The sequence below is a fragment of the Pelobates fuscus genome, chromosome 13 (assembly GCF_036172605.1).
Source record: "Pelobates fuscus isolate aPelFus1 chromosome 13, aPelFus1.pri, whole genome shotgun sequence".
In the NCBI taxonomy this organism is placed as follows: domain Eukaryota; kingdom Metazoa; phylum Chordata; class Amphibia; order Anura; family Pelobatidae; genus Pelobates; species Pelobates fuscus.
Window position 1 is genome coordinate 37,060,598 of NC_086329.1, and position 288,358 is coordinate 37,348,955.

Genomic DNA, 288,358 nt, shown 5'->3' on the forward strand with positions numbered 1-288,358 from the left:
GCAGGGTTAATGCAACCTCTAGTGGCTATCTTTTGGGTAATTCGCAGACTTTTGGTCCACTAACTGACCATCTGCATGCTTTGCATGAGGACATCCAGCGTCAGCTAAAACCCCATAGAAAAGCATTTATTAAATTCTTTCCTAGGGGAGAGTCCTAATGCAAACAAGGCAAGCGCCATGCATTCACATTAGGTCCGGCTGACAGCAGAGGAGTGGAGGTGGAGCCTGACATTGGCGCTGGAATTATTGTAAGTGACCAAAGTGGTTTAAACTCCATATCGGATGCATGGAAGGTACTATAGTGCTAGGAATATGTAGCGTAGCTCCCTGTACCCCGGCTGGGTACCTCCGCCAAAGGACAGATTCCTAGCTGGAACAGGGGACAAACCTCTGCCGTCCTGCCCCCAGTCGCTGTGACTTGACTGGGGTCCTGGTGCTGAATGGGGGAATGTGCTCTATCCACTCCCAGGCACTGGACGACACTCAGGCCTTTGGAGCTCTAGTCCTTACAAGGACTTTCCCCGTTTAATCGTCCACACTGGAACAAGCTAGAGTAGTGATTAGCCCTTTCCCCTCCCAGGAACCAGGCAACACATAGTTCTGGGAGTACAAGCTGGAATGCTTTATTCTGGCCAGATGCTCTGCCTTTATACATTTATGGACACAGTCAAACACGCCCATGACACTCCCACACAAAACAAAATCCCTCCCCTGTTCCTGGGAGATAATGGAGTCAGGAACTGTACAAACTCGGTTATCCCCCGCTACAGAAAAACATACCATTTACAAACACCCCAAAAGTACCTTCAATAACCACGAAAACCCCACAAAAGTCACATCCCCTGATAGCCTCGATCTGGGTGACCAACATATCCAAAAAATCACCCAGATCGGTTCAGGGGTTCGACTTTTCAATGGAAGTAAATTATTTGGCTGACCGCGCACATGGTGCTATGCCCAAAATAGTTCCATGAAATCAGGGCTAGCTGTCCGTCAACTTCGGTAACAAAAATCCGAACAAAATACTGAACATAGTCTCTATTTGAACTGTGGAACTTGTTCCCCTAATCCTGACAAAATGTTCCACCGTTTTAGTTCCATAAACTTGACAACCAAACACTGCTGCCTGCGTTCATGCGAACAAGCTGGCCGCCACCTCGTGGTCGTTCATACGAATTGCGGCCACACAGACAAACAATTATAACATTGAGGTGAGTACCGTTCCCGGGTGGTCACTGGTTCGTGCGGTTGTTCGGTTCCTGAGTGATATAGGGAAATTACACAAACTAAGCAACTAATGCTGCTGCGTCTTGCTCCACATCAACGGCACCCCCCCAGCTCCCCAGGTACTGTTCCACATCCCGGATACGGCAGTGTCACGCCGTCTTGGGGTTGACTTGCCTGAACGCATAGAGTCACACCGGACCAGCACTCCTGTCCGCCCTGAACGCACAGGTGGATCAGTGGCTGACTCCGCATCAATTGGAGATCGGCAAAGTGGTTTGTGACAACGAAAGAAATTTGTTGGCGGCATTGCATTTGGGCAAGTTGACACATGTGCCGTGCATGGCACATGTGTGTAATCTGATCGTACAACGCTTTGTGCATAAGTACCCAGGCTTACAGGACGTCCTTAAGCAGGCCAGGAAGGTGTGTGGCCATTTCAGGCATTCCTACACGGCCATGGCGCACTTTTCCGAAATCCAGCGACGAAACATGCCAGTGAGGCGCTTGATTTGCGACAGCCCGACACGTTGGAATTCAACACTCCTAATGTTCGACCGCCTGCTCCAACAAGAAAAAGCCGTTAACGAGTATTTGTATGACCGGGGTGCTAGGACAGCCTCTGCGGAGCTGGGAATTTTTTTGCCACGTTACTGGATGCTCATGCGCAATGCCTGTAGGCTCATGCGGCCTTTTGAGGAGGTGACAAACCTAGTCAGTCGCACCGAAGGCACCATCAGCGACATCATACAATTTGTTTTCTTCCTGGAGCGTGCCCTGCGAAGAGTGCTGGATCAGGCCGTAGATGAGCGTGAAGAGGAAGAGTTGTGGTCACCATCACCACCAGAAACAGCCTTATCAGCATCGCTTGCTGGACCTGCGGCAATGCTGGAAGAGGATTGTGAGGAAGAGGAGTCAGAGGAGGAATGTGGCTTTGAGGAAGAGGAGGAAGACCAACCACAACAGGCATCCCAGGGTGCTCGTTGTCACCTATCTGGTACCTGTGGTGTTGTACATGGCTGGGGGGGAAGAACATACCTTCAGAGAGATCACTGAGGACGAGGAACAGGACATGAGTAGCTCGGCATCCAACCTTGTGCAAATGGGGTCTTTCATGCTGTCGTGCCTGTTGAGGGACCCTCGTATAAAAAGGCTGAAGGAGAACGACCTGTACTGGGTGTCCACGCTACTAGACCCCCGGTATAAGCAGAAAGTGCCTGAAATGTTACCGAATTACGGCAAGTCGGAAAGGATGCAGCAGTTCTAAAATCAATTAAAAAGTATGCTTTACACAGCGTATAAGGGTGATGTCACAGCACAAACGGGAATCTAACAGGGGAAGAGGTGAAAGTAATCCTCCTCCTCCCACGACGGCAAGGACAGGACGCTTTACAGATGTGTTGTTGATGGAGGACATGCAGAGCTTTTTAAGTCCTACGCATCGCCACAGCCCTTCGGGGTCCACCCTCAGAGAGCGACTCGACCGACAGGTAGCAGACTACCTCGCCTTAACTGCAGATATCGACACTCTGAGGAGCGATGAACCCCTTGACTACTGGGTGTGCAGGCTTGACCTGTGGCCTGAGCTATCCCAATTTGCGATAGAACTTCTGGCCTGCCCCGCTTCAAGTGTCCTGTCAGAAAGGACCCTTAGTGCAGCAGGAGGCATTGTCACTGAGAAGAGAAGTCGCCTAGGTCAAAAAGTCTAGATACCTCACCTTTATTAAGATGAATGAGGGATGGATCCCGAAGGGACTGACAGTGGGCGATACATTCGGCTAAAAAAGGCCTGATGAGGGGGATGTAACAGGGTGTCGCGGCTGCCGGCCCGCCGCGTGATATTTAATTCCCTAGCTCACCCCAGTACCTTTAAAATTATAAGTGCGGTGTAAGTGACAAAGAACTTATACCAGTAAGTGGAGCGCTTTAACACATATAGCTTACCAAAATGGTAAAAATGATCTTTCATTCAATGATGGTGTGCAAGGTACATATCGAGAAAAATATAAAGGGTACAATATAGTGCAGATGGTTTCAGGATAATAATGACATATAACACAATTGGTGGTATCTTAAAAAATGGAACACTCACATTTAAAGGAGCCTGTATATGAGAACACTGGCTCCGTATTATGGCTTGTGTGCTTATTTGGGGTAGCACGGCCGGTCTCCTTCAATGTGGGGTATTCCTCAAAAGAAAAGAATGGGAGAAGCAGACCAATGTATAGAGGGTGTTTGTAAAAAGCACAATATTTAAGAAATAAATGGTGTGCTCACCTGGTCCTGAGCCTGTGGGTCCCGGCTCTAGGTGTAAAAGTATTGTGCCAATTTGAGTGGGGATGGCACTACCCCTAGGAAGATATAGCTGAGGTTTCCCAAAAAAAGGACTTAAAAGGATCTTGAGTAAAAAGTAGTAAATTTATTCTATTGTAAAACAAAATAAAATAAAAACAGTATAATAAGTCCTTAATTAAAAAGTCCTTTTGAAGTAGCCAAAACGCGTTTCACTCCTTGCTATGGAGCTTCCTCAGTCAGCTGTACCTTGCCCTGTCGTGGTTTCCTGTTCCTGGTTTCCTGAGAGTGCTTTATCATTGTGAATCTGATTTCCTGGTATCCTGATCTTGGCTTTTCCCTGGTTATTCTGAATTCTGGTTTCCCTGACTTGGCTTGTGTAAACGGTATTGTGTATTTTCTGGCTTCCTTGACCTCGGCTTTCCCTTTGACCATTCTCTGTCTCTAGCGTATTAGTCCGCCCATTCTAAGGTCCGGTTTATGCTCTGTCCTTTTATTTTCCTTTTCTTGCCTATGTATATGTTTACATAGTTTCTGCGTGCTGGACCACACTAGTAGTCGTGACATTGGGATTAAACTGATAAGAATAGTACTACTTAACACACCACTCCTATCTGGTGGCACATTAGATTGCACGTGCAGTGCCCAAAATTTGAAGTAGGAGGACCGACCAAGCATCTTTTTCCATCTCCCGGTTCCTAAAATCGATGCCTTATATACACGTCCCCTGATAGGGGACGTAACAGGGATTAAACTGATAGGAATAGTACTACTTAACACACCTTATAATAACACCGAGAGAGGCAACGCAGAGAGAGGAGTCTGAAGAAGAGGAGTCAGAGGAGGAAGGTGGCTTTGAGGAGGTGGAAGACCAAACACAGCAGGCGTCCCAGGGGGCTTGTCACCTTTCGGGGACCCTTGGTGTTGTACGTGGCTGGGTGGAGGAAGAGAGACCCTCAATGACATCAGTGAGGACAAGGAACGGGACATGGCTAGCATGGTATCCAACCTTGTGCAAATGGGGAGTTTGCGGTTGTGCAAATGGACTGTTTGCGGTTGTTTGCGGTGCGTTAAACGGGGAGTTTGGTCTGTCACTGTGAAGCGGCGTAACCCTTACACTACCTGATCGATACACTATCATACCTGATGTTTTAAAGCATGTTATTCCAAACAATTTAGGAATGTTAGGTGATTTATGCCCTTTATGGATTAAAACCAGGCTCTGCATCAACTATGTAATTTTCCATGGGAGTTTTGCCATGGATCCCCCTCCGGCATGCCACAGTCCAGGTGTTAGTCCCCTTGAAACAACTTTTCCATCACTATTGTGGCCAGAAAGAGTCCCTGTGGGTTTTCAAATTCGACTGCCTATTGAAGTATATGGCGGTTCGCCCAGTTGCGAACATTTGCGGAAGTTCGCGTACCGAACATTTTATGTTCACGACATCACTAGTTCTCAGTGCAACTACCCTCAACCTTAGACAGAACCCACCAACACACTCTGGGAAAAAATAAATTATACAGGATGCACATTTTTTTTCTGTACCATAATCATCTAAAGATTAGATTTCCAAGAACCATAAAAGAAAATGCTAAAAATGCAATATTGTGCAAGTTTCCACCGAGCTTGTTCCAACAAATATAAAAATTACATTGATAGAAAGTTCAGAAGGTTGAGACAAAGTCTATGAAGAACATTATTCACAAACCAGTTGGCTAGTCGATTAGCCAGATCATCTCATTGTTTGTTATAGGACAATAGGCATGCCAACTGAACTACAAGTTCACGACTGACTGACACACCGGTACTGCCTTTGGCTACATGATCACGCCACAGAGTGAGATAATGAATCAAGGATCAGATTGTCTGTGTTCCAAAAAAATCTAGCATACGAGATGGATCATATATAAAATGGGGGAAAATACCTCTGAAAATTGGGTTCCCAAAAGCTCGCAGGGCTAAAACATTATTATAATTTTATTAATTCCTTTAACAGTTTTGGTTATAGGTGATTCTATTATTCTAATAAATAGAGGCCTGAGGATTTACTGCGGATTGGCCAGAATAGATCGCATTAGAAGTACAGTCCTGCAGTCTGTTACAGTGTGTGTGTTTTAGCCATTCGACAAGAACTGAAGACAGTGAAGGGTATGTGATGAAAACAAGATCCTTACCTTAGTCCGTGGGCACGTAATTCCTTACTCAATTTCAGATCATCCACATCATGAAAGAGAAAAAACACATCCTTGCATTCAGGGTGGGTTTCAAAGAGCCTGAAATTATCAAAATATGTATTAGCTGGTATCCTTATCGATGCCTACGCAGAAAAAACAAACAGCCAAACAGGTTTATTTACTAAACTAAACATTTTAAATAAAATCAAAATAAATTATAATTTTACGGTCAGAGTAGCCGAACAAAAGCACAGCTCATTAAAGGGACACTATAGTCACCTGAACAACTTTAGCTTAATGAAGCAGTTTTGGTGTATAGAACATGCCCCTGCAGCCTCACTGCTCAATCCTCTGCCATTTAGGAGTTAAATCCCTTTGTTTATGAACCCTAGTCACACCTCCCTGCATGTGACTTGCACAGCCTTCCATAAACACTTCCTGTAAAGAGAGCCCTATTTAGGCTTTCTTTTTTTAAGTTCTGTTTAATTAAGATTTTCTTATCCCCTGCTATGTTAATAGCTTGCTAGACCCTGCAAGAGCCTCCTGTATGTAATTAAAGTTCAATTTAGAGATTGAGATACAATTATTTAAGGTAAATTACATGTTTGAAAGTGAAACCAGTTTTGTTTTTTTCATGCAGGCTCTGTCAATCATAGCCAGGGGAGGTGTGGCTAGTGCTGCATAAACAGAAACAAAGTGATTTAACTCCTAAATGACAGTGAATTAAGCAGTGAAATTGCAGGGGAATGATCTATAGACTAAAACAGCTTTATTTAGCTAAAGTCATTTAGGTGACTATAGTGTTCCTTTAAGAGAATTTTCCCTGTTGACTACTTTGACCGGGGAGATATGATAGAAACATTTAAATACATAAAAGGGAATCAAGACAGGAAAGGAGGAGACTATATTTAAAAGAAGACAAACTACCACAACAAGAGGACAGTGTCTTATATTAGAGTGGCAAAGGTTTAAAAATAATATCAGGAAGTATTACTTTACTGAGAGGGTAGTGGATGCATGGAATAGCTTCCAGCTGAAGTGGTAGAGGTTAACACAGTGAGGGAGTTTAAGCATGCATGAGATAGGCATAAGGCTATCCTAGATATGGCCAGGGACTAAAGTATTTTGAAATATTGGGCAGACTAGATGGGCCGAATGGTTCTTATCTGCCATCACATTCTATGTTTCTAAATGTGAAATTCACTTTGAAGTCCTGAGAATTCTCACTTTAGTAATAACACTCTTCCTCCTAGGGATGGGCAAAAAGTCAAATTATGTCCTCACAGACACACTGCTGAACAAGACACTCAGCCTACCCCACCTTAAGTGGAATTCTAATACACCCTTGAAAATCAGAATTGTTTATTTTTTTTACAAACAAGAAAGTTAAATTAAAATACAGAGATGGGACAGAGCACCCTGTGTATATACTGTATGCGAACATTCGGGTAAAGGATACAATTCTGAAATTGTTCCCTGGGAACCCAAATTGAGTCTGCTATCATGCCTGGGGCACCATGCAAGGAATCTGCACTCCCTTATAATTATTCAAAATCAAATCCCAAAGATTTCACATAGTGCAAATAAAATTGTATACAATGTTTGGGCGTCAAGCCATAAACATACACAAGGATTGACGTCAAAACGTGGTATATAAATTTGTTCTCCTGATCCTGAATAAAACTCCTTTCTATTTGCAGTACTCTGTGAAAACTTTGGAATCTGATTTTGAATATTTCACACGGGTTAAGGAGATGTGTTCTAGAATTTCCACTATCCATCTTCAACTCACCCACCCCATTATTCATAAAATGATCTGCAACTTAATACAAATCATATAGACTATTATAATGAGAATGTCCGAGCCATCCTGCTGTACTCAATCTATATAGCCCTAGACACGTCTTTAAATAGTTAGCCGGACATTATATCCCCGAAAGAATGTAACACTTCCATAATGACGTGCAAAATGACAATATCCACATGTCAGGTTTTGAGATTTTCACCCCACATTCTGTACGTTCTTTGCAATGCAGATAACGCGTGTGTTCGGATGTTCATGATCGACTGCTCAGAATCGGTACAGGAATTATTTTGGAATGAATCAAGCCTATACTATTAAAGCATTAAATATCTTTCTAGAAGTGCCAGGTCTTTCGTTATCCACCCTAGTAAATTCGAACGAGAACCTGCGCGTTTGCTTTTTTTGTTTACTTCTAAAAATGCATAAGGTTCAAGTGGAAACTTTAAGATAGCAATCAAATTGTGTAAAAACTATTATTGTGACAGTTCCTTTTAAGTTGCTGTGAGAAAAAATAAAATTAAATGTTCATAATATAAAGTACTTTCTCAAATAAAATGCTTCACAGCGTCTGCAATATAAATATACGCACACACACACAAAAAAAAAAAGAATACCAACCAAGAATATGCCACAGCTCTTAAAAATAGGGTCCCTTAACTCTCCCAGGATGTCGTGTAAAATGTGCACAGATAATAAGTACATTTTTGTATTTAATGGAAAACATATGGATTCCTGAAATGGAATTCAAGCAGAACTAAGACTGTCGTGAGAAAATGTCCTTTTCTTTTTAAGTTAATTTATAGGAAACAATTGACAAAAGAAAATACAAGGTGTATATAAAAATCATGGATATTCATTTTAAACCACGTGACAGTTACATTAAATCCTATGCCTTTTGAAAAGCCTGTATATCTATACATTAACGTTGTAAAACGTAGCAGTGTTTTTACTCTGTCTCTGTCCTGACCGATGCTTCCTGGGTCTGATCCCAAGAAAAGACATCTTCTCTTTAGAACTGGCTCTTGTAGCAGTACTTCCACCGTATAACTGTAAAGCATTGCGGAATATGTTTGCACTATATTAATGCTGATAAATCTATAAGCAGATTTCTTTTTTGTCAATCTTTGTTTTATTGAGGCATTACCATGAGTATAGCAGTCAGCAAGGTTAGCCTCTTTCATTTTTTATTACGTGTATGGTCAGTGGTGTATTTTGGATTTGTGCTGCCTTAGGCACAACTAAATTCGGGCACCCCCAAAATCTAAATTTGCCCTCTAATTTGACTTAAGGCCTATTTGTTTGACTGACAGACACATGCCCTCATGGATACATGCACTGATATACACTCACTGACAGATACACAGTCATTGTCACACACATACAGTCATTGTCACATACTGACACACCCACTCACTGACAGGCACACACACTCAGATACACATAAAATGACATACACACACTGACACACATTCTCACTCAAAGACACACCCATTCTCACTCACAGACACAAACTGACAGCTACACTCACTCACTCACAGTAAGGTGGACAGCCCCAGAACACGAGGCAAACAAGGCATTCGTCTGGGAGCTTGGGGTGGCATTTTTTGGCACCCCCCCCCTGAAAGTGCCGCCCTAGGCAAATGCCTTGTTTGCCTTGTGGTAATTACATCCCTGTGTATGGTATACATGGAGCTGGTTGTTATGACATGTCTTTAATACGAATTCTTATCTAGGCAAAAAACAATAGGGGTTTTGTTATAACTAAACCCCCATTGTTTTTTGCCTAGATTATGTATTTTTAATAAAACTAGCAAAATAGCTGTTTAGCAGATAAGTGCTGGATTTTCATTTTTACTGTACTTATTGGCCCCCAGCAGCACCCCATTAAGCATGTTTAGGTGAGTGCAGCCAGCCCCTTGTTTTCTCATTTAATACAAATCCTATCAGGAGCAGAAACCCTTTGGTGGTAATAAACAGACATATGGCACCAATATCAGGCGATTCATTTAGCTGACAACAGGTGGGCTGAAAGTAGATTATAACCCAACAACCCTCTCTCTGCAGGCTCTATAATAGAGGCACAAATAATTGGTGTATATTATCACTTGTATCGAGGTGTAAGGTCCGTGGGAGATGTTCGATACCTAGCTCACTCAATACTTGCTTTCCCTGCATGCTTAATTAAGGAACCCTCCTGGGAGTCTCTACAGATATAAATCTTTAACTGTGTATTTATATGGTTTTTGTATGGTTTATAACGTTATCCATATAGAATCATGAATAAGTGTAAATTTGTTTTAAAAACTTAATTATAAATTGCTTTCTTACGTGGGGAGTGGGTCAAAAACAAGTGATCTATGTAATCATAACTTGGGATCTCTATCATTTGGATTGAAAATGGGGCCAAATCTTAACATGTATAGTTTGGAAGAAATACGAGATGGGGGGGATGTGATCGAAACATTTAAATACATAAAGGGAATCAACACAGTAAAGGAGGAGACTATTTTTAAAAGAAAGAAAACTACCACAACAAGAGGACATAGTCTTAAATTAGAGGGGCAAAGGTTTAAAAATAATATCAGGAAGTATTACTTTACTGAGAGGGTAGTGGATGCATGGAATAGCCTTCCAGCTGAAGTGGTAGAGGTTAACACAGTAAAGGAGTTTAAGCATGCGTGGGATAGGCATAAGGCTATCCTAGCTATAAGATAAGGCCAGGGACTAATGATAGTATTTAGAAAACTGGGCAGACTAGATGGGCCGAATGGTTCTTATCTGCCGTCACATTCTATGTTTCTATGTAAATCACCAAGAAGTATTTTTATCGCCTATTTTAATGGTCTAGTCTACTTTGGCTTAAATTATGTAATCTCCTTGTCAATTCTTAATTTAATGAAAAATCTCATAGGTGGGAGAACAGTTCACAGACTTCTAGTTCGTACCTGCTTATACGTAACAATAATATATTATATACACATACATACGCACACACTCCATATATAGCTACTATAACCAATATCACAATAACCATATTACACCATCGGATCTCCTTACACAAGTCTCTCCTCTCCATTCTGGAAGGGAACCGTATAAATTCAGTGGGTTTACCCGAGCAGTCATGGATATAAAAACCTCTTACGACAGTTATAGACAGTTGTTTATTTGCCAACTTCAGATATCTTTGTGTTTCTTGGAGTTAAAAGAAAAAGTTGCAAAAAAAAAAAAAAAGATTAACAGGCAATGAGGGAGATTTATTGAGAAAATAACCAGGTGCTGTTTTGGGGCAAATATTCTGGAGCTAAATCGGGAGCTATCACCATGGAAACCAATAGAACATCTCAGCATTTAGTAATTTGCAGTTAAAATAAAATGTTTTCGCCGATACCTTTAAATGTGGTTTAAACCTTACCTGATAAAGACAATGACTCCAACCTTTGCAATATCCTGCTTAATGAGCTCCCACGTCTCTATAAGCAGCTGCTGTTGTTGCGGAGTTAGGCCCAGTGTAGGTAGAAGGGGTTCAGGTGTGACATGGTCCTTAGAAGGTGTCCGAGTCCACTTCAATCCAGAAAGAACACAACCCATCACTGCCTTTCTGGAGCGGTTTTATTGCATGAGTTCTGGGGGGGTGGGGGGGGGGTGAAAAAGTCAGGTATCGCAAACCCGCTTTCTAATCCTGTGTAATGAGAGCACATAACAGAGTGCGCCTCCTTAGTAAATAAGGCATCAAGTGATCTCGCACAGGACCAGTCACTCTAACCGCTTTCTAATATCTGCTACTCAAAAGTAACTGCATCTGGTTTTCTAGTGAAATCACCAGGCTCCTGCTGTGAAAAGGGGAAGGCAGTGAGAGCCTACTCAAAGTCCTCAGATGTTGTACGTCTGCCGTAGCTCCGGGGAAAGAAGGCAGGACATGCTAATAACCTATTATAGCTAGAGAGATGTGAGCAAGTCACAAAACTGCCCGAGTGACAAAGCAGCCCTTTTCCTGACAGCGTTCATGTCACCCTGTGCTCAATGTCCCTTGTCAATTAAAGTGCACACAAAAGGAGCTGCATCTGGCTGACACTGGGGGCATAAAAAGCTGGACCGGTTATTGCAGGGATTGTAAGCAGTCAACAAATAATCGAGACTAATTTGTCAAGTGTCATAGAAGAAGATGCTCCGCACCACGTTCGAGGTCCTGCTGTACATTAATCTGCAGTGGCGTTCGATTAGCAGAGCTTTAGGTCTCCGGGGTACCTACAGCTAATAGCGAAGACTTCGAAAGAGAAAAAATGAAAGGGTGTGAAATTCCTGGTTAAAAACAGTGGTCATTACAATTCCCAGCTTTTAGAATCCTTGAAGACTTTTTATTCAGAACATCTGCTTTTTTTGTGTGTTTGTTTGTTTTATACAAATTAAATCCATTTTGTATTTTATAGATTACATTTGATGCAGCAGACCTGCAAAAAGGCCCTAGAGCTGGCCTGAAACCATGTTTCGCTCCCAGTTTATCTCACCAAATCACCGTTACTGGAGGAGTTAACAATATATATGATTTAATATACATTACAATTGCATTTAGCCCTCATATCTCGACACTAAATCTAACAGACATCGTTTGTGATTTAATTATGTTGATCGTGGCGATATGGCTGGTTTTAAAATACAGATGGTGCACGTTACATTTCTCTATATGTGTATAATCCATTTACACATTGATTCTTTAGCTCCTTATTAATTGTGTTTTAAATAAGACTTCAGTTTCAAAGCATTGAAAGACAAATCACAGAAACAAGGCATTATCATTATCCTTGTGTCAAAATGTGTTAATATTACATATGTTTTAACATTTTAATCTATTCAAATAAGAGTTATCAGCTCCCTAACAGGATACTCAGGTCTGTACGAAGAGCAGTCGGAGGTTGGGGTGTAACAAGCTCCCTCCAACCTTTCTTGTTCTTCATTTACTGACAGTATCTGCAGCAGCCAAATCAGATTACAGTAAATTACATTTATACCTTTCAATGCCAGGAGAGGAAGCAATGCTATTACTTTAGTGTTACTTTAGACATTAGTTAAAACATTCACTTGCTGGCAACAGACCCTGGATGCCAAATTGGAGCCCCCCGTGAGAGCCTAGGGCTCTGTTCAGTGGTTGTACTGCAGGACTTGGAGGAGGAGAGCAACCAGAAATTCCTGCTTAAAGGGACACTATAGTCCCCAAGTCCACCATCTCATTGTAACGTGGTCTGGGTCCATTGTCCCTTGTGCTTTTATCCCTACAATATAAAAAATTGCCGTTTAGGAGAAACTAATGTTTACATTGCAGGGTTAAGTCCAGCTCTAGAGAACGTCAGTATTACATGTGTATTAGGAGGAGCACTGAACTGGACATCAGTGACATTGGTGACGTTGCAGGAGGCAGAGAGGTAAACCGCGCCAAAGGAGCCTAGGCGCTGATAAAAGGTATGTAAAACTACATTTTAAAAATTTTTAATGCACTGGGAGGGAGGATGAATGCGTGTGGACGCAGACACTACAGATTTGTACACCTAAAGCGATTATGTTCCTTTAACAACTTGCGGCTCTCCGGCGTGCGGCTCTCAGCAGGCACCAAGTAAGACGCCAAACCATACAAAACTTTTCTGAATTCTTACACTTAAGGCAGACTCAAGGCAATCCTGACACCATAACCACTGTGGCTTGCTGTAGAGATTATGGTGCTGTGAAAGTTCCTTAACTGCAAAAATTGCAAAGAGATACGTGCAATACACAAAGGAAACAATACAAGTCGCTAAGAAAAAATAAAAAGAGAATCAACCACTCCACAAATCGCCATAAAAGGAGTACACGACAGGATTAGATGATAATGTGCAAACTGTCAGGAAATTACAGTGAATAGGAAGAGGAATTTAAAGGACAGGACATTATAGCCGAAATAGAACAATTCTCAGTCTGCCATGTGTCCGGTTTGGCCATCCTGTTGTAAAACAAGTCACCTTGCTGTATTACACTGTAAAAACGAACGCTGGATTAACCTGAAGCAACGGGAAGGGAAGAAATAAAAGAATAAAACAAAGCAAACCAGCAATGTAGTTTAGTGTCGATGGTAGAGCAGTGATAAGGAAGGTAAGTGTCCTGGTAATTGGAGCCGATAGGAAAATATAACCATGCAGGATGAGGAGACTAGATCTGACTTCCAAAGAGCAGGATTAAGGTGTTATGGTACTTTTTGCAGTAAACCAAAATGTTTAAATGTCTATCTGTTCCTGTCCAAATCAATAAAATAAATTGCGTATATACGCTGAAGTAATTAAGTCTGACACACAAGGTTCAGGTTAAAATAACTTCGAGAAAATTTATTGGCAAGTGATTAAAAAGTGGACGCGCAGGTCCTTTTAAGAGACATTTTACGTCATCATTGATTATTAGAATATCAGTAAATAAACATCATTAATTGGATTAATTGTCAAGTGTCGGGATTAGTGTCCACCTATCAATATTATTAATTGGCTCAAAAGACTAAGTAGTTAATCCCGTGTCCACCCACCAAGAGGTGGGATTGTTCTGGACACGGGTGGGGGACAAGGGGTCTTGAGCGTCATTTTACATGGTCGGTGATCTCAGGCCTCGTGGCCAGGTGCAAGGTCTCTTATGAATAGAACATTTCATTACTACTGTGTTCGCATGGCCTTCAAATTATACTATGTTGCAAATCTAAGGGAAAGTCAGCAATTCCTGTGTTAATCATGTCTTTATAGAAAATACAGTCTTTGTTCTATTGTATTAGATGTGCTGGGAAATTCTGTCATGTAAGGTGATTTTAAAATGAACAAGTTAGGTTATGAGGACAAAATGGAAGATTGAACAAGTCAGGTTAGGAGGACAAAATGGAGGATTGTCACAGTATAAAGTTAAAATGGAGTTAGTGCAATAATTGAATACAAGTACAATAAGGGTTTTTTAAATAATCCCACATCAGTCCCCCCTATGAAATGTTAGATTCTAAGAGATAAAACTTTATTAAGTTAGTACCAGGAAGACGTGTTAACCCAAAGGCACAGAAACCCCGTGGCCGCTAGCTAGGTGTTAATGCAAAGTGCAAGGCTGCTCCTAGATCTGACCCTAATAGGCTAACTCATCCGTCAGTATGGCTCTCGAACACTTCACACCCAAGGGTATCCCATGGCAGCTAACCCACCACTTCTCCACATGGGGCCTTTACCATTCACTGACAGATGCTGTCCCTGAGCTAGTCCCTTCCTAGAATTCCTGCACTTTATCAACAAAAGGGATTGTTTGCAGCGGCAGACAGGGTGAGTTGATGTCTTGGAAATCTTGGTCATCAACTTCAAGATGGGCGAAAGTGGGTGCCGCTTGGTCAACAGTCTTCAGGAGGGATTTTCTCAGACATGGGAGAATACAACAAAAGAGAAGAGCAAAGAGAAAAAGAAAAATTAGTATAGCCATACCAATATGCATTAAAGCCTTTTGCCATCCCGTCATCCAGCCGAACCATCTTTCCCAGGGATCTTGTATCCCAGAATTCCTTTTCAACTCTATAGACAGGTCATTTAATTTTTCTATGGCTAATGTAACTTTACCATTAGGGCCTGTGTTTTCTGGGATATAGGTACAACATGTCAAGGTGTCGGGCAAAATTTTACAAACCCCTCCTTTTTCGGCTAAGATCATATCTAGGGCCATTCTATTCTGGAAAGCCATTTGGGATGTGGCCTGCAATTGTTCGGCCAATCCCTGGAGGGCGTCTCTGGTATAATTAACAAAACGCTGTTGATTATAATAAATGTAGTTTATCCAATTTAAATTCTTGTTTGTGGTAACTATGGCAAAAAGTGATTCAAATCCCGCAGCAACTTCATCTCTCGCTTTAAATTCATTGGGCACCCCCCTAGGCACCCCAATGGCATCAATATAAACATGAGGATCAAAACTTCCTTTTACTGGGGCGTCACGCTTAACCTTAGTGTGCCTGGACTCATGGGTGACGAGGTGTGTGTCAGAGATGATATGTATAGGCATAATAGCTTTAGCCAAAGTACACTCCCCCCACCATTCCTTGTCCATTCTGGATCTTAGCTGTAAATCCCCACACAACCAGTAGATATCCCCTAATGACCTGGTGTGAAACTGCAACAAGTTCATAGAGACACTCCTGTAGGTAGCACAATACCCCTTAGAGAAGTTACCCAAGAATTTACCAATTCCATCATAATTAGCATAACAAGTGTAATTACCTTTATACACGGTAATACCATCTGGGGGTTTGACATCCTTGGTTAGGAGAGGATACTCCTTTGTCCATGCAATACATATGGACCTGTTAAAATCATAGTGATAGGCAAAAAGGCTTAAAACACATTCCTCTATATCTACTGGCAGGATTAGAGGTACAGTACCCAGGTGAGGCCGGGCACCACCACACACATAGCATGCAGTCTTATTATGCTTATTAGCATTATATTTCATCCATTCTAACCATAAATTTACATCATTAAAACCTGTTTCAGCGGCCATGGTATCTTCGAAGGTGGGGTTAGCAATGGCCATCATGTCTTGAAAGGTCTGGATGTGAGGTTTTAATGGGTTAGGGACCATATGGGTGGCCCCTTGCCACTCAGAAGAGTTGCACATATCTTTTAAGAAGAAATGCCCTAATTTACGGTAGGAACCCTTTTTCCAATACATTCCCATCACATACTGGTCTGCATCCGTTGGGCTTGGATGCTCAATGTTAAGGATTAATTTCATTGGTGTACCCCCCCCAGGCTTTCTCAAAGTCATTCTCTGGAGAAGGGATCTACCTTGATCATCTACTTTAGATAGGGCACTTTTTGGTTTGTAACCCCAGGCAGGCCCGGCATTCCATCCCGCCGCCCCCCAGTGATTACAATTGTGCCCCCATTGTTTGTCAACTACACAAACATATGGATCTTTTGAATGAGGGATATCTCTGTAAATACTCTGGATTTGTGATGTGGGGAACGGGCATTCTACAATATCACAATAGTCAAAGGTGTAAGTAGCCACATGGGTGCATGATGAATTGTACCAGAAGGTATACCCACTAATATCTTTGGTGATGGCTACTTGTTGGGCCTTTATAAGGCTAATTAAGAAGAAGGTGTACCAGAGGTACATGCTTGTGCGGTATCTGCTTCCTCAGGGGCTGGAGATTTCTTGCAGTGGGAAGCGTGGATCCAATTTGGCCTACCGGCCAGTTTGACGGAGGTTGCGGTAATCAGGAGAACTTGGAATGGACCGTCAAATCTTGGTTCCAGGGTATTTTTCCGCACAAACTTCTTGACCAGAACCCAATCTCCGGGAAGCAGGTTATGGGTACCTGTATCCAATTCGGGATCTGGAATTGAAGAGAAAACTTGGGCATGTATTTTGTTCAAGGCACTTGCAAGTTCAGTTACATAATCTACTAAAACATCTGATTGGAGTTGTAACTGCTGCGGATAATAACAACCTAGTCTGGGTGCTGTCCCAAATAGAATCTCATATGGGGACAGTGAATGCTTCCCTCTAGGTGTGTGCCTAACACTAAATAAAGCTATTGACAGGCTTTCTGGCCAGGGCATCTTTGTTTCTTGTGACATTTTTAACATTCTGGCCTTTAGAGTGCCATTCATGCGCTCTACTTTACCACTACTTTGTGGGTGGTAAGGGGTGTGGAAGGCTAAGGTCACCCCTAGAGCAGTCCAAATTTCTTTAGTCACTGTTGCTGTAAAGGCTGGGCCTTGATCACTTTCAATGACTTCTGGGAGTCCGAACCTACATACTATCTCTGTAAGTAGGCGTCTTGCGGTTGTTTTCGCAGTGATATTGGCCACTGGGTAGGCCTCTGGCCATCCTGAGAACATGTCCACTATGACTAGTGCATATTCATGGGGCCCACTCTTGGGCATCTGGATGTGGTCAATTTGAATTCGCTGGAAGGGGTACATGGGCTTTGCCAGGTGTTTTGCAGGCACCTTGATTGGTCTTCCTGGATTGCATTTTGCACAAATGACACAGGCCTTACAGAAGCTGCTGATCAATGTTGTGATTCCGGGCGCTTCATAATACTTCTGTATGAGGGCGGCCATTAATTCCTTTGACAAGTGTGCAGGCCCATGTGCCCATTGGACAACTGCTGGATATAAATTTTTGGGGAGACAGAATTTGAAGTTGTTGTAATATACTCCGTCCTTTTGGACAGCTCCTTTCTTTTTCCATTTCTGGATTTCTTCAGGAGTGCCTGCAGCTTGCTGTTCTCGCAAAATTCGCAACTCAGTAGGAAGAGTTTGCAGAGCAAAAATAGGGACTTCTTCTTCTTCTTCTTGTCCGGACACGTCTTCATCCACTTCCTGCAAATCCCTGGCTGCTAGCTTAGCAGCCTGATCAGCCAAATGGTTGCCCATTGCTTCATCTGTATCCAACTTCCCATGGGCCTTTACCTTCAAGACGGCCACTTCTTTAGGGAGTAGGAGGGCATCCATTAGCTCCTTGATTGCAGTACTATGCTTGACTGGCGTACCGGCGGTGGTAAGAAATCCTCTTGTCTTCCAGATTAGGCCGAAGTCATGTGCCACGCCTAGAGCATATCTTGAATCTGTATAGATATTGGCACGTTTTCCTTCGGAAATTTTGCATGCTGAAGTCAGAGCCTGTAATTCAGCTTCTTGCGCAGACATTGCTGGTGGTAAGGATGATGATTTGATAACTTCATCTGTTGTGGTTACGGCATATCCTGTATGGTATCTTCCTTCTTCATCAGCATATCTTGAACCGTCCACAAACAGGGTAAAATCCGGATCTGGTAATGGATTCTCGTGCACGGTTGGTAGGTGCACTGTCTCCATTTTCATCTGTTCAAAACAGTCATGAGGTGTTTCGGGGTCATAATCATTCACTATGACCAGATCTTGAAATTCTTTTTCTAGGAAGTGGCGTGGCCATGCTTCCAGAAGGTCAGTTGTTGGGTATTTGACAATACCATTTTCCTGTAGCTGTTCTTCATCCATGGTGGCCCATAACTTTGCCATGGGCCCAAGATCATTCCATGACTTTGTCTTCAATTTGGTAACAGGAATATGTGGGATAGCAGTATCCCAATGGCGGTAGAGGTAGTTAAGTTGTTGAGGTAGTTGGACCAAGACCATGCTATTGCCTTCAGAGTCACAATAGAAATCTTGAGCAGTGAGCTTAACATCAGTCCAATGGTAGAGCTCATCTTCATAGCAAGGCTCGGGAGTAATGTCTGGTTTGTACCACATGGTACAGAAGGCGTGATCTGGGCCTTCACAGAGAGGCTTTTCACCTTCATAGAATGTCAAATGTGGATGCATGACTTTCTTGATACATCCACAAAGCAGGTAAATGTAGGTTTCATCTGTGATAAATCCATAATAGATACCCCCCTCAGGGAGTGGAAGAAGAGTGGATGGGTTAAGAACTTGACATCTTTGGATGGAAATGTTGTCAGGTAGAAGAAGATGGCACTGGAGGCGTAGGTGTCTGGCTGGAGACACGTGCTTGAGCTGGACTTGGTTGATGATGGCAGAAATGTCATGAGGGGCCAAAACAACCAGGGGGTGGCCAAGGACCAGGTCTGAGGTTCTTTCTATGAGCTCTCTTGCAGCAAAAACAGCCCTGAGACAGGAAGGAGTCCCTCTGGCCACAATGTCCAGTTGACATGAGAAATATCCAATAGGCCTCTGGCGGCCTCTTAAGTCATTAGTTTGGGTGAGAACTCCTGTTGCGTGGCCTTGTCTTTCAGAGACAAATAATTTGAAAGGTTTGGAGTAATCAGGTAGGCCCAAGGCAGGAGCAGAAGCAATGGCACGTTTGAGAGCATTGAAATTGTCCAGAGCTTCATTAGTTAAACAGAAAGGGTCAGACTTAAGTGCGTCATAGAGGGGTTGCATGAGCAGGGAGGCTTCTGGGATCCATGCTCTGCAGTAGGAAATGAGGCCTAGGAAGGCATGGAGAGATTTTGAAGTTCTTGGAGTTGGAATATCCAGTACGGCTCTTACCCGGTCCCGGGTAAGATGTCTGGTACCTTGAGATAGGCAATGTCCAAGGAAAATTACTGAGGGTTGGCAGAACTGTAGCTTGATGAGTGAAGCTTTGCATCCTTGTTCTGCCAAATAACAAAGCAGGCTAATTGAGCACTTTTCAGTAGTGGGTATATCATCTCCACAGAGCAGCAAATCATCCACATACTGAAGCAGAACAACTTCTGGGTGCTCGGCTTGCCATGGGTCAAGGATGGTGGCCATGGCCTTTGCAAATTGACTTGGTGAATTTTGTGCCCCTTGGGGCATGACAGTCCAGGTATACTGTTGCATCTCATGGGTGAAAGCAAACAGGTATTGGCAGGATGGGTCCAGTGGAACACTGAAAAAGGCATTTGCTAGGTCAATGACTGTGAAAAATTTTGCAGATGGTGGGACTCCAGAGAGCAGAGTATGGGGATTTGGTACAAGAGGGGTGTCCAGGACGGTAGCTTCATTAACAGCACGGAGATCCTGAACCATCCTGTACTTCTCTGGCTCACCTTTTGGAGTTTTCTTTTTCACAGGGAATAATGGGGTGTTGCATTCAGATTTGCATTTCACTAGGGCACCCTTCTCCAAGAGTGCCTTGATGTGGGTAGAAATGGCAGCAGCCTGTGCTGGTTTTAATGGATATTGTGGTTTTCTTGGTAATTTAGCCCCTGGAATAAGCTTTACCACCACAGGGGGAACATTTAGGTGACCTATGTCCTCTGGGCCTGAGGACCATAACGAGGCGGGCACCTGTGTTTTTAATGCCTCTGGGAAATTGGACCTTAATTCTGCTGCTTTCTCACGGGGCTTTTCTAAATGCAGCATTAGAGGCAAGGAGCACAAGGCTGAGGTGTCTGATTCAGATAGAGGTGTGGACATTTCTACCTGCCCATCCGGGGTGAAGGTAATGGATGCTTGCAGGCGTGAGAGAACATCAGCACCTAACAGGTTAATTGGGCATGTGGAGGATACCACAAAGCGAGCTAGCAGGCTGGAGCCAACTCGGAGTGGAGTTGTTAAAGGGCTATGTCTTGGCTGGCCATCCACTCCGACACAAGAGACATCAATATTTGACAGAAAGGATGGATCTGGCAGGTCTTGTTCACGGAGAACACTACGGGCTGCACCTGTGTCAACTAAAAAGGTGGTAGGGTGGCCTTCAATGGGCAAAGTCACTGTGGCAAGTGGCCCCCCTTTATCCCCTGTAGACACTGCCATTACAGGGGTTACAGACACAGGCTTGCCAATTTCCTAATCATCGGGTTCCTCAATTATCGGAACCTCTTTTTCGGCCTTAGGGGCCGGGGCAGGCCTGGATGGCTTTCTTGGCTCTCTCTTGGGTTCTGGACAGTCACTTTTAAAATGTCCCTTGGCTTTACAATTAAAGCAGAAACCATCCTCTGGTCTGGTGCCCCTGGGGACAGGGGTACTGCGTGATACCATAAGAGGGGCAGAGCTTGGCCTTCTGGGGGTCTGGGCAGATTCTAAGCCCCTAGCAACTAAAAGTAGGGTATCCAGGGGAACAACCTTATATTCAGGGCGTGCAGCAATGATTCCCTTGCGTATAGAGTCCTTAACACCTTGGACAAACGCACCTGACAGCATTTGTGAATGAATTTTGTCAGTAAGATCAAACCCCAAATCTGTAAACATTTGATACAGTCTTGCATGAAACCTTTCCACTGATTCTCCTTTATCTTGAATAACATCAGTAAGGCCAGCAGCCTGATCTGCAAGTTTGTCCTTAGCCCATTCTTTTAATTGGGTGCAAAAAGTTACTCCAGAGGGGTAATCAACATCACTGTTGAGCTGATCCGTACTGAGGTGTCGGGCCATACTTGGCCAATATGCATCCCCTGCTTTTGATACCGGAGAAACTGACGGAAGCCAAGCACAGAGAGATGGACACAGGTTTCTTCAGGAAGGAAGAGATTCTTTATTGGATCACCGATCGGGACTCAGAGGGACTAGCGTCACCAAAATACAGCAAAGTCTGAGTACTGAATACATAGAGTACATTCCTTATATAGCACTGTAGCTCCTCCCACAATTAACTACACCCACACATACCCTTAACCTATTTAATAAATAGAGTCTAAACTCATCCATCCGGTCTAACCACGTGGCTCATCTGATACAAAGGAGAGGGACGCGTAATTCCAGTTCTTACATTCCTGCACCTGGTCAGTACAGTGATAACAGTATCTTAGCTACGTGTACTACAAACACATATACATACATATGCCTTGTGGCAATCTTAGCCTGCTAAACTTGTATTTTACTGGAATTACATCACATTCCCCCCTTTGATGCCTCTGATATTTCACAATTACTTGAGGCATCACTTAACCTTGGTTTGCATATACCTCAGGTTACCATGAACCAGACCAGACTTATCTTATGATGTGAATCTTTTAACACTCATCTTCCTGCATTGGTTCTCCTTGATCTAGAGCCTTATACTTATATATCGCCATTATCTGTGCAGCAGCCTTCCTCTCTGCTATACTTCCTATCAGGCTTTGCACAGACCTAACTACTAAGGGTATAAGACACGGTAGGAGTAGACACAACAGTAAAATCAGTAGGACTCCACCTACCACTGCCTTAAGCCCTCCAAACCACTCATACCAGCTACCAAGCCAACTACTTGGATTGTACCCTTTCCATACCTGAGTAGGCACATGCACTAGTTTAACCATATGGCTAGTAAGCTCAGCTATTGCTTGCCCTTCGTCATCTATTTGAAGACAGCAATTGCTCAGGTTAAACTTCCCACATACACCTCCCTCTACTGCCAAAAGGTAATCCAAGGCTAATCTATTTTGGTACACTGCTGTCCTCATCCTGGTATTATGCTTCGCTAGAAGATTGAGTGCTTGTGAGGTCTCATTAGTAATAATCTCAACCACCGCCTGTAATCTTATAATACGGTTGAGCATATAAATTGGGGTTCTATAACCAAAGGTACCATCTTCTGCCCACGTGGCTGGCCCATAATAATCTATGATACGCTGGGGAGGCCATTCATTATCTTCCCAGGTGCCTATCTCTAAGGGTCCCCTTTTCTTCCTATGATTCACATCATACACTTTAACACCTAAAGTCTCACCTGTTTCAATCGGTAACAAGAAGAAGGATGGTTTGAGCATACCCAACACACATGCCCCTTCCCAGTCCTGTGGCAACTCCGAATAGGCTTTCTTACCACAGATCCAGTACAAATTTGCTGGGGCTCTCCAGGTAGATGTGATGGATAAATCAAACCACACATCCTTTAAACTGGCATATCTAGCAAACGGGTTAGATGGTTCTGAGACATTTGAAGCCGACCACCAAGTTGTATTTTTAGTATCATCATCATAAGTTTTTTGCCCTAGACAAGTTAATTCTCCTACAGAAGTATTATACATTATTCCTTTCCTTGCTATGCAAACATAACCTATGATGGAGGTCTTTAATCTCCACTCAGATTTACCTCTAACACTCAAATGATAATCGGCTTGTGTAGATATTAGTTGGTCAACTGCCTCAGAACCGGACATTACCTCCTTTGCTTCCCAAGGCCATTGGTCTCCCATGTTAGTACCTCCACACACATAGCAGTTGGTAACATTAAGACTACCGGCAATACTTTCAGCTAGGTCAATGAACAGGTTTTTAGCGTTATGGGGGATCTTATTATCTATACTCATCTCTTCATAAAAGGAATGGTATACTTGATGAGTCTGGGAGGATACCGTATCAGTCTCTATTCCTATAAACAATAATGTCCCAGGATCTAAACCCGTCCCGTATATCTGAAACCCAAATAAATTTCCATACTTATCTAGGAACTTGTCGGGGTTATTAATAAGTATATGGACTGGGTTGCATTCCATAGACTTACAATAAGGGCTAGTCGGCAACTTAGTCACTATCATGTCTTTATCTACTGTCTGTCCCCAAGTCGCCCACCCCACACAAGACCAATATGGACAAAAGTTATAGTCTTTATTTGGGCATCTAGGACTCACATATTTATTTTTACTACTGGGACAAATATATTTATCATTAGACCCATACGTCCTCTCCCATCTAAGATCCCCACATACATTCCACGGTTTTCTACCACTTGATATCGCCTTACATGCATCAAATAGCAGAACACCCGAAGAATGTACGGATTCTAACACCGTCTTATTAATTAGGGTCCCCTGAGGATCTCCATTCCTGAGAGTCAACCAAATTGTACGAGGTTGATACTCTGGACTGAAGCACTTAGGTTCTCCTACTCCTAAATGGCACACACTATAGTCTATATTTAGGTATCTACATCTTGATACCTCTCCTTTACATTCGTATTGTGAATGCCAAATTAGGGTTTGGGAAATATGGTTACCTGTTCTCGTAGTCTTAATGCATACCTCACAGCTAGGAGTGTCGGTACCTCTACCTTCCTGAATATAAAAACACATATAAATAAACACAATCAAAAGCACATCTTTCGCCGTCATCCTCAGTCTTCGTCCGTGCGATGGAACCTCAGCTTCCAGGATGTGAGGGCTGCAGGGAATGGAGTTCTGCTCGTCTTCACAGGTGTCCCTTCGAGACTTTCCTGGCTTATACACTATGTGTTGGTAAGCGGACAGGCTTTATTATGGCCTTCTCACTCACACCTGTAACAATAAAATTTGTAATCCACAATAATTCCTCGTTACTCCGACTGAGTAGTGCGTTTCAACCGGATCTTGCAGGGATTCTCTGGATCTGCTGTAATTTGCCAAGAATCGACTGCTGCTGGTTTAACCCTGGAGTGATGTATCCACGGAGTTACTTCGGCTACTTTTATCGCTGTAGGGGTAGACAAAAGAACAACATAAGGACCTCTCCACTTGGGCCCTAACGGTACATTATTCCACTCTTTAATCCACACTTGGTCTCCTGGATGATAACTATGAACAGGGGGATAAATATTCACAGGTAATCTATCTTGTACCCATTTCTGTACCTCCTCCATAGTCTTACCCAACTCTACAACCTGCTGCCGGGTAATTCCTTCTCCCAACTGACTCAAGTCCCCCCTTAAGTTACCAAGTACGGGAGGTGGTCGCCCATACATGATTTCAAAAGGAGAGAGGCCCATCCTTCTGGTAGGGGTACTGCGGATTCGCAATAAAGCTATGGGTAAGAGAACGTTCCACTTAAGTTGGGTTTCCTGACACATTTTAGCCAACTGGTTCTTTATAGTTCTATTCATTCTCTCTACCTTACCAGAACTCTGGGGTCTATATGCAGTATGAAGCCTCCACTTTATACCAAGCATATGAGTCAGTTGTTGTAGGCACTGATGAACAAAAGCTGGACCATTGTCCGATCCTATAGAACAGGGTAGTCCATATCGGGGTATTATTTCTCGTAGCAGGAATCTTACAACTTCTCCTGCTTTCTCTGTACGAGTAGGACATGCTTCTACCCAGCCTGAATAGGTGCACACAATTACCAACAGGTAACGATGTCCACCCGATTTAGGCATTACTGTAAAGTCTATTTGTAGATCGGACATGGGGAGTCCCCCCATAAACTGGACTCCTGGTGGCTTTACTGGTCCTTGTCTTGCATTATTCTTAGCACACGTTACACATCTGCGTACAATGGCCTGAGTCAAGTTGGACAATCTTGGTATGTAGAAATGTTTCCTGAGAGATTCTTCAGTACTGTCTCTCCCAGAATGTGTCCCGTTGTGATAATTTTGGACAATTTCTACCGCTAGTGATGCTGGTATGACTATTCTTCCATCTTCTAGCTGATACCACTTGTTCTCCAAATACTTTCCCGGTTCAGTCTTTAACCACTCCTCTTCTTGAGCTGTATAAACTGGAGTCCATTGGGACAGTGGAGTTGGTATAAGAGCAGCTATATGCCCCACATACTCCTGTCTTCCTGATTCAGCAGCACGCTTAGCTGCACTATCTGCCATCCGATTTCCCTTGGTTACATCACCATCTCCTCTCAGATGCGCTCGACAATGTATGATACCGACTTCTTTCGGCTCCCACACTGCTTCCAATAGTTGTAGGATTTCAGCTGCGTACTTGATTTCTTTGCCTTCTGAATTCAGTAGTCCTCTTTCTTTATACAAAGCTCCGTGGGCATGAGTGGTTAAAAACGCATACTTAGAGTCCGTATAGATATTTACTCTTAAACCTTCAGCCAATTGTAACGCTCGTGTTAGTGCTATTAATTCTGCCTTTTGTGCTGATGTTCCTTTCGCCAGTGGCCGAGCTTCTATCACCTTGTCTATTGTTGTCACTGCATATCCTGCATAGCGGATCCCTTCTTTCACATAACTACTGCCGTCGGTGTAATATTGAACATCGGGGTTCTGGATGGGAAAATCACGAAGATCTGGTCTACTTGAAAATACTTCATCCATTACTTCCAAACAATCATGTTGACTTTCAGTAGGTTGCGGCAAAAGGGTAGCTGGATTTAAGGTGTTTACAGTCTCTAAATGCACTCTTGGGTTTTCACACAACATTGCTTGATACTTGGTCATACGGCTGTTACTAAACCAATGATTTCCTTTGTAATCCAACAACGTCTGTACTGTATGTGGGACTCGTACATAAAGTTCTTGACCCAGAGTGAGTTTATCGGCTTCAGCTACTAGCAGGGCGGCTGCAGCTACGGCTCTTAGACAAGGTGGAAGTCCGCTGGCCACTGCATCCAGTTGCTTAGACATGTAGGCAACAGGTCTTTGCCATGATCCCAAGTACTGTGTCAATACTCCCACAGCCATTCTTCTTTGCTCGTGTACATATAAGTAGAATGGTCGTGTGTGATCAGGTAGACCTAATGCTGGGGCACTCATCAAAGCCTTCTTCACATCTTCAAATGCCGTTTGCTGTTCTTGGGTCCATAAGAAGGGGTCGTGCTCTGTACCTTTGATGGCTGCGTACAGAGGTTTTGCCAGTATCGCATAGCTGGGAATCCATATCCTACAGAAGCCTGCTGCCCCCAAGAATTCTCGCACTTGTCTTCTATTCTTGGGTATTGGTATTTGGCAGACAGCTTCTTTTCTCTCTGGCCCCATAATCCTTTGACCTTCAGAGATATGGAATCCCAGATACTTGACAGTTGGCAAACACAACTGAGCCTTCTTCCTGGACACCTTGTATCCTGCCTTCCAGAGAATATGTAGTAGATCGTGCGTTGCTTGCTGACATTTTTCTTTTGTAACTGCTGCTATCAACAAGTCATCTACATATTGTAACAATACACATTCTCCTGGGATAGACTCGAAATCCAGTAGATCTTGACTTAGAGCTGAACCAAATAGGGTAGGTGAATTTTTAAACCCTTGGGGCAGTCTTGTCCAAGTCATTTGGCGTTTTGAGCCCGTTACAGCGTTCTCCCATTGGAAAGCGAAAATACATTGGCTTTCTGCGGCAATTCGGAGGCAAAAGAAGGCATCTTTGAGATCTAAGACTGTGAAGTAAGTAGCCCCGCCCGGAATTAAAGCAAGCAGGTTATATGGATTGGGTACAACTGGATGTATGCTAACAACCGCATCATTGACTGCTCTTAAGTCCTGTACAGGTCGATACTCATCTGTACCGGGCTTTTGAACAGGCAGCAATGGGGTGTTCCAGGGGGAAGTACAGAATTTTAGGATACCATACCGTATGAACTTATCCAGATAGGATTGGATGTTCTTCTTAGCCTTCTGCGGAATGTGATATTGTCTTAGGCTCACTGGATAAACCCCATGTTTCAGTTCAATTTTTATTGGTGGAATATTGCGGGCCAGTCCTGGTGGGTTGTTCTCTGCCCAAACTCCTGGTATGTTAAACAATGTCTCATCACTCCTAGGGTTTTGGCTAGTCAACACTGTATAAAGTCGCCACTCTTCTTCCTTTGGTACGGATAAAGTCATAATACCTGAAGGTCCATTAAACTTTAAGGATGTTGTTCCATTTGGTAGGAACGTAATCTGCGCTTGTAATTTTGATAGCATATCACGTCCCAGCAATTGGACTGGACATTCAGGCATATAAAGGAATTGGTGTTTTACTACGTGGCCTCCCAATGTACAGAGTCGACTTTTAAGAACCGGTTTTTCAGCACTTCTTCCAGTTGCTCCTATCACAGTAATAGTCCTTCCAGATGGAGGAGCAACTAGATTAGTCACCACTGAATGTTCAGCACCAGTGTCGATCATGAACGCACTCCTTTTCCCCCCTATTGATACATCGACCATAGGCTCCGCTCGACCAAGGGGGATGGAGCCCGGTCGGTATCAATAGTCCTCCATGACAGTGTCAGCCAATCCTACAAAGTCCCTACCTTCTCTATCGCGGGACCTTTGCGCTGCTGGAATATACCTGTCTTCCCTAACACTTCCTCTGTTCCCATTACTCCCTCTATAACCATTACTCCCTCCGGGGCCTCCTCTACCTCTCGCTCTACCTCTAAAGTTTCCGTAGCCTGCCCTGGGTTGGTCTCTCTCGTACTGCTCTCTTTGCGGACATTCGTTCCTCCAATGCCCTTCTTCCTTGCAATACGCGCATTGATCCCTACTCAAAGGCTCCCTACTCCATCTATTATTGCCTCTATCTGGGCCCCGTTTATCTACGCCTGCGATCGCTACCGCTAGCATATCAGCCTTTTTACGCATCTTGCGCTCTTCCTCTTTCTTACTTTCTGTATCCCTGTTCATATAGACCTTATTTGCTACCTCCATTAGTTGGGTGATGGACATACCTGCAAACCCTTCTAACTTTTGTAGCTTGCGCTTAATATCTCCGTATGCTTGGCTGACAAAGGCGGAGTTAACCATTCGGGAATTGTCTGCGTCTTCCGGATTAAAGGGGGTATACAAGCGGTATGCCTCCAATAATCGGTCATAAAAGACACTGGGCGCTTCATCGCTTTTCTGGATCACCTCAACTGTCTTCGACATGTTAATGGCTTTCTTTCCTCCGGCTTTCATGCCAGCAATTATAGCGTCTCTATAGGCTCTGAGTTGAACCATATCAGCACCATTTACGTTCCAATCGGGATCGGTGTTGGGATAGTGTGTCGCGGCCCATGCTGCTGGATTGGCTTGGTTCAAAGCACGGGCTCTATCCTCTAATGCTTTAATGGCTGCTTGATTTATTCTTGTCCTTTCCTCATTGTTAAATAAAGTCATTAGTAACTGCTGGCAATCAGCCCATGTCGGATTATGCGTCTGTACTATTGAGGTGAATAGATCAGTCATAGCTTGTGGTTTCTCAGTATACGAGGAATTATGGGTCTTCCAGTTTAAAAGATCGGTTGTGGTAAATGGGACATATACGAAGACTGGGTCAGCGTGTGCCATTTGACCTGCGGCATCGATATAAGCTGACCCGGGATTCAGACGAAGAGGCATCTGATAGTGCTTTAATTGTTGGGCACCAGTCAACTGTCGGGTTTGGATGGGGCTACGTAGAGAGGCGTCAGTCATGGGTTCCGGTCGGGGAGAGATAGGGTATGGGGATGTGGGAGGTCGGTTTTGGGAAAAGGTCGTAAATAAAACACTTCGAGCCGAGCTAGATGAAGCTTGACCGGAAGTCTGAAGTGGCGCCAAATCAGGATATTCGTTTCTAATGGGGGTGGATTCTGGTTCCGGAAGGGGAGATTTAGTACGAGGGGGGGTGGATCCTGTACTGGAGGAGGAAGCGGAAGTGGATGAGGGTAATGAGGGGAGGGGTGCAGGACTTCCTGCGTTTGCGTCACTTCTTCTTAACGGAAAGTAAGGGGGCGGCAAAGGGATCTCGGACTCAGGGGGCGTGTCCAAAATGGGCCTAACACCAGTCCTAGTGGACGAGCAAGTCCTAGCTACCATGAGGCGACACTGCTCCTCGTGGCATGTCTGGAGCCATTTTGGCGAGTCATTTACGGCCTGTCTCCAACAGTCAATATAAGGAAACTGGCCGTAAAGTTCAGGCCTACCCGATACAGCCACGTGTAAGCGCTGTACCAGAGTTGGATCCAAACTGCCACGTGGCGGCCATGCCGCAACCAAAGTAGGCCACTCCCTAGTACACAAAGTGACCAAACGTACAGGAGACATCTTTACCCCAAAATCACAAACTTTGAATCCCTTTTTAAAATTCTTAACCATACATCCTAAGGGATCCGGAATCGTTGACTGCGACGCACCCATACTTAACAATGGAACGTCGTCGACAACGAATACTATACACGCGTACTATTCAACAGTCACACCCGTTTCCTCTGGCAACAGCACCACGTGGTACGGTTACCAAGTGAAACGTACACAATAACAATAAACACTCAGGGAATTCCCGTACACACACAGCTGTTACACCAGTCACTATATAATCAATATTATGCCCTTTGGCGTAACTATACAGTCACCCACGCTATAATTCTCTATATACGAATTACCCGTCTATAACACACCCCAGTAACATCGTCTTTTACAAATAGCGGTTACAGTACGGTTAGCATAGGTCAAAGCACAAGTTAAGGTCACAATACAATTATTAGTGGTTATGGTGTTAAACATGCAATGGACGACAATGATTAGTACTTATTATATAATGTCAGTAAATATACAGGGTTATGGTACCGTGCACTATAATACAGCAACACACTATTAACACTCTCGCTAGACGGCTGAGCTCGCGCTATCTAACAAGATATACACTTTACTAAAACAATCGTTAACACATTTACAATTCCCAACTAAACTATTGGCCAGTACCTTGAATGGACTACCTAAAACTATATACACCCGTTTTGGTTAGCCACACTGCCCAATCACCACATATATAGCGAGCTAGAGAACCGAATTTACACAGGCGCCTCTTAGTCGCACTATCAAAAGTCTAGTGGGTTCCAAATTTACACGCCTTCCCACTTAGCCCAGATAGGATGAGAACTAGCGAACCGAATTTACACAGGCGCCGCTTAGTCTCCCGGTCCCTCCGACCTAGCGAACGTAATATACACCCTAGAACGCTAGTCTAGACAAGACACCGGTGTCCGGCTAGGGCTATTTACACCAGGACCCCGCCTGACTAACCAAATCAAACGGTCTGACTAAAGAGCGTTCGATCGAGCGGTGCGCCTTCGCTCCTTCCCTCCGACAGAGGGGGCAGATACACTGATTCAAAACCCCTTTGGGCCTACCGCACAATCGGTATACCCCTAGTGGGTCCTGCCGTCTAAAACAGCAGTTGTCTTACCTCCTCGTTCCTGAACCTGAGTTCACACTCATCGACGGGGACACCCCAGCACTTCTCACGTAGAGGCCGATGATCTCCTGGACAACAGACCAGTGGCGCCGAGACGAAGGGAGGTCCACGCAGAAGTTCAGGGGTGCAGCCGTAGAGAACGTGGGCAAAGATAGACCGTCTCACGCCTCTGCCTCTCAGCTACCGTTGAACGATGAGCTTCCCGGCCAATGCACCAAATGATACCGGAGAAACTGACGGAAGCCAAGCACAGAGAGATGGACACAGGTTTCTTCAGGAAGGAAGAGATTCTTTATTGGATCACCGATCGGGACTCAGAGGGACTAGCGTCACCAAAATACAGCAAAGTCTGAGTACTGAATACATAGAGTACATTCCTTATATAGCACTGTAGCTCCTCCCACAATTAACTACACCCACACATACCCTTAACCTATTTAATAAATAGAGTCTAAACTCATCCATCCGGTCTAACCACGTGGCTCATCTGATACAAAGGAGAGGGACGCGTAATTCCAGTTCTTACATTCCTGCACCTGGTCAGTACGGTGATAACAGTATCTTAGCTACGTGTACTACAAACACATATACATACATATGCCTTGTGGCAATCTTAGCCTGCTAAACTTGTATTTTACTGGAATTACATCACACTTTAATAGCACAAATGCTCAATAGATCACGCCATGCGGCTGAATAAGTCTTTTGAATTTGAACTATCCCTCGGTAGAAGGGCATGGGCTGCTTTTCTGGGTCCGGGAGTGATTTCATCAGAGCACTAGCTTGAGTGGGGTTAAAAGCTACATATTTAGGAGGGGCCTGTTCTCCCCGACCCTTGTGGCCGAAGGGATCATCGATAGAACGATGAGATGGGGCTCCCGCAGCAAGTTCCGATGAGACATGGGACACCCTGTCCATCTCGTCATCATCGAATTCTATGATATTGACTCTTCTACGCGGTGCAGGTCCCGCGTGAGGTGAAAGGGTCGGTGGCTGGGGATGAGCCCCAGATGCAGGGGTGGCTAGCGAGTCATAACCTGGAGACAGGTAGTCACCGGGGATTACCGGCATCAGGGCTGAACTGGGGGCCGCCATATTGGAGGCGGGGAAAGGAGTTGCATTAGGATTAAGGGAAGAAGTGGCGGCCATGTTTGATATGGGCACTTCCGGGACGGACTGAGCCGGACTGGGCATGACCGGAACCTGGGGAGTGGCTTGGGGAAAGGGAGGGTAACCGGGGTAGGGCAGGGCCATGGGATATGGGAAGGGGTAGGGCCAGGCAGGGGAGGGCAAAAGAGTAGGGTGGGCAGGTACGGTTAAGGAGGTAGGATATTGGACTGGGGCGGAGCTGGTTATGGGAGGAGACAGGACGGGATTAGTGGGGATGGATGCAGAAAGAGGAGTAGCAGCAAGGGAGGGAGGGGTAGTTAGTTGGGCGGGTGCTGATGGAAGGGGATTAACCATGGAGAGGGATTGCAGGGAGGAGGTGGCAGATGAGATGTTAGGATTAGGCATGGAAGGGAGCGTGGGGATGGCTGGGGATGATGGGACTGTTAGAGAAGGGGAAGGGGTAAAGAAAGATCCATCAGAATTCAGGACCGGGCAGACAGGGGAGGTGGTGAGATGGGATTCGGGAGGATTGGGAGTGGGGAACATAGTCAGCTGGCTATCACCTATGGCTGACTGAACCTTGGGGATAGACATCCCCTGGGCGCCATTTTGGGGCGCTGGCTGAGGGAAGACCCCAGCAACACAATTTTTATGATACACAAACAATTTCACACCCTTGTGATTTATCTCTTCCTCAACCCAACCTTCTAACTGAATAGCCTTCGCTACTCTGTACCATGCTTCAGCAGTCTTTAATAAATCATTATCTGTAAGCTTGCCTTTCATTTCTGCTAGTAACTTGCGCCAACTTTCTGGTTGCAATCTTCCACATGTCGGTACAGCAATTTTACATACTTTTGCAATCTTTTCAACACCTTTAACCATCTCTTCACCCTCTCTGTTCTCTACTAAATCACATGCTAACCAGCCCTTGCTGGGCTTATCTAAATCCTGTCCCATAGTCCCTTTACCCCTATACCAGCGTCCTAGATATAGAGAGAGAGAAGGAAAATTGAACAGGAACGTCTACAATGCTCGACTGCCACCTGAGAATCGTGGGACTTTCTCAGGTGCGTCTTCCCAAAACGTAGACTAGTCACTGAATCCGCCTACCCGGGGTGGTAGACACGGATTGGAGCGAGGTGAGAAGTGTGTGACCAATCACTTCTCTTTTAAGAGGAATGGGAGTGGATAGTATAATAATATAGAAAGTGTAGAAAAGATGAAAGGCAAGGAAAAATCCTTAGAGACAGACACAGGAGTACATGAGACTCCTCATTAAACAACCAAGACAACAATACAGTTGAAATACAGTGCATGCATCACAGTTCAAATAAAATCAACAGTAATTCCTTTCCTTTACTCGTGTGCTTACTCCAAAGTCACCTCCCTCAATCCCGTAGTATCTTACTACCAACGGCCAAGGATAACAGCTAACACCGGTCCGAAATCCATATGCCTCCCTCGTCACAGCAGCCCACTAATGGTGTCTGCGCTACCCTCACCCTTGTAGTGCCCCTATAAAAACCCACTTTATAAGTCCCACTACTCCGTGGTGATGAAGGCAGCAATGCCTGCCCGAATTCACACACCACAAAATAAAAATTGGAATAGCTCCAGCTCAGCGCTCAAAGCTGGAGGGTACCACCACTCTGCAAGCAGAGTAACGTGCACAGAGAAGCTAGCAAGGCTATCAAAGTGACACAAGAAGGATCCCCAGGAAACTATGAGTCTACACAATCTCCACAGATCCAACACACCTCTTTTTCCCTACAGCCCCAGCCACGAGGCTCCTAAAAGAGTTAAACAGGAAAAGATGACCCCCAGGAACACATCCACAGGTCAACCCCCCTTTTTCCCTACAACCACAGCACCGTGGTTCCTAAAAGGGGTAAAACAGGCAACAGAAGACCCAGGCAAATCCCCTCAGGTCCACCCCCCTTTATCCCAAAAGAGGTAAAATACAAACAGATAAACAGACAAAACAGAAGACCCAGGCAAATCCCCTCAGGTCCACCCCCCTTTATCCCAAAAAGGGGAAAACAAGCAAGACAGAACCCCAGGCAAATCCCCTGCAGGTCCACCCCCCCTTTATCTCAAAATGGGGAAACAGGCAAACAATTCAAACACAATTCAAACACACCCAGGCAACAGATAGACTAAAATGCAGGTAAACAAATGAGTAACGAGACACCGGGCAAGATATTACCTGTCTTTGATGTCCTCCCGGGAAGCAGTCACAGACACGTGGACGGGTCAATCAAAGGGGCCGGAACGTACCGGTGGCTCTGCAGAAGTCTCTACCGTGTATCTGGAGGTGATCAGTCTCCCTTCCTTCCCCCTGGATTCCTCCGTCCACCCTTGTCTTCCTTAGGACGGCTCACCGGCCGGACATAGCCCGATGCCCCACGTTGGGCGCCAAGTTGTTATGGTACTTTTTGCAGTAAACCAAAATGTTTAAATGTCTATCTGTTCCTGTCCAAATCAATAAAATAAATTGCGTATATACGCTGAAGTAATTAAGTCTGACACACAAGGTTCAGGTTAAAATAACTTCGAGAAAATTTATTGGCAAGTGATTAAAAAGTGGACGCGCAGGTCCTTTTAAGAGACATTTTACGTCATCATTGATTATTAGAATATCAGGAAATAAACATCATTAATTGGATTAATTGTCAAGTGTCGGGATTAGTGTCCACCTATCAATATTATTAATTGGCTCAAAAGACTAAGTAGTTAATCCCGTGTCCACCCACCAAGAGGTGGGATTGTTCTGGACACGGGTGGGGGACAAGGGGTCTTGAGCGTCATTTTACATGGTCGGTGATCTCAGGCCTCGTGGCCAGGTGCAAGGTCTCTTATGAATAGAACATTTCATTACTACTGTGTTCGCATGGCCTTCAAATTATACTATGTTGCAAATCTAAGGGAAAGTCAGCAATTCCTGTGTTAATCATGTCTTTATAGAAAATACAGTCTTTGTTCTATTGTATTAGATGTGCTGGGAAATTCTGTCATGTAAGGTGATTTTAAAATGAACAAGTTAGGTTATGAGGACAAAATGGAAGATTGAACAAGTCAGGTTAGGAGGACAAAATGGAGGATTGTCACAGTATAAAGTTAAAATGGAGTTAGTGCAATAATTGAATACAAGTACAATAAGGGTTTTTTAAATAATCCCACATCAAAGGCAGAAACAAAACATTACTCATTGTACCAACAGAAACTACATATCAAGAAAATCAAACAAATGGATTTGGGTTATGAAACAGAGAGAGAGCGCGTGCTAGCGGGCACAGAGAGAAAGAGAGAGCATGCTAGCGGGCACAGAGAGAAAGAGAGCGTGCTAGCAGGCACAGAGAAAAAGAAAGAGAGCGTGCTAGGAGGCACAGAGAGAGAGAGAGAGCGCGTGCTAGCAGGCACAGAGAGAGAGAGCGCGTGCTAGCAGGCACAGAGAGAGAGAGAGCGCATGTTGGTAGGCACAGAGAAAGAGAGTGCGTGCTAGCAGGCACAGAGAGAGCTCGTGCTAGCAGGCAGAGAGAGAGCTCGTGCTAGCAGGCAGAGAGAGAGCTCGTGCTAGCAGGCACAGAGAAAGAGAGTGCGTGCTAGCAGGCACAGAGAAAGAGAGTGCGTGCTAGCAGGCACAGAGAGAGCTCGTGCTAGCAGGCACAGAGAAAGAGAGTGCGTGCTAGCAGGCACAGAGAAAGAGAGCGTGCTAGCAGGCAGAGAGAAAGAGAGCGTGCTAGCGGGCACAGAGAGAAAGAGATAGCGTGCTAGCGGGCACAGAGAGAAAGAGAGAGCGTGCTAGCGGGCACAGAGAGAAAGAGAGAGCGTGCTAGCAGGCACAGAGAGAAAGAGAGAGCGTGCTAGCAGGCACAGAGAAAAAGAAAGAGCGTGCTAGCAGGCACAGAGAGAGAGCGCGTGCTAGCAGGCACAGAGAGAGAGAGCGCGTGCTAGGAGGCACAGAGAGAGAGAGAGCGCGTGCTAGCAGGCACAGAGAGAGTGCGTGCTAGCAGGCACAGAGAGAGCTCGTGCTAGCAGGCAGAGAGAGAGCTCGTGCTAGCAGGCAGAGAGAGAGCTCGTGCTAGCAGGCAGAGAGAGAGCTCGTGCTAGCAGGCACAGAGAAAGAGAGTGCGTGCTAGCAGGCACAGAGAAAGAGAGTGCGTGCTAGCAGGCACAGAGAGAGCTCGTGCTAGCAGGCAGAGAGAGAGCTCGTGCTAGCAGGCAGAGAGAGAGCTCGTGCTAGCAGGCAGAGAGAGAGCTCGTGCTAGCAGGCACAGAGAAAGAGAGTGCGTGCTAGCAGGCACAGAGAAAGAGAGTGCGTGCTAGCAGGCACAGAGAGAGCTCGTGCTAGCAGGCAGAGAGAAAGAGAGAGCGTGCTAGCGGGCACAGAGAGAAAGAGATAGCGTGCTAGCGGGCACAGAGAGAGAGAGAGCGTGCTAGCAGGCACAGAGAAAAAGAGAGCGTGCTAGCAGGCACAGAGAAAAAGAAAGAGAGCGTGCTAGGAGGCACAGAGAAAAAGAGAGCGTGCTAGGAGGCACAGAGAAAAAGAGAGCGTGCTAGGAGGCACAGAGAGAGAGAGAGAGCGCGTGCTAGCAGGCACAGAGAGAGAGAGCGCGTGCTAGGAGGCACAGAGAGAGAGAGAGAGCGCGTGCTAGCAGGCATAGAGAGAGTGCGTGCTAGCAGGCACAGAGAGAGCGCGTGCTAGCAGGCACAGAGAGAGCGCGTGCTAGCAGGCACAGAGAGAGCGCGTGCTAGCAGGCACAGAGAGAGCGCGTGCTAGCAGGCACAGAGAGAGCGCGTGCTAGCAGGCACAGAGAGAGCGCGTGCTAGCAGGCACAGAGAGAGCGCGTGCTAGCAGGCACAGAGAGAGCGCGTGCTAGCAGGCACAGAGAGAGCGCGTGCTAGCAGGCACAGAGAGAGCGCGTGCTAGCAGGCACAGAGAGAGCGCGTGCTAGCAGGCACAGAGAGAGCGCGTGCTAGCAGGCACAGAGAGAGCGCGTGCTAGCAGGCACAGAGAGAAAGAGCGCGTGCTAGCAGGCACAGAGAGAAAGAGCGCGTGCTAGCAGGCACAGAGAGAAAGAGCGCGTGCTAGCAGGCACAGAGAGAGCGCGTGCTAGCAGGCACAGAGAGAGCGCGTGCTAGCAGGCACAGAGAGAGAGCGTGCTAGCAGGCACAGAGAGAGAGCGTGCTAGCAGGCACAGAGAGAGAGCGTGCTAGCAGGCACAGAGAGAGCGTGCTAGCAGGCACAGAGAGAGAGCGTGCTAGCAGGCACAGAGAGAGAGAGAGCGTGCTAGCAGGCACAGAGAGAGAGAGAGCGTGCTAGCAGGCACAGAGAGAGAGAGCGCGTGCTAGCAGGCACAGAGAGAGAGAGCGTGTGCTAGCAGGCACAGAGAGAGAGCGCGTGCTAGCAGGCACAGAGAGAGAAAGAGCGGTGCTAGCAGGCACAGAGAGAGAGAGAAAGTAGGATAGCAGGCACAGAGAAAGAGAGAAAGTAGGATAGCAGGCACAGAGAGAGAGAGAAAGTAGGATAGCAGGCACAGAGAGAGAGAGAAAGTAGGATAGCAGGCACAGAGAGAGCGCGTGCTAGCAGGCACAGAGAGAGCGCGTGCTAGCAGGCACAGAGAGAGCGCGTGCTAGCAGGCACAGAGAGAGCACGTGCTAGCAGGCACAGAGAGAGCGAGCGCCTGCTAGCAGGCACAGAGAGCGCGAGCGCCTGCTAGCAGGCACAGAGAGCGCGAGCGCCTGCTAGCAGGCACAGAGAGCGCGAGCGCCTGCTAGCAGGCACAGAGAGCGCGAGCGCCTGCTAGCAGGCACAGAGAGAGCGAGCGCCTGCTAGCAGGCACAGAGAGAGCGAGCGCCTGCTAGCAGGCACAGAGAGAGCGAGCGCCTGCTAGCAGGCACAGAGAGAGCGAGCGCGTGCTAGCAGGCACAGAGAGAGCGAGCGCGTGCTAGCAGGCACAGAGAGAGCGAGCGCGTGCTAGCAGGCACAGAGAGAGCGAGCGCGTGCTAGCAGGCACAGAGAGAGCGAGCGCGTGCTAGCAGGCACAGAGAGAGCGAGCGCGTGCTAGCAGGCACAGAGAGAAAGAGCGCGTGCTAGCAGGCACAGAGAGAAAGAGCGCGTGCTAGCAGGCACAGAGAGAAAGAGCGCGTGCTAGCAGGCACAGAGAGAAAGAGCGCGTGCTAGCAGGCACAGAGAGAAAGAGCGCGTGCTAGCAGGCACAGAGAGAAAGAGCGCGTGCTAGCAGGCACAGAGAGAGCGCGTGCTAGCAGGCACAGAGAGAGTGCGTGCTAGCAGGCACAGAGAGAGCGAGCGCCTGCTAGCAGGCACAGAGAGCGCGAGCGCCTGCTAGCAGGCACAGAGAGAGCGAGCGCCTGCTAGCAGGCACAGAGAGAGCGAGCGCCTGCTAGCAGGCACAGAGAGAGCGAGCGCCTGCTAGCAGGCACAGAGAGAGCGAGCGCGTGCTAGCAGGCACAGAGAGAGCGAGCGCGTGCTAGCAGGCACAGAGAGAGCGAGCGCGTGCTAGCAGGCACAGAGAGAGCGAGCGCGTGCTAGCAGGCACAGAGAGAGCGAGCGCGTGCTAGCAGGCACAGAGAGAGCGAGCGCGTGCTAGCAGGCACAGAGAGAGCGAGCGCGTGCTAGCAGGCACAGAGAGAAAGAGCGCGTGCTAGCAGGCACAGAGAGAAAGAGCGCGTGCTAGCAGGCACAGAGAGAAAGAGCGCGTACTAGCAGGCACAGAGAGAAAGAGCGCGTGCTAGCAGGCACAGAGAGAAAGAGCGCGTGCTAGCAGGCACAGAGAGAAAGAGCGCGTGCTAGCAGGCACAGAGAGAAAGAGCGCGTGCTAGCAGGCACAGAGAGAAAGAGCGCGTGCTAGCAGGCACAGAGAGAAAGAGCGCGTGCTAGCAGGCACAGAGAGAAAGAGCGCGTGCTAGCAGGCACAGAGAGAAAGAGCGCGTGCTAGCAGGCACAGAGAGAGCGCGTGCTAGCAGGCACAGAGAGAGCGCGTGCTAGCAGGCACAGAGAGAGCGCGTGCTAGCAGGCACAGAGAGAGCGCGTGCTAGCAGGCACAGAGAGAGCGCGTGCTAGCAGGCACAGAGAGAGAGCGTGCTAGCAGGCACAGAGAGAGAGCGTGCTAGCAGGCACAGAGAGAGAGCGTGCTAGCAGGCACAGAGAGAGAGCGTGCTAGCAGGCACAGAGAGAGCGTGCTAGCAGGCACAGAGAGAGAGCGTGCTAGCAGGCACAGAGAGAGAGCGTGCTAGCAGGCACAGAGAGAGAGAGAGCGTGCTAGCAGGCACAGAGAGAGAGAGAGCGTGCTAGCAGGCACAGAGAGAGAGAGCGCGTGCTAGCAGGCACAGAGAGAGAGAGCGTGTGCTAGCAGGCACAGAGAGAGAGCGCGTGCTAGCAGGCACAGAGAGAGAAAGAGCGGTGCTAGCAGGCACAGAGAGAGAGAGAAAGTAGGATAGCAGGCACAGAGAAAGAGAGAAAGTAGGATAGCAGGCACAGAGAGAGAGAGAAAGTAGGATAGCAGGCACAGAGAGAGAGAGAAAGTAGGATAGCAGGCACAGAGAGAGCGCGTGCTAGCAGGCACAGAGAGAGCGCGTGCTAGCAGGCACAGAGAGAGCGCGTGCTAGCAGGCACAGAGAGAGCGCGTGCTAGCAGGCACAGAGAGAGCGCGTGCTAGCAGGCACAGAGAGAGTGCGTGCTAGCAGGCACAGAGAGAGCGAGCGCCTGCTAGCAGGCACAGAGAGCGCGAGCGCCTGCTAGCAGGCACAGAGAGAGCGAGCGCCTGCTAGCAGGCACAGAGAGAGCGAGCGCCTGCTAGCAGGCACAGAGAGAGCGAGCGCCTGCTAGCAGGCACAGAGAGAGCGAGCGCGTGCTAGCAGGCACAGAGAGAGCGAGCGCGTGCTAGCAGGCACAGAGAGAGCGAGCGCGTGCTAGCAGGCACAGAGAGAGCGAGCGCGTGCTAGCAGGCACAGAGAGAGCGAGCGCGTGCTAGCAGGCACAGAGAGAGCGAGTGCGTGCTAGCCGGCACAGAGAGAGCGAGCGCGTGCTAGCAGGCACAGAGAGAGCGAGCGCGTGCTAGCAGGCACAGAGAGAGCGCGCGCGTGCTAGCAGGCACAGAGAGAGCGCGCGCGTGCTAGCAGGCACAGAGAGAGCGCGCGTGCTAGCAGGCACAGAGAGAGCGCGTGCTAGCAGGCACAGAGAGAGCGCGTGCTAGCAGGCACAGAGAGAGAGCGTGCTAGCAGGCACAGAGAGAGAGCGTGCTAGCAGGCACAGAGAGAGAGCGTGCTAGCAGGCACAGAGAGAGCGTGCTAGCAGGCACAGAGAGAGAGCGTGCTAGCAGGCACAGAGAGAGAGAGAGCGTGCTAGCAGGCACAGAGAGAGAGAGAGCGTGCTAGCAGGCACAGAGAGAGAGAGCGCGTGCTAGCAGGCACAGAGAGAGAGAGCGTGTGCTAGCAGGCACAGAGAGAGAGCGCGTGCTAGCAGGCACAGAGAGAGAAAGAGCGGTGCTAGCAGGCACAGAGAGAGAGAGAAAGTAGGATAGCAGGCACAGAGAAAGAGAGAAAGTAGGATAGCAGGCACAGAGAGAGAGAGAAAGTAGGATAGCAGGCACAGAGAGAGAGAGAAAGTAGGATAGCAGGCACAGAGAGAGCGCGTGCTAGCAGGCACAGAGAGAGCGCGTGCTAGCAGGCACAGAGAGAGCGCGTGCTAGCAGGCACAGAGAGAGCGCGTGCTAGCAGGCACAGAGAGCGCGAGCGCCTGCTAGCAGGCACAGAGAGAGCGAGCGCCTGCTAGCAGGCACAGAGAGAGCGAGCGCCTGCTAGCAGGCACAGAGAGAGCGAGCGCCTGCTAGCAGGCACAGAGAGAGCGAGCGCGTGCTAGCAGGCACAGAGAGAGCGAGCGCGTGCTAGCAGGCACAGAGAGAGCGAGCGCGTGCTAGCAGGCACAGAGAGAGCGAGCGCGTGCTAGCAGGCACAGAGAGAGCGAGCGCGTGCTAGCAGGCACAGAGAGAGCGAGTGCGTGCTAGCCGGCACAGAGAGAGCGAGCGCGTGCTAGCAGGCACAGAGAGAGCGAGCGCGTGCTAGCAGGCACAGAGAGAGCGCGCGCGTGCTAGCAGGCACAGAGAGAGCGCGCGCGTGCTAGCAGGCACAGAGAGAGCGCGCGTGCTACCAGGCACAGAGAGAGAGAGCGCGTGCTAGCAGGCACAGAGAGAGCGCGTGCTAGCAGGCACAGAGAGAGCGCGTGCTAGCAGGCACAGAGAGAGAGCGTGCTAGCAGGCACAGAGAGAGAGCGTGCTAGCAGGCACAGAGAGAGAGCGTGCTAGCAGGCACAGAGAGAGCGTGCTAGCAGGCACAGAGAGAGAGCGTGCTAGCAGGCACAGAGAGAGAGAGAGCGTGCTAGCAGGCACAGAGAGAGAGAGAGCGTGCTAGCAGGCACAGAGAGAGAGAGCGCGTGCTAGCAGGCACAGAGAGAGAGAGCGTGTGCTAGCAGGCACAGAGAGAGAGCGCGTGCTAGCAGGCACAGAGAGAGAAAGAGCGGTGCTAGCAGGCACAGAGAGAGAGAGAAAGTAGGATAGCAGGCACAGAGAAAGAGAGAAAGTAGGATAGCAGGCACAGAGAGAGAGAGAAAGTAGGATAGCAGGCACAGAGAGAGAGAGAAAGTAGGATAGCAGGCACAGAGAGAGCGCGTGCTAGCAGGCACAGAGAGAGCGCGTGCTAGCAGGCACAGAGAGAGCGCGTGCTAGCAGGCACAGAGAGAGCGCGTGCTAGCAGGCACAGAGAGAGTGCGTGCTAGCAGGCACAGAGAGAGCGAGCGCCTGCTAGCAGGCACAGAGAGCGCGAGCGCCTGCTAGCAGGCACAGAGAGAGCGAGCGCCTGCTAGCAGGCACAGAGAGAGCGAGCGCCTGCTAGCAGGCACAGAGAGAGCGAGCGCCTGCTAGCAGGCACAGAGAGAGCGAGCGCGTGCTAGCAGGCACAGAGAGAGCGAGCGCGTGCTAGCAGGCACAGAGAGAGCGAGCGCGTGCTAGCAGGCACAGAGAGAGCGAGCGCGTGCTAGCAGGCACAGAGAGAGCGAGCGCGTGCTAGCAGGCACAGAGAGAGCGAGCGCGTGCTAGCAGGCACAGAGAGAGCGAGCGCGTGCTAGCAGGCACAGAGAGAGCGAGCGCGTGCTAGCAGGCACAGAGAGAGCGAGCGCGTGCTAGCAGGCACAGAGAGAGCGCGCGCGTGCTAGCAGGCACAGAGAGAGCGCGCGCGTGCTAGCAGGCACAGAGAGAGCGCGCGTGCTACCAGGCACAGAGAGAGAGAGCGCGTGCTAGCAGGCACAGAGAGAGAGAGCGCGTGCTAGCAGGCACAGAGAGAGAGAGCGCGTGCTAGCAGGCACAGAGAGAGAGCGCGTGCTAGCAGGCACAGACATAGAAAGAGCGCGTGCTAGCAGGCACAGAGAGAGAAAGAGCGGTGCTAGCAGGCACAGAGAGAGAGCGCGTGCTAGCTGGCACAGACATAGAAAGAGCGCGTGCTAGCAGGCACAGAGAGAGAAAGAGCGGTGCTAGCAGGCACAGAGAGAGAGCATGCTAGCAGGCAGAGAGAGAGAGCAAGAGAGAAAGCATGCTAGCAGGCATAGAGAGCGAGAGAGAAAGCATGCTAGCAAGCATAGAGAGCGAGAGAGAAAGCATGCTAGCAAGCATAGAGAGCGAGAGAGAAAGCATGCTAGCAAGCATAGAGAGCGAGAGAGAAAAGCATGCTAGCAGGCATAGAGAGCGAGAGAGAAAAGCATGCTAGCAGGCATAGAGAGCGAGTGAGAAAGCATGCTAGCAGGAACAGAGAGAGAGAGAGAGCATGCACACGGTAATACCAGAAAACCAAGAACATAAGAGACTGGGAACTGAACTAACAAATACAAAGTCAAACCCCAAATAGAAAGCCTTAATTGCATGCTGGCTTAGCAGCCTTATGTGATACTAGCTAGCATGGCAGCCATTCAGCCTGGCGTGTATAGATTCCAGGCTGGCATGCCCTCTCCCTCTGCATGTTTGTCTACAAAGTGTATGGTAAGCGGTTTTCTTGCTGAATTTCACAACCAATTAGGAGCAGAGAAGATAGATGGAACTTAAAGGAACAGTATAGTGTCAGGAACACAAACATGTATTCCTGACACTATATTGCTAAAATTACCATTTAGGTCCCCTGGGTCCTTCTTTCACTTAACTGATATTTTCACCCCCTCCCCCCCCCCTCCATGGCTGAGATCAATTTTGATGATCTGAGCCAATCCACTGCTTTCCCACAGAAAAGCAAAGGGAGGCTATTGCGCATGCGTGGCAAAAAGCAGCACCGCGCCAATAAACAGCTCGTACAGACAGATCACTGAGGTGAAGTGGTCTTGGTGCCTATAGTGTCCCTTTAAGACATGGAGAATGCTGATGTCAAAAGTGAAATATCCTGGCAGCCTCAATCAGCATGAGTGAGCACTCAAGAGTACTGAACACGCCAGTTTTGACCTGTGAGGATGATTTCGTGAGTATGGTCTCATCTCACCCACAGCCACCTGCAGAACCTTAATGGACACCATACATACTCATCATGAAATGGCAGCCTGGTCGGCCCCAGGTGCTGCATCTTCCCAAGAAACACCCCTGGGATAGGCGTAAGGCTATCCTAGATATAAGATAAGGCCAGGGACCAATGAAAGTATTTAGAAAATTGGGCAGACTAGATGGGCCGTCACATTCTATGTTTGTATCCCTGCCTGCCAGCTCTACCAACAGACATGCTAACACATCTCTCATTGCTTAATTAATTAATAACCAGAGGAATCATGCTGTGAGGCTGCAGCCCAAAATCCCTTCTTGCAAGTGGCCAAGGGGAGATTACCCCACTGCCCTCGTTGCCATACGCAAGGCGTGTGTCTGAACAGCACACCCAGCACATAGGGCTGGTGTCTATGCATGTATGGATGGAACAGACGGGCTGGCTTTTAAGTACCAGGAGAATTTCGGTTTGTGTCCCTTTTTCTTAAACTTTTACAATCCCCAAATACTTATTGCACCGTACTAATGACAGTGGTTATGGTGCTTAGAATACACATCTAGAACACTATACGCCATTGCCATTTATGGAGTAGACACATTTACACACACACACACACACACACACACACACAAAACAACAGACAAGTTTAACAATTTTTATGCTTTGAACAATGACAAAAGCTTTTCAATTTTGTTGTGCTAAATGTTAGACCTTTGCTAAGCAATAACTGAATGTGTACGTAAGTGGCCAAGACAATGTGGAATGAAAAGAGGACTTTATAGAATAAATAAACTATATAGATTGTACAGGCCTGTGATAATATAATAAATCACTCAGGAGAGAGAATAAACTGTATTGAATGACTATACTATAATTACCGTAATAAACTACATAGACTGGACAGACTTATAACAAAGCACTCCGTATATAACGTATGAGCGAAATATATAAGGCCTTCAGAAAGTTTTGTTAGTACGTTTCTTCCACCATCTAACTTGTGTACACGTTCAAATAGAACGTTAAAAATATTCTGTATTTTTCCGTAACAGCATTGGACAATGAACACACACTTCCATACACATACAGACGCCTTGATGAGAACACTGAAAAGTGCTGTTAAAGTCTGTTCTATAAAAATAATAGTGTAACATACAGACATACATACATATGCACAGAGCAGTACCCGGTATTCCTGTATTAGATTCAAGCTCTGCGTAAGTAAGAATGATAAAGTATTTAACCAGGAAAGGTATATTCAGATTGCTCTGGTTTCCAAGTACGTACTTGGGGATGTTACTATTACCCAATATCCAGGGGGATCCGCCAATACAATACTGTATTGTTATTTCCATTTAGAAGATATGGTTTTAAACACATCTCTTTTCTTCCTTCATCTTACAGGCAGTACAAACCTTCATTTTGAAATCCTGGTAGATTTGAGGTCATCCCGACTCCTTTTCAGCACAGTGAGAGACTGTATTAACTGGTGTTGAAACTGGAGCTCTGGGGCAGCATATATTATCCTAAACTGCAAAATTAAACGAAAAAAAAAAAAGAAAGAAAACCCTACCCCCCTGTGGACCGGAAATCCATTAAACTTGTACTTTATCATAATTACCCTTTTACAGTGAAGTGCACAGAATATGAATGCATCGTTAGCTCAGTGGGATACGGCAGAATATCCCTCTGTAAAGGACACTGAATTGAATAAGAAAGCAGAGTTTTTGTTGTGGATTTGAGGATCTTCTTCAAAACCCAAACCAAGAAAAAACAGGGATGTTCCCATTTGAAATGGTTCCAAACATTCAGTACTTCAAAGCAGTTACCCGTCTTCTAATTGACCAGGAGAATGTATCCCATACACTACGTGGCCCCAGGCTGCATCCATTGATAAAATGCATCGATTCACAGATAATTGCTAAAATTACTCATAACCCATGAGACTGCTGGAATGAAAATAATGTACTTTCATAGACAATATCCTGATTTTTAGTTTATGTTAGATGCCAAATGGTATGATGTGAGAAGATGGGAGGGTTTCCAGTGAGCATTCCCATCAACTACTTGTACTGCCAGGGTTTGCGATTGGACACCAAAAATCTCTACCACAAATGCCCGTTTGTTGTCCAGCATTGTTAGAACAATGGTTGTAGTATATTTTACTTAATATTGTACCAACTCTAAATTGTAATTCTGCAAAAAAGCGCTTTAAAAAAAAAAGCAGACTAAAATCGCCTTAGGGCAGACATGTAGGAAGGGGGCCCGGCGGCTTGTCCATTATGCCACCGGGTGCGAGGCCCTTCCCTCAGTCTGCTCTGAGAGAGTAGAGCACAGCCTTCTATCTGCTGCTCTGCCAGGTGCAGAGCTGCAGACTAAAGTGTCTCGCGATCTCCAGCCAATCAGAGCATTGCCGCGGGTTACAACGGCAACACTCTGACTCTGCTGGAGATCGCAAGACACTTACCATGTGGTCTGCAGCTCTGCACCCGGACAGCCCACTGGACCACAAGGGAATGGATTAGGAATTTTTTATTTTTTTTTAAAGGGATTTCTGACACGACAACTCCCTCAATACTATATAACCCCCCACACCATATCACCCCAGTCTTCTCCGAACTATATATAACCCTCCCCCTCTCCTCCACACTATATCACCCCCCCTCCTCCACACTATATCACCCCCCTCTTATCCACACTATATCACCCCCCTCTCATCCACACTGTCATTCTCCCATCCACACACTGTCACCCACACTATGTCACTTCCCCTCCAAACTATGTCAACCCCAATCACCACAATGTCACCTCCATCCACACACTCTAACCCCAGTCACCCCCCTCCACACACACAATCACCACCTTCACATACACACTTTCACCCTCCTTCACCCAGCCACCTTAACCTCTCCTGATACCGTCACTCTCATCCGCTCCAACAATGCCGCACTCACCTACCCTCCAACAATGCCACTCACGCGATCACATTTACCCCCCTAATCCGGTCACACTCACCTTTTCTCACACTATCACACTCACTGTCACATTAAGCCCTCCAATCATGTTTCACTCATCCTGCCCCTGCCATGCCACACTCACCCTTTTAAAGGACCCTCCCTAATCCTGTTGTTATGGGCAAATGAAAATATTACAAGTTTAAAATGAAATGTTGTATTATGTTTACGCCAATTTGTCTTCGCTATTACACTGCGGTTACACTATCACCGTCACGCTCACCTCCCCTCATCCTGTAACACTCCCTCCTCCAACTGAGCCACACTCACGCCCCAACCCGGCCACACTCACCCTGTGACATTAACACCTCTAATCCTGTCACACTCACTCCGTCAATGAACCCCCCTTAATCCTGTCACATTCACCTCCCCTTGCTCTGTTACACTCACTCCTCCAACCATGTCACACTCATCCTTCGACCCTGTCTCATTCATTCCCTCGCCCTGTCACACTCACCGTGCCACAGTTACCTATTTACTTGTCCTGTCGAAATCACGCCTGAAGACAATCATCATACACACACACAGCCTTGTTAGCCTTTGAGTTTGACATGCTTGTTCTAATCTACATCTTTAAATTAAGGAGGGGTTACCTATACAGAGCCAGACGCCTTAAATAACAGAGCTGGTCCATTAGCTCTGAACACTGTGAGTATTCCATTTTTGGTTATATTCTACACTATTGAATATTGTTTATGTTTTTAAGCTACACATGAGAAAATCTCACTATTTGTTTTAAAAGATAAGTGTGTGTTTTTTTATTTTTATTTTAAAGTGGGGGCACTATGAATATGGCCCTGTGTGTGTTTTTATAAAAGACACTAAGATAACTTAGTGTTATATAAGTGCTTCACCACTTATTTGCTTTTTTGTTTTTTCAATTTTAGTTAATCGTATAATGCTATTTATTGATTTATTTTAAGATGAGTAGAACAATAAAGTCAGAAGGCCAAGTATATGGACCCAAAAGGTCTACCAATATTTTAGTTTTATAGTTTCATTTTTAATTTTGACATTTACAGCTCCCATTTGAAAGCAAACTAACCTCCGAAAGCTCTCCTATGGAGCAGCGTTGGGTTGGCAGAGATCATCAGAGAGGCGGAGCTACCGCAGTGGGACCAGCGACGCAGTAAAGGCAAGTCATACTCGCCTCTTAAAACCTCACAGAGGTGGTGGTAGAAATTAACGTAAGTAAATACATTTGGATTCCTAACACTATAGTGTTCATTTAATACTGATATTTTATGGTGGGTAATTTTTTGTGTAATTTATGGGTAATTTCTGTGACACTGTGCACAAGTTAGGATTTAAAATACGGGCGTCCAAAAAGCAGACTGCTCCAGATGTTATAGAACTACAACCCCCATAATACATTGCCAGACTTTAGCAAGGCAAAGCATCATGGAAGATGTAGTTTTAAAATATATGGGGGTCTACCTATCAGGCTACCCTGATCTACAGAAACCAATGGCCAGGTATGAGGGCGATTTATCAAGGACACCGGTAGTATTTTTTTCTAATGTTGAGAGATCTATTTGTTTCTGCAGAGATTGCTAATGATTTTGCACTTTGCAACAGAACAGAATCTATATTTGCTTTGATAAATCTCACCTTATAACCTCGACTTAATAGTGATGGATAAGCTCTCCAAATGATTTAAATATTTTTGGATAAACTTATATTTAAATATATCAAAAACATATATATAAAAAAAAAATATTAAAAAATTAAAATGTTTTTCATTATATTTAATTATTTTTAAAAGTTTATCCAAAAATATTAAATCATTTGGAATGATTCTGTGAAATAAATGGTCAAAGACAAGGGATCATAATTCATAGACATATACACATGCAAAAATATAGACTTCCCGATATTGCCATTGTGTTTTCTTTTAAATAAAAGTTCACCAGAAATTAACTAATGCACAGCAAGTTACATTAAGCATTAAATGCTACTCTCAAAGTAATTTAGTGGGGTTTTTTTTTTTGTAAAGCAACATATGCTCATTCACAAACAGAACATTGGTCAACAACATTTTTACATTGGGACTTGCTAATTTCCTGGGCAGTTAAAGATTTAAAAAAAAATTAAAAAAAGAAATATAGCAAAATATATAGCCACAGTGAAGTATAAAAAAATAAATGAAAAAATGAAAAGATCGCTTAAGGCGTTTTACACCTAAAAGGCTCTTCCTCATAAACAAACTTTTTTTTTGCTAAATGTGTTAACCACTTTTATTGGTTTCTTTTTTCTTTTCAAACTGTGGCATTTTTTTTGTGGTTGGTGACAAAATGTATGGATATTTTTGAATCAAGAAAAATAAAGATTTTGTATTTACTATATCTTTTGTTACTGTCGCTGCTGTTGTCAGCATTCAAGTCAACTGGAGGAATTATCTGAATTATTTGTACACTTTTTTGCAATATTCCAGCATTTAAAAATAAACATTTTTAAAAAGTGATAAAATGTCTACATTTAGTGCAGATTGTCGCCAACTATTTCTGAGTTTCTGCATCTACACCTAGATACTCTTTTCGGTTGGCAGTGCAGTTTAGCATTTATTATTTTTCCAGGAAAAACTGTAAGTCAGCTATGTTTCAAGAAAAAAACAGTAGTGTTTAAAGAAAATAAATAAAATCATAATAAAAAAATAAAAATAAAAATTAGCTAATTTCCTGAAATTGATTGCATAGATAACTTTGTTCTGTCATCACAAACAAGACTATTTACCAAAAAAACAATTCAGACTGTTTGTTCTAAATTTACTGCATGGAGCTTTATAGAATTAATTGTATTTACAACACAGGGAAAGAAATACTAAAAAAAAAAAAAAAAAGTATATGTGCTTGACAGCTACTTTCTGAAGTATTAGAATAAAATTAACAGAAATGGAACCATAAATAGTACGGGTAGACAGAGGAATGTTCATCTCAAGGCTTGGCATGTAACTGCGACTTAAAAGCTGGCAGGGTACTGAGCATCTTACCAAAGTAATCAACGACTAGCTTTACCTTCATAACCTTCACAAAAGCAAAGCATACAGGTTTTAAAGGATAAATGAAGACAAAAAAGCTACACGTTCAGAATAGATGTCCATCTCTATTCCAGTGGTTTTCTACGCAGCCATCCAATGTTTGTCTAATGTCAAGAATTCTGTAGCCAGGATGGGTAAAGAATGGATAATATACAAAATGGTGCTCATATAATTTATAAATAATTTTAGCGGTCTGTCTATACATAGTACTTTGGAGCAGTGTAAATTCTGTAGTGGTCAGGATTAGAGCATTTAAAAAAAAAAATCAAAACCATTCTGTGTCAAAAAAACTTCCATTGGAAGTCTGCATTTCATTGGGATAAAAAAAAAAAATCTATATATGTGTTTAGGAATTTTGATCAAGTTCAGAATGTTTGCAACTATTGAGAGTCTGAAATTTCTCTCGCAAACTCTTGACTCTCTTATGTTCACTAGTTTGCTCTTGCTTGTTTTCTCCATTTGATAAATCCAGGGTAAGTTCCACAGATTCATCGGATTTGTAGCTCTCCTCCCTGCTTCTGTATTCTTCAGATTCCTGGTAAGCTTTGCACCGTTCAACTACTGCTTTAAGGGAGATCTTCTCTCTAGTGGTGGGTGATCTGATATGTACATATGTATCATCACTTTCCAGGTCATGCGATGACGAATCTTTAGCCACGGGGAGTTTCTCAAACACAATAACTTTTTTGTTGTTCTCTAGTGGAGCTTCTGCACTGACATAGTAGCAGCTGTCCACATCTTGTCCAAAATGTCTTGTGTCTTCTAAAGTCTCAGTTTTCCCTTTAAAGTTGGGTGACAAAGGAGAATGTTCAACGTGAGCCAGTGGTTTGGTGGTTGAACCTGCTTCTTTAGGTTTACAGTCGGAGCTTTTTATGTTCATACTGTAGGAGTGGGTGATACATTCTTTGTTTTGGGTGTCCAATGCATCATCCACATTGTGTCCCATCATTTTCTCCGGCACAGAATGACTTCTGTTAACTGAACCATTTTTACCACTACCAGTTGTCTTTGTGTACCTGGATCTCAGTTCTCGGACATCGGGCCAGTGGAATTTCTCCGTCTTGACTGGACTCAGAGGACTTCTGGGATCAGATCTTACTGGAGAAGTAATTCCCTGGTTATCAACAGAAGTGGAGAAGGTGAGGCGTTTGGGAGGTTTTTCTCTGAATGAGGCAGACGTTGGACTTGTAGGGCTGAGTTCTTGAAGTATAATGTGATCATAGGTTGGAAGGGACAACATAGGCTTTAGTTTACCTAAAAAAAAATAATAATAATAAATAAGTCCAGGAACTGATTCACAACAACATAGGAATTGATTAAGGTAATATGCAATAATCCAGTAGCTTGTAATGCAGATGTAAAGTTTTACAGCCAGTTCACAGTTAGCAGATAAATGTAGACTAGAGGCACTCAGGACAAATATCAGAAATTTTTTTCTTCCCCTGCACTAAGTTTGTGATGTTTTTACTCTAACAATATTCCTTTAAAGATGAATCATGACTGTAGATAGAAGGAAAATATAAAATAGAAATAATGGTAACTGATCTAGCAAAAACCAGTCACATTTCAAACTAAAACTAAAAAGATACTATAGGTATCAAAACAACTTTAGCTTAATGAAGCAGTTTGGTTTTATAGCTTATATTCCTGCAATCTCACTTCTCAATTATCTGTCATTTATTCGTTGAATTATATTTGTTTCTGTTGGTGCAGCTTTAGTTACAACTCTCCTTGCAGTGACTGACACAGACTGCATGAAAAGATGGCTTAATTTTCAATCAGCTGCTGACTTACTTTAGAAGTAATTATCTCCTGCTCTGTAAATAGAACTTTAATCAAACACAAAGGAGGTTCCTGCAGGGTCTAGAAGGGTATTAATAGAGCAGGAGATAACACATTCTAGATTAAACAAACAGACTGTGCAATACAGGAACCTAAATATCGATGTTATTTTTCAGGAAGTGATTAGGAAGGCGGTGCAAGGAGCTAGAGCTGTATAAACAAAGTGATTCAACTCCTAAATGGCAGAGACCTTAGCAGGCCATGATCTATACGCCAAACTGCTTCATTTAGCTAAAGTTGTTTTGGTGCTTACAGTGCCCCTTGAATACAAAACTATGTGATCAATGGATCCTTGCACCAAAACAATGACTTAAATTACAATAAATTAAAAATATTTTATTGAAGTGGTTCTCTGATTATTGTGGTCTACAATCAATAAATTGGAACTTCCTAGGCTTGGTCATATGAAAGCATGGAAGAGTTTCAGAAGAATGTGTAAAGTATGGTGGATGCACGTTGCTACCATGGCTTTAGCAGAATGTAGCCACACTGGCTTGATGACACGACATTTTAAGTGTGATCTGGTTCAAGATTGGAAAATTTGCCCGATATAGAAAATAAGCCTACCTTTCTCCTCTGTTTTTTCCTCTTGAACAGACGGAAGGCTGGCCCTTCTGAGGTCATCTTCTATTTCTTTCAAACGCCTGTGAGGGACAGGCTTATTGGTTTTGATCCTCTGGCTGTATTGCCTTGCTAACTGGTACACCTTATTCTTAAGCTTCTCAGTCATATCTCCATCCATACAGTTTGCAAGATGCAATATCTGTGGGTGAAGCTTAATGGGCGTTTTAAAGTCCTGATCATTAAATCCGTTTGTAGGAGTTGTAAACTGATTAGGGGAGGTGCTTTCAGGCGTGTGGACAGTGGATTCTTCTGTTATGGTGCTAAGGTCACTGTCTTCCACGATCATTAGTGGCTCGTGAGAATCCATCCTAATATCTTGGGTTGTTGGTTGTTTGTCTTCACTGCTTGTTGTTACTTCATTTACTGTTCTAACTGTATTCATGTCTTTCCATTCATTGTCTTTTTCAATTTCCTCCCAAATCTTAATCATCTCTTCAGATGATTTGAACTCTTCATCGGATACGGGTATTGATGGTTCTGGGATCCCATTCTTTGAGATCACCGGTTGTTGTGGATTTCGAGAACTAGGTTGCACTCCTTTAGCCGAACTAGGAATCTCTGACCAAGAAGTAGGTCTACTGTTGCCATTGCTGACACTACTTGAGGAACTATTCAGTCTTGGTCTTACCAAAGAAGCCTGGCTAGCATCAAGCCTTGGCAGGCTATTAATTTTAAAAACTGAGTTTCTGACAAGTCCAGTGGGGATGTAGGTGAGGCTCTCTCTGCGCTTGATGCTAAATGCAGCATCTTGATTCTCTGCGTTGTCATAATAAGTTTTAATTTTGTCAAGTAGTTGTTTGTCTTGGAAGGAGAGAATGGATTCCCTCCTCTTACAGGTGGACTTCTCTCTCTCATAGATGGATCGCTCTCGCTCATCAAACACGTTTTCTATGCTGGAAGAATTCACCTTATTCAGCATGAGCTCTGTGATGGATGTGCTAGATTCAGGTAGAATATCTGGTAGTGCAGAGTCCAGGAGATCAGAGGACCCATTCTGACAGACCATTTTATCTGCACTATCCAGGCTTAATACGCTGCTGCTACGGCTTGTTAACCTGGGGGTTAAATAACCAATGATTCTTCCATCATCCAAAGCCAGACTACTCCTTCTGCTATTTATGAATCTCTCGGCAATAATGCTAGCTTGGTCAAGCACAGAAGGAGGAAGGATACTGGTGGATTCATGGGCTGTTGTCTCCTCTTCTTCCTCCTCACTGCTGAAAGTCTTTAAATCTTCCGCATTCTCAGTGTCTCCATTGTCGACTGGGTTATGTTCATCTGGATGGTTCTCCTTCTCCTCCTCTCTGTGATTAACCTCGACAACTTCTAACGGCGCAGTCAATATTATATCATTAGAAGTGGCCACAACTGCACTGTACGGCTCGTCTGTTTCAGGATTCTCTTTTTCCATTTCATGCACATCCTTAAAGATAAATAAATAAAATTAAATGTGAACAAGGGTTTGACATTTTTTTTTATTAAAAAGCAAGCTAACCGTTGCATATCTGGGGATGAATTTTGGTGGGTGATTGTTTAAAACATTGCAAAAACACTAAACCACTTCTATATATGAAAGCTATGATGGATAAAACATGCCAGCACAAGAAAGCTGATAATTTGGTAATTGTTGCTCTAGGGCAGAAGTGGCCGTGGCAGCGTTATTAAAAAGCTTGGGGCTCTAAAAGATGGAATGTAGGCAACATGCAAGACTTGCATATTGCCACAGATTTTGATATATACTTAATGGCCAGCAGGGGGAACTCACCTCCTGATGAATAGCAGACACTTCCACACTGCGCCTCTTCTCTGCATTTCCTGAAGACTGGCTGTTTTGCCTTTTGAATCCTTTCTGGGATTCTTGTGACCCAGGTTCCCTATTCTGTAAATTCAAAGTAATTTTGTTAAACACCTCAAATTGGATATTCTAAAACTGGATTACCAAGAGCAACAATTTCCAACGAATCCTCGAAAATGTAAAGAATTTGGGATGATGGCAAATTATTGGTATTTGTAAGTTTCAGATATAGATTAAATATTATTTTAGAGCATTAGATTTAGGGTTTGGTGTTTCACTAGTGAATACCATCACCAACGTCTTGTACGAGATCATTTACCATATTTGAAAGCAGTAGGCTCAAAAGATCTATGATGAGATCCAATTTGCGTATTGATGACTTCATTAACTGAATGGGCTCACGGCAGTAGTGGAAACAATCAATATTGTTAAGCAATTTTAATAGGGCGTTCAAATCTTACTAATGCCTTCAAAATACAATTTGTAATATTATCAGGACAAGTTGTAGGTCCAATATTATATACTGGCTATAAAAATAAATATATAAAAATGATGATGATAAATACATATAACCAGAACATATCGACCTGTTGTAAAATAGTCACCAGACACTACATCAGCAGTTTAAGTCATGCAATTAGTTTTGTGATAAACAGAACACAAGGCCAAACTCATTAGCATGCAGATACCTCCAATTAATAGACAACCAAAATACCATGCACGTTCATTGGAAACATATTATTGGTTTGTACTGCGGATAGTGTTAGCAAGGGAGGAACTAAAATTACTCTGATTAAACGGGAGCGCTAAACACACGAGGTGGAAGAATAGAGAAAGACCCTCACCGTAGGAGCGCCCAAGGTATAAAGCAAAGTCTTGGCCCTATAGTGCCAGCAATGTATGACAGCCAGAAGGGAGCTGGCAAAATCAGCTACCTGGTCATCATATCCCAAATGTAACTCCTCCTCCTCCTCCTCCAGCTCCTCCTCAGAGGCACTGAGGTCTGCCCCTGAGTTTCTACTCAGCTGTGTATTGGTTTGCTCCTCCTCATTTCCCTCAGCCTGAGGTGGCTCAATTTTGGTTGGCAGTTTGCCGATATTAGGCTGAAGGATGTCCCCAAAGTCGAGTAGTGCTCCGTCACTGCCTGCATGCTGGACAGACAAGGATTGCTTTAAGTTTAGGGAATGCAGGGCAATCTGCACAAAAACATGGCGGAGGACTTATTACTGGAAAAACAGGTGTTATTCATGACCAAAGAGCTAAATTAGAAGCAATCAGGCATGAAAGCCAATTTAGCGCTTTGCCCCAAACATGCCCCCGTTTGTCCTCGATAAATATCCACCATGGTGTGTTATTTACCCAGGGTCAACCAACGTACTAGTAAAAACATCGTTCAGCTGTTTGTATTTTTTTTTCTTTAGTTTCTAGCGATCTCAGATCTGTACTTAAAAGTGATGTTGATAACTGTGGGATGATATATTACGCCGGTGAAACAGACTGAAACATGTTGTGGAATCAAAATACATGAATGCATAAAAAAAATTAATTCAAGTAAGTTTTTCAAAAAGTGCCATTAACCCCTTAAGGACACATCACATGTGTGACATGTCAGGATTCCCTTTTATTCAAGATGTTTGGTTCTTAAGGGGTTAAAACACATGAGATTCCATACGGAATGAATTTAGACACTGCCACACCAATAGCAGCTGATATTAGCAGAATCATTTTCAAGGCCTGGCACAATATGTCTGGCTTGGTTTACTTTATTTATAAACTTGACATGTTGAAAAATGGTTTTACGATCCGTCCTCTAAATGCTGGAAATTCATAGTGAGCAGAAATGCCGTGATTTGAGCTCTTATTTTCCATTTATGAAAACTGTAGACATGTCCCTAATGCAACCCTTTCCTGTCTTTTTTACTTCTGTGTAGAAAGGTACGTGGGGTTTGGCAAGTCTAGCTCAGCCATGGGGTTAAATGCCGCATGATTGCAATCTTGCCTTCTGTTCCAGGAGATCAGCTTTCAACAAAGACTACTGTAATGAACTCAACACAATATCTAACACAGAACATACAATAGGCCTTACCTTTAATCCAACTGCACATCATAAAAAGGAGAAAGGAAAAAACAAAAACAAAGCATTAATTACATGTGGAATATATGCAAACATAACGCAAATGCAAAAGACACAAAGGTTCATTTTAATATTTATTATGTACGCACACGGTCTAGATATTCTATATAATATACACATACACACAGTGATCTAGTAAATTCAGTCAGTGTCACACGGGCCAGAAAATAGCTTCAGTATAGCAATTCTTAATATAGAATTCCCATAATATCGTAAGAAATCTCATCGCTCAACCCAGTTCAGGAGCAATGGCTGCCGGGTCCATCGGAATGGCAAGGCTAGGAATCCTTATCCCTCCACCTGTTAATAGCTACTGCGCACATTTTACAGCCATGTGCTGTGCTTTTGGCTTTACAGTGGTTATGGGATTTATAGTTCATTAAACAGCAGATATTCCATTATCTGACAACACCCAACCCTCTTCTTCCCTGTAAGTTATTTATTAGAGCAAATGTTATTTATTATTAGTTTATTAATTTATATAGCGCCATCAGATTCCATAGCGCTGTACAAAGGGTATAACTCCTAATATATGCTTTCTCCATTGAACAGTCCAGTGAAACTCTAAATAAAAATGATGCTTATACTAAACGTTTAAAATGGACACCTAGGGCACCACCAATACACATGGAAATCTATCTAGGCAAATCTATAGTAAATGCATTGCATACAATATTGCAATATAAGGCTTTTGGCATTTAGAATTCACGTAGCTTACCTTTCTCACTGAGCTGTTTAAGAATATGTTTTGGAGGTTCTAAAAAAAAAAAAAAAAAAAAAAAAGGAAAATTAAAAACAACCACAACTTAAATAGCCAACAACATCAAAATTAAATGTAGATAAAAATATATCAACAGAAAGTGCAAGTATATCGATTTATTTCTGGTTTCATTCATACAAAACACTAATCAAGCATTTCTCGAAGTACCATTTGCAATATAATGCTTGGTTGAAAGAATTAAACAAAAAACACAACAAACAATAAATAAAGATATCAAACTGCCTTAAAACAAGTTTATTATTTCCCCCGGGATGTAACCCTTTGGGTGCATGAGAAAGCAGTAACGTAGTGTACATCTCTCTGGCACACAAAGGGACACAGACAGACCCTGCATTGCATAACCTTTAATTTTGATGGTTAAATAGAAAGAATGCTACAAAAAGGAGGACCTTAAAGTGCAACTGTCGCATTTGTGATGAGAGTAACTTGGAATACAACAAATTAAAATGGTTCGAATTTCACAAAACAGAACAGTCTTCTGAAAAGGCACAGCTTGGGCATATCATGTAAATCACCTTGTATTTCCCATGATGCCCAGATTATCTCTAGCAAATTCTCTAAATAAACTCCCAAAATAAATTCTTACAGAAGTTAATGAGGAGCCCTTTCATCAACATACTCATATGGAATAGGATTTAGTTACATCCAGACATATACAAAAAATAGTTTTAATCAATTTATCAAAAAATAATTTTTTGGTAATCAAACAAAACTATTCCAAAACATTTAACCTCTAATTTTACCCGTAAAGTCTACAGGTGACATAAATCCAGAATAAATTTGTTCCACTATGGATTATCAGGAATTTTATTCGGGTGAACGATTTAAACAAATTTTTATATAAGTCAAGTTACATTTAAGACAAATGCAGATTTCAGAGCTGTGTCCGTTAAAACAAATTCTGATCTGGCAATCCTACAAAAGTTGACAGAATGTGAATCATGGCGAAGCAGGTTTCCATAAGGACAGAAAAATTTTAATCACATCAATAGCTTATTGTGATCAAACCTCTACAAAACATGAAAAGATATGTGACAGTTGCTCTTTAAGTACTGACAAAAGAAATGCTTTAAACGTCCTTCTTCTCGCATTTAAGCTTGCATACCAAAACTACCAAGGAGTTTGACAGACACTTCATTCACAAAGACTTTATAGGCTCCATTTTTATAATCCATTGGCTGCTGAAAGTCTTGGCAGTTTCTCTGAAAGGGTTATTCTTTGCCACGGTAAAACACCGAATTGTAGGGAATAGAAGACTGAATTGCAAAATTCAAGTTAAAAACAGTCCAGCTGAGGTTGGCAAATGTTTCATATCAGCACTTTTCAACTAAAAAGTTTGCAATTCTATTTTCGGTTCATTACAGTTTGGCGTTTAATAAATAAAGCCATTATTGTCATTTTACAACCCATTAAAAAAAAAACACAAAAAAAAAACGGGTTACAAACTGCGCCCACTATATTCGCCAGTTCTGAACCCTGTACCAAATCTAAAAAGCAAAAATTGAACTTCGCACCAGACTTTCTCCGGCCTTTATCTGCAGTGTATACGCATCCCTCTTTAACATTTCCTGTAGGGTACTTATAACGATTCGGATCTGGGGACAGGACACAGACAACTGTTAGGAATGTAATATATTCCCCAAAATTCCAAATCACCAGCGAGGGGGATAAAAGGATTCAACTATGTTTAGAAGTTTTCTTGCACGAATGCACATAGTTGTCAGGAGGCATAGAAGCAATGGCAGGTTTGAACACTGTACAGCAAGTTGTGTTAACCCTTTGGCGACAATACATTGTGTGCTACACACAAATGCAAAATGCTGAAACATTGTCAGGATTATTTGCCAAGCTGGGAAGTGGCAGGCTAAAACGATTTATACAAGGGGGTAATGTGTATTTGTTACATGCTTAAAAAATGATCAGTCCCTTAACTATGTTCTGCACCGCATGGTTTTACTGCGTAACAATAGGAGATAAGTAAACATGATTAGAAATCACAGCTTAACGATTGGCTTGAATCTTTAGATAAAGCAAACGAATAAAAATGAACGAGACACACATATCTGTCTGATACAACGATCACATTAAATGCAAAAAAAAAAATATTTACAATGGAATGCACAGAATCACAAATAGCAGCGGTTTAATTATTAATCATTAAGCAAAGCTGGGAGATTACATGAGATTACTCTGCAGTAGATCACACAGAGAAAAAGTTTATTCAACAACAGCATAAATTCAAGTTTACGCTTTGCTAGTTTAAAAGATGCAAAATTGAACTTCTACGGCTCATAAACAAAGCAAACGCTCTAATCTTTATGTTCAAAATTGCTAGAACCAATTCAATCTTAGACATTTCTAAAAATTAAAGGAAAGGTACTGCCAAACATTATATGGTATATAAAACACATTGTGTGTGATTAATTTGGGGAATCCTTTAGCCCTAATTTAGATTTTAAACTGATATAATATAGGAAATAAGTCAGTTCTACATAGGAATTAATGCCTGCTTGACCAGTTTATGAGCCATGTTAAATTGCATCTTTAAGCATTGGGGATCTGCATTGCCGATAAAATATAAAGCGAAACGGGACATACCAGACTGTCTCCTCCCTGAACGATGAGTGACAGGAGGGTCTACTGTAGATATTGTCTTCTTCAATCTTTCAGGGCTGTACCTGTACTGTCCGGGATCTGCAGAGTAACAAACTCGGATTATTATAGCCTGTAACTACTCAAATGCTTATTGCAACTTGACTTTTTCCAGTACTGGGAGGCAGGGTTATCTATATGCTTGGTATTTCACACAATACAAGCAATAAAATAGGATGCATACATAGAATAGTAGAAGTTCATTATTATAACCGATGGAGGAAATTGAAGGACCAAACCAAATTAAAAAAAATTAAAATACACCCGTCTACTATGCTATGATTACTAGGCTATATGTGGATGAATCCACAGAATGCCTCTAGACTTACTGATGAGAGGCGTGACAAACTGCTTACAATAAACTATTTATTAGTCCAGTATAATGTTAATGCTAGTGTTACAAGCTGTCAGTTTAATTTGAGGTTTTCATTTATTGACTAACAGCATTGGTACATATACATCACTGTAGCCGTGTGTAAGATCTCTAGAACACAAATCTAGTGACTTTGTTCGGTTTAGAATGATACATCTTATTCCATGATCCACAAACCGCAAGAAGCGGAAGAGAGAGTTTTAAAAGACTTACACATGGCATCCATCTCTAGAATTGCTTCTTTGGCCTGAAAAAAAAAGAAGAGATGTTTTATTTAGAATATTCATAGCATAATATATTTAAATTAGGAAAATATTTATGGTACATATTTATTATTTTGAAATATGAAATCCACCTTTGAATGCATTTCATAAAGGTTATGCTACAATCTGCGCAAATTATACACGTTAAAACAATTGAAAACATGAATACCCTTATATTTAAAGGGACACTGTAGGCACCCAGACTTAAGCTCATTGAAGTGGTCTGGGTGCATTGCCCCACGTCCCTTAATCAATGCTTTCCTATGTAGAAATCCTAATGCAAGCACGGTTATTTCTGTGCATTTCGCGTGAGCGGAGCATGAGTCAGTGCCGAGGGACATCGGTGCTGGATTCAGGTAAGTGACTGAAGGGGTGGGTACGGTAGGAACCTATAGTGCCAGGAAAACGGCTTTGTTTTCCTGGCACTATAGAATCCCTTTAATGTTTCAGTCTTCAAATGCAGCATAGAAAAAGGAGATCAGTTAGAAAAGGAAAGTCTAACACAAGGTTCTAAATGTAAAGTAAATCACTAAGAACATTTGGCTGGTTTCCATAGTGCTTTCTCTGCTTTTAGAATTTTGCCCCAGAATGTTTTAATCTTTTTTTTTTTTTTTTTTTTTTTTTTAAAGAACAGGACATGATCCTTTAATAAAAAGGGCTGAGTATCTGGTATCCTGAAGAAGACTACAAAAAACAACTATCTGGATGTGAGTCCACATTATATAGAACATTGAAAGTAGCATGAATGCTTATCCAACCCAAATCTCTCAGACTTTGCTTTACCTTTTGTGGAATAGCAGCATGGTGATTCTCTAAAATAAGCTTCTTGATGTGATGGGTCCAGAGACGTTTTTCTTCGACTGTCTTGGCCTGTAAATAAAAAGAAGACATCAATAAAATCCCTACAATCTGCTTAAACATTTCCTACAAGAGAGTTCAGAACATTGGTCCTTTAGTAACCATTTGCCTTGCTTTTCTGTGATTACTGAAGCAAACAATGGCTTTTACTATTTGTGAGAAACAAGGGTCAAGTGGACCATCGTGAAGAGAACCTACAACACAAATTACTTTGTTGGTTCAACTTCAAATTAGAAATGTAGCCCACAAACTGTGGCTCACAAGTTTGGCTCTCATTTATCTAGAAATGAACTCAAACTCAAAGATATACCTTTGGTTGAAGTTGAGAACATTTTTATGAGAAAGGTTAATATTGGTTGTCCATTACGGCAACTGAAAAGTACATTCCTGCTTCTAAAGAAAAGTAGGCCTATTTCTCCTTTAGAGCCACTAGAGGTCAAACTGGCAAAATCTTACCTGGACATTATGCTGTTGTTTACTATTCTTGTAATGGGTAACACTGAAGCATAACGAATCTCTGGTACTCTCAATCAGCATCAGGCTTGAACACTGAAATGATAAATCACACTGTTAAGAATACATTATGTATGGGATTAACATTTAACTAAAACTTTAGTTTTCTAAATCGGTTACTGGTTATCTTAGCTAGATAAAGGGGGCACAAAATCAAGACAATACACGCAAATGCCCGATTTCACCACCATTGGCACAGATCAGTTCCTAACTTCTAACCATAAGAAATGGGGTGAGGAGGTGGTTTAAGTTACATTGTCCTACTGAAATCGAACAATTAAGCTTTTACCTGCATACAGAGAACACCACTTACCGGAATATAGGTTTTGTAGACAAAGTGATCTCCACGTTTTTTTGTGATAAATAGTGCCTTGTCAAAGAGAAAGAATGTTCTTTCGCTACGGGCACGCTGAACCCTGAATGTTCCTTCGAGAACCAATTCTCCATAAGTTGTCAGGTCCAGGCCTTTCCAATTAAGTAACAAAGACTGTATCTCCTATAAAAATAAAAAAGCATAAAAAAACCCATGCTTATTAAAAGCTCTTCAGAATGTTTGTTTTCCTTAAATTTGAGATAATCCCTTCTGTAAAAGTGATCTTAACATTCTGTCTAAATGCTCTGCTATCTCAACTTTTGGCTAATTTTAGAAGCCACCAGAATAAGAAGAGGACTTGCTGCTTGCACCTCAATGTACGTATTATAATGCCTGGTTTTCTCTGTTACACCTCAGTTGAGACAAGGAGAACAAAACAAACAAACATGATGTGCATTTAACGATAATCAAATATTGTGCACTAGATCTGAATAAACCTTGGTCTAACACCTTAATCACCTCGATACGGACAGGAAACAGAACAAATGACATCAGCAGGAGATGCGTAATGCATTTGGAAACAAAGGATAAAAAGAGAAAAAACATTTGAAATGTTAACTTCTATATGGCATTAGGGGCCATTTGTTGGTCATGGCCTCAGCCTTACACCCCACCTGCAGCCTCACAGCATGTTCATGCTTTCTCTTCATGTCATTGATGTACCAAGCAACTCCGGTCATTGTTTCAATCGCCTCTTGTATCGCTTCGTTCCCTTCAGCGTTTGCATCATAATGCTTGGATATTTCCTGGAGATTGGAAGGAACACAGCTAATTAGGAGAGCAGGTATCTCACGTGGAATGTGTGGATTACACATACACTCTACACCAAATTCATGCACAATCCCGTCCAAGACAAACCCTGACATTATAACCAAGTGGAGGATGCTCAGAACAAAAATAAATCTTAATTCCATGTAACTCCTTCCCTCCTTTATTCACCTAAGAAGTCATACAAAGATGACCAAGTCCATTTTCTCCATATTGGCTTGCTCCTTCTCACTTACGTTCCCCGCCTGTCCACCCATATTGCCCTCCCCAAGGTACCTGAAGCAGAAGGTGATATTTTAGTATTCTCTGTACTGGCTTCAAGAGGTAGGATCCCAACGGAAGAGACTGGTTAAGCATCTCCTGCTTCTCACGGAAAAATTTGGCCAAGACTTTGTTCCTCATGCACTCTGTCAGGGTGGCCACGGAACTGGAATGAAAAGTTTGAGTGAAGAGGATATTTTAAAAGGTGCAAAGCTTAGTTTACATGTATCCTACAGAGATATTAAGGTTTAGAAAGGGAAAAAATATATATTTTTCATCCATATTTATTTTTAGTTTCTTAAAATATACTTTAAATCCATAAACTATATGTATCTTAAGTCTAATTTTTTTTTTAAATGATTTCCAATTTTAATAATCCATTTTTACACTGTATTAACCTCTAAATATTTTGGAAACATTTTAACATACGGTAACTCGAAGCTCACGTTCTGCAGATTAATGTAAAAAAAGGTTTTCCATGAGCCAGAATAACTTTTAGATCATTTTACCGAAGTATTTTTCATGCATCTCCATAATTGTAAAAGAAAATGTATATGGCCTACTTGCAAGGAGCTGATCAAGTATTTCTAATTTTAAATAAACATGTATTATCACTATGCTAGGTCTCATCATACTGGTTTCCTGCGTTTATTCACAGACTTGTTCAAACAAGCACCATCCCTCCCTATCTCCCACACCCTCCTTTTCCTGTTCAACGCCCATCATGAGCTGCACAAATTAAGAACTAGATAGCACGTAAAAATTAACTTGGTCCACTACACCCTGGTAGCCAACTGCCTCAAAACCTACAGCCACCTATTTTAGTGATTACATTTCTTAACAGGGGTCAGTGGATGACTCTGCTTCAAAGGAGTAACAGTCCACCTGGACTTTTGCAGGATAGCTGGATCTGCCCTAGAGGCGTCAATGTGCTTCAGAACATTTTAAGGACCGTCAGCAGGTTTTCAGGAATACAGGAAAAGTGGGTCCATCAGACTATGTCACAGACAGATTAATCAGTCGTATAAGAGCCAACACCTTAGCTAGTGAAATAACTGGGAGACAAAGTTCTCGATTTAGTAAGCTTTCCAAATGACTCAATATTGTAATAAAAACCTTCAAAATGACTTCTCTACAGAATAAAGTCTATGCAATTTTTTGTAGATAAATCAATTGGAAAGTTTTTTTTTTGTTTTTTTTAACAGTATTGAATCATACGGAAAGCTTATTAACACGAGGTCATTATGTAAACCTGTCTGCTACCAATTCTGTCCACATTTTCTATGGTGCTGGGCACAGAGCTTTCATTTAATGCATAAAATAAAATATAGAATATTTACACAGGGTAAGCCAATAAACATGCCCCTTTTATGCCATGCATCTCGTACTCTGGGCAACAAAGCTTGCTGAACTAAAATTCCCACGATTACCTCGATATTGCTGAATTACAAGCCCCAGAATTCCTTTGTCTTCAAAGATTTCTATGAAATTAAGACCATTAACAACTGGGAGGGAGGGAGGGAGGGGGGGGGGGGGGAATTCAGAGTCTGAGATCCCTGCTTTAGGCTATAGAAACTTATGGCATCCATCGTTTAATAAAATGTAAAATGTAGTTATTTACTTACTTGGGATAGTTTGTACAGTACTGTGTGTAAATATCAAAGTCATCACTCTATAGATAAAAACAAAACATAAATTAGAGGGTACCTGGGCATATATCAGACTGAAAGCAAGTGTAAAGTGCTCTGGCAATGCACAGTGTATGCATTTATTTCCTTTATATTTGTGTACGGTTTTTGTGTAAATGTTCCAAACAGAAATGGGCCACTAACATTATGACCTACATTATACAGATACCCAACAGGGAACACCCACATTTGCATTCCCTTGTTGATACCTTGTAGCAGATACCTGGGCTCTGCATCCTGGTAGCAACTTAGGGACTTTCACCAAAGTAGTTTTTTTTTAGTTCATGAAATCTGTTTACAGTACATAAGTGCACATTATAGTAAACAATATCCGGTTAAAGCAGCACTGTCACGCCAAACTTACCTTCCTCCTACGGTTTCCTCTTCTCTTCCTCTCTCAGAATCTCTGATCTATTTTTCTTTAAACCATAAGACAAAGTAGGCACTACTTTGTCTTACGTATTTCTCCTAAGCTTGACTTTCTCTGACATAAGGAGGAGCTTACTTCAGCTCCATTTCCTGTGTCAAGGAAATGGAGCGGACTTAAGCTCCTCCTTTGGTCAAAGAAAGTCAATTGTAGGAAAAACACACATGACAAAAAGTAGCCCCGACTAGATCTTATTTTTTTAAAGAAAACTAGATTATAAATAAGGAAAAGAAGAACAGATTCTGAGAGAGGAAGAGAAGAGGAAACAATAGGAGAAAGGCAAGTTTGGCATGACTGTGTCCCTTTAATATCATTTTCTCCTAACAAAGATACAGTACATTTAGCAGTAACTACCCCTTAAGAGACATACATTTTTTCAGTAGGTGGTAAGAATTATTTATAGGTAAAAAAGTTATTTACTAAAGTGCCAAAAATCCGTATTTATTTTAACTCAGAATTTATATTTTGTTCCGAATATAGCTATTTTGGCTGAAAAGGTCAAATTAATTTTAAAATTACCGGCAATCCACAAGTTAGTAAATATAGTAAATAACCCTGACATATTGGAGCCTTCTCTTGTTTGTGTATCACCAACCGATTGAAGCTGAGAGTATTTTTAAAGATTAAAATTGTTGTCTACTGTGTTTAAATTCTTAGGAAGTTGAACTATGGGTCAATTATTGTCCAATAGCTCGATATCAGAACACAAACATTTCTAAACAGTTAGGTGCAAGGTTAGTATTTTGGAATTTAGTCATTGTAAGTCATGCCATTTACTGCTGTGCATACAGTGTTCTATTAAAATCCTTAGGTAAACAGGTGTATACATATTTGTCTTCACGGACCTTTTCAACAAAGCAACAGGCCACAGCCACCGGGTCATCCCTGCAGCTCTCGAGCTCCTGGAGAAGTTCACTGCAAATGGAAACAGTACAAGCTTATATTTAGAGATGGCATCATCGAGATTTTACATGCCATAAAACAACAAAACATGCAAAGCTTGCAATGTCACAGTAAAGAACGATAAAGACAGAACACTTTGCAGAAAATAAACAATATGTTTAAAATGAACATTAAAAGCCATAGGGTCATTATTATATTAAAGATTGTGCCAATACAAATACATGTTCAGTGGGTACTGGTCCATAAGGGTTGGTGGAAAAGAGCAACACCCATGTTTTTGTTGCAATCGAAAAACACAATCAAATCTATTGGTGTTGAAAGAGTGAATGATAAGAATGTGTTAGAAAAGAGAAGTTGTGTTTGTCATGCTCTAAAATCCCCTAACTTGAATTTTTAAAAAAAATGTTTTTAATTTTTTATAGATTGAGCTATTGCTGAGAAGCTAAGCAACTCATGTCAACATTTGAAAAAAACATTTTGGGAATAAAGCCCTGTTTTCTGGTTGTAGACACCTCAGATATGCTTAGTTTGCTCGAACAAGAATTCTTACATCACCCTTTGGTTTTGCATTGGGCTGTCAGATCCTGGGCACCCTAGCAGTCTGATGGTGGTGGTGGTCCAGTCATCAATAGATGGAGTCAGTTCTCTTCAAAGAGTTGCCATTTTACAATAAATATATTATTATTTTATTTATATAGCGACAACAGATTCCATAGCGCTGTACAATGGGTGTGTAGGGCATGACATCTCAAGGAGACAGAGTCGATTACTTGTAATAAAGTGGGCACAGCCAAACAAATATGGGGAAGGAGGCAAATTCTTGCTCCCCACCATCTTCAAACTTATACACTCGCCACTATGTTTTTTCTAAATCGTAATCATAGGAGAAGCCTAAACCTAACAAAATGTAAACTCTCTGGGGTAAGCTTAAACAAAACATAATTCTGTTAACGGTTTTAAGAATTCAAAAAAAGCTTGCTTGTTATACACCCTTGATATCAGATATCCATAAAATCTGTAACTACTAAACATCTTCATTCATTCTTGGTTTGGAATACCATTATAGAATTCGATAGGTTACAAGTATAAACAGGGCATCTTGGTTTCATGGATCCTTTAAGTTACGGTATTCCAAATTGTGCTCCAAATCCCTCAGTGGAATAAGAACCTTCAAAGTGGTCCCTTCACTGGTTCAACGTATCCAACAGTAATTGAATGTTTGTTTACATTGGTGCAAAAAGTGGTGCGCATTAAAACTAACCCACAAAATCCAGGGCACTCGCGGAACCATAACCACTACTATGTATGTAGTGGTTATGGTGTTTGGAGTGTTATTGCAAAGCTTTTTCTTATGATAACGGACTTAGCTTTCTATATATCCAACAAGGAAAACAAAACACACATGCAAACACGCATTTAATGGAGATCACTCTACTTTATAACCCCAACAAAAAGAAATAAAGTCACACAGCTGAAATAAAATAAGCAATACAACGGCTGATATCAAAAGAAAGTTAATCTGCATTTAGTGATATGGTGCTTGTTTGTAAAACAACATGTGGTACATTTCCAGCGTTTTCACAGAGTTTTGCTGTAGTATTGGATTAAGTGGTACTATTATTCCAATGAGCTGACTACAAATTAGTTCTAAAGCAGATTTTTTAAAAATGAGAAGCCATTTTAAATATCCATGCAGAAAACTTAGGGCAAATGGAAGAAAATTCAACAGAAAATGAAAAAAAAAAAATTAATTCTACAAAGACACACATGCACAAAATGTACAGATTATTCATTTCATGGACTCACTGACCACCACCCTCGATAACATACCTTGCTAACAGTTCACTAATGTGGACTTTGTGGAACACAAAATGGAGAAAAATGATAGTTAAGAAATGTTTAAAATGTACCATAAGCGTTTGTTAATTGAAATTTCTGGTCTAAATTTTTTTTTTGAGGTAGATTTTCAAATCAAATTGCAATCAGGCTAATTAAACTATTATCATGTAATCTGCGCCTTAATTCTTTGGGGACAATTTATAAAATGGATCTCTTCCGTTCTAAAATGTGGGCTAAACTACTAAATGTGTGGCAATCACTATGGAAACCAATGGATCCAGCAGGGATATTTCATTGGTGACTGCTCCCCTTTTTGGGAACAGAATCACATGCATTGTTTCATCTTGAGTATAACTTAGTCATCCCAAACTATGGGAAGGGCAGCAGAAACCTAGGGTGAGGCAGGTTTACAGACCCTAGTCTAGGTTACTATTGTAAAAATAGAAGATGTTCAGGAACATAAATCGATTATTCAAACGATCAAGTGCTCCATTTTTTTTTTAAACAAATTAACAAAACCGTAACAAAATGTAACAAACAGGTAGCACAAAAACTTAAAGGTAAAGTAAAAATAATTACGTTGTTTGTGCTTTATTTTAAATACAAAATTTGGTTCATACACTAATCAAGAAATTGAGGGATTGTAAAGGAGATTGAAATTCTTAGCCAGACGGGAAGGAAAATTATTATTATTATTATTTAAAAAAAATTAATAATAAGCTGGGTTTTTCTTCCATCTATAAGTCTAAAATTTTCAATTACTTTGTCACTTCTTCACTGTAACCAGTTTTAGAGAATAACGAAAAAATAAATAAATGTCTATTTCAGATACTTAAATAGCAGCTATTACACACACATTTTGTGCAAAGTGCACTATATAAAGTGTTTCAGATCAGCTTTTCCCCTACAACTCAAACAAGTAGATTATACGTTCCTCCGCAGAGACCACATGTTCAACATACCTCTCATTCCAAAGCAAAACTTAATACGTGGGCAACGCATTCTAAGTGGGGAATAAATGGCTTTGCGAAGGACATTGCCAGTACAAGGGACAGTAGTGGATAGAAATCAGAACATCTTTGTATAGAAAGCATGCCCTCCGCACAGCTGGAAACCAAGTACGAACAAAGCTAAGGAAAAGCCTTGTTTGCACATACTGTGCAGAGAACATTTAAATAAACCAATAAAAAGACTCGCTCCACATGAAACGGTTTCGTTTTTACATCCAATTTATTTTCAAATTTGAAAGCACCATTAGACAAAGGAGACTCATCAATATTCATTGCTCCTATTAATTCATATTTTTGTGCAATGAATTAGATTGTTTACAACACTCTGTTATGTTGTTTCTAATGTTCCGTGTCCATCACAAACCGGTGTGTTAAAGAATTAGAAGATTATACAAGGCCCATGTCTTATTTTGGGATTCTGCAGCTCACAAGTAATAAGTGAGACAAGATTTAATCCTCTGGGGATTTAACACAGAGCCCCTAGTATTGCTTACTCTTGATAAAGCTCTTGTTTGAGTCGACTCTAGACTTATTATTATAGGTTAGGAAAAAATAAGGAATCCATTTATTCTAGATTCTTTTTAAGGAAGCTGAAAAAATAAACGTCTGGTCCTATATTAGTCCCTGCTTTAATCAATCACATGTGAAACATTGGTATCGCTTCAGTGATCAATAGAATTACAATGAGCTAGTCCTTTATTAGTCTCTGCTTTAATCACATGTGAACTACTGGCATTGCGTCAATGATCATACAATATTAATTGCTTGTGTTATAATGATCAAGCCCTGTATTCAGGTTATTGGATATTATTCGGGATATGAAAGGAATTTAGAAAAATAAACTGGAACAGCAACTTTGTTTATTTTATGCAATCTCTTTTTAACCGCTTACAAAACAACAATATTTATATAATATGGAATGACCGGCCTATTAAAGGAACGCAGTGCAGTGGTTATGAAGCCAAGGGTGCCCTAGTACCCGCTATGTAAGTAGCCAAGTTATTTGATAATCTCTGGCTTCTTACCTGTGATCTACCACTCCCTGCTTCTCTCCTGGTACAAGAGCCAGACACTCCTGCTTAGTAGCATCCTTTAGCTCTCCTGTGCAATGTCCTGCAGCCAAAGGATTGTATGTTGACTGAAAGTGTCAATTGATTGCTCTCAGCCAACGATCTAAGCCCTGCAGAGCCAGATTAGCTCAGACAGAGAGCGTCCAGCTCCAGGAGATGTGGGGAGCAGCGACCAGCGTACCCCACATTAAAAAGGTACACTGTTACCAAATGGTTTGCTTACCTACATTGGTGGGGGCATTAGAGAACTCCTGGCACCATAGCCACTACAGCGCATTGTTCTCTAATGCCCCCACCAATGTAAGTAAGAAAACCATTTGGTAACAGTGTACCTTTTAATGTGGGGTACGCTGGTAGCCGCTCCCCACATCTCCTGGAGCCGGACGCTCTCTGTCTGAGCTAATCCGGCTCTGCAGGGCTTAGATCGTTGGCTGAGAGCAATCAATTGACACTTTCAGTCAACATACAATCCTTTGGCTGCAGGCCATCGCTTGCCCTTCAGTTAGCCCCCACTAGGTCTCAAACAAGATTGTGCTCATATACCATCCTGCTAATAGTGGACGTTTATTTAGTTGAAAGACAATCCCAGCTCCATCAGGCTCATGAAAGTGAATATAACAAAATAGATATAGAATATATTCATTTCACCTGTTCAACTGATAGATATCTTCAATATTTCCAAACAGAGCAGAGACTTGCTCGGGCTTCATTGGAAGCTCCTGTTTGTCGATAATGCCTCCCAGATAATCCTAAAAAAAAATAAAAACAGTCTGTCAGGTGTGACAATCATCCAACGAATATGGTTTTATAGCAACTATTATAGATTTAATGACCCATTACTCTGCAAGCTTGGAGTTTTTATTGGGGCCTTTGCCGCTTAATTTGCAACGCTGTTAAAGACATAACATTCATCCTTTTATTTATTTTGTATCTCACAGCTGCTTTGAATTTGTTGTAGGGAAAAAAAAAAATTTAAAAAAGGGCACCAGTTACCATGGCAACAAGTCTACATTACACACAGAAACATACATCAATTGGAGCATTATTAGGAAAAGTTACATTACAGACTCGCAAGTGTGCTTTGCCCCTTCAGGCAGGTTTTGTGTATACAGCATTGACCATGTCTAATATGGGCCTCTGACCAAAGAGTTGTTTTTAATACTAAATTTCTGATCACTAAGTATTAACCCTGCGTGACCCAGACAAGTAAAAAATACATTGTAATACATAGAAAAATGTGCAAAATTCCCCAATTAGGAAGTGTTTAAATGAAATATGCATTTCAGCCTTTGTGCCAGATCTCGCAGAGGGTAACTAGCCTAATATTTTACCATATAAGTGCTACACAGAATATAATGCAGCACATTACTACGATATAGTTTCAGAGCACCCGGTATTTGCACAATGCTTTCTACCGTACCCATTATAAAAATAACATTTTCTCGACATTTTGTCTGTTTCTGGCCCTCTTCTCCATGAAAACCGAACACCTTATTTCTTTTTCGCTTCTTTTTTTTTTTAAATTTTAGAATCCTTCACTTTTCATTCAGTTTGACATTTTGTAGTTTATTTCTGATATTTGTAGTTTCTTTTTTTTAGGATATTCCACCAAAACACAATAAGCGCTAAAGTAAGAAATGATGCTGCTTTGCAAAATGCCACCCGTTATTTGAACATAAAATATGTCACCGTTTTTGCAAACAGAACACTGTACACAAAAATTCAAACAGCACCATAGCCCATTAAAGGGATACTAAGTCATCTCTGTGCAGTTTCTCTGTCCCCCTTAGCAATGCAATGTAAAACATTATCGTTTCAGAGAAACGGCAATGTTTAGATTGCAGGATTAGGACAGCCTCTAGTGGCTATCTACCAGACAGCCACTAGAGGCTCTTCCTGTGGTTTTTCACAGTTTGACTTAGGTGGACCCGGTGGTGTACCTACCACAGTCACAGCTGCGACTAGGCCCCTCACTCCAGGGGGCCCTGCCGCAGCCGTGACCATGGGCCGCCCGAATAACTTATGTGCCGGTGGACAGCCGCACCGGCCTGGATCCGCAGTTCCCGATGCTGGCAGAAGGGGAGTGCTGCACTGTGCTACTCCCCTCCTGCCTGTGTGTAGCGTGGCCGAGTGGTCTGACAGGAAGTGCTCAGTGACAGAGCACTTCCTGTCAGACCGGGAGCCACGGCAGAGAAATGCTGTAAGGGAAAGAGAAAGGTAGGAATGGGACACAGGAAAGGTAGGGGAGGGGGAGAGAGGGAACAATGGGACATGTGGAGGGGAGGTGGGAGAGAGAGAGGTAGGAATGGGACACAGGGAGGGTGGGAGGTAGAAATGGGACACCAGGAGGGGAGACCGGAAACAAGGGGACACATGAGGGGAGGGGGAAAGAGGTAGGAATGGGACACAGGGAGTGGAGAGAGATGGAGGATATGGGACACAGGAGGGGCAGAGGGAATGAGACACATGGAGAGGCTTTGGGGTCGAGGGAATGAGACATATGGGGGGATCTGGGCGCAGGAATAAGACATCAAGGAGGAGGGGCCCCAGGGAAATTTTCACACCAGTGCCCGGTGGATTCTAGTTACGCCTCTGGGTGGACCCTGGGCTCTTTTTACAGAATACCACAGAGGAGCTGGCTTTCTCTGTCCTGGTTTTCTTATGGTCCAGCACTAGGAGTACCAACAAAGAGGCATAGCATGCCAAGATGTGAGCGCATGTTTTGAACCGAGAGGGAGCAATAGCAGAGAAAGCGTCAGATATCACCTAAGTAGTAAGAGTGCCAAGAATAAAGTCCAACATGCCACAGAAGCAAGCTTGATTCAAAATGCAGAGGAATTTCTTGAAAAGGGAAGTTGCAGAGTGGTCCTCATACTTTCATACACCACTAAGTAATCTGGTTACAGTCACAAATTGGGTCAGTGAAAATAAAAAACAGTTTGCCCTCTAGAACACAAATTAAAAGGTGTAGCAAAAAGACACTAACCTCCACAATGCTTCGCAAGTCTTGGACATACATCCTCTCTGTATCTATGATCTCCTGCACTACTCGTTCCACGTAGCTCAGTTTGTGAGTGATCACATTGACCTTGGTTCCAAAAGGTGAGAGGGACCTAGATCCCAGACGGCCACGTCTATTGACATTGTTATGGTTTGGAGTGTGGACACCTTTTAGTCCGCTTTGCATTTCCCGATACGTGGCTTGCAGGCTGCCTGCAGCAGATGACACCAGCTCCATATCCTGACTTGTTAATCCGTTTCCCACTGGTTCGTCCTTCTGCGATCTGACACCTATGGTCTCATATATGTCACGGCCTTCACGGTAGGAGCCAGATGACGCCGTCGAGATGACACTCACGGGCCGGTCGGAGTCATAAAACTCTGTGCAGAGTGACGCAGAGCTGGATAATTTTTCATTGCTGCTGGAAGAAGCGACAGACAGTCTCGGAGATTCTACAAGAAAATAGAATATATTTTACAAATAGCTACCCAAAAAAAAAAAAAATGATGTGGAAAGAGTTATGCAAATGCATATCAGACAGAATTTAACAGTCCAATGGAACTTTGTGTACAGATTTTAATTTTACGCATCATGTAGCAGATACAATCTCTTACATTAACCCATTTCATCCTGGCTTCATAAGCATTAAGGCCACTGGTAACATACCAATTCAAGCCTAATATAAAACCGAGCTGTGTTGGCAATGGCTAACCTGGGCACCATGAATACCACTGAAATAAGTCTTCCTTAAATTCTTAGTCAAATTCTTAGGCTTACATATGTAGCACACACGAATTGTACATCACATCATTGTAATTAGCTGTAAACTGCCTTAGCATTCTGTGAAATGTAGTTTAAAAAGCACCAGCAGTACCAAGAGTGTATTTTTTTTACTTTAAAAACTCTGGCCAGTGTTTAGACTGTGTGCTTTTTCACACTAGTATTGGCTACACCAGTTTTGTTAACCTCCAAATAAAGTATGGGTTCAGTTAAAATTGGGTTACACATGTAGAAAAATTGCAGTCTAAATAAATAGAGTAGGGTTTTAGAAATACATAAGGGTGTTAGGAAAAGGAGTCAAAATTCAGTCTCAATTTATTTAAAAATTCTTCCCAAAATAATCCATTGATTTTATTTGTTTTTGTACTCTATAAACCTGTTTACAAACACCGTCTCTTTAACGCCTTCATTAATAATAAATTACCTGACTAAATGACTGCGAAAAGTCATTAAACGCACTATAAAAAGGAGACAGTAACAAACTCACAATTTATTAATCTGTTGGCGCATGCATAAAATGACTTATAAAAATGTTATAGACAAGCCAAACCCTAGATGTTTGCGCTACAGCTCACCTCTTTATCTATTAAGCAAGCATGAAAAATCCATCAAGGAAAAAAATAATTGGAATTTTTTTTTTTTTTTTTTTTTTAAAGCTGGACGACATTTTGGAGGCCTGTAAGGACCAAAATTATTCAGTTTTTTTTCCAGAAATTGCACTGAAATAAAATGTGTTGGTTTGAAAATATTTTTGAATACAAATTACATCTAAATTCAGAGGCTAATCTCACATACCATTGACTTGTCTGTAAAGATAAAAAGAATGTGGTTGTGTCTTTAGACTTGGGAACAAAATGTAAAACATAGCAATCCATGAATTGGGAATAGACGGTTCTCTTCTGGTTTCCCCCATTCTCTTGGATATTGTTACGTGCCAAATCTTGCTAAACGTATAAATCAACATTACTTAACTCCAGAGTTACAAATTGAAAAGAACATTGGTCGTGCTATTACAAGAATCTTAACTAGCTAAATTGCGGATAATACAGGTTTTCCCATAATTCCGCCCTTTTGTGGTTAAAAGTAACAGATCACACATGTTAATTAAACATGCTTTCCAAACGCTAACATTCGAATGAAATGTGCTCAGGGCATCCTGACTTGCTATCTGTTACAGTGTGATGAGAACGTTTTTCTTCCTGCCAGGAAGTGACTAAGTCCTGAGGACAATTGTAATCGCTTCTTACAAAATCATGCAGTATATACACATTTTAAATTACTTAAATAAAAGTGAAAGGGAGAGTCAGGTAACACATTGAAAGGGATACTCTGACCATGCAGGAAAGTCCCTAGATATGATCTTAATGTATGGAGTGTTGGAACGGATATGCCCAAGGTGGTGCTAGTTGTTTATAGCATGGGCGTAGGAACCGGGGGGGATGGGGGGGACGCATCCCCCCCAGCAAATCATGCGGGGGGGACAGGTATGGGGAAATCCCCCCCAGCTCCGCCGCCCCCCCCCCTGATGCTGCAGCCGCCCGAGCGCTCTGCAGAGAGCCTCAGGCGGCTGCAGCTTTGCCCGGGCTGGTGCGTCCATGAGAGCGCACCGCCCGGGCGCAGCATGAAGAGAGGAGCTGACAGGAGGGAAGCGCTCAGCGCTCCCTCCTGTCACTCCTTCACTGTAGCCGAGCGCTGTATAGTCCGCCGGTACAGGGAGCATCTGTCTCCTGTACCCGGCCGGACTAACAGGAAGTGCACACTGAGTGTGCACTTCCTGTTAGTCCGCCGGGTACAGGAAACAAAAGCTACCTGTACCGGCGGACTATACAGCGCTCGGCCACGCTACATCATAGGTAGGGGAGGGAGGGAGAGAAAGAAACAGGAAGGGGGGAAGAGGGAGGGGGGGGGGGGAATAAAGAAACAGGGAGGGAGGGAGGAAGGGGAAATAAAGAAACAGGGAGGGGAGGGGGGGGGGGAATAAAGAAACAGGGAGGGGGGGGGGAATAAAGAAACAGGGAGGGGGGGAATAAAGAAACAGGGAGGGAGGGGGGAGGGGGGGAATAAAGAAACAGGGAGGGAGGGGAAATAAAGAAACAGGGAGGGAGGGAGGAAGGGGAAATAAAGAAACAGGGAGGGGAGGGGGGGGAATAAAGAAACAGGGAGGGGGGGGGGAATAAAGAAACAGGGAGGGGGGGAATAAAGAAACAGGGAGGGAGGGGGGAGGGGGGGAATAAAGAAACAGGGAGGGAGGGGAAATAAAGAAACAGGGAGGGAGGGAGGAAGGGGAAATAAAGAAACAGGGGGGGAAGGGGGGGAATAAAGAAACAGGGAGGGAGGGGAAATAAAGAAACAGGGAGGGAGGGTGGGGAAATAAAGAAACAGGGAGGGGGGGGGAAAGAAGCAGGGAGGGGGGAGAAAGAAGCAGGGAGGGGGGGAAAGAAGCAGGGAGGGGGGAAAGAAGCAGGGAGGGGGGGGGGAGAAAGAAGCAGGGGGGGAGAAAGAAGCAGGGAGGGGGGGAGAAAGAAGCAGGGGGGGGGGAGAAAGAAGCAGGGAGGGGGGGAGAAAGAAGCAGGGAGGGGGGGAGAAAGAAGCAGGGAGGGGGGGAGAAAGAAGCAGGGAGGGGGGGAGAAAGAAGCAGGGAGGGAGGGGGGGAGAAAGAAGCAGGGAGGGGGGGAGAAAGAAGCAGGGAGGGGGGGAGAAAGAAGCAGGGAGGGGGGGAGAAAGAAGCAGGGAGGGAGGGGGGGAGAAAGAAGCAGGGAGGGAGGGGGGGAGAAAGAAGCAGGGAGGGAGGGGGGGGAGAAAGAAGCAGGGAGGGAGGGGGGGAGAAAGAAGCAGGGAGGGAGGGGGGGGGAGAAAGAAGCAGGGAGGGAGGGGGGGGAGAAAGAAGCAGGGAGGGAGGGGGGGAGAAAGAAGCAGGGAGGGAGGGGGGGAGAAGGAAGCAGGGAGGGAGGGGGGGGAGAAGGAAGCAGGGAGGGAGGGGGGGAGAAGGAAGCAGGGAGGGAGGGGGGGGAGAAGGAAGCAGGGAGGGAGGGGGGGGAGAAGGAAGCAGGGAGGGAGGGGGGGAGAAAGAAGCAGGGAGGGAGGGGGGGGGAGAAAGAAGCAGGGAGGGAGGGGGGGAGAAAGAAGCAGGGAGGGAGGGGGGGGAGAAAGAGTGACAAGGGAGGGAGAGAGATTGACATCCACCACACACACACACACACACACACACAATCACACAATCATACCACCCTTACACACACAGAAACACACAATTCATCCTTACACACACTCAATGCACCCCGTGCACACACACACACACACTCACACAATCATGCAACCTTACACACTCAATGCACCCCGTACATACACTCAATGCACCCCTTACAGACGCACACACTGCATCCCGTACATACACAGAATCACACCTTGCAGCCCTTACACATACAAACACAGATTCACACAATGCATTCCTTACACACATATCAGGACATCCCCTACACACTCCACCCCCTGTGAACAAACTCATTGGTGGAACATGAAGGTGGACCCTGGGATCCAGACCTTGAGCTGTGTAAAGGACCCCCAAAAAATGGAGCTGCTTCCCGTTCTCACAGAACATTGATTTTTGTGACCACAGTTACAAACAGCCTCCAGAGAGCCTGTTCTACACCAGACCAGTGGAGCCAGACTGCAGCTAGAGCCCATCATCATCCTCATCTGGTTGTAAGTAGGCAATCTAGCATATTATTCGTTGCACTAATCTCTAATTTACCTCACATTAAAGAAACACTATAGTCCCCAGAAGCACTGCAGCTTAGTGTAGTGGTTCTGGTGTCTATAGCCTGTCCCTGCAGGCCTTTTAATGTAGGCACTCCAGCACTGGCGTTAGTTAACATGGCAGAAAAATAATTGGAAAGGGTTAGAGGGGCTACTAATAAGGATAGGGGAGAGGGGTAGGTAGAAAAATAATTGGAAGGGTTTAGGGGGGCTACTAATATGGATGGGAGGAGGGGGTAGGTAGAAAAATTATTGGAAGGGGTTAGGGGAGTACTAATATGAATGGAAGAGGTAGAGTGGGTTCTAATATGCATGGAAGGGGTTAGGGGGGTACTAATATGCATGGAAGGGGTAGGGAGTTAATGTGCGTGGAAGGGGTAGGTGGAGTTCTTTTGTGCATGGAAGGGGTAGGGGTGGTTCTAATATTCATGGGAAGGGTAGGGGTGGTTCTAATCAGGAGGATCCCTGCGCTGTATCCGGGTAAGTAAAACCCCTTCCCTGTGGTGACCCTTTAATGTTGTTATTATTTAATCATTTATATAGCGACTGCAAATTCCGTAGCGCTGTACAATGGGATAAACAACTCCTAGTTTACGGAATAAGAATATACCCGGCGAGTAAAAATGCTATCCCCCCCAGATTTTTTTGGGTTCCTACGCCCATGGTTTATAGTCATTATAACTCCGAATTGTAATGAAATTAATCTCAGATTTAAAAATGTAGGGAATATTGCCAATTTGGAGTTCAGTGCATAAATCTGCCAGAGGTTTTTTTTTTTTTAATGGATGAATATATAGGATGGATGACTAATGATTACAGAGTCTTTTTTCAAAAATTGATATTCGAGAACTTTTCATGTGCTTTGCAAAATAAGGATTTATGTATTTTTAAAGGAACACTCCAAATCCAAATACATAATAAATAATCAATGTTTAGTAGATATACCACAAATATATACATGCATGCATTTAATTATGTATTTTGTCATTGGGGATATGTATAAAATCAGCTTGCAAAACCTGCAGATCTCTTGTTTGCCGACTTTGCAAGCTCTCCCCTTCTAATCCCGCCCATACTTTCTACGGCTGTCCAATCACAGACTTCCCAATGCAGCTCAATGAGAAGTCTTCGTAAGTCAGGTGCTCTGGGCAATTGCTGTCTCTTGAGGTCAGCTGCATTGAGCCAACAAAACCAGGAAGTAACAGGACCTGTTGTCTACTTGAAAGCCAAGGGGGTGTAACCAGATTAATTTATAAAATAAAAAAAAAAGTGTAAATTTCTATTGAAACCTGCATATTTTCCAAAATAATAAAATAGGACACACTCTTCACACACACACAACTCTTTTCAGCAAGCTAAAATTGTTTAGGCGTTTGGAGTGACCCTTTAACCAAACTTTAAAGAAAAACACCCAACAGGCCAGACAAGCGGTATATAACCCTAAATTAGTGCTGTATAGCGGCACTAGTGTGAGATTTAAGGACAACTATAGCAGTGAATTCCAAGTGCATTTCATATTCATGTAAAGTACTTAAAGGAACACTATAGTCACCTAAATTACTTTAGCTAAATAAAGCAGTTTTAATGTATAGATCATTCCTATGCAATTTCACTGCTCAATTCACTGTCATTTAGGAGTTAAATCACTTTGTTTCTGTTTATGCAGCCCTAGCCACACCTCCCCTGGCTATGATTGACAGAGCCTGCATGAAAAAAAAAATGGTTTCACTTTCAAACAGATGTAATTTACCTTAAATAATTGTATCTCAATCTCTAAATTGAACTTTAATCACATACAGGAGGCTCTTACATAGCAGTAGATAAGAAAATCTTAATTAAACAGAACTTGCAATAAAGAAAGCCTAAATAGGGCTCTCTTTACAGGAAGTGTTTATGGAAGGCTGTGCAAGTCACATGCAGGGAGGTGTGACTAGGGTTCATAAACACTTAACTCCTAAATGGCAGAGGATTGAGCAGTGAGGCTGCAGGGGCATGTTCTATACACCAAAACTGCTTCATTAAGCTAAAGTTGTTCAGGTGACTATAGTGTCCCTTTAATTCAGCTATGCTTTCAGTTGGACTACTTTGGCCTTAGAATTTTAAAATCACTTTGAATTCTTCTTTTAGTGAAGAGCCCAGATAATATTTGGAAGGTTTGCCACCAATGCCCTAAATACAGACATTACCACCTGACATTAAAATAATCTAGCAAGCGGACAGACCACACATTAAACATACACAGCAATATGATCTTTAAACCTTCTATTTTGTTAGAGTGATGTTTACCGTGTGCATTTTTATCACAGTAGTGCGTTTATTTTCCCTGCCTTGGGTTTGGACAGATAAGGAGCAATTACATTCATTATTGCAATCTCTTTACGCACCATTCGTTTTATTTATTTATTTTTCCATGCGTTACTCTGTGATATCAGATGGTGCTAAAATAGTGAAAAATTCCATTTAAAAAAGATTTTTATGGGTAGATTGTTCTGATTTAGTTGTTCTGTTGCTGGTCTTTAAAACGTTAAAGAAATCAAAATGAAATGAGAAATACAGTATCATTCAAGCCATTATGGATTTTAGAAGGTCATTAAAATGCTTATGATACGTAGTTTCCAGAAAAACACAGAACCCTCTTTGAGATGTTCCTCGTCTATACACATCATATGACCATGTTTATAGGTGTAAACTCGTTGTTTTACGTCTGCAATGTTCCACTTATCTATGGGCCTGTGGAAAATTTAAATAAATAAAAATAATTAAAAAAAGATGTTTATGCACAAGATATGCTCACTTTAGCATACTTTTTCCGTATTGACCTATGGATATCAGTGATATGTTTCCATATATATAGCTCAATAAACACACCCAGCTTACGTCAAGAAACAGTTTCACATTGTTTTTGATGTCGAATGACTAACTATTGGCAAGCTCCTCACTTTCAGAATGCAGGTGGACAGTTTCAGCAGGCAAGGCAGTAACTGGGTTTTCACACCAAGCTTGCCAGATTCACAGCATCCATTTAAATGAGAGTATCAAAGTGCCACTTCCTGTTCCGTGGCCAGATTCACTATCACATCCAAACAAGTAAACAAGTTTCCAGGGACCAGTTGTATATATCACTCCAACCATACATACGTCCCCTTTTTCTTAGCGCATTAGACACCAAGTAACCCGTCATTTAAACAAGGTGCTCTCATTATTAGAGAATTTTAAAATAATATAGTTTGACTTTAAAGGCTTGCAGGAATCATTAACAGGATTTTTAAAAAAAAAAAATGGTTTTCCCCTGCAGCGTACATCAACGTACATCAGTAAAAAAAAGTACAAAAGTCAAATCTATGTAGAATGGTATTATTTTTTTTTGTAACCTTTTTTTTTTTTTAATATTCAAGATAAAGAAAAAGAAAAAAAAAGTAAGTTGGGCATTGGTAGGACTCGCAGGTCCCCAAATGATTGGCATCACAGTGGGACACACAGGCCCCTTGTATTGCAAACACATGAATCTTGCATCACAGTATAACAATATTATAAAGAATCACAACTATCTCAAGTTGTCTTAATTCTGTGCTACAGGTACAGTAAAAAGGAGGTAGGGTGTCTAGCTGTCAAATAGTACAAAATAATAAAAAAAAATGTAACAAACTAAAACTCATGAGACTCTGGTTCCCCACACAGCCCAGGGCACCCACCCCGGGTCTCCCCAGATTTCTGATACTAAGTAGAATGGTGGAACAAATAGAGAAATAAGAGGCATAAGTGGGAAGAGAAGAGGGAGTGCTCCAGCATCCCGTCCCCCAAAAAGTCTATGGTGTAGGTGCAGAGCCCTTCCCGAAGGGCCATGGATCCCCAGGGAGAAAATAATAATGAATTTCTAGTGACAAGATAGAAACGGATATGTTTAAATACACACACACACATTATACGTTGACATGCACTACACATATAACGAGCAACTAAATGGAGATTCTATTTTCTCATTTGTGACTTTAAACAACTAGAGTGGGTATAGATGGTATGAGATTGTCAAACTGTATCTGCTCTGTGTATTACCCACGCAGGCTTCACTGACCTATACACAAGCACAACACATGCGTCTGATTAATGGTGTCCATTTTATTCGTGCCCACTGCCGCAGACAGAGAAGTTCAGGAATGGAAAAAGGATCTGACAGTACAATCCATTCTCTCTCACCCTTTAAAAATATCTGATAACCAAAGTTAAGCAATGCTAGACTGCACCAATTTAATATTTCCCTTTAGAAACAAAGTATATCCAAAAAAGTCAATATGGGCTTCTGCGAGACAGTCAAAAAAGGGCGCTTGCCCCCTCCCCTTGGCATTTTAGACTCAAATTCTTTGAGGCCCTCTGCAAACAATATTCTAATAGTGTATAGTAGCTCGCCCGGGCTGTTTGGTGGGGTAGAGGACCTCATATTGCTTGGCCTAGGGGCGTCTGCAAAGTAAATCCCGCTACCCCCTGATCCCTTTCATTTAACCTTTGCTGCCACTCGCATAATTACTGCTATTGTCTAAAAGACACCCCTTGCTTATTGAACTACAGCAATAATAAGCAATGGCGCAATAGTTTTTGCCCAAATAAGAAGGGGGTGGGGGGTGGGATTAGCAACATTTTCTGCAACAGAAACATGGATTGTAGGGGTTAATCGAATGCCAAAAAAAGCTGATGTGAAGATTTAAAACCCAGCCCTGCCAATCACAATAAGGACTTTTGGGTATAAAGGTCACAGAGTAAATACTATAAAAAATACCTAAAACACATTTTTGTATCACTTTTCTTTGTGAATAAGGGATCAAGAATGTTCTATTTTTTGCCTTCAGCAACCAAACCAACCCTCATAGTTAACCCTTAAGTCATCACTGAATAGTTTTATAAAATTCCAGAATATGGTTTTGTTTATTTCCTGTACAACCTATATACAAGGCTACACATTCCTGACATACCTCATATAAAGTTCAATATACTGTAAATCATTAACTCATACATTGCCAAGTACATACATACAGAAAGAATTCTTTAACCTTGTACATATTCACTAAACAAAAAAATTAAAATAAAACCACTAATTACATTTACTTAAAAGGTTACGTTCAATAGACTAAAATAGATCTCAAAAGGTTTACTTGTAAGATTTGAATGAAACTAAGCCCCCTGTATGTCATTCCTAAGTGACAACAATTGCTGTATTGAAGGTTTGTAATGTTAATTATGGTAATAGAGGCCTTAGTCCCACGGAAACAACACCTAGAGATCCCTTGTTACTAAATGTGTGCGTTAAAACAATCCCAACACACAATCCATCAGACACAATATTTAATTGCTTTAAGTTACCCTTGCAGACATGCCCAGCCGGTCGGTTCCCAAGAACCGCAGTTCCACTTTAGAAAAAAAAAAAAATAAAATTATAAAAAAGAAATGGTGATTTGGGAGCGGTTAACCCAATTTTGCTCAATGGTAACTCAGATGTTTCTCAAGAACAGGGCATGATCACATCTTGTGTAGTGCAGGCATGTGAGAGCAAGTACCATGATGTGCCAAACCTGTCATGCCAACCCACACAACCATTAGCAGTATCAACGCCATCTCGAGTGTTAGGCAAATATCTAATTTAAGCTTTCCTGGCTTGCTCTCCTTGTCAAGTTGTACAAATGGGACAAAAATATAGTTGCCCGCAAACATGGCAGCTGATAACTGCAACCACTTCTACCCACACTGTCCGAGACGTTTTTGGAATAAGCTGTATAGCGTTCAGAATGACCTAAACTCCAAATTGTAGTTAATCAAAATCAGAATGGCAAAATTAAAATAAAACAACTAACCTGGAAAAATTCTCTAAATTCGCTTGTCGCAACTCAGATTTAATTTTGCTGCAATTTGGACCTTTGTAATAAATTCTCGTAGGCCTTTTATTAAGAAATAATAGCTATACTGCGTAGATGGCACCTGTATCTGTCAATGGCAACATAAAAATAAGCCAAACTTGCAAAACAAACAAAAACAGGTCAGATGATGGGGTACGATCCTCCCTCTGCCTGCAGTAAAATTATATCCACGTTTTCAAATCTTCACTTGCAATTCTGATGTGAGCAAAACAAGGGACAGTCTTATTAAATATTATGTTGAATTAGAGTCTGTGACGGTTAGTCTTGGGGATGATAGCATTTACAGGTCTCATGACACTCAGCCGGCATCTTTGACAGTGATTGGTTACTTTGCGTCACAGATGCTGCACGTCAAATTTCCCATAATCCTTGTGGGAAATCTGGTTCTGAACCAACAGGAGGCCCCTGATTTAGGTGTAATTAAACATTTACAATGCCAACACTAGTTACTACTGAGCAAGGATTAACATGCTCTTTTATAAAACACATTTGCCAACAGTTGCATCAATCACACGGATGTTTGTTTTTCTCAGAAAAGGTGGACATGAAGCCTGTGCTGTAAGGATGATGAGCAGCATAGTCACCAAATTAAAGTACAGGGACATCTTCATGTGGCTTAATATACATTGAATGAGCAAAAGATAAGGTAACGTCCCACCAAGAGATTTAACAACAAGCAATTTATGATAAAAAAGAAAATATATAAAACAAACAAAAAATAATAAAAATATAAATTGTTCATATAAAAAAATCTATTCTGATTCTAAGATTCAGTAACCAGATATAAACGCATTAAAGTCTTAAAGCAGAATCAAAACTAAGAGTAGCAAAAAAATACAAAAAAAAACCAACACATTAAAAAAAGTTTTTTTTATAACTTACCAAACAGCCGTGAAATCCTACGATTAAACCCATCAAAACGGCCTCTTTCGTCAAACATTTTGCCCCAGTTAAACCTCCCTTGTCCTCCTTTCCATAGACCCAAGAATCCCTTCCTTACATGAAATGTCTGTGCTGGGAGAGGTAGCAATCACTGACATCACCTCCTCACCTGCAGCGTCTAAACCCTCCCCAACCCTCCCTTCTTCCCACCTCCTAGCAGGAAACAAGACATCAAAAAAAAAGATTTCTCTCCCGCCCACCGAAATCACAGGTGTTCTCAGGTACATCATGCCTGACAAGAAAAAGGTTTAGAGACCATGATGCAAATGTCAAAAAAAAAAAAAAGTACACAAAATTAAAACAAAACAGGTTTTCAAAAAAAGTTTCAGATAAGACACTAATACAGTCTTTTTGATTAGTTTAACTTTTTTTTACTGCCAATGGGAAATGCATAATAAGGCTTCTCAGGCAATGAAAGGTTTAAAACGGTCCTCAAGCAGAACCTCTAATTTATTATGTTTCGGTTAGATATAATAACAAGACATGTACAGATCTTCAGAGTTATTACAGGGTCCAGGACAGTACGGTAAATGTATGTTCCAGGGCAACGTTTATACCAATGTGCGTGTTCTACAAGCATCTTCCAGTAATGGAGGAAAAGTTTTTTTGTTTTTTTAAATATAAAAGTTTCAATGCCCAGGTTTTCTGCTTAGGATTTAACTTATTTATGACCGGATACGTACCAGAACCACCATGATGTAATGGAATTGCTGAATCCATTGCCCTGAAGGAGTTAAGAGTCAGTCAGAGAACAGATCTTGACAAAAGCAAGAGGCCACCAATAATGACCGGCCAGGGCACAAATGGCAGAGACAAGGGGGTCACCAATAATGACCGGCCAGGGCACAAATGGCAGAGACAAGGGGGCCACCAATAATGACCGGCCAGGGCACAAATGGCAGAGACAAGGGGGCCACCAATAATGATCGGCTAGGGCACAAATGGCAGAGACAAGGGGGTCACCAATAATGACCGGCCAGGGCACAAATGGCAGAGACAAGGGGGCCACCAATAATGACCGGCCAGGGCACAAATGGCAGAGACAAGGGGGCCACCAATAATGACCGGCCAGGGCACAAATGGCAGAGACAAGGGGGCCACCAATAATGACCGGCCAGGGCACAAATGGCAGAGACAAGGGGGCCACCAATAATGACCGGCCAGGGCACAAATGGCAGAGACAATGGGGCACCAATAATGACCGGCCAGGGCACAAATGGCAGAGACAAGGGGCCACCAATAATGACCGGCCAGGGCACAAATGGCAGAGAAAAGGGGGCCACCAATAATGACCGGCCAGGGCACAAATGGCAGAGACAAGGGGGCCACCAATAATGACCAGCTAGGGCACAAATGGCAGAGACAAGGGGGTCACCAATAATGACCGGCCAGGGCACAAATGGCAGAGACAAGGGGGCCACCAATAATGACCGGCTAGGGCACAAATGGCAGAGACAAGGGGTTCACCAATAATGACCGGCCAGGGCACAAATGGCAGAGACAAGGGGGTCACCAATAATGACTGGCCAGGGTACAAATGGCAGAGACAAGGGGGCCACCAATAAGGACCGGCCAGGGCACAAATGGCAGAGACAAGGGGGCCACCAATAATGACCGGCCAGGGCACAAATGGCAGAGACAAGGGGGCCACCAATAATGACCGGCCAGGGCACAAATGGCAGAGACAATGGGGCACCAATAATGACCGGCCAGGGCACAAATGGCAGAGACAAGGGGCCACCAATAATGACCGGCCAGGGCACAAATGGCAGAGACAAGGGGGCGACCAATAATGACCGGCCAGGGCACAAATGGCAGAGACAAGGAGGCCACCAATAATGACCGGCTAGGGCACAAATGGCAGAGACAAGGGGGTCACCAATAATGACCAGCCAGGGCACAAATGGCAGAGACAAGGGGGCCACCAATAATGACCGGCTAGGGCACAAATGGCAGAGACAAGGGGGCCACCAATAATGACCGGCCAGGGCACAAATGGCAGAGACAAGGAGGCCACCAATAATGACCGGCCAGGGCACAAATGGCAGAGACAAGGGGGCCACCAATAATGACCGGCCAGGGCACAAATGGCAGAGACAAGGGGGCCACCAATAATGACCGGCCAGGGCACAAATGGCAGAGACAAAGGGGCCACCAATAATGACCGGCCAGGGCACAAATGGCAGAGACAATGGGGCACCAATAATGACCGGCTAGGGCACAAATGGCAGAGACAAGTAGGCGACCAATAATGACCGGCCAGGGCACAAATGGCAGAGACAAGGAGGCCACCAATAATGACCGGCCAGGGCACAAATGGCAGAGACAAGGGGGCCACCAATAATGACCGGCCAGGGCACAAATGGCAGAGACAAGGGGGCCACCAATAATGACCGGCTAGGGCACAAATGGCAGAGACAAGGGGTTCACCAATAATGACCGGCCAGGGCACAAATGGCAGAGACAAGGGGGTCACCAATAATGACCGGCCAGGGTACAAATGGCAGAGACAAGGGGGCCACTAATAATGACCGGCCAGGGCACAATGGCGCACCAATAATGACCGGCCAGGGCACAAATGGCAGAGACAAGGGGGCCACCAATAATGACCGGCTAGGGCACAAATGGCAGAGACAAGGGGTTCACCAATAATGACCGGCCAGGGCACAAATGGCAGAGACAAGGGGGTCACCAATAATGACCGGCCAGGGCACAAATGGCAGAGACAAGGGGGCCACCAATAATGACCGGCCAGGGCACAAATGGCAGAGACAAGGGGGCCACCAATAATGACCGGCTAGGGCACAAATGGCAGAGACAAGGGGTTCACCAATAATGACCGGCCAGGGCACAAATGGCAGAGACAAGGGGGTCACCAATAATGACCGGCCAGGGTACAAATGGCAGAGACAAGGGGGCCACCAATAATGACCGGCTAGGGCACAAATGGCAGAGACAAGGGGTTCACCAATAATGACCGGCCAGGGCACAAATGGCAGAGACAAGGGGGTCACCAATAATGACCGGCCAGGGTACAAATGGCAGAGACAAGGGGGCCACTAATAATGACCGGCCAGGGAACAATGGCAAAGACAATGGGGCACCAATAATGACCGGCCAGGGCACAAATGGCAGAGACAAGGGGCCACCAATAATGACCGGCCAGGGCACAAATGGCAGAGACAAGGGGGCGACCAATAATGACCGGCCAGGGCACAAATGGCAGAGACAAGGGGGTCACCAATAATGACTGGCCAGGGTACAAATGGCAGAGACAAGGGGTTCACCAATAATGACCGGCCAGTGCACAAATGGCAGAGACAAGGGGCCACCAATAATGACCGGCCAGGGCACAAATGGCAGAGACAAGGGGGCGACCAATAATGACCGGCCAGGGCACAAATGGCAGAGACAAGGAGGCCACCAATAATGACCGGCTAGGGCACAAATGGCAGAGACAAGGGGGCCACCAATAATGACCGGCTAGGGCACAAATGGCAGAGACAAGTAGGCGACCAATAATGACCGGCCAGGGCACAAATGGCAGAGACAAGGAGGCCACCAATAATGACCGGCTAGGGCACAAATGGCAGAGACAAGGGGGTCACCAATAATGACCGGCTAGGGCACAAATGGCAGAGACAAGGGGTTCACCAATAATGACCGGCCAGGGCACAAATGGCAGAGACAAGGGGGTCACCAATAATGACCGGCCAGGGCACAAATGGCAGAGACAAGGGGGCCACCAATAATGACCGGCCAGGGCACAAATGGCAGAGACAAGGGGGTCACCAATAATGACCGGCCAGGGCACAAATGGCAGAGACAAGGGGGCCACCAATAATGACCGGCTAGGGCACAAATGGCAGACACAAATGGCAGAGACAAGGGGGCGACCAATAATGACCGGCCAGGGCACAAATGGCAGAGACAAGGAGGCCACCAATAATGACCGGCTAGGGCACAAATGGCAGAGACAAGGGGGTCACCAATAATGACCGGCCAGGGCACAAATGGCAGAGACAAGGGGGCCACCAATAATGACCGGCTAGGGCACAAATGGCAGAGACAAGGGGTTCACCAATAATGACCGGCCAGGGCACAAATGGCAGAGACAAGGGGGTCACCAATAATGACCGGCCAGGGCACAAATGGCAGAGACAAGGGGGCCACCAATAATGACCGGCCAGGGCACAAATGGCAGAGACAAGGGGGCCACCAATAATGACCGGCCAGGGCACAAATGGCAGAGACAAGGGGGTCACCAATAATGACCGGCCAGGGCACAAATGGCAGAGACAAGGGGGCCACCAATAATGACCGGCTAGGGCACAAATGGCAGAGACAAGGGGGCGACCAATAATGACCGGCCAGGGCACAAATGGCAGAGACAAGGAGGCCACCAATAATGACCGGCTAGGGCACAAATGGCAGAGACAAGGGGGTCACCAATAATGACCGGCCAGGGCACAAATGGCAGAGACAAGGGGGCCACCAATAATGACCGGCTAGGGCACAAATGGCAGAGACAAGGGGTTCACCAATAATGACCGGCCAGGGCACAAATGGCAGAGACAAGGGGGTCACCAATAATGACCGGCCAGGGCACAAATGGCAGAGGCAAGGGGGCCACCAATAATGACCGGCCAGGGCACAAATGGCAGAGAAAAGGGGGCCACCAATAATGACCGGCCAGGGCACAAATGGCAGAGACAAGGGGGCCACCAATAATGACCAGCTAGGGCACAAATGGCAGAGACAAGGGGGTCACCAATAATGACCGGCCAGGGCACAAATGGCAGAGACAAGGGGGCCACCAATCATGACCGGTTAGGGCACAAATGGCAGAGACAAGGGGTTCACCAATAATGACCGGCCAGGGCACAAATGGCAGAGACAAGGGGGTCACCAATAATGACTGGCCAGGGTACAAATGGCAGAGACAAGGGGGCCACCAATAAGGACCGGCCAGGGCACAAATGGCAGAGACAAGGGGGCCACCAATAATGACCGGCCAGGGCACAAATGGCAGAGACAAGGGGGCCACCAATAATGACCGGCCAGGGCACAAATGGCAGAGACAATGGGGCACCAATAATGACCGGCCAGGGCACAAATGGCAGAGACAAGGGGCCACCAATAATGACCGGCCAGGGCACAAATGGCAGAGACAAGGGGGCGACCAATAATGACCGGCCAGGGCACAAATGGCAGAGACAAGGAGGCCACCAATAATGACCGGCTAGGGCACAAATGGCAGAGACAAGGGGGTCACCAATAATGACCAGCCAGGGCACAAATGGCAGAGACAAGGGGGCCACCAATAATGACCGGCTAGGGCACAAATGGCAGAGACAAGGGGGCGACCAATAATGACCGGCCAGGGCACAAATGGCAGAGACAAGGAGGCCACCAATAATGACCGGCCAGGGCACAAATGGCAGAGACAAGGGGGCCACCAATAATGACCGGCCAGGGCACAAATGGCAGAGACAAGGGGGCCACCAATAATGACCGGCCAGGGCACAAATGGCAGAGACAAGGGGGCCACCAATAATGACCGGCCAGGGCACAAATGGCAGAGACAATGGGGCACCAATAATGACCGGCTAGGGCACAAATGGCAGAGACAAGGGGCCACCAATAATGACCGGCCAGGGCACAAATGGCAGAGAAAAGGGGGCCACCAATAATGACCGGCCAGGGCACAAATGGCAGAGACAAGGGGGCCACCAATAATGACCAGCTAGGGCACAAATGGCAGAGACAAGGGGGTCACCAATAATGACCGGCCAGGGCACAAATGGCAGAGACAAGGGGGCCACCAATAATGACCGGCTAGGGCACAAATGGCAGAGACAAGGGGTTCACCAATAATGACCGGCCAGGGCACAAATGGCAGAGACAAGGGGGTCACCAATAATGACCGGCCAGGGTACAAATGGCAGAGACAAGGGGGCCACTAATAATGACCGGCCAGGGAACAATGGCAAAGACAATGGGGCACCAATAATGACCGGCCAGGGCACAAATGGCAGAGACAAGGGGCCACCAATAATGACCGGCCAGGGCACAAATGGCAGAGACAAGGGGGCGACCAATAATGACCGGCCAGGGCACAAATGGCAGAGACAAGGAGGCCACCAATAATGACCGGCTAGGGCACAAATGGCAGAGACAAGGGGGTCACCAATAATGACCGGCTAGGGCACAAATGGCAGAGACAAGTAGGCGACCAATAATGACCGGCCAGGGCACAAATGGCAGAGACAAGGAGGCCACCAATAATGACCGGCCAGGGCACAAATGGCAGAGACAAGGGGGCCACCAATAATGACCGGCCAGGGCACAAATGGCAGAGACAAGGGGGCCACCAATAATGACCGGCTAGGGCACAAATGGCAGAGACAAGGGGTTCACCAATAATGACCGGCCAGGGCACAAATGGCAGAGACAAGGGGGTCACCAATAATGACCGGCCAGGGTACAAATGGCAGAGACAAGGGGGCCACTAATAATGACCGGCCAGGGCACAATGGCGCACCAATAATGACCGGCCAGGGCACAAATGGCAGAGACAAGGGGGCCACCAATAATGACCGGCTAGGGCACAAATGGCAGAGACAAGGGGTTCACCAATAATGACCGGCCAGGGCACAAATGGCAGAGACAAGGGGGTCAACAATAATGACCGGCCAGGGCACAAATGGCAGAGACAAGGGGGCCACCAATAATGACCGGCCAGGGCACAAATGGCAGAGACAAGGGGGCCACCAATAATGACCGGCTAGGGCACAAATGGCAGAGACAAGGGGTTCACCAATAATGACCGGCCAGGGCACAAATGGCAGAGACAAGGGGGTCACCAATAATGACCGGCCAGGGTACTAATGGCAGAGACAAGGGGGCCACCAATAATGACCGGCTAGGGCACAAATGGCAGAGACAAGGGGTTCACCAATAATGACCGGCCAGGGCACAAATGGCAGAGACAAGGGGGTCACCAATAATGACCGGCCAGGGTACAAATGGCAGAGACAAGGGGGCCACTAATAATGACCGGCCAGGGAACAATGGCAAAGACAATGGGGCACCAATAATGACCGGCCAGGGCACAAATGGCAGAGACAAGGGGCCACCAATAATGACCGGCCAGGGCACAAATGGCAGAGACAAGGGGGCGACCAATAATGAATGGCCAGGGTACAAATGGCAGAGACAAGGGGTTCACCAATAATGACCGGCCAGGGCACAAATGGCAGAGACAAGGGGCCACCAATAATGACCGGCCAGGGCACAAATGGCAGAGACAAGGAGGCCACCAATAATGACCGGCCAGGGCACAAATGGCAGAGACAAGGGGGCCACCAATAATGACCGGCCAGGGCACAAATGGCAGAGACAAGGGGGCCACCAATAATGACCGGCTAGGGCACAAATGGCAGAGACAAGTAGGCGACCAATAATGACCGGCCAGGGCACAAATGGCAGAGACAAGGAGGCCACCAATAATGACCGGCTAGGGCACAAATGGCAGAGACAAGGGGGTCACCAATAATGACCGGCTAGGGCACAAATGGCAGAGACAAGGGGTTCACCAATAATGACCGGCCAGGGCACAAATGGCAGAGACAAGGGAGTCACCAATAATGACCGGCCAGGGCACAAATGGCAGAGACAAGGGGGCCACCAATAATGACCGGCCAGGGCACAAATGGCAGAGACAAGGGGGTCACCAATAATGACCGGCCAGGGCACAAATGGCAGAGACAAGGGGGCCACCAATAATGACCGGCTAGGGCACAAATGGCAGAGACAAGGGGGCGACCAATAATGACCGGCCAGGGCACAAATGGCAGAGACAAGGAGGCCACCAATAATGACCGGCTAGGGCACAAATGGCAGAGACAAGGGGGTCACCAATAATGACCGGCCAGGGCACAAATGGCAGAGACAAGGGGGCCACCAATAATGACCGGCTAGGGCACAAATGGCAGAGACAAGGGGTTCACCAATAATGACCGGCCAGGGCACAAATGGCAGAGACAAGGGGGTCACCAATAATGACCGGCCAGGGCACAAATGGCAGAGACAAGGGGGCCACCAATAATGACCGGCCAGGGCACAAATGGCAGAGACAAGGGGGCCACCAATAATGACCGGCTAGGGCACAAATGGCAGAGACAAGGGGTTCACCAATAATGACCGGCCAGGGCACAAATGGCAGAGACAAGGGGGTCACCAATAATGACCGGCCAGGGTACAAATGGCAGAGACAAGGGGTTCACCAATAATGACCGGCTAGGGCACAAATGGCAGAGACAAGGGGTTCACCAATAATGACCGGCCAGGGCACAAATGGCAGAGACAAGGGGGTCACCAATAATGACCGGCCAGGGCACAAATGGCAGAGACAAGGGGGCCACCAATAATGACCGGCCAGGGCACAAATGGCAGAGACAAGGGGGCCACCAATAATGACCGGCTAGGGCACAAATGGCAGAGACAAGGGGTTCACCAATAATGACCGGCCAGGGCACAAATGGCAGAGACAAGGGGGTCACCAATAATGACCGGCCAGGGTACAAATGGCAGAGACAAGGGGTTCACCAATAATGACCGGCCAGGGCACAAATGGCAGAGACAAGGGGGTCACCAATAATGACCGGCCAGGGTACAAATGGCAGAGACAAGGGGGCCACTAATAATGACCGGCCAGGGAACAATGGCAAAGACAATGGGGCACCAATAATGACCGGCCAGGGCACAAATGGCAGAGACAAGGGGCCACCAATAATGACCGGCCAGGGCACAAATGGCAGAGACAAGGGGGCGACCAATAATGACCGGCCAGGGCACAAATGGCAGAGACAAGGGGTCACCAATAATGACTGGCCAGGGTACAAATGGCAGAGACAAGGGGTTCACCAATAATGACCGGCCAGGGCACAAATGGCAGAGACAAGGGGCCACCAATAATGACCGGCCAGGGCACAAATGGCAGAGACAAGGGGGCGACCAATAATGACCGGCCAGGGCACAAATGGCAGAGACAAGGAGGCCACCAATAATGACCGGCTAGGGCACAAATGGCAGAGACAAGGGGGCCACCAATAATGACCGGCTAGGGCACAAATGGCAGAGACAAGTAGGCGACCAATAATGACCGGCCAGGGCACAAATGGCAGAGACAAGGGGGTCACCAATAATGACCGGCTAGGGCACAAATGGCAGAGACAAGGGGTTCACCAATAATGACCGGCCAGGGCACAAATGGCAGAGACAAGGGGGTCACCAATAATGACCGGCCAGGGCACAAATGGCAGAGACAAGGGGGCCACCAATAATGACCGGCCAGGGCACAAATGGCAGAGACAAGGGGGTCACCAATAATGACCGGCCAGGGCACAAATGGCAGAGACAAGGGGGCCACCAATAATGACCGGCTAGGGCACAAATGGCAGAGACAAGGGGGCGACCAATAATGACCGGCCAGGGCACAAATGGCAGAGACAAGGAGGCCACCAATAATGACCGGCTAGGGCACAAATGGCAGAGACAAGGGGGTCACCAATAATGACCGGCCAGGGCACAAATGGCAGAGACAAGGGGGCCACCAATAATGACCGGCTAGGGCACAAATGGCAGAGACAAGGGGTTCACCAATAATGACCGGCCAGGGCACAAATGGCAGAGACAAGGGGGCCACCAATAATGACCGGCCAGGGCACAAATGGCAGAGACAAGGGGGCCACCAATAATGACCGGCCAGGGCACAAATGGCAGAGACAAGGGGGTCACCAATAATGACCGGCCAGGGCACAAATGGCAGAGACAAGGGGCCACCAATAATGACCGGCCAGGGCACAAATGGCAGAGACAAGGGGGCGACCAATAATGACCGGCCAGGGCACAAATGGCAGAGACAAGGAGGCCACCAATAATGACCGGCTAGGGCACAAATGGCAGAGACAAGGGGGCCACCAATAATGACCGGCTAGGGCACAAATGGCAGAGACAAGTAGGCGACCAATAATGACCGGCCAGGGCACAAATGGCAGAGACAAGGGGGTCACCAATAATGACCGGCTAGGGCATAAATGGCAGAGACAAGGGGTTCACCAATAATGACCGGCCAGGGCACAAATGGCAGAGACAAGGGGGTCACCAATAATGACCGGCCAGGGCACAAATGGCAGAGACAAGGGGGCCACCAATAATGACCGGCCAGGGCACAAATGGCAGAGACAAGGGGGTCACCAATAATGACCGGCCAGGGCACAAATGGCAGAGACAAGGGGGCCACCAATAATGACCGGCTAGGGCACAAATGGCAGAGACAAGGGGGCGACCAATAATGACCGGCCAGGGCACAAATGGCAGAGACAAGGAGGCCACCAATAATGACCGGCTAGGGCACAAATGGCAGAGACAAGGGGGTCACCAATAATGACCGGCCAGGGCACAAATGGCAGAGACAAGGGGGCCACCAATAATGACCGGCTAGGGCACAAATGGCAGAGACAAGGGGTTCACCAATAATGACCGGCCAGGGCACAAATGGCAGAGACAAGGGGGTCACCAATAATGACCGGCCAGGGCACAAATGGCAGAGACAAGGGGGCCACCAATAATGACCGGCTAGGGCACAAATGGCAGAGACAAGGGGGCGACCAATAATGACCGACCAGGGCACAAATGGCAGAGACAAGGAGGCCACCAATAATGACCGGCTAGGGCACAAATGGCAGAGACAAGGGGGTCACCAATAATGACCGGCCAGGGCACAAATGGCAGAGACAAGGGGGCCACCAATAATGACCGGCTAGGGCACAAATGGCAGAGACAAGGGGTTCACCAATAATGACCGGCCAGGGCACAAATGGCAGAGACAAGGGGGTCACCAATAATGACCGGCCAGGGCACAAATGGCAGAGGCAAGGGGGCCACCAATAATGACCGGCCAGGGCACAAATGGCAGAGAAAAGGGGGCCACCAATAATGACCGGCCAGGGCACAAATGGCAGAGACAAGGGGGCCACCAATAATGACCAGCTAGGGCACAAATGGCAGAGACAAGGGGGTCACCAATAATGACCGGCCAGGGCACAAATGGCAGAGACAAGGGGGCCACCAATAATGACCGGCTAGGGCACAAATGGCAGAGACAAGGGGTTCACCAATAATGACCGGCCAGGGCACAAATGGCAGAGACAAGGGGGTCACCAATAATGACTGGCCAGGGTACAAATGGCAGAGACAAGGGGGCCACCAATAAGGACCGGCCAGGGCACAAATGGCAGAGACAAGGGGGCCACCAATAATGACCGGCCAGGGCACAAATGGCAGAGACAAGGGGGCCACCAATAATGACCGGCCAGGGCACAAATGGCAGAGACAATGGGGCACCAATAATGACCGGCCAGGGCACAAATGGCAGAGACAAGGGGCCACCAATAATGACCGGCCAGGGCACAAATGGCAGAGACAAGGGGGCGACCAATAATGACCGGCCAGGGCACAAATGGCAGAGACAAGGAGGCCACCAATAATGACCGGCTAGGGCACAAATGGCAGAGACAAGGGGGTCACCAATAATGACCAGCCAGGGCACAAATGGCAGAGACAAGGGGGCCACCAATAATGACCGGCTAGGGCACAAATGGCAGAGACAAGGGGGCGACCAATAATGACCGGCCAGGGCACAAATGGCAGAGACAAGGAGGCCACCAATAATGACCGGCCAGGGCACAAATGGCAGAGACAAGGGGGCCACCAATAATGACCGGCCAGGGCACAAATGGCAGAGACAAGGGGGCCACCAATAATGACCGGCCAGGGCACAAATGGCAGAGACAAGGGGGCCACCAATAATGACCGGCCAGGGCACAAATGGCAGAGACAATGGGGCACCAATAATGACCGGCTAGGGCACAAATGGCAGAGACAAGGGGCCACCAATAATGACCGGCCAGGGCACAAATGGCAGAGAAAAGGGGGCCACCAATAATGACCGGCCAGGGCACAAATGGCAGAGACAAGGGGGCCACCAATAATGACCAGCTAGGGCACAAATGGCAGAGACAAGGGGGTCACCAATAATGACCGGCCAGGGCACAAATGGCAGAGACAAGGGGGCCACCAATAATGACCGGCTAGGGCACAAATGGCAGAGACAAGGGGTTCACCAATAATGACCGGCCAGGGCACAAATGGCAGAGACAAGGGGGTCACCAATAATGACCGGCCAGGGTACAAATGGCAGAGACAAGGGGGCCACTAATAATGACCGGCCAGGGAACAATGGCAAAGACAATGGGGCACCAATAATGACCGGCCAGGGCACAAATGGCAGAGACAAGGGGCCACCAATAATGACCGGCCAGGGCACAAATGGCAGAGACAAGGGGGCGACCAATAATGACCGGCCAGGGCACAAATGGCAGAGACAAGGAGGCCACCAATAATGACCGGCTAGGGCACAAATGGCAGAGACAAGGGGGTCACCAATAATGACCGGCTAGGGCACAAATGGCAGAGACAAGTAGGCGACCAATAATGACCGGCCAGGGCACAAATGGCAGAGACAAGGAGGCCACCAATAATGACCGGCCAGGGCACAAATGGCAGAGACAAGGGGGCCACCAATAATGACCGGCCAGGGCACAAATGGCAGAGACAAGGGGGCCACCAATAATGACCGGCTAGGGCACAAATGGCAGAGACAAGGGGTTCACCAATAATGACCGGCCAGGGCACAAATGGCAGAGACAAGGGGGTCACCAATAATGACCGGCCAGGGTACAAATGGCAGAGACAAGGGGGCCACTAATAATGACCGGCCAGGGCACAATGGCGCACCAATAATGACCGGCCAGGGCACAAATGGCAGAGACAAGGGGGCCACCAATAATGACCGGCTAGGGCACAAATGGCAGAGACAAGGGGTTCACCAATAATGACCGGCCAGGGCACAAATGGCAGAGACAAGGGGGTCACCAATAATGACCGGCCAGGGCACAAATGGCAGAGACAAGGGGGCCACCAATAATGACCGGCCAGGGCACAAATGGCAGAGACAAGGGGGCCACCAATAATGACCGGCTAGGGCACAAATGGCAGAGACAAGGGGTTCACCAATAATGACCGGCCAGGGCACAAATGGCAGAGACAAGGGGGTCACCAATAATGACCGGCCAGGGTACAAATGGCAGAGACAAGGGGGCCACCAATAATGACCGGCTAGGGCACAAATGGCAGAGACAAGGGGTTCACCAATAATGACCGGCCAGGGCACAAATGGCAGAGACAAGGGGGTCACCAATAATGACCGGCCAGGGTACAAATGGCAGAGACAAGGGGGCCACTAATAATGACCGGCCAGGGAACAATGGCAAAGACAATGGGGCACCAATAATGACCGGCCAGGGCACAAATGGCAGAGACAAGGGGCCACCAATAATGACCGGCCAGGGCACAAATGGCAGAGACAAGGGGGCGACCAATAATGACCGGCCAGGGCACAAATGGCAGAGACAAGGGGGTCACCAATAATGACTGGCCAGGGTACAAATGGCAGAGACAAGGGGTTCACCAATAATGACAGGCCAGGGCACAAATGGCAGAGACAAGGGGCCACCAATAATGACCGGCCAGGGCACAAATGGCAGAGACAAGGAGGCCACCAATAATGACCGGCCAGGGCACAAATGGCAGAGACAAGGGGGCCACCAATAATGACCGGCCAGGGCACAAATGGCAGAGACAAGGGGGCCACCAATAATGACCGGCTAGGGCACAAATGGCAGAGACAAGTAGGCGACCAATAATGACCGGCCAGGGCACAAATGGCAGAGACAAGGAGGCCACCAATAATGACCGGCTAGGGCACAAATGGCAGAGACAAGGGGGTCACCAATAATGACCGGCTAGGGCACAAATGGCAGAGACAAGGGGTTCACCAATAATGACCGGCCAGGGCACAAATGGCAGAGACAAGGGGGTCACCAATAATGACCGGCCAGGGCACAAATGGCAGAGACAAGGGGGCCACCAATAATGACCGGCCAGGGCACAAATGGCAGAGACAAGGGGGTCACCTATAATGACCGGCCAGGGCACAAATGGCAGAGACAAGGGGGCCACCAATAATGACCGGCTAGGGCACAAATGGCAGAGACAAGGGGGCGACCAATAATGACCGGCCAGGGCACAAATGGCAGAGACAAGGAGGCCACCAATAATGACCGGCTAGGGCACAAATGGCAGAGACAAGGGGGTCACCAATAATGACCGGCCAGGGCACAAATGGCAGAGACAAGGGGGCCACCAATAATGACCGGCTAGGGCACAAATGGCAGAGACAAGGGGTTCACCAATAATGACCGGCCAGGGCACAAATGGCAGAGACAAGGGGGTCACCAATAATGACCGGCCAGGGCACAAATGGCAGAGACAAGGGGGCCACCAATAATGACCGGCCAGGGCACAAATGGCAGAGACAAGGGGGCCACCAATAATGACCGGCCAGGGCACAAATGGCAGAGACAAGGGGGTCACCAATAATGACCGGCCAGGGCACAAATGGCAGAGACAAGGGGGCCACCAATAATGACCGGCTAGGGCACAAATGGCAGAGACAAGGGGGCGACCAATAATGACCGGCCAGGGCACAAATGGCAGAGACAAGGAGGCCACCAATAATGACCGGCTAGGGCACAAATGGCAGAGACAAGGGGGTCACCAATAATGACCGGCCAGGGCACAAATGGCAGAGACAAGGGGGCCACCAATAATGACCGGCTAGGGCACAAATGGCAGAGACAAGGGGTTCACCAATAATGACCGGCCAGGGCACAAATGGCAGAGACAAGGGGGTCACCAATAATGACCGGCCAGGGCACAAATGGCAGAGGCAAGGGGGCCACCAATAATGACCGGCCAGGGCACAAATGGCAGAGAAAAGGGGGCCACCAATAATGACCGGCCAGGGCACAAATGGCAGAGACAAGGGGGCCACCAATAATGACCAGCTAGGGCACAAATGGCAGAGACAAGGGGGTCACCAATAATGACCGGCCAGGGCACAAATGGCAGAGACAAGGGGGCCACCAATAATGACCGGCTAGGGCACAAATGGCAGAGACAAGGGGTTCACCAATAATGACCGGCCAGGGCACAAATGGCAGAGACAAGGGGGTCACCAATAATGACTGGCCAGGGTACAAATGGCAGAGACAAGGGGGCCACCAATAAGGACCGGCCAGGGCACAAATGGCAGAGACAAGGGGGCCACCAATAATGACCGGCCAGGGCACAAATGGCAGAGACAAGGGGGCCACCAATAATGACCGGCCAGGGCACAAATGGCAGAGACAATGGGGCACCAATAATGACCGGCCAGGGCACAAATGGCAGAGACAAGGGGCCACCAATAATGACCGGCTAGGGCACAAATGGCAGAGACAAGGGGGTCACCAATAATGACCGGCCAGGGCACAAATGGCAGAGACAAGGGGGCCACCAATAATGACCGGCTAGGGCACAAATGGCAGAGACAAGGGGGCGACCAATAATGACCGGCCAGGGCACAAATGGCAGAGACAAGGAGGCCACCAATAATGACCGGCTAGGGCACAAATGGCAGAGACAAGGGGGTCACCAATAATGACCGGCCAGGGCACAAATGGCAGAGACAAGGGGGCCACCAATAATGACCGGCTAGGGCACAAATGGCAGAGACAAGGGGTTCACCAATAATGACCGGCCAGGGCACAAATGGCAGAGACAAGGGGGTCACCAATAATGACCGGCCAGGGCACAAATGGCAGAGACAAGGGGGCCACCAATAATGACCGGCCAGGGCACAAATGGCAGAGACAAGGGGGCCACCAATAATGACCGGCCAGGGCACAAATGGCAGAGACAAGGGGGTCACCAATAATGACCGGCCAGGGCACAAATGGCAGAGACAAGGGGGCCACCAATAATGACCGGCTAGGGCACAAATGGCAGAGACAAGGGGGCGACCAATAATGACCGGCCAGGGCACAAATGGCAGAGACAAGGAGGCCACCAATAATGACCGGCTAGGGTACAAATGGCAGAGACAAGGGGGTCACCAATAATGACCGGCCAGGGCACAAATGGCAGAGACAAGGGGGCCACCAATAATGACCGGCTAGGGCACAAATGGCAGAGACAAGGGGTTCACCAATAATGACCGGCCAGGGCACAAATGGCAGAGACAAGGGGGTCACCAATAATGACCGGCCAGGGCACAAATGGCAGAGGCAAGGGGGCCACCAATAATGACCGGCCAGGGCACAAATGGCAGAGACAAGGACTACTTTTTTTTTTTTTCACACCAGTATGAACTTAAGATTTATCTTGTTATTAAATATATACTAGGATAAACAATACAATCTAGAAAGATTGTACAGGACCATAAACCACACAACCAGAAATCCAAATCCTTCTCCGATCCATGTACCATTGTAATTTGGGGGAAATGGTTCATGGTTAGATCTACCAATAGCGCTATATTATCCACATTCACTTTTGCGTTTACATTAAGCTGACATTTAAAATCCAGTGTACACACAAATGGGAATTTAGCCGTAGCCATGCCTGGGTGGGTCTTCCTGCAGAGTTCAATATTAAAGCTACAGAGGAAAGCAAGACTGTGCAGTGACCAAGCCATCTGGTACCATGCATTGCAGGATTGTTTGGGTTTTTGTACACGTCGATGAGAGGTATATTTTTAAAGAGAGAAAAATTCTGGATAAGGCAATTAACTTCTAAATAATAATTACATGAAGAAAAAATAAATAAATAAAAAAAATACTATGAAAAACAGGAAACCCCAAGAGCTGATTCTCACTAGCGATAAAGAATACGAAGAGTTAATTGTGCAGTACAAAATAACTTGCTTATATTCTACTATAAATAATCATTAGGTAACCAAAGCTATTTCTCAGTTTCTACACGGCTTTCTTTTATCTCTCTTATCTAATGATCATGGGCAACTTCCTTAATCAACTAGGCGCAGTTACCCTCATCATGCCACTGTACGCCAGAGGTCGAGTCAGTCAGGATTTCCAGAATACTAGAATTGAAACATTCCTCTACAATAAGCTTGGTCCCTCTTGTCTAGACTTGTATTGAGGGCTCCGGCAGAGTTACATTCCTTTCAATGTGAATAGGCTTGCTTAATCCTCTCCAGGCCAAAGAGATCGACAGTAAAGAGCTCTGCAATGCATTTTAGGATCTCTGGACACCGAGGGGTTAAAGGAGTAGTTTGATCTACGCTGATATTTCGAATCAACCTCGCATGAATCAGAAGATCTTAATGAAAGCAGTCAGTCATAGCACACCTTCCCTTTCACAGTAGAGTTTTTAGGGCGTTTAGACACCTCAAAATGCCCAAAACTGAGTTTTTGGAACACTCCCAATGACTTCACACTGTCCCTTTAAGAATACAAAGAATTAGCCACAGGAGTCATAACAAGTGATGAAATGGTTACTTTACTAAGCTGTTAGTTATAGTGACTATGGCTTTTACTAAAATGCATGCATTGTTGCAAAGCAAGAGTCGAATAATAACTTCATTAACTGGGAGCCAGATCTGTGTAGGTGTGAATGCGCTAATCCAATTTAACCCAGACAAAAAGCACCTCCAATACAATGTATCCATATGAAAGCAGTGAATTAGCATGCATTATTAGCCGCTTCTAACCCAGTAAGCTACTGGGAGGCATTAGGCTGTTACTGGATCATGCACTAGGTGGAGTTCATGCAGTTTCCTGGCCTGAAGGGGTTTGTTTTGTTGTTTCTTTTTTTTTTACTTTCAAGCAATCAACTGACATGTTTTCATAATCCCTGTTTAGAAGCTTCATCAATCAGATCTACTCGACACTATCCCCCAAACACAAAAAAGAAACACAGATTTGGGTTTACACAGAGTCCCCATGGATTTCCTGTTAACAAAACTCGTTAATGTGTGTGGCAGCGCACAAAAAGGTCTGCCCTGTAGTATTCACCATTTATATCCTCCATGAAGAAAATAGGATTACTAATTAAGGCCGCTTCCTACATAAAAAAGTTTTATTACTGCAAAATATGAGATAAACAATTCACTATTTAGGTTGTTTTGTTTACCACTCTCCTGAAAGAAATTGGGCCTTTACACAATTCTGTATTGACAAAGCAGATCCTATGCACCAATAGGTGTCAATACATGAACAGACTGATACAGTCGCTACTTTACAGGTTTTCTGTATATTTCAATACATTTAATATATTTACATTTATACACATTGCAGGTCTATATAGGAGATACAACGGGGATGGGAGATGTGTGTGTGTGTGTGTGTCTGGTTTTATATGTGTGCGTGTTTGTATAGGAAAGTACGGTTAGTTTGAAGAATTTGTAATTGCGATTATATGGGTGTGTGTGTGAATATAACTTGGTGGGGGTGTGTGACAGAATGACTAATTACGTGTGTGTATCACTTATCAGTGAAACATATGCTAATCCCATTGTTGGCACGGTCTCCTGCATTCTGGGAAAAGCCCTCCTTCACATTGGCAGGGGTCAATTGAAACAGGTTATCAGTCAGTACCTAGAAAGAATGATAGCACCTATTCACAGAGTGCATTCTGCCGACTTCCCTCTGGGAATGTAGATTTTTCATACAGCTGGGGTATAGAGTTAAATCACATCTTTCTACTATCTAAAGGAACACTATAGGTAACAACTTTAGCTCAGTGAAGCAGTTTTGTTCTATAGATCATGCCACTGCTCAATTCTCTGCCATTTAGGAATTAAATTACTTTTGTTTCAATTTATGCAGCCCTAAACACACCTCCCCTGGCTCTGACTCACATTGTGTGCATGAGAACAAAATGGTTTCACTTTGAAATCAGACCTTAACTTGCTTTAGAAGTTTCATCTCTTGCTCTGTAAATTGAACTTTAGTCACACACAGAAGGCTATTAACAGAGTAGGGGAAAAAAAATCTAAATTAAACAGAATGTGCAATAAAGGAAGTTTCATTATGATACGTCTCTTTACAGGAAGTGTTTAGGAAGGCTGTGTAAGTCACATGCAGGGAGGTGGGGCTAGGGCTGCATAAACAAAGTGATTTACTCCTAAACGGCAGAGAATTGAGCAGTGATACTGCAGAGGCATGATCTATACACCAAAACGGCTTTGTTAAGTTCAAGTTGTTTGGCGACTATAGTGTCCCTTTAAAAAGTACTTTAATGTAAACCTTTGCAAATCAATGCATGGAAAATATAGAACATTTTATGCTAAATAAGTTTTCCCATATTACACTTACACATATTACACTTAATTTGAGAATTGCAGTAACTGAAGACAATGGTCAGATAACGCCAATAATCCTACAATATATTATGTTGTTTTTGTGGTTAGTTTAGTTTTAACAGCTACCGGCAAATTTCTGATGATGTGGCCTTCACTGTAAACTTGGACAAATTACTAGCATTATCAGAAAGCCTATTCACAAGGAGTGCTTTGAAGTTTAATGCAAAAGTTTACACACTATTTAGGCTAATACAACCAATTTCCTGTACTATTCCAGTTTCGGTTTGTTGGGCAGTAACATGCAAACACACACTAATTTTATCAACTTAATAAAGCAATTTTAAACAAAACCACAAGTCAATAACGGGAAAATCCACTTAAAGAGACACTCACGCACCAAGTGGTCCAGAACTCGAGGGTAACTATAGGGCAAACAGGAGCCTTCACAGTACAAGAACTTAACGATTTGAGAGAAGGCACGGGGCAGAGAGGGAACAAAAAAAATAAATAAAAAAAACCCCAAAGGAGAAGAGAGATAGAGATATAGATACTCACGGAGGTTGTTTAAAGCTTTAAAAGCCAGCAAGTCGACTTCATAGGCTATATAACATTTTATGGGCAACTATTGCAGAGGGCAAGGGATGAATGCATGTGATAACAGAGTTTCTGTTTAGTAAATAACTTGGCTTAGCTTTTTTTTTAGTAGAATAACCAGTAGCCCGAGTGTTATGACACAAAGACACGTATTAATGTTGGGAAATCCGGTGATTAATCCTGCCAAGGTTCTCTCTTTGGAAGATGTTCGATTTAATCATGGGACCGTTTAATCTTTCAGAGTATATAAGGCAATTGCATAAGTTTCAAATTGTATAATGACCTTTGTACTATTCATTCTCTCTTTTTTATAGCATAAGTGGTAAAATCCACCCACCCCCCCACATACCATTCCATTGTAAAACTCCATAATGGTGATTAAAGTGTGGTTAGGAATTCACCAAGGGGTACAACTGTCACAAGGTTAAAAGTATTCTCCTAAAGATACTCCCATTGATGTATCAGATCAGAAGACTTTGGACCAGCTAAGGACTTTCCACCAAACCCCTTAAAAAGGACACAAGAACAACCAGGGACGAATTTTTTTTTTTATCACAGCGGCCCACTGAAAAGGGGGCGGGGCCAGATAGGATTTGTTTTGTCATCCCAATAACAAGCACGTCCCATCTCAAAGTGAGCATGTTGGTTCAATGCTCTTCCAGGGGAGAACATGCGCAGAGCTCTGCTGAAGAGCTCTAGCATGAGAAAAGGGCCCTGTGTTTGTTCCGCACAGTGCAAGCAAATTTAATAACATGCTTGTGCTGTGTTTGCTTGAAACCGGTCTCTGGTGTCTCCATAAATGGGATACCAGGAGACAAAAATGCCAGGAAAGAGTACTGTGCATGTGTTTGGAGCTGATTGTGGTGTGGTTTTGTGTTAATATGTTGGTTCCAGTCATGTTGTGCTTGTGGTGAAATGTAATGTATGTGTGTCTAGGTGTTGCAGAGAGTGGGTGTATAGGGGGCACAGTGTGTATAGGGGATGTAGCGAGGGTGTGCATATGGGCTGCAGTGTGTGTGTATATAGGTGAAGTAGTGTGTTTGGGGTTGTAGAGTGTGTTTTAGTATGAGTTTGCTTACAAGGAATCTAGTGTGTGCATAGGGGATCCAGAGTGTGTATGTCAGAAATGTAGTGTGTGTGTATGTGGTGCAGTGTGTGTGTGTGTGTGTAGGATCTCTTGTGAGTGCGTGTGTGTATAGAGGATTCAGAGTGTGTAGTGTGTATGTGAGGGGTGCTTTGCGTGGGTGAGGGTGCCGTGTTTGTGTGTGTGTGTGTGTTAGGGTGCCGTGTGTGTGTGTGTTAGGGTGCCGTGTTTGTGTGTGTGTGTGTGTGTGTGTGTGTTAGCGTGCCGTGTTTGTGTGTGTGTGTGTGTGTGTGTTAGCGTGCCGTGTGTGCGTGTGTTAGGGTGCCGTGTTTGTGTGTGTGTGTGTGTGTGTGTTAGGGTGCCGTGTTTGTGTGTGTGTGTGTGTGTTAGGGTGCCGTGTGTGTGTGAGTGTGTGTGTGTTAGGGTGCCGTGTGTGTGTGAGTGAGGGGTGCAGCGTGTGTGTGTGTTAGGGTGCAGTGTGTGTGTGAGGGGTGCAGCGTGTGTGTGTGTGTGTGTTAGGGTGCAGCGTGTGTGTGTGTGAGTGAGGGGTGCAGCGTGTGTGTGTGTGAGTGAGGGGTGCAGCGTGTGTGTGTGTGAGTGAGGGGTGCAGCGTGTGTGTGTGAGTGAGGGGTGCAGCGTGTGTGTGTGTGAGTGAGTGAGGGGTGCAGGGTGTGTGTGTGTGAGTGAGTGAGGGGTGCAGGGTGTGTGTGAGTGAGGGGTGCAGGGTGTGTGTGAGTGAGGGGTGCAGGGTGTGTGTGAGTGAGGGGTGCAGGGTGTGTGTGAGTGAGGGGTCCTGGGTGTGTGTGAGTGAGGGGTCCTGGGTGTGTGTGAGTGAGGGGTCCTGGGTGTGTGTGAGTGAGGGGTCCTGGGTGTGTGTGAGTGAGGGGTCCTGGGTGTGTGCGAGTGAGGGGTCCTGGGTGTGTGCGAGTGAGGGGTCCTGGGTGTGTGCGAGTGAGGGGTCCTGGGTGTGTGCGAGTGAGGGGTCCTGGGTGTGTGCGAGTGAGGGGTCCTGGGTGTGTGCGAGTGAGGGGTCCTGGGTGTGTGCGAGTGAGGGGTCCTGGGTGTGTGCGAGTGAGGGGTCCTGGGTGTGTGCGAGTGAGGGGTCCTGGGTGTGTGCGAGTGAGGGGTCCTGGGTGTGTGCGAGTGAGGGGTCCTGGGTGTGTGTGAGTGAGGGGTCCTGGGTGTGTGTGAGTGAGGGGTCCTGGGTGTGTGTGAGTGAGGGGTCCTGGGTGTGTGTGAGTGAGGGGTCCTGGGTGTGTGTGAGTGAGGGGTCCTGGGTGTGTGTGAGTGAGGGGTCCTGGGTGTGTGTGAGTGAGGGGTCCTGGGTGTGTGTGAGTGAGGGGTCCTGGGTGTGTGTGAGTGAGGGGTCCTGGGTGTGTGTGAGTGAGGGGTCCTGGGTGTGTGTGAGTGAGGGGTCCTGGGTGTGTGTGAGTGAGGGGTCCTGGGTGTGTGTGAGTGAGGGGTCCTGGGTGTGAGTGAGTGAGGGGTCCTGGGTGTGAGTGAGTGAGGGGTCCTGGGTGTGAGTGAGTGAGGGGTCCTGGGTGTGAGTGAGTGAGGGGTCCTGGGTGTGAGTGAGGGGTCCTGGGTGTGAGTGAGGGGTCCTGGGTGTGAGTGAGGGGTCCTGGGTGTGAGTGAGGGGTCCTGTGTGTGAGTGAGGGGTCCTGTGTGTGAGTGAGGGGTCCTGTGTGTGAGTGAGGGGTCCTGTGTGTGAGTGAGGGGTCCTGTGTGTGAGTGAGGGGTCCTGTGAAATTCTGTACAAAAGGAAATTCTGTACAAAGTTGCAAGTCGTTTCTCTGAAATAATTTCTTCAGACACATCACGATGCTTGCCAAGTTCAGAGGCTTAGCATTCACGCTTTGTTTTGCTCCCTAGCCAGAAGAAGAGTTCATCTGAATAATTGCACAACGATATTCATTTTTATGAAGTGGGAGGCAGGTGCACACAGAAACCCACAAATTGCCACCATCTCCCGACCAACCTTATATTTTTATGAAATGGTAGCATTTTGTGGAATATATCGCATGGTTGCCAAGTTCTAGGAGAACCTGTCAAACCCTGAATTCTAGTAACAAAATTAGAAATTCCATTAGCAGTGAATTTTCCAACTGAGCCCTTGATGTCACATTAACAATACTGGCATGAAAAACACCTGTTCCATCGACCCAAGTACAGCTCTGTTCCAGAGGTCACAAAGACATTCAGTATCGGTGTGTGCTGTTTACACAGTGACTTGAGGTGGGACTTGCACGCTTTATTCTTAAGCAGTGTCATTGGACACACTTCCAGGAAATGTTCTTTACAAATAATCCCTTGGCAAACACAAACTCACAATACTCCACCCTCCTCCCGTACAGCTCCATCCGGTGTTTATAAGACCCCAGCAAATCCGACAGGTGCAAGATGAATGGAATTACTTGCTGCAGTGTGTTGGAGAGATTAATGTTACACGGTCTGACTGTGTGTAAAAGATACAGTGGATTTCATTTTAGAAGATTGGTGGATTTCCAACATATTTCAAAGACTAGGCAATTATGTTAGATTTGTAAACAGTGGTGCCCAAATAGTATATCCCCAGAGGTTTCAAAAACTACAGCTTCCATGATGCTTTGCCATTCTAAAGGCATTCCAAAAGGCATGCAAAGCATCATGGGAGTTGTAGTTTGACAACATCTGGGGATCTACCTTTATTTTGGCACCGCTGGTCTACGAGGATTCTTTTCAGCATTGCAATTACACGTTTATCTAGTTTGGTACGTGGCTACAGAATATGAATGCCGGTTTCAGGTAGATACACAGGGACAATACTCCTTTCTATTTAATCAGATACACAGTGAAATGTATGTATTGGGGTCCCCCGTCCCCCCCGCAATTAAAGGGAAATTCCGGGAGCGAAAAAAGCAGAAGGAATTTATCTTGACAGAGAATCATGCAAACATTGATAATGTATGACGAAAACCCCTAACAGATAGGGGGAAAAAAGCGCATACCTAAATATGCGTTTCATAAACTAACCCTTGGAGTGCTGCAGTAAAGAAATGCAAAGTGATCTCACTTGCAGCACTATAATACCACACATGCAATCACTGCTAAAGTGACACTATAGGCACCCAGACTACTTCAGACCCTATTGCACTTAGTGCTGCAATGTAACGAGACAGCCATTAGGGGCACTTCCGGAATGTTACCAGGCTTTTGGTCCACTAACTGGCGCTGGACGTCCTCACACTCTGCATAGTTTCATGCTTTCCTATGGGCATCCCTAATGCTAGAGCAGCACTTGTTGCGTATGCACATTAGCATCCCTATGTTGAGTGACGTCGGAGGAGGTCGAGCCAAGCCCCAACGCTGCGATCAGGTAAGTAAAGAGTTTGTATCCCTTTATTCACCGGGGGGGGGGGGTGAGGGAGTTGGGAGGCAGATGAAGCTATAGTGCCAGGCTACAGCTTTGTATTCCTGGCATTAAAGTTTCCCTTTAAAGGGACACTATAGTCACTCATTCTACTACATTTTAATGAAATGGTTTGGGTGCAATGACTGGATTACATATCCTTTTATGAGAGAAGATCGGACTGAAACAGATCGTGGTTTTAGGTCCGGGGAGACCTACACAAATAAATTAACAAAATAGTGACAAAGAAAATGGAAATCTAACAGCCAAAGCACGGTTACAGATGGCTCATGAGAATATCGGTAGTAGCAATAATCTACAGCGCTAAAACATAAAACGCTGAAAAACAAATATATTGTATATTGACACAGGAGTGGTGTCAAAACTCCCTATAATTTGGGCAACAAATGTTATAGTTTCCTATTTTAGTTGAATAACTTGGCCATGGTAAGATACTTTGTATCACAGTTTTAAATACATAATAAATTGTATACACACACAACATTAAAACCACTGACAGGTGAAGTGAATAACATTGATTAAATTGTTACAATGGCACTTGTCAAGGGTTGGGATACATTATGCAGCAAGTTAACAGCCAGTTCTTGAACTCCATGTGTTGGAAGCAGGAAAAAAGGGCAAGCAGAAAGGTCTGAGTGATTTTGACAAGGCTCAAATAGTGATGACTAGGCAACTCGATCAAACCATCTCCGAAATGTAGAATTCCCAGTATTACCTGCCAAAAGTGGTGTAAGAAAGGACAAGCATCAGGGTCATGGGTGACCAAGGCTCAATAATGCACATGGGGATTGAAGGCAACTCCCGGTGGTCTGATCATACAGTCGAGCTACTTGTAGCTCAAATTGTTCAAAAACTTAATGTTGGCCATGATCTGAAGGTGTCAGAACACACAGTGCATTGCAGTTTGTTGTGCCCGGGGCTGCACAGTCAGAGTGCCAAGGTCCACCACCGAAAGCGCTTTCAATGGGGACGTGAGCATCAGAACTGGACCGTGGAGCAATGGGAGAAGGTTGCCTGGTCTGATAAATCATATTTTCTTTTAGATCATGTAGATGGCCACGTGAGTGTGCATTGTTTACCTGGGGAAGACATGGCTGCAGGATGCATTATTGGAAGAAGGGAGGCTGGCGGAGGCAGGGTTATGCTCTGGGCAATGTTCTGCTGGGAATTCTTGGGTCTTGGTATTCATGTAAATGTTACTTTGACGCACATCGCCCACCTAGAGATTGTTGCAGACCACATACACCTCTTCATGCCAATGGTGTACCCTGATGGCCGTTGCCTCTTTCAGAAAGATAATGCACCCCGACACTGCAAAAATTGTTCAGGAATAGTTTGAGGAACATAACAGAGTTCAGATCTGTAGGATGTGCTCGAACAACAATTTCAATCCATGTAGGTCCCAACTTGCAGGACTTAAAGGATCTGCTGGTAATGTCTTGGTACCAGATACTACAGGACATGATCAGAGGTCTCATGGAGTCCGTGCCTCCAGCTGTTTTGGCAGCACAAAGGGGATCTACACAATATTAGGCAGGTGGTTTTAATGTCGTAGCTGATCAGTGTACAAAACACACACAGATGTTAAAGCCAGCATGTGCATACATCACCTTTCTTGATTTTATTTTTAAAGCTTATCTATGTAATGCATCAAAAAAAAAAAAATGGGAGATCTCTTCCAGCTAAGGGTGTCGCGTTTTTGGACAAGTGCTATAAATGCTATATACGTGAACTCTTATGCAGGACAATCAGTATGTCAAAGCACTCATAAATTTTCACTTTTGACCCCAAAATTGTGCACCATACTAGAAAAAAAAATCTATTCCACATCTGTGTTCAAAATGAAGATAGGGTGTGAAAAAATATGTGGATAAGATCTAGATTAATGATATTTTCCTTGCAGTATTTTAAGCCGTCTGTACTTGAGCTATGATATCACCGCCAAAGCATGCATTTTTCGTTTATCAGAGTGTCAGACAGTGGCAGGACTGGGGGAGTGGAGCTAGGGCTGGACTTACACTCACAGGTAAAGAATGCAAATATCAGCAGAATGATAGCAGCAGAAGCCGATTAAGTGGAGTGCCAGGAAGGTGTACAATAATTAACCATCTGATACCCACAGGGCCAGCGGTAGGGTCTGGTAAACATAAAACCATAATTTATAGGCAAGTCAGCTGATTGACAGTGTGGGTTTTGTGTTTTTTTTTTTTCTTTTAAAGGAACACTATAGTCACCTAAATGACTTTAGCTAAATAAAGCAGTTTTAGTGTATAGATCATTCCCCTGCAATTTCACTGCTCAATTCACTGTCATTTAGGAGTTAAATCACTCTGTTTCCGTTTATGCAGCCCTAGCCACACCTCCCCTGGCTATGATTGACAGAGCCTGCATGAAAAAAAAACTGATTTCACTTTCAAACAGATGTAATTTACCTTAAATAATTGTATCTAAATTGAACTTTAATCACATACAGGAGGCTCTTGCAGGGTCTAGCAAGCTATTAACATAGCAGGGGATAAGAAAATCTTAATTAAACAGAACTTGCAATAAAGAAAGCCTAAATAGGGCTCTCTTTACAGGAAGTGTTTATGGGAGGCTGTGCAAGTCACATGCAGGGAGGTGTGACTAGGGTTCATAAACAAAGGGATTTAACTCCTAAATGGCAGAGGATTGAGCAGTGAGGCTGCAGGGGCATGTTCTATACACCAAAACTGCTTCATTAAGCTAAAGTTGTTCAGGTGACTATAGTGTCCCTTTAACTCACATGCTTCTAAAAAACAATAAATCTGGCTACACAAAATATTCTACAACAAACGTCTTCTAAAATTATTTTATTTTCCTCTTGGAGACTGAAAGCTCAGTTACAAGGCTTTCTTTATATTACACATTAACGCCAAAACTTGCTATCCTCCTTACGATATCACACGATATAGATCATGAGCAATTTATTCAGAGAATCCTTCAATGACAATAATTTAGCAGTATTCGTATTGTGTCAGACTAGTTCAAGTCGATTCTTTTATAAAATTCCATCTATAGTGTAAAGCGGAGAAGAAGACTGCGATTGGAATCAGATAACGCACAGAGACCTATGCTCGAGGCATTAAAACCTAAATATGAAGAGCTCTCACAGTCTAACCAATTACCATGCCGTAAAGAAACACTCCAAGCACTATAACCACTGCAAACTGTTGTCCGGTTATGGTGCTCGGAAGCTGTGCCTGCAAACTACCTTTTAAAACTTTTGTCGTGTTTTTCTATTATGAAAAAAAATATTGTAAAACACCTGCAAAACTCAGATCTGCTGTTTAAGTTATGGACACTCATGCCAATAAACAATATAATACATTGGTACCATCACAGTTGCTATACAGATTACTGACCAAAATTCTATATATTTGTTACGCATGCAGAAAATATTTAATTTGCAAAAATAAAATTGCTAAAAGTAAGCCAGTCACTAACAAAATAGCTATCCAGTGACACTTCCGTATACTTTAGTACATAGAAGCAATAATCACTTTTACAAGGTGGTAGTTTTATTTCAGCTACTTTGCTTGTGCTCCAAGTTACTTAGAACTGGGATCCCATACCAATAACATTTATATATATACTCCTAGAATTAAAGGAACACTATAGCGTCAGGAACACAAACATGTATTTCTGACCCTATACTGTTAAAACCACCATCTAGTCCTGCAGTCCCCCCCCCCCCCCCCCCCCCTTTCCCTTAAAGTAAAATATTACTTGTATTCAAGTTTGCAGCTGCTGCCTCTGGTCTGCTTGCCTGGCTGACATCATCAGAAGTAATTCTGTGAGCCAATCACAATGCTATCCCATAGGATTGGCTGAGACTGTCAAGGAGGCAGATCAGGGGCAGAGCCAGCATGATTCAAACACAGCCCTGGCCAATCAGCATCTCCACATAGACTCATAGAGATGCATTGAATCAATGCATCTCTATGAGGAAGGTTTAGTGTTTCCATGCAGAGGGTGGAGACACCAAATGGCGCGTCACTGCCCCAGGAAGCACGTCTAGCAGACATCTGAGGAGTGGCCATTGGAGGTATCCCTAGACTATAATGTAACACTGTATTTTCTCGAAAAAGAGACATAGGCAGAGCAGGGGCAGAGTCAGCACAAGCCAAACAAAGCCCTGGCCAATCAGCATCTCCTCATAGATATGTTTTGAAACAATGCATCTCTATGAGGAAAGTTTAGTGCCTGCATGCAGAGGGAGGAAACTTTGAATGGAAGTGCTGCACACTGCGCATCACTGACCCAGGAAGCACCTCTAATAGCCATCTAAGTAGTGGCCACTGGAAGTATCCCTAGGCTGTAATGTAAACACTGCATTTCCTCTGAAAAGACAGTGTTTACTGCAAAAAGCCTGAAGAGAATGATTATACTCACAAGAACAAATACAATAAGCTCTTGTTGTTCTGATGACTATACAGGGAGTGCAGAATTATTAGGCAAGTTGTATTTTTGATGATTAATTTTATTATTGAACAACAACCATGTTCTCAATGAACCCAAAAAACTCATTAATATCAAAGCTGAATATTTTTGGAAGTAGTTTTTAGTTTGTTTTTAGTTATAGCTATTTTAGGGGGATATCTGTGTGTGCAGGTGACTATTACTGTGCATAATTATTAGGCAACTTAACAAAAAACAAATATATACCCATTTCAATTATTTATTTTTACCAGTGAAACCAATTTAACATCTCAACATTCACAAATATACATTTCTTACATTCAAAAACATAACAAAAACAAATCAGTGACCAATATAGCCACCTTTCTTTGCAAGGACACTCAAAAGCCTGCCATCCATGGATTCTGTCAGTGTTTTGATCTGTTCACCATCAACATTGCGTGCAGCAGCAACCACAGCCTCCCAGACACTGTTCAGAGAGGTGTACTGTTTTCCCTCCTTGTAAATCTCACATTTGATGATGGACCACAGGTTCTCAATGCGTTTCAGATCAGGTGAACAAGGAGGCCATGTCATTAGATTTTCTTCTTTTATACCCTTTCTTGCCAGCCACGCTGTGGAGTACTTGGACGCGTGTGATGGAGCATTGTCCTGCATGAAAATCATGTTTTTCTTGAAGGATGCAGACTTCTTCCTGTACCACTGCTTGAAGAAGGTGTCTTCCAGAAACTGGGAGTTGAGCTTGACTCCATCCTCAACCCGAAAAGGCCCCACAAGCTCATCTTTGATGATACCAGCCCAAACCAGTACTCCACCTCCACCTTGCTGGCGTCTGAGTCGGACTGGAGCTCTCTGCCCTTTACCAATCCATCCATCTGGCCCATCAAGACTCACTCTCATTTCATCAGTAAAACCTTAGAAAAATCAGTCTTAAGATATTTCTTGGCCCAGTCTTGACGTTTCAGCTTGTGTGTCTTGTTCAGTGGTGGTCGTCTTTCAGCCTTTCTTACCTTGGCCATGTCTCTGAGTATTGCACACCTTGTGCTTTTGGGCACTCCAGTGATGTTGCAGCTCTGAAATATGGCCAAACTGGTGGCAAGTGGCATCTTGGCAGCTGCACGCTTGACTTTTCTCAGTTCATGGGCAGTTATTTTGTGCCTTGGTTTCTCCACACGCTTCTTGCGACCCTGTTGACTATTTTGAATGAAACGCTTGATTGTTCGATGATCACGCTTCAGAAGCTTTGCAATTTTAAGAGTGCTGCATCCCTCTGCAAGATATCTCACTATTTTTTACTTTTCTGAGCCTGTCAAGTCCTTCTTTTGACCCATTTTGCCAAAGGAAAGGAAGTTGCCTAATAATTATGCACACCTGATATAGGGTGTTGATGTCATTACACCACACCCCTTCTCATTACAGAGATGCACATCACCTAATATGCTTAATTGGTAGTAGGCTTTCGAGCCTATACAGCTTGGAGTAAGACAACATGCATAAAGAGGATGATGTGGTCAAAATACTAATTTGCCTAATAATTCTGCACACAGTGTATTGTCCCTTTAAGGTTTATTTTACATCTGTTCAAATTGAGGGTTACAGATTCAGTCTTTCTGCCTTGTACATGCAGATACAAATGACGATCTGTTGCCTAACTATTCCAGTTAAACCAGTGGAAAGAGTTCAGGAATGCTGCTCCTTTAAAGCTTCATAAACTGGTCTGAGGTCTGGTCTGGTGAATGCATCTTTTTATTGTGTTATCTTGAAACACAACTCACGAAAATATGCGAAATATATAGTGGCATCACTTTTGATGCGTATTTCAGAATATAGTTAAACCTCAATTGCACAGATTGAAAAAAAAAAAGTGAGCAAACACCATTTACAGGATTATTTCTGTGACTTTAACTAATATCGATTTTTACACAGTAGGTGTGGAATATATGGCGCTAAGTAATAGGTATAAACAGTGGGTTTTAGCTGCTGAAAAACACTCTGTGGGTACCAAGATACAAAAAAGGTTTCAGGCCCAATTGGTGTTGCCACCCCTTGGGTCCTCTACCTTTAAGAGTGCAGCGCTGTGTTTGGTGAAGGATTACAGTAAGTTACCTGTGGTTCAAAGACAGGTACCCTTTGCGTTCTCCAATATAGTAAATATACAAAAGAAAACAAGAATATATACAAATGATTGTGCAGTATATTAAACACTGTGGTTGGAAATTGAGTGAGTTCACAATTATGTCTACACTCACATTTTTTAGAGCCTTTTCAAGTGAATTAGGCTCTAAACTTGTGCACGTCTGTGTCTTTAAAGGTAGATCACACGACCCCTCTCTCCAAGTTGGATGGTGTATTCTCCTCTCCACTCGGTATATGAAAGACACAGAATTAACGAGCTAAGTGTAGCATCCTTTGTAGTTTTTGTGAGTTTTAAGAAATGAGATTAAAATGCTCACCTTGTTTAGAGCCTTTTGGTAACTGGCTCTAAGTATGCAGACCTAGTGTCAATTTGTGGGGTGACACTGCCCCTTCCCTGGAATCATTGTAATAAATTCATCTATTTTTTACTACCAACTGTATCCAGTACCAGTGATTCCAGGGAAGGGGCAGTGTCACCCCTCAAGGAATATATACATCTCTTTGCTGAACCATCACTCTTAAAAACTATTCTAGAGGCAGAGAAATGGGTCCTACTCTATATTATATTTGGCAGTTCATTATGTACTTTTTGCATTTTTCTTGCCCTTACTAATTGGAGTTGGGAGAACGTGAATAGTGTGGACACCCTGCTGAACCAGTAATTCTAGGCATCCTGACCCCTGCCAGACAGGTAGCACAACTGGGATTTGGGCCTAAATACCAAAACCAGCAAGCTCCGCAGCCTCCGGCCAAGAGTTCCACAGCAGCAAGAGGAATGCAGAGTGAGGGCACGTTTAAGCTCCATCACATGACAATGTCACAGCTGGGACCTGAATACCAGCACACCGAGGAGACGTTATTACTTCAACATATCCCAGAGTACCCAAAAATCTCTGGAATTCATAAAGCATTTAATAAATAATACACTGAGATTTCATTATTGAGTATGTCCCGGAGAACACGATACAACGTTACACATTCAACACAGGTTATAAACCTTAGCATATAAATATGCCATAAATGAACTAAATGCATGGATAGATTATTTTTATTACCAAATCAATATTCTGAAGCACTGCCCTATAGGTAAAAAGGTGACACATGCAATGTTTATGCAGTCTTCATAAACAGATTGGACTGCCACAGAGAGAGGAATTAAATGGTTTATGGGTAGGCATTCTTAAAAGTAACTTATTTAAAACATTTAAAAAAGGGAACTTGTAGGATTGTAAAATGAAAAGAGTGTTGGGGTGCAGAAGACAGATTAAGGTTCGTGGCAGAGTGGGGGGGGGGGGGAGGGAGAAGAAGAGGGAGATTGTGTAAAGTATATGAGGATGAATTCATAAAAGATGCAGAAAGCCAGAACAGTGATTTCAGAGGGGTGCGAAAAGAGTGGTGGTTAGAAAAGAGAAGAAGATTACAATATTTGTAGTGGGGTTCAAAGAAGAATCTTGGCGCTTCTGGGGTCAACAAAGGGTAAATTGTATTCATCAAGAGGACTATTGGTGCTAAGACCGGTGATGAAATTGCATCTTGTGAAAGGTGCAAATGCAAGTTTTGGTTTGAATATGAAACCACAAGACTTGGAGATTGACAGAATGTGAGACGTAAAAAGGTGGGGGACAAAACGATTAGCTTGAGATCTGAGTGGGAACCCACCGAAGGGCATGCTATTTGATCTGATGTCCGTTCTCAGTATTCTCTCGCACATTGTTTTTTGCTCTCGACAGAACGGTTAGCCCTGAGATAAAACGCTGTGCTCTCCTGGGGAGAAGAAATTTCAAAAAGCAGGAGGGCGTCAAAGTAAAAACCACTGAACGGCAATTGGTGCCAGATCATGATGCAAAAGAATATGAAAGAAAGGCATGTTTGAATGTCACCTGCATTCATACATATAATAATATACATTATAGTTATCGCGTCTAACAAACAATGGTATTTGTACACAGGAAAATAATTAAGAGAATGGGAAGTCATTGTGCTAAAACAAATTTCTGCCAGTATCCTTGCCTAACCTTCCCCCAATTCTTCTCCTGATCAGAATAGTAATATATACATAGTCCCTTGGGATTTGTGGTGCAGTGCCCATTTAATTCACATACAAAGTATGAACTCTCCTGACAGTTATTGCTTCCGGCTCCCCTGGTATAATGGGTTTGGCAATACATTTTAATAGTTTGGTTAGTTCAAGGCAGGATACAATATAATGACTCTGAATATCCACTAATTCTCTGACCTTTCTCCACCATGTGGTAGGAAGCAGGCCTGCTTGGGGGTCTAGATTCTGGAATCTTAAGACTCTTAATCTGAGGAATTCGTAGCCCTTGAAGACACTGGGAGGAGCACCTTGGATAGTAGCCCTAGCTTTTTAGAGGAATAATAGATCAGAGCTACCTCCAGAATCATTACAGCACTTTCAATTTTATCCATGTGTTTGTAGCAGGCTAATGTATTGCAAGAAAATTAAAGGAACACCATATTCTCAAGAATACAAACAGGTATTATAGTCCTTGAGTGGCTGTTTAGGTGAAGGTCCCGTCCGATTGCAGTAAATAGGGGATTTTACTCACCTTTACTCTCATGCCTTTCCTAGTCCCACCTCTGCAGGAAAGCATTGGGTGGCTATTGCACATGCACAGCAAAATGCCATACTGGGCCATTCAGCATCTCCTCATAGGGATGGATTGAAACAATGCATCTCTATAGGGTATGTTCAGAGTCTCCATTCAGAGTGTGGAGATGCTGAAGCCTAGTACTGCACACTGTGCAGCACTTACACAGGAAGCATCTCTACTGGTCGTCTGAGTGACTGCCACTGGAGGTGTCCTTAGGGAGTAATGTAAACACTGCCTTTTCTTTGAAAAAAGCCTTCATGGACATACTGTACAGACCAGAACAACCACATTAAGCTTTAGTGGTTCTGGTGACTATAGTGTACCATTTAAAAAAAAAAAAAAAAAATAGATCTTTAAACTCAGCTCTCCTGACATTTAGTACCTTGAAACTATCTACACCTCTATGCTCCTGGCAATTCCAGTTTTTAGACAAGCAAGTTGAAGTAATATATTTCTCTTTTCGTGATTTAAGGGTAAATAAATCCATGCACCAAACCACTTCCTTCTTATCACTTGCTGTTACTTTTAGTTGGCAAGCACCAAGTACACCAGAAGTGTCAATAGTAAATACCATCTGGTTGCCTCAACCACACATTTTTTGGCTGATCGCCCACAAATTCACCTGCATCCTATTCATTAACCATTAAAATAAAATTTAAAATCACATTACTCATACTGGCTGAGAGCTATGGGAGTCATAGTCCAGCAACTACTGTGGAGCTGCTGGTTCATCGTAAAACTGACTTTACATGATGGTACATATAACAATATATTTTTTCCGAAAGGAAGCAATAAGTTTAAGGCATCAGCAGTATCCCTGTGGGACTACGTCTGCCTTCCCGTAAAATCTAGTATATGTAATTGGCAGATAGCAAGCAGGTAGAACCTTCCCAGCTATTTGACAAATCATTATGGGGGTTGTAGTTCTACAGGTCCAGTTTCACAACACTTCAGCTATTGTGATGTCAGGCCTTGAGGGATCCCGAAGCATTTCTGAACTAATTACTGGCACAGTTCTGCAACTGCAGCAATCTGCAAATGCCAAGCTCAGTAAATCGTTCTGTGTTATCGTGCCAAGCTGCTAGAACCCCACTTCCCGTCTCCCAATCAAAACTCCTACTGTGAAAACAATGCGGATCCTACACCTGTTAGAACAGTACATGTATTCCAGAGAGCCACGGGAACTGGAAAAACATCATATAGGCAGATTACAGGAGAGGATCTAGACCTGCAGGTCGCACGTGTAGACACACACTCGCCGTTAACTCCTTCAATGCCATGCACTGCAAGGGTTTTCATCGAGTACGGAGAATCACAGAAAAATAGAACTTGCATTAGGATTATTACAATTATAAACCGAGCACAAAAAGCGCGAAAAATACACACACAAAAAAAACACACATTTAAAAAGAAATAACACATACAAACAGATTTCCTTAATTTCCTACCACATTCCTGTATTCTAAAGCAAGAACTGTGAAGCCTTTGCGTTTTGAAGAGCGGTTAAAGCTGTAGAACCAGTTTAACTCCCTAAACAGATTTTAAAACTGGTATACACATTAAAACATAAGTCCACTCAGATAAAACACACACACGAGAAAATACACTGGCTTGTCATCATTTTCCTAAGCTCCAAAACATTTTACACTTGAAAAGGCAAGGATGATCAAGGTTCGACTATACTGCCACTCAGAATCTAGAAAAAGAAACAAAAAATATAAAATTTTGCATAGAAAGTATGCAAAAAAAAAAAGTGTTTTTTGTTTTTCCCTATTTTCATTCTCGGTGTCTACGTTAAAAAAAACACAACCCTTTTTGCTTATCTTTCTGGGAAAAGAAATAACTATTTGGAACCAAGAAAGAAAATAGCAAGTGATTACCTTTTAACGAAGTCAGATGAATCTGGTGGGAGACCCTATGCAAGAATTCAGGGGTTCTGCTGCACAAATAGGGTCCTGGGGGTGCAGCATGATCCTAAATTTCTCCCAGCCTGGGTTTCAGATGTTTTTCCCCATGTGATTATCAGGAAGTAATGCCCTGAGTCAAACTGAGAACCGTTTGCAGAGTACTGGATACAGAAGGAACACCCTCCAGGCGGAGACTCACAGGGCATTCATAAAGTGTGTAAATGAAGCAGCTCCTCTGGGGCTACAGAACAGGTTAACAATAGATGTCGCTCCCCTATCTCAATGTATCTTTCCTGGTAAAATATTTTATAAATAAATAATAAACAGACACGGAATATATTAATGCAGTGATCTAAGATCCACAACACTGCATCCCCATCAATCACATCCAGTCTACAAAATGGAAATAGTAGTTTCTGGTATTAATTAAAATGTTTTCTACGGTTTTATATTGTACATTTAATGGAAGGGACACAGGAGACACTCTCAAACCATTATTCGGTAAACCGAGGACAGAGGAGAAATGAGACAGAGTTGTAAATTTTAGGATAAATTAACCGAGCTTGAAAAACAGATGAGCTGTTGAATTATTCCAGTTCAATTAATTTGGCTTAAAAATTGCAATTATTTACTAAAAATTATTCTCAAGACTACACAATTCCAGATTTAGTACATAAAGAGCGTTTTTGGAGAGTGACAGAGTACCCGGGCCTTGGCACAGGGTTTTATTGACTAAACAAAGAACTGCAAGGAACTGAAAAGTTAAATGAAAATTTTAGAGAATATATCAGATTTGGAACAATTTTCCAATTCAGCAATAGTCACAACTTGGCTGTTTAAACTCGGATTTTGCATTGCAGATTCCAATTCACTACAATGCAATGTGGGATTAATTTAAACTAGGCTAAAAATTACCACTGACAAGTGAAAATTAAGAGCTGATCAATAGAAATTCACACCTGGAGGATAAGCTCTGGATTTACGGCAAGTGATTTTTAATACCTGGCTAGCAGCACACGATTCAAAATTTTAAACCCTGCAATTAAACATAAGATTAAAAGGAACTAAAAATCAAATGACAAATTTAAGTCAAAAACAGTCAGGAATTGACTTTTGACAGATTCCAGATCAAAAAATTCAGCTTAAATTTTGTTTCTAAATTCACTGTTTCGTAATGTTTAGTGAATAAGCCCCTGTTTAGTTTATTATTGCTGTAGGAAATTCAACAAGAAAAAAAAAATAATAGAGAAGTTAAGAGAGAAATCCTGTCCTACCTCATTGAGGATCTGTTCTAATTGTGAGACGCAAGGGTTAATAATTTTGTAGTCCACTCCCAACACAGGCCTATTCAAATAGTATTTAACTTACAGGCTGCTAATTATTAACCTGGCAACTAGTAAGTAGAGGTCAGTGGGTGAAAGACAATATAATAAATGTCTACATTAGTACAATCACTGACCTGTAACATTACCTGTTCATACATACATTAATAGTATATTTATTTATAGACCGACCTCACTAACACAATAAACAAAGACAAAGTTATTGACTAAAAGTGAGAATTCAAATTGAGTTTAAAGAAAATTTCAAATGTAAGGTTAAATTGCAGAAATTGGTTAATTCTCTAACTCGGCTATGCTCTCAGATCAGCTGCTCTGGCTTTTAAATTTCAAATTCGCTTTGAATCCTCACTTAAAATAACCCTGGAAGTTGTACAATGCACAAATGATTATTAAAAAGTTACGTATTTGGACATTAAGAGATCAGGACCCTGCTTGTAGGAGTTTACATATGAAGGGTTAATGATGTAATATATTCAGCGTTAACTGAATCAATGATGGTGGAGAGTAGATAGGTAACTGTGATGAATTCACCCAAGTGTGTTATCCAATCACCAGGGAAATTTACAAAATGAAAATCTAAAATATCAGGAAATAGATGTATCTGTATGTTTTAGCAGCAGTGCATTCTTGGTGTTTTGTTAATACCTGCGTCATGTTCTGACAGGCGGCGCTGATTCATGTAGAGTCTACAGCGATTTTTGCAGGGTTTCTCTGTGCACCATCAGCACTTCAGTGATTTGAAGTGGTCATGGTACCTGCAGTCTGCATGTGCAGCGTTTCGTGACTTGCTGAGATTAACCCCTCTGCTGCTGGAGCTGTAACTCCACCTCCGGCAGGGCATTAGGGTGTCATCAACCAGCCTGAAACTAGAGCTCTGTGCTGGCTAATGTGAATTATTGCAGCTATCATTGTACAGAATGACAGTCAATGAGAGATGTCAGATGATGCTCTCAGCGCGGCTTCTGGCGTCTGCAGCTCTACAAAAGCACGCCACAGGACCACCAGAGACCTAGATAAGGGGGCAAATCATTTCTAAATGATTTACTCCATTATTAGGCAACTGGGCCAGGCTACTCCTTACTTTTTCCAGCGGGCTGTAGTGGTTATGGTGCTTGGAGTAACCCTTTGCTTGAGAGGTCTCAGTCACACATTCTGGGTTATATGGTAAATTCTGAATGCAGCAAATTAAAATCCAAATTCAACGTGTAGGCAGATCAGCAATTTAGGCGTAGATTTTGCCATCCAGATTTGTTACAATTCAGAGTAATGAATAAAACCCCAGGGTAAAAAAAATGCAGGAACATTCCAGTGGTTTCCATGGTGAACACTTTTAGAACCTTGTCCTAGATTTACTGTTTCTACATAAATATCCCTGTAAGGCAAGCATGTCAAACTCGCGGCCCATAAGGACCATCTTTGTGGCCCGGCGAGCCGCGAGTACATGCTGGTGTTATAGCAGAGTAGAAACCTGCTTTCCCCACATTGCAGGTGCCTACTCTGCTAACACTTACCCGGCCGGGGAGGAGGGCCAGCGAGGGAGCTCAGTGTTGCTGCTCCTCATTGCTCCCTCGCACGCGCCGTCTGTAGTGAAGCCACTAAACCGCGCAAGGGAGCAGTGAGGAGCAGATAGAAGGACCCCAGGAAGATGCCCCACATCGGCTCCAAAAGGTAAGAAGCAATAAAGAAAAGTGTGTGTGTGCAAGAATATGTTAGTGTGTGAGTGTGTCTGTCAGTCTGTGTCAGTGAGTGTGTGTGTCTGTTAGTGAGTGTGTGTGTGTGTGTCTGTCTGTCTGTGAGTATGTGTGTGTGTGTGTGTGCCTGTTAGTGAGTATGTGTGTGTGTGTGTGTCAGTGAGTATGTGTGTGTGTGTGTCAGTGAGTATGTTTGTGTCTGTCAGTGTGTGTCTGTCTGACAGGGAGTATGGGTGCGTGTCAGTGTGTCTGTCAGTGAGTATGTGTGTGTGTCTGTCAGTATGTCTGTATGTGTGTGTCTGTCAGTGAATATGTGTGTGTGTCAGCGGGAGGATCAGATTTGGCACAGGGTGGTAGAGTGCTGTGGTTTAGTAGGGGGGGGGCTGGGATTTAGTAGAGGGGGTGCTGTTTTTTCTTTTATACTGTACTTTTTAAAATAAACCTACGTTTCTATGAAAATTTAAGGTATTTTTTTTTGTGGCCCACGTAAACTTAAACCTTGTTTATGTGGCCCGTGCCAGACTTTGAGTTTGACATGCTTGCTGTAAGGCAAACATTTTATCTGAGTCTTTTATGGACAATGTAAAGGGCACCGCTGCAATATAATCTGACCAAAGCACCACTCTTGCTGCAGCGCTAAAATCAATATTAAATTAAAAAAAAAAAAAATTGTTGGTGGTCTAACAATAAACAGAGAGGAAATGCAACTGATCTCTTGAAAAAAATAATACTTGGATTATCCCTGTCCCCCACCAAATATTTTAAAAATAGCAAATAGTTCCCTAGGGCACTCAGCATGTAACCCATCTCCCCATATGAGTAATAATTAGGGGGGAGTGTATTAATGAAGTGTCATGGAGAAATTAATACACCAACCCCAGTGGGCTCTTAGTATATTGGATATATGGATAGCTGGATGATTCTTAAGCCCCTATCTAATATGTATGAAGGAACCAGATCCAGGTCTCTATACTTTTGGATCAAGTGGTCCTTAATCCTCTGATCTCTATAATGCAACCCCCTACCTTATTAAATCACCAGAGTCCTTTTTTGTTTAAAATGTTTTCGATACATTTGGCTCTGGTTGTGGTAAACTTGAAAATCTCTTTCTCAGGCATTGGCTAGTTCTGGTTTATATACTGCTACTTCTGTTACAATGCCTGATCTTGCATACAGCTATTCACAATGTATCAATGGGCATGCCACGGCCCCACCACCAACCACACGAATATACACACTTAGGACCAGCAGACTTGGGATCCTCCCCTCTACCTTTATTTTAGAAATAGTAGGAAGAAAGGAACTCAACCCTTCACTTCCAACCACACAAGATGGGGGGACAATCGGGTGTCTTTCAAAGCCAAATCCAGGAGCTCAGACGGCTTGGTGACCTCTAGTTAGAAGTTTATTCTAAGGCAGGAAGAGGCAACCTTCGGCACTTAGAGTTGTGGACTACAACTCCCTTGATGCTTTGCCATCATTATGGCTGAAAGAGCATAATGGGAAAAACAGTCCATTTAGATTTTTTTTTATTTTTTTTTACTTTTGGTCTATCGTTCACCATTCACAGTTTACTCACTCAGTAACCCACAAGCGCCAGATGACTCTCCTTACGTAATGCGAAGATTACGACATGATGGGCACAGATTATAGCACTTGGCACATCAATATTGTTTTAACCTTTGCAGACAGGAACTAAGTAACAGAACTGTATCGTAGAAGAACCTTACCGGAAAAAATTCTTAAAGAAGGTAAAATTGATTTGAGTGCTTCCTACATCCTTCTGACGTTCCACTGGTTAAACCCTTTTGGGCATTGTAATAAGAATATGCTCAAGGAATCAAACAGAGCTAAGGTATCATATTATTTATATATCGGAAAGGTATTCTTGCAAGATTAAAATGCAATATTGAGGACTGATTCTACATTCTGAGCGTTTATAACTGCACCAAACATGACCCGTGTTTATTTTTTACCCCGGTTATTAGCACAGCCCCCCAAAATACGTTTCACTACACAGAGACAGTTATCTAATTCTTTAGGAGGTGTCACTGCAGCAGATGATGGGTTAAAGGCCTTTAGCAGATAAAGAGGGATAGGTCCTGCTGAGACAATCTCATAATCTGGGTGAGATGTTCCTTAATGGTCTGTTACTTAAATAGCAAAAGCCTCAATGGGAGATTAGCTGCACTAGTAGATGCAAACTGAGGGATAAAGTGAGAGAGAGGGGGTTGGGTGCTCACAAGGTGTACAAACAAACTACGTACTACTATACAGCCGTATGCAAATACCTATTCGTGGGGGTATACTGTTATCCAAATAAGGATGTGTTTGCCGGTCATGTCTTTTACAATAGGTCTGGTCATTCAACAAAACCATGTTCCGACAACAAGAGTTTACACACTTATACATATGCTTTACAAAGGCCCATTGCACTTTCCTGCCAAATGTTATCACCTACCATAAATTGAGTCAACATGATCTGTAAAGATGCTCTAAGTCTAAGCCCTCCAAGCACGTACAACTGTAAGTATCCTCTGGCATACAGATGTTTCGTAACTCTCTATATTATTATTGTTATAGGCAAATTGACCTGTGCCCCTTTCTGTGCACTGAATATTTTTTTGATATATCCTATTATTCCACTGGAATAAAACTTACAGGGTGCACGAGTATATCACAGAGCTCTTTAGCAATAACACTTACTGATATCTGCGCTCCTTTTATGCTGATATAAATACACATGCCCTCAATGCATTATGGGTGTCAAGGTAATTTGCACCGTATGCCAGACTGTACCAAATCAGCATGGTATACGATGTTAAATAATTAAGCTGTAGAAAGGTCCCATAGAGGACTAAAACGTAAACACATTTTCTGGTGTATGATTGCACAATAGAGCTTCAAGATTTATGTACAAAGTCCTGTGAGTGCACCGTCCTTGATACTTATAGTTTGGCATTAATGATTTGCACCCAGGCAAGGACAAGGAGAGTGAGTGCTGGATCCACGTGCATTTATATATACATACGCTTCTTAAGAACAAAAACCTTTTTAAAATGTATTCACTAAAGTGAGAATTTTCATAAACCTAAGAGGAAAAAAACCCAAATATCAAAGTGACAGGTCTTCTTTTAACCCTTGCAATGCATGGATCTCTGAAATTAGTGTTAAGTTTTTTTTAATTACATTTTTTTCATTCTTTATGTTATTTAGGTTCACATGTCATTACCTATTACAAAAGACAACTGTTCAAAAAAGACGTTTTCTGAGCATTGACAAGAAAATCAGAAAAATATAATTTAACTAAGAACAATTGAAATCAGTAACTAAACCCAAAGGTAAAGAGAAAAAGCAAACCACCAGGTTTAAAGGGGCACTATAGGCAGCCTGACCACTTCAGATCATTGAAATTGTCTGGATTAAGTGCCCCAGGTCCCTTAAAGGGACACTATAGTCACCAGAACAACTACAGCTTATTGAATTTGTTCTGGTGAGTAGAATCAATCCCTTCAGGCTTTTTGCAGTAAACACTGTCTTTTCAGAGAAAATGCAGTATTTACATTACAGCCTAGGGATACCTCCAGTGGCCACTCCTCAGATTGCTATTAGAGGTGCTTCCTGGGACAGTGATGCACAGTGTGCAGCACTGCCATTCAAAGTCTCCTCCCTCTGCATGCAGACACTAAACTTTCCTCATAGAGATGAATTGTTTCAATTTATCTCTATGAGAAGATGCTGATTGGCCAGTGCTATGTTTGGCTTGTGCTGACTCTGCCCCTGCTCTGCCTCTTTGACAGTCTCAGCCAATCCTATTGGAAAGCATTTCAAAACAACACTTCTGATGATGTCAGCCAAGCAGGAAGATTAGGGACAGAGCCAGCAGCTGCAGACTTGAATAGAAGTAAAATTTGACTATATTTAGGGAGTAAGGGGGGACCAGGGGCATTAGACGGTGGTTTTATCACTATAGAGTCAGGAATACGTTTGTGTTTATGACCCTATCGTGTTCCTTTAAATTCCTTATTTATTTTTGTGAATAACATTTTTATTGGTTGCCAGAGATCAATCAGTCGCAGTTCAAATAAGTTTCTTCAGTAATAAATTCCTTAATTTATTATTGAAACCACTAACTGAACGAAAAAGAAAAGAAAAAAAATAATAATCAAGAAAGTCAACAACTGTGAGACCTTGTTAATGTGTAATAGGTTTAACAGGTAATTCTGTGTGAGACCAATTATGCAAATCGTTTGAATAAACACTTTGACATATACGTGAAAACTTAAAACATAAGGAAGAGATTTGACAAATGCTTCTCTGCAGTGTGTTTATTTTCAATGATATCTCTAAGTACCAAGAGGAAACAAGCCAAAAGTAAAAAATACCAGAGCAAGCAGGGTTCACCCACTTCTATAGAGAGGAGAGTTTTTGCAAGGTCTGCCAAAAACACAGCGCTGAATTGGAACTGAAGCGGCAGGAGTGAGTTAGAGTTACCGGATAATAGGCATGTTTCTATAAGGGGTGTGTATTTAAGGATTATAATACTGGAGTGCTTGGGTGTGCCGGCTGGAGACAAGCAGAACGTCCCAAATATAAGGAGCGCCACAAGAGAAATTTTATTAACACGAAAAAAAAGAGGTGGATGGGGGATAAATAGAAGAGAAGCTGTCAGCGCCTGTAACTTTAAGTTAAAGTTTTTTTGGGGTGAAATTAGGAATTGCAGACCAAACTAGCTGAGCTGGACACGTATCTGTGTTGGAGAACTATTCCAGTTTAGCTAGTTTGGTCTGAAAATGAAACAGTACACAGGAGAGCTGCAAGAAAATGATACAGTAGAAAAATATACCCATTAAGGTATCTGGCTTATTTGGACTGAGGGAACCCTTTGGAGTTTTATCTCCGAAATGTCTCGACAGAAACACGCATGCTCAGAAAATGTAACAGTAAGCAGCTGATGTTAAAGACACAAACAGCAATGTGGTAGCATTCTCCGTTAAGTACTTTATATTACGTAAAACACTTGCGGTAACATACGTGTAAGAAATATCATACACATACAAGTTCTATAAATCTTAGTATGTCAACCTGTGGTATGCATACCCCAGGGGGTACACGCATTACAGGCAGAGGGTATGCCAAGAGCGCCCTCCCCCCCTATATCTCCTGGGAGGTGGTCGGCCGTACTCTTTATGATGTTCCAGCACTGCTCACTCGCGTGCTCTGCGGTGATGCCTGGAGCAGGGATATGATGTCACTCAAACAGAATCACTAAATACCGTGCAAGGGAGCGGTGCTGGGAGAGCAGGAAGATTATTCAAGCCCCACACAGGACCCCAGGGAAAGGATTAATAAAAAATAAAAAAAATAATAATTTGTGAGTGTGTGTGAGAGAACGTGTATGTGTCTGTCATTGAATGTGTGTGTCTATCAGTGTGTGTCAAACCAGTGAGAGTGTTCTGTCTGTGTAAGTGTGTCAGTTTCCTCTATTTGTAAATATGTGTGTCAGTGCCCACTGTGTGTAAATGTGTTTGACAGTGTAAATGTGTGTGTGTTTGTGTCAGTGTCCTCTGTGTGTAACTATTATGTGTGTATTAGAATTTCATGGTTATTAATTCATGCATGCCTCCTTATATACTCAATATTCACATTATGTCACATTTATTGTATAAATATTCTTTACTACCTTTAATCAGGATTGATCTCCAATATGGGATTGACTTTAATACTAGTGTCTACACTTTTCATGTGGAATTGAAATCAATATAAATTACTTTCTTCAGGTAGGGGCACTTCTCCGTAAAAGGTTGAGAAATTGCTATAATTCCTTTTTCCACAAGAGGGTGGTGTCACAGCTCACTGAGCCAAAATATAACACCGTATGTTGTTAACTTTTATGTGTCCTGTAATATTAGCATTAGAATTGTCATTATAATCATTATAAAAATCATCATCAGATTGTAATAAAATTAGATTTAATGTGCTCATAGCAACACAGAGGCTGAATAACACCAACCAGAATGTAAGACACTTTTTTCAAAAGAACTGGACCAGCTTTAGTGGTTATGGTATCTCTGACACTATAGTTAAACTATAGTTAAACTAGTTATTTAGGTGCCCCCCCCCCCTCTTGCATCACATGGGAAATGTGATTTTACATTTTTTCTGCCACGTTGCGCCGGTCTCACCGTGGCTGGCTCTGCCTTCATGGCTGAGATCATCAAACTTGATAATCTCGGCGATTGTAATGCTTTCCCATAGGAAACATTGAGAGGCTATTCCACATGGGTAGTAAAACACTGTGCTGTGCCAATCAACATCTCCAGAGATGCATTTAATCAGTGCATCTCTACGGGGAACATTCAGCACCTCCATGGGCTTGGATTAACCTCTAGTGGTCGTCTGAGTGGCTGTTACTAATCAGTAATTTAAACAATGCCTTTTCCCTGAAAAAAATGACAGTGTTTACAGTGCTAAGACTGCAGGAACAGGATATAGACACAGGCCAGATTAGCTGAACTGAATGCATAGCTGTTAGAATCTTTCCATTTCAGCTATTTTTAATTTAACATTTTAAATTCAATTTCTTTAGTGAATAACCTTGTATATGTCCTCCCCCCCAATTAAAAACTAACGCAATCTCTTTGTCTTTATCAAGGGTGCAAATGAGCAGTTTGTTTACAGCTTTGAATACCCAGCGGACAATCCACATGACTTCGCTCACAAGAGTGTAAGACTTGATTAAAGTGCAGTGAAGGACAATCTTGGCTTGGGAGGAGAGTGTTTAGATGTCTTTGTGTCAAACACGGTAAGTCTCCTTTGTTATAGATGCATTGACCCTGAACAAGACTAGTAATGCTCAGGAAGCCCCCTGAACACACACTGTGCCCCCTCCTTCATCTCCTCCCACTTTCTACATTCACCAACTCACAAGCCACTGGCTACAAATCAACTAGCCTCCCCCTTCTTCCCTCACCTACATTCCTCTGCACCAGGAATGCAGACAAGACAACTGTATGTTACTGAATCAAGATGAACACCTCAATTATCAAACTAAACAATTCAAACCATTCATTAAGACTAATTCCCCCCCCCCCCCCCCCCCCCCCCAAATCAGGGATAATCACTAAACTGATAACATCAAGAGGATTACAGGAAAGTTGCACATTTTAGACAACAATTACAGATTTTGATACTTCTTCTCTCCTGGCTATTTTTGGCATGAAATTTGCACTCCAGTGTAGAACCCGTATAGGTTATATTTTTTAATATACATATTGTTTTTCTTTACAAATTCTGTGCGGAAACCTCCACTTTATGAATATTTTTTCTTTTCTATTTAGTTTTCTCTCGTAGATAACATATCTAGTTATATTTATAGTATAATTATTGTTCTAATTATTTGTTAAAATTAATATAATACTGTTTAAGTTATTTGTTCTTACAATTCGTTTTTGTTTTGTCAATTGCAATATTCCATATGGTGTGGGAAAGTTACCAAAACATCCACTATACTTCTGTTATTTAACCCCTTAAGGACACATGACGGAAATATTCCGTCGTGATTCCCTTTTATTCCAGAAGTTGTTAAAATAAGTTAAAACAATAAAATGTTTAGGGGAAAAAATTGCAATGAAATTATATTTTGCATTAATACCTTCATCATGCTTAGGATCTGGATACTCCAAGCTAGAATGTTGTTCTTCATCTCCTGATGGTTTCAAACATGTCCCTCTGGTGGTGTCTTCTTCTGAACACCATTCGTTGCTTCCAACTGACTGCGGCCTAGAACATAGGCGTTCATCATCGCAAATATCTCCTTCCATTTCCAAAGTCTGTTCGTAAGCTGTTGAAAACATTCCTTTTCCTTGTCACAAATGATGTAGTAAGACGTTTTCAGATACAATCAGCGGTTACCCTACAAAATAAACATAATATCACAATTACTTGGTGATCTTCTAATAACGTTGATCAGGTCCACCAGCTGAAATTATCTACACAAACATATCGGCAAACAAAGCCTTTTTTTCTACTGCCTATTCCGTAAAGGTTAGTTAATCACTAGAGCATATATTGGAGAGAGGGGAGCAATAACTATTGAGATTAATCTTAATTGTATCAATATAATTTAAGGCACTTATAGGTTTGGGTTTCAAAGGAATTTATTAAAATTTTTGGCATAACAGGCACTAAAATAACATCCATAAATTCCATAAATGTACAAAACAATGTCGTGATCTGAACATTGATCTGTTTGATTTACAGAAAGACAAGCGTTGCTCACTTAATGTAGCTACACAGCAAGCTTGTGAAACAGCTTGACATACATTGATATTCAGACTGTCACCAAAAAAACTTTACCTACACATCTTTTAGTTGACAGCCAATGGTTTTTACTATATATTGGGGCTGATGTGTGTTGTAGTCCTTGCTGCTTAAGCGCAGGACTTCTCTTTTTGTATTTGTATTTACTTTGTATCACACAGCCTGGTTACAATGCTGCTACCCATCCCATGTGTTCCCTATTAAGGGTTAATAAGTAAAGGGGTGTATATAAAAAATACCCCTTTCTGTCTCATTAGAGATATCTTTGCCAGAAGCTCAAGGAAGCAGGCTGAAGGGTCAGTGTTGGGACCCGCTTAGGGGGGGTCTGCCTTGACGTTGGCAGGCGGGCATCCCTCCAATGGCCATTGGAGCAACTAAATGACCTCCATTTGTCTAAATATACATAGGGATTAAGGAGAAAGCGCAAGTAACATTTTCTTTTCTTTGGTTTTTACTATATATTGGGGCTGATGTGTGTTGTAGTCCTTGCTGCTTAAGCGCAGGACTTCTCTTTTTGTATTTGTATTTACTTTGTATCACACAGCCTGGTTACAATGCTGCTACCCATCCCATGTGTTCCCTATTAAGGGTTAATAAGTAAAGGGGTGTATATAAAAAATACCCCTTTCTGTCTCATTAGAGATATCTTTGCCAGAAGCTCAAGGAAGCAGGCTGAAGGGTCAGTGTTGGGACCCGCTTAGGGGGGGTCTGCCTTGACGTTGGCAGGCGGGCATCCCTCCAATGGCCATTGGAGCAACTAAATGACCTCCATTTGTCTAAATATACATAGGGATTAAGGAGAAAGCGCAAGTAACATTTTCTTTTCTTTGGTTTTTACTATATATTGGGGCTGATGTGTGTTGTAGTCCTTGCTGCTTAAGCGCAGGACTTCTCTTTTTGTATTTGTATTTACTTTGTATCACACAGCCTGGTTACAATGCTGCTACCCATCCCATGTGTTCCCTATTAAGGGTTAATAAGTAAAGGGGTGTATATAAAAAATACCCCTTTCTGTCTCATTAGAGATATCTTTGCCAGAAGCTCAAGGAAGCAGGCTGAAGGGTCAGTGTTGGGACCCGCTTAGGGGGGGTCTGCCTTGACGTTGGCAGGCGGGCATCCCTCCAATGGCCATTGGAGCAACTAAATGACCTCCATTTGTCTAAATATACATAGGGATTAAGGAGAAAGCGCAAGTAACATTTTCTTTTCTTTGGTTTTTACTATATATTGGGGCTGATGTGTGTTGTAGTCCTTGCTGCTTAAGCGCAGGACTTCTCTTTTTGTATTTGTATTTACTTTGTATCACACAGCCTGTTTACAATGCTGCTACCCATCCCATGTGTTCCCTATTAAGGGTTAATAAGTAAAGGGGTGTATATAAAAAATACCCCTTTCTGTCTCATTAGAGATATCTTTGCCAGAAGCTCAAGGAAGCAGGCTGAAGGGTCAGTGTTGGGACCCGCTTAGGGGAGGTCTGCCTTGACGTTGGCAGGCGGGCATCCCTCCAATGGCCATTGGAGCAACTAAATGACCTCCATTTGTCTAAATATACATAGGGATTAAGGAGAAAGCGCAAGTAACATTTTCTTTTCTTTGGTTTTTCTATATATTGGGGCTGATGTGTGTTGTAGTCCTTGCTGCTTAAGCGCAGGACTTCTCTTTTTGTATTTGTATTTACTTTGTATCACACAGCCTGGTTACAATGCTGCTACCCATCCCATGTGTTCCCTATTAAGGGTTAATAAGTAAAGGGGTGTATATAAAAAATACCCCTTTCTGTCTCATTAGAGATATCTTTGCCAGAAGCTCAAGGAAGCAGGCTGAAGGGTCAGTGTTGGGACCCGCTTAGGGGGGGTCTGCCTTGACGTTGGCAGGCGGGCATCCCTCCAATGGCCATTGGAGCAACTAAATGACCTCCATTTGTCTAAATATACATAGGGATTAAGGAGAAAGCGCAAGTAACATTTTCTTTTCTTTGGTTTTTACTATATATTGGGGCTGATGTGTGTTGTAGTCCTTGCTGCTTAAGCGCAGGACTTCTCTTTTTGTATTTGTATTTACTTTGTATCACACAGCCTGGTTACAATGCTGCTACCCATCCCATGTGTTCCCTATTAAGGGTTAATAAGTAAAGGGGTGTATATAAAAAATACCCCTTTCTGTCTCATTAGAGATATCTTTGCCAGAAGCTCAAGGAAGCAGGCTGAAGGGTCAGTGTTGTGACCCGCTTAGGGGGGGTCTGCCTTGACGTTGGCAGGCGGGCATCCCTCCAATGGCCATTGGAGCAACTAAATGACCTCCATTTGTCTAAATATACATAGGGATTAAGGAGAAAGCGCAAGTAACATTTTCTTTTCTTTGGTTTTTACTATATATTGGGGCTGATGTGTGTTGTAGTCCTTGCTGCTTAAGCGCAGGACTTCTCTTTTTGTATTTGTATTTACTTTGTATCACACAGCCTGGTTACAATGCTGCTACCCATCCCATGTGTTCCCTATTAAGGGTTAATAAGTAAAGGGGTGTATATAAAAAATACCCCTTTCTGTCTCATTAGAGATATCTTTGCCAGAAGCTCAAGGAAGCAGGCTGAAGGGTCAGTGTTGGGACCCGCTTAGGGGGGGTCTGCCTTGACGTTGGCAGGCGGGCATCCCTCCAATGGCCATTGGAGCAACTAAATGACCTCCATTTGTCTAAATATACATAGGGATTAAGGAGAAAGCGCAAGTAACATTTTCTTTTCTTTGGTTTTTACTATATATTGGGGCTGATGTGTGTTGTAGTCCTTGCTGCTTAAGCGCAGGACTTCTCTTTTTGTATTTGTATTTACTTTGTATCACACAGCCTGGTTACAATGCTGCTACCCATCCCATGTGTTCCCTATTAAGGGTTAATAAGTAAAGGGGTGTATATAAAAAATACCCCTTTCTGTCTCATTAGAGATATCTTTGCCAGAAGCTCAAGGAAGCAGGCTGAAGGGTCAGTGTTGGGACCCGCTTAGGGGGGGTCTGCCTTGACGTTGGCAGGCGGGCATCCCTCCAATGGCCATTGGAGCAACTAAATGACCTCCATTTGTCTAAATATACATAGGGATTAAGGAGAAAGCGCAAGTAACATTTTCTTTTCTTTGGTTTTTACTATATATTGGGGCTGATGTGTGTTGTAGTCCTTGCTGCTTAAGCGCAGGACTTCTCTTTTTGTATTTGTAGCCAACCAGAAGAGCCACCAGAGATGCTTCCTGATGTTTCACGTGAAACCACGATTAACGTCCTCACACTGTGCATGAGGACATCCTGCGTCTCCAAATCCCCCCTAGGAAAGCATTGTTTTAATGCTTTCCTAAGGGGAAAGATCAATGTACATGCGCGGTGCTCGAAGCACATATGCATTAGGTTCCTACCGACTGCCGATGCTGGAGACGGAGCCAGCATGGAGGGACCTCAGCACTGGAAAGAGGTAAGTGTTAAAAGGTTTTTTAACCCTTCCAACACCGGGGAGGGTATAGAAAATCACCTTAGTGCATAGGGACACTATAGCGTTAGGAATACAAAGCTATAGTGTTCCTTTAACCCCTTAAGGACCAAACTTCTGGAATAAAAGGGAATCATGACATGTCACACATGTCATGTGTCCTTAAGGGGTTAAAGCGGCACTGTCATGGCCCCCATATTACCTTTTTTTAAAACCTTTACTTTGTGCCTGGACCTAGGTCCTGGGCGCCGCCATCTTTGTGTGGGTTGATGAAGGCTCTGTGGGACACGTCATCTGGCCACACTAGATAGCGCTGTGAAATTCACGCGCATGCCCAGTTAAACTCTTGGGCAATCGCTATTGTCCAAAAATCAGACAGGAGTTTTGTCCATTCATTCATTATTCAGGAGACGAATGAATGAACAGAAATGTCAGACGAACACACAAACACTGACCCCTAGTTACCTGGGAAGGAGGGTATTTTGACACTAAGCCCCCACCCGCCACTCATGGGTGGGGACCAGGGGGAGAACCATAGGTCCCCCCCCCACCCTTATTGTAATTTAGGGCCATGAGCAGCAGGTGGAGGCCAAGGGGGACCCCATGTCCCCCGTTTAGTTGAATAGCCCCTACTTGCGGGGGCTAGTTAAGAGATGCCCAATCATGGGTTCATTTATTGGGAAGGGGGGTGTATATTTATTTATTTATTTTTAAAACAGTGAGTCCCAGGCTGCTCACTGCTTACTAGACATGCCCCTACTCGTGATATAGCGAGTAGGGGCAGATTTATTACTAATACTAAGTAGTTTTCTGCCTTTTGGTAGATAGCTCCCTAATAACGTGGGAATTAGAGAGCTATCTACTAAGCAGCTGCAAGGTGCAGCCGCAGCACGGATCGGAATTTCATTTATTTGAATGAAATTTTGAACCAACCTAAAAGTACCAATTGTTGTCCTAACATGAATGAACAAACTGTTCTCATTCGGTTAGGACGAAATTCGGTAGTTTCGCCGGCGTTCTGTCTAAATGAAAGGAGGCATCGCGAGATCACGAGGAAAGGTAAGAATTGTGGGAAAATTGCTCTGACCACAGGAAATGGAGCACACTTTGTTCCTCCGCTGGTCATAGCTGGTCAGGCATAGGAAATATACATAATAGTCCATACTTTGTCTTATGTTTTAAAGAAAACAGACAAGAAGAAATGAATAACAGATCCTGAGAGAGGAAGAGAAGAGGAAGCGATTTGGGAAAAGTAAGTTCGGCATGACAGTTCCGCTTTAAGAAAAATACCATATCACTAGTCAAATGTAATCAAATGTATCTGCAACTAGTACTGTATTTGTAACAATTGTTTTAGGGATATCTAATTTACAATTTAGGGACTTTCATACTTCTGTCATCAGTGATTACATCAGAGGCAGGTAGGGAAAAAACTGCATATTTTATTTATTACTGTCATTAGTGATGTCGCGAACATAAAATTTTCCGTTCGCGAACGGCAAACGTGAACTTCCGCAAATGTTCGCGAACGGGCGAACCGGGCGAACCGCCATAGACTTCAATAGGCAGGCGAATTTTAAAACCCACAGGGACTCTTTCTAGCCGCAATAGTGATGGAAAAGTTGTTTCAAGGGGACTAACACCTGGACTGTGGCATGCCGGAGGGGGATCCATGGCAAAACTCCCATGGAAAATTACATAGTTGATGCAGAGTCTGGTTTTAATCCATAAAGGGCATAAATCAACTAACATTCCTAAATTGTTTGGAATAACGTGCTATGATGTTGTATCGATCAGGTAGTGTAAGGGTTACGCCCGCTTCACAGTGACAGACAAAACTCTCCGTTTAACGCACCGCAAACAACCGCAAACAGTCCATTTGCACAACCGCAAACTCCCCATTTGCACAAGGTTGGATACCAAGCTAGCCATGTCCCGTTCCTTGTCCTCACTGATGTCATTGAAGGTCTCTTCCTCCACCCAGCCACGTACAACACCAAGGGTCCCCGAAAGGTGACAACAAGCCCCCTGTATTTTGTTTTTAAATGTACACTACTGTTACACCAGATATGAGTTGCACTGGTGTGACACTGTGCCCTGGCAGGCCCTGAAACGCACACGTGTGAAGGAAATTGACTGCTATTATTTCACAGAGTAAGTGGTGAGAACCGCACTCGATCCCAGCGGCCAAGGGTGCTCCAGAGCAGGACCAGCAATCCCAGTACAATAATCCAAGCTTGAAAAAGACCTTTCCAGTCGAAACGTTGCGTTGCATTCTGTCACAATAAATCTGCCTGCGGCTTGAAAATTGGAGTGCCTGTGAGTTTTTTCTGCAGTCAAAATTTCACAGTCAAATTTCTAGTTTTTTTTGTAATGTACACTACTGTTACACCAGTGATTGGCCCACGTCATGCCTACGCCACCAAAAAGTTTGCTGGAATGACGTGGGCCAATGGGAGCCTGAATCAACTTTTGGCTCCCACTGCCCCTTTAAGAGCGAGCTCGTGACTCGAGCCGTGCTCCTAGTGCCAGGCGGGCCACGTGACCGATCACTGCGGTCAGTGCACGCGGCTAAGTCAGAAGAGGAGATCAAGCAGCATGCGGCTCGTGTGGAGGCCCGAGTGATCCAGCCACGCGCGGCTCAAGCTTAGGAGCCAGGTCGGTCCCAGGATAAGGTAAATACAGCCACAACCACTTATCCCAATCACACACCTTTCCTAACGTCCTATCCCATTAAAAGCATATTACCGCGTATTTAATAAAACAGATAGACCCCCTACTTTATCCAGGTTACCGATCGATGGTTCGATATTCTGAGCCCTCTCTGATTTACTGTACACGACTATTCGATATTCCCACACATTTTATATAGCATTTTATGTTTGTTTGAGACCACCTTAAAAATATTGGATATCGCTAAAAATCATGATCACTGTATATTTTCTCTACAAACCTCTAAAACGAACCAAACTACTCATCAATCCGCTAAACCACTTTATCCCACCTAGAACTAGTGCACAGTTAAAAAACTTGACTCTTACTTACCCACACTCAGTCATGCCACACACATTTCACCACTCTCTCACTGAATCCCTCTGACTACGGCTAAATTAATCTTCTACATCAGAACACTACTCCTAAGATTGGGTTGTATCCATGTCTCGGGTCTTTCATTTAGAATAGGGGCAGCTTCGGTCTCCTCCAACACTGACACTCCAGTGCATATTATTAAAAGATTGGGCAGATGGAAATCCTCAGTCTACAACCGATATATTCCTCATCCCAAGAAAGAAATGAGGAAAGCTTTTAAAAGTTTGGCTTTGAAAATTTGATGCAATAAGTGTGTTTTTCTTTAATACCTTTTCACCCTCTTTGCATGAACCCGATTTACATATATTACTAATATGTTTCTGAACATATATATTATATTATTCACTCACTCACTCTCTGGGCAGGCCTAAGACATCATGCTGCCTAGGTCCAACGATAAATGACTATGGGGGATAATGTATAATAAACACAGGTTACTGGCTTTGGGAGGGATAATGTATAATAAACACAGTTTACTGGCTATGGGAGGGATAATGTATAATAAACACAGGTTACTGGCTATGGGAGGATAATGTATAATAAGCACAGGTTACTGGCTATGAGGGGGATAATGTATAATAAGCACAGGTTACTGGCTATGGGAGGATAATGTATAATAAACACAGGTTACTGGCTATGGGGGGATAATGTATAATAAACACAGGTTATTGGCTATGAGAGGGATAATGTATAATAAACACAGGTTACTGGCTATGGGAGGATAATGTATAATAAACACAGGTTACTGGCTATGGGAGGGATAATGTATAATAAGCACAGGTTACTGGCTATTGGAGGATAATGTATAATAAACACAGGTTACTGGCTATGGGAGGGAAAATGGATAATAAACACAGGTTACTGGCTATGGGAGGGATAATATATAATAAACACAGGTTACTGGCTATGGGAGGATAATGTATAATAAGCACAGGTTACTGGCTATGAGGGGGATAATGTATAATAAGCACAGGTTACTGGCTATGGGAGGATAATGTATAATAAACACAGGTTACTGGCTATGGGGGGATAATGTATAATAAACACAGGTTATTGGCTATGAGAGGGATAATGTATAATAAACACAGGTTACTGGCTATGGGAGGATAATGTATAATAAACACAGGTTACTGGCTATGGGAGGGATAATGTATAATAAGCACAGGTTACTGGCTATTGGAGGATAATGTATAATAAACACAGGTTACTGGCTATGGGAGGGAAAATGGATAATAAACACAGGTTACTGGCTATGGGAGGGATAATATATAATAAACACAGGTTACTGGCTATGGGAGGATAATGTATAATAAGCACAGGTTACTGGCTATGAGGGGGATAATGTATAATAAGCACAGGTTACTGGCTATGGGAGGATAATGTATAATAAACACAGGTTACTGGCTATGGGGGGATAATGTATAATAAACACAGGTTATTGGCTATGAGAGGGATAATGTATAATAAACACAGGTTACTGGCTATGGGAGGATAATGTATAATAAACACAGGTTACTGGCTATGGGAGGGATAATGTATAATAAGCACAGGTTACTGGCTATTGGAGGATAATGTATAATAAACACAGGTTACTGGCTATGGGAGGGAAAATGGATAATAAACACAGGTTACTGGCTATGGGAGGGATAATATATAATAAACACAGGTTACTGGCTATGGGAGGGATAATATATAATAAACACAGGTTACTGGCTATGGGTGGATAATGTATAATAACCACAGGTTACTGGTTGTGGGGGGGATAATGTATAATACACACAGGTTACTGGTTGTGGGGGGGATAATGTATAATAAACACAGGTTACTGTCTATGGGGGGATAATTTATAATAAACACAGGTTACTGGTTGTGGGGGGGATAATGTATAATAAACACAGGTTACTGGCTCTGGGGGATAATGTATAATTAACACAGGTTACAGGCTATGGGGGGATAATGCATAATAAACACAGGTTACTGGCTATGGAGGATAATGTATAATAAACACGAACACAAAAAAAGAATAAAAAAAAAAAAAAAGAATGCAGCTTCAGAATTAATCTAAATTGTATGCTGTCTAGGAGGTGAGAGGGTCTGGGAGGGAGGATCTGCTGCTGATTGGCTGGAATGTGTGTGCTGACTGTGAGGTACAGGGTCAAAGTTTACTCAATGATGACGAATAGGGGGCGGACCGAACATTGCATAAGTTCGCCATCCGTGGTGAACGCGAACAAGCTATGTTCGCCAGGAACTATTCGCCAGCGAACCGTCAGGGACATCACTAGTTCCTGGCTATGGGAGGATAATGTATAATAAACACTGGTTACTGGCTATGGGGGATAATGTATAATAAACACAGGTTACTGGCTATGGGGGGATAATGTATAATAAACACAGGTTACTGGCTATGGGGGGATAATGTATAATAAACAGGTTACTGGCTATGGGGGGGATAATGTATAATAAACACAGGTTACTGGCTATGGGGGGATAATGTATAATAAACACAGGTTACTGGTTATGGAGGATAATGTATAATAAACACAAACACAAAAAAATATATATACAAAAAAAAAAAGAATGCAGCTCCAGAATGAATCTAAATTGTATGCTGTCTAGGAGGTGGGAGGATCTGGGAGGGAGTCATCACTGCAGTCTGAAAAAAAAGTGCATGATGAGCATTTATGGGAGGCAATCAAACAGATCTGTCCATCAAATACACCATATGTTTTTAGTTGTTTTTTTTAAACCAAATTTGCTAAACCAAATGTTAAACATAAAGTTGTATGACAGGGAGCAGAAACTAAATAAAATATATAAAAGTTATATGATCACACACAGGAGGCTGCTGCAGGGTCTACCAGGCAAATAAAAGGAGATAGGCGCTTATAAATTAAACACATTGTGCAATAAATTTCTATATTTTTAAAGGAAGTGTTTAGGAAGGCTGTGTGAGTCTCAGCCAGGGAAGGTTTGACTAGGGCTGCATAAACAAAGTGATTGATCTCCTAAATGTGCTCATAAAATACACAAAATGGACATCAAATGGGCCTACGAGAAGATGTATGACCATAAAAGAAACACTGAAACATAAAATAACATTAACTGTGAGATTCCAAGAGATACCATGATTTGGTTGTTCACTAAAGCTAGAATTGTGGGGTATTATAGAAAAACAATTGCAGGTTCTAGGCTAAGAGAGATACTTTTGGCTATTTTGGCCAAAGAGTTGCAATTCCCTGGTCTTTTCTCAACAATTTCCTCAATTTTCCATGAAATTTGACCACTTCTACAAGAGAATACCAAATAAACCACAACAAACCAGGTTACCGTTTTATAAAGAAAAGAAGACAAAAGACTACTTTAAAAAAGTCTTGGAACATGCTGTGATAAAATATCTTGTTTCTGAGAAAAAAACACGTGAATTATTTTGCTGTTATAAACAGAGGATAAAGTGAAAGGGATGACTCTGCTCAGTGATATTATTAGATATACAATGTTTATACGACTGACAGACACTTAGCACGCAGGAGGAAATCTGAAAGGCCCTCGGAATGCTCTAGATATGGTCAAACATTTTATGGTGTAGGGGAAATATAAAAAAGTATTTTTTCACCAAATGGGTGGCAATTACACGGTACAGTCTCCCCCCAAAAAATTAATGGCAAAGGCTACGTCCTTCTGCCGAGCAGGGAAAGTCATACAGATGATGTCAATTGTACGTCTTTACTTAACATCATCTATCCAGCCAGGGCCAAGATGACAATACTTACACAACACCAATGGAATCCTAGCCAATCTCCGAGATGGAGGAAATGCCTGGGTCTAGTTCAGGGGTAGACCTTTGGCACTGCATATTATTTCCCATAATGGTCTTGAGGCCAGAATACTGGCAAAGCATCTTGGAAGTTGTAGGCAGTAGCATACTAACAGGGGGTGAGTGTGTGTGTTTGCCCTGGGTGCCACTCATTAGGAGGTGCTTTTCTGTGTGGCACTGTGGCCCTGGGGTCGCGATCTCAAGGGGGGGGTGAAATAAGGGCACCAGAGAGGAGGGGGCAAAGAGGGGCACATATCAGCCTTGTCCCAGCATAGACAGCAAAGACAAGATCTCCACATACCGGAGATAGACAGACCCACAGCAGGTACCTGTGTAACCTAACCATAGCAATAGGGGTCCTGTAGGTAAGGAAAGTGTCAGTATAAATTCTCTGTTTTTTTTGTTGTGTGAATTGTAATATTTTTATTGTAACCTTCGTGCAACTATACAGTATAAATAGCAGAACAGGTAAACTGTAAAACAATAAACTACTTTAACAATACTCTGCATTCTGCAACAAAACATGATAATGTTTTTAAAAACGTAGGCATACTGGTACTGTTTCACAAGCATTAATGTACATCTCCCGCATTGTTTTATATGAAAGAACCTAATTTGAATCCCAAATCTTTGGAGCAGAGGCAGCACCTATCTATCCAGAGAGCAGCTTAATATCCTCCATATAACCAAATAGTTCCCTTTTTGTGATCACAAATAAACCATTGTAGCAGAAGAAAAAAAACCAAAAAGCAATTTGAATTTATGGAAAAAAAACGTGTTAATGTGATCATAATTGACTAAATGGAAATAATATGAACAATGAGGTTTTATTTTGTACTGTGCATTAATATATTAGTCAAATTTTATGCTAGCACTCAAGGTCTTTAAAAAAAAAAAAAAAAAATCAATCTTCTTTATTCATACATAAATCCTAAAAGTAATGGTCGACGTTTCAATTCGTCTACGACATGTGAACTTTCTCTAGGCCATATCAATATGAATAAAATATTGTATTTGACTGTGGTTATGTGCAACGCTGCCCTGCATGCATTGTGATGATACATTCAAAGCTGATGTTTGATGCAAGCTCAGAACCTTATAACATCCTGCAAATATAAAAGTTAGGAATGCTATGAACTGTTTCACTCATAACATTCCATGGGCATTCCTGCATCAAAAAATACATTTAAAAAAAAACCTGTTCTGTGTTGACCAATCAATCATAGGCGCTTCCTTCTAAAATGGCCCTAGATCACAGTTTCTTCTGCATATACTAGGTCTACGGTATATGAAAGTGGCATTTTAAGAGACAGGATATTTATAAAACCCACTATGCTCCATGCTGGAGGATATTGGTGGGACCATCTGATCCCTGGAACCCCAGATCTTGGCTACTCTTACTATCTATATATGTTTCTAGAACCCTGACATTAACTAGATTATTGTATATTTGTTAATTTATTTAATTTTCTTTATTCCGTTAAGGCCACTTTCTCCATGCTTCCTGGTTATGACCTGTCCTGTATTTGCAAGTTGAGTTTCTTTCTGTCCTGTTTCTGACACTCAATGATGTTCAATCACCTCCTTTTAACATAACCTTATTTAATTTAAAAAAAAAGAAAATTATTCTTTTTTAAAAATTGCTCCAACCTCCTCAATCGTTTAGGACAATATATTGAACGAGCCAGCTACTCAGCACACAGGAGCCAAAAGGATAGGTTTACCGGAGCGGAAGAAATTAGCTAGCTAGATATTGGGATGTAAAAAAAAAATGATTACAAATTGCAAAACATTCTAGGTGCATATTGTATTTTGGATGTTTGCATGTTATTTTATTTTTAATAAAAAAAATCTATATTGCTTTCAATTATATTTCTTGTAAAGACCAAAACCCCCCAAAAAACCACATAAAGGAAAGTGACAATCATTGGTTAATTTCCACTGACCCCAGCTATTCCCTCCTCCTATTGTCTGTCCCCAGTCCTGCTTACCCCCTCCATGAACTGGCTGCCTTCCAAATCATTATGAGACTCTAGATGTCTGTTAAAATAATGAGAATTTTCCACAATAGGGTGCAGTATGACTGTTTGCATGGCTGACTAGATTTCTGGTATGAACAGATCTGTATACCGAAAATAACCGTGTTTGATGAATTTTATAATATATGCCAACAATCTCACTTAACTATCACCATCAAACACGTAGAAACATGTCACTTCTGCTTTCTCTGCAGTCGATCTATACTATTTAAAGGGACACCCCACACTATTCATTACAGCTGCAGTAATTTGCATGACTGGTTTAAGACACATACCCTTTTGCCTACTCCGTCATATCCCAGCACAGCTTTCATTTAAAACACGCAGGATCTTGCAAAGGCTTATGCATGCACAGCACACACATTCAGCATGCGTCGTATGTGACTTGTACAGGATCTTTGAGAGGAAAAAGAAAAATGGGTTAGGTGGTGGAAAAACCACCACCACTGCCCTAAAAAAAGGTTACAGGAGGTATATGGGGCTTAACCCCAGAAACTTACAACAGAAAAACAGAGAGAGTGGGGTAGAGAATCCACCTATGTAAAACAGGTGGAAAGTCCAACCCACTGAAAAATACCTCCCAAAGTAAAGCGTCACATAAATAGGGTAAATAAACCTTTATTAGAAAAAATAATGATATACATGTACTAAATACATCAAAACAGTGTGTGTAAATAGTGATAAAGTAAATACCAACACCAATAAAAACCTGGGTAGGTTAGACCTACAGAGTCACTTAGCTGAGTATAAGATAAAGGTGAGTGAATAGTATCTGTCTTAAGGCAATCAGAGTAGAATCACCTAAATAGTCTCAGTATAAAACTGACAAAATGATCTAATCTAAAGGAGAAAGCGTAATTGGGATAGTAGTTGTCTGGCAGTGGTTGTAGTGCCGATAGTGAAAAAGCGGCAAGGCTGAAATGATAGACAGGGGCGTCTTAGACTAAGTCCTAAAATGTCTAGGAAAAAGAAAAACCTCCCTAGTAAGTAACACTCTTATTACCAATGAGGTAAAGGGTAAAGAGAATCCCTAATGGATTAAACCACAATGGGAATGGCACGTCCGGTAATATAGTCATTAATAGAATAATCAAAACAATGATAGATCTAACCTTGTAGACAAAAAAGTATCCAAACGTGAAGTTAGAACCTAGAACGCCCTAGACTGACTGTCTGAACCCACAACCGTTCACTGCTACTTCATGGCAGCCTAACGAAATTCCTCAAAGCTTTAATCATAATAAAGGACACAGAAAAAATGTCATGAGAACCCAGGTAGGTAAAAGTAAAAAAAGGAACAAACTTAGTAAGAAATCATAGCATCGGCTACTAACAGCTCGACGCGCGTTTCGGCGTGTTCAATACGCCTTTGTCAAGAGCTACCCGGCAAATGAGATAAGGACTCGTTTATAAAGGGGTAAGTACACGCCCCTCCAAACAGGACCTCCAATCAGACGTTCTAACTGTAGAAGAGTGACAAGTTACTCCTTAGGAGTCCGGAACAATCAGGGGTGGTGGGCGTGGTAGCCACGGTCTCCGTGTCCAGAACGCAGGGAGGAGGTGGATACGGGAGGGGGGAAGGATCAAACATAGTCACTATTAAACGGAGAAAACAATGAAGTGCTAAGATTGAACCAGAGCACGATGTAATGCAAACAAACTGTAGTGAAACCATAATGCAGGGCGGTGAAAGATGAATACATGAGTGAAATACATAATATTAAAAATAATATTATTGAAAATTGTATATCAATTCTAGCCCGTTCAGAAGAAGGTTGTTACATTCACATTTGTTAACATTGTTGCTGTGGAGTTCTATAATTGTAGCAAAACATTGCAAAATCATGCATGTAACCAAACGAAAAGCAACTCTTAAGGCATATCAACCATTAGAGGAGTGTAAAATAATATGAGTTGTAAATAAAAATAGTTATGGTTCACATAAAGCAAGAGTCATAGAAATAAAAAAAACAGTGACTAAGAAGAGGACTCTAAATTCAAATGCCAGAATAAAGGCTATTGATTTACCATAAATTGTATCCTGAAAAAGATCACTATAATAGATAGAAAGGCCAGTTGAAAAAAATAATAAATGAAAATATAGTATACGGACTGATTACAAGATATGTAACGTATAAGAGATAAATGGAGATCTATTATAAGTGGGTCAAATATTTGGGAAGAAGGAAAAGCCTTCATTTAAGCCTCTTGGGTTCAGTGGCGGATCCAGAGCCTGATCTCGGGAGGGGCACTTGTAGATTATTTAAATAAATAATCCAGACACAATAACCACTACAGCTCAGTGTAGTGGTTATAGTGCCAATAATGCCAAGACCCCCTCCCAGAGTAAGTAGTCAAACTGTTTAAGAACTGTTTGACAACTTACCTGAGGTCGTCTGGGAAATGGGGCTGTAGTAGGGCAGAGGAGCAGTGGTATGTGTGAGTGGTGCAATGTGTGAGGGGTGCAGTGTGTGTGTGTGTGTGAGGGGGACAGTGTATTAGCAGTGTGTGTGTGAAGGTGTGTGGATCAGTATGTGTGTGTGACAGTTACAGTGTGTGTGTGTGTGTGTATTGCAGTGTATGTGTGGGGCAATGTATGTGTGTGGGGGCAGTGTGTGTATGTAGGGGCAATGTGTGTGTATGGGGGCAGTGTATGTGTATATGGGGGCAATGTGTGTGTGTATATGGGGGGCAGGGGCAATGTGTGTGTGTGTGTATATGGGGGGCAGGGGCAATGTGTGTGTGTGTGTGTATGGGGGGCATGGGCAATGTGTGTGTGTGTGTGTGTATGGGGGGCATGGGCAATGTGTGTGTGTGTGTGTGTATGGGGGGCAGGGGCAATGTGTGTGTGTGTATGGGGGGCAGGGGCAATGTGTGTGTATGGGGGCAGTGTATGTGTATATGGGGGCAATGTGTGTGTGTATATGGGGGGCAGGGGCAATGTGTGTGTGTGTGTGTATGGGGGGCATGGGCAATGTGTGTGTGTGTATGGGGGGCAGGGGCAATGTGTGTGTATGGGGGCAGTGTGTGTGTATGGGGGCAGTGTATGTGTATATAGGGGCAATGTGTTTGTGTATATGGGGGGCAGGGGCAATGTGTGTGTGTGTGTGTATATGGGGGGCAGGGGCAATGTGTGTGTGTGTGTGTGTGTATGGGGGCAGGGGCAATGTGTGTGTGTGTGTGTGTGTGTATGGGGGGCAGGGGCAATGTGTGTGTGTGTATGGGGGGCAGGGGCAATGTGTGTGTATGGGGGGCAGGGGCAATGTGTGTGTATGGGGGGCAGGGGCAATGTGTGTGTGTATGGGGGGCAGGGGCAATGTGTGTGTGTATGGGGGGCAGGGGCAATGTGTGTGTGTATGGGGGGCAGGGGCAATGTGTGTGTATATGGGGGCAGGGGCAATGTGTGTGTATGGGGGGCAGGGGCAATGTGTGTGTATGGGGGGCAGGGGCAATGTGTGTGTATGGGGGGCAGGGGCAATGTGTGTGTATGGGGGGCAGGGGCAATGTGTGTGTATATGGGGGCAGGGGCAATGTGTGTGTATGGGGGGCAGGGGCAATGTGTGTGTATGGGGGGCAGGGGCAATGTGTGTGTATATGGGGGCAAGGGCAATGTGTGTGTATATGGGGGCAGGGGCAATGTGTGTGTGTATGGGGGGCAGGGGCAATGTGTGTGTGTGTGTGTGTGTGTATGGGGGGCAGGGGCAATGTGTGTGTGTATGGGGGGCAGGGGCAATGTGTGTGTGTGTGTATGGGGGGCAGGGGCAATGTGTGTATATATGGGGGGCAGGGGCAATGTGTGTGTGTATGGGGGGCAGGGGCAATGTGTGTCTGTGTGATAAGAAGGATTTTTCTTTTAATGTGTGTGTGTTTTTTTTTTTTTTTAAATTAAATAAATGTTATGTCCCCCCTCCCTTCTTACCTTTACTGGGAGGAGGGGGGACATCTTTCGTTCCATGGTGGTCCCAGTGGGGTTCATTGGTGGTCCCAGTGGTAGGACTGAACTCTAGCCCGCGCTCCAGGGCTAGAGTTCACTCTCGCGAGATTTGGAGCGTTGCCGTGGTAACCGCGGCAACGCTCCAAATCTCGCGAGAGGAGGACCCGGAGGAGCTGCTGGTAACTCCCAGCTCCCGGGTCCTCTCTCCCTCCCCTGCCGGTCGGCTGTCAGCAATGTGCCTGCGGACCGGGGAGGGAGATCACTGATCTCCCTCCCCGGTCTGCAGGCACAATGCAGGGCTGGCACTTGGGCAATGTCAGCCCTGCATTAGCCGGCAGGGGAGAATCTCGGGGGGGGCAATTGCCCCATTGCCCCCCCCCTGGATCCGCCACTGCTTGGGTTAAGGGTGTTCAATTTGTAAATCCATCTGCATTTTCTTTGACGTAGAATTTTGTCAAAATCCCCCCGTCTCTGTTCACGTTTGACAAGCTCCAGGCCACAAAAGAGAATGTCTTTAGAAGACCCACCATGCTGTTCCTTTAAATGTCTTGAGATGGGAGTATCAAGTCGATTTTTGGGGGATCTGACATGTTATTTGACACTGGAGGGTCTGACAGGAGATCTGCCCTGTCAGTTGTCAATGCTCTAAGGTAAGCCCTCTTGAGACACTTGTTAGGGTAGAACATGTCAGATCCCCCACAAATCGACTTGATACTCCCATCTCAAGACATTTAAAGGAACAGCATGGTGGGTCTTCTAAAGACATTCGCTTTTGTGGCCTGGAGCTTGTCAAACGTGAACAGATGGGGGGATTTTGACAAAATTCTACGTCAAAGAGAATGCAGATGGATTTACAAATTGAGCAAAGAGAACACAGTTCCCACACTGTGAAGGGCTTATAGTACAGGAACATTTATAAACAGCACTGAGCATTTAAACATTGAAAACATGCAAATGAAGAAGTGCGATAAGTGAATTAATGCTTCTCATTTTACACAAGGCTTTCTTCATTTTGACAGATTAACACACTGCTAAGGACGGGCTGGCTTATTTACAGCTAGACATAGCCTCCAATGAGTCGAGAGTATAGGTGGAAAATAAATGCTCACATTTAGATTTTTTGACTGTAAATCCCCACCGATACTTTTTGTTCTACCCACAACACAATCAGAGAAGATATAAAATAGAATAAATGATGAGGGTTTAATTTGAATTAAAGGGTGGATGGTTAAAAGGACACTCCAGACACCTAGAGCATTTTAGCTTGTTGAAAAGCTTTATGTGTGAAGAGTGTGTCGTCGTTTTTTTTTCTCCATTTTGCAAAAAGTGTAGATTTCAATAGAAATGTAACCTTTCATCAATTCAAATTCTTACACCCTAAAGACTTTCAAATCAGATAACCCGCCCTGTTATTTCCTGGTTTGGTAAGCTCAGTGGAGCTAAACTCAAGATGCAGCAACTGCACAGAGCACCTGCCTTGCAAATACCTCTCATTGAGCTGTATTGGAAAGTCTGTGATTGGACAGCCACATAAAGTGTGGGCGGGGTTAGAAGGGGAGGGTTGGCAAAGGCAGCACACAAGAGATCTGCAGGTTTTGCAAGCTGCTTTAGATTTACCCCCAATGGACACATGCATAATTAAATGCATGCACGTTTTAATTTGGGGTATATCTACTAAACAGTCATCTGTATATATTTTCTAATTGTGCAGTGGAATGTCCCTTTAAGAGTAAGACAAACCTGTGATGAACTGACATTTGCAGAGGATAACAGTGTTATATTTTTGCAAACATATTCCTATATCATATGTCTCTACCACTTTCACCACAATGTTGTTTTACTAGACGGGCACTCTTTGTGTGTAAAATGTATAGACTCTATATCGTCACCAAATGACAAGGACTATGTTTAAGAATTTATCACCAGCTGAACCGATGTGACCACGTACAGAACAAAAAAATAAATAAATGGTTACAGTGAAATGACAAAGAAAGGCAGATTTATCTGTGAACTGAACAAGTTGTACAATAGGCCGGACCTCGATATGTCACATGCCGGCTGCAATAATGCAACTATTCTAGCGTGGATACAGAGAGCTTTGTAAACGCAACCCAAAGTGAACACAGCTTCTGTAATGTAAAAGAAATGATTGTTTAGGGATCCCTTTCGATTCTTGTTGGTGCCGTGTTGTTTAACCCCTTCCTGGCATAGTTATTGTACTATGGCTAAAACTACTCTGCCATAGGATATGGTTAATGTATCTAAAGCCATTATCTATACATTTGTTGATACTTTTCAATAACTGCCGCCAGGTTTTTCAATCTCAGGAAGCATGTTGTTGCTTAGTAAAAACTTTGGTACAGCAAGTAATGAAAAAGCCAAACATGACTTGTTCTGAGTAAAGTGGATTATTGTCCTATATCTTTGGGCTACATTATAGTAAAAAATATATTAAATGTGTATACTATCACAGTCTTATATAAGACTTTCATAATATAAAAATATAATAGATTTTATCATATATTTTTATATCACCACAGTGGTACATCTGGGAAATACCATGTACAGAGACAAAATTTTATTTTAAAAACATTTTTTTTTTCATTCTCCATATTGAGTTGAGATCCAGATTTAAAAGAAAAAAAAACCTAAGATAAAAACATTTTAAAAACTTTGGGATGAACGGCGTGCAGGAGCAGACGCCATTTCACCCAGCTCCTCGACCATCACCCGAAAATCTGCCAAAAAACGGCACACTACCGGGCAATCCAAACCAAAATTGACACCCTCGTACAGGGGATACTAACCCGGACCCGTGGATGCCTTTTTTATGCCCGTCGGGCGCAAAAATACGGCGCAAGGTACCTCGGGCCTACCGAGCGGGTATTCCGCGACTACCACGCATTACCTCCTGGGACGGAGACTACTGGGACGGAGACTTCTGGAACACGTTCCCTCAGAAAGCGGACGAGACCGGGTCCATACCAGGATCCCCGATGGGCCGCAAATCTCAAAAGCCGACCCCGGCCGCGGGAGCCTCCAACCATGACATCGGCCAGATGCTGACCGCAACGACCCGCACAAGGGAGCCTGCATCCCCCAGAAGGGAATCCACACCAGGCCCAGAGGTGGACACTATACCCGAGAAAGGTACTAAGATTGCACCTGACCCAGAACCGCCTGTTACAAAGCGGGACATTCCCGACCTTTTGGCACACTTCCAGGACATGTTCTTTGCGGAACTTAACCTGGTGAAAGCCGAAATGCAGGCCATAACAGAACGCCTCCGAGCATCCGAGGAGGATTCTGCAGACACAAAACGGGACATGGCCACCCAGGGGGAAGCACTAAAGCAGCTACAAACCTCTCACTCCCACATCACAGCTAGACTGGACGCACTGGAAGACAAAAGCAGACAAAACAATGTCAAAATAAGGGGAATTGAGGATAATGTACCAGCTGAAGAACTGCCTCACCTCATCAGGCGACTCATAGCAGCTATTCTCCCCACTAAGCACGCTAAACTGTTCGCCCATGACGGACTTTACCGCATCGCGACACCCCTGCAAACACCAAACTTCCAACCTCGGGACGTTATTCTATGCTGCAAATCCTTTGCGGATAAACAAAGACTGTTACAAGCACTACGGGGGAACACCCCATTCCAGTTTGAGACTCACTCACCTTTTATCAAGACCTTGGTAAGGCTACGCTACTGTGGCGGAAAGCGATGCGCCCAATTACGCAGCAATTACAAACGGCTGGCCTCCCTTACCGGTGGACTAACTCAAGAGCACTGATGTGCACGAAAGACGGCAAAACCCACAAGGCTACGAACCCTTCCGAAGGCTACGCAGCCCCGAAGGATATGGGACGTTGACGTACCTCCTTTCGTCCCTGGAGGGGAACGGGACACTGCCACCTGAACGAAGCCCCAGTTGCACTAGGCTTCCCAAACAAGAAGGCCCAATGTTTTGCTTGAACTATCACGCTATTTGCGAACACGTTTGCAATTGACTTCAGCAGCAACCACTTAGTTTAATTTTCGTTTAATTTTCAATTGATCATATATTACATATGCACATATGCACTCAACTGCTCCTGACGCTACCATTCACACGACCTCAGCGACCCTAACCCCTGTTTAAACCAATACACACATATGGGTCCGTCTGATACCGACACGCACCTGTCCTCCCCCCCGCACAATGACCAGAGAAGCGAGGGACACTTAGTCACTAGGGCCCTCTTTTAACGTTCCACTGCCCTCCTGGCACTCATGGCCCAATTACACTACGACTCAGCACACTGCCATAGCTGACAGACCATCAAGAAGTATAGCGTGTAACATACACAGTGTGAATAACTCCCTCTTATTAGCCCACACACATTCAAAGTACGACTCAATACACATTCCAAACTACAAGAGTATAACCAAAGTTTCGGTATTCTTAATTTGTCAGTGCTAATAAGAAAGGACCAAGCTTGTATAATTGTTGCCAGCGATATTGGTTTAGGTTGTGTACGTCCTCAGCCTGCATCTACAGGCCTAAGCTCCGGCTTGTATAGTTAATCCATGACAATGTACAAAACCTAACCCATACCTATAAATGTTAATTGCTTATACCTAACTGTTAACAACATTATAAAAAATGTGCAGTACTACGATGCCAAATTGTGAATATTGATGCATACACTATGCGTGCTGTTGTGGCACTTTACTCATGTTTGTTCCTTCCATGCACAGAAAAAATAAAGAATTTAAAAAATAAAAAAAAAATAAACTTTGGGATGTCTTTCTAAAACCCTAACTAACACTAAAGTATAGTGTATATATTTGCAATGTGTTCTCTGAAAAGAAAATGCATTTACAAATGGGGGCTCAACTTCAAGGCAGGGTGACAGTATGAATATTTTGGTGTATTCCAATAATAAACCTTTTTTATGAGGCAATTAGAGGATTCTAGACCCACTCCCTCTCCATTAAACACTAGTCTCACAAATAACTGCCCAGAGGCTGTAGCGGGAAGATAAAGTAGAGGATAATTACATGTCATTTTCTGAAATTATTTTAATTTTACATCGGCTCCCTGACAGAACTTGGGTTTTGTTCTTGCAGGGCATTTATGTAATATTTAAAATAATTGGTTGAAAAGGTCACTGTAGCAGATTGGGTAGGAATATGTGAAAACGGATGTATTACTCTTTATATAACAGATGTGGTACTCGGGGCAAATATTTAATCATATATTTAATGTATACAGTCTTCTTAGTGAAAGTACCAGCTAATGTATAAATTAGTAGATACATTAACCAGAAGATCACTTCCTGCTTCCAGCTTAATGTACGTCTGTCATGCTCATTAATGACATATTCAGCATCCCACAATTCTTTGCATGGAATTGTGGGATGCCACTGCATTTTTTTGGAGCAGGGTGGCCATATTAGTAATTACCTCACCTTAGCATGAACACCACAGTAAAAAAAACAAAAAAAGAAGTAAAAGAAAGGTGACAATTACATTTGAAAGACATTTTGTAATGTAGCAGGTTAGAAAGCCCAATGTACTAATTGAATGCCTATAAGGAGCTGTATCATTTATTTCTCTCTTCCTCCCTGATATAACTTTTAAGAGTGGCATGACAAATCGAGCGAAAATATTCAAAAACAAAGATTGTATCAGTTTTTGAAACATATTTATATCATTAAGAAGAAAAGAGGGAAGGAAAAAACAAACAAACAATACGAAAGCTGAATTGGGAGAAGACGGGAAGAATGAAGAGTAAGAATAAAGGCCTCGAAACCTAATTCACTAGGTTGTACCTTCAGTCTGAGAGTTACCCCATTGGTATTGTAGACGCTATCAAATCATAAGAAAGATATTTGTTGGGATAAGTGGGTAATGATAAGTTTTTCATGAAACCCCCTCTAAACAAATTAAATCAAATCCTTAAAGTTCACAACCTCTAAAGCGAGATGGTATGTGAGGTCAAGGAATGTCAGAGGGCCATTCAGTCCCATAGTGCAACGACTCCTAGATGTCCTAGGGAGCCAGATCCAAAACTGAGGGAAGTCCAGCCTTTTGAGATCAGACTCCAGGTTGACTAATCTTCTAGAACAGTGGTTCCCAAACCAGTCCTCACAGTCCAGGATTTATGTATTTCCCTGACAAAACCTGGACTGTTGGTGTGTCTTGAGGAGAGGTTTGGAAAATAAAGATCCTGTTTTGTCAAGCATTGATTTGGCACGTAGTAATGCAATTGTAAAGAACCCATTTCTCTCCTGGACCTTGGCCGGATGAAAAGGTGCCTCACCACCCTTGTTCTTCGACCTTTCCATATGAATTAATCAACACCATGCTGCAGTGCACAGCACTGGCAATGGCCTGGGATTGGTAGCATTTGGAAGTAATGTTTAGAGTTTTGGTCAGAGTGTACTCCTGATACAGTGTATTCGCCCTATGTACAATATACGGTACCATACCTGTCCCAGGTCTCTCTGTCCCACTTGAGGGTACACATGAGGGGTTTATTGTTTGCCCTCATACAACTGGGTAATGGTGGGCATTAATGAAAATGCTAGATACTTAAGAAGTGTAACTTTAGTTTTAAAATATAATTAATTTGACAAAAATTAGAAGGACTTCACCCAAAGCCTCCAAGCACCATAACCTCGGTGATAAGCTGTGATGATTGTGGTGCTTTAATTATTCCTTTAAATATACAAATGACTCTAATTTGCCAAAAGGATTTGTATACTATTATCGCTCCCACACATGAGGCGGAGATCCTGCACTTATCCCAGCTGTACATACGGACTTAAACCAGATGGTCTTACAAATCACAACACTAACACATGTCTGTTGTCTAATGCATCAGAGTCTGTGGGGCAGCAGCTGACCCTAAACCCTCATTTATAGGATACAAAACTGACTAAAATGTTACATTAACCCATTAAGAGCCACTGGACAACAAACTGGTTAACTGCACAATTTCTACTCATTTCCTGTGATGTTTGTTTTTCCCCCCTCTTTCCGGTGTCCATGTGGGAAAAAAATAGAATTTCCCTTTAATGTCAAGACAAAAATAGTTTACTTTCCCACGGCAGATGCAGCGGAAAATGAAACCGTTTAAAAATGTCAGAATGTCCCATTTGCCTCGTATCTATACAAACCATCAATGTCACCGCCGTACTGAAAATTTAAAGCCTCCTTTTTCTAATGGGACTGCATCATTTAGGAAATGCTTTTTATCTGTGAGAAATTAAGTCAGTTGAGCTTAAGACATTTAGGAGGAAATCTGTTTAACATCTTAAGAGCCAGAAGTGTGCGCATCATATTGATTTGCAAAGTTTGGGGTCATCTCAGGCATGCAGTGGGTTAATTGGTTGCAACAAGTATACTTTAAGGATTATGAAGGAACATTAAGGGATATTTTTTTGTTAATCTTATTATTCTTATGCTAGGTTTGTTATTTCTCACATACACTATACATACACCCACTGTTAAAGTTGCTGTGCACGGCGTGTATTAGAGTTAGCACATGTTTTCCTTTCCTGGAAAATAAACATGCATTTTTTTCCCCTGGGACTGTCCTTAAAATAAAACAATTAGCGGTGATATTTTAGTAAATGGCAAGATTCCTTATAAGGAATTGATCACTCCAGACGGGGATACACGCTCGGAGTGTAGGAAACTTCACAGCAAAACAGGATTTAAGAGGCTTCAGTCACTTTCTTAAAGGTTTTTCTTGATATTTAATACACTGTCATACGGACAGATAGACAGATAGACAGGTAGATCGGTACATCAATATAGAATTTTGAAGAAAAAAAATTCCACCTTCAAAAAACAAAAACACAAAAAAAATCACTCTGAAAATTCAAGAACTGAAAACTGAATTGTTAAATGAAGTCCGAAATAGCAAAGTGGAAAAATGTTTATTTAATAGATCGCGGATGCCTTAGATACAGGGGAGCCCAAACAAGTAGATGTCCAGATGTTGTAGATCGAGAGCTGTAGTGACAAATAATCAGAGAAGCTGTATTTTCAGATTATCTGGGGATCTACTTTTTGGGCACCACTGCCTTAAAGGAACACCCTAACTTTAATAATAATAATTAACATATTAATATATTTTATATTTGGAGTGTTCTTTACACCTTTTTGATTAAAAACTTCATTTAATTTACCTATAATCCAGCACAGGGATAATCTATAGTTAATGCATTAGGAACATTAGGAACAAATTTATTTCCTCAAACTGTACATTATATTTTTAGCAGTGTCATTACTGTCACCCGAAAAGGACTATTTTAATACATCACAGAAGGCAAGTTTTCACATAAGTATTTCCTGTCTCTCTTTGTCTCATGGAGTACAGTAAAACTCTTGTAATACATATGAATTAAATCGACAAATGAAAAGCACTACTTTATAATGCAGCAGACTTCACTTAAAGGGACACTACAGTCACCAAGACAACTACAGCTTATTGAATTTGTTCTGGTGAGTAAAATCATTCCCTTCAGGCTTTTTGCAGTAAAGACGGTCTTTTCAGAGAAAATGCAATATTTACATTACAGCTTAGTGATACCTCCACTGGCCACTCCTCGGATGGCTGCTAGAAGTGCTTCCTGGGGCAATGCTGCACACTGTGCAGTACTGCATTCAGTGTCTCCACCCTCTGCGTGCAGACACTGAACTTTCCTCATAGCGATGCATTGATTCAATGCATCTCTATGAGGAGATGCTGATTGGCCAGGGCTGTGTTTGATTTGTGTTGGCTGTGACCCTGATCTTCCTCATTGACAGTCTCAGTAAATCCTATGGGAAAGCACTGTGATTGGCTCACATAATCACTTCTGATTATGTCAGCTGTAAGCAGGCAGATGAGGGCAGAGGCAGCAGCTGCAGACTTGAATACAAGTTGACTATATGTAGGGAGGTAAGGGGGGCTAGATGGTGGGTTTAACACTACAGTGTCAGGAATACATGTTTGTGTTCCTGACCGTATATTGTTTCTTTAATGCCCGTAGTCAAGAAACATGGTATGATTTTTCACTGTAACATTAATGCTATTTGTCAAAAAGCTCCAACAAGTTATGTAACACTGCACAAAATTTAAAGAGACACTATAGTCACCAGAACAATTACAGCTTAATGCAGTTGTTCTGGTGTTTACTCCCTGTCCCTGTGGGATTTTCATGTAAACACTGTCTTTTCAGAGAAAAGGGAAGTGTTGACATTGCTGCCTAGGGACACCTCTAGTGGCAGTCACTCAGATGGCCACTAGTGGTGGTTCCTGGTTCAGTGCTGCACGGACGTTGAACTTCCCCCCTTAGCGATGCAATGATTAAATTTCTTTCAGATCATCTATTTTTGTCTCAACTTTTCCATACGGATATGATAACTACAATTCACAAATTAGAGATTAACAGATCTTTCTCTAGAACCAATGAGGTCATCCAGGAATTCAAGCACTCCTATGATGTAGCATATCTATCATTGGAGGATATTACTGAGCAGCATGAGGACTTGTGACATCATATGTGCTTTCTGACACTTCATTCAAAGAAGTGCCTGAAGGTTGCCGATGCATGCACAAAAGCTCTGGATTTACCATACATAGTTTTCATTGGAAGACATGCGCACGAGAGGGTTTCATTTTTATATTGGGTGAATGATGCCGCTTGAGGAATTATTGTGCATGAGTGTTCAGTGGGTCATGGTTATTATACAGCTGTTCCATTTGAGCTAAGAGTGCCTCCCTCACCAATTCCTTTTGGAAGTGACAGGCAAGGAGATGTTCCCTGGTTCGTCTTACTGAACCAACTGGGCATCTCTCAAAATAAAGACGCATTATTTTTTTCCCCATAAAGTTCTATTAATTACAAATTAATTTACAAATGACTCGATTTAAAAAAATGATATATAGGGCTTTATTTAGTAAACACTGTATTTTAGAGAACCGAATATTGAATTGCAAAATGTAGGCTAAAATATCTTATTAGGAACTTTTCTCCAGTTTGGCTCTAGTCAAAGACTTTAAAAGGACATTCTGGACCCCTAAAGCTCTTTATCTTGCTGAAATGCTTTATGTGTGAAGAGGGTGTTTTCTTTTCTTATTCATTTTACAAAAAAGTGTAGATTTCAACAGAATGGCACTTTTATAAGCTATCGTTGTTATACCCACCCCGCCATCTGTCAGTCAGACAACCAATCCTGTTCCTACTGGTTGTTTAGCTCAGTGGAGCTAAATTCAAGAGGCAACAATTCACCAGAGAAACTACCTGGCAAAGCCTTCTCATTGAGCTGTACTGGGAAGTCTGTGATTGGAAACCAGAGAATTCTGGGCGAGGTTAGAAGGTGAGGGCTTGCAATAGCTGCAGATAAGAGAACTGCAGCTTTTGCAAACTGATTTTCATGTACCCCAATAAATAATACACAATTAAAAGTGATGTGGAATTATTAAAAATCTTTATTGTACTTGTATTGAATTATTGTACTAACTCCATTTTAACTTTATACTGTGACTTCGTCCTCCATTTTGTCCTCCTAACCTGACTTCTTCAATCCTCCATTTTGTCCTCATGACTTAACTTGTTCATTTTAAAACTACATTACGTGACTGAACTTCTCAACCCAATTAATACAGTAGACAAAGACCGTGTTTCCTTCAAGGACAAGTACCAGGAGGTGCTGGCTACTCCTTAAGACTTGCCGGCTACTCCTTAAGAGCTTGTAAGATAGTACAGTTTGAAGGCCACAGAACACAGTAGTAATGAAATGTTCTATTCATAAGAGACCTTGCACCTGGACATAAAGCCTGATATCACTGACCGTGTAAAATGACGCTTAGGACCCCCTTGTCCCCCACCCGTGTCCAGAATAATCCCACCTCTGATGGGTGGGCACGGGACTAACCTCTTAATTTTACTAACCAATAGGTAAGACACTAACTCCGTCACTTAACAATTAATCCAATTGATGATGTTTATTTGCTGATATTCTAATAATCAATGATGACGCAAAATGCCTCTTAAAAGGGCCTGCGCGCCCGCTTTTACTTCACTTGCCAATAAACTTTCTCGAAGTTATTTTAACCTGAACCTCGTGTGTCAGACTTAATTACTTCAGCGTATATACGCAATTTAACTTTATTGATTTGGACAGGAACAGATAGACTTTGAACATTTTGGTTTACTTTCAAAAAGTACCATAACAACTTGGCGCCCAACGTGGGGCATCGGGCTATGTCCGGCCGGTGAGCCGTCCTAAGGAAGACAAGGGTGGACGGAGGAATCCAGGGGGAAGGAAGGGAGATTGATCACCTCCAGATACACGGTAGAGACTTCTGCAGAGCCACCGGTACGTTCCGGCCCCTTTGATTGACCCGTCCACGTGTCTGTGACTGCTTCCCGGGAGGACATCAAAGACAGGTAATATCTTGCCCGGTGTCTCGTTACTCACTTGCTTACCTGCATTTTAGTCTATCTGTTGCCTGGGTGTGTTTGAATTGTTTGCCTGTTTCCCCATTTTGAGATAAAGGGGGGGTGGGGACCTGCAGGGGATTTGCCTGGGGTTCTCTGTCTTGCTTGTTTTCCCCTTTTTGGGATAAAGGGGGGTGGACCTGAGGGGATTTGCCTGGGTCCTCGGTGTGACTGTCTATCTGTTTGTATTTTCCCTCTTTTGGGATAAAGGGGGGTGGATCTGAGGGGATTTGCCTTGGTCTTCTGTTGCCTGTTTTACCTCTTTTAGGAACCACTGTGCTGTGGTTGTAAGGAAAAAGGGGGGTTGACCTGTGGATGTGTTCCTGGGGGTCTTCTGTTGCCTGTTTACTTCTTTTAGGAGCCTCGTGGCTGTGGCTGTAAGGAAAAAGAAGTTGGTGGAACTGTGGGATCTGTGTAGAATCATAGGTTTCTGTGATCCAATGGTGTGTCACTTTGATAGCCTAGCTAGCTTCACTGTGCACGTTCGGACCATCCAGCTCTAGTTGAGTTGGGGACGTCCTGGCCCGGACCTTTCGGCTCTAGTTGAGCCGGAGATCCACTGGTTATTTAATTGTGGTAGGAGACTGAGCCTTGTGGCAGGGGACTTTGTTTCCTGGGGGAATTCAGGCAGGTATTGCTTGTTTTTCGCATCACGTGGTAGTGAGACTTATAAGTGGGTTTTATAGGGGCACTACGGGAGTGAGGATAGACGTGGCCACATTCTTGTGGACTGCAGAGTAGAGGGAGGCTGGAAAGGATTTCGGACCGGTGTTAGCTGTTATCCTTGGCCGCTGGTAGTGAGACTTACGAAAGTCGTTCTCCGAGCGGGGACACTACGAGGTTGAGAAAGGTGACTTTGGAGTAAGCACATGTAGAAGGAAAGGGATTATTGTTGATTTAATTTGAACTGTAATGCATGCACTGTATTTCAATTGTATTGTTGTCTTGTCTGTTTTATTAGGAGTCTCATGAACTCCTGTGTCTGTCTCTAAGGATTTTCCTTGTCTTTCATCTTTTCTATACTTCCTATATTATTATACTATCCACTCCCATTTCTCTTGAAAGAGAAGTGATTGGTCACACACTTCTCACCTCGCTCCAATCCGTGTCTACCACCCCGGGTAGGCGGATTCAGTGACTAGTCTACGTTTTGGGAAGACGCACCTGAGAAAGTCCCACGATTCTCGGGTGGCAGTCGAGCATTGTAGACGTTCTTGTTCAGTTTTCCTTCTCTCTCCCTATATCTAGGACGCTGGTATAGGGGTAAAGGGATTATGGGACAGGATTTAAGCAAGCCCAGTAAGGGCTGGTTAGCATGTGATTTAGTCGAAGACAGAGAGGGTGAGGAAATGGTTAAAGGTGTTGAAAAGATTGCGAAAGTATGTAGAATTGCTGTACCGACATGTGGGAGATTGCAACCAGAAAGTTGGCGCAGGTTACTGACAGAAAAGAAAGGCAAACTTACAGATAATGGTTTATTAAAGACTGCTGAAGCATGGTATAGAGTAGCGAAGGCTATTCAGCTAGAAGGTTGGGTTGAGGAAGAGATAAATCACAAGGGTGTGAAATTGTTTGTGTATCATAATAATTGTGTTGCTGGGGTTTATCCTCAGCCAGCGCCCAAAACCGGCGCCCAGGGAATGTCTATCCCCAAGGTTCAGTCAGCAATAAGTGATAGCCAGCTGACTATGTTCCCCACTCCCAATACCCATCCCATCACCTCCCCTGTCTGCCCGGTCCTGAATTCTGATGGATCTTTCTTTTCCCCTGCCCCATCTTTAACACTCCCATCATCCTCATCCATCCCTACGCTACCTGCTATACCTTCCCCTAACATTTCATCTGCCATTCCTGCCCTACACTCTCTCTCTGTTCATGACCCCCTCCCCTCTTCCTCCACCCAACTAACCACCTCTTCCGCCCTTGCCCCGGCTCCTCCCTCTACACTCACCCCTACCAATCCCTCTCCGTTCCCTCCCATCTCCACCCCAGCTCAATACCCCACCTCCTTCCCCTCCCCAGCCTGGCCCTACCCCTTCCCATATCCCATGGCCCTGCCCTATCCCGGATATCCACTCCCCACTCCCCAAGCCACGCCCCAGGTTCCGGTCATGCCCAGTCCGGCACAGTCTGCCCCGGATGTGCCCTCTTCCAACATGGCCGCCACTTCTTCCCTTAACCCTAATGTAGTACCTTTTCCGGCCACCAATATGGCGGCCCCCAGTTCGGCCCTGATGCCGGTAATTCCCGGTGACTACCTATCCCCAGGTTATAACTCGCTAGCCACCCCTGCATCTGGGGCTCGTTCCCAACCACCGATCCTTTCACCTCATTCAGACCCTGCACCACGCAAAAGAGCCAATATCATAGAATTCGATGATGACGAGATGGACAGGGTGTCCCATGTCTCATCGGAGCTTGCCGCGGGAGCCCCAACTCATCGTTCTATCGATGACCCCTTTGGCCACAAGGGTCGGGGAGAACAGGCCCCTCCTAAATATGTTGCTTTCAATCCCACTCAAGCTAGTGCTCTAATGAAATCACTCCCTGACCCAGAAAAACAGCCTATGCCCTTCTATCGAGGGATAGTTCAAATTCAAAAGACTTATTCCGCAGCATGGCGTGATCTACTGAGCATTTGTGCTATAAAAGCAGGGGATGCATATTGGCCAAGTATGGCCCGACACCTCAGTACGGATCTGCTCGGCAGTGACGTTGATTACCCCTCCGGAGTAACTTTTTGCACCCAATTAAGAGAATGGGCTAAGGACAAACTTGCGGATCAGGCTGCTGGCCTTACTGATGTTATTCAAGATAAAGGAGAATCAGTGGAAAGGTTTCATGCAAGGCTGTATCAAATGTTCACAGATTTGGGGTTTGATCTTACTGACAAGATTCATTCACAAATGCTGTCAGGTGCGTTTGTCCAAGGTGTTAAAGACTCTATACGCAAGGGAATCATTGCCGCACGCCCTGAATATAAGGTTGTTCCCCTGGATACCCTGCTTTTAGTTGCTAGAGGGTTGGAATCTGTTCAGACCCCAAGAAGATCCAATCCAGCTCCCCTCATGGTGGCTCGCGCTACCCCCGTCACCTCTGGCACTAAGAAAGTCAGGTTAGAAGATGTAACTTGTTTCAATTGTGGGGCTCAGGGACACTACAGAGGCGACTGTCCGGAACCTAAAAAGGAACCAGGGGCACCCAAGAAGTTCTCTAAGCCTGCCCCAGGCCCCAGGACCGAGACAAAGGTTCCAATTGTTGAAGAACCGGACGATTAGGAGACTGGCAAGCCTGTGTCTGTAACCCCTGTAATGGCAGTGTCTACAGGGGATAAGGGAGGGCCACTTGCCACAGTGACTTTGCCCATTGAAGACCATCCTACTACATTTCTAGTTGACACAGGTGCAGCCCGTAGTGTTCTACGAGAACAAGACCTGCCAGACCCATCCTTCCTGTCCAGTATTGATGTCTCTTGTGTTGGAGTGGATGGCCAGCCAAGACGTAGCCCTTTAACAACTCCACTACGAGTTGGCTCTAGCCTGCTTGCTCGCTTTGTAGTATCCTCCACATGCCCCATTAACCTGTTAGGTGCTGATGTTCTCTCACGCCTGCAAGCATCCATCACCTTTACCCCAGATGGGCAGGTAGAAATGTTTACACCTCTGTCTGTATCAGACACTTCAGCCCTATGCTCTTTGCCTCTGATGCTGCATATAGAAAAGCCCCGTGAGGAGGCAGCAGAATTAAGGTCCAATTTCCCAGAGGAATTAAAAACACAGGTGCCCGCTAAGTTATGGTCCTCAGGCCCAGAGGACATAGGTCACCTAAATGTTCCCCCTGTGGTGGTAAAGCTTATTCCAGGAGCTAAGTTACCAAGAAAACCACAATATCCGTTAAAACCAGCACAGTCTGCTGCAATTTCTGTCCACATCAAGGCACTCTTGGAGAAGGGTGCCCTTGTCAAATGTAAATCTGAATGCAACACCCCGTTATTCCCCGTGAAAAAGAAAACTCCAAAGGGTGAGCCAGAGAAGTACAGGATGGTTCAGGATCTCCGTGCTGTTAATGAAGCTACCGTCCTAGACACCCCTCTTGTACCAAATCCTCATACTCTGCTCTCCGGAGTCCCACCATCTGCAAAATTCTTCACAGTTATTGACCTGGCCAATGCCTTTTTCAGTGTCCCACTGGACCCATCCTGTCAATACCTGTTTGCTTTCACTCATGAAATGCAACAGTATACCTGGACTGTCATGCCCCAAGGGGCACAAAATTCTCCAAGTCAATTTGCTAAGGCCATGGGCACCATCCTTGACCCATGGCAAGCTGAGCACCCAGAAGTTGTCCTACTTCAGTATGTGGATGATCTACTGCTGTGTGGAGATGATATTCCCGCTACTGAAAGGTGTTCAATCAGTCTTCTTTCCTATCTGGCAGAACAGGGATGCAAAGCCTCACTCATCAAGCTACAATTCTGTCAATCTTCAGTGATCTTCCTTGGACATTGCCTATCTCAAGGTACCAGACATCTTACTCGGGACCGGGTAAGAGCTGTTCTGGACATTCCACCTCCAAGGACTTCAAAGTCTCTTCATGCCTTCCTAGGCCTCATTTCCTACTGCAGAGCATGGATCCCTGAAGCCTCTCTGCTTATGCAACCTCTCTATGATGCTCTTAAGTCTGACCCGTTCTGTCTCACCAATGAAGCCCTGGCCAATTTCGATGCTTTAAAACGGGCCATTGCCTCTGCTCCTGCCTTGGGCCTACCTGACTACTCCAAACCCTTCAAATTGTTTGTCTCTGAAAGACAAGGCCACGCAACAGGAGTGCTCACCCAAACTAATGACTTAAGAGGCCGCCAGAGGCCTATTGGATATTTCTCATGTCAACTGGACATTGTGGCCAGAGGGACTCCTTCCTGTCTCAGGGCTGTTTTTGCTGCGAGAGAACTCATAGAGAGGACCTCAGACCTGGTCCTTGGCCACCCTCTGGTTGTTTTGGCCCCTCATGACATCTCTGCCATCGTCAACCAAGTCCAGCTCAAGCACGTGTCTCCAGCCAGACACCTGCGCCTACAGTGTCATCTTCTTTTGCCTGACAACATTTCCATCCAAAGATGTCAAGTGCTTAATCCGTCCACTCTTCTTCCACTCCCTGAGGGGGGTATCTATTATGGATTTATCACGGATGAAACCTACATTCACCTGCTCTGTGGATGTATTAAGAAAGTCATGCATCCACATTTGACATTTTATGAAGGCGAAAAACCTCTCTGTGAAGGCCCAGATCACGCCTTCTGCACCATGTGGTACAAACCGAACATTACTCCTGAACCTTGCTATGAAGATGAGCTTTACCACCGGACCGATGTAAAGCTCACTGCACAAGACTTTTATTGCGACTCTGAAGGTAATAGCATGGTCTTGGTCCAACTACCTCAACAACTTAACTACCTCTACCGCCATTGGGATACCGCTATCCCACATATTCCTGTTACCAAGTTAAAGACAAAGTCATGGAATGACCTTGGGCCCATGGCAAAACTATGGGCCACCATGAATGAAGAACAGCTACAGGAAAACGGTATTGCCAAATACCCAACAACTGACCTTCTAGAAGCATGGCCACGCCATTTCCTGGAAAAGGAATTTCAAGACCTGGTCATAAAGAATGATTATGACCCAGAAACACCTCATGACTGTTTTGAACAGATGAAAATGGAAACAGTGCACTTACCAACTGTGCATGAGAACCCATTACCAGATCCGGATTTTACCCTGTTTGTGGACGGATCGAGATATGCCGATGAAGGAGGAACATATCACACAGGATATGCCGTAACCACAACAGATGAAGTCATTAAATCATCATCCTTACCGCCAGCAATGTCTGCGCAAGAAGCTGAATTACAGGCCCTGACTTCAGCATGCAAAATTTCCGAAGGAAAACGTGCCAACATCTATACAGATTCAAGATATGCTCTGGGTGTGGCACATGACTTCGGCCTAATTTGGAAGACTAGAGGATTTCTTACCACCGCCGGTACACCAGTCAAACACAGCACTGCAATCAAGGAGCTAATGGATGCCCTCCTACTTCCCGAAGAGGTGGCCGTTTTGAAAGTCAAGGCCCATGGGAAATTGGATACAGATGAAGCAAAGGGCAACCATTTGGCTGATCAAGCTGCTAAGTTAGCGGCCAGGGACTTGCAGGAAGTGGATGAAGAAGTGTCCGGACAAGAAGAAGAAGAAGAAGAAGAAGTCCCTATTTTTGCTTTGCAAACTCTTCCTACTGATTTGCGAATCTTACAAGAACAACAAGCTGCAGTCACTCCTGAGGAAATCCAGAAGTGGAAAAAGAAAGGAGCTGTCCAAAAGGACGGAATATATTACAACAACTTCAAATTTTGTCTTCCCAGAAATTTATACCCAGCAGTGGTCCAATGGGCACATGGGCCTGCGCACCTGTCAAAAGAATTGATGGCCGCCCTCATACAGAAGTATTATGAAGCACCTGGAATCACAACATTGATCAATAGCTTTTGCAAGGCCTGTGTCATCTGTGCAAAATGCAATCCAGGAAGACCAATTAAGGTGCCCGCGAAACACCTGGCAAAGCCCATGTACCCCTTCCAGCGAATTCAAATTGACCACATCCAAATGCCCAAGAGTGGGCCCCATGAATATGCACTAGTAATAGTGGACATGTTCTCAGGCTGGCCAGAAGCCTACCCAGTGGCCAATATCACTGCAAAGACAACCGCAAAGCGCCTAATTACAGATATTGTATGCAGATTCGGACTCCCAGAAGTCATTGAGAGTGATCAAGGCCCAGCCTTTACAGCAACTGTGACTAAAGAAATTTGGACTGCTCTAGGGGTGACTCTGGCCTTCCATACCCCTTACCACCCACAAAGTAGTGGTAAAGTGGAGCGCATGAATGGCACTCTAAAAACCAGAATGTTAAAAATGTCACAAGAAACAAAGATGCCCTGGCCAGAAAGCCTACCAATAGCTCTATTCAGTGTTAGGCACACACCTAGAGGGAAGCATTCACTGTCCCCATATGAGGTTCTATTTGGGACAGCACCCAGACTAGGTTGTTATTATCCGCAGCAGTTACAGCTCCAATCAGATGTTTTAGTAGATTATGTAACTGAACTTGCAAGTGTTTTAAACAAAATACATGCCCAAGTTTTCTCTTCAATTCCAGATCCCGAATTGGATACAGGTTCCCATAACCTACTCCCCGGAGATTGGGTCCTGGTTAAGAAGTTTGTGCGGAAAAATACCCTAGAACCGAGATTTGACGGTCCATTCCAAGTTCTCCTGATTACCGCAACCTCCGTCAAATTGGCCGGTAGGCCAAATTGGGTCCACGCTTCCCACTGCAAGAAATCTCCTGCCCCAGAGGAAGCGAATATCGCACAAACATGTATCTCTGGTACATCTTCTCCTTAATTAGCCTTATGAAGGCCCAGCAAGTAGCCATTACCAAAGACATTAGTGGGTACACCTTCTGGTATAATTCATCATGCACCCAGGTGGCTACTTATACCTTTGACTATTGTGATATTGTAGAATGCCCATTTCCCACACCACAAATCCAGAGCATCTATAGAGATATCCCTCATTCGAAAGACCCATATGTTTGTGTAGTTGACAAGCAATGGGGGCACAATTGTGACCATTGGGGGGCGGCGGGGTGGAATGCCGGGCCTGCCTGGGGTTACAAACCAAAAAGTGCCGTAGCTAAAGTAGATGATCACGGTAGATCGCTTCTCCAGAGAATGACTTTGAGAAAGCCTGGGGGGAGCACACCAATGAAATTAATCCTTAACATTGAGCATCCAAGCCCAACAGATGCAGACCAGTATGTGATGGGAATGTATTGGAAAAAGGGTTCCTACCAAAAATTAGGGCATTTCTACCTTAAAGATATGTGCAATTCTTCTGAGTGGCAAGGGGCCACCCATATGGTCCCTAACCCATTAAAACCTCATATCCAGACCTTTCAAGACATGATGGCCATTGCTAACCCCACCTTTGAAGATACCATGGCCGCTGAAACAGGTTTTAATGATGTAAATTTATGGTTAGAATGGATGAAATATAATGCTAATAAGCATAATAGAACTGCATGTTACGTGTGTGGAGGTGCCCGGCCTCACCTGGGTACCGTACCTTTAATCCTACCTGTAGATATAGAAGAATGTATTTTAAGCCTTTTTGCCTATCACTATAATTTTAACAGGTCCATATGTATTGCATGGACAAAGGAGTATCCTCTCCTAGCCAACGATGTCAAACCCCCTGATGGTATTACCGTATATAAAGGTAATTACACTTGCTATGCCATGTACGATGGTATTGGTAAATTTGTAGGTAACTTTTCCAAAGGCTATTGTGCTACATACAGAACTGTCCCTGTACGTTTGCTGCAACATCACACTAGGTCACTAGGGGACATTTATTGGTTGTGTGGGGATTTACAGCTAAGATCCAGAATGGACACAGAATGGTGGGGAGAATGTACTTTGACTAAGGCCATTATGCCTATACATATTATTTCTGACACACACCTCAACACCCATGAGTTCAGCCACACTAAGGTTAAACGTGACGCCCCAGTGAAAGGAAGTTTTGATCCTCATGTATATATTGATGCCATTGGAGTGCCCAGGGGGGTGCCCAACGAGTTTAAGGCTAGGGATGAAGTTGCTGCAGGATTTGAATCAATTTTTACCATAGTTACCGCAAACAAGAATCTAAATTGGATAAATTACATTTATTATAATCAACAGCGTTTTGTCAATTACACCAGAGACGCCCTCCAGGGGTTGGCCGAACAGTTGCAGGCCACATCCCAAATGACTTTCCAGAATAGAATGGCCCTAGATATGATCTTAGCCGAAAAAGGAGGGGTTTGTAAGATTTTGCCCGACACTATGACATGTTGTACCTACATCCCAGAAAACACAGGCCCTAATGGTAAAGTCACACTAGCTATAGAAAAATTAAATGACCTGTCTGAAGAGTTAAAAAGGAATTCTGGGATAAAAGACCCCTGGGAAAGATGGTTTGGTTGGATGACAGGATGGCAAAAGGCTTTAATGCAGATTGGTATGGCTATACTAATTTTTCTTTTTATTTTTGCTCTTCTCTTTTGTTGTGTCCTCCCATGTCTGAGAAAATCCCTCATGAAGACTGTTGACCAAGCGGCACCCACTTTGACCCATCTCGAAGTTGATGACCAAGAATTCCAAGACATCAACTCACCCTGTCTGCCGCTGCAAACATTCCCTTTTGTTGATAAAGTGCAGGAATTCTAGGAAGGGACTAGCTCAGGGACAGCATCTGTCAGTGAATGGTAAAGGCCCCATGTGGAGAAGTGGTGGGTTAGCTGCCATGGGATACCCTTGGGTGTGAAGCGTTCGAGAGCCATACTGACGGATGGTTAGCCTATTAGGGTCAGATCTAGGGACAGCCTTGCACTTTGCATTAACATCTAGCTAGCAGCCACGGGGTTTCTGTGCCTTTGGGTTAACACGTCTTCTGATACTAACATAATAAAGTTTTATCTCTTAGAATCTAACATTTCATAGGGGGGACTGATGTGGAATTATTAAAAATCTTTATTGTACTTGTATTGAATTATTGTACTAACTCCATTTTAACTTTATACTGTGACTTCGTCCTCCATTTTGTCCTCCTAACCTGACTTCTTCAATCCTCCATTTTGTCCTCATGACTTAACTTGTTCATTTTAAAACTACATTACGTGACTGAACTTCTCAACCCAATTAATACAGTAGACAAAGACCGTGTTTCCTTCAAGGACAAGTACCAGGAGGTGCTGGCTACTCCTTAAGACTTGCCGGCTACTCCTTAAGAGCTTGTAAGATAGTACAGTTTGAAGGCCACAGAACACAGTAGTAATGAAATGTTCTATTCATAAGAGACCTTGCACCTGGACATAAAGCCTGATATCACTGACCGTGTAAAATGACGCTTAGGACCCCCTTGTCCCCCACCCGTGTCCAGAATAATCCCACCTCTGATGGGTGGGCACGGGACTAACCTCTTAATTTTACTAACCAATAGGTAAGACACTAACTCCGTCACTTAACAATTAATCCAATTGATGATGTTTATTTGCTGATATTCTAATAATCAATGATGACGCAAAATGCCTCTTAAAAGGGCCTGCGCGCCCGCTTTTACTTCACTTGCCAATAAACTTTCTCGAAGTTATTTTAACCTGAACCTCGTGTGTCAGACTTAATTACTTCAGCGTATATACGCAATTTAACTTTATTGATTTGGACAGGAACAGATAGACTTTGAACATTTTGGTTTACTTTCAAAAAGTACCATAACAAAAGTATGCATGTTTTCATTTGGGGTATATCAACTAAACAGTATTGTTTTTTTTTATTTGATTTGATTTGGGCTTTAAGTTTACTTTTGTTTAGCTCACAATTGCAATACACAAATAATAGAAGATATTTTGAAATACATTCTTTTTTTTTCTGAGCATTCGTTAATTGTTAAAGGAACATTGATTTTTTTTATATCCATATGTGACAACATGTGCATATTTGTAAATCATTACTTTACATTTTCAAAGAATAGACCTCAAAATGTATCTCTCTGACACACTGTGAAAACCCTGACAATTAAACATGCACACGGCATAACAAATTCACATACAACGCGTCAGTCCAAGTCTTTGTTCCCATATGTTTCACTGTTGCCATTATGGTCTCTGTATCCACATATCGCTTTATGGCTATACGTGATAGCAGTGAAACAAGCAGAGAGCATGCTGTAAGAAAGAATTCTCCGAAATATTATATTGGGGATCATGCTCTTGACAATCACAGTCATCATACACACAGACCTCACTCAATCACCACAAACACAGTCTCACTTCGCTTAACGTTGTTCAGTCTTGGAAGAATTTTCCCGCAATCTCAGCCACACATCGAAATTTCGTAACTGTTTAGTTTTCTGCAGACAGGAAACAGATTCCTGCTGAGACATGTTTGATTTCACCTTGATAAGACCTAATACCCTTCGGTTTGCTGTTTATATGACAAGTAAGGCAGTCAGTGTATGTTTAAACAGATGTTCCATAGAGCTGTCAGAATACTTTCACCATCTGGGCTTTTTAAGCATTTCACAAGCACGTATGCTTTAAGGGAATTTACACTATTATGGGGTAAACAGATATACACATCTTAGGGTAAAAAAATACCCGTTTAGGCTTTTTTAAACAGCTACTGTTTCCACATTAACAATGTTTGTTGTTCTCAAGCTCCAAAATCCTTTCCTTGTCTGAACTGCTGGTGCTGTATAAACAGAATCACATGCTATACATAAATAATTAGTAATATGATTAATATGCTGACTGTCACATTTCGTTTTCCACACTCATATCCTTTGTGCCATAATTTTGTGCACACGCTGTAAAATCTGTGTTGGTTTCATTGTCAATTTTATTTAGTGCATATTCAATAGTTTTACAGTTGCCTGGTCATTTAGGGGTACTCTAGTCTAAACACCATAACCACTAGAGCACATTCAAGTTTTTATAGTGCAAGAAGTACCCTCGAACTGTCCCATGGTAAAGAGTCAAATCGTTTTTTAAACTTGGCCTCATAGGGCATTATTTTTCCATAACCGTCAATCCCTAGTTAATCCTCTTATGAAGTCCATAGATATTTTACACAAGGTCCAACAGACTTGTATCTTCTAAACCTCATTATATATATATATATATATATATATATATATATATATATATTATTCTCCAGTCTGCAGAAAATATGGGGTGGAGAAAAAAAAGACAGAAGACTTTCCAAGCTTTTCCTTTTTTTGGAAGGGGAATCTAAGGAAACCACACTTTTTTTTAATTAATATTTATTTATTATGGAGAGAGTCACTGGGGTTTCTCTTATTATATGTAATAAAAAAGTCCATCTAGCTGTAATACATCTATCTGTTAGTATTTAGTTATCAACTAAGATATCGGGTGACAGTGCCAAGCACACTGGCTATCGGAGTAATCAGAAAACACTGGATGCAACGCTGTATCCTACAAACAAACAAACGCCTATTCATCCTGCTTCAGGAACGGCGAGTGCGGAGTGAGCACTTAACAAATGAAATTCCTATGAGTTCATCAAAACATGCAAACTGAGATCCAATTAAGGCCTAGTTGTCCTATTATTGTTCACTGCCCATAGTACCTAGCGGCAGCCTCATAAAATTGTGGGAAATTAACTATGGGCCAATGGAGAGACAAAGACTTCTGCTCCAGGTATTGGGCTAGTCTAGTTTCTTGCAGGTGTAATCATGCATGGATTTTTTTAGGAATCAGTAAGGGTTTTCAAAAATAAAACTAAACCTCCCCCTCCAATGCTTTTAAAGGCGGTTTACTTTAAGCTTATTTCCAGCGCTGCCCCGGCTTTCTTGAGGTTGGCTCTGCCCCCGGCACTGGCTCCGCTCCCGTTCCACCTTTTTATCTGAGATCATCAAACTTGATCATCTCACCCAATCCAATGCTTTCCCATTGTGCATGCGCAGCAAACCCTGCACCAATCAGCATCTCCTCATAGAGCACCAACCCTGCACCAATCATCTCTATGGGGAGAATACAGTGTCTCCATGAAGAGCGTGGAGAAGCTGAACGTAGGTGTTGCACACTGTGCAGCACTGCCCCAGGAAGCACCTCAAGTCGCCGTCTGAGTGACTGCTAATTCCTACTTTGTCTCAGCATATCTTTGGAATGGGTTGGAATTTCATTGAAAGTCCAACACATACTCTCAGTTTGTCAAAGATTCGACCGATCTTTTTGAAATACCAATTTTTCAGATGGGGTGACAGAGCCGCTTTTAACTGCCTGTTTTTAGTTTGAACTGTATTATATGTTTCATATCCTCAGAGTAAAAGCTTACTCTGTGATTGTTATTGTCATCACAAACTAAACCGCTTTTCAATTTTCCTGAGGTGCCTTTGGTATTCAGTGACAACCTCCATCAATCTCAGTAATTCCTTGTAAACATTCTAATTACATCTCTTCCAAAACAAAAAAGAACCTTCGAGCCATAATTACTGGTCACTCACCCAGCTGTAAAACTCTCGTTCCCCAGGCACTGTCACTCTATGGACATCCTTAAATAGAAAAGCCATATAAAAAATAATAAGCATTCATTTATTACTAGAAATATGTGTTACAGTAATTATTTGTGCCAGCAGTTTCTCCATTACATCTAAACCATAATAACTTTATTATATATGTGTATGATAACTATGGTGTTACATAACTTGATTATGTGTTGTTCCTCAATATTATACTATAGGAAACAAATGAAGGCCTTGATTTAATATTTTTTTAATAAGCTTTCCAAATGTTAATTCGTTTGCAGGGCCAGTTTGTCGCTGTGGAGGTGGCCAACTTGGAATTGTGTCACAATTTTCATTGCATGCGCTCTAATTCACAGTAGAAATACATGACGATTATTGGCTTTAATAGCTCAGTCAGTCCCTGATAGACTGCAGAAGAAGCATGCACAATGCACAGGTCCTTCACTGATATACACAATAGTTGACAACTGTCCTGTTTTTATTGGCAGTCACGCTTTTTGGTTTCCTGTTCCAGCATAAAAGAATCCAAGGACCAGTGCATTTTCTGGAAACAGCCATGCAATTCAGTTTTAGATCACTACTATTAAAAGGACACTCTAGGCACTTCTCCTTGAAGTGATTTAGGTGCAGTGTCCCTGTTCCTTTTAGCCCTGCATTGTAAAACACTGCAGTTTTAGAGAAACTGCAAACGTTTATATTGTAGGGTTAAGACTGCCTCTAGTGGCTGTCTATCAGACAGCCACTAGAGGCACTTCCTGGCCTGTTTAACTCTGTAAAACAACATAGGACATCCTCACGCTTTGCATGAGGATATACAGCCTCTTCAAAGTCCCCACAGGGGACTTGACTCAATGCTTTGCTATTGGGAAGCTCTAATGAGCGCGCTCACAGCACTTGCGCATTAGGTTACCTCCATCGGTGTGATGTCCCTGGAGAAGGAGACCGATCCACCACTAAGGGACCTCGGCACTGGGAAGAGGTAAGTGAAAAAGGTTTTGCAACCCTTTAAGCTACTTAATTAAGGTTTGTATTCCTAACACTATAGTGATCTTTTAAATTGTAATGGCTGCTAATAATAATAATAATATACTATCTATATAACTGCGGTAAGGACAAAATAAGGCATGGCGATGCGGAGGCATGTCAGTGATGGAATTTGTGTCACTAGTACACCTTTACCAACCCCTTTCTGTCCCAGATTCATACATCCACGAGTTGGCAATTTTACAACATGACAGGAATTACGGTAATCAAAAACGATTGTGCGCATGCTCGTTTGCAGTGGCAAGTAACTTTTAAACCTGGCAAGTAGCTTCTTTTTTTTTTATTCTTTATTTATTATCCAGTTCAATACACAAAAAAAAGTCACGCAGTCTATGACAGCACCAGAATTTTGTTTTTAAAAAAATGGATAGTAGCTTAATTAAATAAAATATTTGTGTTTTATATATGTCCCTTTAAAGCATCAAGATGGTATTTAAAAATATGTCACTTTTTTTTTCTTTAAAGTCTAAGCACTCAGGTGACACAGACGAAACTTGGAGTTTGGAAAAATAGGCAGCCAAGAGGTTACATAATATAGCTACAGCGAATCCAGACAGTGGAAATTTGTAATATTTCCCAGAGGTCTGACATATCCATGGCATATTCGAGCAGTGTATAAAATTCAATGGGACAAGGCCAGCGGCTTTGAGTATTAAACCCAATGCCAGCAAGCACTCTGAGCATTCTAAAGCCTCCGTACTGCTTAGTTAATACCAAACTCTTTTTTATTAAAAAGTAGAAATTAATTCACAATTAATTATCAAGTTGTAATTAAAGGGACAAATATGACATACATGGCACAGACCCAATTTGTAGTGATTGTAATTGTATGTACACATATACAATTATTTACTATTAATAAATACTTACCTGCACGCTTCCACTGCCAAATGCCAAGAGAAAAACAGGGCAAGGTGCACGAGTCCGACACCAGTATTTGCAGCATGCCAAGTCCCAACTCTGCACTATGGGATAAATGCGCAGCCGCCATACTGATTTTTGGAAGCTGCTTTTGAGAAAGCAGGCGTGATGTTTGAGTAAGTTCACTTTTAATCTAAGCCCTGTTTGTCATTTTTGATTTATAGTTTAAATGTAAACTTGGAGATTTGTTTGGGACCAAGTTGCACTTCAGCCAAATTTGTTCTTATTTGGTATTCGCCCGATTTCAAGAGAAGAAATATACCTGATTAATGATATATGAATTCCGCCCATAGCACCTACATGAAAATCAAGTAAGAAGCGAGCAAAAGAGGGGAAAAGGAGAAGTCAGAATCGACATTTATAGATTTCATTAACATATGCGTTTTCTATAATATTTCTCTGTTTTTTCTCTCTATTGGTTATACTTTCTTACTTGATCTGTGAATCAAAAGTTGTGAAAATGCTCCTATCACTGAACTGCTAAATATATACATAAGATCATATTATGCATACATTGTTCAGAACACTGATTGGCAATTTTTTGCGTCTTTTTGTTTGTTGTACCAACATCCAGACGAAAGTTGGGTGTCCGGAGAATTTTAATATTTTTGAAAAAAATTATTAACCAAAATTTCAAAAGTCTAATTAAAGGAACCCTATAGCGTTAGGAATATAAATGTGTATTCCTAACACTGTAGTGCACTGTCAAAGGTATAGGTTCACAGCCCCATCTTGTAAGAGGTAAAAATTACTTTTTATGTACCTGTACTGTCTCGCAGCACTGATTCCCACACTGTCGTCCTACCTCGTCGAATGAAATCATCAAGCTTAATCTCAGTCAATCCAATTGGAAAGCATCTATGAGATGGTCTATCAGTGATTTGCCGCGCATGCACACACGAAAGTGTGCATGAGTGGAAAATCACTGCTAGACCATATGATAGAAATAGCTGAGTAAGTGCCTTTTGTGGTTGACTACAGGCATTTAAATACTGCAATGCATTGAGATGAAGTGGTATGGCTGCCTATAGTGTCCTATTCAATTTTTTTTTTTTTTTTATAAATCTTTATTTTTCCAATGCAAGGCATAAACGTTACAGCATTCCACAGAGTGGGTAGTATGTAGTTATTGTGTAAGCAGGTTCACATTATATTCTCGCACCTTTTTATTTTTAACGTGTTTGTGTAAGTCTTAACAGCTAGTGAGTAGCCCTTAGGTTTTGGGTGTTCAGGTGTGGTGTACACTTGCTGTCAAGTGCGTGAGGTTTCAGTACGCTGAGGTTGTAATCAGAGGGTCCTGAGGCTGGAGTGGTCAGCTTGTGTTCATGTACTGACGTGTGATGTAGCTATGGAAAATACATGGTGTGCGGGCCAAAATGCTGTGTATCCCGCTTGGGGATAAACTAAGGTCTGGTGGTCGTGGGGTGTCCTGTCACACTCTATGTATTGGGTTTGGTTACTCCTTACCGAGGGAGTAGCGGGGGGGGGGGGAGGTGTGCGAGAAGGTTCAGGGTTGCCCCAGGTTCTGTGCGTAGTGGAAGATTAACAATCCCTATTGTGAGGAGATTTGTCATTACTGGGTCCCTAACCCTAGATGTTGTGCCTGGTAGCTGGCATTGCCCCAGTGTTTTGTGTGAATTAAGTACAAAATCGCAAAAGTAAGTTATAAAAAGGGGGAAGGGAAAAATAGGGATAACATTTGGGTAAACATTATCGGTAGAGAGCCATATGTAAAGTCCCGGACAGACAGTCCCATGAGGTTAGGGCCGGCAGGCCGGGCAGGTGGGTCTCCGGTATGGTAGCTAGTGCTTCATGTCGGGTTGTCCCTTGAGCTTGTTCCTGGTACTGCCGCCCCCGCAGTTGCCGACCCCCGGTCTGTGATGGTCTTCATGTAGTTTTTAATAGGAGCGAGTTCGTCGCTAGTATTTTGTGAAAGTCTGACAATAGGACCTTCAGGTCATGTCTGGTCGTCGGTGTGCAGTCAGTGGGAGCTGCGGGCGCCATCGGGTGAGTGGCTACCGATTGTTCAGCCCCTGTTTGCTCGTTTGGGTGAGTGGGGGCATTAGGCCGCGGGGTAGCGACAGACCGCGGAGCCTCCGTAAGAGCGGGTTGGGGCTGTGCTGGCCGTTGGAACATAGTCCCGATATCCCTGTTTTCCATTGCCGTCATTTTCTGCGAGCGGCGGCCCATAGCTGGCATGTGAACTGGGCTGTCGGGCAAGGTTTGAGGGTACTTGTTGCTCACTTGCCGTGTGAGTAGCGTCTCCAGGCCCGGGAGGGACAACGTGGGGTAGGGCCCGGTTTTCCGTTTCCGTCTTGGCTGGGTCTTTTGTTGAAAAAAGGGCATCTATCGCCTCGGGAGACGTTGATCGTTGTAGCTGGTAGCCTTTGGGGTCAGGATGGGTTTTCACTTTTGTGTTATTTGCGTTTTGTTTGTGTTTGTGTGGAGGAGCTCACAAGCATGGCGTCTGTGCAGGCTGATGGTCAAGCTCCGCCCCCTATTCAATTTGTTTTTATTCATTTTGTCGATCAAAATAACTTTAGTGAAAAAAATAGCATTCCATAGCAATAGTAAGCATGTCGTGCAAATTTAATTCACATTACGCTCAACCAGCCACAGGCAAACAAACTGGTCTTTTCTTATTGAATGACTGCTTTGAATTGAACAGGAGCTGGAAAGGTTGCTGATTATTCCCGAAATACAGGTAATTCAGGCACTTAAAACTAAATGCAATACAATAGAAATATTTAGAGTGATACTAGAGTGCCTGCAAATTGATATAACCAATATGTTTTCTATGTGTGACTTGGCTGTAGAACTTTATATATATATATATGGATAGTCACAATTAACATTAGTGACCCAGTAGGGAAAATCATGCGAATTTTAAATAAAAATGTCTCCGAGCTTTAAGGCTACCAATGATTTCAGTCACGAGTTATTTATTATTATGATAAACCTCAGGTACTTAGGATTTCCCTAAAAGGGATTTTAATAAATCAGTGCTATGAGGTCATTTTTTCCCACTAAGGAAGTGGCATATATTCGTATTAACCTCTTCCCTAACAGTCTTGATCTTATTTTAAATTTACACATAACACTAACTTAATGAGGCAATATATCTGAAAGGTTTATACTATTTGGGTTCAGCTGCAAATCGAACATTAAAGAAACACTCCAGAAATCTAAAGTGCAAGCATGTATTTAAAGCCTGCCCATTGGAGTGGTCTGGGTGCCATCTCCCACTACTCTTAACCCTGCAAGTGTAATTATTGTAGTTTTTTATAAACTGCAATAATTACCTTGCAGGGTTAACTCCACCTCTAGTGGCTGTCTAGTAGACAGCCACTAAAGGGCACCCTCTGCTCTATAGCACAGAAAACCTGTGCTAGAGCGTCGCTGGACGTCCTCACGCTGTGTGAGGACCTCCAGCGTCGCTCAATTCTCCATAGGAAAGCATTTTCAAAGCATTTTCAAAGCTTTCCTATGGGGAGCTCTAATGCGCATGCGCGGCATTGCTGCTCATGTGCATTAGGTCTCCCGGCCGGTGGGCGGGATCAGTCTCGCCCACCGGCCGACGCAATCACTGGTAGGAGCGGCGGCGGAGGAAGAAGCAGCGACGGGGGACATCGTCGCTGCCTCTGGTAAGTGACTGAAGGGGTTTTTACCCCTTCAGCAACCGGGGATTGGGAGGTGGGAGGGAGAGGGGACCTGCAGTGTCAGGAAAACGGATTGTTTTCCTGGCACTGGAGTTTCCCTTTAAAGCAGGGCTAGGCGGCCTTTGGCACTCCAAATGTTGTGGACTACATCACCCATAATGCTCTAACAGCAATATTGCTGTCAAAGCATTAAAGTGACACTATAGGCCCCCAGACCACTTCAGCTCACTGGGTACAGTGTCCCTATTGCCCTTAGTGCTGCAATGTAAAACATTGTAGTTTTAGAGAAACTGCAATGTTTACATTGAAGCACTAAAGACAGCCTCTAAAAGAGCTTCTGGGATCTTACCAGACTTGTCGCCTAACGGTCATTGATTCAATCCTTTCCTATGGGAAGGAGCTTATGCGCTTGCAGCACTCGCCGCGCATGCACATTAGCCCCGCCCCTCACCCTGTTTGATGACGTAAGAGGTGACGGACGTCGGGTAAGTAATAAAAGTTTTTTTTTAACCTTTTAGATGTGGGGGTGGCAAGAGAGCTCTATAAGGTTAGGAATACAGTTTTAGGACATCTCAAGTAAATACTCACACTATAACAGATACGGAACCACTAGGACCTGGTAGGCCGTTTGGAAGTGGGAAGGGAGGAACTTGATAGAGAAATTGGAGGGACATGGGAATGTAAAAGAATGGAGGGAGGTTAAATTGAAGGGTGTTCTGGAGATAGAAATTGCTGATGGATATAATGGGAGAATACTGGAATGGTTGGACGAATAATATGGGGGTTAACTGTCAAGGATGTTTAGTGACGTAAATGGAGGGGATAGCATGAGGGTGTAAACTGGCTAATACGCAGAAATGCAGGAATTCAAATTTGTTTATATTATAAGAGGCTCTGGTGATGCACATGGAGGGACAAGTATAAACGGAGATTCTTGACCAGAGGACATAATTTAAAGTATTAAATTGTAAGGGATGTGGTATGTAATTCCAAATGTTTGATTTGGGTATGTGGGAAGATGGAGGACTGTACAAACAGAAATACTGACAGTACACTCACACAGAAATACTGCAAATATCACATAGTGACACCGAAACACACACAGAAACTACACTTACTCAGAAATACTGTCATCCATACATACAGAAACATTGACATGTACACATACTGACACTAGAATCACACAGAAACACTGCAAATATCACATATTGACACAACACACTGTGATAAAGTGAAGGCAGAGAGGCCATTTAACCCCAGGGGGAGTATGTGTAGTTTGTGTTGTAGGCAACACAAAGCTAAGTTTAGTTATGGGCCCCTGGGGTGGAGCATTTGGAGAGCAGGGTGGGCCAATGCTCCACTCCACAGTTTAGTGGTTTTCTTGGGAGACATAGATCCAGGCCAGGGTTTTTTGGACTGTCTCCAACCCACTGCTCAGCTGCAGATAATCAGCTGTAGCAGTGGGAATAAACCACTCCCTGCTAGGCAGGTAAAGGGGGGATTGCTGGCTTCCTCCCTGGAAGCAGGTAGGAGAGAGGCTGTTCTCTCCAGTGAGATAGTCAAGGCTGGCTTGGAGCACTGGGAGTGCAGAAAGTGAAGCAGTCAAGGCTGGCTTGGAGCACTGGGAGTGCTGAGAGCGGACAAAGACACTAGGATGGTGAAACCAATCACTTTTGTTATAGTTTAACCCCTGAGAGATAGGGCGACCTGAAGTTAGTAAGTGCTCAGACGAGCTAGGTTTTTGTTTATAGGGATTTGTGTTATATTTATGTTTTCATTTGCTGCTGTCTCCTGTGTGGACTTACAAATAAAGTGCCTGGATTATATGAAAATAAAAGGACTGTGCCTGTTGTTTACCCTAGAGGACCATGCTACCTGCAGACAAGGATCCCAACACACAGAAACTACACTCACTCAGAAACATGGACACATCACGCACACAGAAACACCGACATGCACTCCTACAGAAACGATGACATGCACTCATACAAACTGCAAACATCTCATACAGCACATACACAGAAACACTGAAAATACACACATACAGACTCTGCACTTCCATTGAAAAATTGACAATGTACACATACTGACACTGCACTCACACAGAAACATTGACATGCATACATAGGGACGCTGCAATCACACAATATGGCCTTGCACTCCTTCTACATACACAGAAACAAAACACTTAAACACTGACATGCGCACACATAGAAACACTGAAATACACACATACTGACACTTCACATGAAAAGGAGGTATGCCACACATTGCTTTCTAGAGGCAACACAAACGATGACTCTTCTGTTAACCTTAATTTGTTTCTGAACATGTGTATATTTTTTTCTGTCTATTCGCTGTACTTTACCACAAAATATGATGATCTGTAAATAATAGCTCCACCCCCATGTCCCTCTACCAAAAGAGGAAAGAGACAGGATGTGAGGAACAACTGCAATGCTGGGGTTTGTGGGAAACATGGTCCTCAGTTGCTTTCTAAGAGATAACCAACATTGGATTCCATTCTCGCAGCTTCCTGTTACCCAATCTGCAATTTACTTGTATGAATGGACAATATATATACAATTATTTTATATAGTGTCCATCCCCCCATGTATCTGTTGAATACACTTATTAAAAGATGACCAACACAGCCAAGATGTCCTCAGTTTCACATTTTCTCCATTTGTAATTACAAAAGCAGAAGTTACTAAGAAATTCTTGCAAGCATTGGGGCTTTGAGACATCAATTTAATTTTTTTCTCATTTACAGTGGTGTGTTTTATAAAGAGTGGTCAATTTTCCCTTTTAACATTATGCTTTGATTAAATCGCAAACTGAGCAACAAAATGGTTTCATAAAGTTTACAAATTCAAAATGTTTTCCTGACCCTTATGAGTTCAAGCAAGGCTTTATGTACATTGTCACAATCTGGATCCATGACAAAATATACTGTAACACCAATCACTCATTATCTCACATTATCTCCAACTACACAGTAGTTCTCCTGGTTAAATCATTGTATCAGTGGTTCATAACCCATTGGTCCTTGGTCTGAACTTTAAGCCCAAAAATGGGCCCCCTCCTAGTTTAAGGCATGGGTCCTCAAACTCCGGCCCCCCCAGATGTTGCTGAACTACAACTCCCATGATTCTTTGAATTACATAGATAGCCAGAGAATCATGGGAGTTGTAGTTCAGCAACATCTGGGGGGCCAGAGTTTGAGGACCCATGGTTTGAGGGGCCTCCACTGGTTGGAACAAACACTTTAGATTGTTCTCAGCAATCTATTATTCCTGTAACATATTTTAATTGCCTCGTTTATTGTTAAATGTATTCCTTTAGAAGGTTGTACAGTGCTGCGGAATACGTTGGCGCTATATAAATGCCAATAATAATAATAATAGTAAAATATTCATCAGGTGCCTCAGGTAATGAGAATATGTAGCAGTTCTTCCTTCCCCAATAAAAGGAAGCTCAATTGGACACTGGGGATAACTTAACAAGGAGTGTCTAGTACCAGAATTTTAGTAAATTTTATATATATATAAAATATTTAGTTTCCCGAGTTACACATGGAACTGTTGCTGTATAAAAATATGGGTGTCTGCAAGTGCAAAAATGCACTGTATTCTAAATATGACACTGTCTATTTACTGCCATAACAGAGTAAGTTAATGCCTGTAATGTGATGACTGAATGTCCTGGGAAAAAAAACTTTTTTTTTTCTTTAAAGTCACAATATACGATGTAGAAGAGCAGAAGACATGACTGGGTGCTTGACTCCTCCAATAAACCTGAAGAAAGATTTTTTAATTTTATTATTATTTGTTTTTTTAAACTCTGCCAAGTACCCAGTGCACCTTTCAACAGACTGTGGGAATTTCTCGAATCCATGTGGAGCAGACACAGGGGGAGATGGGCTAACACTTTGCCAGTGATACCAAACCCCATCACAAATACCAGCACAACTTATTAGATGTTATTATTATAATAATATACATCCCTGGTATGGGTACTCACCGATCCCTCCCGGTACATTATCTGCTGAGCACCGACCGCACCCGCACCGTGAGCCAAGTCTCCGCTCTCTCAGCTGGCTTAGCCACGCCCCCTGAAACTGTGCGAGCGTAGAATTCAGAACGCCTCCTCGTTACAATGTATCTCGAGAGACACGCCCATTCCCAGCATCAATCATGGAAATTTGAAATAAGCCCCGCCCACCTACACATTCCAGGAGAGGAGCTCAGACTGGGATGGTTTGAGCCATCACTCACAGAGGACCTTGCTGAGGACACTGTACGTACCCAGCGTGGAGAGAATCCGGCACACTTTATAAAACATGCTAAAATAGTATTTATAATAAAGTGTCAGCTCTTGTGGCTGTGGAGAGACACATCTTTAAATCCATGTGCCTCAATGTGATCTTTTATTTTAGGGACAGGAGAATACTTTAATTTTGCAATAATCATGTATAATACACAGCCAACATATTACTCAATGCATTATATTTTTGCAGTGGTGTAAAAATAAATTAGCACATTTTGATAGTTAATGCATTATAGATAAACAGCTACAAATGAAAAGAAGAATGATAACAGAAGACAAGCTTAATAAAAGTAGCATTTCTGGAAATCAATCACACCATAAATAAAATATAGAAGATCACCTATGACTAGTGTTGGGCTTTCTTTAAGTGATGCTACATTTTCTTTTAAATGTATGAGGGAAAATTAGCATTAAATTCACATTTCACAATACAATTCAGTTCTAGCAATGCTGGTTTGGAGGATGGGGGAGAGAAACGTTGTCTATCATGTATAGACAAAAAAGTGCAGAACCTCTAACAGTGATTGGCAGGGAGTCAAGATGGAGGCGTACTGTTCCAGTATAGATGTGTAAATTTGTACATGTAATTCTATTTCCAATCATCACAAACCACGTATTCGGTAACTATAGGGATAAGTAAACACAATCCCAGAAAATGACAGTTCTCCTTTACAAAAAATGCCAGACATTAAATGTTTGCAGGATTTGCAGCTTCTGAAGTCCAGGAAGTGAATAGCACTTCTCTCAGCCAATCCTGGTTTACTGATCTATTAAAAATCTGTCCAATATGTGTTTCTGTGATTTTTGTAGTTGAGCAGTTCCAAGAAGTTCAGGATACATTGTGAGCCAATAGAAGTGACATCAGTTTCTACTATCCCATCAAATGGGTTCATTCATTATTTTTATTTTTTTCATGAATGAAACTGCATGTGACGTCAGCACCGTTTATAGGGGGAATCTACAAGGTAGCGAGGTAATAGGGCAGGGGGGACGTGCGTGCATTCATAAATGTTATCTTTTAGTATCTTATGTGGGTTTTATAGCATCCCTACAGTGGGTAGATTTTCTTACACAGATGATTGAACCAAAAGATTACATTATAATCCTTTTCCCCCCTAATTTGATTAACTTTACTTTTTAAACTTTTTTTTCTTATCATGAAAATTGGACACCAGAAAATATCATCAAAAATAGCTATTTTAATAGCGAAATAAAATCTTTAAACGATCACTATAGGGTCAGGAACACAAACATGTATTCCTGACCCTATAGTGTTAAACCCACCATCAAGCCCCCCTGGGCTCCTCATGCCTCCATAGATATAGTAAAGATCTTACTGTATTCAAGCCTGAAGCTGTAACTCTGCATGCTGTTAGATTCAGAAAAACAAGCAGTCTGCTGACATCATCGGCCTGATCCAATCACAATGTTAACCCATAGGATTGGCTGAGACCGACAAGGAGGCAGAGCAGAGCCAGCATGATTCAAACACAGCCCTGGCCAATCAGCATCTCCTCATGAATTGAGATGAATTGAATCAATGAATCTCTATGAGGAAAGTTCAGTGTCTGCATGCAGAGGGAGGAGACACTGAATGTTTGGATGCATTTTAGGCAGCCATGACCCAGGAAGGATCTCTAACAGCTATTTGAGGAGTGTCCAGCAAAGTTATCACTAGGCTGTAATGTAAACACTGCATTTTCTCTGAAAAGACCGTGTTTACTGCAAAAAGCCTGAAGGTAATGATTCTACTCACCAGAACAAATTCAATAAGCTGTAGTTGTTCTGGTGACTAAAGTGTCCCTTTAATCAAATCAGTAAAATTGAGAGGTAAGTATGTTTCTATAAATAACTTAAAATAAAAAAGAACAAAGAAGCTGAATAATTGTGCTTATCAGGGGCGCGAGCTTCACATGTACACAAATTTACTACCTATATCTTTTTATGGTTTAATTTGGCTGCATTTCGATTTATTGCAGTTTACAGTTAGAACACTGATATAAGATACAGAGAGTCCAGTCTCCTTCACAAACCTCCCCACTATACATTGTCTTCAAACTGGTCTGATGCAGGCACAGCTCACAGACATTATACTATTGGTAATCTTCAGTACAAATACTATGACATCATTCATTTACACAGCACTACAATATTCACAAAGAATATAACATTCTACCAGCATATTTGAAACAAGAGACGGTTCATTGCAAATTCACAAACCCCAACATACTAACAATCGCAGTACTTTATGTCTAAAAAATGTGGTCTACTTGCTACATAATGCTTACCGTTAAAAATAAACTAAAGTGTAACATTATTTGGTACATAGGATAACTCGCTAGTACACAATTCTAGTGCAAATGAGCAATTTTGTGTATAGAATTAAAAAAAAAATTATGTAAATTTACATGATTTTATTATTATAATTTTTTTAAAATGTATTTAATTTAACAACAAATATCGTAGGGGCATTCGATATTTTAGAAATGTTATGATATTTCTCATCTTGCAATACTTAGTCTTGTTCAGACATAAGCCTCGATTTATCATTTTTGGATAAAATTTGCAAATGAATTACTATTTTTGGATAAACTTTAAAATATATATATTTTTTTCAAAATGTTAAAACATCAAACATATATCATATATACAAAATATAGAACTATTAAAACTTTTTTTCTTCAAACTATTAAATCATTTGAAAAGTGTATCCAAAAATATTAAATCGAAGGCCATAATACTGTCAAAGCACAAATGCCACTAACAGATGATTAATAAAAATAGTCAAATGCTCTGATTAATGGTGGTTGTTAGGATTCGGGAAGCACTGATGCTTAGGGGAGTGCAGATTCATAAACCCTTTTAGAACGTAAGACTAGTGAATGGATAGATAGATATATAATGCATATGTACAGTAAGTATAGTTATCTGGTTTAAACCACGTATCTCTATTTTATAGGGAATTGCAATCTGCTATTGGGCCCTGTAATATTCCTATGCCATGCAGTGTGTCCAGAGCCCTCCCTCCTCCTGCTTGGTCCCATGCAGCTAGAATACAGTAACGTACTTCTGAGCCATAAAGGCTCCAGTACATTGCAGGAAGGTCAGGGGTTAATCTATATTCCTGCTGTGTGATACAGGGGGACATACCAGAGTCTTGCTGAGTAGGATACGCTACCTGGGGCATTATTTTAAAAAAATATATTTTTTGCCCTGCTTTGCAACACAAAATGAATTTAGGCCTTTGTATATAGCGAGACTTAGGAGGGAAAGGGTTAATGTCTGATACATCATTCTCACCACACCACAACTCTTCATGTAAAAGGGTTACATTCACAACTCAATCCAGATATCCCACGTTTATACAGACTGAACTCATTTGTTCCTCTGCAAAACAACTGACGTTACACAGTCAGTCAAAAATATATATATTTAGAACCGCAAAAAAACCCAAAACAAGGAAGCTGAAGAAATGGGCTTATCAATGCAAGACTTTGAAACATACACCGATTCTGTATCTTGATCAATTTATTGCAGTTAACATCAGGACATTGACATAGATAACAGGCAGATTAGCTCCCGTTACAAACTGCCCAATGGACTCACAGGAAGTTATCGCTATCAACAAACTGGCCTAAGCCAATCACAGTGTACAGACACTGCAAATATTATCTTCATTTTATTTATTTATTTATTTTTTACAAAATGTACAGTTTTCAATAGAAATTGGTACTTGTTATAAATTAACCTCTTTACACCCTGAAGCAAGATGATGTGCTTTTGGGGCGTGGAGTGGTTCTTTAATTACACACATCGAGCTGTTGCAGGCTCTAGCAGGCTATTTACAGAACAGCATATACACTATTCTAAATGAGACAGACTGTGAAATAAAGTGTAAACATTAGATTACTCTTTACAGGAAATACTAGGAAGACTGTGTAAGTCACATGCAGGGAGGTGTTACTAGGGCCTCATAAACAAAGTGATTTAACTACTAAATGGCAGAAAATTGATCAGTGAGACTGCAGGGCCATCATTTATATACCAAAACCACATCGTTAAGATAAAGTTGTCTTGGTGCTTAGAATGCCCCAAGGCTAGATCCCCAGATGTTTTAAAACTACAACTTCCATGATGCTTTGCCATTCTAAATACATTCTTAAGGCATTCAAAGCATTATGGGGGTTGCAGTTCTACAACATTTGAGCATCTACCTTTCGAGCACCCATGTTGTAAATTGTTCACAACCCCATTAATTTGACCCAATTTTTCTGTATAAATTTCTGGATAAAGTTGACTGCATACGACCCCTATGTCAAATTAAACTTTGTTTAGCAAATAATAGTAAATGCCAAAACATGGAGTCCTTATGTGACACCAGTGGCCAGTCTGTGAGCTGTTAATTCACTAATAACCATTTTAAAGGGATTACATTAAGCATATCAATTAAACTGTTAATGGCTCCAAAAAACCCCACACTAAGTCTTCATTGAAAACTATTCCACCCATCTACTTCCCTAATACTTCCCTTACCTTTTGTGTCACTTTATCCCACTCCCTCTAGCATGTAAGCTCATTGAGCAGGGCCCTCAACCCCTCTGTTCCTGTGTGTCCAACTTGTCTGGTTGCAATCATATGTTTGTTAGTCCACCCATTGTACAGCGAGACGGAACTTGTTGGCACTATATAAATATAAAAATAATAATAACAATAAATAGGCTTGTGGATGTCTGCAATAAAATACCCATGCTACAGAATGAATGAGTGAAAATAAACTGGAATGATAGCTGTATGCGCGTCTATAGGCTTTAACCCCTTAAGGACCAAACTTCTGGAATAAAAGAGAATCATGACATGTCACACATGTCATGTGTCCTTAACCCCTTAAGGACACATGACGTGTCTGACACGTCATGATTCCCTTTTATTCCAGAAGTTTGGTCCTTAAGGGGTTAAGGGGTTAAATATTAAACATGTAACATGATTACCGTATGTACTTTTGTAAAGTTTAATACTTATTCTTGTATTTGATCAAACACCTCACTACCAAAAAAAAGTAGATACAAGGTTTAAATTTGATCTAGAATTGCAAAACAATACATAATGAAATGTAGTCCACAAGTCCATGAAATGCAGAGTTTATTCACTCAAGCTGAAATATACTGAATTAAAAAAACGATTTCCAAAATTAAGGCCCAAAAAAAGCAGATTTGTAAATAGTCTCCAAGTTAGCTACAGTAACAGAATGGCATTGTTATTATTATCGCCATTTATATAGCGCCAACAGATTCCGTAACGCTTTACGATATTATTAGAGGGGGGATGTAACTATAAATAGGACAATGACAAGAAAACTTACGGGAACGATAGGTTGAAGAGGACCCTGCTCAAACCAGCTTACAGTCTATATTGTTCAGTTGGAAATGAATTCACTACAATTCAGACACACAGTTTATAGGAAAGCAAGATTCGGCTACTGTAAAACCATAAGACTTGGAAACACTGCAACGATCTGCATATAAAGAGGAACTCTTATTGTATTGTATTGTATTGTTTTTTGAGTGGATGGCATGAGATGCTGTGTTACAGCGCCACCTTCTTGCTGATCGAATGTACAGTTTTATTAAAGGGATGTTCTAAGCACCATAACCACAACAGTTTATTATGGTGCTTATGGTTTGAGAAGTCTTTGGGGGTTCGGTACAATTGCAAAACAAGAAAGGGCAAGCCGCTCACTTTGTAGAGTGTGGACGAGAAGTTGACGAGTAGAGAGGGTGGAGTGTCAGGGAGAGAGTGAGAAGCAGACAGAGAAGAGGTGTAAATTGCAAAAGATAAACGACTTGCGTGCAGTACAAAAGAACATAAATCGCTATCAATTTAACTGCAACCTTTTACCTTCAATCCACCGAAAGAAACGTTATTTTTATAGAAACACTCCAAGCACCATAACAGGTCTCAGCTGTAGAGTGACTGAGCACTTCAAAAGACGGTGGATATGTGCAGTAAGAGTTATTATTATTATTTTATTATTTATATAGCGCCATCAGATTCCGTAGCGCTGTACAATGGGTGGCCTAATAGACATGTAATTGTAACCAGACAAATGACCGCACAGGAACAGAGGGGTGGAGGGCCCTGCTCAATGGGCTTACATGCTAGAGGGCGTGGGGTATAGTGACACAAAGGGTATAAGTAGGGATAATAAAATAGGTTGCTAATAAAGTTGTCACTGGGAACTTAGTAGGATATGTTGGACAGTTGCAGGAAAGGAGTCATGGCGGTGGCTATCTATGTAATTCAAAGAATCATGGGAGTTGTAGTTCAGCAACATCTGGGGGGGGGGCAAAGTTTGAGGATCCCTGGTTTAAATGATTTGCTTTCCTGAAGAAGTGTGTTTTCAAAGATTTTTTTAAGGAGTTCCATCTCTCCTTAGTGTAGGGGTCATCACGTTTTCTCTTGGGCTGAAGCTCCAGGTGTTTTTTGGAACCAGAAGTGCCAGTGCTTGAATAATGTTTACCATCGGTATGGATGCACCTTTTTCTTTTCATCACATTTAAATTTGCTGATTTATTACACTGCTGCTGTTGGTTAGGATTAGACCACGGGGGCAGGTCCACAACTAAAACCAGGAGTGCCCACTTTTCCAATATAACCCGCATAGAATAGAATACGGTGAAACTTTACCGGGATTCTCAGTATGTATTAAAGGAGGCTATCTTCTATCCTAATTAATGTTTGTGTTTGATAGAACAATGGAAATCAAACATCACCTTGATTTAAACAACTTTATTAAAACGGCAACATAACTTCTCATAATTTCATAAAGATATAAGCTTTATGAAATACTGATTCTGCCTGCATTGGAATTTCAATCCAAAGATAAAAACGTAAGGACTACTTTGTCTTACTTTAACCCCTTAAGGACCAAACTTCTGGGATAAAAGGGAATCATGACATGTCACACATAACATGTGTCCTTAAGGGGTTTAAGCCTGAGGTTGACTAAAGGTGGAGCACCACCATGAACCCTTGTCCAATCCCTGTAGCTGTCATTGGAAGACGTCATCTATGGACAATCTCTCAGTCTCGTGGGATCCTCCATAAATCTCAATGTAGTACTCTCATGCATGCGCAAGAATCCATCACTGACGCAGTTCCTGGCAACTTAAAGGGACACTCCAGGCACCCAGACCACTTCTGCCTATTGGAGTGATCTGGGTGCCAACTCCCACCACCCTCAATCCTGCAAGTGTAATTATTGCAGTTTTTATAAACTGCAAAAAATTACCTTGCAGGGTTAAATCCTCCTCCTAGTTGCTCTCTGTCAGACAGCCACTAGAGGGGCTTCCGTGTTCTTAGAACACAAAAGTGTTTTAAACGACGCTGGACATCCTCACACTTTGCATGAGGACCTCCAGCGTCTTCGGAATTCCCATAAGAAAGCATTAGGTCTCCCCTGCCATAGCTAGCGCGCATTAGACCTCCCCATAGGAGCGTGGGCAGAGTCTGACCCAGCACCAAGGGACATCGACACTGAACGGATTCAGGTCAGTGGCGGATCCAGAGCCTGATCTCGGGAGGGGCACTTGTAGATTTTTAAATAAATAATCAAGACACAATAACCACTACAGCTCAGTTTGGTGGTTATGGTGCCAATAGTGCTGGGACCCCCTCCCAGAGTAAGTCAAACCGTTTAAGAACAGTTTGACAACCTACCTGAGGTCTGCTGGGAAATGGGGTTGTCATAGGTCATATGAGCAGTGGTGTGTGTGAGTGTTGCAATGTGTGAGGGGTGCAGTGTGTGTGTGTGAGGGGGACAGTTTGTGAGCTGTGTGTGTGTGTGAAGGTTGCAGTGTGTGAGTGAGGGTGGCAGTGTATGTCAGGGGTGCAGTGTGTGTCTTAGGGGGGCAGTGTATGTGTGGGTCAGTATGTGTGTTTGACAGTTGCAGTGTATGTGTGTATGGGGGCAGTGTATGTGTAGGGCAATGTGTGTATGGGGGGGCAGTGTATGTGTAGGGCAATGTGTGTATGGAGGCAGTGTATGTGTAGGGCAATGTGTGTATGGGGGCAGTGTATGTGTGTGTGGGGGCAGTGTGTGTGTATGTGGGGCAGTGTATGTATAGGGACAGTGTGTGTATGGGGGGCAGTGTGTGTGGGGGGGGCAGTGTATGTGTGTATGGGGGCAGTGTATGTGTGTGTGGGGCAGTGTGTGTATATGGGGGGCAGTGTGTGTATATGGGGGCAGTGTATGTGTATGGGGCAGTGCAGTGTATGTGTGTACGGGGGGCAGTGTGTGTGTGGGGGGCCGTGTATGTGTGTATGGGGGCAGTGTATGTGTGTGTGGGGCAGTGTGTGTATATGGGGGGGCAGTGTGTGTATATGGGGGCAGTGTGTGTGTATGGGGGCAGTGTATGTGTGTCTGGGGCAGTGTGTGTGTATGGGGGCAGTGTATGTGTCTGGGGCAGTGTGTGTGTATGGGGGGCAGTGTGTGTATGGGGGGCAGTGTGTGTGTAATGGGGCAGTGTGTTTATGGGGGCAGTGTATGTGTGTATGGGGGCAGTGTATGTGTGTATGGGGAGCAGTGTGTGTGTATGGGGCAGTGTGTGTGTGGGGGGCAGTGTATGTGTGTATGGGGGCAGTGTGTGTGTATAGGGGCAGTGTGTGTGTATGGGGGCAGTGTGTGTATGGGGGGCAGTGTATGTGTGTATGGGGGCAGTGTGTGTGTGTATGGGGGGCAGTGTGTGTGTATGGGGGCAGTGTGTGTGTATGGGGGGCAGTGTATATGTGTATGGGGGCAGTGCAGTGTATGTATGTATGGGGGCAGTGTGTGTGTATGGGGGCAGTGTATGTGTGTCTGGAGCAGTGTGTGTGTATGGGGGCAGTGTATGTGTGTCTGGGGCAGTGTGTGCATGGGGGGCAGTGTATGTGTGTATGGGGGCAGTGTGTGTGTTTGGGGGGCAGTGTATGTGTGTATGGGGGCAGTGTGTGTATGGGGCAGTGTATGTGTGTATGGGGGCAGTGTGTGTGTATAGGGGCAGTGTGTGTGTATGGGGCAGTGTGTGTATGGGGGCAGTGTATGTGTATGGGGGGCAGTGTGTGTCTGGGGCAGTGTGTGTATGGGGGCAGTGTGTGTGTGTATGTGGGGCAGTGTGTGTATGGGGGGCAGTGTGTGTGTATGGAGGGGCAATGTGTGTGTGTAGGGTGTGAGTGTGTGTGATAAGGCTAGGGGGGGCTTTTTTATAATATGTTTTTAAAATTTTTTATTTAATTAAAATAAATATTCATTATGTCCCCCCTCACTTCTTACCTTTAATGAGGGATGAGGGGGGACACTTCTCAATCCATGGTGGTCCACGGGGAGTCCCTGGTGGTCCCAGTGGTGAGGTAAACTCTAGCCCGCAGCTCCAGGGCTAGAGTTCACTCTCGCGAGATTTGGAGCGTTGCCATGGTAACCGCGGCAACGCTCCATGCTCGTGAGAGAAGGACCCGGAGGAGCTGCAGGCTGAGCTCCTGGGTCCTCTCTCACTCCCTCCCCTGCTGGCTGCCAGCACAGTGCCTGTGGACCGGGGAGGGAGTTCTCTGATCTCCCCTCCGGTCCGTGAAGGCACATTGCAGGGCTAGCGCCTGCGTGTGCTGACAGGGGAGAGGGAGACCGTCGGTTTTCTCCGGGGGGGCAATTGCCCCGTTGCCCCCCCTGGATCCGCCACTGATTCAGGTGAGTCACTGAAGGGGTTTTAACATGGGAGAGTCCCTTTAAGCACCAGGTTTTGAACAAGACCTCCAGGAAGAAGAGAGCGGTGGCAGTGAGGGACAGCTTCATATAAGTAAACCTACCTTCCACTGCACCCCATGGCCACCTGACAATTACTTGACATATCACCTTCAAGGGACTTTGCAAAATATGCAAGAACCCAATAGTGACGGATCCGCTTTAATAAATATAATTTCAGTGATCTAGGTTTGTATTTACCCTGGATTAACATAATACTTCCATCAAATTTAAGAAGGTGTCAGTGTGTCATTTACATTTAACTTTAGCTCCTCATGTAGTAGCCAAAGTTATTTATCTTTTAAGGAACATGCAATTTGATATCATCTATCACACACCTAAACTGCCCTCAACTCCAACCAATCAAAATTAGGCTGTTAGGTAATTTCTATTAATGCTTCTTTAATGGAAGATTCTCAGTAATGATGTACAAGACTCAAAACGTAATCAGTACAAGAGGTTCGGTTCGGATGCCTTTATTGATCACAAATATAAATCAGTTTTTCACATTTATGTTATGGAAAGGGTAAAAGGTGTTTTCCTTTACGACAATAAATCATGTTTGAAACAATTTTAGTGTAACCATAAGCCCTTAAGGGCACATTACGGAAATATTTCGTCACGGTTCCCTTTTATTCCAGAAGTTGTGTCCTTAAGGGGTTAAGGATTGGGGCATGGGGCGCTATTAGGGATGCGCCTACACCCTTTATTAAAAATAGCCACTTCATCTGTTTGCTCATTGTAAAACATTCCCTGAATGATGGTAGAACGCTTCTCTCCATTCTGGTAAAAACGGCTAAGCTCGGCATTAAAAGGCATGTTCGCCAACAAGATTCTTCCCTGCAAAACCAGGTCACATTCGTGATTTGGATCTACAGAGATTTCTATGGACTTTGTGTGTGTCTGGGTTTTCGAGTGGGATACACCTTCCCTCCATTCAATGTCCTCTGAGCTCATAAATGTTATGGAATTTCCAGAAAAGTATGGGACCTGTGTGATTAGCTTTGAGGTCACCCCATCTTTCGTGGGGCGTTGTATGTCCCACTTCTGGTCATTGACAGTGGTTTTACTCAAGGAGACTACTTTTTTCATTTTTTGGCAGAAATTGTTGATCACCTTTGATGAGGTCAAAACCTGAATGGGTTGACTACTATATACGATTCGATTGGTGTGATAGTTTAAATTTTGTATGTACTGTGTATGGTAGTTTGCATACAGGTGTAGAACCTCATAGTAATCATAAGTGTATTCTGAACCACCGAATGGTAAAAAGAGAACTTTAGAACTGGGAATGAATTTTCCTAATCCATATTGGTTTTTCCCAACATAGACCCCAGGGCACCTACCAATTGGGTTGTCTAGGGGATAACTCCCATAAGACCCAGATTGCCACTGTATTAATTCAAAATTATCCTCGTTCACTAAAATTTTAAACGAGGATGTGCGGTATTCCTTGCCATTCTGAGGATAGTAACAAAAGGAACCTGCACTAGGGGAATAATATCCTGTAGAGCAGCTCTGTTGGGAACACACATAATCTATGCGCCCTCCCATATGTTCATTCTTTATGGAGACGGCACCATTTGGAAGGGAACCAGACCAAGTCACCCATTTTAGGTTGATATGGCCATAATAAACTAACTGACGGCTGTCCCAGGGAGCTGCCACTTTTTCTACAGTTTCAATCTCTGCTTCCCTGTGTTTTGGGAGAATGGACAGATCAATGTTGTGGTGCGTGGAATCAGGAACGGACTCTTTTGTTTCTTCGTGATGGTTATCTGTGCATGAAAAACATGTTTTTGTTAATTTCAGTTATTAAAAGGAAGATTAATTTCATGTGAAAAGGGCGTTCTATGGGATGTCACCAATCTTACAGGGTTATTTGTTAAATTGATCGTAGTCAGGAATCGACCATGGAACTAAGAATTTTTAACCCATAATAGCCAGTTTTGAAAATGTCTTTGACTTGGTTATTTTCAAATCTATACAATAGTTAGATATTCTGATCGCCTGGTTTGAATTCCATATTCTTTTATTTGTGCATAAACAGTATACCAATAAAAAAACTTTAAACTTGCTATTTTTTTAATACATATTGATTATAAAGTGCGTATGGACAAATCAATGTGAGTTTTTATTGGGATCTAATAATAGTGATTTAAGATGGAGTGGTACACTTGATTTTCCCAAATGGGAAAAAACACATTAAATATTCCAATCATCAATATAGGTATAGGGTCTTACAATAAAAGCCAAAGAAGACCTGGGATCACTTAAAAAGGACATCTATATTTTGCTAAAGTCTGTCTGTCTGCGATCTGTCCATTTCTCCATCTCTCTCTTTTTATCTATCATTCCTGTATTTAATTGGAAACACAGTGACTGTTTTTCTGTTATCCATCAAACTTTATATGAAGAAAGATACCTTCAGCATTTTGAACGCTGTTTGCATCCTTGGAATCACTGGAGATCTTTACATCATTGGGGGGCAGAGCCACTGCATTAGATAATAGTAGACAGCTGGACACGACAAGGCAGACCAATGTGACCTTCATCTGTAGGAGAAAGAACACAGATTGACGGGAAATGGAAATATTGTTCACAATTGTTTAACTAAACCATGTGCATTCTATACGGATGGTTCAAGAAAGACATTGTGCTTATTTTGTGCACTTTTAACATTACATTATTGGCTATTGATAGTGTAGTATGCAACATAGTATTTCTGGATTGTGAATTCTACACTAGTGTGCAATATTTATCTTGTAAGCAGCGCTGTAACATGGATGTGTAATACAATGGCAAGTACAAACATACCAAATTTAAAGCCATGTTACAGTGCTAAGTACAAGATTAAGAAGTGTGTAGAGATTTAGAAAAAAATACCCCTCTCTGTTTCATTAGAGATTTTGCCTTTTGGCTGAAAACAGCAAGGTGAATTATTAGTATAGGACCCACCGAAGAGGTTTTACCTTTACCTGGCAGGCGAGCTTACACTTTAATGGCCAGTGCAGTATGCTTAAAAAAAACTGCAGTTATTTAAATGTGCATCGTAAATGTGCGCAAGTAACTTTTTTCTTTGGTTTTTTACTTATCTTGTTATTTTGTTTAGATTTTGTTTTTAGACTTTGGTTTGTAGTTTGCTTGGAAACCACTAGATGGTGCAATTGCTGACAGTTTTCCAAGCTTGAAGTGGATTCTTGTTATTAGTGCAATCATGACCACATCCCTATCAGTTTACTAAAGGAACACTTTAGCGTTAGGAATACATAAACGTATCCTTTTTTTTAATATTGGGTTTTGTGGGGTAGAATGGGGGAAAGGACTGCAGGCACTATAACAGTTTCAAAAGATATAGTTGTGAAAGTACAGTGTCCCGTTAATACAAGGTCAATTGGCTTGGGTCAACCCTGTTAACTAGAAGTTATATCCCACCTGTATTGCCTTTGTAGGCATCCTGAAATATGGAATAACTGCAGGGTAGAAGGAGAGCCCAGAGAAGGGGCCAGTGCTTGACCTCACCTGGTTCAAAGGAAGCCCTATTACACTGTATTATTTTGCCCACATGGAAAAGAGATTTATTCACAAAGCAATTCTTGGATGGGTGGGCAAGCATCCTAACCTGCTTTGAAATAGTAGTTTTGCGAAGGAATGTCAATAAATATTATAGTTAACAACTGTTGCTTTGATTATCCATTGTGCTAAATGTAAAAGTCCCACAAAGTTATGTACTTAATGGCAGTGAACTGTGAAGATCATTTTAAATTTTAAAATATTCTTCATCTTACACAAGTTTCTAGCTCAGCGATTCTGGATTCATTTTTGCAATCGGTTTCCTGTTGGTTCAACATGATCCCAGTGTAGGGATGAAACCATCGGGTACTCTTATACTTTTATTTGTTGTAGTGTAAATAGTAAAGCATAAGTCCACCTGTTCATTAGGAAAGTCAGCTTTTAATGTCAAAACATTGCTTATTAAGTAGCCAAAATACAATTTAATTAATTCTCGCCACAGTGCCTGCTTTGATTCCTTTACAAATATACAACCACCAACTAGCAAGCACAGGCTAGTATTTGTAGAATTATTGTATATATTTAAAAAATATTTCCGTCATGTGTCCTTAAGAAGTTAAAGCACTTTAGCTTTGTTTATGTGTGAAGATTGTGCCCTATTTTTTCAGGCAACCGGTTCTGTTACGTCCTGGTTTGGTTATCTGAGTGGAGCTAATCCAAAGAGGCAGCAATTGCTCAGAGCACCTGCTTTGCGAAGACTTCTCATTGAGCTACATTGGGAAGTCTGTGATTGGACAGTCACAGAAGTCTGGGTGGAGTTAGAAGGGGAGGGCTTGCAAAGGCTGCATATAAGAGATCTACCCCCAATGATAAAATGCAGCAATGAATACACACTAGTGATGTCGCGAACATAACATTTTCGGGTCAACGCAAAATTCCGCAAATGTTCTCGAACCGGGCGAACCGTCATAGACTTCAATAGGCAGGCGAATTTTAAAACCCATAGGGACTCTTTCTGGCCACAATAGTGATTGAATGGGAAGGGGGAGACCTACTGTCCTTCCCCCCAGGCCCCCACCCCTGTGCGGCGGGTGGGGGCCATAAAGATAATGAGGGGGGGACCTACTGTCCTCCTCCTCTCCGGCCCCCACCCCTGGGCAGCGGATGGGGGCCATAATGATAATGAGGCTGGACGAACCACTGTCCTCCCCCCCCCGACCCCCACCCCTGGGCGGCGGGTGGGGGCCATAAAGATAATGAGGGGGGGACCTACTGTCCTCCCCCTCTCCGGCCCCCACCCCTGTGCGGCGGGTGGGGGCCCTAAAAAAACAATAAGGGGGGGACCTACTGTCCCCCACCGGCCCCTACCCCTGAGCGGTGGGTGGGGGCCCTAAAAAAACAATAAGGGGGGACAGTGTTTGGCATTTAGTGAATATTCCCCTATATAACAATGTTTGGCATTTAGTGAATATTCCCCTATATAACAATGTTTGGCATTTAGTGAATATTCCCCTATGTAACAATGTTTGGCATTTAGTGAATATTCCCCTATATAACAATGTTTTGCATTTAGTGAATATTCCCCTATATAACAATGTTTGGCATTTAGTGAATATTCCCCTATATACCAATGTTTGGCATTTAGTGAATATTCCCCTATATACCAATGTTTTGCATTTAGAATAAAAAATAAATTAAAAAATAAATTAAAAAAAAAAAAAATGATTGCAGCTTCCGAATGAATCTAAATTGTATGCTGTCCAGTAGGTGGGAGGGTCTGCTGCTGATTGGCTGTAATGTGTCTGCTGACTGTGAGGTACAGGGTCAAAGTTTACTCAATGATGACGAATAGGGGGCGGACCGAACATCGCATGTGTTCGCCCGCGGCGGCGAACGCGAACATGCTATGTTCGCCAGGAACTATTCGCCAGCGAATAGTTCGGGACATCACTAATACACACATTTTCTTTTTGGGTATATCTACTAAACTGTAAAATAAAATTATTTATTTTTCTTTTGCAATGTTCCTTTAACAGTGGACCAATGACCTTTGGTCAGTTATTAGCTGAATTGCATAATTAATGTCAGGATACCTTCACCCCCCAACCTGAATTTGATACGTATTTTTTTAATTTGATGTCTTTTGGCAGCCTTCTATTATGACTACTTTCTAGTAGGAAATTAACTAAACCGAGAATTTTAAAGTTATGATAATAGAATTACACATTTAATGCCAAAACATCCATACTTATTTGGAGATTTTTTTGTTGTTGACTATTTTAGCATACAATCTGCAATTCTCTTTAATTACCCAGCCGGCTGAGCCTTACTGACTCTTTCCCCATGTAAGGTTTCCTTAATAAAAAATGATCCTAATAAAGTTAAGGATTAGGCCTAGACTGTAGTTTCTTTTTGGAAAAAGTCCGACAAGTCAGACCTCCCTACTCCTGCAAATACACATAATAGAGTAGAAGAAATTAGCCAGAAGGAGGAACTTATTAGCATTTTTATGGAGTCAAAATATTCAGGAGAGCTTTATTATTATAGAAAAAAGATATCTAGAGGTGATGAAGTCCCAACTCAAACAAGCAGAATGGTTGGACTATCGCAATAAATCTTACATAATCTTACTTGATATCCATAATCTCGATATATAGGTAGATTAATGGTTACCTCTACAGTATCGGTTATAATAATATCTTCCCTAACGTAATTAGATATTGAGATCTATTCTTCTATCTCCCAGTGGACCTTATCTCCTCCCTTCTGTACAAATCATAAATATATTGTTCTACTCATATGTGCGTTTCTTTCTTTCTTGGCCATGTAATCCATTTACACGGTATTCACAATTTTTTTTGCCATTATCTATTTTGCTTTTCTTGTTTTTTAAAAAAAAATAAAAAAAATAAATCCCTTGGTTTCTCTTCTCTAAATTTAGCGAATACACTTCTTATCACAAGTTATCTCATGTATCTTTCTCTTGTTCTATAAAATAGTAATCTCTAAGCAGAATCTCACTAAGTAATAGCTATAGCCATGGGATAGCTGTCCATCATGTAGTCTGAAACAGTAAACCATTAGCCAGAACTGGAATTTCAAAAAGTTGCATCTTCCAGGTCTGGAATCTGTAGTAGTCTTTTAAATATTTTGCATAAACACACATCTCTATAATGTATATACGTATGTGTGTTTTTAATTTTTTGTGATTCATTTAACATTGCATTTTATGAAATTAGTTCAGACTGTTACATACCATTTCAAAAGCAGTACGAATTTCAGAAGATTCAAAATACAAGTGAAAATAGCTAAAACATAACAAAAATAGTAGTAATGGTAAAAATGAGGTATGTTAAGTATATTCTTACCTTGCTCCAGAAGATAAGCAATGTGATTTGAGAATGGTAAGACAGACCTTTATATATTTTCTATTATCAATTACATGATTAACAGTAGCCAATCACAAATTTATGCGCAGAATATCGATGGAAAAAAATCCTTTTTGTTTATCTATCAAGGATATTCGCTGATTTATTTAGGAATTTTTATGTTAGTGCTTGCAAAGGTTTTCTTAATCTTTTTGTTTTATTACAAAATCTTGCGTTATTATCTATTAATCAAATAATTTTCTTGTTCAGCAATATTTTTTTAATGTTTCCTTATAGCTCTTTTACAACAAGGAATCAGAAGTTAGCAAAGTCCAAGATCTATTACACAAGTAATTATTAGAACGTGACCTTGTTTCGTTTTATTTCTTAGTTTGATATTGAAAAAGTTTACGTGCAGCAGTTATATGGGTGTTGTTGTAAAAAATAAAAATAAAATTAGGTGTGTGGGTTAGATATATTGGTGTACCCATTAGGGGTAAGAAGGTAAGTGATGTATTTTAGTACTTATATTTGTTTAAGAATATTGTGGTAATTGAGTAGGGAGAAAGGCTCAGTGGACCCAACAGAAGGCTGTCAAATACCTGGGAGATAACATTGCTGAGATCCGATGGCATGTTTACATAAAAGGAAAAATATTAAAATAGACTTGTTTCCAATGCTGTTGTGACTTTTTACTGGCCAGCCATTTCTCTCTACAATGTCTGTTGCTACTTTTAGTGATTAGCATCTGCTTAGCGACTGCAAAATTTCACAAGAATTGGCACAGAGCTGCCGTTACTGAAATCTATCGGAACTGATAACTTCTGCTTAACGACTCATTTCCAACCCTGTCTCTACTAGTTTCTCGCTGCCGCTAACACAAAAAAGTTACCACTAATCTTTGATCCGATGAAAAGAAGTTAGCACCTAAGGAAAATATATATTTACTAAGCAGCATTTGCTTGAGCCCAAAATAATTCGCTGACTCCTTCATGAAAACCCACCACTGGTTCCTCCCAAAACTCCTGCCCTTCCCTAATTCTACCACTTAAGACGCCTCTTGACACACACACAGTTACTTATACACACACAGACGGGCAGACACAAATATGCAGACAGGCATACATACATACGCACAGATTGGCACACATGAACTGATAGGTACACAGGTATATAAATATACATATACAATAAAAAAGATAGCTCTGTACCTTGGAGGTTGGTTGAGGGGAAGGCAGGTGGCCAGTCAAAATGTCAACAGGATCTGGTCATTATGTTCCATGTACCATCCTTTCCACTCACTATCAACATCCCTCTACCAGCCATCATTTATAACCCATTAAATGTAACAATATTACACTCACAGCAATGTAGTCACATAGGTGCCAGAGCATGATGTGGTAGTAGTTACATATGGTAAAGACCGTGAATCCCTTGCAATCCTCTATGGGATTAATGAAGCACATCATCACCAATATGTCTCATATACGAAGGGGGTACGGCCTTTTCTAGGCAGTGGTTGGCCCGCACCCTTTACACATGTGCGGCTTAAAATATGTTTAAAAAAAATAAAACCTAACAGTATTATTTGTTGATGTTGACTGTTGATGACCCCCGTGCACTATGCACTAGGTCTGACTGGCCAAAACCAAAATACATTTATAGTAAGTACATATGTGCACACCAGAAACAGAAATTACACTTAACATGCAACCGGTCCATGGCTTTGTGGACTCCCTCTTTACAAGCAGCTCCATGACTTCCCTGACCTCTATCAGGCTGCTATTATCTCCCTGCTGGTGCTTGGTCTCCTTAGTGAGACCAGGAGCACAATAAACACAGTAAGAGAGGTATACAAGGAATAGGACACTATCATGTTCCCTGTGTGTCTCTATCTCCTCCCCCGCATTTTAATGGTAATGTTTTGGAATGTAGGGGATTCCTCAATCAAATTGAGTACCACTTTGAGGCCACACGTGGTTCATTTCCCACAGATAGAGTTAAGATTGGGTATTTTATGAATCAACTTAATGGTAAGGCTTTAACTTGGGCCAATCCCATATGAGAGAGTAACTTGAGTATTTCTTGTAATTACCAGAAATTCCTTGCAGAATTCAAATTAACGTTTGAACCATTGGGCAGGGAGGATGATGCCTCTACTGCCTTAATGCATATCAAACAAGGGAACCGGTCTATCTCAGATTATGCCATCGAATTTCGCACCTTGGCTTCTGATGTAGACTGGTCTAACAACGGATTAATTGCTGCCTTTAAAAAAGGATTATCCAAAGAATATACTTGACGAAATTGCTGCCAAAGATCTACCGAAAAAATTCAACAAATGTATTACCTTCGTGATGCAGATTGATAATAGACTCAGGACCAGAGAAATTACTAGAAGCAGAACCAGACGTATGACCTTGTCACTAGCACCTCGATTCTCCAATCCTGTTGTCCCCGACCTCCCGATGCGATCTTAATCCGAGCCTATGCAGCTAGGGGTTATGATATTGTCAGAGGCAGAGAAACAGTATAGGAGAAGAGAGGGTCTGTGCTTATATTGTGGCAAAAAAGGACACCTATTACTAAAAGAGTGGGCATCATTACTTTACACCCACTACCCCCAAAATACCCATGTAGTATTGGGAGGTTAGAGAAGTGTTTAGTAAAAGTCAAACTAATGTTCTACCCATTCAGCGATCATATGATTGTTCCATTGATCTGCTGCCCTGGGCTATGCCTCCTAGAGGGGCGGTATATGCTTTATCCGCACAAGAGAGTAATATCATGGAGGAGTACATCAGAGATGCCTTAAGTAAGAGACACATATGCAAATCATCCTCCCCTGCTGGTGCAGGGTTCTTTTTCGTGTCAAAAAAGGATGGAGAATTACGTCCTTGCATTGAAAATAGGGCATTAAACAAAATCACCATAGAAAATGCCTATCCCATTCCCCTTATCTCCGAATTGTTTGATAGACTCCTGGGTACTAAGGTCTTTACCAAACTTGACCTCAGGAGTGCATACAATTTGGTCAGGATTAAGAATGATCATGAGTGCATTTAACACTAGAAATGGACACTATGAATATCTTGTTAGGACCTTCAGGTAATGCAATGTCCTGGCCGTATCTCAGGACTTCATTAACGATGTGCTAAGGGATTATATTTACTCTTTTGCATTTGTATACCTCAATTATATATTGTTTATTCTTTCGACCTCCAGACCCATCATGATCATGTTAAACAAGTATTGCAAACTTTACTCAAAAATGGTAAACTTGAAAAATGCATGTTTGATGAACTTGAAGTACAGTTTTTGGGGTATAACATATCCGCCTCTGGTTTCCAAATGGATCCTCGCAAACTAGAGGCTGTTGTACACTTCCCATTACGCAACAGGTTAAAGGCTATTCAAAGGTTCATTGGTTTCTCCAATTATTAAAGGAGATTCATAAAATGTTTCTCTTCAGTAATAGCCCCCATCACCAATATGACACGCAAGGGGGGTAATTTTAATATTTGGTCCAAAGAAGCTTTTGAACTTCTAAAGAAATTGTTTGCTTCGGCAGACATATTGATACATCCTGACACCAGCAAAGCGTTCATACTTGAAGTTGATGCCTCCGAAACAGAGGTCGGGGCTGTCCTTTCTCAAAGAGAGATCAGGATTCCTCTAAGCATCCTAGTGGTTATTTCTCCAGAAAGTTGTCTCCAGCTAAATGTAATTATGACATAGGTAACAGAGAACGGTTGGCCATTATATTGGCGCTCAAGGAATGGCGACATCTTTTGGAGGATTCCAAAGACCCCGCGCTGATCATAACCGATCACAAGAATCTGCCCTATATTGGTGATGTCAAATGTCTGTATTCTAGACAAGTTTGATGGTCTTTATTCTAATCCCGCTTTAACTTTATTATTACTTACAGACCTGGTCCTAAAAATGTTAAAGCTGAGGCCTTATCTAGACAATTTGACGAATAATCAGAACTGGAACAGGAGACGTCAACCATTGTTCCTCCTGAAGCTATTATAGCATCCACTGTCCTTTCCTTGTCATCGCCATTGCTTTGTGCTATCATGACAGCTCAGTCCCAGGCACCTTGCAATAAACCTCGGAATTAATTGTTTATTCCATTACATGACAGGAAAGAGGTGTTTAAAGTATTCCACGACAATGTGACTGCTGGGCATCCGGGTATTAATAAGACTGTATCCGCTATTTCCAGGTCATTTTGGTGGGAGTCACGCAAAAGGGATTTAAAGATTATGTGGAGGCCTGTTCTGTTTGTGCAGTCTGTGGATTGTTACATCCTATACCCTGTGTTCCATGGTCTCATTTATTTATGGATTTCTTTGTTGACCTACCTAGTTCTAATGGTTATACCACCATCCTTATGGTTGTTGACCGCTTTTCCAAAATGGCACATTTCATTGCACTCAAAATTGCCATCTTCTCAGGGTCTGGTTTCCATATTTATACACAACATTTTCAGGCTTCACGGGATCGCTCAAAATATTGTGTCTGATAGGGGTTCCCAATTCGTATCAAGGTTCTGGGCACATTCAGTAAACAGTTGGGCATTAACTTGTCTTTTTCCTCTGCTTACCATCCCCAGACCAATGGTACGGCTGAAAAGGCTAACCAATCGCTTGAGCTGTATTTACGCTGCTTTGTGAACAGTACTCAGGGTTACCCTGGGCAGAATTTGCCAGGAATAACACTACCCATGACGCATCTGGGCACAGTCCTTTCTTTGTCAATACAGGTCGCCATCTGACTATTCTCCCGGATGTGTTTTCTGACACAACTATCCCTGCTCTGGATGACCACCTTGCCTCTATTCGTGATACTTGGACTAAGGTTCACTCCGCTCTTGAAACTGCAGCTGCTCGATTTAAATTCCATGCTGATAAACGACAGCGTGCCAACCCAGTTTACCAAGTGGGAGATCAGGTTTGGTTGTCATCACGCAACATTAGACTAAAAGTTCCTAGCATGAAATCTGCTCCTAGGTTTCTTGGTCCTTTCCATGTCCTTAAGAGAATTAACCCTGTTTCTTATTCACTGGCCCTTCCTGCATACTTGCGCATTCCTAATTTGTTTCATTTATGTTTACTCAAACCGCTTATTTGCAATAGATATACAGTCCCAGTGATTCCCTCTACTCCTTTGGTTGTTTCTGCTCAGGAGGAGTACGAGGTCTCCTCCATTATTGATTCCTGATTCTCTCGTGGTTCGTTGCAGTACCTGGTGGATTGGAGGGGATATGGGCCTGCCGACCATTCTTGGGTTCCTGCTTCTGATATCCATACTGGCCGTAAGGTTCACTCTTTCCACGCCAAGTTCCCTGTCAAGTCGGGTTCTGCCCGCCCGGTGGGCGGTCTTTAGGTGGGAGGTAATGTAACTGATTCATCCGCACATAGAAATGTTTATGATGGTATTATCGTCCTGACAGGAATAGCTGTGCCCATCTGCAACCATGCACCTGGATACATGATAAACCCAGCATGTCTAGGGACGCCAGCCGCTGCAGATCTATGTCAATTTAGAGCCCCACAACCGCCCACATTCATGACGTTGGCGTGTGTGTTTGACGTCAAGCGCGCGCACGTTTTAGGGTCAAAGGTCGGTCACTACCAATCGGAATAGCAGGATGGTTAATTAAACTAAGTTTTACACTCTCTCAATGCCCTGTCGTGGTTTCTGCCTGATGGTAATCCGAGAGTGCGTTCCTGATCTTGATATTTTGGTATTTGACTTTGGCTTTGTTCTGACTTCCCTGATTTCTAGTATCCTTTACTTTTGGTGTTCCCTCATCGTTATGTCCCATTCCGTGTCCCTGACCTCGGCAAGTATCCTGACTATTGTTTGGTACGTTAAGTCTATCCATTCTAAGGCCCGGTAACACGTTACCTTTTAGTTCTTGGTGTGATACAATTCTGCGTGCTGGATCAATTAGTAATCCTGACAGTATTTGAGTGTGTGTCTGTCAGTGAGTGTCTGGCTAGATTGTGGTTTTAACACTACAGGGCCAGGAATACATGTTCGTGTTCCTGACCCTTTAGTGTTCCTTTAAAAGCCCCCTGGCCATCACCAACCCAATAGATTCCTGTTCTCACCCTCAGGATCTCTGAGGATCGTGCTTATAAGGGAGCGCTGTTCCAGGACCAAACACGACCCCAGCAGGTTATTACATTGGATGACAAATTGACACCAAAACCATAACCTATAAATTGGTCCCATTTAAAGAAGGTTATACATTCTCTTGGCACTCAATGTGTCATCCTACAGAAACCGGTTTGACATCTAAAGTACATCACAAAAAAACCTAGGCGTAAATGAAATAAATCATACAGACGATAAAATAAAGGCACCAAGAGGATATCAGTCATTTTATTCAAACGATTGAATAAGACAGAAAGTAAGCATTTCACTGTTTACATGATGTCATTATAACAGGTGTAAACTGAAGAGACTATTTTATAAAATCTCTAAATCTGTTAAATCCCTTGCCAACCATTGGCAAAATGTAATGCTCACGACTACAAACCATCAAAATCAACTTTGGTTTAAAACATCACCTTGCATTGTATGCTATGTTTGTTGTGATGATTAGCAGACAAGCTTATTTATTTTTTTTAACTTGTACAAAGTGAAATTAAGCAGTGGATATATAGCTATATATAATATTTCTTATTTTAACTAGGCAGCAAGTAATGGGCTAAAACATGAAAATGTAAACTTTTCTGTGTCTTTCTGGACTAAAGAAATATCGTAGAAATATACCGCTTTAAATAAAGCCTCTGGCTACCCAGCAGAAACACTACACGCAAGACATAAGCCATAATTGGTGTCTTTCAAATCCATAATTACAAGAATGAGTTGAGGAAATAAAATGCAAGGAAAAAAAACAAAAAAAAAACAACAAAACAAACCAGCAAAATAATGCATGCAAAAATATATGGAATCAACAATGTAGAATACTGACTAACATTTCAAAGCATTGTTGAGCAACTTACGAGCAAATGTGTAAAAAAAACACACAGAGGAAAGGATAACTGACGTAAGAAAGGGCAGCGCATATGGTAGGGGGGTTGCAAATCCAACGCTTTATCATATTGTACAGCAATATGCTGCAGATGCCATCTGTTGGAAAATTGCTAATGTAGTGTTTTGTTTTTAGTGTGTATTTACTTTGACGCTGAATATTTTAGCTATTTCCCTTCTTACTTAATTACTCAAAATATTATCTATACGGACATCTTGGGCTACAGCTGCAAAATACCGTCTACTTTTCGCAGCTTGAAGTACTAAGTGTACTCCGAAGTGTGTGTGTTAAATTCACATATTTATTTTTTTGTTCATTTCGCTCTTAGATTTCGCTCTTAGAAATTGTTCATCGTCACAGACATGTTGTTCTGTTGAGGAAGAAGAGTAGATGGAGGAGCAGTCATTTTTTTCAGCATTCAGGACCCTTACAAAGATATCGGAGTAGGAATCAATAACGTTCCCATGGAGGGGAATTAGAAGTTTTGTTTTTTTTAGGCAGCGCTGGAAACAGCCAGTTTCTTTAGATGATCCATGAAAACCTGTAGACTGACATCATCCGTAAGTATCGGAGATCCAGACTCCTGTTTGAAAGAGTATCAGGATTATAATCACACTACTATAAAATGCAAAGATGTAAAGCCATTGTAGAAGTCATAGTCAAACTGTGGAATCCAGTAATAAAATGAAACTGATTAACAACATTGCTTTAACAACATCTACATGTAAAAACAAACAAACAGTCACTACCTTCCCATGTTTATGCACACGGTGTGTTATATATGTCTTTGAAGAAGTTTTTTGTAATCTGATAGTTTGTCAAATCATAGCAGTTCAAGGCCAAGCATGTGAATATTCCATTAATGTCATGTCATTTGGACAATCCAGTTACTTTGAGAGAAACAGTGGCAAGGTCTTAAGTAAATCAATGCCAAGCAGGGAACCAATAACAGAGCAGATGTGTTGATACAGGTTGGCACTGTAACATTCAGGACATAATGTTCCTGAACCCACATTCCAGAATTAGCAGGTATATAGGAAAATGTTCTAGCCCACATCCACTTTAGTGAAAGGTTCTGTTATATCTGTAATAATATCAGAGCATTAAGGGTGACAACATTAAAAAAAAGCTTTTTTGTCAAATCATCACGACTTGAGACTGATTATTAGAATGTTGGTGGAAACTCTATCACCCTTAATGTTTCTGCAATAAATGATCTTTTGGCATGGGACTAAGGCCAACCACATGCTGAATGAAAAGCAACAAGTGGGAGACCTGGTAAATTATTATTCACTCAACCATCTGGATTGGACTGTTAATGTATACCTTAAATCCTTGAGGCTAGCCTTAAAAATCTCCAAAAAGAGATGCAGGTTCTTTAACCCCTTAAGGACACATGACATGTGTGACATGTCATGATTCCCTTTTATTCCAGAAGTTTGGTCCTTAAGGGGTTAATAAAGTACCATATTAAGGAATGAGCCACATATGCATACTTAAAGCAACCAACAACATCGAAAATATAAACCTAGCATTGTAGAACATATCTTTAAAGAAAGGATCATTATACACACACTGACACTGCTACACTAGCAAACAAACATATAGATTATTTTTGTTATTTTAACACGCAGGACAAAACTGACCTGTCCCCAGCCATACATGTTGTTGTGGGTCTGGGATGGATTCACTTTAGAGAGCAGAAAGCGAGCCTGAAAAACACACATAGGATTGAGTACATAGCTATATATGTATACTGTATACATTTAACATTGTATTAAATCTGTCCATCAGTATATCAATTATCTGGGTACTTACATATTCTTCTTGCAGAGTATAATGATTTATGCTAGCTTTAATGATGCATAATTAATGTGCTCATTGATAACTGTTAGGGTGAAACATACATACTATTAATATTATAGTAGACGCGCAATGATTGATATTTAAAATATCATGCCCCTATCTGCTGGATATCTATGCTGTATCCCAAAGAAAATGCATTAGCTTGTGTAAAAAAATAAATAAAAAAATTAAAGGAACACTATAGGGTCAGGAACACAAACATGTATTCCTGATCCCCTTAGCCCTCCTATAAAAGTTTAAAACTCACCTTATTTGCAGCGCCACGTGGGTCTGCTGGCATTGGCAACGCCCCCCCTTTGTGACATAATTGAAATGCCCAATTTTTAGCCAATCCAATGCTTTCCCATAGGGAAAGCATTGGATTGGCTAAAATTGGCACGGGGACGGGCCAAATGCAGTTTTGGCCAACCAGGACCTCCTCATAGAGATGCATTGAATCAATGCATCTCTATGAGGAAAATTCAGCGTCTCCATGCAGAGCGTGGGGGCACTAAACGTCAGGGCTGCTTTTTTCACAGCACTGACCCAGGAAGCACCTCCAGTGGCCCTCTAAGGAGTGGCAACTTGGAGGTTTCCCTAGGGGCAATGTAAACACTGCCTTTTCTCTGAAAAGGTAGTGTGTACATGAAAAAAGCCTGAAGGGAACTATTATACTCACCAGAACAATTACACTAAGCTGTAGTTGTTCTGGTGACTATAGTGTACCTTTAAATAACACAGAAATCAAAGTCTTAATGTAGTTCCTATAACAGAAAACAGAGGAAGCGCTGCAGGGTAGCGGGTAATACCTCTTTAGGAAGAACCAAAGACTTTCACACTTTTGGTCTGAATTTAGATGTGAACAGCAATCTAACCCACTAGACTGGAGTCTAGAGATACTCCTCAAATATTATATATTTGCACATGCTCTACAGCTTGTGTTCCAACAAAAATTCTTTACACAGTATGAATCTTAAAGGAACACTCTCTGCACCATAACTATTTCATCGAAACTAAACTGTTATGCTGGGACGGTCTTACCTTCAGGGGTTAAACGGTTCACATACATTTTAATCGCAAAGTCTCCTCTCCAGCGCCAGATTGCTATGCCCACTCCAGCGCCTGCTTTCTGAAAAGCTTGCAAGCGGAAGCCCATTTTCAAAATGACTTGAAAAAATGATATATGTTTCTCAAGCTGTTTTTATGAATGGGGAGTTACTTATTGGCTGAGAGAGTCCTATTCCATTTTCAAGATTTTCAGCAAACAGACGTTAGACGGGGCAGAGTGATCTGGCACTGGAGAGGAGAATGTGGGGATAAAACGCTCATGGAAGTGAACCCTAAAGCCAGTGTCAGGTACTTCCGGGCAAAATAACAACCTAATTTCAATGAAGTTGTTCTGGTGCCCTTTGTGTTCCTTTAAATTACTCCTACCTATACATTATTACACTGGATATTACATTCAGGATTTAGGTTCTCCCCTTAACTTTAGTACTCAAAGCACCATGGATTAGGCAATAAATGTCTAGTCGTGAGGGTACCCAGTAAGGGGAGAACTTTTCTCAATAAGCAGTATAAATGACAGAGTTCTGAACAGTCACTGAGAACTCTGCCTTACTTCTTGTGTCTGTCGATATTTTGTATGTGAATTACTTGTTGTCAAACATTCCCATTCTATAATTGTAAAGCACTGAGCATCATGTTGTCGCTATACATAAATGCTAATAATAATTCTAATAGGAGAACTCAAGTCTCATGGAAATACTTTGCCCGTCAGTTGGAGCTTGCAATAGCAAAAAAGATATGAACAAATCGCAACATCTGCTTGCTTGAAGGGTTTCATATTCATGAAGGGTGTATATTTCCTATTGTCGACAATCCCTTCCAATGAGTAATGTGACATTAGTTTACACAAAACTGTGAATTCTATAGTTAGAACATCTGGCTACCTGCAATAAGCAAATAGATTTTTGTAAATGTAAAAATGTTCCCCCAGATAGATATATCTATGCATGTCTCACAGACATACAACGTATTTGCACTGGTTTTGCATTTACCTGGCTGCCTCCGTGCTCAGTATCTACGTAGCGAGGCATTGGGAAACGGGAATGAAGGATTTCCTGCCCGTCGTCCACCGGGGCTTGCAGCAAGTGGCGGAAATTTTCATATTCTGGCAAGTCCTGGTAGCCTGCTTTTCTCCACTGTGCTATGGTCTAGATTTGAGAAAACGCAAATCATAAGGAAAGAAAGACACAATTAACTTTTTTGGTTTTTATTTACTTAGTAAGTGAGCCAGTAAAGTTTGCAGAATAAAGTGTGTTGAATGTCATGGTGAAATATACGGCCCATGTTGTTCAGTTCACAGCAATATAAGAAGCCCTGAGAGTACACAGAGAACTAGTGAGCAGTTTAACAATAGTCCTGGTATATTAATCATGTGGTTTACAAGTGACGGCCTGTGGTTTCTGTGTCCCAGTATGGCCTTGAATGTATCTATCTTCTAGCTCCCACTGTCCATTGTGTGATGTCTCAGCTGACCGTCCTGATGCACCACTTCATGTTTCTAATTCTCTTGCAGCGGTAAGTCATTACCACAAGAATGCCATCAGGATGCCACACAATAGACAGCTGAAACCAAAAAAGGGATAAGATCCAGGGCCACACTGGGCCAAGAAGACCACAGCAGTGACAAAGCCGACCACTTTAGAGATATTCTGGACAAATAAGGAACAAATAGGGTTAAAAGAGGGCAGGGGGGTAGTTAGTGTTAACAGTAAGAGTATTTACATACATAGTATCCATTATGTACTACATGAAGATGCAGATCTAAGGATTTCAGTTTTAAATGCTGCAAATGTGAATGTGCCACCCTCCATCTCCAAACCACAGTCTAACTCAACCCTGGGTGTACGTATTCTGTGTTAAACTGCTTCCTCTACCTGCTCCTTGTTGGATTAGGGGATGAAGGGAGGCTGGGAAAAGACATAGGGAAAAAAGACAGCGGGGAGAGACATATTATCCTACACCCTTCATCAACTTCTTTTCACCGTTCTTCTCTGCATACTCCCAGACTCACCTCTCCATGGTAAATGAGGATTTGGAAAAATGTGTCCATCAGAAGGATCCTGTCAGTCAAAATACTGCTACTGTCCAGCAACACTGGCTGAAAAACAAAGAACCACATCTATTATGTATACATGCATGTACAGACCCGGGTAAAAGCCTTAGTGTGTTTAAAGGTAGTGTCATGGTTTGATTGGCTTTGGGGATGACATATCTGGTGATCTTAGCTAGTATGACCATCACTTATTGAGAGTGCAATTAAATTTTTTATGCCAGGTGGTCATAACCTAAACATGGCAAATAATCAAAATAACAGAGAGAGAAAAAAGAAAGAAATACTGAACAATAAATACTACAATGTGTAAAGAGAAACTGAAAAGCTCAAATATTCCCATCCTTCTGTTTTGTGTCTATACCATCTGAATAGCAGGCGCTTTCATACGAATGAGAACACGTTCAGCTTAAGAAGAATTAATTACACACCGCTTGCAAGAGGACTTTCTGTGTTACAGGACTTGTTGATTAGATCAACACCAAACATTTATTTCTGTTTGCAAACTACCCAATAAAAGTGTAGCTGTCGCTATTTAGAATACTGCAGTTTTAGAATTCTCTTGAAGCTTCAACATGCTCAGGGTAAACAAAGAAATGGCACCTGGAAATGCCACAGACGGCCCCTGCTGTGCTAGAGGTTAATAATTGCAGCAATTAACATTACAGGAAAGCAATGTCCTGGTTCATTAAATACAGCATTAGTGGTTTTGGTATCCGTAAAATGTTAGCCGCTTCGGGAAGTAAATATTTAACAGCATCTCTCAAATGCTTTGAAATCATTTCGGAGCACGGGGTTAGGTGAGGGTAAAAAACTTCATAGCATGTAGCCAGTCTTCCGATATATAATACCAGCCCCAAAACAAAATGATAAGGCATTGGCAAGGAAATATGACACACACCTTTAATCATTTAAATACATACAATTACATTTTTATTTTTTTTAAAAAGGCAAATGCAATGACATATTTTGTCAGGATGATAAGTAACTGACTATAAAGAGATACAAATAAATTACGGAAAAGGGCAGGTACGTGGAAGATGAGATTTAATGTAAAGATATGCTATTTGGGTCAAATAATAAACGTGCATCTTATTCTGGGAGAGCTGGGGATATCATTAAAAGAAAAGGATCTGACAATAATTATACACAACAAGGCAAGGCAACAATGTGAATATAGAAATCTATGTACACAAACAGGTTCACTTATGATATATATATATGTGTACTGATAGGTATTCATTCATTATTTTATCCATTCTTAATATGTCGTGCAATTTCACCAGATTCATGGATAAACTGGCCCTCTTATCACCCAGCAAAATCTGAGGGTGGGCACAGTGTTCACTGCCGCGTCCTACCCCCATGTAGAAAAAAAAACATAATAATGAAGCAATTTTGTTCCCCACATATGGAATCTTGTGTAAATCCGTTTTATTTCATAACTCCATACCTCTGGGGGTCCGCTGAAAGAGTACGAGTAAAGTATTGGCTGTATCATTATTAAAGACTGGGTAAGATCTTGCCGCATGAAGTGATGCCTGTAATAGGAACTTTCATCAGGGCTGTTGTTAAAAACTTGCAGGAATGGAGATCTCCTCAAATGGAACATAAACTGGAAGACAAAAATCACAATACAATTATCTTATTGCTGTTCACTTCTAAGCAATGGCTCTGATGGAAAATCAGTAGGGAACATGTGAGGAGAGCCAGCCAGACAGCTGGAATGGGACAATATTATGCACTCTGCAGGAACAAACGAAGGAAAACTGTGTCTTTTCCAGAAAAATGTATGTCACATAAGCATTATACTAAAAATAATAATAATTAATTAATAAATAAATAAAAAGAAAGAAAGAAAAATACAACCACCGTAAGAGTGGAATGGAAAACAAACCAAAAAAACAGATAAAAATTGGTTTACTCTGCTCCCCTAATATTCCCCAGGTCACTGCTATCCCCATCGGTTTATTATATCTGTTCCTCAAGATCTCCAATCTGTTTCATTTAGTGTTGTCTGATCACTTAGCTTAAAAAATATGTTGTCTCTGATATTTGTTACATTCAGGGCTGTCTTTAACACGGGGCAAAAGGGACAGCTGCCCTGGGCCAAGTCAGTCTTAGGGGGCCCAAAGCAGCTGCCCCTTTAGCCCTCCGGCCGCCGTTGTGCGTGTGGCCCGCGTGGAACTACCACCGCGGGCCGAGCGATGTGGAGGCTCATCGGGTGGCCAATGCTCTAAGGGCCACCCAATGGCGATGGATTTTCAGGGGCCCGGCCGCTTTAAGAACGCAACCGGGCCCCCTGTGATGATTTCAGGATGCTGGGAGGAAGTGACAGCCGGTCACTTCCTCCCATCATTCACCGAGCGTCGTCCGGGAGGAGGAGAAGAAAAGGAGGGAGTCAGAGTGGGAGCCTGTACCTGTGTATATGTGCATCTCTATGTATGTCAGTGTTTGCAACTGTATGTGTGTTAGTGTGTGTATTTTGTCTCAGTAAGAAATGATAGGGCTAAGTGTGTGTTTTTTTTTTGTTTTTTTTACATGTGGTCGTTAATGGGGTGATTGAATGCTAGGTCAAGGGGCCCCAATCAAATACCTTCCCAGGGTCCAATCAGTATTAAAGTATCAGTATCACGGCCCTGATTACATTAAAAACTTTTACATACAAATTTAGTTCAAACATTTATTTTAAACATTGACATAAAACTGTGGCTTGAACGGTTTAACCCCTTATGGGTCAATTAAGTAAATATACATCATCCTTTAAAGAATGTCCCACTCATTTAACAAATGGACCGTATAAAACCGCCTTTCTTTAGAAACCTCCAATGTAGCTTAAACTAGTGATATTTAATCAAAAGTATCACATGACACCTTGTAATATATACATCTTAAAACTCATCCACTTCTGCCAAATACATTACTTACAAGTTATTATTCATAAGGTGACTATGGTACAGAGGAGTTGAATGATTTTAGAACAAATGATTCTAAAAAATATATTTAAAGGAACACTCTAGTGTTAGGAACACAAACCTGTATTCCAAACACTATAGTGCTGGACTAGCAGTTTAGGCCCCATGCCCCCTTTCTGTGGAGGTAAAAGGCAGTTTCAGTTACCCTTCATCTTCAGCCTCTGTCTTTGCCAGCATACTTGTTGACTCTTCCGTGATCTCATCTAATCAATTGCTTCTCATAGAGAAGCATTAGGGATTTACGGTAAAAAGTTGTGCTTCTCCAATCAAAATGTTGCAATGAGCAACATTCTAATTCGATTATGGATGTGGAAGCGTACACTTTGATGTTTCTTCAAAATGGCAATGTTTTACATTGACGGGTTAAAACGGCAGGGCCACTGCACCCAGACCACTTCAATGAGATGAAGTAGTCTGGGTGCATTTAGTGATCTGTTAATGTTGTTTGTAACAACTGTTTAGAGCACACAATAGACTTGGACCTCTCCATAGCGCTAGCTTCTTACTCTCCAATCAATCAATACAGAGGTGAATAAAACGTGGAATAACCTACCAAATATATAGACCTAATAGTCTATAAGCCAGCAAACTCTAAAACATTATTCATTCCAAACAAACCAAACTTTTAAAAACTGTTAATGCCAATCTGTGTTCTGTGTGTTTTAAACGTGCAACTCCGCAACTAGACGTGCTGTTTGCATGTCTCAGGACATATGTGTACACAAGAAATCTCAATGTATTCTTTCTAGTAAGATCATTTCTGAACAAATAGAAAATATATTCTGAATATCTGATCCAGCTGAACAGCAGGTTAGGGCCATCTCTACATTAGAGAAGTTGTTTGAACATGGCCCTATACATGTTTGTCTTTTAATATTCTATTTATGTCCCTGTGGCACAGTGGTAGCATGATTTATATACTTTTATACTGTTGGATCTGAATGTTGGATTTTCTGGGAAGACTTTTTTTTTCTTCGAATTTATAGTACAAATGTATTGATTAGGTTAACTATTAGAAAGCACTTCTGTATGTCATAATAGTATCAGGGCACATGGAAAATTGGCATTGTGCCATTCTTCGGATACTTTGAAATAAACTGTTACGGCAGTTGGCACAAGAAAAGGGTGCAGGGGTTAAACTAAACATGTCCCAATCAATAATTTAGTGGACACATATATGCCAATTTCCTTGTGTAATTTATATAAATTGCAATGAAAACAATGATTACAAAGGCCGCTTGTCTTCTAATCATGCCCATGTCATGGAGGTGGGATTCAGAGCATGCAACACAAGCACTGATTGTTTTTTTCCACTTATATCTTTGGTAACATTAGATAAAGTTATGTCTGTTCTAAATAAAATTTAATTTACATACTTGTGGATAGAGAGAGAAAGTCTCTGAAAACCGGAAGGAGTTGGGGTCATCTTTGTGGTATTCTCCGAACTTCTGACACTAGAAATAAAGCAATACACAAAATGCTTTTAGTGCACACGTAATCAAAATTAAATAAAAAAAAAAAAATCATACGGTACATGTCAGGTAATAATGCGTGTTTGTCATAATCCCCTTTATACGTGTTCTGTCCCACCTCAGCCCCCTTTTTGATGTGTAACTTTTATCTTCTGAAAGTATTCTGAGTCACTCTGCTGGAGGATGGAGATTGATAGGCGCCAAAGATGCACAGAATTATGTAATAAGAGGTATCTAAATTGTAGATGTCCTGCTACAGGTGAACTACAGTCCCCACTGTGCTCCGACGCCCTTACTGCTATCAATTGTAGCTGGATTTCCTGAACATTTTGAGATTTACCTTTTTTTGTTTGTAAATTCTTTATTTTGGTGGTTTTCAGTGTTTTAAAGCGGTAGGGGTACAGAATAAAGATAAGGGGTGGGGTAGCAAACTGGAGATTTACCTTTTGACTACAAGTGGCCCAACAGCTTTAAGGGACACTCTAAGAGATGTAACCCTACAGCGAGCAGGTTCAGTCGGTAACCATTTTTAAATGTAATATCAATTGTTTAATAACAGGGTCTTCTCAGTGCCTAGGAACCTTCCCCATGTCAGCTGTGCTGATAATGTGGTATTAACAATTTGAAATGATCAATGTTACTCCAAACGCACAGGGCACTATGTATATACACACAGTTAATTAGACAGTTGATTGCAGTACCTGCATTTAAGGGGCTCCGTGAGTACACGGACTGGCAGGTAGACAAAAATATCACCCTGACTGGCCCTGGGGCCCCTCACCATAGTGATGGAGCATGTGATATCTACCTCAGGTCGATACAGCTTACTGTGAATCCTCACTCAAAGTCCTGGCGATCGTCACTGTGACTCATAGTGACGCTGCTAGTTCTCTAAGTCAATGACTGAATGTTGGAGTACTCTATGTGAACTGTACATGCCAGACTACAGCATTGACTCAGATGACCCGTTGCAACACAGATCAAGCCTTCCATCATATAGCCTGGGCTCACATATACACTACATATGCTTTGTCCCCAAATATACACAAACACACAAATAAAAAATAAATAAATACCCACTGTAAATCACATCAGTAATGTATGTATTTCTATGAATCTGGCTTATATTTGAATATTTTTGTACAACTCATTAAAGAGGTTATGGTGCCTAGAGTTCCCAGGCATCATATCTTATTTCACTGGTAAAACATTTCTGATAATTTTAAAAGTAAATCAGGATCTCTGCTGCCCCCTATTCCGGTCCCGGTCACTGAAAGGCTGAGAGCATCAGGGGAAAACTCTCTGCTATACCTGGTATAAACTGGTCGTAAGGCTGTGGGTGCTCAGCGATCATAATTCACCCTTTAACTGTGCAGACATTGTTTAACAAAGAATCAGGAGACAGAGCCCTGGGAATCTGGACACCATAACCACTTCAATTAGTTGAAATGGATATGATGCCTAGAATTGCATTTTCTATAACTTTTCACTAGTTCAGTACTAACTCTAGCTCTAACACATAAAATGTAGCTGTATCCCCAGTGTTAGAAGGGCTGCCGATAGAAATTGCTGTGTCCTTTCAAGAACCACACTGTGGGCCCCGACAGGCACAAATTCCCAAACATGCACACCGTGATAAGCTCACTGAAACATAGACTTTCCCATACACATGCATACATGGGTGCACTCACCCATACACACTTTAAAGCTTCACATACTCTCTCCCATACAAACAAAAAATATATAAATATTGCTATGCTGTAGCGGACCCCTTAACACAGTTTAGGCTTCCATGCCCAAATGGGGGGCGTGAATGTTAGGAATACACCTGTGAAATAAAGTACTTCTACGTTCTGTGTTGGAGAAATTTGTCTAAAGTGTAGTCAAACATGTTCGACTCTCCCATTTTAGAAGGATGTGTATAAATTGCACCTAGGCAAGGCAAGTCGAGGTATAATGCTTGTGGCTGCATATTACGTGAAGCTGAAGGATTCTTGGATGACAGCTCCAATTCGTTTAGATTTTTTTTAATTACCTGCATTATAGCTTATTTAACACAGATGGGCAGCACATGAAAAGAGCTGCCCTGGCAAATATGCTTTTTTCCAATACTGGGCAGCAGCATATGTTTTTTTTTAGCGCTATTGTGTAAATCAACTGTTGGACAACACATGAAAAGTGCTGTCCTGGCACATTCTACACTGCAACGTGCAGACCTACAGTGCTGTATTTGAAAAAAAGAATTATGCTTGTTGCTGGTCAGGGCGTGAAAAGTTGTCATACTGAAGACCACTGCATTGGCATGACAGCATGCACCACTCAGAAGAATATTTTTCTTTTGTTATAATGTTTTATTTATTTTCTACTCAGATGTGCTGGGTATGAAAAGTGCTTCCTTTTTTGTACGGGAGCACTTCACTATCTGCCCCGTGTTTGATGTGGCTCTCTTTTATCCTACAAAATATTTCGAGTGTTATTAATTAATTATATTTAAAGTTCAGGGCCAGCCATTTATCTATTCTCAGGGTTTCCATCACACCCTCTTATCTCATTTGGAAAGTAACATACCGTTGATTTTTCTAATCCAAGTTGATGTTGGATTATAAAAATATATGATTATTTTATTAGTTTTAGAGAGATAATAATAATAACGAAACACATTTTATGTACCTATATTTATTAGTGTTGGACGTGTCTTGTATTTTTATCTGTATTTATTAACAAAGGGCTCAAAATTCCATGTCCTATTCTACCAGCTAGGCCTAAAATTTACATGCCTAGAGGATCCATGGCACACTCGTTAGGGTTGAATTTTCAATAGTGAGCGAGCAGACATTTTGAGCCTAAAGAAAGGATTATGTATTCAGGCCGGTTGTAGCCTTTTCATTATGTGCTCCTGTGGTACTGATTGATTTGTATGTTATTTTAGCATACCTTGGTATTGCTCATTTAGTCATATTCTCTATTTTTAGGTGTTTTTCTGAGTGGCCTTTTATATGATTTTTGTAGCCAGCCAATATCATCCCTGCTCCATTATGGGGCTCTTATGATATAAAACAGTAAAAAAAATATATATTCATGCAATACTCACAATATGAAGCTGCCTACTGCTCCAAAACACAACACCCACAATATGCATAATAAAAGTGCACCCAGAAAGTTACCAATAAGTTGTCCCTTTTTATCAGAGCTGGATTACCCATTAGGCGACAAAGGCGGACGTAAATGTCTCAGGCTCACACGTCTGCAACTCTAAGTGGGCTCTCCTTGACCAGCAGAATGGTCTTGCACGCCCTGACTTTGTTGAGGGAGCGTTGGGGCTCTCAGGGTTCTTGAACAGGGCCCCAATCTGGAACCATGCCTAGGGCCCTAAGCAACCTTAACCAGGCTCTGCTTTTTACACACAAGTCTTGGAGAGCAATAGGAACATCAAGCAGAGACTAAAAAACTGCAGATCATTAAGCGATCAGCTGCCGGATATGCATGTAGGCTGTATCTTCCATGATTTGGTGCACATGTGAGAAAGTCCTATGTCTACTCTGAAATTATTTATCACAGGGACAGGCAGAGTACACAGCTGTGTCCCTGTGCCAAAAAGCATCAGCTGATCCCTCTTAGCCAATGAGTTAAGCCCTACACTGCTTAGCGAAGAGAGCTCCTAGCGGAGATTTGTGCGCCAGGGCTCTGCTGTCACCATAACTACTACAAGCACACTGTAATGGTTATGGAACTTGGAGTGTTCGTGTAAATAAACATGCATGTTTCCTTGAACATCAAAGCCTTTAAATCCTGTTTCAGCCTTACCAGTCGAATCAGCTGCCGGTCCAGCCACCTTAGGACGTCTGGACCTTCCTCGGTTTCAGCCCTATACACAGCCAGCCTGGCCATAAGGATTGCAGCGGCTTCCTGATCGAAAGATGCAGCAATGTTTTGTATCTGTGTCTGAGCATCAGCCCAGCTGTGGGAAATAGAAAAGGAAAACAAAGCAGAAAAATTACTTCTTGTTTGACAGTTTGTCATCGGTTGTGTGCAATGAAACCCTTACTTGTACTTGGCCCTTTAAGCCTGTTGCAATAACACAAAAGCAGCCACTTGCAAGCTATGAATAGCTGTGTAAGTGCAATGACCACAATGTCCTATTCTAGCTCGTCTTAGCATGCGTGTGGTTTTTATGTACATACACATATGATAGACAGACAGACTGACAACTATGCGCACATACAAACTGCTCCCTTATGTTTGTTTGTAAAGATAATCATTTGAAATAATTTTTGAAACGCTGTAAATTGACCACATCTTCATTTCACTGCAGGGCTAAATCAAAGTAAGTAACTTTGCAATATCCCCTTGAGACACAATGAAATACACATTGTATCACTAATGGCCAGAGACTCACTGTGGGTTTTAAGCGTGGTTATCTGGTTGCGCTTTGCCAGCTAATGCGAGGACCATATTTGCATCTCTCCACAAAGATGTAGCGCATTCATGAAACTAGCCATTTATAAAAATACTTTGCTTCCAAAGCCAATTTCTTTACTGTACGATTTATTTTCTGTCCCCGTTACGATGTTCTAAATAATTCAATTTGGTTTTGAGCAGCTGCACTCTAAATTGTATTCCGAGATACAAGCAACTGATTCTGTAAATATTAAGCCGTTTTAAGAGTATCATTTTCTTTCCTTTGAAAATAATGCACATAATCCGCGAAAGGTTTTATTTTATAAAGTAGTTTGAAGATATTCTACAAACCACTAATGTAGCTATCATCTTGGTTAGTGCAGGAAAAAAGCCCTATAATGAACCGTAATGTAAAAGTGTATTTTCCTGAATTTTCCGGTTGTTAGCTGTCCGCCTCGATCAGATTATTATTGCATTCTGTAAATAACCATATCGAAATATTTTAGATTTAATAAAAAAAAATTAGAAAATAGAAAAAAGTAGCCTTTTGCCAAACTGCATATAAAATCCTAAAATCCTCTGCAATCAGTGTTATCACTTCTAAACAAAGCTCCTTAAAAGAGATGTGAAGAATCGCAACTTCCTTATTTGAATTGGACGATGAGGTTTGAAATCCTAACACACAAATATCAAAACATTCTCTACACCATAACCACTACTGGGGGTCATAGTGCCGCATATGGCTGTAGCAGCATTCTAAATAATAAGCATAATGAATGATACAAAATAACATATTAATTTGACTCTATATATACTATAAGATCTTTGAGACCCAGGCACATCAAAACAATATCCTTGTCTGCCAAGTAGACAAGTTTCAGTCTGACAGATACGTATTTCTACCACATGACAGGAGGCTTCATATTTGCATAAATCTTCTTCACTTTAAGCTCCAGCAGCACAGATCAATCAAAAAAGTTAAACCAATCAGAATCAAGAATCATTTCTACATACAATTCTGTGGTGCTTGCTCTTCCTCTTTCTTTGCTGCTCCTGCTAGAGTACAGGTCAGAGAATTAAATCTCCTATTTGTTGCTAAACACTGAATCACACCGTTTTATTTGATTGTCACTGTTATATCTATGTTTCTTGTGTTACTCTCACCTTCCCCACTGTCCCTGCTCCTGCTAAAACCCTGTATCTAACGGACTCTCTACCCCTGCCTGTCTGCCTGTATGGTCTGGCACTTCACTCCGCAGCCGTTTCAACCGCGCGCAGGGTGGTTTTGCTGGCTCTGTTTTTACACATTTGTACAGGTTTCTACTGTGGCGCAGGGAAGTGGGGGGGTGAGTTGGCTGGATGGCAGGGATATCGGGTGATTTTATTCTGCGTTAGTTGTACTAAGGTGGCCAGGGCATTGCTAAGTACCATAAACCCTTATTGGGAGTCCCTACTATTACATTGGACAAACTAGTTCCGCTTACCTGGTACCTCCCCACAGGGGACACACAGGGTTAACCCGCCTCCCCCTACTTCAGGGTGTCAATCCCTGACATATTAGCCACTCTCCACGACCTGTGTGAGTGTCGTGGTGGTTGGCGCAACGCCTATTGGGCCTACCCCTATTGTACTAACAGGGGAATCCCCATCAGGCTGGTCTGCCTGCACGGATGCTAATATACGTCCTCTCCTCCGCAGGGCGACCCAGACACTACAAACCCAGGGCTTTCAGTCCATGATTAACACTGCAGTGGCAGCATCGGTGGAGAAAGCCCTATCCAAAATACTCACCCAACCTCCTCCAGAGGTATCTGCTCTAAACACGAGCATGTCCCCACCACAGGATGAGGACGTAGGGGGTTCGGAGAGGTCAACTAAGGAGCCACCTTCCATGCCTAAACGCCACAGAACGAGCGCGCCGACCTCAGTCAGGTCTAAAGGAAAGGAATCAGTCAAACGCACCAAATGGGAGACGAGGCCTGCACCCCGACCGCAAATGCTCTCCTCCGGGGAAGACGATGACTCCCCTCATACACGAGATATACTAGATTAGTGGACTGTGCATCTGACGATTGGCAAGACGGGGACGATTGGCAAGACTTGCCCCCACATGACTCCAAATATGTGAAGGAGTCTTTAGCAGGTGACCCCTCACCACAGGGGATATTACACGACCTCTCCTCCCAGGAGGAAGACCGCCTGTTTCTGGACACTCACAGTTGCAGCTTGACCCTCACGCTGTGAATGGGCACAACGGTGTGTATGCCTCCTAGGCAACACCAATGCAGCCCTCATATGTATGGATGGATCTCCAGCACATGAACATGGCCACCAAGTTCGGCTCACTGGTGTTTCACGAAACTACTGAAACTCGTCATGGCGCGTCTACGATCTCCGGGAGTACAGTACTTGATTTACCTAGACGATTTGCTGATCTTCTGCAACTCGGCCTCACAACTAGTATCTCAGACGACATTTATCCTGGACTTTCTCGAATCGCTGGGATTCGTGATGAATAGAGAGAAGTTGGCTCTCAAACTGGCTCAAGTTGTTCAATTCCTGGGGTTCGAGATCGACTCCATGACATGTCTACTAAGTCTCCCTTTGTCGAAGATTGCTTCTATCCGAAGGGAAATTCTGAAAATCCTGTGACTAGAACTCATCCCACTTCGACTCCTATCCCGAGTAGTGGGTCTACTGTCCGCTTCCATTCAGGCAATATACCCAGGTCCCCTCCACTACAGAGCCATGCAACGACTAAAGGCAAAGTTTTTGCGAGCAGGTTATTTATACGATTAGCGGATACCGATCAACACAGAGGTGGCTCCTCTATATGCAAGTCTGGAATGGGAAAGCCATTTTTGGTCCGTCACCATATTTCGTGGTGGAATCAGACGCCAGTCTCTGGGGCTGGGGAGGACACTGCACAGACTCCTCCACAGGGAGCCCATGGCTACACGAGGAGTCAGAGATGCACATCAACTGCGAGGAACTGATAGAGGGCTCCTTTGCCATCCACAGCTTGGCCAAGTACATGTCGGATTGTTGTATACTACAGCGCATGGAAATGTTTTTAACAGTGCAGTATATCAATCGCGGGCGGAGCTCAAACTCAGGCACTCTCAGAGGAAACCAAAGACATTTACACCTTTTGTCTCTCCAGGAATATCACATTAAGAGTGGAATCCCTTCCAGGGACCTCCAAGTTCCAACCTCACGGCGGATTAGTACTCCCGCCACTGGAGGGGCAATAGCGACTGAATGTGGAGGTCTTCAAGACTTTGGCACAGCCCAGGGGTCCTCTATGGATAGACTCTTTGCTTCACGGACAAACCGCCAACTTCCCATATTTCTTCCCATATTCCCATTTTCCCAGCTGGCTCCTGGACCCGGAATGCGAGGTAGTCGACGCATTTCTTCAGAAGTGGCCGAACCAAGGGGCCTACGCATTCTCACACTTCTCCATGTTGGCGAGGGTCCTGCACAAGATACGGACACACCAAACATTGCTCCTGCTGATCACTCCGCTCTGGCCGAGCCAGGTTTGGTTCCTGGACCTATTGAAATTCTTATAAGATCATCCGCTGATGCTACCGGACTTCCCTCTCCTTTTATCCAACCTGCAAAGGGAGACGCACCCACTCATTCTGCTACACCGGCTCCATTTCGTGGCCTGGGCGATTTCAGGGGATCTTGGGATGTCGATGGACTATCGCAGCCGATTAAGGACCTCCTACGGGATTTGTGGGCACCAGGCACTTTACGATGCTACATGGCAGCCTGGAACAAATGGTCTATCTAGTGTATGGAGAGGGATTCAGATCCCTTTACAGCCCCTGTCTCCTTCGTATTGAATTTCCTCTTATTTTTTTTGTTGGGTCGGTCTTACCGTTTGGTTAACGCTACGCGGTCGGCAAAATCGGCAGCCAACGTCCCTATCCAAGAATGCCTCGTTGGACAGGATATGTTGGTTTGCTGCCTCGTGAGAGATATGCGTTTGTCTCGTCCCCCTGGTCCGAAGTATTCACATGAATTTCTTTTGGAATTGGCTAGACAATGCATTGCTATCTCTGCGTTAACTGTCGACAAAGCTCAGTTTTCTACTATGTCTGGTTTCCTTCCGTAGGATATCGTATGTTCTTTATATCGTAGGATCTTTTTCACCGGAGGGTGTCTCTTTTTCGGTTTCGTGTTGTATGAAAATAAATTCTTCTTCTTTGCAAGGTTAAAACTCTCCTTCACTATGTGGAAGTTACTGCTTCACTTCGTGCCTGGATCGGAGCAATTACTCATATTTTATGTACAACTGCATGGACCAGTTTCAGCTATTATCCTCGCTAGATGGTTCTGATGGCTGTTATCAGTAGCGGGCGTCGAATCGACCTTCGGAGCGCACTCCTTAAGTGATGAAGCGGCTACGCAAGCTTTTTCATGGGGTGCTTCACTGGTGGACATTATGCGTTCTACTGACTGGTCTCGGATTTTCTATTTCCGTACTGCTTCTCGTGCTTCTTTCGCTCTTCTTTCATAGCATTAAAAATGCAAATATGCTGTCATGTGGTAAAATTGTAGATGATGCTAAACTAGTGTACCTATAATCTTAATTTTAGTAATGAGAGGAGGCGAATATTTCCCTCCCTTCTTCCTCTCCCTCTACTGGTTTTATCTAATTTTCTGTTTTTTTACATGTCCTACTGCTGCTTACGCTAATTTTCCTAGCTAGTTGCTATCAATTATTATATAATTTCTGGTTCAGATATGAATACGTTATTTTATCCTCAAGAATAGTATTGATAAACTACTGTCATTTCGCTGCCTTTCATTTCTTTCTGTTCTTTTCAGTGTGAAAATTGGCATTATACATTGGATCTGCCCATCGCATCCTTACTGTTCAAGCGGTCCTTGGGGTTACATTGGATCCACATCGTTATTTGAGTTTTCATTGTTGCACTTGTTCATTGGACTATTAGTTCGCTTCAAAGAAAGAGGAAGTGGAAAGCACCACAGAGCTATATGTAGTAATGATTCCTGATTCGGATTGGTTTAACTTTTTAAATGATCTGTGCTGCTGGAGTTTAAAGTAAAGAAAGTTTACGCAAATATTCGCCTCCTGTCATTACTAAAATTAAGATTATAGGTACACTACGTTAGCATAATCTACAATTTATACCAATGTAATTTAAATGTAAAATGTTACTTTAACAGTAAGCAGCCACTAACCTCTGATCACACTGCTTTGACTGCCTATAATTACAAAGGGGTATGAGAAAGAACAAGCTCCAATAAAGAGCATTTTTTGCAGAACGGACCATGAGTATAGCAGTTGTGGACATCTGTGAGTTAGCTGAATTTTTTTACAATTAGACTCTGTGATTACTAATTAAATAATGTGCTAATTACTCAACTGAGAATACTCAGCAAGGGAGTAGGCCAGGCATGTTGTAACCTGTTGTGTATAAAGGTCATGCGGCTCACAGCAGGTTATGTTACTGTGAGAAGTGAAAAGCCCCATTAATTCGCCATTCCTGGTCTAAAACACAGGATTGAAGAGGTAGAGGAGAACTGTATTTGCCATTGACTCTATTCTTTAATAGCTGCCATAATAACCCCAACCCTGCTTGGTCGGATAACTGCAAGAGTATGTTTTAATATCAACATTTTACATGTCGAGAAAGTGATCACGCTATTAGCTCACTCATCATGTTTGCAGCTAAGCAACAAGATTCTTACTTTCTTGCGACTGTGGTTACGCGGATCCGTTTCTGTCCACTCGAGTGTTGATACTGAGTCACAAATTGGATTGCACCTCGTCCCCCTTGTGGGATGGGAGCATTGTGCTGAAATGTCAAGGTGGGAAAAGGGAGCATTAGTTACAGTAAATGACAAGGAAAGAAACTCTGCTAAGAGTATTAAAACTATTTCTACTTGCCAAGGATTGCCACATATTGGTAAATATAGCTATAAGCGTCACAATTCCTAGCACAGACTTCTAAATAAGGACAAAGATCTGCCACAATCTTGAGAACAAATATTGTGTGAAAAAAAAAGAAGCCGAGATAACTTTTTGTCAAGGTTGAGAATCCCTCACCATCATTGTTCATTATTTGTTTTCGTTTGTTGCAGTGTGTGTGCATATATGAAAAAAAATTAATTATATATATATTCCAATTAACTACCAGCACTCTAGAACTTAAAATAATTTCCTTCTTTTATTCCATCACGAAAAACTATTTCTAGGCATTTTAGCTCCAATTAGGAACTTTCTTTAGGACCAGTTATATACAAACACAGATCTCACCATACACACATTCAACATGCTACATATTCTATTTTCTCACACAGACCGCACTTAACATATACAACATCCTCTGACAGACACAACGTCACATATTTAACATCATCACATAGGCACCAGGTCACATATTCAATATCCTGACATAGGCACCAGGTCACATATTCAATATACCCACACAGGCACCACACCACACCACACCACATATTCAACATCCTCACACAGGCACCACGCCACAAATTCAACATCCTCACACAGGCACCAGGTCACATATTCAATATCCTGACATAGGCACCAGGTCACATATTCAATATACCCACACAGGCACCACACCACATATTCAACATCCTCACACAGGCACCATGCCACATATTCAACATCCTCACACAGGCATCATGCCACATATTCAACATCCTCACACAGGCACCATGCCACATATTCAACATCCTCACACAGGCATCATGCCACATATTCAACATCCTCACACATGCACCAGGTCACATATTCAATATCCTGACATAGGCACCAGGTCACATATTCAATATGCTCACACAGGCACCAGGTCACATATTCAACATTCTCACACAGGCACCAGGTCACATATTCAACATCCTCACACAGGCACCAGGTCATGTATTCAATATCCTCACACAGGCACCATATCACATATTCAATATCCTAACACCGGTACCACCACACATATTAAAAAGTTCTCACACAAACATCTGGTGCTGAATTTAAATATATGTACAGAACACACAGAACATATGTGCTTTTCTTAAAATTATGTCAACCATGGCAAAAAGATAACTAAGCTCATGTCAAGTAAAATATTCTATTACACTGGTAAACAATGTCCCTTTCCATCTATGGGACGGAACAAAACAAAATAGACAGACACAAACACATCTACAAATGTAGATAGTAAAAATTCAGCACGTTAAGAACTTGCATTAGTGGATATTAACGTGTCAATAAAGGATCATGGCAAGGACATTGAAAATGTCACTTAAAAAATACCATATTGGAGGCCTCCAGTGCAATGATATTTTCTGGGTAATATAGCTTTGACACCAAAATGTTAAGTACAATATGAGTCACAAGTGGAAAGCCTATGTTCTTATACACCACTTGAGATCTATTCCCTATTGTAATTTTTGCTTTAATATTGTTGTCTGTAATATTGGGGCGCATTGTGACACAGTCTGCACACTGTTAGCAGAGAGCTTAATCAATTAGGCCTCTGAGCCAAAAACATTTATGTTTGAGATGGTATTAGGATTTGGCTACATATACTTTAAAGAAAAAAAAAAAGCAGTAAGTACTCTAGAAAACAAGGGGAATGGGCACTAGACAGTCTAACAGGACTCTTTAAGTATCAGTTAATGAATTAAATGTGTCAGGCTGGTAGGTTGTCCCCTTAACACTCTGATGTCCATATACGATTTAAGAAATTATCTGATTTTTGGGTAAGACGTTACAGACACAAGTAAAGTATGACAAAGGACACAAACATGTGTTTTAGGATAGACACACAAGGAGACATGCAAGTCTGGGGAAAGAGGTCCAAAAGTAGGGGTCGGTGAATAAAGAGGGTTACAAGTGGGGTGAAATAGGTTACAAATGGGGGAAGTTGGGTAGGATGACAACAAAGGGGCGAAAGTAGCTCTCTCACTTGTGTGTGTTTCTCCATACCACTGCTTAAAGGGACATCGTAGGCACCCAGACCACTTCAGCCCATTGAAGTGGTCTGGGTGCCAACTCCCATCATCTTATTTTTATAAACCATTGTACAGCGCTACGGAATTTGCTGGCGCTATATAAGTAATAATACTCCTCCACTAGTGGCTGTCTAACAGACAGCCACTAGAGGGACTTCCGGTTGTTTAAAGGGACACTATAGTCACCTGAACAACTTCAGCTTAATTAGGTTGTTCAGGTGAGAACTATAGCTCCCTGCAGCCTTTCTCATGTAAACACTGTATTTTCTGTGAAAAATACAGTGTTTACATTGAAAGCTAGGAACACCTCCAGTTGCAGTCAGTCACTCAGAGTGAACCAGAGGGACTTCTGAGTTGATGGAGGCATAATATGCCTCCATCCACTCAGATCTGCAGTGCAGGAGCATCCTGTGATTCAGTATCTCCTCCCACTGCATGCAGACACTGAACTTTCCTCATAGAGATTAATTGATTCAATTCATCTCTATGAGGAGATGCTGATTGGCGAGGGCTGTGTTTGAATCATGCTGGCTCTGCCCCTGATCTGCCTCCTTGTCAGTCTCAGCCAATCCTATGGGGAAGCACTGTGATTGGATCAGGCTATCACATGTCAGCAGACTGCTTGTTTTTCCTGAGTCTAATAGCATGCAGATTTACAGCTTCTGGCTTGAATACAGTAAGATTTTTACTATATTTATGGAGGCATGAGGGGCCCTGGGGGGCTAGATGGTCGTGTTAACACTATAGGGTCAGGAATACATGTAGTTGCACTGGTGACTATAGTGTCCCTTTAAGCGACGTCGGACGCCCTCGGCTCTGCATGAGGACTTCCAGCATCACCAGAATCACAATAGGAAAGCATTGTATATATTCCTATAAGGGAATCCGAATGCGAACGCAGCCATTGCCGCGCATGTGCATTAGGTCTTCCCCGCCAGCGGATGTCGGAGGGGGAGGAGCGTGGGCGGAACCTAGCCAGCACCGAGGGACATTGGAGTTGGACCCAGGTAAGTGGCAGAAGGGGTAGCTACAGTGCCAGGAAAACAAGCTGGTTTTCCTGACACTATAGTTTTCCTTTAATTTTAGCCTCCCCTTCATTCTACAAACTGGGGGATGAAGGATCCAGGAAATTCAAAAGGACAAAAAGGGAATCGTGACCCACAAAAATGTGAAAATACAATAAGGATATATATCCCAGCATTACCATACTAAAAATTTTATTTAAAAAAAAAAACAACAAAAGAAAAAAAAAACAAAAAAACAGCCTTTTCTCCTTTTTCAGAATTATCCTTTAAATATTTTATTTTTCAGATGAGACAGCAATAATTTACTAAGAACCGCTGTGCAATAATACTGCAACGAGGCAAATGTCGAATGCTTCTGCTAGGAACATGTGACCGAGTAAATCAGACTCTCAATAAGGTAAAACAATAAGTCCTAGTGAATTTATAATTCATATATTTACAACTGGCTTGTTTATTACTTACTATTTTTAATGCTATGCGTTATAATTCTGTGTGTTTTATTATATATATATATATATATATATATATATATATATTTTACTTAATACGAAATTGTATAATATTGTGCACACCGACATTCAATCAAATTCCCAATTTCACACAAAATCCATTAAGGTGTCTCTTATCTTTATTTCATTCACTCATTATCAGTACATGTCTGGGAGTTAAGAGAATCCTTCTGTTCATAACTGCATCAAATCCTCCTCTAATTAAACACAGTTTGAATTAAACAGAGAGACATCACTTATAATTACTCTAAGAAAACATCAGGTGAGATTAAAATCACTGTAACTGATGCTATATACATGATTATCTCCATAATACAACAGGGAGGAAATTAGCTGTAAAATGGACAGCAATAAAAAATACAGAACAAAAAAAAAAGAGAAAACGATTACGAATACTTTGTTTGAGTTTGCGTCTCCAGGGTTTACACACTTGTGTGCATCAGTCAGCTAGCAGACTCTGGATAAAACAGGATGCTGCATATCATATGATTGCTGATCCATAGACGTCCACTACACAACTGTCCACACACAAAAGACACTCTCAGTATCCAAAAACCAGAGCAATCTCTTCAGCTGTTCCCCTTTGAAAAGCACAAATCTTCATTGATCAACTCCGACACACAAGGAACAGCAGCTGGCTTACACGTAAGTTTTTTTTACATACCATTATCTGAAGTAGATAGTATATTCTGTATTTTGTAAATTAAAAAAAAATTCTCCATTAATTAGAAAGAAACAAGGGCATTTTTCCTATGCCAGGGAATATTTCAACGCTAACGAATCCCACCCATTCACAAAGTCCTTCAGACAGACAAAAGAATGTTAACGGTGAATTTTATTTTTATTTTTTTTTAAATGCATTAGCTAGCTTCACACCTACCTTATTACAATTATTAGTTCCACACATACTTCCCTGCCTTTAACAAACATCCGAATACGCAATTCCCTTTTCTTTTTTTAAATACCACGAAATTTCAGAAGCATAGTCCTTTGCTATACTTCTGATGTTCTCAATTTCACATGCATAAAAAAAAAAGTAAGAAAAAGGGGAAATTACGTAATTTTTTTTTTACTTTTGTGTTTAAGTTTTCAAGTTTGAGGTTAATATAGCTTAACCAAAAAAGAAAAAAAAAATACACTTAAGACAAAACTCGGAAAGACCCAGAGACAGAAAGCAAAAATATAAACTGGCTCAGAGAGAAAAGGGAGTTTAGAACGTGAGTATTTTACTCCAAAAAGAATTGTGAATACTTTGGGATATTCTGAGATGTGGTTTTCAAATCATTAACTTGCTGGAGAATGTTAGAAAGTAGATCAATTGATCAGCATCGTGAATTAAAGCTATGTTTTGTAAGGCGACACGTCTACACTGTATGCTGTATCTATTAGTGGTGACAGACTTCAGGAACCGTTTAAATAATGCTAGACACAGGGTGTCTTTTAAACTAAGCTATTCCTGGCTGAAATAGGATTAGGTTGTGTAACTTTTTCATGGATCAATGAGATTGTTTATGTTGCTGTCAAATGAAAAGGAATAGGGGTATTGTGTGTTAATGTTTCGCAGCTTTAAAAACAGAATGGGCAAGCTTGATTTGTGAAGCAGACGTTATTACAAGCTACCTTAAACAAATGTTAAACTATAAAAAGATAAGGCTAAAGATAAAGATTAAAGATAAGGTTAAAGTCAAGCCGCAAATAACTTGCAGAATATTTATTTTAACGTGCATTCAATCCAGCCACCAACGGGGATCTGGCAACGTTTGGACTATTAACAAGTCTTTGCCATACTTGCTGGTAGTCGCAATTCGCCAAGTCATCCCTTGGTGGCTAGAAGAGAGGCACCTTAATAAGAATAAAGATTCCGTGACTTATTTACTACATGACTGAGGGTCATTGATGTGGGGATCACTGTTGGAGTCAGCTGACAATGACTAATTTCAAGATTTTAACCATAACAGTTATGCTTTCTAAAAATAAATACACACATGTGGGACAAATAGTAGACACAACTGCTTAGTACTCTGTTACAGGTATGACTGTCACCTGTTGAGCTACTACAACTCCAAAAACACATTTTTCTAAAAAAGGTTCTAAAGAATTCACGAAACAAGGAATCACAGTGAGTTGACATGAGCATTGTTGGTCTAAACAGGCAAATCTGAAAGTCTTGAATGCAGATATATTTTAAGCACAGCTATTTTGACCTACAATGTGCAATTTGCTGAATTCTGAGAATTTCTAAATTAATGAATACCATCGAGAGTGCTGCATAACACCCTATTTATAATTGCCCGATCTCTACTGATTTATTAGAAACAATTTTAATGCACTCAAACCATATAATATAGGACTTATCGCTAAACTTCCAGAAAAATAACTTGTTTACTTTAGTTGTTTTCCAAACAGATTAACTAATTTTTACATTTTTTACAGACAAGAGGCGGGATGGTGACTAAGAGATATAGGCCAAAAATATGATACAGAGAAAACGATAAGAACCTCAAGGTCAAAGATGAAAGAGATTTTGACATTGTATGCCACGATAATGGCTGCCACTGGGGTTGGTACTGTTGGCGCCAACCTCCTTCTACTCCTTTTATTTGCGTCCCACCTGAAATTGCGTACGGACACCTGGGCCCTTTCTCTGAACCTTAGCATTTGTGACATGATTTTTGGAATAAGTGTAATTCCTGTAGCTGTATACAGCAGCTTGTTCGGAGGTGGAATATTTGCCGAAAATGGCACACCCTGTCACCTGTTAGGTTTCCTGTTTGTATTGCTCCATTTGGCATCGATAAACTCCTTGGTGTGGGCAACTGTTGACAAATTTACAGAGATCCGTTTTCCACTGCGTTACACTCAACTCGTAACCAAGAGAAGGATTTTGATTATCTTAGTGCTCCTTTGGATTTATTCAGTGGCAATAGCTCTTTTGCCGTTCATTGGATTTGGAAAGTACAGTTATAACAAAGATGTCTACATTTGCCTCCCACATTTCCACCGATCCACGATAGTTTACTGCGTGTTGCTACTAAGTGTGGGATTTATTGTCCCAATTACGGTCATCAGTGTGCTCTACCTGGCCATCATTCGTATTGCCAGGCAACAAGCGAGGAGGGGAACCTTTATGTGCAATGATCAGCACTGTTACTATGTACCCATTCGATCATATTTTAAGAATACAGTCATTCTAACAGTTTCTGCCTGTAAGTATTTCAAATTGTTTTCTGCTCTCCTGCCAGAAAGACAACAAAATTTCACCCAGTTAAAGGGCTCGCTTAGCACAAAAACCCAATGTCTACATCTTACTGTCACAACAAAATTTCACCCAGTTAAAGGGCTCTCTTAGCACCAAAACCCAATGTCTACATCTTACAGTCACAACAAAATTTCACCCAGTTAAAGGGCTCTCTTAGCACCAAAACCCAATGTCTACATCTTACAGTCACAACAAAATTTCACCCAGTTAAAGGGCTCTCTTAGCACCAAAACCCAATGTCTACATCTTACAGTCTACATCTTGCTCACACCAAGTAGAAAGACAGACAGGGTTATTTACTAAGGTGAGAATTCCAAAGTGAGTTCCAAATGTGAGGTCAGAGTAGCTGAAATGGAAGCATAGTGGAGATTTTTAATTTTTTTTAGCTTAAATTTGAAATTCTCTTTGAATTCTCAATTTAGCAGAACACTCTGAAAATACATATGCATTTGTGCCTGCATAGTACACACATTAATGGAGTTCAATAAGATCACAATATTAAGAGCTACTGACTCAAGGGGTAAGGAAGTCAGAAAATAACAAGTATCTTCAATCCTCCGAGTGGTCCCACTATTGTGCACAAGTTCTCCACCATTTGATTTCTAGAGCAGGTAGAGGAGCCAAATGTGAGTTACGAGATGTGTTCTCCAAAGCAAACGAATTCAAGGATGCTTGCAATAAAACAGAAAACAGTAGGGTGGGAGTAGCTAACCCGGACTCAGAATTAGAAGGACACATAGGAATTAATAGAGGTGTACAGGGAGTTTCCATATAACTTCATGAATGCTATAAATTAAGAGGGTAAAAGGAAATGTTATATTTCCGAGAAGCAGATGTGGCATTTAATAGAGAATTGTTACAACATCTTCTGAAGTTTTTCTTTCTATTTATGTTTGTCAAAAAAGGATCTTAAAAGCAGAATAGGGAATGTTGGTCAGCTCACTTGTAAATCACGATTAAAAAAAATTCTAGCCAGGTCTGATACGGTCTGTTAGGCAAGTAATATCCCGTGCGGTCCAGAATGCTATAACATCATTGCTGGAGGCATGAAATACTGAACATCTTAGAATAGTTATGTGCGTCTTATTTTTGGCAAATCGTTTCTCATTAAATTTACAAGACTTTGGAACACAGTTAAAAATATTCCCATTTTTTATTGCCATTCCACCACAACAATTGCTTACATATAAATATTCTTTTAACTAAATAAGCAACGATTTCCGTTCTCATGTACCATAAAAAAAGCACAATTAAAACATAAATCTTAAATGACATGTATTCCCACAAAGCTTAAAATGTGGTTAATTAATTCCAGAGCAGTAAAATATCAAGCTTTGGCAATCCCCAGATATTCTTTATCCCCAATGACTTTGTGTAGAAGGAATAGCTTCTAAGATGGCCTTAAGAAGCTCACCTGTGAAACCACTGCTTATGTTAAAGGAACACTAGAGTGTTAGGAATACGAACCTATATTCCTAGCGCTATAGTGTTCTCCTCTTTACTTACATTCCGAGCCCCTTTCCCTAAATGTAAATAAAAACTGGTAAAAAGAAAGGTATTACTTACCTTTTTTTTCCAGCGTCAAGATCGAGTCCACCAACGCTTCTAAATGTCCAATCCAATGCTGTTCATAAGTGCATGCATGGCAGTGCTGTGCACCTATTGGAGGTTAGCTGTGAGAAACGAGTTTGACTCCGCTCTAACAGCAGAAGTGCCCCCTAGTGTTTGTTTGGAAGACCTCCAGCAGAGGTGTATTTAACCCTTCAATGTAAGCAGTGCCGTATTTACGGTCATGCTTTACATTGCAGGGTCAAAACTACTGCATTGAGAAGAAATGGTCTGGGTGTCTTTAAAAGGTGCTTTAATTACAGCTGAATTCACAATTATGTAGATAGAACTATAGGTATGATAACGCACCACAAAGTCAAATTCTTTCTAGTGAGTTGCGAAAAGAAGTACGAACAGGGTGTTTAAATAAATAAAGTTTACACATTTTTGGACAGACAGTGGTAAGCACTCCTTCCGCTTGTGATATTTGTTTATGAAACACTTGGCTTCTAGGTTATTTTTGCAAAACAATGCAGTTATAAGTAACTGCTCGCAGGGAGATGTGGACAGGGGACATCCTCGCACTTTAACATAAGCAAGGAGCATATGTTACTACGGAGTCTGGAGGGTCCCTTTACTATCAGAAAATGCATACTTTTTCTAGCACACATATAGGTTATTTTCTAAATTGAGAATTGCCAAGAATTGCAAATTTTTATGCCGAAATAGCCGAAATAGAAGGAAAACTGATTCAGAGAATTTGCCCATTTCAGTGGTTCGTGCCTTAAATTCTAAATTCTCGTTTGAATTCACTTTGAATTTGCGACAATTCTCAATTTGGTTTATAACCCTGATAGTCTCAAATAATGTTTTGAACACATGCGCCTTGGATCATGCAGAATAAAGCATTATAGCACTGAGCTGGGTATGAGCGTAAATTAAACTAGACATCGCGTGATTTAAGTATGAAAATTGTAAACAGGTTTAATTAAACTTTAAACATATCGTTCAGGTCATTGTCTGGGTTGCATCTCTTATAATGCTCTGAACTGTGAGTTCTAATCCAGCAACATCCGAGATGATGGGTGAATTTTAACACTCTTGACTTAAACAACTGAACATGACGTGGTAATAATTTCTTATTTCCCAGATACAGTACCCAAGAGAGTGCCATATAATGTGTTTATTGCCAACTCTGGAGTCAAAGAGTGAGTTGAGTAATTGAGAAACAACTGCAAAGAGATTTCAACAGAATTACCAATTCTCATTCACCAAAATCACGATTGGTGAACGACTGACAAAGGAATTTGAGCCCAAAACAGCAAAATTGTAAAAGGTTTCCAACTGCTTTATTTTAAGCTCGGCAAATTCGGCCTAAATTACCTTGTCAGTTGTCCACACTTCACAGATCATGGTGACAAACACCAGAAAAGTTATTAAGTTAGTTGAGTGTTGTTTTTCTGATGAACTCTTTGACTTCTTGGTAAACTGTGAAAGCACACCTTTTGCTCCTTTCCTCTGAATTAACCACATCTAAATGCTGCACACTTGTTTTCTCTCTTTTATTTACCCTGGTAAGCAAAGTTATTCTAACTACGTATCTGTTTTATTCTAGTCTACCTCTTGATTTGCTGGGTCCCATTGGTAACAATTAGTTTCTATGAAATCTTTCACCCGGACATTGTTCCAGCGGGCGCAAAAATGTTTTCCACTTGGCTTGCAATTCTGATGCCCGGCTTAAACCCCTGGATCAATGCTTTGGCCCAAAGGTAAGAACTATTAGTGGCCTAAAAGATAACCTTATTATTTAGATTTTGTAATAACCTACATCACCTCTGTGGCATACCATTTAAAAAAAAAAAAAAACATAAGAAATTGAAAATCAAAGCGTATAAGTGAGAATGGAGACTACAACCAATCTTTATATTAATCAGGACATCACAAATACCATGTGCATGCAAAGCTGGTTGAATTCACTCACTGACTGAAATGGTTTGAAACATATTCCAAAATGCGGAACATTGGGGTGTATTCACTAATGTGAAAATCGTGGGGAACTGACAAGGCAATTGCGTATTTTACACCTCAATAGTTAAGCTCCAGTTCTGGAGATTTCTTTTCAGTTTGGCTATTGTGAGCTCTTTCAAATGGGTGACTCCCTTGTAAAGTCTTTACTATTCCTGGTTATTGAATAAGTGAATAAATACTTAGCAATATGTTCACCAGCTAAATATTAAGAAGCATATATTTGCTCAGCTTGTTAAACCGATGAATACATTATCATTGATAAAGGCAACAGTGCCCCTATCTTTTATTGATGTCTCCAACACACTGACTAGTTAGGGAGTCTTATAATTTATATTAATAAATGGTCCAAAATAGCTACATTTCTCACTACAAACTTTTTGATAATGGAAAGCGTCGGATGGCGGTGTTTTGTAGAATTTGTTTCCAAACCTATGGCAATTGGGGTCACTGGAAGATACGGTTAAAACAACATGCTTAAGAACCACAAGAAAAAAATTAGCAGAACAGGAGATAATAACTTCTAAAGTAAACACCCTGTGTTGTAAGATCTGATCTAAAACTAACCGTTTATTTCACGTCGGCTGTGTGAGTCACAGCCAGGAGAGTTGTGGCTAGGGCTACATAAACAAACAAAAATTATTTAACTCCTAAATGGCAGACTTGAGCTGCGAGACTGCAGGGACATGATCTATACACCAAAACCAATTAATTAAGCAAAAGTTGTTTTGGTGCTTAGAGTATCTCTTTAACTATTACAGTGGTAAAGTGATGACCAGTCAATTGCATGTCCACTAGCGCTCACAGCAAGGATTTTTTAAGTTGGACACTCTTTAGTTCATCATAAAATAAAAGCTAGGCACATTATAACAAATATTTTACAAGTTTGTTTTAGGTATTTTTAAAGGGTTTTCTGACATCTGCTTTCTTGCCAAAGGAAATATAGAAAGGCTATGCGAGAAAGTTGGCGGAAGCTGAAGAGGATCTTTGAGAATATGGGAACAAACTGCGAGCCAACAAATGAGAACGAGAGGCAGTCCAGCATCCAGTCCCATCAATGTTTGCCAGGAAATAATGCAGTGAATCTAGCTCAAACATGATAAGAAACATAGAGCCTTCAAAATACACAAAATACATAGCGTGGAGGTAAGAAGCAAAATACATCATCATCTTGGCATTATTTTATCTAGTATTTCCTTATAAACATAGCATAGGAGGACAAAATACTATTTATTTTACTAGTGGAAGACTCCAAACACTGTAAGCAATAACGCTTAATATAAAGCTAGTTTGTTTTCCCATTTCTTTTATATTTGTGATGTAGTTTTTCAGATTTTTGTGAAAATCCAGATGGCTGTATAAGTTCTTGTATGGTGTGATTACACTGTGTTTGCACTTGAATAAAAGAACTGGAAGATTCTGCAGGTTATATTTGCATGCTAGCACAAAGTCTAATCCATTAGATATTTACAAAGAGCTCTGATCTTTGTAATAGAATAGTCTGAATAGTGGGAGGACCTGGGGCTCAGGTAGGAGTAATGGACACCCCAGTCATTATGATTGTTATGGGTTTACAATATGCAGAGCAAGAATCTTTGATTCTCCTGGCTTCTCTTCTAGTTATGTATCGGTTTTCCGGGGGTATGAAGAGATCCACACAACTTTCAAGTTAAATTTTATGTTTTAAGAGGAAGCAATAGATGATTACCTCTGCTAATATGTAAGAATTACATGTATTGCCACGAAAACATCCTTCACTGTCACAAGTGTCTCGTTAGTTATGTCATCAGATGACTATAAATTGGTACTGAGCCCTAATATCTAAATTTAGATTTACTGTAACAAAAGTGTGTTGGGAAACCTAAAGTTACTGCTCTTAAGATAATACGATATTAGGGGGGTTAGTCTACGCACTGGCCGGGGGTTGCGGAATTTTGCAGACATGAAGTTCCGGGTACCAAGCAGGCAGATTTTTCCGGGCATTTAGACATGCCACAGGCTAGAGGCAGCAGCAGGGGATGGGAGTATGCTGTCTGCACCTTTGGTGGGTGCAGGCCAAAGGAATCACTTCTTTGCGTTACGATGCTCACTAGTAAGTCAAGAGCGAAAGCTGGGGATACCGCCACCTGTGGTCTGACTCCATGACACTTCAGACTGCAACGGCGTTACTAATGTGGTTTGCACCCACTGTAGGCCACACGTTCCTCTTGACCACCAGAGATTTAAGCCACAAAAGAACCACCAGGGACCACAGCACACAAAGTGTGTGTGGAGGTCCAGTGTATAATGTGTGCTCTGTTTTACCTTCTCCTGCTTAGATTTCTGCATGAAGCGGAGGCAAAACAGAGTACATTTTACTCACACTACATCCACACACATTACACAAACCACACACCACACACAGACAGCAAGCACACGCTACATTCACACACAGTACAGCCAATAAACACACACATTATACACATCCAACACATCTCACCAACACACACACGCTCTAATCTTTATTTTGATTTTTGCATTATTTTAAGGTATAATCTACATGATGCACTAAAGTGAGTTGGACTCAGTTCCAGCCTATTGTGTCCTTTTAACCCCTTAAGGACCAAACTTCTGGAATAAAAGGGAATCATGACGTGTCAGACATGTCATGTGTCTTTAAGGGGTTAAGGAGGCCAATACCTGTCACCACCATCATCTGTTGGTGTTCACAGTGGGCTGCAATAGTGATGGTGCTCTACTTTAATTATCACTGTGCTCAAAGAAATTATAGGAGCTCCAAAAATCAAAGCCTACTTTAAAGGATCACTATAGTGTCAGGAAAACAAACACGTTTTCCTGACACTAGAGTGCCCTAAGGATGCCCCTCCCTTGGTGCTGAAGGGGTTAAGCTACTTACCTTAAAGGGACACTCCAGGCACCCAGACCACTTCTGCCCATTGGAGTGGTCTGGGTGCCAACTCCCACTACTCTTAACCCTGCAAGTGTAATTATTGCAGTTTTTTTATAAACTGCAATAATTACCTTGCAGGGTTAACTCCACCTCTAGTGGCTGTCTACTAGAGGGGACTTCCTGGATTATAGCACAGAAATCCTGTGCTAGAGCGTCGCTGGACGTCCTCACGCTGTGTGAGGACCTCCAGCGTCGCTCATTTCCCCATAGGAAAGCATTGAAAAGCATTTTCAGTGCTTTCCTATGGAGAGTGCTGGATTGCCGCACATGCGCATTAGGTCTCCCTGGCCGGTGGGCGGGATCAGTCTTGCCCACCGGCCGATGCAATCACAAGGAGGAGCGGCGCGGAGGAAGAAGCAGCGATGTGGGACACCGTCGCTGCCTCTGGTAAGTTACTGATGGGGTTTTCACCCCTTCAGCATCCGGGGATTGGTGGGTGGGTGGGAGGGAGAGGGAACCTGCAGTGCCAGGAAAACGGATTGTTTTCCTGGCACTGGAGTTTCCCTTTAATCCAGCGCCGGGCTCCCTCGGCGCTATGTTTACATGTGAAGGGTTAAAACCTGGAGGGACCTGGCAACCAGACCACTTCATTGAGCTGAAGTGGTCTGGGTGATTATAGTGTCCCTTTAAATTAAATATTGTGTCTTTTTGGTTTAAAAGAATGAAAACCAAAATAAAAAGCTTGGGACTAGAATACCCTATGTCTCCTATTACACAACATAATACAGGTCACCAAGAGTCAGGTCTGTATTGTATTGTAAATAAGGAGTGTCTTAATGTTTTGAATGCAACAATTATTGTTATTGGACTAAGCTAACTGTATCTTTTTTTTATCCCCTAAATCTGTCTTTGAATATAGATACAGGATAGTAAGGTTAAGTATAAGATGGGCATCACGCAGTCTTAAGAAAACTAGAATTTTCCTTTTTTTTTGCTTACATTCATTGCATCAACCCTGAAGGTTTAAAATTAAACAATTAGATGAGTCAACACTGTGGCAGCGATTTTAAAGTTGTTTTGGCACTGCAAATGTTTGCTAACTATATTTCACACGATTCTTAGGCACTTTTTTAAAGCAGCCAAGTGCAATCAAACTAAACCATGTTTTTTTTTTATTCACTGCAGGTAGAATCTATGCATAAAACCAAGACAAACTGAAATTCAAGTCCACACCTGACTCCTGGTATAAAATGACTGCAATGGTGTATTTTTCATTACGCTGGACACTTTAGTTCTATCAAGAAAGCCAACATATGGTTTTGGACAATGACAAAAAAAAAGTCAGTAAAGGATTGCACTGGATAAAAGCAGTGGGAAAACATAAACAAACGCTTTCACGACAGAAAACAAAACGTTTAGCGAAAATGCTGTGCTGGGAAATGGGGAAGATGACATAACCCTACTAGACGACAGGAAATAACAGACGAAGCTTTCAAAATAAGCTGTGGATTAAAAATATTTTTTTTATTGTTGATCTCGAATGACTAAAATGTTGTTTATAATGTTTTTATTTTTTCAACAACCTCAAATCTATATTTATTAACTGTCTCAGCCAAAATGTGATGTGTGTTTTACGTGTGGCAATGTAGAATGGAAAAAATATACAGTCATTGGTACAAGTACAATGTGTTGAAAACAACTGTGTCTGTATATGTGGGTGTATTTTTATTTTAAAGCAGTAATTCTTCATTGTTGTGTACCCCTTGGATCAGAAATGTACACGTTTACAACACAGCTATGTAGTGTGCATGATCATATTTATTACAGGATATCACAGAGCCACAAAGCATACATCACGGTCAGCACAACATTCATCAGCCTTTGTGATTTACACATCTATACTAAACATTACTGACATATTTGTCTTTGGAAGTGTTTATAACAATTATCTAATAGGATGTCTACAGATAAGCAGTCATATATTCAAAAATGAGTAGCATTTTCTGGCTCTGAATACAGGACTAGTAGGATATACATTCCTTGGGTCAGTGGAGCTCCGTGGAATCCTTTGGCAAATGTTCCAGAAATGTGTGCATCAGTGACAGACTGCTAGCTGTATACATTCTAGACAAATATAGACTAAACTATTTGGACATTAAAACAAAACAGTGTCATATTGTACAATAAAAGACCCAGTAACCCAGTAACCATAACTAACGCCGGCTGATCAGCAATATAATAGACTTTTATGTGGTTTTTCAACCAGAAGTCACAAGTCACCTTAAGGAAGGGTTAGGAACAGTGGTGGCTCTAGACTTTGCGAGGCCTTAGGCAAAACCTCAAGCATCGGGCCCCCACTAACACCATTAGTGAACAAAAAATAGTGAACAATTGTCATGTGTGTGTAAAGAGCTGCAGATATATTGAAGGGTGGCCTAGCAGCGTTGGATATAGAGAGCCAGTCTCTGTATTCATCGTTCAGAGGCTTGCCGTGTCGCGGCTTCCTGTGCCGCTGCGTTGTAGGCTCTCTGACTGTAGTTATGGCATAATTTGCAATAAACACATTTAATTTGCAATTATTCTAAGTGTTCATACATGATTGCGGTGTATGGTTGTATAGCCTGGCAGTCGTTTATACATAAGTGCCGGTGTGAAGGGGTTATGTAAACTTTGGTTTGGGCTTTAAAAATAATAATTTACCAAATAATAATAAAGGTACAGATAAAAAAAACAGTGTCATAGACATTTTCCCCACATATTCTATAATCCTTTACATATATATCATCATATATATGTTTCCCCAAGTATTGTATATGTATGTGTATAATATATATATCACTTGCCATTTTACCTTTGCATTGCCTATACCACATCACCTTTACATTGCAGACGTAGACACACAAACACACACTAATACATGCACATATATATATATATATATACAAATACACAAACACTTATACACAATGATACATGCTCATTCCCACACACACAACACACTGATGCACAGAGACAAAATTAGATTATCAGTTTATACACAGCTTGGTTCACAGATTAGTGAAATGGTCTGTGTGTCAATCACTTAAGTTGCCAGATTCCTCCTTCCAAGGAAGAAAGAGAGTTTCTCTTTACCTGTGCATGATGTATGAGTATACTGCACTCACAAGTTGGACAAAACTGGCGCAAATACAAAGTAAAAACTCCTTTTGCGGTGTCACACCACTCTCAGAAGAGAGACAATGTGCACTGTAACTTTTACAATGATGCAAGGCTGTTATAGTGCTTAGAGTGAACCTTCAAAATGATTCTCTTTTTAAAATGCAATAGTTTTTTTCTAAAGCTCAATATTTATGATATGGAGACCTTTTCTCCTTTTCTTCATGTGGTCCTGTTTAACCCGGACCCTGAAACACCCTACAACGGTGGTTCCCAAACCAGTCCTCATAGCCCACCAACGATTCAGGATTTATGTATTTCCCTGTTTTATTCCAAAAGAGATACTGACAAAACATGGAGTGTTGGTGAGTTTTGAGGACTGGTTTGGAAAACACTACACTGCATTCCAGGCAACAAAATGTCTCCTGGTAACAGCATCATCCCGCAAGGGCACTGCGCAACGCTGTGCAGAATGTCGCAGCCAGTATTCTCACAGATGCAGGACACATTCAGCTTCATGGATATATTATACAACATGCTGGTTGCCCACTAAGTTCCATCGCGCACCAAACAATCTATTTCCCTAACCAGACGTCCGCTGAAGTATATGGGAGAATGGAAACACAGATACACAGTGTAGCCAGAGCTACATTACATGCACTGCCCTTGAATCGGTATGTATTGTGCGCACAAGCTATCTTTAAAAACATTTGTTCGGCACATCACACGAGTAAGCATTTGATACATCAGTATTGTGTGAGAGCTGTATGTTCTGAGCGTCCCATATGTACTGTTATATGAATGACACTGTTATCGGTGTTGTATATGATATAAACACCGTATGTGATGTGTTTACCTAATATGATAAAGAAGTTGCAATTATAATCCTTATTGCAGTGTGGGTGCCCCATATGCAACTGATTAGTGTTTATACAACGAGTGTCACAGATGAAGTAAGTTATAAGAATGCCGTGTTCGTGAAGGTTGTAGTTATGGATGCCCTGTGTAATATTGGACATCTGCGCATCTTTTTTTTGCCACATTCAATCGTAATGTTACATGGATACCATAGAAAAGTCCTGCTAAGCCATTCAATTTTTTTCCGAAATAGATTCCCAAGCCTTTTATTATCTGTACATTACAAATACACTATGAAGAAACGCAAAAAAAAACACAATGGAAAAAAAAAGACAATTTAAAGGCAGATGACTTGCCATGCCCATAATAATTTGCAATTTCCAAGCACAGCTTACCTGATTGACTATCTCGAAATAAACTGCAAGTGTTGTAGTGGTACTCAGGCCACATATTTTCCACTGGCATGTGGCACCGGTTCCAATCTCCTAAGAAAATAGACAACACAAATATTAAGATTTTTTTTTTTTTTTTTATTAGATACAATTAGGGCTACAATTGCGCTCAATATTTCTGTAACCCAGTAAATGTCATTAAGGCTTTTTACTCTTCAAGCAGTAAAGTCTCAATATAATATCCGCTGACATTAAACAATGTTAAATGATACTATTACCGGTTCATTAAAACCCATGACTAAATAGCTCCAATAATGAACTGCTTAATTGCTGTATGGACCTTTAGTCCAGTTACTTAGTAGCAGGCTGATAGTCTTTTGAGTAACACGTGAAACATGTAATAATAAAATAGGTAAATACTATTTCACTACTGAATTAGGTTTTAAAATATTTAAAGCTCTGTGTAGTTTCATCCTGCGCTATTAAAGGCACAATTAATTTTTTTTTTTTTTTTTTAAAGGAGCGGTAAGTTATACTACACAAATCCAATAGTAGAGTTATGGATAAAAATAGTAAGTTAAAGTATACATATGAGCCACTTCATTACCTTTCAGGGAACTCTCACTACAGCACGCTAATGTAAGCAGACAAATCATTTGCCAGCAGTTGACTTTTTATCTGTGGTTGCTGGTCAATTTATCTACCAGAGCCAGAAGCTGTCTGCAGTGAGTTAAACCCGGTGGTGCAGGCCTTATTTCAATGGCGAGACAAACCAGTTGACGCTCTCAGCCAATGAGCTGGCCCTGAATGGCAGGGTTTATCTCAGAAGAGCGAATGAAAAATCCGACACTCTATAGAGGAAGTGAATGGCATCTCACAGAGCTGTCATTTGCTGTGCAAATATCGATAACATTAGAAACCTTTCAAATTAGAGGTTTCGTTGTTTTTAAAAATTGATTTACATAATGTTTAAAATTGGAAGTATTTTGCCCCTCTGTGTCTCTCTAAGAACCATTGCTGTAGATAGATAGAAAGCCAGACACATGCATTGATTGATGCATCATTCCATCCAAACATGCATTTCTTTAGGGAGAAGGTGACGAAATATATACTTTTCATAACTACATAAACTAACACATTTTAAAACATCCCCTCGGGGTAACATTATGGTCACTGATCTTAAAACAAGAAATTCCTCTGCCTAAAAAAGACAACAACTACAAAGTAATTTAGAATATAATAATAAGAAACTCACATTTTCAGACACACACGGTCCCTTGGCATTTAAAGATACACATGGTCCAATAGCTCCAGAAATCTTCAGCTCCCTAGAGGTCTTCCAGGAAACATGGAAAAAAAAAAAAAAAACAGTAAGGATCAGCTGGGAATTTCTAAAAACATGCATTCACAAGAATATACTGAAATTGAAGATATAAAAATCTCAAACCAGTCCTCAAAGACTACCAGTAACCAAGGATTTGAGGTTTAATAAATTGTGTTTCGAAAAGGAATATCCATAAATTCGGGATTGTTTGGAAATCCGTATGATGGTCAATAAATACTGCATCGAGAAGCTCTTTTCTGTATACCAAGTTTTACTATGTGTTTCCATCACCAGCCATACTCAAAGCCTTAACTCATCCATTACAATACACCAAATTTAAAATATTAGGGTTAGGGAAGAGCTTTTCCATCTGCTAATTAAGCAGAGAAAAAAAATACTTCCTGATATGAAAGGTGAGCCAATATAGTCTCCTATTGAGTCACCATGACTGTTCCCGCCTTCTCAGTATGTGCCACCCCTTTGGTAGCTTGCCACTCTTAGAACTTGACCCTTCATTGATGCACCAGGAGAGGTCCCTGTGATCCCCATCATAAGTGTCCTTTTACCTTTCTTAACTCTACTTGAGAAGATATTGTATCCCCCTCGTTCCGCCCCCTTCCCTTTACTTGACCTGTTCTATGTCCTCCTTCTCAACAGGTGATGCACTGTGTTTATTCTAAATCCTATGACATTTCCTCAACTTACATTTATACCTTCTATTTATTGTATGTGCTATATTGCAATAAAGGTATGTTGTGTTCACTTTTTTCTCCGTCAAGAATATACTGAAGCTTTCAAGAAAAAATAAATTAAAAAAAGAGCGAGAGAGAGAAGTTAAGAGGAAGGAAAGGTGTGGACGACACACTATCACATCAGATGGAACCGTGGTTCTCCAATGAGAGTTAGTGAAGCCTCAAATTCTGAGTACAATAAAATTAGCAATGGAAACGGGATAGTAAAGCATCTAAACGTTTAGTGCAATAGTCAAATAATGACTAAAAAAATATAACTTTGTACGCTCCATTAATTACTCAGAGTTTTTTTTTTTTTTTTTTAATTGTTTATTTTTGCAATGGTATTGAGTAGACAATGAGAAAGATTTGGCTCGTGCAAGAGCCCAATGGCTTTCCAAATGATGAGTTTAGTACACAAATATGCCAAAGTACGTGTTCGAGATACCTTAAGTAACAACATCATTGCTACTGTCATCCGTTGTTATTGTTTCAAAACGAGCAGTAAAAAGGTTAACAACACTTTAATACAGAAGAAAGGAAGAGAAAACAAAAATAAAAAGATAAAAGAGAACTGAACTGCGGGCCGGGATACCGGTCGTCTCGGCCCAACGGTAGTGGTTGGGGTGGGGGGGGGGGTGTCATACTTCGGTCATTTGTTTGTTTTTGCGTCCCCTGTCAGTTATTTAGTCCTTATTGGTCACTGTAGGTCTCCCAAGGTTCCCATATCTTAGTGAAAGCTTTGGTGGAGCCTCTAACTTGGGCCGTGAGTTTGTCCATAAGATGGCATTCTTTAATCTTATTGATCACTATTGATACTGGGGGGGTGTCTTGTTGTAACCAGGTTTGGGCTACTGCTCTCCTGGCCGCTAGAGTTATTTTATTAAACAGTTGTTGGTTTGTTTTGGGCCAATCCTCCTGGGGTTCTGGCCAGCAGGAGAATGTTTTGTTTTTTTTAATCATTATCATTATAGGATTTCTTTAGCTTAAAGGGATTCTCCAGTGCCAGGAAAACAAACCGTTTTCCTGGCACTAGAGTCCCGCCCCCCATCTCACGTTTCAGAAACTTATCTGAATCCAGCGTCGATGTCCCTCGGCGCTAATTCAGGCTCCGACCACCGCTCGCGCGCACATTAAAGCTCCCCATAGGAAAGTATTATTCAATAATTTCCTATGGGAATTCCAGAGACGCTGGAGGTCCTCATGCATAGCGCCAAAAGTCGTCTAAGAAGCTGGAAGTCCCTCTAGTGCCTGTCTGGTAGACAGCCACTAGAGGAGGACTTAACCCTGCAAGGTAATTATTGCAGTTTATAAAAACTGCAATAATTACACTTGCAGGGTTAAGGGTGAAGGGAGTTGGCACCCAGAGCACTTCAATGGGCTGAAGTGGTCTGGGTGCCTACAGTGTCCTTTTAATAAATATATTTATCATCCTAACAGAGATCTTCATATTAAACACACATTTTGCCAATATTAACATAATAATAAATTCACACGAAATACATTACAAACAGTTGTTTGTTTTTTACAAGACTATGTACTCACCTTGATTTCTAAAGTGCCACCAAATGCCATTTTAAAGTTGCCCTGTGGATCTTTGTTAAAAACCCTTTGAAAGGTCTGTTTGAATAAGGACGTGTTGAAAGAATCTCCCATTACCATGTATCCACTGTGAAAATAGAAAGAGTGAGAATTAACTCGCGGCGGTTAGTTTACAAAATAAAATAACAATGCTTTATTTTTACTAAACATAACATTGCATACTCAGACGATACATCTTAATATTATCTAACATGTCAATTTAAACAATTATTGCTCCAAGAAAACTATATTTTATAGCAGTAAATAATCTTAAATCCTCTAGTTAATTTTAAACAGAAGTTATTCCAGTAGGAACTTAGGGGAACACAGTTCCCTTGCTATATTTGCAGAGGGACAGGAGGTCATATAGTTCTCTCTCCGAAGGGATTAGTACTGCTTACACTAGAGGATCGTTCATAACAGAGGACAGTGCAATTTGTGCTCTGCAAACTTATTCCCCCTCCCCCCCCATTTTTTCTGGTTTCTTCAGTTTGCTACAAGGAAGCAAACATATATAGTTGCAAATTCATGTATAGTAACACTGCTGTCTGTTTTCTTTGGAAGTACACCCAACTATGAGATGCACATTAAAGACGGAGGTTTCAAAACATTCCAATGCTGCGGAAGTATCAAAATTAACACCATTTGCCTTCTGTAAAAAAAAAAATATGTTCTTCTTGATCCGTAAAAATAAGATGTTATATTTTTAGGGTGTGACTGTCATCAGGAATGTCCTATGGACATATACTCCCCAACTGTTGGGAGTCTCGGACAAGAGGAAGCATATCAAAAAACAAAGATAAATCATAGGCGACACATGACCAACAGTGTGAATACCAGCCTTCGGGACACGAGTCGTGGGTTTGCACAGAGGTATGTCAATAGGCCCGAATTGTCGCGTAGGAAAAATGTCTGTAAATGGTTTTATCCATGAAAAAAATGTCAGAAGCAAGACACAAGATAAAACAAAACAAACTGAATGGTGAGATATAACGTTTTAAATAAATAATTTTGAAGGATATCACAGATATCACAATCATATGGTATTTTAAAAAATGTGTATATCTCTGTTGATTTGTTTAGTTTTTTTTTTTATAAATTTGCTCGGAATGTATGGTTCGCTTGTTTTAATCAGAATAAGATATTTCTCTATGACTCTTGATTAAAAACACGTCAGAAAGTTCTGAGAACTGTTTCTTTTTGTCCTGAGCAGAGGGAAACTGGGAGCTGTTCGGTTTCTGCTTCGTGCTTTGAGTATACCGTATCTTCTGTCAAAGATAAATCCGATTTGATTCCAGAATGACTGACTATACTGAAACAGTCAGAAATTCCGAGTGATATTTACAGCTCGACCTAAAACAGACTGGTAAGATGAATGTAATAATTACCTGTTAGGTTGTTGTTTTAAATTGATTTCTGTAAAGAAAATGTTGCGACAGTGAGGATTTAGTAATGTGAATGCACGTTTTGTGGCTTAGAACAAGAAAAGAGAACTAAATGATACAAGTAATTTGTGTCTCAAGTTCTATAGAAAATATAACAATACAGCGAACTGAAATGGATGCGTTAACGGGAGGGAAGTGTTGACAGGAAAGCCCAGATGACAGACAAAAGGACATTTAAACTAATTGATCATGTTTTATCTGCTTGCTACCAAGGCTCTTGTAAACATCTCTTAGCAACTCATAACATCTTATTAAATCTGACATGTAATGCTCACATCATAAATTAAGGAGGAGATGACTTTACCCCTAAGGGTTTAACTGGAGAGCAAGTACCATAAATAATGTTCTGCTAATTACATAAATTTGTTTATATGTATTTCCTATAAAACAACCAATTTGCTGTTACATTGAATCTTTTGTTCTTGTGGGTTGTTATGTAAGGAAAGTCTTATATCACAGAAAAACAATAAATTATATTGTCATACTTAAAGAGGCACTGTATGCACCATAAGCTTTACAGCAGGGTCACATCAAACAGCCAATCATCTCGCAGACTGCCAACAACGGGAGTTTAGAAATGCTTTTATTCTCCAATGCCTTTCACAATTTTTCATTATTTCAACTATCTCATTTTCCGTCCAGATTTGGAGGTCAGTGATATACTGTGTTTGTTGTCAACCTGATTGAAGACGATCGCAGTCAAAGACTCCACGCACTGTAACCCATGCATTAAGCTGTTGCTCTGGCACCCCTTTTATCAGGGGGTGCCATAATAAACCTTTATAACAGAACTTTATAAATTGTTACTTAATTGTTTATAATTCCAGTGATTGATATTTATGTAACCTGCAAAATGGAATCTAAATAACTGACGCCAAACAATTTTTCTCATGCCTTTTTTCTAATGTCCTCTAATAAATAAATAAATAAATAAATAAATAAGAGAGTAAAAAAAGTATTAAAAAATAAACTGTTCTTGGTTAAAGCTGCTTTTAATGTATGAAATAGTAATATTTTAATAGAGCAACACACGAACACAGACGGGAGACAATTAGCACTAACGCATATTATCCCTATGGTTAAGCTAATAATCTGTGGCTTGTGTAAAATTAACAGGACACTATAGTCACCAGTACAACTACGGCTTATTGTATTTGTTCTGGTATGTATAATGAAACCCTTCAGACTTTTTACTGTACACACTGTTTTTTTTTTTTTGTTTTAGAGAAAAGGCAGTGTTTACATGACAGCCTAGGGATACCTCCACTGGCCACTCCTCAGGTGGCTACTAGAGGTGCTCCCTGGGCGGTGCTGGACAGTGTGCAGCACTGACATTCAGTGTGTACACCCAATGCATGGAGACACTTAACTTTCCTCATGGAGATTCATTGATTCTATGCATCTCTATGAGGAGATGCTGATTGGCCAGGGCTGTGTTTGGCTTATGCTGGCTCTGCTCCTGATCTGCCTCCTTGACAATCTCAGCCAATCCAATGTTTTCCTATGGGAAAGCATTGTGATAGGTGGAGATCACCACGTCTGATGATGTCAGCCATGGAGGCAGATCAGGGGCAGAGCTAGCAGCAGCAGACTGGAATAAATGTACGACAACTATATTTGGGAAGACAAGGAGGGTAGATAGTGATTTTAACACTATAGTGTTCCTTTAACTGAATGCATTAATAAATGTACACAGGTTGGCTTGAGTCAGGCCCTCATTGCTGATAGTGGACACCTTTACTACAAAAATGTGTTACTGAACAAGGAGATAACACATTTCACCATTTAATAATTGTAATTTGAATGCATTATGTAGAACATACTTACAAATGATAGAAATCCCAAATGTATTCACCTCAGGAGCTTCCTGCAATAAGATCTGCCCAGTAGTTGACATGTCAGCAAGTCCTGTCTACTAATTTTCAAAGGGAGTAGTAAGCATATGTCATAAATCCTTGACCAGCCGGGGTTTAAAGAAACCCTGTGGGAACCACAATAATCTCATCGTAATTAAGTTGTTATGGTGCCAAGAGGTCCCCAGTGCAGGCTCACCTTTAGGGTTTAAACCGTTAATAAACAGTTTAACTACAAAGTGTTGAATCCAGCGCCGGTTAGCTCTGCTCCTCTCTTTCCACTTTTGTCCAAGACTTGAATCAAGAAGCCTTGGACAGGGGCACAGCTGAATAACACTCTCAGCCAATCAATAGCTCCCCACTTTTTTCAAGCTTTTTTGCAAATACGTACTTTTCAGACCCCTAAAGCACTTTAGCTTGTTTTCTGTGTGAAGAGCGTGTCCTATTTTTTTTTATTTCACAGAAAGTGATACTTTTATAAATTAACCTTGTTACACCCCCTTGGCTCCCAAGCAGACAACTGGGCCTGTTACTTCCTGGTTTTTTAGCTCTTTGGAGCTAAACTCAAGAGGCAGCAATTGCCAAGAGCATCTGCCTTGCAAAGACTTCTCATTGGGCTGCATTAGGAAGTCTGTGATTGGACAGCCACAGAAAGTCTCGGCAGGGTTAGAAGGGGAGGGCTTGCAAATGATGCTGACAAGAGAACTGCAGGTTTTGTAAGCTGTTTTTGAAAAACCCCAAATAAAAAAAGTCATTGTTTCTGGTTTATCTACTAAACAGTGATTTTTAAAAAATTATTTTGTATTTGGGCAGTTTAAGGGCTATTTAGTCTAGCACTTGACAGCAATTCCGTTATTCACAGAAGATGAATGAAACTACTGTATAAGCTGGGTACAGTTGAACCCCAGCTCTTGTCAGCTTATTAAAAAGTTTATTCCATTCACAAAATGCTTTTAGAAGTAGCCTTGATGGAGATATGTATGGCATAAACATGATGGTAAAGGCAGGAGGAAGAACAAGTGAATAGAACGTGAATCCTAACACTATGGCCATTCTGAAAGAACAGATTGGCATGAATTAATGCTGTCTGACCAACAAATAAAAAAGTATGAATAAAAAAAAAAAAGAAAAAAAAAGAAAAAATAATACATAACCTCTAGTTAGTTTTTGGTAGCTTACAATTGTGGTTCAAGGAATTATCTGGATGTACATGTTTGTAGTACAAAGGTTTTGTTTAATCAGCTATATTGCCTTGATATCATACACTGTCTGTTTGCATATGACAGAAGAGACTGATTTCAGAAATAGATTTTAGTTTCCTTTTTATGGTTAATCCTGTCTGAGAAAGCTGTGTGCTCAGTTAATATACATTCGAAAACATTATTTTTGTTTTTGTTGTCTGTAACCACATCACCCATATTTATGTATGTACAAAATGTGAAGATATCCAACGTATTACGTGTGATCTATAAAACATTCACAAAGAGTGGATCTGCAAAATTAATCAGTTACAGCCACATACTGTAAGTAACATGGATATTCTAAACAGTAATTTTGTGCATGCCAGAAAAATTTTAAAAATAGCCAAAAAATATTTTTCATTTACATCTTTCATAGCCGACCAGATGTTAAGATGTAGGCACCTTGGGATCTCACACAGTTCACCCAGCGTCTCTTCCACTGTTCAAAACACTCTGTTGTATTTACCTGGATCTCATCGACTGTTTCAAATCTCTACCTTTTCAAAAGGTGATTTTAATTTTGGGAAAAGCCAGAAGTCGCAGGGTGCCAAATCTTTCAACAGAATCTCAACCATCTTTGAAGTGTTTATGCCACACTTTTAATTGCCCTGCACTCATTGCATCGCGCCCGAAAGCCTTCTGAATCATCCCAATAGTTTCCGCGGAGGAATGTTCAAGCTTAACGCAAAATTTTACGCAGATTCGTTGCTCTACAGGCTCAGTCATTTTAAATGCGACGGCCACACAATATACAAGCTCACTCAACGACGTCTAGCACCCCCACTGACTAGTACAGTGAAGTCATTGTTGTTCATGCATGTGCATTCCAGTCCAGTCTTCTTGGATGCCAGGTTACATCGATGTTGCGCAAACCATTCTCGATAGATTAACAATGGCTGGACTTTTTCTGGACGGACCTCGTGTATATATGTATATGTATAGCTGGTTAGTTATTTTACACCTTTACACAGATCAATTTTTCCTAGTAACCAACTAAACATAAAAATTGTTAGCTGATGAGGAAGCAAAAATATATACGTCTTTACAGGACCAACTACACAGATGAACATACGGCATTATTAATGAAGTATGTAGACAGTATTACCCAGTATAGTTTGGACAGCACTTCATTTCCATGAGCCCAGTCTGGTCCAGCGCACAGGCATAGATGTCAATCACATGGCCGGATGTAGCAGCGCGGTTTGCCAGAGCTTCGAAGTGCTGAGAGCAAGAAGGAAAGGAAGAATTTTTATGTTGGGGCAAAAAAAAAAAACCCATAAGGTTAAAATGTTCATTTAAGTATTAACATGCTATATGGAAAATTCATTTATCAAGCAGGACAAGAAAACTCTAACACTGGATATCGTCATCTGTTTTTAGACTTTAACCACTACACTGAAAATCTTGGTATATACCAAACATGAAAAGAGAAATTATTCACAAAAAGGAAATGGAACATGATTATATTTAACCGAAAGGGCAGTGCTTCAGCCAAGATTTGTTTTGGATCTGCTATGGAAATGTAATGTTCTAATACAAATTATAAATATTTCCACAATCTGTCTTCAGAGAACGCATCTTGCCATCAATCTAACAATGGTTCTCACAAGTTCTATGTTCTATTTCGAATACTGAAAACAGAAACCCTGGTGTACAATATAAACATCTATGAATAATTACTATAAGAGAGAACTATTTTAAGGCACTGTTTTAATTTGACAAAAGGGAAGAGGATAATGAACAAGGGTAACTAGAGTGGGCTAGACTGAGTGGTGCTAGTATATTCTAACTGGGTTAGAACTTTTCCAGAGTAACTCTGCTAAGAATTGCATACTACCTTGTGTTTTATCACATGTTACACATCCTTTTAATTCTAAAAGCGAGCAGTTCATTGCTTCGTTTTGAATGTGTGCTTCTTTACTTTTTTGTAAAAATCCAAATGGAAAATAATGGGTTTCTTGTAATAGAATTTTCACGCTATAATAAATATTAGGTATCTGGGCAGATTACATAACCCACCTGCAGGATTTCAAAATGTTTAGCTCCCAAGTTAATGTTCTTTTCACTGCAACAGCACAATAGCTAGATCTTAATAAATCGCTAAATTTGGGGTTCTATAATTTCTTCCTGCAGCAGAGAAACATTTTCATTGATAATGACATAAAGTTCCGTGTTATCAACAGAAGGAACCACATCCGTTTAAAAAAAAATAAAAAAATCATTTTTGAAACAGGAGGCACTTCCTGATGTGATTATGTACAACTTAAACTGCAAGTTTCCCTCTATAAAAGGAGTAGGCAAACTTCGGCACTCCAGATGTTGTGGCCTACATCTAATTCAATGTTTTGCCAGCATTACGGCTGTAATAGCATTATGGGAGATTTAGTCCACGACATTTGGAGTACCGAAAGTTGCCTACTCCTGCTCTATTTAATGTTCCAGGTTTATCTTTTACACCAGTCAGTTGCTTTTAATTTCAATTAAAGAAACACTTAGTAATAAAAACATTTATTCCAAACTTCTATTTAGGTCACTGCCCCTCCAGTTTGCAATAAAAAAGCAGATTTGCTTAACTTTTAGCCCTCGCTGTGCCAGTGCCCGTGCTGCTGCTGCCGTGCTGCTGCCCTCTCCCTGCCTGAGATCGTCAAGGTTAAAAATCGCAACTAATTCAATGCTAATCCGTAGGGAACAATTGCGCTGGGAGGTGCACATGTGCTAGAAATCGCTGCACTGCACCAATCATATGCTCTCTGTCATGTGATTGAGAACTGAATCGGACTTCGTTCTAACAGTGGAAATGCCTCCAGTGGTCTGTCAGAAAAACAGATACTAGAGGTGTGCTTAACCCAGCATTGTAAATATTGCTGTTTCTACAAAACAGCGATGTTTTACATTGCAGGATTAAACAGCAGCGGCACTAATCCCAGACCACATGGAGTGTGTATTTAAAATCTTTAAGGTCATTTGAAATCATGCCTAGAGAAAGGACCTGAATGTGAGTCACATCTATTCTACAGAAAAGCATGATATTAAAAATAACCATCACATAATATGAAAGAGGTCAACTGTAAGCTCGTTTGAGCACGGCCCTCTTCAACCTAATGCTCCTGTAAGTTTTTGTAATTGTCTCATTCATTGTTAAATCTTCCCCTTTGATAATATTGTAAAGTGCTACGGAACATGCTGGCGCTATATAAATACCAGTAATAATAATAATTGTGTTCCCTCACCCCAATAAATGCTACTGAAGTGTTTATGGTGAGGGGAAAGGTGGAACAGTGCTGTAGATATATGTACTAAACACGATTTCTCAGCATTTCTGTGTTCAGGGTGACTTTGCAGCCCCATGATACCACGGTCTTGGGCATTTGCAAAACATGGCATGCAAGCATAGTGTGCTAAAATCTCTGTAGTGACTGTCCCTCTTTAAATATTAAGACACATATGTTTATTTAACGCCCTTACCATATCTATGCTTGTAGTTGAATGGCTTTTCCTTTATTTTTACGTTTTATGTTACAGTATTCTACATTTATAACAAAATATGCAAACAATGTCATGTTTTTTTTCTTCCAAAATATCTAGATGGTGCGTCTTAGACTCTAATATTATAACAGGGAAAGAAGATACGTAATGCTCACCTTGGTTGCCTTTTTGACATGTTTAGCATTATCTTTTTCGATGTCATGCCAGGAGCGGATTGGGGTCTTTAGGTCGTCTCCCACTACCATGCCGGGCCCTTGAGTGGCTGGTCCCCCGATGAACATCATAATCCGGGCCCCAGTATTAGGAAATGTACACTGTTAAAAATAAAGGTCAATTCCAGCATCAAAATGTTTTTCCACGTACCGGTCACAAACCTTTTTTACTAAAGACAGACTCTGGGGTGAAAATGGTTAGTGGGCCTGGAGCGTAGGGCAAACCTCTGTTACAGGGAACAAACTCTTATCCCATAAGTAGTTTATTACTAAAACTCTGTATACTGTTGGCAGCCATACAGTGGAACTGCTCTGTATACTGACAGGAGTTATATAGTGAGAGGAGAAACAGCTCAGACTAAGGTGTGCGTGCAGTACGTAGACTGCACCTGTAAAACATGGATACAAAATCTGAGCTAGCGGATTGTCAACAGTCAGAGGGGGAGTTCCGTTCTAGTAAAAAACACCTTGAACTAAGGTCTGGCAGAGTTAAATTCTGAATTGCTGCATAGACAGGGTATTTGACTATAAGCTCTTCAGAAAGTGGTTATATTGCTTACAGTAACCCTTTAAACGCATCATTCTGCGTAGCTCGAGATTACGGTTTTAACAAAATGTGTTGTCAGGGTTTCCAGATCTCTAAACTCAATGGACTTATTAATATCTAAAATAATAGACTACTACGTTATTTACAAAGAATATAATTTCTATGCAATAAGGAAGGTGTACTAAAGATGCAATCGGTAGGAAGCTGGACATGTAGTGAAGATATTATAAACCACACCTAAATAAAATTACAACATAAGGAATAGCTAGCAAATAAAAAAAATGTATGGCAAAAATATCTAGAAGGTCTCCAGTGAATCCACAAACCAGATCAAATGTGCTAATATACTGTATTTACTCGAATCTAATGCGCCATCGAATGTAATGCGCACTTCAATTTTTAAAAACTTGGAAGCTGAAAAATGTTTTTGCTGGCGAATGTAATGCGCATTTATATAAGATACTACTATATAACATTGTGCTACAATAAAAATGTTTATTGCCATATATTGCCATATAGTAACATTGATGGTATTTTAAGTCTTTTCTTTCTTAAGCCCTCTTTCAGGAACAAAATTTGCCAGTGTGACTTCGCCAGTTTTAATTCGCCTGTGTGACTTCGCCAGTTTTAATTCGCCAATGTGACTTCGCCAGTTTTAATTCGCCTGTGTGACTTCGCCAGTTTTAATTCGCCTGTGTGACTTCGCCAGTTTTAATTCGCCTGTGTGACTTCGCCAGTTTTAATTCGCCTGTGTGACTTCGCCAGTTTTAATTCGCCTGTGTAACTTCGCCAGAATGAAATTCGCCAGTGTGACTTCACCCATTTTTATTCACTAGTTTTAATTCACCTGTGTGACTTCGCCAGAATGAAATTTGCCAGTGTGACTTCACCCGTTTTAATTCACTAGTTTTAATTTGCCTGTGTGACTTCGCCGGAATGAAATTCGCCAGTGTTACTTCGCAAGTTTTAATTCACCTGTGTGACTTCGCCAGTTTTAATTCACCTGTGTGACTTCGCCAGTTTTAATTCACCTGTGTGACTTCGCCAGAATGAATTTCGCCAGTGTGCCATCGCCAGAATGAAATTCGCCAGTGTGACTTCGCCAGAATGAAATTCGCCAGTGTGACTTCGCCAGAATGAAATTCGCCAGTGTGACTTCGCCAGAATGAAATTCGCCGGTGTGAATTCGCATGTGTGAATTCGACAGAATGCAAATCCCTGGAAAATTTTGAATTTTGCCCTGAATGTAATCCGCCTTCAAATTTTTAAAACGGTATTTTACAAAAAAATTGCACATTAGATTCAAGTAAATACGGTAATTAAGGAAATTGATCCTGGTTGAGGAGAGAAAAATACATATATAATCCTGCCAGCTACCCATCCTGACATAGTGCTGGACTGAACATTCTGAGTTTGAAAGCAAGTACAAAAAACCCAACAGATATTGTTTAATCACAGGACTAGAATATCTGTTCCTTCAATATCATAATTTTTTTTTTTTAAAGCTGTTCTCCGGTGTGAAGATAGATAAGTCCCACTTTCTACATTACCTCAAGAAGCCCGACTGCGATTGAGAGGGCAGCTCCCGATGATCGCAGAGGCCTTTTGCTCTGTAGGACTGGCCAAGGATCCCGTTGTAGCTCACCCAATAGATCAGTGAGGTTCATATCTATATTTTGTACGGGTTGTAGAAATCTGCAAGAAAACACAGAATCAGAGAAGAAAGTGATGGACGATGACTGATTTTGTTCAGAATTTGCAGCTGAACTGTGATTGTTTCATGATGGTCAGTATTGAAAAATCCCAAAACAAAACCATTTATACATGGATAGAAAGAAAAACTGATATGTACAAATTTGTGCAATGTCAACGCAGGAAGCTGGGAAGTGTTAACAGTTTTTTGTTGCTGTTATAAATAATTATTTTAAAAGTTTTTTATTCTCGTTGAATTAATGAGGTGCAAATAAATATTGTTTATATATTATGATGGCGCGTTCTCTTTGAAGAAATAAAGACAGGGTTATGAGTTGTTGCAGAGATGAAAGAATGAAACAACTGGTACATATTTGCTTTCTCAATGTTCCTGTTTGTAAGTAGCAAACAGCTGAAATGTTTGTAAAGTAAATGTTTGAATTTTGGAAAAGTCAAAGTTTGAATGCTGTGAAGCTAGTTTGCTTTGCAAATAATTATTTTTGCGGTGCCATTTCATACGTAGTATCCAAATAAGATTTCTTCCTCTGATCCTCTAAATCTTAAAGGGACACTATAGTTACCAGAACAACTACAGCTTATTGTATTTGTTCTGGTGAGTCTAATAAGTCCCTTCAGGATTTTGCAGTAAACAATGTTTATTTTTAGAGAAAAGGCAGTGTTTATATTACAGCCTAGGGATACCTCCACCGGCTACTCCTTATATGGCTACTAGAGGTGCGTCCTTGGTCAGTGATGCACATTGTGACTGTCATTCAGTGTCTCCACGCTGAACTTTCCTCATAGAGATAGACTGATTCAACGGATCTCTATGAGGAGATGCTGATTGGCCAGGGCTGTGTTTGGCTTGTGCTTGCTCTGCCCCTTATACGCCTCCTTGACAGTCTCAGCCAATCCAACAGTCTCAGCCAATCCAATGTCCAAGTAGGCAGATCATGGGCAGAGCCAGCAGCAGGCAGGAATAAAAGTAAGATTTTACAATATTTAGGGGGTCGGGGCAGGGGTGGCTAGTTGGTGTTTTAACACTATAGGGTCGAAATACAGGTTGTGTTCCAGACCCTATAGTGTTCCTTTAAACCTTAGCTGCAATTTTGCTACATTGCCTATTACACACTTTCTAACAGTGTGCTTACTGCTACAGATTCAAGACTGATTAGACAAGGGTCAGTCCAACTTTTCCTTATCCTTGTTGTAAACCCATCTCTTGGATTGGCCTAAGGAACATCACATAGAAGTTACAGAAAGCTCAGTTGCCATTGCACAGAAGAAGATCACAACTGACAACTATGAAAGGAATCTGAAAGGAAGTCTAGCCCTAACATGCATTCTAATTAACAATATTGTTTCCCCAGTCACTATAGCTATAGGCCAAAACATTCCTTCACTATTAGAAACAGGTGACCTATACACAGATATCCTCAAGTTACACTACTGTATGTTAAATAGAAAAAAGAAAACCAGTTAGAACAGTCTTTAAATTTACAGCTCATTTTCCTAAATCAAGAATTTTGTAAACTATGTGATACGTTTGCATTGGTTTTCTTGCTTCTTTCAACGTCCATTCAAAACTTCATTTGATTTCCGATTTTCTGATTGTAATACAATCAGTATTGAAAACTGGAGGAAAACTCTCTTTAAAACTACTACACGAACTTAGAATTAGTAAGCATAATGCAAAAAAAGTTGTGAAATTGCTCCACGTGAAATTATATATTTCTGCAAGTGAATGTAAGTATAAACACTAAATTTAAAAAAGGTAACATTTTCATAGGCCTCGAACTAAACGTTTGCTGATTTTTTCTTGAGTTTATGCTTTACAACAGGGATGTCCGGTCTTGGGACTCCAGTTACTGTTCAAGCTTTCAATTTGCATAATGATGAAAAGTGTGTAACTACAGGAGCCGGAGAAGGAAGACTGGATAGCCATAAAACAGAATAGAATGACAATTACTAAACAGATTGTTGCATCATTACATAATGTTTTGTCCCAAGAATGTCCCCTTCTGCTCTTTCTGATTTCTGAAAATATAGTGATTGAATAGGGCCGTCTTGGTTTCTTGTCTCTGTTAAAGGGAATCTAAAGTGTAAGGAATACAAAGCTGTATTCTTAACACTATAAAGTCCTTGCCCCCCCCCTCGTGTCCCCGACCAATAAAAGGGTAAAAAATCCTTTATTTACCTGATACGTCGGCGTTCCATTTTCTCAGACATTATCCAATGCTTTCCTATGGGGATTTTACTGACGTTGGATGTCCTCATGCAGAATGTGAAGACATCCAGCATCACCTAAAGTCCAGTAAAATCCCAAAAGATTTGATAGGCAGCCACTAAAGGCTGTCTTAGTGCTGGAATGAAAACATTGCAGCTTCTCAAAAAATACAATGATTTACAATGCAGGACTAAGTGGTACAGAGACACGGCAACCAGACCATTTAAATTAGATAAACGTTTCTGGGTGCCTATAGTGTCCCTTTAATATTTTGTATGTCAACCACTTGTTATCAATTATCTCCATTCTATGATCGTAAAGTGCTGTGGAATATAGTGGCATCATATATATATATATATATATATATAAATAATAAATAATACCTGTTGGAAGGAAGAGGCTGCTGAACTTGAGGTCCACGGCCAGCTTGTGCTGCTGGAGGTTTTTGCAATGACAGCATTTCCTAAAAGACATTTACAAAGTAAGTCCTACAGAACATAGATGAACTTCACAGCAGACAGGCTGCCCACTGTTTAAAAAAACCAAAACAAATAACTGGCCCTCATGGGGGGGTATCTATTAACTAATTTTATTTTATAAGTTCGACAGGTATTAAGGATTTTTATTTGGCCTTTTTTGGGATTGAAAAAAGAAGGTTTTAGAAAAAAAGAAGACATCAAATGGTAAGTATTTTTTTAAATTTATGTACATGTATTTAGCTTTATTGTCTCCCCCCTCACTATTTTTAGGGTGAGGGAGGGAGGTAGGGCTTTATTTAATTTTATTGGGGTGGGGTTGACTAGGGGCTTGTGGATCCCTAGTCACCTGGGGAGGTATGTTTACATTTAGCCCCCACCCGTCGCCCATGGGTTGAGGCTGGAGAGGGAGGACAATAGGTCGTCCCCCATTGTCATTTAAGGCCCCCACTCGCTGCTCATGGGTGGGGGGAGGACAATAGGTCCCCCCCATTGTCATTCAGGGGCCCCACCCATCACTCCTGGGTTGGGGGCTGTGGGGAGGACAATAGGTCTCCCCTCCATTGTCCTTTAGGGCCCCTACCCGTCTTTCATGGGTGGGGGACAAGGGGAACCCTATGTCCCCCGTTTAGTTGAATAGCTCCCACTCGTGTGGCACGAGTGGGGGCACTACGTCCCCTCCCCCGCTAGTTAATAGATGCCCCACCATGGGGCCATTTATTGGGGGGTGCTTTATTTTTTTTTTTACAACAGTGAGCAGCCTGTGTTTACTAGACATACCCCTACTCACAATATAGCAAGTAGGGGCAGATTAATAACCAATACTAAGTAATCTTTACTTAGTATAAGTAAAGTTGGCTGAAAGACCAATCTTGGTCTTTCAGCCTTTTGGTAGATAGCTCCAAATACTCCTGATACTGTGGGAATTAGGGAGCTATCTACTAAGTGGCTGCAAGATGCAGCCGCAGCATAGATCAGATCGGAATTTCATTTGAATGAAATTTTGAACCGACCTAAAAGTACAGAATGTCGTCCTAACATGAATGAACAAACTGTTCTCATTCTGTTAGGACGAATTCTGTAGTTTCGCCAGCGTTCTGTCTAAATGACAGGACATTCGGGAATAGTGAAAGCAGACATCGCAAGATCATGGAGAAAAGTGTGAGTATTGTGGGAAAATTTCTTTGACCAACTTGAGCTGGTCAAGCGTAGGAAATATAAATAAGACAAAGTAGTCCCTACTTTGTCTTATGTTTAAAGAAAACTAGAGCAGAAAGGAAGAAATGAAGAACAGATCCTGAGAGAGGAAGAGAAGAGAAAGCAATTAGGGAAAGGTAAGTTCGGCATGATAGTGCAGCTTTAAGCCAGAAATAAATATGGTTAAGGAAGTACAAAATGTAGCTCTACTGAAGAGGACATTCTGAAGAGGACATTCACAATTAATGAATACAGATCCTTTATAACAGTATAATTTGCTGATGATGGCTTATATTTTTACCTGGAGCTGTTTTGCCGTCACGTCTTTAGTCCCTCGGAAGACATAACTCTTGGAGATGCCTTCACAACCCAGTTCATGCACATGCACCATCCTTCCAAAGGTGATTAATCCCACCAATGCCGTGGGAGGTAGCAAGCTGAGAGACATCTGCATAGATTCTTTCAAGGCCTGAAGGTCTTCCTCTTCCATGCAAGTGTCCACCACGTAAAGAAAGATCAGTGGCATCTGAGGACCTCTCTGAGAAAGCACATCAAAGTAAAATGAAGGAGCAGAAAAGTGCCAAAATATTAAAATTAAAGCCTCAATTTAATATTTTCCGATAAACTTTTAAAATTATATTATATTTCAAAACGTATTTCAATTTGGTTTTATATATGTGATATATTATTTGATATTTTATAAATAAAAAATTTATAAATAAAAAATGTCAGTGTCATCGTGTAACTTTCCACAGATACAAATAGTTTTTATTGCTATTTCTTCAACTGCAATTATTTAAAAAGGAAGAGAAAGCAATCATGTGGGAGAGCAAGAAACTCTAAATATATGAGCCCTTTGACTAATTTAACCCCTTAAGGACACATGACATGTGTGACATGTCATGATTCCCTTTTATTCCAGAAGTTTGGTCCTTAAGGGGTTAAAGGAACTCTATAGGATCAGGAACACAAACGTGTATTACCGATCCTATGGTTTTAAAAACCCATGTATGGTACCTGTCCCCCCTTGCACCTCTTCAATAATAAGAAAATATACCTTATTCAAAGTGCAGCGCGGGATCTGCCTCCTTGGCCGACACCAGAATTGATGATCTCAGCCAATTACAATGCTTTCCCATAGGAAAGCATTGGGTTGGCTGAGTGTGGCAAATCTAGCCACTTATAGATCTAAACTGTATCTTTAAACCAAACTGTATATTTCTTCTGCTATTCTCTGTATCTTGCAATGTATGCGGCATTCGTGTGTTACAGCACACGAATAACGCTAATGTTAAGCCTGGTTATCCACGAACAGTGAATCACCACACTGTTCGTGGAATAAGCAAAGTACCGAATGGGAGACCACCCATAGCAGGCCGTGTGTCTCCAATTAGGTACTTTGCAACATTGTATCTATGTTAATTGCGGTTAGTTGTGGGTGGCCGCCATTCGTGTACAGAACAAGAGGCGGCGGCCATCTTTGTTCGCGGAAAGCCAGCGGGGTTTTGTCGTCGAGTGCCTGGAACTAAAATTGGCTACTCAGCAACACAAGCCCCGCTGGACTTCCGAGCCGTTCGGGAGTTTACCGTTTTCGGGACTTTCATTCCCTCCATTCAGGCAATCGGTTAAACGAAGTGGTCCTGATAAGGGAAACTGAATGGCATTCGTTTTTTTGTGCTGGGATCTGAGCGCAAGTTCACTTAACTGTGCGCCCAGGTCCCAGCTATGTAATAAATGGTTAACTAACTGTCTAGCACAAATACTATGTTGGTTATGGATTTTAATGTGAAAACTGTGTTCCTCTGTACCAAGGGATAATCCCATTAGCAATGCATTCTGGGATAATTATCTCCTTGGTACACCAATGTATGATGGGTATTATGTGTGTAAAACCCAGTCCCCCGTGTAGTCCCCTACTGGACAAACCCTGCATTGGGACTTGGGAAACCCTGTACATTTGTAACCACATACTGTGCCAGTAATTAAAAACCTCAGTTGACCTCCAAGCTATGTGTCGTCTAGTTCTTGGGAGGAAGGGATTGTAACTACGCTACCTGCCTTTTGCCTGTTTTGTACCTGCTTCATCCTGTCTACCAGCGGAGATACCGTGGATAATACTACTACTCCGCTACACTGAGATTGTCAATTCTGACGGTCTCAGCCAAGGAGGTGGGGCAGAGGCAGGTCCAAACACTGCCTAGCCAGTCAGCATCTCCTTACAGAGATGGATTGAATCAATGCATTTATATGGGAAGCATTCAGCGTCAATGGCAGTGCTCTACTGGAAGCACTTCTAGTGGCCGTCTGTGGAGTCGCCACGGGAGGTGTAACTAGGCAGCAATGTAAATACCGCCTTTTCTCTGAATAAAATATTAAAGGGACACTATAGTCACCTGAACAACTTTGGCTTAATGAAGCAGTTTTGGTGTATAGAACATGCCCCTGCAGCCTCACTGCTTAATCCTCTGCCATTTAGGAGTTAAATCCCTTTGTTTATGAACCCTAGTCACACCTCCCTGCATGTGACTTGCACAGCCTTCCATAAACACTTCCTGTAAAGAGAGCCCTATTTAGGCTGTCTTTACTGCAAGTTCTGTTTAATTAAGATTTTCTTATCCCCTGCTATGTTAATAGCTTGCTAGACCCTGCAAGAGCCTCCTGTATGTGATTAAAGTTCAATTTAGAGATTCAGATAAAATTATTTAAAGGACCACTATAGTGCCAGGAAAACATACTCGTTTTCCTGGCACTATAGTGCCCTGAGAGTGCCCCCACCCTCAGGGACCCCCTCCCGCCGGGCTCTGGGGAGAGGAAAGGGGTTGAAACTTGTGTTCTGTTTAATTAAGATTTTCTTATCTCCTGCTATGTTAATAGCTTGCTAGACCCTGCAAGAGCCTCCTGTATGTGATTCGAGTTCAATTTAGAGATTGAGATACAATTATTTAAGGTAAATGACATCTGTTTGAAAGTGAAACCAGTTTTTTTCCATGCAGGCTCTGTCAATCATAGCCAGGGGAGGTGTGGCTAGGGCTGCATAAACAGAAACAAAGTGATTTAACTCCTAAATGAATGTGGATTGAGCAGTGAAATTGCAGGGGAATGATCTATACACTAAAACTGCTTTATTTAGCTAGAGTAATTTAGGTGACTATAGTGTTCCTTTAAAAAGCCTGCAGGGACTTACTATACTTACCAGAACAACTACCACATTACCAGTTGTTCTGGTGACTATAGTGTCCCTTAAAGGCTAGTTCAAGGTAAAACAACTATAGAAAATTGTAAATTGGGCAACTAATTTACAGCATCTATTAGATATGTGACATTTAAAATCAGATGCATCTTGAAATTAAGCAATCATATCTTTGCTGTGGCAAAACAGGAAGTACGAGGTTTAAAAAGGTCTTTACCTGCACTACATATTCAATGCTTGAAAACTGGGGTAGGAGTTCGGCAGGTTGGTTCACCTCAGATATTCCAGCATATGTAGGAGGGAACTGAAAGGAAAGAAGCGTATTAAACTCTGTCAGCGATCAGCTGTGGTAAAGACAGATTAATATATCTGACGGTACAAGATCATTATGGCTTTTCTACCTAAAGTCAAAAGCATTTCAAAACACACGTGGGACTTTCCACTATAGCAAGGCTGGTCATTTTCATTGTGCTCGGTTCTCTGAAAACAAATCCTCTGAGTTTCGCTTTACTTACTGCTAAACAATTTGATACAGAATTGGTCCCTGCAATGTTCAAACAGATCTTATTGCGGCAGTGAGATTCGACTGCAAACAGCTTCAGCCAATCTAAAACCAAACTGGAACTGGAGTGCGTTGAAGTGGTCTGTGTGTCTATAGTGTCCCTTTAGGGTCAAGTGGGTTAAACTTTTAAGGGTGCAATTACCTTAGTTTGTATTAGGGGAATTGGTAAACAAATAATGAAGAAGAATCAGCTGTAATGTGGTATATGCAAATCTAAATTAGCAAACCCATACCTCCCAAGTGTCCCTACTGCGGAGAGACAGTCCCTATTTTGGGCCCAGATCTCTCTGTTCCTGTTTTTGAGGACCTCCATATTTTTGGTGCGTCTGAGTGTATAACAGAGCTCCACAGCAATAATAATCACAGTGATATGTCTTTAAACTACAATAAATGTGTTTAGAAATTAGTCTGTGCAAATAAGATGCATTGTTCTTCTAAATTACATTATAGTTATATAAATTATTATTAGTAAGTCACCTAATATTTCTCATAAAAGCGCCATCACTGGCCATCCCCCTAAAATTAAAGTATCACTCTTTATCCATTTGAAATGTTGGGAGGTATGCATTCTTAGCAGCTGGTCTCTTTTCCACTAATCTCAGTTGCTTTATCACCCTTTAAATAAGACTATGTGTGGAGATAAACAAATGATTCTTGCCACGCTCTGCCTACTTGTAAATAAAATATGTTATTTTGAATAGCTTTACATGATGATGCTGTTATATTACTTCTACTGTGCTAATTTTTACTATTACTTTACTGAGAGGGTAGTGGACGCATGGAATAGCCTTCCAGCTAAAGTAGTAGAGGATAACACAGTGTTTAAGCATGCGTGGGATAGGAATAAGGCTATCCTAGAACAGGGACTAATGAAAGTATTTAGAAAATTGTGCAGACTAGATGGGCCAAACGGTTCTTATCTGCTCAATTTACATGAGGCAAACATTTTTCTTTACGGTTGTGCATCAACTATATGTCCCAAAGTAAGCCTTAGAAAATGCATGCTTTTCCAGCATGCTGTGCAACATATGTAAAGACACATTGACAAGTATCACTTTTAAATACATCAAACAAACATTAATTAAGGCTTCCTTAGCAATTGCATGCAGATTAACAAAAAACATTTCATGCCCATGCATGGGTTATGACCTGAATGAACAATTTCATCATATTGTGTTACCTTTGCATTTTGCATGCATTTCCCCCACTTTATTAACCCCATATCACTCATAAGCAAAAGCAGCAGTGCTAACCCACCACTTAGCCACAAAAAAAAGGACTGTCAGGGGAGTGATTGCTGGTGGGTCACGAAGAGAGAACTAAACATCTTGAAGGACGTAACCCAATAACATATGACATCATTCATATCCATTGGATGTTTGATGTTTGTTTTGATTGTGTGAGTTTGTATGTGTTGTCTCACCTGATTTCGTTGATAGCAAAAATTGCAAGCCCACAGTTTTGCTCTGTAATCCACTTGGCTGCAAAATGAAATACAAGTATCTGATTCAGTCCTACTTTTCAAAATCTCAACAAAACAAAAAAGGTTTTACAAATTCTATAAAATTAGTTTACCATTCAAAAACAATAACATATCAGATTATGGCATTGTATCCATATTAGACATAAAAAATAAAAAATAAAAAAAAAAGGGAGCACTTTTTTAATGGCTTCGGGCAGAGCTCTTGCTTCAATGTTTCATCTATGTTTGGTATCTCTTTGCTAATTGCCAAAAGACGGCTCAGGGATTCCTTTCATAGTGCCATGCATGTTCCCTCACAGTTCACGCACATGTTACATGGAAGTCAAGCTCATTTACATTGTATGCCTTGGCAATGCCAGGACACTAACATACAATGTAGATAACACAAAAGAAAAACAGCACAACTCATAGCCAAGCTCTGGTTAGCTATTTGGTTGTGCAAAACACACAAATGTAACAATTGTACTTCAAAATGAATTAAAGGGACACTATAGTCACCTGAGCAACTTTAGCTTAATGAAGCAGTTTTGGTGTATAGAACATGCCCCTGCAGCCTCACTGCTCAATCCCCTGCCATTTAGGAGCTAAATCCCTTTGTTTATAAACCCTAGTCACACCTCCCTGCATGTGACTTGCACAGCCTTCCATAAACACTTCCTGTAAAGGGAGCCCTATTTAGGCTTTCTTTATTGCAAGTTCTGTTTAATTAAGATTTTCTTATCCCCTACTATGTTAATAGCTTGCTAGACCCTGCAAGAGCCTCCTGTATGTGATTAAAGTTCAATTTAGAGATTGAGATACAATTATTTAAGGTAAATTACATCTGTTTGAAAGTGAAACCAGTTTTCTTTTCATGCAGGCTCTGTCAATCATAGCCAGTGGAGGTGTGGCTAGGGCTGCATAAACAGAAACAAAGTGATTTAACTCCTAAATGACAGTGAATTGAGCAGTGAAATTGCAGGGGAATGATCTATACACTAAAACTGCTTTATTAAGCTAAAGTAATTTAGGTGACTTTAGTGTTCCTTTAATATTTTATCATGAAATAACCTATGTGATCATGTTTACCACCCTTTAGCAAATAAGACCCAAGTGCCTGTAAAATCAGACTTGTCAGGACACAGAACTACTAAGAGGGTCTGATTTTACACGTCAGATGTTTACCCAACAACAGATCACATTTCACTTGGACCAAGTCCAGGCAAGTTTGCAACGTCTTCTGTTTGAAAGGAATTTTAGAAAGGATAGTTCTACTTACTCCTGAATGAATACCTACAATGCTATACGACACATTGAAGATCACAACGCTTCGCTATAAAATTATTTAGTGAACCACTTTTCAGAGTAATCAAAGCAAAGCTGTGCCTTAAATGTGTGCTGCGGGGGTAGGCAACCTTCGGCACTCCAGATGTTGCGTGCTACATTTCCCATGATGCTTTGCCAGCATTATGGCTGTAAGAGCATTATGGGGGATGTAGTCCAAAATATCCTCTTTATCTTTAATGAGAAACTGTGGGATGAAATTGACTATCTATATTTAAATGTATTATACAGTAAGGTATACAAAAAATATCTATTATCTGTAAAGTTCCCAGTCAAATCACTGTTGAGTGGGCCTGCCTTGAATTCTTGCCAAATTAAGGTGACAACTTCAAGCAAATCGTTTCATTTAAGTCTATAGGGTCTTATTCTATTCTATACACCCATACAGGGCAAGTATTCTACCCTCAAAGAGCAGTTCCACTTATCCCACTGGATTAGTGTAACCACTCTAAAAAATGATATCAGTCATATCACAGTTTAGTGAAACAAGCTATGGTTTGCTTTTGGCATAGCCAGAGTCATCCTATGCACTGGATTTAATGGGTAGATTTTTCTCTCTCTCTCCAAGAAACTACAGGAACTTCTAAAACAGGTGTATTTATTGTAAGATCATGGATTTTATTTAAGTAATGATGCAACTTATAAAAAAGCAAAGGTTGCACAGTTTTTTTTAGATAATTTATAAGTAATGGGGATGGGGATGCAACCATCAAATGTCTAGGTTTTCATCAGATACTAATCCAAAACAAATATAGTGTAATTGGGCTGTGATTATTTTCTCATAGTGTTTCATTTTAATATACATTTATTTATTGTGATTTATATTTCCCAGTCTTATTTCTGCTGGTGTATATTAATGAATTAAATTGTAAGAAAGCAGGGATGCTATTCTAGCACCATAATCATTGAAATAAGCTAAGTGCTTAGAGTGCCTCACGTGGTCCCTGTAAACTATAATTACTCGCTAAGTATCAGTAAGTAGTTTACAATGGTACTTTAGAAAGGATGTCCCATTGAGTTGAAAGTTATACATCAACATGTCACAAAATATTTTTATGAGAGAAAAGGAAAAGCATTTGAGCCATCTCTCTCATTCCAGTGGTGGTACAATCATATACCACCCTTATTGTTTTTTTAAATAGTTTCTATGCTACACACTCACAAAACACATATAACATGAACTATTCCCTCCCCAGAATGTTGTATACCTTGGGGCAGATTATTTTTATTTCTGCTGCTATTGCTAATAAGTCTTTCAACTCCTCACAAGGTTACAAGGCTAACGGCAACTAATCAGTCTCTAAGAAAGAATCTAAAGCAGTCAAAATAAATTGGTTAATGTAAAACTATTGGGTGTTGAAAATTACCCCACATATATTTTATTTATTTATTCAGTTGCATGTTTTTATTGATTATTGCTACATCGGATGAACATAAATACATTGTTTTGTTTATACAAAGCCACATTTGAGCCATTGATCGGTTACACATCATAGATTCAGTCGAAATATCATTTCACACACACTATATATATATACCCATACATATACATATACATTTCACCTCACATATGTATACTTATACATTCCACTGTCCAACCACAACCACTGGGGAACCATGACATTTTACTTCCTGGTTCTCACATATTCATGAGCAACACCGACTTCAGATATGTTGAGGACCACATTCTCCGATTGGGTATATCTCTGATTATGCTAGTCTTCATTTATTAAACTTGACTCAAAAGAAATAAAAAATTAACTGTTGTTGAGTAATGCTTATATTCTCAATCATGACGGATCATGCTCCTCTGTATTACAAGACTCAGTACCTTTACAAGTACATGTGGTTTTTGAACAATATTAATGAAAGGGTAAAGAGAGTAAATTAACAGAGTAAGAAGTAAACAATCATAACAAAGTGTTCCAAACATTTTGGTTAAAGTGTTAGCATTGTCACTTCCTCGTTTTGTGTACTTGGCCATCAATAACACAGGGATTCGCGTTTCCACTACCCTTCCCCCCTAATCTCCTTAGGGTTGCTCTTGAGGAGATCCTCTTGTGTAATGCCTCCAGAGGTCCCAGAAAAAGGCCTCTCCTCTGCCATTCCATATATTAATATGAGCCATCTCGTCATAAGAATAATTTAGTGACAATTGTTAAATCACCTTGTCTCTGGATGGGACCCTGACTGATTTTTTTCTGTTGAATTAGTTATTATCAAACTCACCATATGCCATTATGGTTTCAGGGCCACCAGATATGGTAAATCATACCCTCCCTTGTAAGAAAACTCCAACATAGGTTGGATACCCAAGGTTATATATGGGCTAAACTAGCCGGTACCAGACACAAACGGTAAACTATTTTCTGTATGGTTTCCAAATGTGTAGAGCATTTCGTCATCACTCTAGATCAGCGGTTCCCAACCCAGTCCTCAAGTTCCCCCTAACATTCCAGGATTTACTGATTACCCGGTTGTATCTAAGGTGTTTTTAGAAAGAATGGAAAAAAAAACATTTTAGACACAACAGGGTTATCTCTAAATTCTGGACTGGTGGTGGGTACTTGAGGACTGCGTTGGGAACCCCTGCTCTAGATGCTTTAAAAGCCCACCTCCCTTGGTCCTCAGTTAATTGGGTTCACATATCCTTCTCCCATGCTAGGTGACCAATATATCATAGAGGGGAGTTTTATTCTAGGACTCATTCCCAAGCATATTTTCTGAAACATGGTCAGTCGGCCCCCCTTATTCTGCTTTAATCCCTTTTGCTAATTTATCGCCTTTCTTCTTCTGCTTTCTGTGGGACATCTTCAGCACCCATGTAGGGAGTGTTCTGCAATAATAATATGACTTGGGTTTGCTAAAAACAGCCTGTTGCTTGTGGAGCTCTGTCTCACACTACCATCTTTCTCAGCAGCCAAACCCCCCCCCCCCATTATTTATTTTTAAAGGAACACTCTAGCTGTAAAATCACTTCAAATTGTTCAGTTTGTTAGCATTTTATTCTCTCTCAAACTCTCCTAAAGGGCTTCAAAGTGGAGCTTTAGCCACACCTACATGCCCTGTCTATCAGAAAGGCAGAAATTATACTTGCCAGCTCTCATACCACTGAGCAGGTATATTGTCATGGATAACACACTGAGATGATTTAATGTTTTCCCATGGTGGAATTAGCGATAGCTGCGCATGTGCTTAATATCCTCAATGCATCTCTGTGGATGATATAATTATCTCTAGCCTTAGGAGCACTTAACCGTTTGAGCACATTACAAAGCACTCAACAGGTAAAAAGTAATAGGAATTATATATTTAGTTACAAAATATATTTAGAAGATTAGGCTCACGAACACCTTTAACTACATACATGCTAATTGGTGATAACCTACCACAAAGGATTGAGCACAGCCCTACATGTGGTCCTGCTGCAAAGAACCGGTTCATACTGTATAGGAGGCAGGTCAGGTCTCTCTTTCAATGGTGTGAAAAGAGAGGCAACTGGAACCACCATCCGTGTGGCCTCCAAGCGGCTTGAAGGCCAAACATTCCAGCTGAAACGGACACCATCTCTGTCTTCATTCTGCTGAATAAACTCCAGGAAGGTTGTCATGGTCAGATGTGAACACGTTTTCTAAAAAAAAACGACAAAAAACAACCATACTTAAGCCTTACTTATGGGAAAGGATGATAACGCTGGTTTTGTATGGCTGTCAGGGGCAGTGCTTCACGTCACTTAGCAACATACTAATTTTCTACTTCACCTTTAATGACTACCTATAAAGGTGGTAACTGCTACTGACAATAACAACATTCCCCTGGGCTTTGTGAATATTAGAAGGTTTTTATTTTATTTCAATATAGGATATTCTCGTGTTTGAACCACAAAACATGTCAATAGTTTCACGTGTGGTTCTACATTTTTGATACACAATTTTATATAATTCTAAAATTATGCGTAAACATAGGCAGACCCACAAATGTAACTTGAAATGAATATATTTATATTTCACATTATTGGTTCTTAACATGTAGAAGACAGAAGATGCTCTTTTCTGCAACTTATACTCCACCTACATAAAATGTGCATGATTATGTTAAAAAATAAGTAATGTGTGTACATAAGACATTTACAGCTATATGGGAGCCGTTTTACTTGATAAACATTGGTTATAGGACGGGGTGGTATTAATATAGAGTAATTCACTGTGTGAATTATCAGGATTTTTTCCAGCTCAACTATTGATACCAATAATTTGAAAATCAAAAATCACTAAATTACCCATATAGTTCAACGGGGCACCCGTATTTTACGTTTTAAAAGGGAGATTTAGGGAATATGCCCATATTCCCCCCTCCTCCAAAAAAGGACTGTGTTCATAAAAATAAAGTTTTTGAGTGATTGGTGACTGGTGGCAACCTTTCAGCTGTTTATCTGAATATATGTTATATTTAAAAAAAAAAAAAATATATATATATATATATATATATATATATATATAAAGAGCTTATTTGAATTCGTGTAACTACTTCCAGTCTTAAAACCTTTAGAAAGCTATGTACTTGTCTTATCTTCTTTGATTTAAGTTATTTAACCCCCGTCTGGGCGCTTACTAAATGCACTGAAAAAGTGCCTAGAATTTATGAAAACACATTGATGGTATAACCAGTCTTAATATAAATGAACACAACAGAATTTTGACTAAGTGCTTAACAGACTGAGCCATCATTTATACAATAAAGGGTTTATTCACTAAACAGTGAGTTCTTGTGAACACAGACAGTAGTTACAAAGCAGACAGTGTGGAGAACGTGTCCCACTTCAATATTTCAGCCTAAACGTGCTGGTCAATTGATCACTAGATTCACTATTTAGTAAGTAAACCCTTAGATCAGAAAAGCTAGTGGTTCTTAATTTAATGTACAGTAATTCAAATAAACCCTCCAGCAGGTCATGAATGAGAGTGGGTGACACCTACTCTCACTCACTCACATGCAGACACTCCACTGCTAGAGAAACTTCACTCATACTCCCCCAAGTTCAGACTTTCCCCATTAACCCTTCCTCTCCCCCCGTGTCTCACTCACTGCCCTGCTCAGGGCTGTCACTCACACTCAGCCTCCCCCATACACTGTCTTCACTCACTTTGGAGTGTCTACGTGTCTCACCCACCTCGCAGCACTCACACTTACCTCCCTGCTCTCACTCCCCAGCTCCTACCGCTAGCTCTCTCAGCAGCCGGGCAGCGCACCGTGTGACGTCACCAGCATGGCGGCGCCCAGTGCCACGTCAAGGAGCAGAGAGCAGCTTGTGAGTGACAGCTCCTCGGAGATCAGTGGAATGTTCAGGCTGCAGGGATACACTATCCGGAGCTTGGAACACACAGAAACCATGTGACAGGCAGGGTTACAGTTGCTCTAGGTACTGATACTGCCATATACCATAAATAATAATGGTGATGGTATATGGGGGGATTCCTGTATAAAGGCAGACAGAGACTGGAGTTTGGGGAGAGGGGGGTGCTGAACTTCCCTGGTGTACAGGTAATAACTACAGATTACCAGTGTTGGGTTGGCAATGAAATCCCTGCTGGTGCACCACTAGTTAAAATCTACTTGAAGACTTATTTCTTGTGTTAAAGAGGCACTAGGCAATCAGGTCCCCAGGCAGTCACTGTCAGTGTATTTGGCACTAGGCAATCAGGTCCCCAGGCAGTCACTGTCAGTGTATTTGGCACTAGGCAATCAGGTCCCCAGGCAGTCACTGTCAGTGTATTTGGCACTAGGCAATCAGGTCCCCAGGCAGTCAGTGTCAATGTATTTGGCACTAGGCAATCAGGTCCCCAGGCAGTCACTGTCAGTGTATTTGGCACTAGTCAATCAGATCCCCAGGCAGTCACTGTCAGTGTTTTTGGCACTAGGCAATCAGGTCCCCAGGCAGTCACTGTCAATGTATTTGGCACTAGGCAATCAGGTCCCCAGGCAGTCACTGTCACTGTTTTTGGCACTAGGCAATCAGGTCCCCAGGCAGTCACTGTCAATGTATTTGGCACTAGGCAATCAGGTCCCCAGGCAGTCACTGTCAGTGTATTTGGCACTATTCAATCAGGTCCCCAGGCAGTCACTGTCAGTGTATTTGGCACTAGTCAATAAGGTCCCCAGGCAGTCACTGTCAGTGTATTTGGCACTAGTCAATCAGGTCCCCCTGGCAGTCACTGTCAGTGTATTTGGCACTAGTCAATCAGGTCCCCCTGGCAGTTAATGTCAGTGTATTTGGCAATATTCAATCAGATCCCCAGGCAGTCACTGTCAGTGTATTTGGCAATAGTTAATCAGATCCCCAGGCAGTCACTGTCAGTGTATTTGGCACTAGTCAATCAGGTCCCCCTGGCAGTTAATGTCAGTGTATTTGGCACTAGTTAATCAGATCCCCAGTCAGTCAGTGTATTTGGCACTAGTCAATCAGGTCCCCAGGCAGTCACTGTCAGTGTATTTGGTACTAGTCAATCAGGTCCCCAGGCAGTCACTGTCAGTGTATTTGGCACTAGTCAATCAGGTCCCCAGGCAGTCACTGTCAGTGTATTTGGCACTAGTCAATTAGGTCCCCAGGCAGTCAGTGTCAGTGTATTTGGTACTAGTCAATCAGGTCCCCAGGCAGTCACTGTCAGTGTATTTGGCACTAGTCAATCAGGTCCCCAGGCAGTCACTGTCAGTGTATTTGGCACTATTCAATCAGGTCCCCAGGCAGTCACTGTCAGTGTATTAGGCACTAGTCAATTAGGTCCCCAGGCAGTCAGTGTCAGTGTATTTGGCACTAGTCAATCAGATCCCCAGGCAGTCACTGTCAGTGTTTTTGGCACTAGGCAATCAGATCCCCAGGCAGTCACTGTCAGTGTTTTTGGCACTAGGCAATCAGGTCCCCAGGCAGTCACTGTCAATGTATTTGGCACTAGGCAATCAGGTCCCCAGGCAGTCACTGTCAGTGTATTTGGCACTAGTCAATCAGGTCCCCAGACAGTCACTGTTAGTGTATTTGGCACTAGGCAATCAGGTCCCCAGACAGACACTGTCAGTGTATTTGGCACTAGGCAATCAGGTCCCTAGACAGTCACTGTTAGTGTATTTGGCACTAGGCAATCAGGTCCCCAGACAGACACTGTCAGTGTATTTGGCACTAGGCAATCAGGTCCCTAGACAGTCACTGTTAGTGTATTTGGCACTAGGCAATCAGGTCCCCGGGCAGTCACTGTCAGTGTATTTGGCACTAGTCAATAAGGTCCCCAGGCAGTCACTGTCAGTGTATTTGGCACTAGTCAATCAGGTCCCCCTGGCAGTCACTGTCAGTGTATTTGGCACTAGTCAATCAGGTCCCCCTGGCAGTTAATGTCAGTGTATTTGGCAATATTCAATCAGATCCCCAGGCAGTCACTGTCAGTGTATTTGGCACTAGTCAATCAGATCCCCAGGCAGTCACTGTCAGTGTATTTGGTACTAGTCAATCAGGTCCCCAGGCAGTCACTGTCAGTGTATTTGGCAATAGTTAATCAGATCCCCAGGCAGTCACTGTCAGTGTATTTGGCACTAGTCAATCAGGTCCCCCTGGCAGTTAATGTCAGTGTATTTGGCACTAGTCAATCAGATCCCCAGTCAGTCAGTGTATTTGGCACTAGTCAATCAGGTCCCCAGGCAGTCACTGTCCGTGTATTTGGTACTAGTCAATCAGGTCCCCAGGCAGTCACTGTCAGTGTATTTGGCACTAGTCAATCAGGTCCCCAGGCAGTCACTGTCAGTATATTTGGCACTAGTCAATTAGGTCCCCAGGCAGTCAGTGTCAGTGTATTTGGCACTAGTCAATCAGGTCCCCTGGCAGTCACTGTCAGTGTATTTGGCACTAATCAATCAGGTTCCCAGGCAGTCAGTGTCAGTGTATTTGGCACTAGTCAATCAGATCCCCAGGCAGTCACTGTCAGTGTTTTTGGCACTAGGCAATCAGGTCCCCAGACAGTCACTGTCAGTGTTTTTGGCACTAGGCAATCAGGTCCCCAGGCAGTCACTGTCAATGTATTTGGCACTAGGCAATTAGGTTCCCAGGCAGTCAGTGTCAGTGTATTTGGTACTAGTCAATCAGGTCCCCAGGCAGTCACTGTCAGTGTATTTGGCACTAGTCAATCAGGTCCCCAGGCAGTCACTGTCAGTGTATTTGGCACTATTCAATCAGGTCCCCAGGCAGTCACTGTCAGTGTATTAGGCACTAGTCAATTAGGTCCCCAGGCAGTCAGTGTCAGTGTATTTGGCACTAGTCAATCAGATCCCCAGGCAGTCACTGTCAGTGTTTTTGGCACTAGGCAATCAGATCCCCAGGCAGTCACTGTCAGTGTTTTTGGCACTAGGCAATCAGGTCCCCAGGCAGTCACTGTCAATGTATTTGGCACTAGGCAATCAGGTCCCCAGGCAGTCACTGTCAGTGTATTTGGCACTAGGCAATCAGGTCCCCAGACAGACACTGTCAGTGTATTTGGCACTAGGCAATCAGGTCCCTAGACAGTCACTGTTAGTGTATTTGGCACTAGGCAATCAGGTCCCCAGACAGACACTGTCAGTGTATTTGGCACTAGGCAATCAGGTCCCTAGACAGTCACTGTTAGTGTATTTGGCACTAGGCAATCAGGTCCCCGGGCAGTCACTGTCAGTGTATTTGGCACTAGTCAATAAGGTCCCCAGGCAGTCACTGTCAGTGTATTTGGCACTAGTCAATCAGGTCCCCCTGGCAGTCACTGTCAGTGTATTTGGCAATATTCAATCAGATCCCCAGGCAGTCACTGTCAGTGTATTTGGCACTAGTCAATCAGGTCCCCAGGCAGTTAATGTCAGTGTATTTGGCAATATTCAATCAGATCCCCAGGCAGTCACTGTCAGTGTATTTGGCAATAGTTAATCAGATCCCCAGGCAGTCACTGTCAGTGTATTTGGCAATAGTTAATCAGATCCCCAGGCAGTCACTGTCAGTGTATTTGGCACTAGTCAATCAGGTCCCCCTGGCAGTTAATGTCAGTGTATTTGGCACTAGTCAATCAGATCCCCAGTCAGTCAGTGTATTTGGCACTAGTCAATCAGGTCCCCAGGCAGTCACTGTCAGTGTATTTGGTACTAGTCAATCAGGTCCCCAGGCAGTCACTGTCAGTGTATTTGGCAATAGTTAATCAGATCCCCAGGCAGTCACTGTCAGTGTATTTGGCACTAGTCAATCAGGTCCCCCTGGCAGTTAATGTCAGTGTATTTGGCACTAGTCAATCAGATCCCCAGTCAGTCAGTGTATTTGGCACTAGTCAATCAGGTCCCCAGGCAGTCACTGTCAGTGTATTTGGTACTAGTCAATCAGGTCCCCAGGCAGTCACTGTCAGTGTATTTGGCACTAGTCAATCAGGTCCCCAGGCAGTCACTGTCAGTGTATTCGGCACTAGTCAATCAGGTCCCCAGGCAGTCACTGTCAGTGTATTTGGCACTAGTCAATTAGGTCCCCAGGCAGTCAGTGTCAGTGTATTTGGCACTAGTCAATCAGGTCCCCTGGCAGTCACTGTCAGTGTATTTGGCACTAATCAATCAGGTTCCCAGGCAGTCACTGTCAGTGTATTTGGCACTAGTCAATCAGGTCCCCAGGCAGTCACTGTCAGTGTATTTGGCACTAGTCAATCAGGTCCCCAGACAGTCACTGTCAGTGTATTTGGCACTAGTCAATCAGGTCCCCAGGCAGTCACTGTCAGTGTATTTGGCACTAGTCAATCAGGTCCCCAGGCAGTCACTGTCAGTGTATTTGGCACTAGTCAATCAGGTCCCCAGGCAGTCACTGTCAGTGTATTTGGCACTAGTCAATCAGGTCCCCAGGCAGTCACTGTCAGTGTATTTGGCACTATTCAATCAGGTCCCCAGGCAGTCACTGTCAGTGTATTTGGCACTAGTCAATCAGGTCCCCAGGCATTCACTGTCAATGTATTTGGCACTATTCAATCAGGTCCCCAGGCAGTCACTGTCAGTGTATTTGGCACTAGGCAATCAGGTCCCCAGGCAGTCACTGTCAGTGTATTTGGCACTAGGCAATCAGGTCCCCAGGCAGTCACTGTCAGTGTATTTGGCACTAGGCAATCAGGTCCCCAGGCAGTCACTGTCAGTGTATTTGGCACTAGTCAATCAGGTCCCCAGGCAGTCACTGTCAGTGTATTTGGCACTAGTCAATCAGGTCCCCAGGCAGTCACTGTCAGTGTATTTGGCACTAGTCAATCAGGTCCCCCTGGCAGTTAATGTCAGTGTATTTGGCACTAGTCAATCAGATCCCCAGTCAGTCAGTGTATTTGGCACTAGTCAATCAGGTCCCCAGGCAGTCACTGTCAGTGTATTTGGTACTAGTCAATCAGGTCCCCAGGCAGTCACTGTCAGTGTATTTGGCAATAGTTAATCAGATCCTCAGGCAGTCACTGTCAGTGTATTTGGCACTAGTCAATCAGGTCCCCCTGGCAGTTAATGTCAGTGTATTTGGCACTAGTCAATCAGATCCCCAGTCAGTCAGTGTATTTGGCACTAGTCAATCAGGTCCCCAGGCAGTCACTGTCAGTGTATTTGGTACTAGTCAATCAGGTCCCCAGGCAGTCAGTCAGTGTATTTGGCACTAGTCAATCAGGTCCCCAGACAGTCACTGTCAGTGTATTTGGCACTAGTCAATCAGGTCCCCAGGCAGTCACTGTCAATGTATTTGGCACTAGTCAATCAGGTCCCCAGGCAGTCAGTGTCAGTGTATTAGGCACCAGTCAATCAGGTCCCCAGGCAGTCACTGTCAGTGTATTAGGCACTAGACAATCAGGTCCCCAGGCAGTCACTGTCAGTGTATATGGCACTAGTCAATAAGGTCCCCAGGCAGTCACTGTCAGTGTATTTGGCACTAGTCAATCAGGTCCCCAGGCAGTCACTGTCAGTGTATTAGGCACCAGTCAATCAGGTCCCCAGGCAGTCACTGCCAGTGTATTAGGCACTAGTCAATCAGGTCCCCAGGCAGTCACTGTCAGTGTATATGGCACTAGTCAATAAGGTCCCCAGGCAGTCACTGTCAGTGTATTTGGCACTAGGCAATCAGGTCCCCAGGCAGTCACTGTCAGTGTATTTGGCACTAGTCAATCAAGTCCCCAGGCAGTCACTGTCAGTGTATTTGGCACTAGTCAATCAAGAAAAAAGTAAGTTGAATACCCAAACTGGGAAGCAACTTTTGGTGTGTCCTGGGGCGACCAGATTAGGGGTTAACCCTTACAAAATTGTATAAGTAGAAAAGCAGACCTAGTGGGTCAGAGAGAGTAGGGCGCCCCCTAGTGAATATCCATACATCTGTACAAGAAGTAAAATATAACTTTTAATAGTTAATGCATAAAATGCTTGAGGTAAGGACGCAGATGCAAAAAAAAAAAAGAAAGAAAATGAAAACACAATACACAAAATAATGAAAACAAAATAAAGAAAAATTAGATCGGGAGGATATCAATAAATGTGAGAGCGTGCTGGATGGGGATAGTATAACCTAAGGTGATAACCTACAAGTTACTATACGAATGAACGCCCCCCAAACTGCTGTATATCTCACAGGTACACTGTAAACTCTTAGTTGACTCGTGCTATGGACCCTCCGTATACTCCCCACTAACAGTATCCAACACGGAATCTGATGGGGTAGAGAGAATGGCAAACTATAATGTGCCCATAAAGGAGGGAAAAGAGGCAACGAGAAAATAACATGAGAAGTAAGTGTATCATATGAATGAGAACTGTTCTGGATGATACTAGTGTATCTAAAAACGATACAGTTATAGGAGCAATGCCTCTGGGGTTGAGGGAGCGAACTCAGCGAGGAGAGAGCAGCCACTGATAACCAGACAGTGCTACAAGGTACTAGCTAACAACTGTGCAGTGGTGTCTTTGAAAAAAATCCTTCCTCTACACCCACCAAACGTGCCCCCATCATCACCCCTCTTAAATAAAAATGATACAATTGTAGGAACCGGCTGTGAGGACAAAACTCGGTGTTCACCTACAATTGTATCATTGCTCCTATAACAGTTACAGTTAACAGATACAGTTATAGGAGCAATGATACAATTGTAGGTGAACACCGAGTTTTGTCCTCACAGCCGGTTCCTACAATTGTATCACCACTACAATTGTATCACCACTAGGTCTGCTTTTCTACTTATACAATTTTGTAAGGGTTAACCCCTAATCTGGTCGCCCCAGGACACACCAAAAGTTGCTTCCCAGTTTGGGTATTCAACTTACTTTTTTCTTTTTATTGCTTACAAGGTTTCAATACCTACCCGTGTCCTACAGTATAATCCATATCCTGGTGTGTGTGGTTCTCACAAATAATGGCTAACTTCTTAAACCAACTTAAAGATCCAAACCAATGGTGCCTTGACGCCGAAAATGTCTTTACAGATAAAGAGAGTGTTTTTCTTTCCCAGGATACCAGTATCGAATCTAAATTCAGACTTGTTTCCAATGCCTGTAAACAGCAAATTAGACTGGGCTGGGAAATTTCCTCTATCCACAACTACCTTAATAAGTCTATGATTCCCAGAGGTCTTCGAATCCAAGTCATGCCCAATATGCAAATGGAGGATACTGCCCTCCTAAAGGAATGGGAGGATGCAGCTAATCTATGCTCCCGCACCTTTATGAACATTATCTGTAGATTTGAGAGCCAAAGGTTGGAACTTATAAATAATAATGTTAAAGAAGCAGTTGAGGCTGTACAAAAACATAAAGATGATCCAACTTTTGACTCACAAGAACTGAAACTCCAGCATAATCTGAACAAGTACAAAGATACTATTAAAAATCGGAAGCATAAAAAGTTCATAAGGGATAATTCAGATTATAAAAATGGTAGAGTCTATAGAAAATTTAACAGAAAAAACGTACGTACAGACTCAGACCAGTACTCAACATCAGAGTACGAGACCTCTGATACAGACACTGAAAGCTCAAACACTAGTTCTACACCCTCAAGTGTCACTCAAACAAGAGGCATACTGAAAAAAGGGGTGGCTTTTTTAGGCCAAAACCCCCGAGAGGGGGAACCCCAAGCACAGTACAGGCAAACGCGGTACAGGGGGAGGTCACGCAAACGTTATTAAACGCCAGTAATAAAGTCATCAACTTCTCAGATGAGGCACTTACTGAAACCCAGGTCCAGGTTCTCGTAAAGGGGTTATCCTTTGTCCCAGTCCCTCTATTCAACAAGTTTGAATGGATAAAGGATATCCACCTTTTTGGACGGAGACTGGCCCTCCATAAATTCTTCCTCATTGAGAAAGAGAAAAAAGCCAGAGACCTGGGTTTTAATATGAGGGAATATCAATGCCTCCAAGACCTAGTAACCTTACTAGATGAGAATGATGGCCCTGAGTTGCTACCTTACACCGACCTACGAACTAAGAGTAAATTTACCCCGAATATCAGGGATTACAAGAACATTGATATGTTCGTAGAGTCGACCTGCCAAATGATACAAGACCTAAGGTTGGATAATCTTCAAATTCGACCACACAGCAACCTTTCAAGGAGGGAATGGCAAGCCCTCTGTGAACTACAGGCAAATGATGACATAGTCATCAAGCCGGCAGACAAGGGGGGGAATATCGTGGTACAGAATAAAACACAATATGTACAAATGGCCCTAAATATACTTAAGGACAGTACCACCTATAAACACCTACCCTCAGATCCCTCAACCAAATTTCTACTAATACTTAAAAAGCTCCTGGATAAGGCCTTTGATGATGGAATCCTGGGAAAAGATGAATATTCGTATATATACGTAAAGTGCCCCACTGTGTCCACGTTTTACTGTCTACCAAAAGTGCATAAACAGTATGACGTTCTATCTGCTAGACCTATAGTGTCGGGGTCTAACAACCTTACATGCAAAGCCAGTGTCTACATAGACAAGATTCTTCGTCCCTTTGTTGAAAAATTACCCTCCTATCTCAGGGACACCAAGGATACTCTAAAATGTCTAGCTTCCATCAACCTCCCTGAGAATGCTATTTTATGCAGCTTGGACGTAGAGGCACTCTCTTCATCTATTCCCCACTCCTTAGGGTTAAAACGCACCAAGCATTACTTGGAAACACGTGGTCCTAGACATCAGGGCCACACCTCCTTTGTAATAGACTTACTACAGTTTGTCTTGACCCACAACTTTTTCTTGTTTAATGGACAGTACTACCACCAGGTGCAGGGAACAGCTATGGGGACATCTTGTGCCCCATCGTATGCCAACCTGCACCTGGGCTGGTGGGAGGAGTACGTGGTCTTCAGCAACTCAAACATTGAATACACTAAATTCATCTTTATGTGGAAACGCTATATAGATGACGTACTAGTGGTATGGACTGGCACGAGGGATCTTTTTTTGACCTTCGTAGAGACCTAGAACTCCAATGACCTTAACTTGAAGTTTACAATGGAGATAGGGGGGTCGTCCTTGAACTTCCTTGACTGCACGTTCACGACCACATCAAAACAAACCATTGAGACGACTTTATTCAGGAAACCCACCTCAACTAACACTATGTTGAGGTGGGAGAGCTATCACCCCACCACACTGAAGAGAGGCATCCCCGTGGGACAGTACCTCCGACTCAGGAGAAACTGTTCCAACGTGGAGGAATTTACCATCCAAGCCAAACTCCTTAAACACAGATTCAAAGAGAGGGGCTATCCCAACCGCTGTCTAAAGCAAGCGTATCAGAGGGCTCTACATAGTGATAGATCGGAACTCCTCAGCGACAAACTGACACTTGCCACACAAACGCCTATTCGCTGCATCGCAAGTTTTGATTCAGGTTGGAACCAGGCCAAGAAGATACTAGGCAGGTTCTGGCCACTCATATCACAGGACCCCCACTTTAAGGGGATAGTCACCCCCTACGTATCTCTAACAGCACGTAGAGGTAGAAATCTAAAAGAGACACTAGTGCCTAGCCATTTATCCTCCAAGAAATCTGGTCACAACTGGCTTTCTTTACAGGGTACTTACAAGTGTGGCAAATGCGTCGCATGCAGCCACATTTGCAAAGACTCTAAACAACTTATGGACTCAAGCAATCAGGTGGTCTGCAATGTTAAACAATTCTTTAATTGCAGTACCAAAGGCATAGTTTACCTCCTGATTTGTGAATGTGGCCTAAAATATGTGGGCAAAATAATCCGCCCATTTAAAAGGCGAATCATGGAGCATGTACACTCCGTGAGAAACCTGAGGGATACACCTGTGGCGAGACACATCAGGAACCAACACTCCGGAGACCCTAAGGGTGTTAGGTTTGCTGGAATTGAGCGAGTGACTTTAGGTCATAGAGGTGGTGACTTGGATAACACTCTACTAAAAAGAGAGTGTTATTGGATCTACAGGTTTAAAACCCTGGCCCCCAATGGTTTGAACGAGGGATTCACATTCACTCCCTTTATTGAGAAATAAACACATCAGGATTCTATTAACACAAATGATTATATCACACATGTACATAATTTCTTTAGGGACTGTATATACTTTCGTTTTATTTCATCTATTCATTTATTTGTTTATTATTATTATTTTTTCATTTTTTATTGCAACACGTTTATTTATTTATTTTGTTTTACTTTACACTTCATCCACTTTCATTTATTTTTATTCTATTTATTTATTTTTATTATTATTTTTATTTACTTTTATTTATTAATATATATTTTTATTCATTTCTATTTTCATTCTTATTTATTATTTATTTTCACATTCAATTTAATTTATTACACTTACACTTTATTTTTCTACTGTCACTTCTTTCATCATTGTTTCATGTTCTTTTTCATGTTCTTTTTCATGTTTATTTATTTATATTATTTATGTTTCACTAACGGGAACCCCATATTCATGTAAATAACCCATTGTGCACCAGACCCCCTTAGTGTTTTCGGACTTACCCTCCCGGGATTGGGTCCCACGATTGTCATTCCATGTATCTGAAGTAGTCTCCCCTCACTAGAGGACCTGGTTGATTGGAGGCTCATCTTAGGCCCCCGAAACCCGTATTTTTTCGGGTTAGCACTCTCATATTGATTAAATTTAATATTTGGTCACTTGTTATACAGGCACTGTTCAACATGAGCAGCCTCCTCTGTATATATAAAAGGATTCTTCACATCCATGGATGTCATACTGGTCACGGGCACTGAAGGGGTTAATGGTTCCGTTGATTGCCAGCAACATCACCCAATCAGCTCCTGACACGCTATCAAGGGGCGTCATTGGTCCGTTCCCGGCGAATCTGGGCGCAACAATGTGAATCACGCCCATAGCTTGGATTTAGCTTTCATGGGTATATAAGGGGCTCCCGTTACTCATTTCTTGTTTAGCCTCAGAAGAAGGCGCTTGTGTTGGCGCCGAAACACGTGTCAGGCAGGCAGTTAGGGAGGATATGACATGAGTCTGTTCGCATGGAGAATTAGTCAGCAAGCTGAGCAATTCGATATAGTTCCTCTATAGAGATACAGAGTTTTCTTCTTAACTCAGAGGGGTGGCTTCAAGGGGACAGACTTGGTGTATTAAGCAAGAGTTGCACAAGGGGACAGAATTGTTGTATTGATTGAGCGTTGAATCCTAAGGTCCAGCAGGTTGGCTAGTATAGACCTGGTTCACTGTAGCTCTGCATCCCAGTTACTGAGCGCTCTTTTGAACACCGAGTTTTGTCCTCACAGCCGGTTCCTACAATTGTATCATTTTTATTTAAGAGGGGTGATGATGGGGGCACGTTTGGTGGGTGTAGAGGAAGGATTTTTTTCAAAGACACCACTGCACAGTTGTTAGCTAGTACCTTGTAGCACTGTCTGGTTATCAGTGGCTGCTCTCTCCTCGCTGAGTTCGCTCCCTCAACCCCAGAGGCATTGCTCCTATAACTGTATCGTTTTTAGATACACTAGTATCATCCAGAACAGTTCTCATTCATATGATACACTTACTTCTCATGTTATTTTCTCGTTGCCTCTTTTCCCTCCTTTATGGGCACATTATAGTTTGCCATTCTCTCTACCCCATCAGATTCCGTGTTGGATACTGTTAGTGGGGAGTATACGGAGGGTCCATAGCACGAGTCAACTAAGAGTTTACAGTGTACCTGTGAGATATACAGCAGTTTGGGGGGCGTTCATTCGTATAGTAACTTGTAGGTTATCACCTTAGGTTATACTATCCCCATCCAGCACGCTCTCACATTTATTGATATCCTCCCGATCTAATTTTTCTTTATTTTGTTTTCATTATTTTGTGTATTGTGTTTTCATTTTCTTTCTTTTTTGTTTTGCATCTGGGTCCTTACCTCAAGCATTTTATGCATTAACTATTAAAAGTTATATTTTACTTCTTGTACATATGTATGGATATTCACTAGGGGGCGCCCTACTCTCTCTGACCCACTAGGTCTGCTTTTCTACTAGTCAATCAAGTCCCCAGGCAGTCACTGTCGGTGTATATGGCACTAGTTAACCATGCAGGAGCCCTGGCAGTCACCTGTAAAGGTTTTTTGGTATTATGTTCAGGAACGGTGAGAATAAAATTGTGTAAACTTGCACAAGTGTATGTTGTATTTATTTATCCTTTACAACAATATGGGGGGAATAAAATGTTCTACAAAGTATACTGTACGCATTACCTTACTTTCCAGTATCGCAGACAGTCTGAAATATAAGGAGTAAGTAGTTCTGGTTTACCTAGTGTAACACACAGAGGAGAGGGAGTCTGACTAACACTGGGCCGTGGATTGGGATTCACTAAAACTGGCAAAGAGAACACTCTACAGTTGTGTGCAAATACCAGGAGCTGACCTGTGATAATGGCTCAAATATGGTGGTTTTAAGAAGAGCAATATAACAACATCAACATATGTACTGTGCCTTTAAAAAATGGGAAAATAAAAATAGAGAATAAAAGCAAATAAAATAATATTAAGAATAAAAAAGGAAGGAATAAAAGGAGAAAAATAATACTGATGAAAATGATAAAACCACCATATTTGAGCCATTATCACAGGTCAGCTCCTGGTATTTGCACACAACTTCAGAGTGTTCTCTTTGCCGGTCTGAAATATTAGAATGGCAGAAATACATTTTTGTCACATAAAATAGGAAGTTGTGTGTCTGAAAGCATGCAATATCTGTACAGTATATATGGCATAGCAGCTGCTAAAATGGCCTTTCTGGGCCTTGAGCTGTTATATAGAAAGGGCTATGGGTGCGTTTGAAACACAAATATTACAGCTGAAGTGAACAAGAATTGATTTGTGGATCTCATTTTCTTATTTTTGACCCGTGAGTCACCAGGAGCAAGAGTACAGCTATTACTGAAAAGTGATTGCTGGAGATGACTTTCAAGAATGATACAAGGAAGGATTTAGTTACTTTAATTCCAGATTTAATGCAGAAGTGGCTTTATTTTGTAAGACTGGGTATGATGGCATTCATTTAGTTTTCTTTAAAGAGACAATCCACTGAAAAAAGGAAAAATCACTATTTAGTAGATATGCCACATTTAATCATGCATTTTTTTCATTAGGGGTATATATAAAAACAGTTTGCAAAGCTGCAGATCTCATCGAAGTGGTTTGGGTGCAGTGCCCCGTCCCCTTAACCCTGCAATTGTAATTATTGCAGTTATTGATAAACTGCAATAATTACCTTTCAGGGCAAAATCTACCTCTAGAGTCTTACTACCAGACAGCCACTAGAGGCGCTTCCAGGTCTTTAGTGGACTTTTGGGCTTTGCATGAGGACACCTAGCATCAACTATAACCTTGTAGTTATGCATTGATTCAATACATTCCTATGGGGTAGTCCTAATGCGCCCCCCCCCACGGTCTGGCGTAGATGGAGCCTGACCCATCGCTAAGGGACATTGGTGCTGAAAGGTGCCAGGGTATTTATATCGTCAGACATTTTGTGCTATGATAGAAATTAAAAGTGTATATTCTGAAGTCACTCTGAACAGACCAGAATCCATTTTGTTATTCTCAAGTTAACAAAGAGACACAAAATTTCTATCCTTTCTGTTACACTAACCTTAGCTTGAACCTAAAGGAATGCGTTGTATATACAAACCCAGTGATACAATGAAAGCAGGGGGATGAATATAAGACTGTCTAGGTGTAATGGAATAGAATAAATTCTAAACCCAGACATAGGTGACAGAGAAGATTAAATAATGTATTTTTACTTTCTATATCTAACAGATTCCCATTGTATTGAAGGGGTCAGAAATAGTATTAAGAACTGTCATATTAGAAATTACAGCAGAATTTGGAGACACATAGTCTGGACAAAACTTAAAGAAACCGTTTGATCTGACGAGTAAACTAAAGTTATAGCAACTATAAAGATAACGAAAATGACATCAAAATAGGTATGTTTAGTGGGATAAGACTGCCCTCTATAGTCCAAATACTAAAATGGTTATCTAGAAGGGAACCACACCCCAAGTGCTTCTATTGGTTTATTAGCCACTGACGAACAGAGAATCTGTTCCTTTAAAAGTTAAGACAAAGGGAAGAGAGAATCAAGGAGATCAAGGCAGATACAAGGAGGTATGCATTAATCAAGAAAATCAAGAGCAGAGAAAGCAGTCGGGGCAAAAGAGTCGGAAGCAGGCTAAGAAAGAAAAGACAGAGAAACATTCCTTGACACTTAGCTACCTGAGAACATCTGGCGAGAATATCTATTTAACTGGTAAATATACTGGTTTCATTTAATTAATTTAATTAATTAACATTTTCTAATAGCATGATATATGACTGGATAAATCACGATCAGATTTCGATATTCAGAAATCTTAGTTATTAAATAATATATATGGTTATAGCATCCCAATCTGCAGATGGGATTAATATTAATTATATATATTAATGTAATTATTATCACATGTTAGCACATCGTGATATTTATCCAGCTGTATTGATTTGCTATAAAATAAGATTAAATATCTGTTTAGGCAAATTATTAAAATATCAGCTTTTAGAATTTGGTAGATTTCTCATTGGATGGATCCAGGAAATGACTAATGACTGGTTTAAATATTATTTTATTTAAAATTACATAAGAATATATCTTAAATGCCTAGAAAAGGTCTAGCCAGCATTGAAAGGGTTATTCTAACTGTCAGCTAAAGTTTTTTTACGACCTTAGGCTGCATTCTGTTCTCTCTGTGTGAAACTTTCACATTCTTTCTCTGTGAAAGGCAGTCGTAAATCTTGTCTTAGTCATTAGTAGATGTTTTATATTACCATATTGTATTGCATACTCATGTTATACTGAATTTCCATTGATTATTATCATGCATGTTACTTATTATTATTATTTGAATATAAAAATAAACGGTATCTATTTTTATAACAAATTGTGATTCTTTATATGGAATACATTTCACTTAAATGATAACGTTCTTTGGGATCTGAGAATTAAAATAGTGGGTAATTCTCAACTGTTTACTATTATTATCCCATAAATATCCCCACAAAGGCAAGTGACAAAAGTGTTATAACCCTTTCAGTGTGCTATGGTGTGGGGAGGGGAGCGAGGGAGGTTGGCACTATAGGGTACTATAGTATTAAGAATGCAACTTTGTATTCCAAGCACTATAGTTTCCTTTAATCAACCACCTAGGTTCACCATACGGTTAATCCTGTTCTGATTTTGTCCATCAATGGCCATTTTGCG

General features: G+C 42.3%; 3 protein-coding genes and 1 long non-coding RNA gene across 4 annotated transcripts in view; 1 reads left to right on the plus strand and 3 right to left on the minus strand.

Annotated features, from left to right (window-relative positions):
- The window catches only part of LOC134582831 (uncharacterized), a 14,942-nt gene extending 3,821 nt beyond the window's left edge, over positions 1-11,121 (minus strand). The window contains exons 1-2 of the mRNA XM_063439498.1: positions 10,908-11,121; positions 5,692-5,790 (exon numbers count right to left, since the gene is read on the minus strand). Coding sequence (XP_063295568.1) covers positions 5,692-5,790; positions 10,908-11,083 — 275 coding nt within the window. The 5' untranslated portion in view covers positions 11,084-11,121. The remainder of the gene's footprint in view (positions 1-5,691; positions 5,791-10,907) is intronic.
- Positions 11,122-49,791: 38,670 nt separating this feature from the next.
- On the minus strand, positions 49,792-181,621 carry PLEKHG3 (pleckstrin homology and RhoGEF domain containing G3). Its single transcript, XM_063440204.1, has 19 exons — positions 181,524-181,621; positions 130,220-130,480; positions 72,621-73,087; positions 70,283-70,383; positions 65,658-65,727; positions 64,323-64,369; positions 62,713-62,863; positions 62,283-62,414; positions 61,609-61,791; positions 61,239-61,331; positions 60,708-60,794; positions 59,875-59,908; positions 59,235-59,330; positions 56,574-56,612; positions 55,808-55,818; positions 54,657-54,872; positions 53,692-53,805; positions 51,870-53,349; positions 49,792-50,714 (listed from the first exon to the last, which is right to left on the minus strand). The coding sequence occupies exons 2-19, from the start codon at positions 130,419-130,421 to the stop codon at positions 49,807-49,809; spliced, it is 4,431 nt and encodes a 1,476-aa protein (XP_063296274.1). The 5' UTR covers positions 130,422-130,480; positions 181,524-181,621; the 3' UTR covers positions 49,792-49,806.
- A 23,229-nt stretch (positions 181,622-204,850) lies between these two features.
- LOC134583330 (protein transport protein Sec23A) lies at positions 204,851-272,896 on the minus strand. The gene is made up of 20 exons (XM_063440210.1): positions 272,774-272,896; positions 270,973-271,214; positions 266,201-266,258; positions 264,433-264,519; positions 261,327-261,563; positions 259,736-259,815; positions 256,984-257,128; positions 254,830-254,988; positions 252,294-252,409; positions 246,614-246,737; positions 244,269-244,349; positions 243,017-243,106; positions 225,069-225,175; positions 218,745-218,898; positions 214,845-214,922; positions 211,947-212,108; positions 210,455-210,541; positions 209,436-209,591; positions 207,180-207,245; positions 204,851-206,116 (listed from the first exon to the last, which is right to left on the minus strand). Exons 2-20 carry the CDS (start codon positions 271,191-271,193, stop codon positions 206,027-206,029), a joined length of 2,298 nt encoding a protein of 765 aa, XP_063296280.1. The 5' UTR covers positions 271,194-271,214; positions 272,774-272,896; the 3' UTR covers positions 204,851-206,026.
- On the plus strand, positions 235,337-240,075 carry LOC134583010 (uncharacterized). Its single transcript, XR_010086300.1, has 3 exons — positions 235,337-235,461; positions 236,655-236,863; positions 239,793-240,075. It is a non-coding gene; the product is annotated as an uncharacterized LOC134583010 (long non-coding RNA).
- Positions 272,897-288,358: the final 15,462 nt, after the last annotated feature.

Bases quoted from the DNA above. Each gene is read 5' to 3' on its own strand.
- PLEKHG3 (XM_063440204.1), bottom strand. From the start codon at position 130,421: ATGTTTTCAACAGCTTACGAACAGACTTTGGAAATGGAAGGAGATATT. The intron at 65,728-70,282 runs GTGAAATGAATA...TTCCATTTGCAG, and splicing joins GATATCTATCAGTTGAACAG to TGAACTTCTCCAGGAGCTCG. The intron at 64,370-65,657 runs GTCCGTGAAGAC...TTTTATCTATAG, and splicing joins CCTGTTGCTTTGTTGAAAAG to AGTGATGACTTTGATATTTA.
- LOC134583330 (XM_063440210.1), bottom strand. From the start codon at position 271,193: ATGACAACCTTCCTGGAGTTTATTCAGCAGAATGAAGACAGAGATGGT. The intron at 214,923-218,744 runs GTAAGGCTGAAA...CTTTATTTCTAG, and splicing joins ACCGGCAGCTGATTCGACTG to TGTCAGAAGTTCGGAGAATA. The intron at 210,542-211,946 runs GTATGGAGTTAT...TTTGTTTTTCAG, and splicing joins CTTTCAGCGGACCCCCAGAG to CCAGTGTTGCTGGACAGTAG.